Source organism: Microcaecilia unicolor, chromosome 7 (assembly GCF_901765095.1).
Source record: "Microcaecilia unicolor chromosome 7, aMicUni1.1, whole genome shotgun sequence".
Lineage (NCBI taxonomy): Eukaryota > Metazoa > Chordata > Amphibia > Gymnophiona > Siphonopidae > Microcaecilia > Microcaecilia unicolor.
In genome coordinates, this window is record NC_044037.1 from 70,744,147 (window position 1) to 71,030,164 (window position 286,018).

A 286,018-nucleotide genomic window follows, 5' to 3' on the forward strand; every position below is an offset into this window, starting at 1 on the left:
AAACAAGGGACTTACTGAAAACCAAGGACACTGCTACTTACTCGTTTTATTGCTTTAGCAGTTTATTCCCTTCTATAGCACTTAAGTATTATCTTGCTCATACTGCTAAAATTGCTACCAAGTTTGTGGAAGTGAATGAAAGGCAGATGAAAAATATGTTTAAATTAATGTAATTTTACAGATATATATATATATATATATATATATATATATATATATATATATATATATCCATCCTGTCTTGAGTCTTATATCTTAACTTTTTTTTTTTTTGCTCACTTCAATGGACTCCCCTGTTCTGCATGTTGCCCAGCTGGAGACCTGGCACAAGTGCAATGAAGAAAAATATGTCATCTGCCGATAAGAGATAAGGGCCATGGCTACTGCAACAGAGGCTCTCTCATGACAAACTCTACCACTTTCCTCATCCAGAGATGAAAGTTTCTTGATTAGGGAATGGAACCCGGAACTTGAAAGCATGAGCAGTTCTAGCATGGCCACTCACACTTCAACACCTCTACCTGTGAGAACAGCCTGAAGATGTTCAGAGAGTAGCTTATTCTGCACTGGTCAAAGCCTTTCTTAGGAAAGTATGAGGATAGTTCTTTCTTGATGGTGTAGGGTTTATTTACTTGTTTCCTCAGGTGTGGTAAGCTCTTAACAGAATGAAACATTAGGTGTATTTGAATATACACTTAAGAAACAGTATTTTTAAGAGGATAAGGTGTTTGAATGGAACAATGTAAACTATGACCAATATCTCATATTCTTTCTCAGATAGATCTGGCTTGCTTGGGGCAAATTAGGGGAGGTCTGAAGGCCAGAAAAGAAATATATAAGAATAGTATACAGAGGGCTCAAAAGGACTATCCCAATAAAAGGGCAAAAGGCCAAACATCAATTTGAATCACTTGGGATAGACATCACTGATTAAGTGGCCCCATGCTTCCCAAAGGCCTTTGTTATAAGACAATACTATTTGTTTGTATTTGTATGTGATTTTATTTTCCCTTGGGCTCACTCAGGGACAGGAGGTAAAGGGCAGAGTGGAAAAGCAAACAATAACTTTGATGCAGGGTTGGTCTTGCCACAAGATGGACTAGGCATTTACCTAGGATTGAAGAATTTGGGTGGTGGCGTGAAATGGCTCTGGAACACACAAGAACCTGTCTCCTACTGCTGTTGCCCCCTCCCCCTTACCACCCCTTTCCGTACAGGCCCAAAGTTTAAAGAGTAGAGACCCGAGCTGGAGTACTTCCCCTCCCCCCCACTAAGGTACCTTTCCTGTTGGAGGGAAGTGGGAAAACAGAGCAATATGGGCCTACAGGGCCTGCACAGCGCCCACTCGTCTATTAAACTTGGGGTTGGTGTGTAAGGAGGTAGGAGGGCAGCGCTCTTCAATGCTCTAGAGCCACGCAACACTCAAGTTCTGCCACACTGACTACCTTGGGCTGAGGGGAGAGTAAGGAGGGGAAGGGGAAATGTTAAACTACCTGGTATGGGTGGGGGGGGGGGGGGGGAGAAATGTTAACCATTTTTAGGGGGGGGGGGGAGGGGGGGGAAAGGCACATACAGCTGAAGGTTCACATAGGGTGCTCGATGCCTTTGGACCAATCCTGATCTGGTATTCTCATGACATTCCAGCAAAATGAAAGGATGAAAGGCCAGATCATTTTATATGCATGGTAACATGTTCTCTATAAATGACAAGATTGCTCTGGAATGAAAAACACACTTCTTTAATGTAACAAAACTACCATCACAAATCACTCAATCCCCCTTTCATCCACATTCTCAATATTTTGGAGTCTGCTGAGATTGCACATGATGTGCATCACATGAACCACCACAGACTCCGCTGTCTCCCAAATTCTTTCAATCAAATGCAATCCGAAAGCTGCGTTCTTGCTCCTTGCGCCGGCTTTCGCACACCTTTGTCACTTCTTCAACTTTCCTCTGCAGTAGTGCTGTGGGGGTGAGAAAAGAGGAGTTACATAACAGAACAGTACTAAAAGGAGTATTTAAGACAGACATTTTCCCTCAGCAACTGCCTATTTTTGGGCCCTTCTGTATGTGACCAGCTTATTGGCATAAAATGATACAACAGGACTGGTTGTGGAACTGTGCTTTGCTAGAAGCCAACAAAATGACACTAATTAGAAGTGCAAATCTGGAAAGCCCTGTTTGACACTTTTTAGCAAGGAAGTTTACCATCCTGTGCTCAAACTGATCAAAGTTTCTCAGGTAAAGAATTAGGGAAGTCATAATGGGTCTCAAATGTCTCTTTTGAAAAGTGTTATACTTATTAATGGACCAGCATAATACAAATATTCATTTATGAAATTTATATACCATTTCTCCAAGCAAGTTACAAAATGGTTTACAAAAATAAAATTACAAATAAAACAAATGACATTTCCCACTAACAAAACATCTACATATACACAACATTACAATTGTTACCCAATTCTATGCCTTTACAATAACCAAGTCTTGCACAGTTTGCAAAATATTAATACATCATTTATATCCTTTAGCTCATCATGGAGAACATTCCAATACCTAGGTCCCACATAGGAAAAGGACCATTTCCATTAGCTTTATTCCTGATAATTGCAGTGCCATCTTACATATAACTTACATATACAGCTAAAATCTTAGGTGCTAATTCATGTACAATTTTAAAAACTAAAAACAGGATTTTAAATTCAATACGTTGCTTTACTGGCAACCAATGCAGACGCCAAACGTGGTCACATTATCTTATACCCATAATAATCCTCACAGCTGTATTCTGAATTGAGTCAGAGTTTTCTGTTTTTGTTACACCAATAAATAATTATGGTAATCAAAATGGTTTGGTATTACTGCATGAACCACTATGGCCAATTCCCTGGGACCACAGTATGAGCCTAAAAAGCAGGTATGTCAAAGTAGAAAACAAATATCCCTTAACCACCCCAATAATTTGATTTTGGACCTAAATTAGTAAGTACATAACTATTGCCATACTGGGACAGACCGAAGGTCCATGAAGCCCAGCATCCTGTTTCCAACGGTGGCCAATCCAGGTCACAAGTACCTGGCAAAATCACAAAACAGTATAATACATTTTATGCTGCTTATCCTACAAATAAGCAGTGGAGTTTCCCCAAGTCACTTTAATAATGGCTTATGGACTTTTTTTTTAGGAAGCTAAACAAACCTTTTTTTAAACCCTGCTATTCTAACTGATTTTACTACATTCTTTGGCAACAAATTCCAGAGTTTAATTACATGTTGAGTGAAGAAATGTTTTCTCAGATTCATTTAAAATTTACTACTTTGTAGCTTCATTGCTTGCCCTAGTCCTAGTTATTTCTGGAAAGAGTAAACAAGCGTTCCATTCCACTCATTTTATAGACCTCTATCATATCTCCCCTCAGCCGTCGCTTCTCCAAGCTGAAGAGCCCTAGCCACTTCAGCCTTTCCTCATAGGGAAGTCGTACCATCCCCTTTATCATTTTTGTAGCCCTTCTCTGTACCTTTTCTAATTCTGTAACAGATAATTGCTATTCCTCAAAACACTGTCCCTTACAATCACTAGCTTATTAAACCCCAGTCCAAGTCATTAAACATTTACTTTGTTCTTACAAATGTTAGCAATCTGACAATTAACTGGAGGTAGTTTAAAGACCTAACTGCACCCAGACCATTTCCACATCTCAACAGACTCCTACCAGAGTTCTGATCGATCCACTGCAGCGAGTCCATATGTGCATTCAGGATTTTGCAGATCTGCTGAAGCTTAAAGAAAAATTGTATTGATTAAATGGGCTATAATAAAGACATATTCTTAGCACTGATTAAATATCAACTCAGCATGAATATGAAGAATGTAACCCACATCAACACCACTAATTACTAAATTAAACTTTTGGACAGATCCAAGTTCCCTCTGGGGCTGCTGTACAAATGACAACACTATAGTGGTTCATCAAGAAGCTGAACTTAGGGTTGACCAATGTCATGTTTTAACTTTTTAGACTGGCAGAGAAAGGGTGCTCAATGATGGAGGCATTTCTAATACAGTTCTTCCAAACACAGTGGAAAGAAAATCTTCACCGTAGGACTTACAGATCAATACTTGATGGGAAGCCAAACCAAATTTAAATAGGTTTGTGAAAACTGGAAGTAAATTTCTATAGGTAAATTTTATCAGATGAAACTATATAGTGATGGAGAATAATCTGGATTTATAGTGAGGGGGGATGCTGAGAGGTACCCGACTGAACAAGTCTAGTCACAGAAAGACACTCCAACAACCACCTTGATAAAAAGTCAAAATGTGCCTGCAAGGCACAAGAGAAATGGTTTTACAACAGGAGAGGAATGATAAATAGGCTACAGGTGGTCAGATATTCCACATTAGCTCAGTCAGGGAAGTTGCTCCTTTAGATCAATGATAAGGTCCCAGAAGGCTGCACAATTCAAATTGAGGAAGACCCTGGTTGGAATATTTTTGAATAATCACTAAAGCATGATACAGCTAGTATAGGGGTGGGCAATCTCAGTCTTTGAGGGCTGCAACTGAGTTGGGATTTTCAGGATTTCCCCAATTAATATGCACATGATCTACTTGCATACAACACAGGCAGCATATGTAATCTCATGCATATTAATTAGGTAAATCCTGAAAACCCGAGTTGCAGAACTCGAAAACCAAGGTGGCCCAACCCTGGATCTAGTATGGCCACCACAATATACAATGCATCTTACCCTTGCAAGTATTTGAGATTCTACTCACCGGGTCACTGGTGTCAGCAGGGCCTCCAGATGTGTTCAGGTGCTCAATGATATCCTTCAAATCCTGAGCCATGCGCTTCAGCTGTGCATCAATATTCTCTGCCAGCTTATAACTAAAAGACAAACCAGGAACCTAATCAAGTCCATTTTAAGTGTTATCTTCAAATTACTAGGCGCACTGAACTTTAGATCTGCAAGCGGATACTGGATGCAGCAAGTTAAGGCTAGTGCTTAACGGTGCCAACACATACGATGGAAAGATTCAGGAATAGTTTTGATTGTGGTCCCTTTAGATATTTCCCACTACAAGTACACAAGGGGGAAGCTTCAACAAACCTAAGCATTTTGCGATCAGGATTTTGTGCCTGAAACATGTTGAGTCCAGATTGTGATTTATGAAATCCCAAAACCTGAGAAAGATCCTCCATCACAGCTATTTTAAAAAGTTCATAACAAAAATGTTTTACAAGAATCACTATCAAAAGAATGAACATGATCCATCTCTACTTGCTACCACCAAGGGATTCATGGGCACTTGCTACAAAAATTAAACCCGACAAGAAAATTCCAATCCAACTTCCTCCCTCACTTAATACGATGTCATGATGAAATATTAGGCTGGCCAACTCCTGTTCAGAATGAATAGGATAAGGCTGATCTCACACTACCCTCCCTCTTTCTCTGTTATTGGGATTAGATAAAGCATTTCTTTAAAGTTCAGTTCAGCTACAGCCAGAACAGTACACCCCTTGGGAAAAGAGGTAAGTAAGAGGTCACAGAACTGGAAATGTTCTCTACACCCATATCTATAAGCACCATCTTCTTTTAAGAGCCATAAGAGCCAAAGTACTCAGAGATCGAGTATTTATTGAGATAAAATATCCCACAAAGCTACCCAATAATTTCTGGTCAGTAGTGCTCTTTTCTTCCTGGATATTTATTTCTGAGTTAAAGAGATCCAAAATGGAGTACCACTCACTTCTGAACTGCAGAATTCAAACCTGGCTAAGGTTACACCACTGAAATAGATTGTCAAGCCCCAACCCCACGAGAAAGGTTGCCCACTTAATGAGTTAACAAGCCACTTAATTTAACCACTTTTAGAAATGAAATAACTGAGTGGTAATAAATACAAACCAAAACTAGTCTCAGACAAAAACCATAGCAAACTTACATAAAATCATAATAGCCGAAGATACGTTGTTACATACTTAAGTAAAAATCCCACACACTATAATGTGACAAAATGGTTCATTTCCCTTTCCTTCACTGGCCAATTTGGACTTGGTGTGTGAAATTCAGTGGGTAGAGGCATGGTGAAGTGTCTCAGTAGGGTGGCATGTGATATGTAAGAAGGAAGGGTTCTTCACCAACAGGAAAAAAGATCAGGACAACAGGTTATAATCTTCTGCTAAGTGTGCAGTGGCAGTCAAAAAAAAAAAAAGCAAAAAGAATGTTAGGAATTATTAGGAAAAGAATAAAGAGATGAAAAATATAACACCTCTATTGCTCCATGGTGTTAACACACCTCAAGTATTTTGTGCAGTTCTGGTTGCCGTGTCTCAAAAAAGATATAGTAGAATTAGAAAAGATACAGAGAAGGGTGACCAAAATCATTAGGATGTTGAATGACTCACATATGAGGGAAGGATAGATAAGTTGGAGTTCTTTAGCTTGGGAGAATTGATGGCTGAGGAGAGATGACAGATGTCTATAAAATCCTGAGAGGTAGATGCTCAAAACTCCAGCGCTGGAAAAAATACCACTAGATCAGCATGGAAAAGTAACTCCCTAATGCTCAATGTTAATGTGCGCTTAAATTTGCACATTATAGAATTGAGCATTAGGGAGTTTATTGGGAGGATGGTGCCTGGCACATGCGCTCAAGAGTTCTGCATTAAATACAGCTCTTGAGCACATGCCCACAATGTCAGAGGGGGATGAGGGAAAGAGGAGGAAGAAGTGCCAGCTCCCACTGTGCCTGTACCCGCTGGACATGAACTTGTATTTGAGGGGTGTTGGAGAACACCCAGGGGTGCAGCTGGACTGCACAGATTATTTGGCCGCTGGGGATGGGAATGTGGAGCCTGGGCACCGGCGGTTGCAGAAATTCTTCGGGGCCAGTTGCCCAGCTGAGCATTTGGGGGTTGTGGCTGAAAGCTCCAGATTGTTAAAAATGGTGCTTTGGAGTAAGACAGAGGCCCTTTTCATGCCAGAGATAAGATGCCCTACCAGACTCCACTGCTCAGTACTTCTCCTGTCCCCCCCCCCTCACAGCTTGGTACCTGTGTAGACACCTTAACGTCAGCTCCAAGCAGTATTAAAAGGTGCCCTTGTTAGCAGCGCAGTTCGCTGGACATTTGAGGGAATAGGAAATTCCCTCATTTGCTTGCTCATTGTGTTGTTCTTCAGCGCTTTGTTGGTTCCTGTGCTTTGACCCTTCTCAGCATTGTGCACTTGCAAATGCGGGTGCTAGTCCAGCGCTAATGGCCTCCAGCACTCACATTTGCTTCTGAGCATCGGAGCCTCAGTGGAGTAGGACAAGTAAATGTGAACCAATAGTTTACTCTGACAAAAACCACAAGACTAGGATACTCCATGAAGTTACTAAATAGTACATTTAAGACAAATTAGAGAAACTATTTTTTCACTCAATATACAGTTAAGCTGTGAAACTTAATGCAAGAGGATGTGGTAAAAGCAATTAGCATCATTACTGGGTTTAAGTTTTGAACAAATTCCTGAAGAAAAATCCATAAACTGTTAAGGTAGACTTGGGTATATCCCTAGGGGTAAACAGCATGGAATCATGTTACTCTTTGGGATTCTGACAGGTACTTGTGACCTGGATTGGTCACTACTGGAAAACAGTGCTGGCAATTTTTATGCTCTTATGATGTATGTGTGTAGAGGTGCAGGGTGTGCTGTTTCCCCCTACCTCACATTATCTTCTACTCTTTTCCTTACCTCACATCTTCTTTTACTCCCCATTCCTCCTCCTTCTCGCTCTCCCTTGCACACTCCACTTTCCTCCTGTACCCATTTCCCTTCTACTCCTTCCACCTACCTCCAAGCTTGACATCACCTGCTCACTGCCACTGGCCTATCCACTTCTTCAGGTGGCAGGGCCTGCCTCCCTACTGCCCTATACCTCTCTAATTATGTCAGCACATAAATTTTTGTGTATGCATGCAGACAGGAGGACAGACCAAACCTGGATATTTCAAGGGAACATTGCTCTACAAAGAGAGCAAATATTCCAAGAACAAATACAAACCTAATACTGAACAAATCCTACTTTATTTCCTTAGAAAATGTACTATTTGTTTCAGTTAGTTAGTTACAGGTCTTTGTTTTTCTTACCACAGAGTTACTATTATCTTGAACTGTCTGTCCTTTTGTACAGACACAAAGGTTGCATTAACACAAGTTTGAAAGCAGTAGTAAAAGCTCCAATCATAGATGCTCAGTATGTTCAACCAATTTATAACTGAGTTATGAATGTATTTGAAGGATGCACCAATAAACAGTAGCTATACTTGAAGCCTTGACAAGTGGTGTTGCTGCTTTCAAGTTCCAAGATGTGTACTCAACCCATTATTTTGTGTCTGCACAAAAGTCTCCAAGGTAGTACTAAATGTGCACTGAAAGAGATACAAGGACATGTAGGTTGTGTATCCAATTTTATTTTTGTCCTTAGCTGTTTTGCACCAACTTCTGTTAAAAAGTTAGGGATTGTAAAAATAATTTAAATTAAATTAGTACTGAAAAATGCAAGCATATGCAACTAGTTTAAATGACTAAATTTAAGGAAACTTAGGATTTGTTCAGTACAAGTTTTGTATTTGTCCTAGGAAAGTATGCTCTTTAGTACAGAAATTTTCCTTTGAGATAAGTCACGTTTGACTGTCATCAGGACTTGTACACAATGTTGACTACTTTAGTCTAAGATAATTTAGGATTTCATCAGCTGAAGATTTTTGATTGTCATTAAACTCTCTCTGCCTTTGTAGGTAATTGTAAGGATTTCCATTTCTGTATAATTGTTTTTCTTCGGTTTTTGGTTCTATGAACAATAATTTTGCTTATTACCATTTTCTGTCACTATGAGTTTTCCCAGCCTACAAAATCACCTAATTTTACAACTAGCGACTGGCCAAGCTGCATCCACGTGAGCTCTGGGCCTCGTTGGAGCGGTACCGGTCGGAGAGCGGTGGGCGGCGAGCGAGTGGCAGACGGCCAGCGACGATCGGCGTGAGAGGCGCTGAACGGAGAGCGGCAGCGGAGGGCGGTGATCGGAGCCAGATGAGTCGCTAGCGGCATACGGCGATTGGAGCCGGAGCCACACTGGAATCAAGCCGGCAAAACCGCTCGCACGTCCAACCCTCCCTCCCGACTGCCCACCTGCAATAAAGAGAGGCGATCTGCCCTCTCCACACCAGCGACCACACAGCCGTGAGACCCCAACGCAACCCCGGCTGCATGCCCGACTCGGCCACCTCGCTGCCTGTCCGCTGATCCCTTGGCAGACTACGGGGGACCAAGGAGCCACGTCCAGAGTGGCCAACACGGGAGATAGAGCCTTTGGAGACATGAGGATCGCCCCAGAGGAGGACGTAGGAACTGCAGAGGGATCGAACGGCGCCGCCGCCGCAATCCAGATGATTGGAGCAACGGAGGCAGCGCAGGGTGTAGAGGCAATCACTGAGGAAATGCTTCAAGCCATCAACGCACGACCCGACGCACTGCAGTGCAGCCAGGGGCCGCTGCCTTTACCTTCTCCCAGCTCCTGCCTCATCCACAAACGCAGCGCTGGAGCCACAGACCCAACGATCCAGCACTCTGGAAAGACTTACAAACAACGAAACAACATTTACCGGACTAAGCCTAAACAGACTCCTACCTCCAATCACTGACACAGATCTCAGAGTCACGACGATCCTATGCCTTGGGGCAACACCTCTAAATCACCCGACCCCACACAACCATGAGCTACCTCAACCCGTAGGAACACTACCTCACCCTGCACTATAACTACCACTCCTAGAACCCTACCTCCAACCAACGATACGACACTCAGAATCACGGAGTCTGCACCCTGGGGTAACCCTTCTGAACATCTAACTGTGAGTCCGTGAGTAAACTATAGGTATCTATCCATTAAAACAAACCTTAGACAAGAAAGAGCCTCAGGAGTGTTCTGGTGGGCCAACGCTCACCCAACATAACTGACTCCTCACAGTGGTAGCAATTAGCTGCTGGAGATAACCTTAAGAACGAACCTCACCCAGAACTATCCAATTCGAACACAGCCCACTAGCAGTCAAACTGAATTGACTCAAAAAATGAATACCGTCAAAATACTCATAGCTATCTACTCCTTATCACTGATCCAACTATCACTATCCATCCCACTCGCAGAAAATAACATCATACCCATACTACATAACCACCAAAGACTGACCAGATACTCTACACACCAACAGACTGACATCCATAACAAAGGAAGAATACCTTTGTTATGAGACTGGGGGATTGGGCGTCCAAATGGCAGATGAAGTTCAACGATGACAAGTGCAAAGTGATGCATGTGGGAAGGAGGAACCCGAATTACAGCTATGTTATGCAAGGTTCTGCTTTAGGAGTTATGGACCAAGAAAGGGATCTGGGAGTCATTGTGGATAGGATGTTGAAATCTTCAGCTCAACGTGCTGCAGCGGCTAAGAAGGCGAACAGAATTTTGAGTAGTATTAGAAAAGGGATGGAAAACAAACATGAGGGGATGTTATAATGCTGTTATATCGCTCCACGGTGTGACCGCACAGTGAGTATTGTGTTCAGTTCTGGTCGCCTCATCTCAAAAAAGATATAAATGAATTGGAGACGGTGCAGAGAAGGGCGACAAAAAATGATAAAAGGGATGGGACGACTACCCTATGAGGAGAGGTTAAGATGGCTAGGACTCTTTAGCCTGGAGAAAAGGCGGCTGACGGGTGATATGATAGAGGTTTACAAGATAGTGAGTGGGGTAGAGCGGACAGATGTGAAGCGTTTGTTTACGCTTGCTAACAATAATAAAACCAGGGGACACAAGATGAAATTAGAATGTGGTAGGTTTAAAACGAATCGGAGAAAGTTTTTCTTTACTCAGCGCGTAGTTAGACTCTGGAACTCATTGCCGGAGAAGGTAGTGACGGTAGCTGGCCTTGCTGAGTTTAAAGGGGGTCTAGATAGATTCCTGAAGGAAAAATCCATTGATCGTTATTAAATTTTGGGTTTTTGCCAGGTTCTTGGGGCCTGGATTGGCCGCTGTCGGAGACGGAGTGCTGGGCTTAATGGAACTTGGGTCTTTTCCCAGCATGGCGGTGCTTATGTACCAACATGCGGACAACACCAACAGAACGGCAAGAAAGGTCATACTAACCACACACAAACAAGGAAACGACAACTAACAAAGATCCATACAACACCAAACATAGTAGCCCCATACCAAAAAATTCAAGTAGGGTACATCAACGCCAGATCCGTTGTAAACAAAACAGTAAAAAACTGGATCACGTCAGAAAACCTTGATCTAATCCTCATCAGTGAAACCTGGATCCATGATCAAAAGGACCCCATAATCCGAGACCTATGCCCCCCAGGATACAAAATTACCCACTGGACCAGAAAGAAAGAGAGACGGTGGCATAGCACTAATATACCAATCTAACTTCACAACCAAAACCAGAGTCAATAACACCCCAACTCGAAATTGCCTCAATCAGAATCCATAACAAATCCCTGCTTGATTATCTGAATTGTATCTTGTTTTACACACCACCAGGTAATTGGAGTGAAAGCCAGCCAAACTTCATGGACTTCATCTCAAACACTTGTGTAACTAACTCAAACATACTGCTATTAGGAGACATCAACCTTCACTTAGAAGACCTAAAACTGGCCAATGCACGAGAATACAAGGAATTCCTCCACTTATGGGATCTCAAATGGCCACACATGCAAGTAACCCACGTCAAAGGGCACACACTCGACCTCATCTCACATAAATTATCCGTAGACCAAAACCTAATAATAACTGATACTAAATGGACAGAAATATCATGGTCTGACGAGTGCAAACTAAATCTATCCCTAAATTGGTGGAAGGGCACACACCACATTCAAGAACACACAACCTATAGCACAAGAAGCCAAATAGACCCGAAAACATTCTGGCAACAAATATATAATAACGAATGGACAACACAAACGGACTCAATACACTACCTCTCCAACTGGGGCAAAAGATGCAAAAACATACTAAACGAAATAGCATCCTTACAAACTAGATCATCACAAAGACATACCTCGATACCATGGTTCAACGACGAACTGAAAAAACTGAAAACACAATACAGGAAACTCGAAAGAGCATGGAAAAAAATAAAAGATGAACCCACACTCAACGCTTGGAAACATATACAAAGAAAATACAAATACGCAATAAGACAGGTCAAAAGGTCATATTACAGAACTAAAATAGGACCAGACTACAAAGACACAAAGAAACTATACCAACTCGTAAACAAACTACTAGACACCACCCTGGTCACCACAACCAACACAGACATCCCACCTGCAGACAAACTTGCCAAATATTTAAATGAAAAAATTGTAAATCTACGCAACACACTTCCTCTTGACAATACTGACATCGAAAAGTTCATTGATGGCCTGGACCCAACCCCTGGAGAATAACCAGCGGACCGAACCTGGTCAAACTTCACCCCCCTCACCACCGAAACAGTTACCCATGCGATCTATAAGTTCTCCAATACTCACTGCAAACTGGATACGTGCCCTAGCTGCCTAATAAAATCCACCCCCTCCACTTCATAGCAGACCTCACATCCCACCTGAACTACCTGCTCCAGCAAGGTCTTTTCCGAAAGGAAAATGGCAACATCCTACTCACCCCAATTCCAAAAGACACCAAGAAAAAGTCAAGTGAACTCACCAACTATCGCCCAGTAGCATCTATCCCACTACCAGTCAAACTGATGTAAAGCATGGCAACCAAACAACTTGGTGATTACATAAATAAATTCTCAATCTTACACGAAGGACATTCAAGATTTTGTCACCTCCATAGCACTGAAACAGTACTCATCACTCTCCTGGCCAAATTCAAGCAGGAATAGGTAAAAGCATAGTTCTTCTTCAATTCAACATTGTCAAGTGCATTTGACATGGTTAACCATGACATACTACTAAGACTACTTGATTACTTCAGTATTAGCAGAAACATACTTAGCTGGATCAAGGGTTTCCTAACCACTAGAACATACCAAGTGAAATCAAATTGAAAAATATCGTCACAATGGAAATCCGAATGCAGAGTACCTCAAGGATCACCACTTTCACAGATTCTCTTCAAACTGATGATGACACCACTAGCCAAGTCACTACCTAACCAAGGCCTCAACCCATTCACCTATGCAGACGACGTCACAATATATATACCTTACAAACATGACCTGACAAAAATCACCAATGAAATCAAACTCAGCCTAAACATCATGGACTCATGGGCAAATGCATTTCAACTAAAACTCAATAAAGAAAACACTGTCTCATCCTCTCATCCCAACACAATACGTACAAATCCACAAATATAAACACCCCTGACCACACCCTCCCCCATCTCAGACAGCCTGAAAATCCTTGGCGTCATTATCGACCGAAATCTTACACTTGAGAACCTAATTAACTCTACAACGAAGAAAATGTTCCACTCAATGTGGAAACTCAAACATATGAAACCATTCTTTCCGAGGGAAACATTTTGCAACCTGATACATCAATGGTACTAAGTCATACAGACTACTGCAATGGAATCTATGCGGGAAGCAAAGAACAACTCAAAGAAACTTCAGACCGCTCAAAACACAGCAGCCAGGCTCATATTTGGAAAAACGCAATTCGAAAGCGCTAAACCCCTCCGGGAAAAACAACACTGGCTACCAATCAAAGAACATATAGCTTTCAAAATCTGCACCCTGGTCCACAAAATTATCTACGGAGAAGCCCCGGGATACATGACAGACCTCATAGACCTACCATTAAGAAAAACAATCAGATCAACTCGAACATACCTAAATCTCCACTACATGCTAATGAACAGAAAAAGCTGGCTAGCGAGAGGCAATTTCATCGATGTAAATATGTCTACTAGAACTACAGGGATGCTATCAGAGAAATATACAGTCTCCAGACTTTAGTCAGTGACATGTTTCACCATTAACCACCACAGTTTTCCATGACTTAAAGGGATACAGTCAGGGTTGGCATGTAAATGAAATGGCTGACATTTGTTTATAGTTTGGGTACAACAAAGATAAAGAAACTAAAGCAAAAAAAAAAAAAAGAGCTGCATGTCACTGCTGCTGCATCATAATGGGAAAATGAATGTAAAACTGAACATTCAAACACAAGAATAAACTAATAAGATGGGGGGACGGGTGGTTTCTCCCCCAATCACAAAATGCAGAGAATCTGAATTTGCAATTCATTGCTTTTTGAAGAACTGGATTGCTTTTACACATTTATCTTCCCTTTCAGGATTGGCTTAACCATTAGGCAGATAGCGAATGATACATACCTGTAGCAGGTGTTCTTAGAGGACAGCAGGCTGATTGTTCTCACGACTGGGTTGACGTCCACGGCAGCCCCCACCAACCGGAAGAAAACTTTGTGGGCGGTCCCACACGCAGGGCACGCCCACCGCGCACGCGCGGCCGTCTTCCCGCCCGTGCGCGACTGTTCCCGCTCAGTTGAATGACAAGCAAAGGAATGAGTAAAACGCAACTCCAAAGGGGAGGAGGGAGGGTAGGTGAGAACAATCAGCCTGCTGTCCTCGGAAAACACCTGCTACAGGTATGTATCATTCGCTTTCTCCGAGGACAAGCAGGCTGCTTGTTCTCACGACTGGGGTATCCCTAGCTCTCAGGCTCACTCAAAACAAGAACCCAGGTCAATTGAACCTCGCAACGGCGAGGGCATAACAGAAATTGACCTACGAAGAACAACTAACTGAGAGTGCAGCCTGAACAGAATAAATCGGGTCCTGGAGGGTGGAGTTGGATTCAAACCCCAAACAGATTCTGCAGCACCGACTGCCCGAACCGACTGTCGCGTCGGGTATCCTGCTGGAGGCAGTAATGTGATGTGAATGTGTGGACAGATGACCATGTCGCAGCCTTGCAAATCTCTTCAATAGTGGCTGACTTCAAGTGGGCCACTGAAGCTGCCATGGCTCTAACACTATGAGCCGTGACATGACCCTCAAGAGTCAGCCCAGCCTGGGCGTAAGTGAAGGAAATGCAATCTGCTAGCCAATTGGAGATGGTGCGTTTCCCGACAGCGACCCCCTTCCTATTGGGGTCGAAAGAAATAAACAATTGGGCGGACTGTCTGTGGGGCTGTGTCCGCTCCAGATAGAAGGCCAATGCTCGTTTGCAGTCCAATGTGTGCAACTGACGTCCAGCAGGGCGGGTATGCGGTCTGGGAAACAATGTTGGCAAGACAATTGACTGGTTAAGATGGAACTCTGACACCACCTTTGGCAGGAACTTAGGGTGAGTGCGGAGTACTAGTCTGTTATGATGAAATTTGGTATAAGAAGCATGAGCTACCAGGGCTTGAAGCTCACTGACTCTACGAGCTGAAGTAACTGCCACCAAGAAAATGGCCTTCCAGGTCAAGTACTTCAGATGGCAAGAATTCAGTGGCTCAAAAGGAGGCTTCATCAGCTGGGTGAGGACGACGTTGAGATCCCATGACACTGCAGGAGGCTTGACAGGGGGCCTTGACAAAAGCAAGCCTCTCATGAATCGAACGACTAAAGGCTCTCCAGAGATGGCTTTACCCTCTACACGATAATGGTAAGCACTAATCGCACTAAGGTGATTCCTTACTGAGTTGGTCTTGAGACCAGACTCTGATAAGTGTAGAAGGTATTCAAGCAGGTTCTGTGCAGGACAATGAGGTTCTAGGGCCTTGCTCTCACACCAAACGACAAACCTCCTCCACTTGAAAAAGTAACTCTTTTTAGTGGAATCCTTTCTAGAGGCAAGCAAGACACGGGAGACACCCTCAGACAAACCCAACGAAGCAAAATCTATGCCCTTAACATCCAGGCCGTGAGAGCCAGAGACTGAAGGTTGGGGTGCAGAAGCGCTCCGTCGTTCTGCAAAATGAGAGTCGGAAAACACTCCAATCTCCACGGTTCTTCGGAGGACAACTCCAGGAGTAGAGGGAACCAGATCTGACGGGGCCAAAAAGGCGCTATCAGAATCATGGTGCCGTGGTCTTGCTTGAGCTTCAGTAAGGTCGTCCCCCACCGAAGGTATGGGAGGATAAGCATACAGGAGGCCGGTCCCCCAATGGAGGAGAAAGGCATCTGACGCCAGTCTGCCCTGCGCCTGTAGTCTGGAACAGAACAGAGGCAGCTTGTGGTTGGTCTGAGAGGCGAAAAGGTCCACCGAGTGGGTGCCACACTCTCGGAAGATCTTGCGTACCACTCTGGAATGCAGTGACCACTCGTGCGGTTGCATGACTCTGCTCAGCCTGTCGGCCAGACTGTTGTTTACACCTGCCAGGTATGTGGCTTGGAGAAGCATGCCAAACTGGCAAGCTCAACGCCACATCCTGACGGCTTCCTGACACAGGGGGCGAGATCCGGTGCCCCCCTGCTTGTTGATGTAATACATTGCAACCTGATTGTCTGTCCGAATTTGGATGATTTGGTAGGACAGCCGATCCCTGAAGGCCTTCAGTGCGTTCCAGACCGCTCGGAGCTCCAGAAGGTTGATCTGAAGATCATGTTCCTGGAGGGACCACACTCCCTGGGGGAGGAGCCCATCAACATGAGCTCCCCACCCCAGGCGAGATGCATCCGTCGTCAGCACCTTCGTGGGCTGCGGAATTTGGAATGGACGTCCCAGGGTCAAATTGGTCCGAATCGTCCACCAGTGCAGCGAATTGCGGCAACTGAGGGACAGGTGGATGACATCTTCTAGATTCCCGGTGGCTTGGCACCACTGGGAAGCTAGGGTCCATTGAGCAGATCTCATGTGAAGGCGAGCCATGGGAGTCACATGAACCGTAGAGGCCATATGGCCCAGGAGTCTCAACATCTGCCAAGCTGTGATCTGCTGAGACGCTCTGGTCTGGGAAGCGAGGGACAGGAGATTCTGCGTCCTCGCTTCGGGAAGAAAGGCCTGAGCCGTCTGAGAATTCAGCAGAGCTCCTATGAATTACAGAGATTGGACTGGCTGGAGATGGGACTTTGGGTAATTTATCACAAACCCCAGCAGCTCCAGAAGGTGAATAGTGCACTGCATGGACCGAAGAGCCCCTGCCTCTGAGGTGCTCTTGACCAGCCAATCGTCGAGATACGGGAACACATGCACCCCCAGCTTGCGTAGATACGCCGCAACTACCACGAGACACTTCGTGAACACCCGTGGTGCAGAGGCGAGCCCAAAGGGCAGCACACAATACTGAAAGTGCCGTGTCCCCAGATGGAATCGGAGATACTGTCTGTGAGCTGGCAGTATCGGGATGTGAGTGTAAGCGTCCTTTAAATCCAGGGAACAAAGCCAATCGTCTTTCTGAATCATGGGTAGAAGGGTGCCCAAGGAAAGCATCCTGAACTTTTCTCGGACCAGATATTTGTTCAGGCCTCTCAGGTCTAGGATGGGGCGCATCCCCCCCGTTTTCTTTTCCACAAGGAAGTACCTGGAATAGAATTCCTGCCCGGGTGGCACGGGCTCAACCGCATTGGCGCTGAGAAGGGTGGAGAGTTCCTCTGCAAGTACCTGCTTGTGATGGGAGCAGAAGGATTGGGCTCCCGGTGGACAATTTGGCGGCGTGGAGACCAAATTCAGGGTGTATCCGCACCGCACTATTTGGAGAACCCACTGGTCGGAGGTTATAAGAGGCCACCTTTGGTGAAAAACTTTCAACCTCCCCCCGACTGGCAGGTCGTCCGGTACGGATACTTTGATGGCAGCTATGTTCCCATGGATCCAGTCAAAATCCCGTCCCCTGCTTTTGCTGTGGAGGCGCAGGGGGCTGCTTAGGCGCACGCTGTTGACGGAAACGAGCGCGCTGGGACCGTCACTGTGCCTGAGAAGGCCTTCGCTCCGGCTGTAGGCGTAGGGTGCCGCCTGCCGGGCCCGGGAAAAACGTCCACCTGCAGAGATGGATGCTGAAGGCGCCCGGTGGGAGTTTGTCGAGAGCGGTTTCCCGCTGGTGTAGTTGGTCCACCAACTGCTCGACCTTCTAGCCGAAAATGTTATCCCCCGGCAAAGGGACATCCACCAGCCGCCGCTGGGTGCGGTTGTCCAGATCAGAGGCACGCAGCCATGAGTCTGCGCATCACTATACCTTGGGCCGCAGCTCGAGATGCCACATCACAGGTGTCATAGATACCCCTGGACAGGAACTTTCTGCACGCCTTCAGCTGCCTGACCACCTCCTGAAAGGGCCTGGACTGCTCCGGAGGGAGCTTGTCGACCAGGTCCGCCAGTTGCCGCACATTGTTCCGCATGTGGATGCTCGTGTAGAGCTGGTATGATTGGATGCGGGTCACGAGCATGGAAGATTGGTAGGCCTTCCTCCCAAATGAGTCCAGAGTGCGAGACTCCCGCCCAGGGGGCGCCGAGGCGGTATACCTCGAACTCCGTGCCCTCTTGAGAGCAGAGTCCACGACCGCCGAGTCATAAGGCAATTGAGGCCGCATCAACTCTGGGTCTGAGTGGGTCCTGTATTGGGACTCCGCTTTCTTGGGGATGGTGGGGTTAGATAGTGGCTTCAACCAGTTCCGAAGCAGTGTCTCCTTAAGGACATTGTGCAACGGCACTGTGGAAGACTCTCTAGGTGGTGACAGATAGTCGAGGACTTCGAGCATCTCCGCCCTCGGCTCATCCACAGTAACCACGGGGAAGGGAATGCAGATGGACATATCCCTGACAAAAGAGAGGCTCTCAGGAAGCGAGAGCTTCCTCTCCGGTGAAGGAGTGGGGTCAGAGGGAAGGCCCACAGACTCCTCTGATGAGAAATATCTGGGGTCCTCCTCCTCCCCCCACGAGGCCTCCTCCTCGGTGTCGGACATGAGCTCTCTCAGCTCAGACCTCAACCGGGCCCGTCTCGACTGCGAGGAACCACGTCCTCGATGATGGCGTTGAGCGGCGGGGACGAAGCTCCCTCCATCGATGGGGACTCCACCTGCGTGGCGGTCGACACCGGTGCCGCAAGAGGCGTTGGAGGCCTCAGCATCGGGCCAGAGCCTACCGGCGCCTCCATCAATGGCGCTGGGGCGCAAGCACCCCCGGTGCCGGCAGAGCCTGGCACATCAGCCCTTCCAGGATCCCGGGAAGAATGGCTCGGAGGCACTCGTCAAGGCCCGCTGTCGGGAAAGGCAGAGGGACCGGTGTGGGTGCTGGAAGCTGCTCGGGTCCAGAAGACGGTACCGAGGTACCCGCGGGACTGACACGACACCTCTTCGACCAAGGGGGAACGCTCCTCCCGGCACTGCCGCTTCCTGGGCGTCGAGTCGTCCCTCGAAGTACCGGAGCTGGCAGTCCCGTGCGCCGTGAGCGACCGATGACAGTGCTTCTTGGCTTTCTTTTGATGCCCGTCATCGGCGCTCGGCGGAAGAGACGAGGAGGAGGAGGAGGAGGAGGTGGAGCCCCCCCCCCCCCCCCGGCCTCGAGGTATCGGATCCAACAGGGTTCGGTCCCGATGGCTCTGAGCAGAGGGAGTGGCCGGGGCAAACTGCCCGCGTGGCCGCTCACCCCCGTCGTCACCGGCAGGCCGGCGGACCAAAGGTACCTGTACTCCTGGGGTCGGTGCCAGAGTCGGCGCCGACTTCGTCGACATCAGTACCGATACCGAAGACCCGGCCGTCGACACCGATGCCGTAGAGGTCGATGTCAAAGGGCCGGCGCAAGTTCCAAAAAGACGGTCCCGCAGAACTTGCCTCGCCACCTGTGTCCGCTTCCTTAAGCCGAGACACAAGGTGCACGTCTTGGAATTATGCTCCGGGCCGAGGCACTGGAGACACCAAGCGTGAGTATCGGTCTGCGAGATCTGCTGGCCGCACCGACACACTTTTTGAATCCACTCGGGACCTTCGAGGACATCGACGGAAAAATCGTGTCGGCGAAGTCAAAATCGTCGATGGTGGCAGTGAAAAGCACACCCGAAAAAGAAGAAAAGGCCGCGACAACGCGCCCTCGCGGCTAAAAACGACGAGGAAACTCCTTTTTTTTTTTTTTTTTAGAAAATAACACACGAATGCGTACTCGAAAGAGAAAAACCGCAGCTAGGCCACGATCCGGTTTCCGGGGCTGACTAAGAGAGAGAAAGGAACACGTCTCTCCAGTGCGGAATAGAAAAAAAACTGAGCGGGAACGGTCGCACAAGGGCGGGAAGACGGCCGCGCATGTGCGGTGGGCGTGCCCTGCGTGCAGGACCGCACGCGAAGTTTTCTTCCGGTTGCTGGGGGCTGCCGTGGACGTCAACCCAGTCGTGAGAACAAGCAGCCTGCTTGTCCTCGGAGAAGAACCAGTTGTTTGGAGTGGCAACTCTTTGGGGGGGGGGGGGGGGGGGGCGTGGAAAGGAGGTATGACAAAGAACAGCTCTGGTCAATGCAAAATAATAGCTCCTGACAGCTGAAGTCAAAAACTATCAGTGCATATTTTAACCTGGAGGGAGTGTGCGTGTATGAAAGAGATAGTGCGTGAGTGATGTCCAATTATGCTTTCTTTAAAAAAAAAAAAAAAAACAGGTGTGGAAAGGTGATGGTACAGTGATTGAGAATATTCAGTGTGGTTATCAAAATCTTGGTGAGAGAGGAGGTATTAGGGGCCATATCAGGGACAGGCAACTCTGGTCTTCAAGTATCATACATAGGTCAGGTTTTCAGGATGTCCACAATGAATACGCATGAGATAGATTTGCATTCAAAGGAGGTATTGCATGCAAATATTCTTATGTATATTCATTGTGGATATCCTGAGGAGGTGGCACAACTCTGAAAGTTCACATAGGGTGACTAATACCCCTGCACCAGCTGTTTCCTTTATGATACAACAAGTTGATGCAAAAGGATTCTGCGCTACACCAATACTCAACTGTAAACAAAGTATAGGACTTTACAATGTAGTAAACCCAGACTAATACTTTCAAATTTACACAAAAATAAGGAAAACAAAATCTGTGAAACACTACAGAAGGTAAAGCATGAGCAAAACTAAACAAAAAAAAAAAAAAATTTTTACCAACCCTAAAATAATCCCTTCAAGCTTTAATTGTACAGAATAATCTGCCCATTATTTCTAATAAACGTCACTCAGTGAAGTACATAGTTTCATTACGTTTTCTCCCGCTCCTCATCTGCATGTTGCAAATAGATGGTCCCACTCTGTTCCTTCATGGATTCCTCTAGAGGATTCAAGAGGTCCTCCAGCTCCTTTTGCTGTGAAAGGATGAAGTCTAGCTCCTGATCCAACCTAAACAAATCCAACAAGGGAAAATACTGACTACAAGACTTTAAGACTTTATGTATGAAATAATGGTGAATGGTGCTTGGCTTGAATGGAAAGAACACTTAGCTGAGTAAGGTGACTAAAAAGCAGGAGGGAACCAAGGATATATGGAAATAAGTCTTATGCTGAGTGGCAGATAATTTAGGGGTAGGAGTAGAGGGGGTGTATATGGTGTCAATGTGGAGAGGAGGAGAATTCTTCTACAAGGAGGAAAAAAAAGAGTGAAAATTAAACAAACCCAAGATAGGAGCACTATGGTCTTACCTCTTCTGATCCAGCTTTACTTTCTCTACTTCCCTGTGCAAGGTGGTAATCTGTAAGCAAACAAGTATGGCAGCGAGGTTATTATGAGAGCCCAGTTAACACAGTACTGCACAAAGCACTATACTGGTTTACATATTATCAACGTCAGGGTCAAATGCTAACAATTAGAGTATGTCAAAGTGAAAAAGAAAATTAACTAAGCTTTTTGAGATCACTAAGTAAATCATAGCTAGAAGAGTGTGTCCCATAACTGTTCCTTTTTTATGCTTTCCAGACATATAAAGCAGTTCTTACATTTTCTCTCTGCTCTAAACTCTTACTCGGATATACAATATTTGACACATCTGTATTTTTCCCATCTAGCCCTCTGCAGCGACCTTCCTCCTTTTTAGCCCAGTTGATCCATGCTATTTCTGTAGCACATCTCAAGCTGTAAGTTACAATGACATGGAAATGGGAGGTCAGCAAGCACCAACTCTTCTCATAAGAGATATGACAGCATCATCACCATGATTTCATTAGATGTGATACTCTTAAGCTTACATGTCTGGAATGAATCTATGGAAAGAAAACACCTAGGTTTGAACTGGTGGCTCTTGAGTATTAAGAACAGGAACTCAGGAGAGTCATCAGATCCCTAAAAAATTGTTTATTGTAAACATTGGGGGCATACACATTACCCAGGAGAAAAGAAGCTCCGTTTATCAATACTAGAGCCATAATACATCTCCCTTCAGGATCCAAGTACACATGCTGTTTTTCCCACCTGAAGTGACTTGTGGAATAAGATCACTACCTCTGCTTTTTTCCCCACCGCAGGGGCCTCTATCATATTGCCTACCAACCCAAGTTTGTAGTTTCTTATGTTCCAGGGATGTTAAATGTGTCTCCTGTAACATAGCTATTGACGCCCCTTTCTTCTTCAAATTATGAAGTATTTTTTTTCTTTTAATGGGCGATGATATACCACCCACATTCCAAGAGTATATTTTCAGTCCCATTACGTTATCGCCACACACACTCCGATTCTTAACAGTATATATATATCATCATCAAGCAGGCATGTTGCCCCAGCCTCAACATCCCCGCATATACAGCCAAAGAACATCTTCTTCCCATGATCCCTCTCACACTCACACACAACCCGAATCTGCATATTATCATCCATCCTCCGTGACAACCTCTTTGCTCTTATCTTACGCCCACCCTCCCCCCTCCCATCCCCTTTTCTATCCCCTTCCTCCATCAGGATAAGTCACCCTCCGTCGCTCGCAACTCCTCCCCTTCTATGCCTTCTTCAGAATCATACATGTTCAACTCCCTCACTATGGTACTCCATGCTTAATCCATTGATTTAATCCCCTTAAAATCTAAGCACAATATGTCCTTCTTCTAATACAGAACTCAGTAGTTAGCCGTGAAATCAAACTTTCCCCACAATAATCTCTTTCCCGCCTTACTATCCCCCACCATAATCAGCAACCTCACCACCTCTTCTGAAGACCCAACCATCGAATGTAGTTTCATACAGTCCTACTGCCTATGCAGCAACTTCAGCCCAGTGTCTTCCTAACTCGCCTCTGTATTCATTTGCTGCAGATATGCTCTGGCGTCATTCACCTGGTCAAAATGTCTGGTCGTGCCATTATCCATGATTTTCAATTTAGCTGGATACAGGAGTGCAAAGCGAATCTTCTTCTTGTATAATTCGGTGCACACTGGCGTGAAAACTTTTCATAGCTGCTGCACATGCTGAGAGTAATCCTGGAAGCACAGTATATTGTGTCCCTGATATGCAAGCTGGTGCCCTTTCCGCATCTCATTCAAAATCTGCTGTTTATGTCGTAAGTTCAGGCTTTTAAAAATGACCACTCTTGGTTGGTTCACAGATGATCTAATCGGTCCAATCCGATGCGCTCTTTCCAAACAGAAATGCTGAAGCTGTTCTCCAAGCTGCAGCGCCCGAGGAATCCACTCTTCCAACAAAAGATGGTAAGTCTTTATCCAGTAGTATTTCTGGGAGTCCCACTAAGCGCAAATTGTTCCTCCTACTGCAGTTCTCCAGATCATCCAGTTTGGTCTTTAAATCCGCCACCTTCTGCTTCAATTTCGAATGTGACTCTTGCAGCGCCGTTGTACTTTCTTCTAAGTCAGAGGTGTGCTGCAGTCCCGAATCCAGCTCCAAACATACATTATCTATATGCTATGTGCCTCCTCTGCCCAATTATATAGTAGTTGCAGCTTTTTATCTAGCGCTGCCTCCACTGCCGCTGTCACTTCAGCTGTAATTTCAGCTACCCACGCCAATCCAACTGTTCTCTCCCCCGGGGTGTGTGGGTCGGCCATTTTGTTTTCAGACGGCCTTGATTTCTCCTGGTTTTTCTGCACCGTTTTCATCGTCATTTCAACGCTTTAATGCTATATCTTCCTGGTTCTCCGGTGGGGTAACTGACTCCACAGCTATCGCATCTAGTATCTCGTGATTCCTTCGCTATTTAGCTGATATTTCACCGGTTATTAGGAGGCGCGCACGGAGCTCTGCCTTTCAGTGTCTGCCCCGTAGCATGGCGACACATGACCGAGTCGTCAGATCCCAAGGTAAGCAGATCTCTTTAGCAGCTATTCAGCTTTAAAGAAGAAAGGCATAGTTATGCCTATGAAGAACAAAGGACTGGTTCAAAAATGGCAGGGCTCTAAATGGCTTAGAAAACATAAGATCAGCTGATACTACAGAATGCTGTTGGCTTAACACCTCTGTGGGACTTTGCAGGTCACTTACCCCCAGATTCTATATATGGTGCCCAAAACAGAGCAAAAATCAATCAAAAATGTGCACCCAATTAAATTGGCTAAGAAGCCAATTAGTGCCAATTGGCACTATCAGCACCAACTTGGAACTGGGCGCACATTTTACTATGCGCTATTCTATAACAATGTGCGCTCAAATCCCATAGCGTGTAACCCAAAAGGGGCATGGTCATGGGAGGGGCGTTCCTAAAATTTGTACAGTGTTACAGAATACCAGGGATGTGTGCCCAAATTTGGCGCCGCGAATTAAAGCAAACCCATATTAGCATGCAATACTATTTTATAATTTATTTATTTTCTACATTTATATCCCACATTTTCCCACCTCTTTGCAGGCTCAATGTGGCTTACAAATACCGTAGTGGCGATCGCCATTTCCGGAATTAGAAAAACAAAGTAATATTGTTTATTGTCTTTTAAAAATCGAACTGTGGAATAAAATAGTGCAATTAGCAAACAATAAGTAACTGAAATATGGATCAATTATAACACTAACTAAACATCTGTATACTGCCTAAACAGTACCTGGAAGATCAGGAAATATAATTCACCGAACCTCAGCAAACAGATCTGTCTCTCTTTTCTCCCGGGCTAAGACTGAAGCAACAGCCAGCAACAACTGCTGGGTAATTTCAAACTCCAGGCCAATCAGAGCCCAATCAACAAGGTTTAAAAGTATACTGCTCACAATAATATAGATTCACTTTTTCACTAAGTGAAACTAAAAGAGGGCATGCACTTTTCTATAACAGCTTTTTTTTTTCACTTTAAATATTTTTATTAATGAAGCAACGTTCAAGACAGTACAGATAATGCCAAGTTGTCCTAAAATATTGGACATCCATATAATATAACAGAAAAGAACAAAACAACAACCCAGTCACTCTTATGGTGAAAATTGAACTATCAACCCCCAATCACTATAAACAAGGGTCTACACCCTCAGCTCTGTCCTACCCCCTTAAATTTGTTCAAGCATATAATTGCCTCACTTCCCCCTCTAGCCCTCCTCTTCCGTTCCTCCCTTCCCTACCGCCCCCCTCCCTCCCTTCCTCCCCCCTCCCCAACTACCACCCGTTCCTATCCAAGTTTGATTGTCCTCATCCATTCTTGCAGTCGAGAACATCCTCTCTTGCACCATAGCTCCCCTTCTCTACGGTATGCCGTTAAGCACTCCATAGCTATGAGTTGTTCTAATTTTGCTTTCCAATCCCCCAAGGAAGGAGGGCCAGTAACTCGCCACTTCCGAGCTATCAGGCATTTTGCTGCCGCCAGACCCCCAACGTAACATTTTGCTCCATTCCCATGAGTCACTGTCATTATAAATCCCCAGCAAGCACACCCGTGGACTACACACCATGGAATCTCCAAACATTCTTACCAATGCTTTCATCACCGCCTCCCAAAACGGTATCAACCGGAGGCAGGACCACCAAATGTGCAGAAATGAACCCTTGTCTTTACCAGATCTCCAGCACCGGTCAGAAGCATTAGGGTACATACCCCTAATTCTCTCAGGAGTGTAATACCACCTCGATAGCACCTTGTATGCATTCTCTTGCACTAGAGTGCACGTGGAGGCCTTTTGAACCTCCCCACATATCCTCTCCCATTCCTGATCACTGAAGCAGCAATTTAAGTCTGATTCCCATGCTCCCTTGAAGCGAAAGGGGGCAGGGTCACTGCCTCTCATAAATTTGTATAGCACCGAGATGGATCTAGGCACCCTCCGTAATATACCCCATAAATTCTCCAAGCTCTCCTTATCCTCAGGGCTGCCCCCCCTCCATCCCATCGCTTCCATAAAATACTTAATCTGTAAGTAAGAAAAACGATCTCCTTCAGGGAGTCCATATTGTAACCTCAATTCCTCAAAGCTCTTAATCTGGGCCCCTTGGAGCACATCTCGAAAACTCGAAAGGCCCAAGTGATCCCATCGCACAAAAACCCGATTATCCTTCCCGGCCCCGAACTTCAGCTCCCATCTTATCCCCGCCCTAGTGGAGAACCCCTCTCCCTGTCCCCACTTCCTCCGAAACTCCTCCCATACAGTCAAAATGTGCCTAAGATAAGGGTTATCCATGCCCGCCAACACCCCCCCAATTCCTCAGTGGACCATAACAACGATTTTAAAACCCTATGTGGGAAGTACGATTGTTTCACTTGACCTGTTGGCTTAAGCCTGCCCCCTTCCCACTCCAGCACCATCTTGACCTGAGCAGCCTGATACCACCACTCAAGCCGAGGCACTGCTCTACCCCCTCTTTCAATCTCCACCCATATCACCCTTCCCGCTAACTGGGGATGTTTGCCATCCCATACAAATTGCAATATCTGGCGTTGTAATTGCTGCATCTCCCGCTTGGGGACCGCCACCGGCAAACACTGAAACAGAAACAGCAGCCTAGGCAAGACGTGCATCCTTATTAACGCCATCCTCCCCCACCACGACAGCCACAACCCTTTCCACCATGATAATTCAATTCTAATGCACTCCACTATTTTGCCATAATTAAGGCCCAGATGCACTAAACGTTTTTCATCGTTAAATGAGCCCTTAAGGAAGAATTTCCGATCCTTTCCATGCACTAAAGCCTATTTTTCGACGGTAGTAGCAGCTAACGAAAACGGAATGGAGATGAGCAATTAGTGTGAAAACCCCATTGAAACGACATGCACTAACCTTTTCCGATTGCCTTTACACAGGAAAAAGGCAGGAAAACTAACGAGAGGTCTGGACCTCTCGTTAGGACAGCTCTGTGCCAGGAAAAAGTGTTAAGTGAAAAAATAAACAAACTTTGAGCCAATCCCAGCGCATTAGCAGAGCTAAAAGCGCTGTGATTGGTCCAAAGGACCTCAGAAAACACATAAAAAAATTAAAAAAGGATCGGGAGGGGGCAAGGGCGCTCATCAGGAGCGTCCTGTACGGACGGCCTTGCCCCCCCCCCCCGCTGCTCCCCACTTTCCGCCGCTCCCCCACCCCGAAAAAGCAAACTTCTAGAAGCCCCTGCCCCCCTCCCTTCCTCACTACTCTCTCACCTCAGCTCCGCCTCCCGACATCCTCCGTCCGTGCCTCGCCCCCTTTTGGGGTCGTCGCCGCCATTCCCCTCCTCCATCGGGCCCCCCTTCCTCTTACCGGGCCCGTGCAGCGCCTCTCTCCTCTGTCCGAAGGCGCTGCACGGGCAAGAAGAAAGCTGAATCAGCTGATGCCTGCCTTCGCGATGGCGCGTCTTTCTCCTGCTGCGCCCGCCCCTGTCTGGCCGTTGATCTTTATACAGGCCTTCGGCGCCGCATACAAGGCTGCTATCCACCTGCAGAAATTATCCCCAAGACCCATACGCTGCATAACTTCTTTCAGAAACACCCAGTCAACCCTGTCAAACGCTTTTTCGGCGTCTAGTGTTAACAGTATTGCCCCTGTGAGTCTCTTCTGTGCTTCCCATTGGAAGTGGAGGGTACGGCGAATGTTGTCACCCACCTGTCGACCCGGGATAAACCCCGACTGGTCATCCCCCTATCAACTTTGGTAGGACCCGTCCCAACCTGTTGGCCCACACCTTGGCCAGTATCTTTACGTCAACATTTAAAAGTGAAATGGGTCTATAGGAGCCAAATACAGTGGGATCCTTTCCTGGCTTAAGCAACAAAAAGATCCCTGCTTCCATCATTGAATTCGAGATCCCCCTTCCCTCCAATACTCCATTCCCTAGCCTGATAAGCTGGGGCCCCAACTCCTCCGCATAACACTTAAAAAAAAAAAAAAAAAACGAGCGGTGTAACCATCCAATCCCGGGGCCTTCCCATTCGGGAGGTTCTTAATTACCCCATATACTTCCCCCCATCTTATCGGTTCTCCCAATCATACTCGCTCCGCTTCACTAAGACATGGGAGCTGTAGCTGATCTGAAAATTGCCCTATTTCCCCCCTACTCATATCCTCCCCCTTCTTATACAATTCTTCATAGTATGTCCCAAAGCTTCTAGATATATCCACATCTGCATAATGCCAACCCCCCTTACCATCTCTCAGCCTTTGAATAAGTGTCTTCACTCGCCTCACCCGCAACCGACGTGCCAGAAAAGCGCTTGATTTATTAGCAAACTCAAAGGTCTGCTGTTTCAGCTTGGTTTGCATATATTCAATTTCTATCATTTGCAATTGTGCCAATGCTCCCCTTACTGCTGTAAGCTCCTCCTCCAACTTTTTTGTGGGTTGCCTCTTTTTTTCCAGTTGCACTAGGCGAGCTCGTAACTCCAAGGATTTCTGACCTCTTTCTCTTTTTCTCCATGCTGCTTCTATCATATGCCAACTGTTGCGGTGTACCCACAAACTGTCTAACCTCGCATAAGACTGTGCTGCATGTGAATAATGGGTGTAATTTCTCTGTGTTCCATGTAATAATCTCCAGCAATCCACTACCTCACATTCCTTCAAAAAGTTCAACAACGCCTTACGACCGGCGCTTCCAACCCCTCTCCTTCCATTGGAATGATCCAAATCCGCGTCTGGGGCAATATTGAAATCCCCCCCCTATGATCACTTGGCCTTTAATAAAACCTTGGATTTCCTCCTTCAGAGAATCAAAAAATTGCTTCTGACCTTCATTAGGTGCATAAATATTAATAAATGTGATCTCCTTACCTTGTAGAAATCCCCTAATCCCCAAACATCGGCCACTCAAGTCCCGAAATTCTTCTTGTATGCTTAGCCCGCAGGTGTGCCTCACCATTATAGCTACTCCCCCAACCCTTCTGGCCTCCCGCCCCTGATGTACCAATACTTCTCTAAAGGGCCGGCGCCGCAATAAATGCGCGTCTGTCGGTCTCAGATGTGTCTCTTGCATCATCGTCACATCCCATTTTAACCTATTCAATTCCTTAAAAACTCGGCTTCGCTTCCCCTGATGGTGAAGCCCATCTTCACCCCTCCCCTTTTCCCTTTCCCTCCTCCCCTCTCCTTCCCCGCTCCCTTTGCCAATCCCTGGTCCAGAAGATCAGCCATAGTAGGAAAAGTAACATTTCCAGAGGCTTTGATCATATATATCATTAGATAAATCCCCCTCCCCACATCTCTTATAACCGTTAAACACAGGCTATCCCCCCCTACCCGTGTCTGTTCCTTACCCAACTCTAACCCTCTATTTCCTCCCCCAAAAAACTCTCTTGTCTAACATCAAACTGCGCCAGCACAAGTCTTTTGTGTGCTTTCTGAGCCACTTATACAGTCTGGATGTCTTCCCCTCCCAGAAACATCCCATCGTTCTGGCAAACCAGATCTTCCACTCTCTTCCTCTCCAGCCTCAGCAGTTCAGCTTGAAGTCAACACCACTATTAGGTATAACAGCCACTCTTGACGCACTCCAATTTGGGTAGCACATTTCCACCTGTTAAAGCGATTACTCTCAAAGCAACCAAATGACTTGCCCCAAACTCCACATCAAGCATGCTAACCAGCTGTCCTTTCAAGTCCTGGTTTGCTCTATTGTCCAGTGTAGCAAAGCAGTAACAACCCATGGGTCCGTAATGTCTCAGCAGCCCCCACTTTAGGAAGCCTGCTTGTCCCTATTCTTTCCTCGCTCCACCACCACTTGCCACGCTGAATCTCTCCTAGGAGCCGCTTGAGTTCGCGATTCCTGATTCTGCACCGGTACATCTTGACATCCCATGGCTCGCAACGCCGACCACGCCTCCTCCGGCGTTGTAACCTTGCGGGATTTCCCTCTACTGTAATCCAAACTGCAAAGGGGAACAACCATCTGTATCTGATCCCCTTAGTACGCATAAATCCAGTAACTTCTCTGAATGATCCACGCTTCATCAGCATTGTGCGTGCCAAATCCTGAAAGACCCCTATTTTGTAATTCTTCCAGGTAATTTCTTTGCTCAACCGGGCCTGTTTCAGGATTAGTTCTTTTATGGGGAAGTCTAGAAAGCAGACAACCATATCCCTCGGGTTTGAATCTCTGCGGGGTCCCTGTGCTCGATGCGCATGTTGAATGCGTATCTCCGGGGGTGGGGGGGGGGGGGGTGGGTGTCCGACCCCGAGGCCAAAATATGCTGGCATAGTTCTTTTATGACAGCCTCACAGTTGGAAAAAATATCTAGCTCAGGGATACCTTTAAATCTTAAATTGTTCCGCCGAGACCTATTCTCTAGGTCTTCAATTTGCTCCCTGAGCCGGCCCAACTCCTCCTGTTCCTCAATTGCCTTCCTCCGCATAGAGTCCACCTCTGATTGAAGGGTCACCATCCCCCCCTTCTACTTCGCCCACTTGGGACCCTAATTCATGCACCTCCGCTCTGATGTCTTTGAAGGTGTTTTGAACATCTAATCGGATCCCCACGAAGTCAGATTTTAAGTCTTGAAGCAGCCCTGCTACGTCCGATTGCAACATACTTGCAGCCTCTGCGGGTTCCTCGCTCCGTACCGTGTGCTCCTGTGAGGTGTGTGCAGTTGCCATCTTGGATCCTCGCACCTCCAGCCCCACTCTCCCTTTGTTCACTTTTTCGCGACGCTCCGGTGTATATCGAAATTGCTCAACGGGTTTTTTGGTGGCATAGCCTGGAGGCGTACTCTCTGTCGTTCTCGATCCGTCTCTCGCCGTATAAGTTTGTAGTGCCAACAACTATCAGCCCCGGCGGAGCTCCTCATTCAGACCGCCACCTTGGATCGTGACGTCATTTCCTCCCAGCAATCAGTTTTTTAATCCAAACAAAATTATCCTGCAGATACCGGGTCAGGAGTTAGCTTCCAATGTCACATGTCACCCCTCCTGCAACTCACTTTCTTCCTTAAAGATATATCATATGCTGCAGGCTAGCAGTTAATTATCACAGCTTGAGCTCAATCCCAGTACATAAACTGCTTTTATTCTCCAAGTCTGTCTGTTACAGCCGGGTGCAAAAGACCATGTCAGTCAACCCTCCTCCACACAGTTACTTCATAGCAAAGAAGGGAGACATAGGTCACAATGTAGGAAACTCACAGATCACACAGCTCCTGAGATAGTGAGGAATCCAGCCCTTCACATAAGAGACGCCTGGGCAAACACTGTACTGGTCTCCCGACAGGCAGCTGCAGCTGTGTCCTCCACGTGTGCCCCCTCAATACAACTAAACTAATAGTACAAGCAATGTCAGCTATATTTAAGGGGGTTCAAACTTGTACTACTTGAAGCCCCTGTTTTGTACCTGTACAAACTCAAGGTAATACTAAACCTATCCACCTAATCCTTTTCTTCTCTCCCTAACACTTTTACATCATTAATCATATCTATTATCCTGGAATGGCAAAACCATAACAAAACTCTGTAAGCCACATTGAGCCTGCAAATAGGTGGGAAAATGTGCATCCTTCACATGCTAACAATTACACCTACTCCCGAGCTGGACCAATAATCTAGGTACTATTTCTGCAGGATTTGTGCTACTATTTTATGAAGACACATGAGCACCATTATAAAATAGGTGCTTTCATGTCAAAGGAGACCTGTTATAGAGAGCAATTTTATAATAGGTCACATATGTGGGAAGCCAAGTAGGTGCCTATTTTGGAGCTTTTTTTTCTAAATAAAATACCAGTGCAAAAGCTGCAGAAATCTTGGCTAAACACACCTTGGGAATAGATGTAAATGTGAGTATTTTATTACGCTTGAAAAATCATTTGTAAAATTACCCCCCTGAAAGAGCAACTCTATTGTCGTGAACATATTTCAGTCAGTGCTCAATAAATAGCTAAGAACTTTACTGCCTCACCTTCTCTCCATTCTCAATCAGTGTGCGGTCCCAAGCGTTAACCTGAGTGGCTTGATGCAGGAAGTATTTCTCTTGATCCTCCAGCTCCAGGCTCCACTTATTAATCAGATTCTCCAGCTGGGCATATGTCATCACTGAAGGAGTGCTGAGAAACAGGACACAGCGAAATGTGTCAAAATGAGGTGACCAAAAGCAATGAAAAGTTTCCCAGAATGGCATGTGCATGTGAAACTCCTACAGATTAAGAAATGAATCCTGATACAAGCACAAGCTTGGGTTTTTGTGATAATGCACGGAGTGATGGAAAAGAATTTTATTTACTTGACCAAGTTTGTTTCATACTGTACACAACAAATTGAAGTGTTAAAAAAAAAAAAAAAAAAAAAAAGCGTGAACCCAATAAACTAAATAATTTGTTCCTAGTCCTTTGAGATTCACAGATTGGAGATTTGCAGTTTTCATTTTCTCTAGGGTTTTTTTTTTTTCAGAATAATGCATCAATTAGTGATTAAAAGCCATGATTTCAAGACTAGCCTCTACCACTGTGTATAATCTTGGGCAAGTCATATGTACTCTAGAATCCAATCAAAATTAAAAGTCATTTTCCTTGATTGATTTAATCTCCACTTGCCAAAGATATCACTGCAATAAATTCTACATTTCAAATACACAATTAAAAATACATGTGGTAAAACAAAAAATATACAGTCCCCTAGTCTACAACTGATACAGTTAAGCCACTTATAACCCACTAATATCAAATTAAATAGTTCACAGAAGGTTACAGCAAGACAATAGGACATAAACTGCCTAAGATGTAACAATTTAAAAAACAATTGTAAATTAACTCAATTAAAATTCCAAATATATATGATTATTTACTAGTTACATATCCGTTAAACAATAAAGTCTTAAGGCTCTTTTTAAACAAACCATAACTAGATAAAAATCTTAAATTTAGGCGGTAAAATTTCCCAAAATTTAGCGAACTGATATGCAAATAACCCTGAGAAACGTTTTTTGGAAGTGATGCCCCAGGGACTTGGATAATCAAATGAAAGATAATCAAATGAAAACAGATTATGTGCATTGTATTGACTGCAATTTAGTTTCAATATGATTTTGTAAAATCAGAACTATAAAGATTTTCCAGATTTATATATTGCCTTCTACTAAGCGGTTTCCAATAAAACGTTCATAAATTAAAAACAGATACCTCTCTATATAGAGAAAAAGGAGCAGTGCTTAACCAGATACCTACCAAAAAAAAATTTTTTAAAGCGGCAGCCTTCACAAACAGCTGGAGATGAACATCGTGCAGGAATGAAATGTAATGTACTGAGAAACATTACAATTTGAAAGCAGCAGGGGCAGAGACCACAAAAGCCAGTACTTCTCTTCCATCAACTTCTTAAATCTACTCTCTAACATTCTCTTTACTAACATTCACAAGACTAAGCAAATTAAATGGGGAAACTTCACTTATTCCTCTCCTTCAGAAACTAACTCATTGGAAGGCTAAGTTTTCACTTGTTCTTCAGATACATTTCTGATTCGTGATTACTGCCTGTGTGTAATTAAAACAATACTTTAACATACAAATAAATCTAAAAAACTCTCACCTTATAAGAATTAGTTCTCACATGACGACGTTTATGCTTATTACTAGGCTTTATTTATCACTATTCACCATGACACTAGGGTTATTTAAATACAAAAAAAAATAAAAATCCTTTTCAACATTTGATCATACTGGAGTCAAAATTCAAAAGGGTTTAACCGGGCAAGAGAAAATCCTGCTGAGATGGCCGGCCACAGATACTCAGTAGCACCTAACCCGTTAGTGCCGTTGCATATCTACACTAATCGGCCACTCCCTCACCAGTTATATTAGGAGTCGTCTGGAGCCGGAGCCAGCATTCAGCTGGTTAGTGGCAATATTCAGCAAAAAGGCTGTCCTAACTTCATGCGCCAGTCAGAATATCGGCCAGTGTCCGGTTAACTTCTGGGTCAGCATATAAGCCCTTGCCCCAGAGTTTTTATATCCGGGGTTAGTTCAGTCCGCAGCTGGGAGTGGCTTACAAGCCATACCTTTCAAAAATATCCGATTGATATACCCTTTGCTTGACTGACTGGGAATAGAGGGCAGCACCTTCTGCCAGGACTCACCTAGTAGTGCTGGTTAAAGAAGTGGAGGGAGCAGCGGTGCCAGAAGTGCTAGAAGTTGTCACTGTCATTGTAGGTTTGATATTCAAGGAAAAGCCAGAACTAGAAGTGGTGCCTGGAAGATCACATAAGGAAGGGAAAATTAGGTTCTTACCTTGGTAATTTTCTTTCCTTTAGTCATAGCAGATGAAGCCATTAAGTATGGGTTGTGTCCATCAACCAGCAGGGGGAGATAGAGAACACTCAAATTTCACAGTGCCACATGGTCAGCTAGCTCCACTGCCTCATCAGTATTTGAAGCTTCCAAAGCAGTATAACAAACCGCAAAGGAAATAACATGAACTTTCCTCACAGCGAACGATGGCCCCATAACAAGGGCATGAACTCAAAAGGAGGGAACGAACACATCCTCCTGGAGGGAATAAACTCGTCCTCCTACACATGAACTGGAGGGAATGAACTCATCCTCCTATAAGTGAACAAGAATCCTGAAGACTGTTTTCCAACTTTCTCCCAAGGAAGGATTAGAACTTCAGGAAACAAGAACAGAACCTGAACAGATTCACATCATACAGACAATCATACAGGGAGGGCTCATGGCTTCATCTGCTATAACTAAATGAAAGAAAATTACCAAGGTAAGAACCTAATTTTCCCTTCCTTGTCATCAAGCAGATGAAGCCATTATATATGGGATGTATCAAAGCAATCCCTATATAGGGTGGAAACAAGTCACACCATGCGCTAGCACTTGTGCTCAAAAACGCACATCCAGCCTGTAATGTCGGGCAAATGAGAGCTTCGAAGCCCATGTTGCTGCACTGCAAATCTCATGAAGAGAGAGTGCTCCAGTTTCAGCCCAAGAGGAAGAAATCGCTCTTGTAGAATGTGCCTTAAAGACTACAGGCGGAGGCCGGCCGGCAAGCAGATAAGCTGAAAAGATAGGTTCTTTGAGCCAGCGGGCAATAGTGGCTTTAGACGCTGGAGACCCTCTGCGAGAACCTGATAGTAAAACAAACAAATGATCAGAGGTCCTGAAACAATTAGTAACTCGCAGATACTGTAACAGAGTCCTGCGCACATCCAACAGGTGCAACTGCCCAAAGGATTCTGGAAACTCCTCCTTAACAAAAGAGGGTAGAAAAATAGGCTGGTTTAGGTGAAACGCTGAAATCACCTTAGGCATGAAGGAAGGCACGGTATGAACCGTGACCCCAGACTCTGAAAATTGCAGAAATGGGTCTCGATAGGACAGCGCCTGGAGTTCTGACACCCGTCTCGCCAAAGTAATGGCCACCAGAAAAACGGCCTTTAGTGTCAAATCTTTCTCTGAAGCTCGCCGTAGCGGCTCAAAAGGAGAACCCTGCAGAGCCTTCAAAACTAGCCCCAGGTTCCAAGCTGGACAAGATGCCCGCACGGGAGGACGGAGCCGAAGCACCCCTCTAAGAAACTGTGCCACATCTGGATGAGCAGCTAAAGACACGCCTGCAACATTTCCATGAAGGGAGGCCAATGCTGCCACTTGCACCCGCAGGGAATTATAGGCCAAGCCTTTTTGTACACCATCCTGCCAAAAGTCCAGAATCGGCGAGACAGGAACCCGCATGGGTGTGATCGCTTTTGAAACACACCAAGCCTCAAACTGGCGCCAGATTCTGGCATAAGCCACGGAAGTGGACCGCTTGCGGGCCTGCAGGAGAGTGGAAATAACATTATTGGAATAGCCTTTGCCTCTCAATTGCGCCCTCTCAATAGTCATGCCGTAAGACCAAAACGGCAGGCGTCCTCCATGGCCACGGGTCCCTGCGACAACAGGTTCGGTACCAGAGGTAAAGGAAGGGGAGCCTCCACTAGCATCTGTCGGAGGTCCGCATACCAAGGCCCCCTGGGCCAATCCGAGGCAATGAGAACCACTTCTCCTGGGTGAAACCGAATCCGCAGGAGCACACGCCCTATCAAGGGCCACGGAAGGAAAACATACCAGAGGCCAGGGTTGAGCCAAGGCATCCAACCCGGCTGAGCGAGGATCTCTCCGTCTGCTGAAAAGCACGGGACTTTGGCAGTTGAGCTTGTCGCCATAAGATCCATTACGGGCTTGCCCCATTTGGCACATATCTGCAGGAATACTTCGTCTGCCAGTTCCCATTCCGCTGGATCGATTTGATGCCTGCTTAGATAATCGGCTTGCACGTTGCTCTGACCTGCAATGTGAGCTGTCGACAGAAACTGTAGATGCAGCTCGGCCCAGTGGCAAATCTGTTCGGCCTGCGCGGCCAGCACTCTGCACTGAGTGCCGCCTTGTCGGTTTATGTAGGCCACTGTTGTCGTGTTATCCGACATCACTCGGACAGCCAATCCTTCTAGGGTCACTTGAAAGGCCAGAAGCGCCTGAAACACCGCTTTCAACTCTAGGCGATTGATGGACCACTCCAACTCGTCGGATGTCCAAAGACCCTGGGCATGCTTCCCCTTGCAATGTGCGCCCCAGCCCTTCAGGCTGGCATCTGTCACCACTAGGCACCAATTGGGCAGCGCCAGCAGCATTTCTCGCCGCAGCATGCTGAGAGCCACCACCATGTTGAGTTGGGCCACAGGGAGCCAAGAGAGTCTGCATTGATAATCCTGAGATACTGGAGACCATCGTTGAAGCAGGGAATACTGCAGAGGTCTCAGGTGCGCTCTCGCCCAGGGAACCAAATCCAAGGTGGCCGTCATCGATCCCAACAGCTGGACAATGTCCCAAGCTCGCAGGCGGGGCATCCTCAGGAGCAGAAGAACCTGATTCTGAAGCTTGCACCGCCTTTGCTCGGGTAGGAATACATATCCCGAGTCTGTGTCAAACCGTGCCCCCAAATATTCTAGAGATTGCGAGGGGTCAGGTGACTTTTGGCGACATTGACGACCCAGCCCAGAGATTGCAGTACTGAGACCACTCTGGCTGTAGTTTGATGGCTCTCTGTTGCGGAGTCCGCTGATGAGCCAGTCGTCTAGGTACGGGTGAACCCGAATACCTTCTCACCTGAGAAAAGCAGCTACTACCACCATTACCTTGGAAAAGGTTCGGGGAGCTGTGGCGAGGGCAAAAGGCAAGGCCCGAAACTGGAAATGTTTTCCCATCACCGCAAACCGCAGAAACTTCTGGTGCGGGGGCCAAATTGGAATGTGCAAGTAAGCTTCTTTCAGGTCCAGAGACATGAGAAACTCTCCTGGCTGTACCGCCGCACTGACGGAGCACAGGTTTTCCATGTGAAAATGCCGCACTCTTAGGGACTTTAATTCTTTTAAGTCCAGAATAGGGCAAAAAGACCCACCTTTTCGCGGCACCACAAAGTAAATGGAGTAGCGGTCGCAGCCGAAATTGGCGAGAGGCACCGGGGGAAACCGCCCCAATGTGATTCAAGCCTTGTAAGGTCTCCTCTACCGCCGCCTATTTGGCGGCAGAACCGCATCGGGACTCCACAAACACGTCTCTTATCGGGGCATCGAATTCTATTCGGTATCCTTCTCTGATCAGGTCCAAGACCCACTGATCTGAGGTAATCTTGGCCCACTCCTCGAGAAAGAGGGAAAGACGTCCTCCTATAACAGGAATCGAGGAGGGGGCCAGCACACCCTCATTGAGAGGGTCGCCCTTGAACTCCAGGTCTTGAGCCTGCTACTGCGGAACATTTGTCCGAGCGAAAGGAGTTCCTCTGCTGAAAACCAGTCACGAGAAGTGGACACAGCAGAATGCCCCGGGCGGTACCTTCTAGCTTCACGGAAGCGAGGTCTATAAGAGGAGTGAACTGCCTGATCCTTGGAGGGAGGCCGAGGCCTATCCTCGGGTAAGCGCTGGGGTTTAGCATCTCCCAGGCCTTTCACAATTTTCTCCAACTCCTCACCCAACAGGAGAAGGCCTTGAAAGGGCAACTTCACCAACCTTTGCTTAGAGGCCATGTTCGCCGCCCAATGCCATAGCCACAGAAGACGGCGAGCCATCACTGCTACAGCCATCTGTTTAGCCGAAGCTCTGACAATATCATAAAGGGCGTCAGCCAAAAAGGACAAGGCCGACTCCATTCGCGGAGCCACTTCAGACAAGGGCTCCGCTCCATCACCAGGCTGTTCCACTGCCTGTTGCAACCATGCCAGGCAGGCTCCAGCAGCATAACAACTGCATGCAGATGCCTGAATAGTAAGACCAGCAATTTCAAAGGACCGTTTAAGTGCTGATTCCAGTCTACAGTCTTGCATGTCCTTCAGGGCAACACCTCCTTCAACCAAGAGGGTAGTTCTCTTTGTCACAGCTGTGACTAGGGCATCCACCTTAGGCATTGCAAAGCGAGCCAAATGCTCCTCACTCAGAGGGAATAATTGCCCCATAGCCCTGGAAACTTTTCAAAGGTCCTTCGGGGTCAGCCCATTGAGCTGAAATAAGCTCTTGGATGGAGTCATGCAAAGGAAAGGCTCGAGCAGGCTTTTTGGTACTTGCCATCCTCGGATTTCCAGAGGAGGCCACGCCACTCCCAGGATCTTCAATAGAGAGGACCTGTAAGACAATCTGAAATAAGCGCTAGCAGCTCCTCACGGTGGAAAATCCTCACCGCGGACGGATCATCTGGATCCAGTGGCCCTTCTGCACCTTCCTCTGTTTCCTCTGGCCACGAGGGCCTGCCAGACCCCTCAGAGTCACCACATCCCGACCACGGTGGGGAAAAGGGGGGTGCGCCACTCTCTGAAGGGGAATTTACCCTTCTGCGCTTCTCTTGCGGCCAGCTATCAGGGAAAAACGCCTCAGAGGGCAATGCCAGGCCTGCATCCACCAGAGGGGCAGTAAGGGGGGCCGTAGAAAACCCCTGTGGCTGAGCTCTTTTAAGCATATATGCATTATGAAGCAATAATACAAAGTCAGGGGAGAAAAACTCGCCCTGGGCACCCGGTTCCAGTCCGGGGCTAGTAGCTCTCTGGCCAGCCTCAATTCGAGGGCCTCCTCCGGTCTCCAGAGCCTCCGCCTCAGCGGGGGTCGCGCCATGTGGTGCTTTCAAAATGATGCCCGCTGCCAGCTCCACCGAGCAGGAAGAATCATTGATCGCCATGCTCGGGCCGGCTCTTACGCCTGAACAGCACGTTTTACAGAGCCCCGCTGCTGATCTGCGCTTGCCACACTTGGAACAGCGCTTAACAGTCTCTGCAGCCATCGCCGAAAAACGGTGGAAAATTCAAAATGGCGGCTTCGCGCCAAAAACGGCCCGATCGCGGGCCCTCCCCGGAGGAGTCAGAAAACACTCTTACCTCACTGGACCGAGTATACAAGCTCCAGTCACGCTGTAGAAACTGAAGAAAACCTCTTGCTTTTTTTTTTTTTTTTAACACTGTGAGGAAAGTAGAGAAAACAGCAAAAGAGGCAATCAAATCAACTCCGGAGGTACAGAACAATGGGAAAGGCGAACCAATATGCCTGCATCCACCAAGTATAGAGTGGGAAAGAGCAGGGAAAAGTGAAACTAATGTGCTCACATCCACTGGGAGGATGGGTAAGGCTGGGAAAGGGCTAACCTATGTGCCTTTAAAGTGAAGCTGCTATAGCCTCTAACACCCTGGCTAACAACTGGCAAGCCAGGAGCCACCCCCAGGCAGATTTTTTTAAGGAGCTTGATCAAGCTGCAACCACCCTGCTTGGGGAGATAGAGAATACTGAAGAGGCAGTGGAGCTAGCTGACCATGTGGCACTGTGAAATTTGAGTGCTATCTCCCCCTGCTGGTTGATGGACACAACCCATACGTAATGGCTTCATCTGCTTGATGACAAGGAACTGTTATTTTTTTTTTGTGCTTTATGTAATATATTATGTGCGTGCATTTGGTTCCTTGCCTAGAATTTTGGATGGTGTGAGATATTAAAATAAGTACATATACTATTAATGCAGACCCATAGCTTTCTTCATGCACCAGCACCCTTAAACTCTTAGGTGAAAAAGCAAAATTATTAAACAGCATAGATGGACGTAAATAGGTTAATAAGGAAGTGAAAGAAAAGGAGGCAATAGATGAATTTGAGGTTTAATACAATGCTAGAAGGAAGTCAATCCACCCATAAGGAGGAACAAAACAAATGGCTCTGAACTAGGAATGTAACCAACAGCTACCGAAAAAATAAAGCACAAAATATAACCAGGTCAAATTGAAACAAGAGGTTGGTAATATGGAAACAAAATTATACACATGCGTTTGTTAATAAAGAGAACAATGGCAACATATTCTTATTGGTATCTTATCTACACCCCAATCTTTCTCCCATTCTTACTGGTGGTGGCAGTGGTGGTAACTGCTGCAGGTGCTACTGTTCCTGGTACCTTTAATCCAAATCCAGGCGTCCCAAGGCTAGAAATCCCAGTTGTCAAAGTACCACCAACTATAGAATACAGAGAAAAAGCAGAATGGTCAATTAGAAATAGAAAAAAGGGTTAATGTATTCTGAAAGACCTATAGCCTGCTTTTTTCTACAATGGGATTCATAGTGGTTACATGAAGTTAAGTCATATAATTTAGAATACGTTTCAGTTTATACAATTAATAAGGTGAAACAACAAGGTTTAAACTTAAATTTTTCAACTGATCCTGAACTCAAATTCCTTAACTCTATAATGCTACTAAATCAGAACGCTACAACATGACTGATAAAAGGCTGAAAGCAACATGTTCACATTATACCATTCCTTCAATAACTTCACTGGCTACCAGTACAACATAAAACTCTTATGTCTGATCTTCAAGGCCCTTACAGAAATGGGCTAGGGTACTTGAAGATCAGATCTCCCTCTACAACTCCCACTATAGACTGCTAAGGTTCACCCAAGGAATATCCCTAATCACAACATCTCCAAATTAAATTGCACAAGCATTCTCCAGAGTAGCCCCCACACTTGGGATGCACATGCAGAACGGTTTTGCTGCAAGTACTTCAGGAAGCAGGTGAAATCCTGGCTCTTCTACCAAGCCTTTACTGGCAGAAGCAACTAACTAGTCACACACATAAAAACACTGGCTGCAGTGTAGCGAGACTTGCTTATCTACTCTTACTCTAGCCGAGATCATTTTTTGACACCATGTGCAAATTGTCCTTGCTAGTCACCCTTATTTCTATCTAACACCTGCTACTCTATCTTACCTATATATATGTTCCACTTCCACCCTATGTTGTCTACTAAGATTTATTAGGATTTATTTACTGCCCTTTTGAAAGAATTCACTCAAGGAGGTGTATTAAGAATAAATCAAACATAAGCAATAGACAATTACAGCAGTAAAAATATTCAAATAAAAATACAAAGTATGGCATAGTATATTATTTCACCAAAGTGTGTTTAAATTAAGGGCCACTGGTTTCTTATTCAGATTCTTATTTACCACGTGGTGTTAAAAATATTATTTACAATGTCAACACAACACAATACGTAATAGAACATTTTAACAGACAGCATAGGGTATAAGCAGATGGAACATATAACGTGGTAAGACAGTAAGAGGAGTTAGAAAATAAGGTGACTAAAGAAAGTTGCACATGAGGTCAGAGAGATGAGATGATAAAATGTTATCTCAGGGTAGAAGTGGATAAACATGTCCTGCTGCAGTATGTATTGAGCTGACATTGTAAGTAGCATACAATGTCTGTACTGTTATTTGAATATTTTTACTGCTGCAATTATCTATTATGTCAGTTTATTCTTGCTTTACACTGCCTTGGGTGAATTTTTGTGGTTTTTCTTGCTACAAATCTTTAACAGGCAGCATGTTGGAACGCTCCTTCCCTATACTGAAAAGCAAATGCATGAGGAAAGAATCAAATACAGCAAATTCATTATACACTATTACTGACCAGACTGGGTACAAATTGTGACATTATTAGTATTGCATTCCTCAGAATGAAAAAGATGGGTCTGCTCTTCTCTAAGGTCTGTTAGACTGTGAAGAAAGTGGCTCCTTCTTCCATATCTGGCAGTCCTGCTCCACCAGCCAAGTCTCATAGGTGAAAATTATTTATTGGATTTGTTGTACAACGAACATAAAATTACTGCTTACCACATAATTTTAGTTATACTGCCCTCAGAAGAAAAATGGTGTCCCCTTATAGTTATGTCTGCTAGAAGTGATGTGGTCACTCAGTGGAAATTCCAAAAATAAAGCTTCAACTGACTCCTAGCTTTGTCAAGTTTGAATATTACTATGATGTGCAGAGGATTTGAGACCCCATTTGGGGTCCTTCGGCTACAAGTTAATTCAAAATACCACAAAGTGAAACTTTTCCAGTGGAATAAAGCAAAGATACTTACCTGTAGCTGGTGTTCTAAGAAAACAGCAGGCCAATTTGTCTCACATCTGGGTGACGTCATCCGAAGGAGCCTGGTGCAGACGCTGACTAGCTTAGTAAGGTAGAAAGTTCTCGCAATGTCCCACCGCACATGCACTGGTGCCTTCCCGCCCTCCAGAAAAAGCAAACAAGCCTACAACTGCTAGGGATGGTGGGAAAGTATGTGAATATTTGGCCTTCTGTCCTCAGAGAACACCAGCTATGGATAAGCATCTTTGCTTTCTCAGAGGACAAACAGGCCTTCATATTCTCACATCTGGGAATCCCTAGCCACCAGCCTCACCGAAAACAAGAAAGCTAGGATAACAGTCTCGAAACACTGAGAACAAGTCAATCAACCTTAAACTGTATATAGTAATGTAGTAACATAGTATATAACAGCATATAAAGACATGTATGGTCCATCCAGTCTGCCCAACAAGATAAACTCATTACACATGGTATGTGATACTTCATATATATACCTGATATTTCTACTACTACTACTACTACTATTTAGCATTTCTATAGCGCTCCTTCCCATTTTCAAGGCATAGACCAAAGAAGTCTGTCCAGCACTGTCCTTGTTCTAAAATTTCTGAAGTTGTTGTTGAAACCCCTGAAAAGCTCCACTCTAGCGCATCCGAGTGTGGTGATTCATTATGTACATACATATTCATATAGGACCATTAAATGTGCAATGATGGTTCCCCTAGTTCAACCAATGACCTCTGAGCAGATTCCATTCACCACCACCCTCTGTCACTTGTCGATCAACTAGATTCCAATCTAATTCAGAACTTTGGTTCCTAAGTTCAGCCCTCTCAGCTTATTCATGAGTCTTCTGTGAGGGACCGTATCAAAGGCTTTGCTGAAATCCAAATAGAATACATCTAGCGCATGTTCTTTATCCAGTTCTTAGGTCACCCAGTCAAAGAAAACCAATCAGATATGTTTAGCAGGATTTTCCTTTGGTAAAGCCATGTTGCCTCGGATCCTGCAACCCATTGGATTCTAGAAAGTTAGCTTTCTTTTCCTTCAGCAGCAACTCCATTATTTTTCCTATCACTGACATGAGGCATTTTGGCCTGTAGTTTCCCAATTCTTCCCTGTCCCCATTTTTGATAAGAGGGACTACATCCGCTCATCTCCAATCTCACGGAGCCTTTCCCATTTCTAAAGATCTATTAAATAAATCCTTAAGAGGTCCAGCCAGGACTTCTCTGAGCTTCCCTCAGTATCCTGGGATGTATTCCATCTGGACCCATAGCTTTGTTCACTTTCAGATTATCAAGATGTTTATAAACGCTTTCTTCTGTGAACTGCACAATATCCACTCCGCAGCTGACCGAGGTCCTTCTCCAACATTTTCTTATGTGAACACCGAAGAGAAGTATTTGTTTAGCACGTTCGCTTTATCCTCATCACTCTCCACACAGCTATTCTCAGCATCCTTTAGTTTTACAATTCCATTCTTATCTTTTCTCCTTTCTCCAATATATCTGAAAACGGTCTCATCACCTCTATACATCTTTAGCCATTTTTTAAATTCCGCCTGCACTTTCGCTAGCCATATTTCCCTCTTTGCTTTTTTGAGTTTAATGCGGTACTCTTTTCCATGATCCTCTTGTTGCGTTCTTCTGTATTTCTTGAACAAAGCCTCCTTTGCTCTTATTTTTTTCAGCCACTTGTTTGGAGAACCATATAAGTTTCCTGTTTCTCTTGTTTTTGTTTACTTTCCTTGTGTACAGTTCCCATATTTATAGCAGCTTTCAGGTTGGACCACTGCGCTTGCACTTCACCTATGACTACCCCCATGCCATCAGCTCCTTCTTCAGGTATTCCCTCATTTCATCAAATCAGTACGTCTGAAATCCGGTACTTTGAGTTTTGTGCATCTACACTCCAGCTTTGCTCTTATATCAAAGCGCATTGTGTGTTGATTACTATTACCTAGGTGTGCACCTACAAAGACATTGGAAACACTTCCTCCATTTGCGAGCACTAGGATCCAGCGTCAACCCTTCCCTCATCAGTTCCATCACCAAGTCTGAGCAAGGCAGTCTGATATACACACTAGCCGTGTAGGTGCAGCCTGGAACAGAATAAAACAGCCTAGGAGGAGGAGTTGGAGTCTAGACACCGAACAAATTCTGCAGAACTGCCTGACTGAACTGACTACTGCATTGGGTATCCTCATACAAACAGTAGTGGGAAGTAAATGTGTAGACATGAAGACCACATTGTAGCCTTGCAAATCTCCTCTATGGAGGCTGATCTCAAGTGAGTTACTGATGCAGCCATGGCTCTGACACTGAGACGTGATATGACCCCCAAGAGTCAGCCCAGCCTGGGCATAAACAAAGGAGATGCAATCTGTTATCCAATTTGAATGTATGTGTTTGCTGATGGCCACCCCCAACCTGCTGGGGTCAAAAGAAACAAAAAGCTGGTGGACTGTCTATAGGCTTGAGTTTTCTCCAGACAGAAGGCCAAGGCTCGCTTGCAGTCTAAATAATGCAGTACACTTTCGCCAAGATGGACATGAGGTTTTGGGAAAAATGTTGGCAGAACAACTGACTGGTTAAGATGGAACTCCGACACTATCTTAAGGAAGGAACTTAGGATGCGTTCGGAGGACTATTCTGTTGTGATGAATTTTAGTATACGGTGGGTGAGCTACCAGAGCCTGGAGCTCACCAACTCTATGAGCTGAAGTGACTGCCACCAGAAACACAATTTTCCAAGTCAAAAACTTCAGATGACAGGAATTCAGAGGCTCAAAAGGAGCTTTCATCAACCGGGTGAGGACTATGTTAAGATCCCGGTGACACAGTGGGAGGTTTGGTTGGGGACTTTGTCAGAAAACCTCTCATGACACAAGACTGTACAGAAAGACTCGCCTTCTACATGGTGATAAGTGCCAACTGCACTGAGATGAACCCTTACATAGTTGGTTTTTAAAACAGACTCAGAGAGGTGTAGGAGGTACTCAAGCAGTTTTTGTATACAGCAAGAGAAGGGATCTAAGGCCTTGCCCTCACGCCAGATGGCAAACCTCTTCCACTTAAGAGTAACACCGCTTAGTGGAATCTTTCCTAGAAGCCAGCAAGATACGAGAGACACTCTCAGGAAATCCCAGGGATTAGAGTTCTATGCTCTCAACGTCCAAGATGAAGGCCAGGGATCGGAGGTTGGGACGCAGAAGGGAACCCTCGTTCTATGTGATGGCGATCAGAAAATAGTCTGATTTCCACTGACCTTTGGAGGACAACTCCAGAAGAAGGAGGGAGCCATATCTACTGCAGCCAATAAGGGGTGATCAGAATCATGGTGCCCTGATCTTGCCCAAGTTTCAGTAAGTCTTTTTTAAGAGAAGTATATGAGGATATGCATACAGAAGACACTCCCTCCAATGTAGGAGAAAGGCATCAGACGCTAGTTTGCCATGTGACCCGAGTCTGGTGGAGAACTGAGGGACTTTGAGATGAATGACAAAAAATGAACTGATGGGGTGCCCCACTCTCAGAAGATCTTCCAGGCTATGCCCATATTTAGAGACCACTCTACAGTTGTAATGTCTGCCAGGCAGCTGTTCTTGCTGGGAAGGTAAGTGGCACGGAGGTCCATACTGTGAAGTACAGCTCACTGCCACATGTCCACCGCTTCCTGACGTAAGAGGTAGGATCCTGTACCCCCTTGTTGACACAGAACATTACAACCTGGTTGTCTGTTTGAATGATTCTGGAGTCAATCTCTGAAAGCCATTAGAGTGTTCAAAATAGCCCTGATGTCGAGGAGACTGATGTGGAACTGAACCTCCTGAGCAGACCACCAGCCATAAGTGTGAAGCCCATCTACATCAGCTCCCCAACCCAGGTTCGATGCATCTGTTGTCAACACCTTCTGAGGCAGTGGAATTTGGAACTGAAGTCCCAGAGTTAAATTGGACTGAACTGACCACCAGAGAAGGGCATGGGCCAGTTCTGGTGGTATGCGAATGTTATCCATTAGGTTCCCTGTCGCCTGAGATCTCTAGGAAGCTAAGGTCCACTGGGCCGCTCTCAAGTGGAGCCATACCATGGGAGTGACATGTATGGTGGAAGCTATGTGGCTCATTAATCACAACATCTGCTGAGCTGAAACCTGCTGGCTGCTGTGGACCTGAAAGACAAGTGTTACTAAGGTATCCGTTTCTCACTTGAGGAAAGAAAGCCTGAGCCGTATCTAGCAGGGCTCCTATGTACTCCAACTGTCAAACTGGTTGTAGGTGGGGCTTGGGGTAACTGATGACAAATCCCAGTAGCTGTAACACCTGAATAGTCATCCTCATCGACTCTTGGCTCCTTTCTGAGACATGCTCTTGACCAGCCAATCGTCCAGATAGGGAAACACATACATTCCCAGTCTGCGTAGATACACTGCGACTACCACCAGACATTTGGTGAAATGTGGACCCATTGGCCTGGCAGGTGAAGACGGCAGGCCAAAAGACAGAACGCAAAAGTGATAGTGGCATTTCTGCACTAGAAATCCAAGATACTTCCTGTGAACTGGAAGTATCAAAATGTGGGTACAGGCATCCTTCAAGTCCAGAGAGCACAGCCAGTTTTCCTGAATTAGAGGAAGAAGGGTGCCCAGGGAAAGCATCCTGAACTTTTCCATGGTTAAGAACTTGTTCAGAGTGCTTAGGTCTAGGATGTGCCAATATCCCCCCTCCCCCCGTGTTTTGGTCACAAGGAAGTACCTGGAATAAAAACCCTTCCCTTCGTCCCCTGGTGGTACGGGTTCAACTGCTTGGGCCTGTAGAAGGGCGAAGATTTCCTCTGCAAGTACCTGCTTGTGCTGAGAGCTGATGAAAGACACTCTCCGTGGGCAATTTGGAGGTATCGAATGCCAATTCAGTACATACTTAAGTCAAACTATTTGAAGAACCCACCAGTCAGAGGTTATAATTGGGCCATCTGTGTTGGTACAAAAATGAGCTTCCCTCCAAATAGGTTGCCTGGGATGGATATTTTTTGTGCGGCTATGTTCTGCTGGAACAAGTCTAAAGTCCGTGCCCTGCTTTGACTGCGGAGCCAGCTGGGACTTCTAAGGACAGAGCTGGTGTGGTCTAGAATGCTGGGGCTGATTTGACTGAGTGAAACAACTGGGAGGTGGGAACCTACGTCTTTGAGAGTAGTAAGAACGTTGCCTAGACCCAGTCAAAAATCTTCCTCTGAAGAAGATGCAGTATGCTGTATGGTGTGTTTCTTAATGAGGTCAATGACCTCCTCCACTTTCTCTCGAAACAAGTTGTCCCCTCGGCACGGCACATCTGACAACTTCTCTTGAACTGCTGGTTCGAGGTCAGACACACAGCCATGAGTCTGGATGTGACATCAAAAGTATCATAAGCGCCCCTGGCAAGATAATGCCTACACTCCATCTGCATGATGGCCAGCTGGCGAAGCTCTGCAGTCTGTTCTGAAGGAAGAGTCCATCAGAGTCAGTGTACTGCTCACCAGAGACTCCAAATAAAGGCTTGTTTAGAGCTGGTAGGCCTGGATGAGGGGCAACGAGCACCAATACCTGAAATGTATTTTTCGCAAACGAATCCAAAGTCCTAGCCTATTGTCCCACAGACACTGAGGCATGAGACAAAGAATTCTTGGTCCATTTGAGAGTAGATTTGACCTCCATAGAGTTGTGTGGCAACTGTGCTCTCTCGAATCCAGAGCCTTCTGGATACGATACTCCCATCCATCTTCTTAGTTGCGACCGGAACTGTGAGGAGACACTCCCAGTTCTTAACAGTACACCCTTAAGGATAGGGTGCAATTGTAGTGTGACCCCTTCCTTGGAAAGAGACTTATAGCTGAGAACAGACATCATATCTCTGATCTGGACTCCTCTTCCGTCTCCACCTTAAATGGGATGGCACTTGTGAAGAGTGCCTCTGGTGAGTATTTTCGTTTCTCGAGGAGAAGGATCAGATGGAATTCCATATGACAACTCCTCCGAGTAAGTAATGTAGATTTTAAACTGACTCCCATAAGTGGTCCCAATCAGACTTCACCATATTCAGGTGCAGGTGAACAAGTATTTACCGACCTCGGCCCAGTGGAACGATGTACACACACTGAGGAATTTCAAGAAGCAGCCCTACCTTCAGCCTGCAGGGAAGCTTCCTCCCCCAATGTCGAAGGCTGTACTGCCTGTCTGGACATCGATGTTAACACCCAGCAAGGCACCGGTGTTGAAGAAGATCTGGGCACCAGCACGGATGAAATCTCAGAGAGGGCCTGGGGCATTTCAGGTGCAAGCCTCCTCAATGCCATAGTAGGAGCCCCCTACAGCAACTGCACCAGCTCCTCTAAGAGCATGCTGCGGAACCGCTCCTCAAAGATGGCCATCGGCAAAGGAACGGAAGCTGGGACAGAGGCAGCCTGAGAAGCGGTCGGTGTAAAATCGGTGGTGGGGTCCCAGTACTTCTCTGATATCGGAGGTTCCAATGTCCCAGAGGTCACGGTACAGTGCGTCGAAAAGATCCACATTTATGCTTCTTGTGCATCCCCCCAATGCATACAGCCTTGATCTTCTAGTGCTGATGAGGATGCCGTCGAATACATATAGATCCTCGGTGTCAGTGTCGGGTACGATAATGACTGGGGCCTGCTACCAGTAGACGCCAAAGTCAAAGCAACCATGGAGGATGATACCGCCAGTGCCAAAGTCGATGGTCCGGCCTTCGAGGAGTCAAAAAGATGCTCCACTTGAGCCAGTCTTACCTAAATTCTCACATGCATTTTTAAACAGAGATCACATCACAGGGGTCATGATTTGACCCAAAGCACCCGATGCACCAATTGTCCGGCATGGCAGAAATCACGTATCTACACTTGGCGCATCTCTTCAAGCCACTGGGAGTCTTCTGTGACATCAAAAAAAGTATCTTAGCTAAATTAAACTCCTCAATCTTGAACAGGGAAAAAAGGGGCACTGTTCAAATTGAGGACGGGACAGTGGCCTAATCGAGCAGCCACATAGAAAAATAAAGAAAACTTGAAGAGCCGAAAAAATCTAACAAAATACGAAGATTAAAAAAAATAAAAGTACAAAAATGTAACTTGAAAAATAAACAAAAGACCCACACGGGAAGGCACAAAGAAGTCTGACAACAATGCAGCGTAAGGGAGAGAACACAGAACATGTCCTCTCAGCTCCGCGGAAAAACAGACTGGAGGATCAGCGCATGCATGGTGAGATACTACTAGAACTTTCTACTTTACTAGCTAGTCAAGGTCCACACTGGATGTGATCATCCAGATGAGAGAATATGAAGGCCTGCTTGTCATAAGAGCATAATAGCTATACTGGGTCAGACCAATGGTTCATCTAGCCCTGTATCCTTCCAGAAGTGGCCAATCTAGGTAGAAACCCAATTAGTAGCAACATTCCACCATATCAATCCCAGGGCAAGCAGTGGCTACCCCCATGTCCATCTCAATAACAGACTATGGACTTTTCCTCCAGGAACATGTCCATTTTTTTTTTTTAAACCCAGAAACGCTAACCACTGTTACTACATCCTCTGGCAGCGAGTTCCAGAGCTTAACTATTCACTGAGTGAAAAAATATTTCCTCCTATTTGTTTAAAAAGTATTTCCATGTAATTTTGAGTGTCCCCTGGTCTTAGTATTTTTTGAAATAGTGAAAAATCGAATTACTTTTACCCATTCTACATCACTCAGGATTTTATAGATCTCACCCATATCACCCCTCAGCCGTCTGTTTTCCAAGCCGAAGACCCATAACCTCTTTAGTCTTTCTTCACGTGGGAGGAGTTCCATCCCCTTTATCCTCAGAGACTAAATTATACATACACATTAATTTCTGTGTGTTATTAACTTACATACCACAAAATGGTGGCACATTAATTTATCAGTATTAATAAGATTTGTGAGTGTGTGATTTTTTTTTTTAATTATAGCAAACCTTTCTATGTCATCATCTCCTTTGAAGCTGCCATTCTGTTTCCGGGTTTTCAGAATACAATTCCTAAGTAATGGGGCAAGATGTATTTCTAGTACAAAGTTTCATGACTTACGTGGTAGGCCAGCAGAAGCAGTGGAAGGGGTAACAGTGGATGTTGCAATTGCTGAAGTTGAGGAGTTTGAGATGGAGGCAAATAATGTGGGCCCTGGTGGCCCAAGGAGAGATGTCAGTGTTGATGCAGGGGCTGATACTGGAGCAGCTCCAGTAGATGCTGGAGTTATGCCTGGAAGTAAAAAAATATATATACATACATATATATCTATATATATCTCAATATAAAAATGGAACAACCAACCCCTCCTTTTACAAAGCTGTGGAAGCAGCTGCTGCTTGGTAATGCAGATAGAGCCCACTGAATGGGCTGTGTCTGAATTGCCATGTGGCTTTGGGGGGGGGGGGGGGGGGGAGTTACAATGAAAGCATCTCCACTTACACTAATTTTCTTTTCAAAATAATTTAGGCAGGTAGCTGGACAGCTAGTCACTCACTTTCATTTTCCTAAAACAATCATTCAACCTTACAAATTATCACAAAATTTTGAAATGCACAATGACAAGGGAAAATTTGATCTTAGTTGTTATCTTTCTTTCCTTGTGTCCCACCAGACTAGTGCAGAACCAATAGATTGTGCTTACTACTAATTTCTATAGAGCTACTAGACATATGAAGCACTATACATTTAAACATGAAGAGACAGTCCCTGCTCAAAAGAGCTTACAATCTAATCAGGACAAGTAAGGGATAAGGAAATTATTAAGGTGGGAATGATAAAACAAACATGGGTACTGTACAAGTGAATAGGGGTTAGGACTTAAAAGCAGCAACAAAAAGGTGGACTTTTAGCTTAGATTGGAAGACGGCCAGAGATGAAGCTTGACGCACTGGCTCAGGAAGTCTATTCCAGGCATATAGTACAGCAAGATAAAAGGAACAGAGACTGAAGTTGGCAGTGGAGGAGACGGGTACAGTTAAGAGAGATATACCCAATGAACGGAGTTCCCGAGGAGGAGTGTAGGGAGAGATAAGAGTGGAGAGGTACTGAGGAGCTGCAGAGTGAATGCACTTGTAAATCAATAAGAGGAGTTTGAACTGTATGCAGAAACAGATAGTGAGCCAATGAAGTGACTTGAGGAAAGGGATAATATGAGCATAGCGACACTGGCGAAATAAGTTGTGCAGCAGAATTTTGAACAGATTGAAGGGGAGACCTGTGAGAAGCAAGTTGCAATAGTTTAAGCAAGAGGTGATAAGGTAGTGTGCTCAGAAAGGAAAGGGCGAATTTTGATGATATTATAGAGAAAGAAACAACAGGTTTTATCAGTCTGTTGGATATGTGCAGAGAGAGAAGAGTCAAAGATAACCCCAAGGTTATGAGCTGATGAGACAGGGAGGATGAGCGTGTTATCCACAGAGATAGAGAATGGGGAAAGAGGAGAGGTGGGTTTAGGGGGAAAGACAAGAAGCTCAGTCTTGGTCATGTTTAGTTTCAGATGGCGGTGAGACATCCAGGCAGCAATGACAGACAGACAGGCTGACACTTTGGCCTGGATTTCTGCTGAAATTTCTGGTGTGGAGAGGTAGATCTGGGGGGAGTCAGCATAAAGGTGATACTGAAAAACCATGGATGAGATCAGAGCACCAAGGAAAGAAGTATAGATGGAAAAAAGAAGAGGTCCCAAGACAGAGCGCTGAGGTACACCAATAGTGGGATAGACGTGGAGGAGGATCTGCCTGAGTATACACTAAAGGTGCATTGGGAGCGATAAGAAGAAAACCAGGAAAGATGAGCCCTGAAATCCATGTGAGGACAGCGTATCAAGGAGTAGGCCGTGATCAACAGTGTCAAAAGCAGCAGATAGATCGAGAAGGATGAGGATAGAATAGAGACCTTTGCATCTGGCCAGGAACAGGTCAGTGGAGACCTTAGCAAGGGCTGTTTCAGTTGAATGAAGAGGGAGTAAGCCAGATTGAAGTGGATTAAGAATAGCTTGACATGAAAGAAAATTAAGACAATGGCAGTAAACAGCATGTATAAGTAGCTTGGATAGGAAAGGGAGGAGGGAGATGGCAAATAGTTAGAAGGACAGGTTGGGTCCAATGAAGGTTTTTTTGAGGAGTGGTGTAACTAAGGCATGTTTGAAGGAATCAGAACAATTGAAGTGGAAAGTGATTGACTATACGACAGAAGGGATGACAGTAGGAGAGATAGATGGGTGGGAACAGGATCAGAGGAACAGGTCGTCAGTTTGGAGGAGGAAAGAAAATGCCAAAAAATCATCTTGCACATTCCTTAATCTTCATTTCCTCAACTGCAAAGGCTTAAAATACAAACTAATGCACGCATCAACCTTTTCCTATATGAGCACACAATTCTGGAACGCGCTGCCGCGCAACCTAAAAACGATCTACGAACTAGCCAGCTTCTGCAAACTATTGAAGACCCATCTCTTCAACAAGACATATAACAAAGATCAAGACATGTGAAATTCCCCACATGCACCTAGAACTGTCTTATAATGTATATCTTGCTTATCGCTACTATGCTTTATCATTATCATGTAACCCAAAATCGTTCTGTAATGCCAAATATCTAAACTGTCCTATCTCCACTATTCATGATGTATTGTAAGCCACTTTGAGCCTGCAAAGAGGTGGGAAAATGTGGGATACAAATGCAACAAATAAATAAATGTGCCGTTTCCTCTTCAGTGATTTTGGAAAAGAAAGAAAAGGAGGCAGGGGTTGAAGAAGGGTTGAGAGAATGGACTGAAGGAAGGAGAGGTGGAGGTGACTTGAAGAAGCATATTTTCAAAGCACTTAGCCTTCCAAAGTTCCATAGGTTTCTATGGAACTTTGGAAGGCTAAGTGCTTTGAAAATGAGCCCCTTGGTGAGAAGTCAAGGTTAATCTTATGAACTTTATCATCGAAGTACTCAGCCAGAGTCTGGGGAGAAAGCAAAGGGGGAAAGGAAAAGGGAATAGGACGATGTACCGCTTTTCTGTGATTTTTTGCAATTACATTCAAAGCGGTTTACATAGTATATACAGATACTTATTTATACCTGGGGCAACAGAGGGTTAAGTGACTTGCCCAGAGTCACAAGCAGCTGCAGTGAGAATCAAACCCAGTTCTCCAGGATCAAAGTCTGCTGCACTAATCACTAGGCTACTTGGAGGTGAAGGCACTTTGAGGAGAGAGTTCAGTGTGGCAAAGAGATGGCGAGGGTTTGAGCCAAGAGACTGTCAACTGGATGTAGTAGTCCTGTTTGGCAAGTGAAAGAGCAGACTGGAGATGGTTAAATGAAAGGAAGGAAACATTGAAGGTTGAGAGATGAGAAGAAGGGAGAAGACAAAAGGAATGATGAGATGAAGAAAGCAAAAGGTGGGAAATGTGTTACTGCAATATACAGTGATGGAGAAAGATTGGGAAGGGACAGCAACAAGAAGAGAAACTGTATTGGAGCCATAAGAAATAGAAAAGAGAAAATACAAGTGTAAAGAGAAAATGTTTTGGCGAGCAGCACCTGAAGCGGAGGCCCTGGATGGATCGGGGTGCACTTGGGAGTCACCCCAGACTAGGCTGTGAGGATAATCAGATGGGCTGCAAGTCCTTCACAATACCTAGAAGGCAGCTGGTGGAAGTACAAATCACCTGAAGTGGAGGACCTGGATGGCTCGTGTACCTGGGAGTCACCCCGAACCAGGATGTGAGGATATGCAGATGGGCTGCAAGTCCTCCACAGCACCTGGAAGACAGCTAGTGGGAGCGCTAGGCACCTGAAGTAGAGGCCATGGATGGATCGTGTACCTGGGAGTTACCCCGGACTAGGATGTGAGGATATGCAGATGGGCTGCAAGTACTCCACAGCACCTGAAAAGCAGCTGGTGGGAGCGCTAGGCACCTGGAGTGGAGACCCTGGATGGTTCGGGGTGAACCTGGGAGTCATCCCGGAATAGGCTGTGAGGAAATGCAGATGGGCTCCAAGTCCTCCAAAGCATCAGTGCCTGTCAACTAGCAGATGGAAACAGTCGCTTACTCTGCCCCATACAGGTCACTGTGAAGCCCAAGCTCACTACTATTTCTCTAACAAAGCAAGGTGAAACAATATCCCTTTATCCCTCCTTGAAAGAGGGAATCCCAGGTGGCAATATCACAATTAGGTCATAACAATTAAATGACCCAAACTCTTATCAGAAACATTGATGAAAACATATATAGCTTACTCTTGTGGGACTGAAGAAAATTAGTACAAAAGACCAAATTTTTGTTTCCTCTTCATCCACACCAGACCACTGCAGAACCAATAGCATGCAAAAAATGCGCCTCAAAGTGGGTGGGATAATGAGACCACTGGTGTAAGTATGTCAGGACCAAAGTCCTCCTTTTCTCTGAAGTCACTGAATCTCTTTTCACTTCACCAAATAGCACAAATCTGATTTTTAAAATTTAAATCAGCAGTCTCTAAATACCTCATGAGAACGTGACCGTACACCCATAAGAGGGTAAACACCTTCCCCCCCCCAATCCTCCCTCCTCATTATTGAGGTTCCTTTCCTTAGATCACCTATTGTTTCGATTGTTGTAAATCACCTTGACAGGTTTCTCCAAGGCAGTAAATCAAAGAGCTTTTTTTTTTTTTTTTTTTTTTTTAAGTTCAATATTTTTATTGAAATTTGAAATGGTAAAAACATAGGATAGCGTACAAGAAAAAAAGGAAAGGGGGTTACAACAGATGAAAAGTGGAGCAATATCTCAGTATAAATACAAGTACAATAGAAATTAAACAGAGAGGTAGAGTGAGAAAACAGGAGAAGATCTGTAGATCATTAAGGAAGAAACATCAAGTGTGAGTAGTATATTCGTACGTAAAAACAAGGTGTCAAGAATCAACTTTTGAGAAGGAGAGTCAATGGGAGCCCAAATTTTAGTGTACAACATGCAGTGAAGTAGTCTTCACTGATGCTCCAGGCTCAAATTGTCTATAAAGGCAAACTGTATTCCACCAAAAAGTATAGTTTAGTAAACTGGCATTTTACCAGCTTCTGAGATTATGCTGAATTCTGGTTGCTAGCAGGATATCAATCAATTTGGGGCTGCATGAAGTAGAACACCATAGATGCAAACAAGGATAAAGGGATCATAGGATGATTATCATATGAAATGTCCAATGAGCAATAAATTGTATGTGGACCAAATCTCCTTCCAGAAAGTCAGGATTGAAGGACGATCAAACAATATGTGTCTCATATTTCCAGAGAAGAACCGACAATGCCGCCAGCATAGATCATCTTGGTTCAAGTTGGCCCTTCACATTTTCCTTGGATTCCAGTATGCGTTGTGCATAAAGAAGAGATTGATTCATATTTGCAGAAAGAATTTGGTCTATTGATTTTATTCCACATGAGCCAATCCGGTTGGACAGATGCAGCTTCAAGTTGAGAGCACCATTTGTAATGCAAATCATTAGGAATGCCAAACATTTGTCTCAACAAATTTTATAAAAAGTGGAAACAGCTTTGCCTATAGAAAGGACTAAATCACTGGTTCAGACATTGAACTTAAAAACATTATCAAAAGCAATAGCATTTGTTAATGTTAACAATTGTGATTTGTGTGAGGATAATGCTGGGAACTTAGTCACAAACTCTGAAAAAGACAAAGTATTATCATTAAGCAACTGATCTAGAGTCCATAAAACCTGATTTTGCTAAAGTTTCCAGAATAGATAACGGTTCTCATTTTTCCAAATAATTCTAGGATTGTTCCAAAAACAATCTTTATCTGAAAGTAAGGAAGTGTCTGCCAAATTATCTAGGGAAAATAGAGCAGTCTGAGCTACCATTAATAGATTTTTTTCAGATTAAGAGGTAACCTCATATTGCCCAAGAACAGAAAGGGGTATAAGGGAAGCACATTTCCTCTAGTTCTAACCAGGAGGAACGGGGGGCGGGGAGAATATTGGGGATGTGTAGCAACCAGATAACACCATATTTGCCAAGTAAGGCTAAATGATAATAAAAATCAGGGATATTAAGACCACCAAAAGATCTAGGCTTTCAATTTCTTCAAGGCTATATGTGGTTTCTTGTGTAGACTTATGAAGGTGCTGAACTTACGGTCAAGCCACGAGTAAAAGGTCTATGGACATAGTCAAAGAAACATGGAAAGAATGTAGTTGATTTTAGGGGCAAGTGTCATCTTAACTGAGGAGATTCTACCCAATCATCTTAGCTTAAAAGGTGACCAAGAGGAAATAGCCTGAGTGACAATATCTTTAATGTTAGAGAAATTGAATGACATGAGCTGCTCTTGATCTTTATGGATAAGAATACCTAGATACTTGGAAGCTTTGTGGACCCAGAAAAATTACATTTGTTGGAAATCTGAAGGAGAGGATAGTGAATTTAAGGGGATAATTTTGGATTTATCCCAATTAACTTTATAACCAGAGAAATGGGAGTATCTGGATACTAAATTGATGGATTCTGGTAGAGATTCCTGAGGTTTTGTAATGAAAAGGAGGACATCATCAGCATACGTAGCCAACTTGATCTGTCGCTGTTTGGATTGAATACCATCTATTAAGTGATTGGTGGATGTCTGATAGTAATGGTTCTAATACCAAATTTAATGGAATATCCTTGGTCAGAGTATTAACTAGTACTCTGGAAATAAGGTTTCAATACAGAACCTGAAGCCATAATATAACGGCTTCACTAAAACTGTACCAACTTAAGACCCGTAAGAGGAATAATCACTCTACACTGTCAAAAGCTTTTTCAGTGTAAGGCAATACTAATCACAGGTTCATGAATATTTTTAGCCAGGAATTTAATACCATGAAAGTCTTAGATAAATCTGTTTTTCATAAATTTGACTTGATCCAGATCAATTAAGTGGCCAATGATTTTATTTAGATGTTCAGCAAGAATTTTGTAATCTACTTTTAGTAGTGAGATTGGTCTATAGTTTTGAACTTTGAAGGATGATAGTTCTTTTGTTAAATCTTCGCTGTTGGTCAGGATGCTCTCTTACAAAACTGAAATATGTTAATAGGTGCAGTACGAGGATCATGTTACATTTTTTAAATAAAATTCTACAGTCAGGCCATCTGGGCCTGATGCTTTGTAGCTAGCTAGTTACAATATTGCATCTATTATTTCTTTAGAGGTAATATGCACATCTAGAGCTGCCTTTGAGGACAAAGAGAGAGAAGGGAAGTCAAATGTTCTTTAAAAAGTTGTCAAGATCACGAGCAGAGCCTAATGATTCAGATTTAGAGAGATTTGTATAAAAATCTTCAGAAACTATAGTTTTACCTTTGGTGTTAGTTATAACTTGACCTTGTAGAGTGTAATGAGGGGATAGGTTCTCTGGACTTCTTCCGTTTTAAATATTTGGCAAGAGGTTTGCCCATTTTATGTCTCTAGAATAACAACCAGTAGACTGGATAAATAAATCATCTCTGGCCTTTGCAGATACTACAGAGTTATAGTTATACTTAGTTTTGTAAGTTTGGCTAGAATTGCTGGATCTTATAATTAGCTTCAAGCATTTTAACTTCATGATTGAGAGTGCTTTCCATTAAGGTAGATTGTTTTCTATGCCATTAAACTGATGGCCTCACCTTTAAGAGTAGCTTTGTATGCTTCCCAGTGTCATTGGGGAAATGACATCTAAGAAATTTCTAGCAAAGAACTCTTTGCTGAAATTAGCAAGCTTTTTGGCAAGATTCTCATTATTTAGCATCACATTATTAAATCTCCAAGAGGCATTTACTTTCCTCGGGATTGTAGTTTTAATTATATAGATACTACAGCGTGATCTGATAAATGCATAGGATGAATATTAGATGCAATGAGAGAGGGTGAAAGAATATGAGTGATACGAAAGTAATCTAATCTGTCAAGTAGTGGGGAAAAGTGAGTGTAATCCTCAGTGGGATGAAGTATTCTCCATGCATCAATAAGATTAGTATTTAACATCAATTTTTTTAAATTCAACTAACATTTTGGATTTAGCTGGTCTACTTTTGGAAGTTCTGTCTAAACAATAGTCTAAAGGTTGAATGAAATCCCCAGCAATTATCAGTGAACCAATTTGGTGTTGTAATACAGTTGAGTCAGAGACCGGTGCATAAACACTTTAAAAAAAAGTATAAGGGAGAGAGTTAATATTAGCAAAGACTAATATCCATCTACCATCAGAATGATTTCAAAATCTGAGCATTTAGCAAAGAATAAAATAAAGTTTACTCCCCTTTTCTTATGTATTGCAGGAGAATGAAAAGATTGAGACATGGAAGAAAAAAACAAAAACATTCATTTACTGTTAAATGAGTCTCGCAAGGATTTGAGGTGGTTAGCAATTTTCTTCCTCTTAACTAGATGGAACTTTAGTTAATTGACATTTTAAGAAACTATATGCATATTAGTCATAAATCAATAGAAAAAAAATGAGAACGTACTGTTCATAAGCATGACCTGGAATTAGAGACAAAATATAATTAGAATATAATTGTAAGTCAACAATTTGAAAACTTTTTGTTTCTCCAAAGGAACAGATAAAGTACACCCCAGTTGATGATGAGGTTACTGGAGGTATAGAATCACAAACAAAAGGCACTGGATTGGTGCCCAATGGATCACTATGAAGGAGTGTCAAAAGTCAGGATTAGTGAAGACGCAAGTACTACTTCCTAAATTGAAGAAGAGTTTATAAATAACCGCAAGATAAGCGCATAACTGTGATAAATATTCATGACTGGTAATCGGGAATTATCACTTCAGGCCAGACAAAATATTGGTTGGAGAACAAAAGGAAAAGGTCTGGATCATTGCATATGGATGAATTCCAAAAATTATTTCAGCTTGGAAGGCTCGAGATAAGTATGGGTACAGTTATGTTACCCTCATCTGGGCTACATATAAGAGACCAAATTTTGTTCTGATGTCTTCAAGAGGCTGACAAAGTTGCAAGAATTCTTTCCTTTTGGATGCTGTAGATTTGGCTAGATTGGCAACACTTTTTTGCCAATTGCGGATATGCCGATACCAGAGTAGTTAACTATAGGCCTTGGATATTTTGCTGAATTCAGAGGCCTGGATGGGATGCGATGTACTCTTTCAAGTTCTAACAGTTTGGAAAGATCCGGTTTGAGAAGCTAAGGAATCATCTCAGTGAGAAAACTAATTGTGTTAGAAACTTCTGAAGATTCAGGAAGGCGAAGGATTTTTATATTGCATCTAAAGTTTCTACTTGAAAGGTCTTCAATATTTCTTTGCAAAGAACATATGTCTCTATCATGTTGATCAAGAAGGGCAAATTTGACAGGAAGGCTTTTTGTACAAGTTCCCAAAGAATCAGTGTGTGTGAATTTCAGCAAGTTGAGAATTAAAGACTCAATTTCAGAACGTACCACTTTGGTTGCTTCCACTTGTTCAGACATGATGCTTTTAAAGAACAGCATTTTTTTTTTAATGAGAAGATCCAGTTGCGAATCAGTTGCGCCATTTTTTCTGACATGCATTTTGATATTTTTAGAATTGCAATCTGAGGTAAGGAGGGGAAGGGAAATGGGACTTGATATACCGCCTTTCTGAGGTTTTTGCAACTACATTCAAAGCGGTTTACATATATTCAGGTACTTATTTTGTACCAGGGGCAATGGAGGGTTAAGTGACTTGCCCAGAGTCTCAAGGAGCTGCAGTGGGAATCAAACTCAGCTCCCCAGGATCAAAGTCCACTGCACTAACCACTAGGCTACTCCTCCACTGGGCAGGAACTCGGAGACAAGGTAGGGCTGGAGCTGTGCAGGAACTCGGAGACAAGGCAGGGCTGGAGCTGGGCAGGAACTCAGACGAGGCAGGGCAAGGCTGGGTCTGAAGCAAGGCTAGGCAAGGTCCGCGGTCCAAAGCAAGTTCAGGAAACATGACAAGGCTGGACTAGGAACAAGGCTAGAGCACATGACAAGGCAGACGACCTGAACACCGTAAAATAGGGCTCTGCAGCTGTTGTATGTAATTATAAATTAAAATCAAGGTAGTAACGATGTCGATGTAAGAAGCACGCACCATGTGTCTGCTCGGGATGCTGACCAACCCCCCCCCCCCCCCCCCATATATCAAATTGCGAACAAAACATGAAACTCGGGCAGAAAGGACAACATTGTCTTGATAGAAACTCAAGCCTTTGTAAAACACAAAAAGGGTTCCCAACATGATAATGCTTGTAACTCTGTCTCCAAGCAAAAGAAATGGCCACCAAGAATACAGTCTTCAAGGAGAGGACTTTAGAAGTTTTCTTCTTTAACCAAAGGAAGGCAAACCTAAGGCTTGAAGCCCCCTGAGTTTAATGTCCCTATCCTGTTCTAGCCCTCCAACTACCCTCTATCATATATTGATGTTCCTCTCCCATTATTTTATGAATTGTAAACTGCTTTGATTGGCATCACCAAAAGGCAGTTTATTAAGACCAATTCAACAAACATAAACCTTGGCCTACCAGGAGTCTTATGTGACAAGACCTTGATCTTTTCTTCTGGTAGCTTATGAGACAGACTCTGCTAGATCCTTTACCAGCTTTTCCAAGTTTTCCACAAACAGCAGTTCCCCCCAAAAGGTGAGCCTGCTAAGCCAGGTGCTGGAGGCCATGTCCACCAGCTAATTCCGCAGCCACTATAGCCATCTGGCCGAAACCATGATTGTCATACTTCTGGTCAAAATCCCGATAAGATCGTACAAGAGGTTTGCCATTTACACCAGACTTGCCTCGATACAAGTGAACTCTTGAGGAGCACTCAGACCTTCTTCTGGCGACTCCATGCTGGACTGCTGCATCCAATGGAGACAAGGTCTATAGACGTAAACACTATACCGACTGCCTGAAGCCCCAAAGATGATACTTTGAAGGCATCCTTTGATAAGGACTCCAATTTATAATCCTGAATATCCTTCAAGGCCATGCTGTCTTAAACAAGAATAGTGGCCTTCTTTGACAATTGCCATTACCAGTGCTTTAGTCTTTCCCTCTCCTAGCATAAGTGGTAAAAAGCTTATCCATAGCCCTGCCAACTTTGAGCCCAGACTCTATAGCTTCCCGCTCTGCTAAGATTTAAGGCATAGGTCGCTTATGGATTGAGAAAGCAGTTTTTTAAAATTCATTACAGGACAGGATCCCCACTGAAGCGGTCTCCTAGGTTGGTGGATCAAAAACACTGAGCGCTTCCAATGTCTAAGTAATGACAGAAAACGGTTCTTCCTTACAAAAGGCACACCATGATAAGATCTTATCCCACTCCTACTGGGAGTTCTCTGTCCTCCGTGGGGGAGAAAAGCAAAATACCTTTTGCTACACTAGAAGCACCACCAATGCTCCAAAGCCACTGCTGATTCCACAGACTGAGAATCCCAATTCTCTAGGATGGAAGAGATTCCTCCAAACATCTGGAACCAAGTTTAATCTCCTGGGTCTGCTGCATTTCTTAAGCTTTCTCTACAAGAAAGGCCTATTTTAAATAAGATAATAAAAATGAAAGTAAAATGGGTCTCTTGCTCAGAGTCTCTCTTGAGCTTCCCTAGGATCTCCCCCATCACCCTACAGGCAATAACAATCATTTTCTAAAAAAATGGGTTGTCATGGCTGGGGTTTCAGGAGGAGGAGTTAAAAATGCTGCTATTTCCACCAGAGCCAGCTCAGCATATGGACCAGGTGAGGGTCTGGTCCAGGGCGCTGGCTCTAAAGGGCGCCAAACATGCCAAGCCCTATGACATCACCCAGCCCATAGAATAGTCCAATAATTAAGCTTGCTTCTCATCAATACCTGCACTGCACCAGCGGTCCTAACTAGTAAGGAGGCGGGAGGAGGCGCCGAGTGGCTTGCCTTCAATGCTTCTCTCTTTCAGAGATCTTCCTCCTCCCTTCACAGCTGGACACCATCACGGCTCCTGCCATGACTCAAGCTACAACTCACCTCCAGATGCTGTGGGGGCGTCGGGCTGGGTCCCAAGCTACTCTCCGGTGTTCCTCCAGACAGTTTCTGTGACGTCTCACTCTGCATCGCCTCCTGACATCCTAAGCAACACACAAGCCCCAGAAGCCCTTCTTTGTAGTTCCTGTAGCGGGAGTCAAGGGAGGCACCTTTTTCTGACATCTCAGCAGAGCCCTATTTTACGGTGTTCAGGTCATCTGCCTTGTCATGTGCTCTAGCCTTGTTCCTAGTCCAGGCTTGTCATGTTTCCTGAACTTGTTTCGGCTCCAGCCCTGTCTCGTCTCTGAGTTCCTGCCCAGCTCCAGCCCTACCTCATCTCCGAATTCCTGCCAAGTTCTAGCCCTGCCCTGTTTAGTCCTGTCTTTGCCTTTAGTGTCTAGTCCTAGCCTTGCCTGTTCTGCTCATCACCTTGTCCAGTCCTGTCCGGATCCAGTTCTTGCCTTGCCTGTCTGGACCTAGTTCTAGCCTAGTTTCTCATTTTGCCTTGTCCCGTCTGGTTTCCAGTTCTAGCCCCGCTGCCTTGCTTTCCCTGCCCTGTCTGGATCCAGTCCTTGTCCTGCCTTGCTTAGTATAGCCCCATCCCGTCTAGCCTTGCCATACCTAGTCCTGCCTTGGTTCTTGCTCCGAGTCCTGTCTTGTGCCAGTACAGGGGACTTGTCTGCCGAAACTATGGCTGTGGTCCAAAGGCTCACCTTCCTGTGGTTGTGACAGATGCTGATGGCCCCTTGCCCACTCCTCCCAGGCTTTCCCCCCCTCATAGCACCTGACGGGTGCACTGAGTTCCTTGGAACCGCCCTCTACCACTCCCTCCAGGAAGGCACAGCTGCTAGTTTTAACTAGCAAGGCATGCTGGGATTGGACATCCAACACCCAATCTCAGCCTGCCTTGCAGGGAGGCGCAGGACACTGAAGCATTTAAACTGCTTCAACATCTATCGGCCACATTCTTTTTTGAGGCCTGCTGCCACCTCTGTTTCAGTGCTCATCTGCCTTCTGACTGCCTGTCTACCCAGCTGTATGTGACTGGAGTGAACTGAAACCAACCACCTGACGCCCCTGCTGCCTGCTCTGACTGCCGAGTGTTTTTCCTGAGCAGGTAAGGGGCCAGGGACCGGTCTTGAGTCACGGTGTGGGAGAGGGGATGGAAGGGTAGAATTGTGGGAATTGTTGGGGGAGAGGAAGGTTTCTAGAGCTAGGCGGGGGGCGCAGTTGCTGTAAGGACAGGATGTTTGGCGAATGTCGGCAGGATGAGCAGTGGATATTAGGCGACATCCTTGAAAAAGCAATCCAGCGAAACACGTGCTGCGTTGGAGAAGAGCGCCCCTAAGCATACTAGATCATGTTATACTTTAAAGATGAGTATTAAAGTAGCATGAACAATATAAGGAAGTTTACCAAGTTTATTAACACAAAGAGTTTACTGATTAAAAATTGCATAGGAAGGTGGCAGCTACTGAACCCATGACGATTTGAGTACGTAAGACACTGTCTGGATAAAGGCACAGAATACATTACCACTAAGGTTCATTGACCAACACATTTACTCCGGTTCTTCAGTTGGATTTTAAGGGTATCTTGGAAGAGAACTTTACAGAATGGCCACATTTTGGGGCTTTCCACATAGGCATCCTATTATCAAATCAAGTTATAGTTTAAGTTCAAAATTATTAATCAAATCAGCAACAGACTGAACATATACAATGAACAAGGGAAAAATCGTCAAGATTCCAATACTTTATTATTTCAAGTAGGGCTGTACCGAATATTCATATTCGATTCAGCCCCAAATACACTGTTTGTATTCAGCCAAATAGTGATTTAAAATTAAAATACAAATAATCTAGGGCTCTACTGTGCTAAATCCTACTGAAATAAACACTTGATCTCCAACTTTACCTTGCTTCTTTTATTATGTTAAAGCTCGATGCCAATTATTCATATTCGGTATTCACATTCAGCCGAATAGTAAAATATGTTACACAGTACAACTAGTTTCAAGAAACCTGCTGATGTCTCTAGTTTAAAAAAAAAAAGAAAAAAACAACCAATCTTTGACCTTGCTTCTAACACCAAAAAACAAAGTAAAAAATGGAAATTATGATCAACGGTGTCAAAGGCAAAGAACAAACCCAACAATACCATAATTGAATCATTCCCCCTGTCCAGATTTTCCCCATGATTCATCAATTAACATCAATAAGACATTTATCTGCAAGATAGCAACCAATCTTTGACCTTGCTTCTGACACCAAAAAACAAAAAGTACAAATGAGATTAAGATCAACGGTGTCAAAGGCAAGGGACAAAGCCAACAATACCAGAATTGAATCATTCCCCCTCCAGGTCACAACTGGCAAGAACCAAAAAATTACAATACATTTTATGCTGCTTATCCTAGAAATAAGCAGTGGATTTTCCCCAAGTCCATTTTAATATTGGTCTATGGACTTTTCACTTTAGGAAGCCAGCCAAACCTTTTTTTAAACTCTGCTAAGCCAACTGCCTTTACCACATTCTCTGGCAACGAATTCCAGAGTTTAATTTCATGTTGAGTGAAGAAAAATGTTTTCTGATTCATTTTAAATGTACTACTTTGTAGCTTCATCGCATGCCCCCTAGTCCTAGTATTTTTGAAAAGAGTAAACAAGCGACTGACATCTACCCATCCCACTCCACTCATTATTTTATAGACCTCTATCATATCTCCCCCTCAGCAATCTTTTCTCCAAGCTGAAGAGCCCTAGCCACTTTAGCTTTTCCTCAAAGGGAAGTCGTCCCATCCCCTTTAAACTGCCTTGCCCTGTTCTGTAACAAACATTTCACTCAAGTTTCTATGCTGCTGAAGCAGGAACTCCTTTTCCTCACAGAAAAGCATGGGCCATATTTTGGGAGGCTTCCTTTCTCTGGAACCCCTGGTTTGGTTTAGCCCATTTTTAAACTCATGGGGTCTGATATTCAGCAAGCGGCAGATAGCTTTTTTTTTTTTTGTCTACTGCTGGTGCTAAAACCAGAAATTCAACGCCAGGCCTTGTGCGGGCTTCGGCACTGAATTTATGTTTTTTTAAAAGCCGGCTAGCTCAGGCCTGGTTAAGTCAATATTCAGACTTAAGCGGTCACAGGCTTGCGCATGAAGACAGAACCGCATAAATAGATTTCCTATTTATGCACTAAACATGGTGGCTTAGCTCTGAATGCTGAAAGCTAACCAGACTCCGCCCCTGAAATGTCTCCAAAGTAGCCAGCTTCCACTTCAGCGCTAACCAGTCATTTTCAGCACTGCTGAATGGTTAGGGGCCACTGAAAATGACTGGATAGCCGCATACAAGCGAGTTAACTGGTTGGTGGCTGTTCTGGGCCAGTTAACTTACTCTGAATGTCGGCCAGACTGTCTTTTTACTGTTCCCCCTCCTCCATTAAATATTCTCTGCTACAGAGTCTGAACCTCTTCCATAGAATGCACTGGGCCATTTTTTTGGGGGTGGGAGGGAGAAGGAGGGGACTTATAGCTCAATTTTGTTAAAGTATTATTTTGCCCCCAGACAGGAAGATGTGCCTTAATTCTGTTACTGCCTGGCTCAAGGAAAATCACCCGACCCTAAACACGACAAAATCTATGGCCTACTGGTTAACTGGTGGCCCTTTATGTTCCACAATATCACCTTCCACAGAAGTGACAACTTTCAAGGATCTCCATGCCTTTCAAGAATCTCCATAATTTTCTCTGTTTGTATGTTCATTTTGGCCTGAAACTTATCTTTGACCATCAAGTAGAGCTAGTTTTACTGCCCTTCGTCATTTCCTTTCAATTCGCAAACATCTGAATACATCACTTTGCTCTATGCCACAGTTTTTTCATGCCTTGATTACTGCAACATCGTTTGCTCTGGCTTTAATGCAAGCCTTATCAAACCACTACAATCTGTTCAAAACATAGCTATCTCCATTCTTTCACCAAAAAATATGACCATGTTAATCCACTCAGGATCTGCCACCACTGGTTCCAATTTCCTTTTGAATTCAGTTTAAGATCCTGTAGTGCTTTCCTCGCAAGCCCCTACCTACCTTTCTTCCCTTATCATTTCCTATGTCCCAGCATGCGCCTTCTGTTCTGCTTACAAATCACATCTTATTATTCTCTCTATTCACTGTTGATAACTGGACTCCACCCATGACTCAGCTTTTGCGTCTCTTAAAAAGTTTACGATCCAAACTCTCTTATTTAAGGTTTTGAGCAGACCTGAAAACACATTTATTCAGAAAAGCATATGGCAATCTATAGCAGAGTCAGCTTTTCACCAGTGAGAATGTGTGCTCTGCCCTTCCTTATTGCTGCCTTTAATTTTTCTGTCCTATCATTAAATGGTGTTCCTTTCCTTCTCTCTCATTTTAATCTGTACACCACCTTATGTGATCCCTCATTAGGCAGCATAGTACATACTCAAACATAAATAGACCGATAAGTCATTCTTGACCCCTTTTGAATAGTTCTTTCCAAATTCTGTTGGGTTGGAGAAGAAAAAAAAAGGCGGCATCATCAAATGGACTAGTTATCACTCAAAAAGGAGACAGTCCCATTAGGAGTGTTTAGGGTATTTCCCATAATAGATCTTGTTTTTTTCCTGAACATCTCACATTGTGTACCTGAGAGTTTGGTTCCAAATTGTAAACCTGGGCCCTGAACAGTGCTGGCTGGTACAATTCCTATGGAGGCAGGGGTTGCAGTAGTAGCCACTGCTGCGGATGACAGCATTCCAAATCCTAGTCCTTAATAAACAGATTAACAAAAGTTATTTTTATGTTAATTTCACATTTTAGAGTCATGTTTCTAGATTTAAACTTGCTAGAGCATACATACAAGTCCAGAAATGACTAAGTACATTAATAAACTAAATTCATCAAGCTTTTGGCTCAGGATTATTTAATTTAAACAAACGAAAGCCTCAACCACCCAGAGGGAAGTCATAGGCTTTTCAACAAACCTCAATGGGGTTATCATTAGCTTCCGTCTGCCTGAAAAAAAAAAAACAATAGTGAAAAACAACTCCCCATCTTGGGAGAAAAAGTCACCACTGAAAAAAAACAGTGCAGACCCAAATATTTATAAATCCAAATAAAGGCAGGTGTCTACTAATCTCAGTTCTGTTTAAGTCTATAAATCAGTTCTATAGAATAGAGCCACAACGTGACAATAAAAAAATAGCTTACTAGAACACACAGTTTCACTGTTTGCACACCAAAAATCTGGAATAGTGAAGAGGGTAGCATCAAAGCTCAAGTTCAATACCCCAACAAAGTGCCCCCTTGTTTCACGATTGCTGCTTCAGAGGGGCAGAAGCCAATGATAGATTACCCCAATGAGGTTTGTTGAAAAGTCTATGACTTCCCTCGAGGTGACTGAGGCTTTAGTTTGCTTAAATTAAATAATAATACTAAGACAAGTCTCTTCTCTAACAGTTCTTAGAGCAAAGTTTGATGCATTTAGTTTAGTTATTAGTACCAATATCATCTCCAAATTATATCTTTTGTGCTTTAAGAATATAAATACACATGATCCCTAGGGCACCCACAGCAACAAGATTGAGATTTTCAACTGCCACTAAGTTTTATATCTAATGCTTCAGGCCATCAGAATCCCCATGACTTTGAGAATCAGAGTGCAAAAACCATTAACCACTCAAAAGGAAAATCAGTGATGACTTATTATAACCAGGCATTCTGGACGACATATGAAAGTATATCTAGTAGTCAGTTATCAGTGCAGGTGAAGAGTCTGTTTTACAAACTGCTCTGACTAGGTTAACTCACCTACAGTTTCATTATAATGCAAGAATCAGACATCTCATATTAATTTCTTGATCCATTCAGCCAAACCTTTGTTCATCTGCTTGGAGAGCAGAATAGAATTTAGAGACATTGTGCTATATGTTCCCAAACTAGCCGTTAAGCCTGTTAAAACAGGCAAGATTTCCAGCTACCCTCCTCGCTGCCGCTCCCTCCCCCCTCCCTGCCAGGCCCCCTGCACTGACCTGACAGCGCCTCTCACCTCCGTGTGAAAGCGCTGCAGCCAGCAGCAGATTGCTCTGCTGCTGCCTACAGCGCTTCCACACGGAGGTGAGAGGCGCTGTCAGGTCAGTGCAGGGGGCCTGGCAGGGAGGGGGGAGGGAGCGGCGGCGGGGATGGGGGGGGAAGGGTGGAGGTTGGTGCGCGCGATGTTCGTTTCCAGGCTCCAGCGGCGGCGTCTGACAGTCTGACTCCGTTTCCCTCTCTGTTCCGCCCTCTGATGTCATCACGTCTTGACGCGAGGGCGGGACAGAGAGGGAAGTCTCTACTGCGCATTTGCAGATGAGTCGGTCACTTGCCATTTATATGTTTGATACTCTGATCACTTAACTCTAATCTTCAGAAGATTAAAAATGAAAAGAAAAAAAAACAGGTTAAAGGAATAATTCATTCTCTTCTTTCATTAATCAAAATAATGAAAAACTACTCAACTGTTTAAATGAGAGAGCTTTAATCTGACTAGTTGTGAGATGTAGTGATTTCCAATACACACAGGCAGGCATATGAACATTACTCTGCACAAGTTGGTCTGTGTCCAGCCCACAAAGCTAATTTAACGATAACCTACAGAACATGAATTTACTTTGTACTGAAACAGACTTTTTTTTTTTGGTACAGAGAACATTGTAGGAATTAATACTGCTTAGCCACCACATGAAACAGCAAGTGTGTGTGGGGGGGGGGGGGGGGGGGGGAGTCCATTTCTGTTCAATATTCACACACCTCAAAGATATAAATGCAAAAGAAAAAAAAAAAAAGACCTTTTCAGAGGAAAGGATTGTCAAAATGTTTCAGATGGGCCACAAAAACAAGGCTGGAGCAAAAGGCACAGAAGTATACCCAATGGAATCTGCTGGGAGGAAATCCTCTCAAAGTGTTTGAGTAGGGGCTCTCTCAGATTAAGGATCAAAACAAATGCTGGTGAAGGGAGGGAGGAAGGCAAAGGGAACCATAATTCTCTCTCCTTCCCTCAGCAACATATCGCTTCCTACCTTCATCACCATTCCCTAAGAGGAATTTCCCTTCTGCCAATAAACCTTCAGCTGGTCCCACCTCTCTAAATTTCCCTCAGGTGATTGTCCCCCTAAAACATCGTTCCAATGACCCCTCCCCCCAAACTCACCCATCCATTCTGCAACCTGAAATCCCCCCTCCCCCAAGCAAACTCACCCTACCCACAACTACAACAGTGGCTGTATTAGCCAAGTTTTATTATGTACACTTGTCCCTTTAAGCAGGAAAGTCTTCTGCATGGCCAAGAAAGCATAGCACTGATTAATTTTGAGCCGCAGTGCACCTCTGGCACAATTGTGTTTAATTCTGAATAGTATTTGGGGGGGGGGGGGGGGGGGGATGGGTCTTGCTTCCCCTTGAAAAAGTTGCCATGGTTTCCCGTATCACTTCCCAGGTGGGCCTTGCAGTTGGTCTCCTTGGAGAAGGAAAGATGACCAGCTGCTAGTAGGGAAGGGAAATGGGATATACTGCCTTTCTGTGGTTTTTGCAACTACATCCAAAGCAGTTTACATAGTATATACAAGTATTTGTAACCTTGGACAATAGAGAGTTAAGTAACTTGCCCAGAGTCACAAGGAGCTGCAGTGAGAATCGAACCCAGTTCCCCAGGTTCAAAGTCAGCAGCACTAACCACTAGGCTACTGCAACAAGAGTGACACCAGAAGCTTGTGGCAGATTCCTTTGAATGGACAGTTCTCCATGGACATCGATCATCTAGCCACACATCTGAAGCGACGCCCCAATGTTGTCCAAATCTCCCGTAAAAAAACCAGAAAAAACAAAAAAACGGAAGACATACAGAAAGACCAAACTTTCTGTATATCTTCCGTTTTTTTGTTTTAAAGTGGGCTCCACCAGCCACAACACCCCTGCTCAACTGGCAAAGCACAGGAGCCACCCCAGGCAGTCTGAAATCCAGGAGCTTATCAAGCTACGTTCACACCTGCTGGGAGATAGAGCAATACTGAAGGCAGTTGGGGCTAGCCATCCAAGAGGCACTATGGTTTTTCAGTGCTCTCTATCTCCACCTGCTGGTAGGCGGATACAACCCATCAGTTAATGGATTCATCTGCTGCTGATGACAAGGAAAGCAACATCCTACTTACCCTAATACCTAAAGACACTAAGAAAAAAAAAACTAATGATATCACCAACTATCGCCCAGTTGCATCTATCCCTCTAGTAGTAAAATTGATGGAGAGTTGGTGACCAAACAGCTTACAGAATACTTAGACAAGTTCTCAATACTGCATGATTCACAATCAGGATTCCGCTCCCAACCACAGCACTGAAACTGTCCTAGTCACTCTCCTGGCCAAATTCAAGCAGGAACTAGCCATAGGCAAAAGCATACTTCTCCTCCAATTTGACATGTCGAGAGCATTCAACATGGTACACCACAACATACTACTGAGACTCCTTGGCCACTTTGGGATTGATGGAACCGTACTTAATTAGATCAAGGGCTTTCTAATCACCAGAACATGCCAAGTAAATTCAAACTGAAACATATCACTACCTTGGAAAGCAGCCTGCAGAGTACCTCAAGGATCATCATTATCACCAATACTCTTCAACATGATGATGATCCCACTGGCAAAGACATTGTCCAATTGAGGTCTCAACCCATTCATCTATGCAGATGACGTTACAATCTACATTCCCTTCAGACAGGACTTGACAGAAATAACCAATGAAATTAATGATGGCCTCAACATTATGGACTCCTGGGCAAACTCATTCCAATTGAAACTGAACACTGAAAAAACACACTGCCTCATCCTCTCATCACAACATAAGTACAAACCCGCAACCATAAGCACCCCAGGACACACACTCCCTACTTCAGATAGCTTAAAAATACTCGGCGTCACACTCGATCGCAACCTTACACTCAAGAACCAAGTAAATACCGTAATAAAGAAAATGTTCTATGCAATGTGGAAACAAACGAATAAAAGCTTTCTTCCCGAGGGAAACTTTTCGAAACCTAATACAATCAATGGTCCTAAGCCATGCATGGAATCTACGCAGGATGTAAACTACAACTCACAAAAAAACTCCAGACTGCCCAAAATACAGCAGCCAGATTGATATATGGTAAAACACGATTCAAAAGTGCTAAACCCCTACGAGAAAAATTGCATTGGCTCCCAAAGAACGGATCATCTTCAAAATCTGCACTCTGGTCCACAAAATTATCTACAGCGTAGTCCCAGGATATATGACAGACCTAATAGATCTACCAACCAGAAACAGAATCAGATCATCACGATCATACCTAAACCTACATTATCCAAATTGTAAAGAACTAAGATACAAAACAACTTTCGCATCCAGCTTCTCCTACATAAGTGCAAAACTATGGAACGCACTCCCAAATGCTGTGAGAACAATCCGTGACCACTTAAACTTCAGGAAATCACTCAAAACTCACCTCTTCAAAAAATCCTATCCCACCGATCCAACATAAATCCCTGCACCCAGCAACACAGCATAATTAATGATTGTACTGGACAATTTATAATCTTCATTTCCTTCGACCCCATTACGCCTGATCCACACCTACCTCATCTGACCACAACATAACTTTGTATCTGCTATCAACCGAATTGGCAAATGCCTCTACGGTACTATGTAAGCCCCATTGAGCTTGCAAATAGGTGGGAAAATGTGGGGTACAAATGTAACAAATAAATAAAATATATACATTCTCAATATAAAACACTAACAAATCAAAACAGAAATTACACATATAAAAATATATTAAAAATGTATGAAAAAAAACTACATATACACAAAGACTCAGCTAATATCATGATCACCATATATATTTTTTTTTAATTATTTTATTTATAAGTTTTAACAAATTATTACAAGAACACTTGTAAATGAAAAAATGGAAGAAAATATACATCATTTTCATAGGAGAATCAAAATAAAAGGTAATTACTTTATCTCATCCATTTCAAGTCCACAATATGAGAGAAAAAACAAGGTACAATTCCAGGAAAAATTTTTCTCATTGATACACAAGATCAAGAAAAAAAGGGAAGAGAACATAATATGCCTGTTATAATCCTTTTTACGGAGTAGATGTAGACAGAGCCTGCAATTGCTGACTGGAATTAACTGCAAACTTAGAATCAAGAAAATTATTCAATTGACTAGCATCATAGAAAATATATTTGACTGAGCTAACTTTAATCACGCATTTACATGGAAAATTTAACCAGAATAGTCCTCCCAACTGTAGGACCCTTGGGCGGAGCTTCAAAAACGCTTGACGTCTCCTTTGTGTTACTCTGGCAATATCCGGAAATATTCTAATTTTGTTATTCATAAAGAGTTCATCTCTATGACGGAAAAATTGTTTGAGAACCCAATCACGGTCGGGTTCTAACACAAAGGAGACAATCAATGTTGCTGGAATCGTTGTCATTTCTTCTTTTTGAAGTTCTTGCGTTAAGTTCAGCATGTCAAATGAAGCATCAGGTCTTTGTTCTTGTTGGTCCACTACACCTTTTTGTTTCTCAATTTTATATGGAGGTAAATAATAAATTTTTGAGATTGGAGGGAATACTTGTTCAGGGATCTTTAGAATATCTGATAAATATTTTTTAAACATTATTAGTGGAGCCATTAGTGTAGTTTTTGGAAAGTTAATCAACCTAAGAGTTTTAGCTCTTAGTTGATTTTCCAAATTTTCAGTCTTTTGATGCAAAATAATGTTCTCTTTTATCAAATTTGATTGTATTTGTTGAGAAGTTTTTAGTGCTTCATTACATGAAATTAAAGATTTTTCAGTGTTACTCATTCTAGTTTCTAAAGCTTCAATTTTTTCCAAAGGCAACTGAGTTACTTGTAACACCTGAGATATCTTCTGTGTAAAAGAGTTCTCAAGTCCTACCAAGGCTTCCCAAATCGAGTCAAGAGTTATATTCCCAGGTTTAGAAGGCAAAAATGACTTACTGGGTATAGTAAGCTCAGTCAAGTCTCTCTTCATTGTCTGCTCCTGATTCCCAGCCAGCAATTCATTGAATCTTTTTCCTCCGACTTCCACAGCCGGTAATTCTTGGTCTGCTGCAGTTCCCTCTACTGAATGCACTTCCAGGTCAGAGATGCCGAGTGCTTCCTGCCCCTGCTGCAGACCCCTTGCCGGCATCATCGGAGGACTCCGCTGTTCGGGGCTAAAAGTGATATCGGCCTCAAGCTGAGGGAGCAAGGAACCTCCCATTGCTCCCTCCTGCAGCGAGAAATCCTGCCCCGTTGCACCCACAGGCTGCGCAAAACGGTCCATCGGTCCCGAAACCACGGCAGCTGTGGAGGGAGTCACCCGCATGATCACCATATTTTAATATATATTTTCTTTTATGTGGATGATAAATAGAATAAAAGAACCCCCACAAATGAAATTATAATCCACATAAAAGAAAATATATCCTATATATTAAAAACCAACCTCAATGTTCTGAAGCTGACACTGTGGCTTCAGTGAAGAGTTTGTAACCTCTGAAGCTCAGGCTCCATCTCTGTAAGCTCCGCCCTCGCGTCCAAACGTCATGATGTCCAGCACGTCTAAATGTCATGACATCGAGGGCGGGTCAATCGCCATAAAAGAATCGCGCTTCAAAAAACAGAAACAAAGGTCTAAACTCCCGATGGAAGAGTACCGGCGAGGCAACAAAAAAAAAAAAAAAAAGGAAATATAGCTCCGCCATCATGTCACAACGCAATGACGTCGAGGGCGGGGCGGTACACACAGCGGCGATGACAGAGGACTTGGAGGAGATCCCGGAACCCCCCTCGGTATTTCGGAATGGAAAGCCTGCCCGATCTCTTGCAATAATGCAAGCATGGAGGAGGAGGAAGTCAGGGAAGGAAGACAGAAACGCTTAACAGAGGGAAAAGGAGGCGGGGAGGGGGTCCTCACACCAGAGAGATGGGGGTGGGGACCCTGCAAGAGGGGAGGGGCTCACACTCACTCACTCAGTAGACGGAGGGAGGAAAAGGAGGGGGAGGCCAACGGAAGGGAAAGGTAGGATAGGGAGGGAAGGGAGAAGGGGGAAAACCAGACTCTCTGTCAATCAAACTGTATCTCTGAGAAAACTCTGTCTCTCTCACTCACACACAGATACACAAGCACCCGTCTTAATCTCTATGTGACACACAATAGAACAGTCACTCTCTCTCTCTCACACAGTCACTCTCACACACACACTCACTCAAACATACACACTACGAGGAAAACCTGCCTAGCACCCGTTTCATTTCTTTCCAAAACGGGCCTTTTATACTAGTATTAAAATATGATGATCACGATATTAGCTGAGTCTGTGTATATATAGTTTTTTCATATATTTTTATATATGTAATTTCTGTTTTGATTTGTTATAGTGTTTTATATTGAGAACGTATACATATTATATTTTATATGTATGTATTTTTACATTGGTTTTTAATTTATATGTGATTTGCTTTTTATAGCCCCTGACGCAGCCCTGCTGGGCAAAACACGGCCTGTGTCAGGCTCATTATATTGGTTTTCATTCAATAAATTTGTGTTTATCCCCTACCGATCTGCTTCGTTGATTTCCATCTTGGAGTTTGCAGATCATCTGCCTTGCTGTTTTCTTGGACACTCCAACAGTGGCCAAGCCAGGCCACAAGTAACTGGCAGAAACCCAACTAGTGGCTACATTCCATGTTCCCAATCCCAGGGCAATCAGTACCTCCCCATATCTATCTCCGTAGCAGACTATGGATTTTCCTCCAGTATCGAAGCACATATTTTATTATATACTGGATACAATTCCCTTCCTTTGATTGTAATTCCATTCAATCTGACTTCAGCACTGTGAGTATTCATAGTATGCGTAGTCACAGCAGTACCTCATCTTCATTACAGTGGACTAGTACTATTCTCGTATTTAGATGTTTGGTTAATTCTACAACAAAACAGTGAAGATGACTAACAAAAGAAAAAATAAAGCATTGAAAAATAAAAAATAAAACCACAAGAATTTAAAAATATATATATAAAAATGTGTAGCGTCAACACTTGGTTGTTGAAATTAAAAAATAAACTTTATTTATCAATGGATAAATTTGGATAGTATAAGAGAACAACATACCGTGAGAAGACTCCTGACGCAGGCCTGTATGGCCGAAATACAGCTGTGCCGAGTCCCTTTCTCCCTGCTATGCATTGATAAAGTTTATTTTTTAATTTCAACAACCAAGTGTTGACGCTACACATATTTTTATATATATTTTTAAATTCTTATGTTTTTATTTTTCAATTCTTTATTTTTTTATTTTGTTAGTCATCTTCGCTGTTTTGTTTGTTGTTATTTCTTGCGAAGACTGGTTTCTTCTGTTTTTTACGCTACTTGTGGTTAATTCTACACCACATACCAGCATCTGCATTTTATGCTTTGCACATTATGGGAAACTACCATTTCATTCACTGTCATAGTTGAAGTGTATGACAGCTTCAAATCATCACTTTCTTCCCTAGGCAGCAATTACCATTGTTAACAGTGCAGGCTATCATCTCGCTTGCACTCTCTATTTAAACCATCAAATTGTGAAGACCTCAGTCTTTCTCCTATTATTCAACCACAGGATGTCAACACTCCATATATTACCCTAATTTTCACATAAAACTGTTGCCTAGTAAGACATTAAGATGGGTGTTCAGAATCAGGTCTTTGAGATGCCTATTAGATCAACCTCTTCCTTTAGTGTTATATGGGAAAATTAGGTTCTTACCTTGGTAATTTTCTTTCCTTTAGTCATAGCAGATGAAGCCATTACGTATGGGTTGTGTCCATCAACCAGCAGGGGGAGATAGAGAGCACTCAACTTTTCACAGTGCCTCTCGGAGGCGAGGTCTATAAGAGGAGTGGACCGCCTGGCCCTTGGAGGAAGGCCTCGGCCTATCTTCGGGCAAGCGCTGGGGTTTAGGATCTCCCAGGCCTTTAATTTTTTTTCCAACTCCTCACCAAATAGGAGAAGGCTTTAAAAGGGCAACTTCATCAACCTTTGCTTAGAGGCCATGTCCGCTGCCCAATGTCGTAGCCAAATAAGACGGCGAGCCGCCACTGCTACTGCCATTTCTTTAGCCAAAGCTCTGACAATATCAAAGGGCATCAGCCAAAAAGGACAAGGCTGACTCCAGCTGCGGAGCCACATCTGAGAAGGGCTCCGCTCCATTTCCGGGCTGTTCCACTGCCAGGCAGGCTCTAGCAGCATAACAACTGCATGCAGACGCCCGAACAGTAAGACCTGCAATTTCAAAGGACCGTTTAAGTGCTGCTTCCAGCCTACGGTCTTGTATATCCTTCAGGGCAACTCCTCCTTCCACAGGGAGGGTAGTTCTCTGTCACCGCAGTGACTAGGGCATCTACTTTAGGCATTGCAAAGCGAGCCAAACGCTCCTCACGCAGAGGGAATAATTGCCCCATAGCCCTGGAAACTTTCAAAGGTCCCTCGGGGTCAGCCCACTGAGCGGAAATAAGCTCTTGGATGGAGTCATGCAAAGGAAAGGCTCGAGCAGGTTTTTTGGTACTAGCCATCCTAGGATTCACAGAGGAGGCCGTGCCACTGTCAGGCTCTTCAATAGAAAGGACCTGTAGGGCATCTGAAATAAGCGCTGGCAGCTCATCACGGTGGAAAATCCTCACCGTGGAGGGATCATCCAGATCCTGTGGTAATTCTGCACCTGACTCTGGCTCCTCAGACCACGAAGGCCTGCCAGAACTCTCCGAATCCTCATAGCCCGACCATGGGGGGGGGGGGGGGGGGGGGGGGGGGGGGGAGAAGGAGGTGCACCACAATCTGAAGGGGAATTAGCCCTTCTATGCTTTTCTTTATGCCAATTATCAGGGAAAATAGCCTCAGCGGGCAGTCCCAGGCCAGAATCCACGGGGGGGGGGGGGGGGGGGGGGCTCAGGGCTCTCCATCTCTACGGAGGCCGCGCCATGCGGAGAATTCAAAATGGCATCCGCTGCCAGCTCTGAGCAGGAAGAATCATCGCTCGCCATGCTCGGTCTGGCTCTTATGCCTGTACAGCACGATTTACAGAGCCCCGCTGCTGATTTGCGCTTGCCACACCGGGAACAGCGCTTTACATTCTCTGCAGCCATCGCCGAAAACGGCAGGAAAATTCAAAATGGCGGTTTCGCGCCAAAAACGCCCAGATCGCGGGCCCACCCCGGAGGAGGTAGAAAACACTCTTACCTCACCGGACCGAGTATCACAGCTCCAGTTCCATAGAAGAATCAAAGGAAAACCTCTGTTCCATTTTTTTTTTTTTAACGCTGTGAGGAAAGCAGAGGTAATAAGAACTCCGGAGGCTCAGATGAGTGGGAAAGGCAGGGAAAGGCGAACCAATGTACCTGCATCCACTGAGTGGGAAAGGACAGGGAAAAGCAAGCTAATATGTCCACATCCACGGGGGCATGGGTAAGGCAGGGAAATGGCTAACCTATGTGCCTTCAAAGTGAAGCTGCTATATAGCCTCTAACACCCCGGCTAACAACTGGCAAGCCAGGAGCCACCCCCAGGCAGATTTTTGATGGAGCTCGAAGAAGCTGCAGCCACCCTGCTTGGGGAGATAGAGAATACTGAAGAGGCAGTGGATCTAGCTGACCATGTGGCACTGTGAAATTTGAGTGCTCTCTATCTCCCCCTGCTGGTTGATGGACACAACCCATACGTAATGGCTACATCTGCTTGATGACAAGGAAACTCCAATTCTCCCATCTTATTTTTTTTTTAGACTTCTAGCATTTGTATACAGATACTTCAAATTGTGCATTTTCCCTGCATCTACAAGCTGCTTAGAAGTTGATGGAGTAATTTGTATCCTTTACTCTGCTCGCCCTTGAAACACACCTGGCTTTTTTCCACCATTGTTGAAACCTCTCTAATGGGATTCCCTAAATGTCCTGTATCAATAATATCCTTCACCGATACGCTACACCCAATCATGTGCTCCTGGGCGACTGTTGGCTTTCCCCCTATTTTAGTTTAAAAGGAGCTCTTTCCCCCTTTAGCGTCAGCAGCCTGGTTAAAGTGAAGTCCATCCTTTTGGAATAGGTGCCCCTTTTCCCAGAATGTTGCCCAGTTCCTAACCTAAATTCCTCATCCCTGCACCATCGTCTCAACCATGCACTGAGACTAAGGAGCTCTGGCTACTTCTTAGGTCCTGCACATGGAACAGGGAGCATTTCTGAAAATGCTAAACTAGAGGATCTGAATTTCAGCTTTTTACCCAACAGTCTAAATTAGGCTTCCAGAACCTCCCTGCCATATTTTTTTATGTTACTGGTATCCACGTGATTAAATATCTTGGACCCTAACATATATTATATGGGGTCTACAGTGCATCCAATGTGAAACATGTACAGCTGTGACATATGGTTTCACACACTTCAAAAGAGAAAGTAAAATTGCTTTTTACCATCTAACCCTGTGTCCATGCTCCTGACTACTCTCTAACCCTGGCAAGGCTCATCAAGAAGCCAATCTAGAAAAGTAGCTCCTTCACATAGTCCCAGAAGAAATTGTTTGAAAAGCAGAGTATTTTTAACGTGCACTAAACCACAATTATGGGAATCTGCCAGGGTAATCTCTTTACTGATTTTCTTTTAAATATTGAGCAGAGGGTTTAGTTTAAATGCCAGTACTCCAGGTTAAATCTGCCTGTTATTAAAGTAAAATCAGAGTCCTAGCTTGATCGTTTGGTGGCAGTGCTGCGCCAGGTCAGAGACCAGAGTTTGATTCCCAAGCTTAACATATGTTAACATAAACAACAGACATACATATTGTGACAGCCCAAAGGTCTGTCAAGCCTAGTATCCCATTTCCAACAGTGGCCAATCCAGGTCATTAGTACCTGGTAGAAACCCATGAAGTATATAGTTTCCATGTTCCTTATCCACAGAGATAAGCACTGGCTTTCTCCATGTTTACTTTAATGGTTTATGGGCATTTCCTCCAGTAATCTGTACAAACCTTTTCTAATATGCTAACTGCTTTCACTACATCATTCAGGAAAGAGTTCAGAGCGTAACTATAGGTTAGGAATGTTGAGAAAATATTCTCTCTCACTCATGTTTTAAACGTTCCACTATCTAACTTCATGATGTGTCCCCTAAACTCTCTTCTTTTTGAAAGAGTAACTAATCATTTTTTTCTGTTTACCCTTTATACCTTACTCATGATTTTATAAACTTCTAACAAATCTCCCTTCAGCTATTTCTTCTCCAAGCTGAAGAGCTCTAACCTCTGTGGCCCTTCCTCATATGCTTCTAAGTCTAGTTGGAATAAGAATTCTGTAGAAGCAGCATTCATAAACTCAACAGGGGAAAGGGGAGGGTAAAGTCTCAGACACTGTGCAATAGCGACATTTACTGTCGGCTACAGCCAAGCTTGTGTCAGATTCCAGAATGAATCATGTACAATGTCTCAAAGTCAGGTGACTGCTGTGGTGGCTAAGAAAAATGAGAGATTAATAACAAGCAAGAAAAGCATGCAGAGCATGGCTCATGTGATTCTTTCCAAATTCACTATATTTATGTGGGCAAATGTCTGTATTGCCTGTGGGCTGTTGGGTGTGGGGGCATGTTTATGTATGTATATTGTGGTTGTGTTTTTGTGTTAGTGTGGCAGTATTATAAATGGTTGGTTTGTGGGGTGGTGGGGAAGTTGAAGAGAGGAGCAGTAAGGTTTTTGGTGTTAAGACAGTTTGCAGGGTGGCGGAGCAGCTGTAGGGGGTATTTTCTGGAGGTGTGCCAGTTAGGTTTGGTACAAGGGCAATTTGCAGGGGGGGGGGGAAGCAGCAAAAGGGGGTATTTCCTGGAGGTGTGGCAGTTACATTTCTATGCAAACACTGTCTAAGGGGTGATAAGGCAGGGTTTGGATGTGAAAGCAGTTTGCAGGATGCTAGGGCAGTTGCATGGGGTACTTTTTGGGGATGGGATAATGTTGTGGCTGGGAGTGGGGACAGCAGAGAAAAATAAGAAGAGGTGGTCTGAAAGGAAGAATTAAATGCTATGTTTCACTGAATACAAGTTTGTAAGCTACAGCAGCTATTACTTCTTTACCCACAGAAATGCACTAGGCCATTATTTCCCTGGAACACTGTTCCAATTTGACCCATTTTTGAACTTGGAAGTCTTTTTACCATTTTTATCCACATACTATATTTCACCCCCATCCCACTAAATTTTCTATGCTACAGAAGCTGGAAATTGCTCCCCATACAAATGCACTGGGACAATTTGACAGAGAGGGATTATTATACTCTGGAACCCCCAGTCCAATTTTGTCCGTTTTTTTGCTCCTAGACAGTCTCAACCTCTTTTGTATAATTCTTTCCAACTTCTATTGGATTGAACAGAGAAAGTTAATGGCTCCAAGCTACTGGGTCATAGACACAAAGAAAAAAAATATATATATATCTGAGTTTACCTGTAGTCTGGCCAAGTTGGAACGTAGCAGTTGATTGTGTATTTCCTGGTGCAGTAGTCACAATATTTGAGGTTCCAAATATTAGACCTGTGGAAGCTGCTGGCTTTACTGCCTGTGCAACAGTGGTGATGGCAAAACTAGAAGGGTTGGCAGTAGTGCCACCTCCAGTGGAAAAGGTAAACCCCGTGTTTGCTGCAGGTTGGGCAGGCGTGGTACTAGTCCCAAAACTGAAGCCAGAAGGAGCTGCATTCTGGTTCACTGGCAAACTGCTGCTGGGTGTACTGTTGGCGAGTCCAAACACTCCTGTGGGCTGGGATGTGGTAGTACCACCTAAATTTATTTTTGGTGGATTTGCCCTAGAGAAAGAAAAATAATAAAGTAGGTAAACATGCAACACCCTAGACACCCATAAAACCCCAGGACAGAGACGGCAGGTGCTCCCCCCCTCCATTTCAGGATATTAACTACATTAATTTCCATTAATTGATTAGTTCTGGTAATTAAAGACAAAATTCTGGAAATTTTCCTTGGTGCCCACACATTTCTGGATTTTGATAAACTCATATTTACCCCAATAGGAAGATCACAAAAATGAGTCTCTTGTAGTACATACAATCCAGTGTTAGAAAATCTGAGAAAAATCATGAGGTACAATTAGTATTCCTCAAGAATGAGTTACTGAAAGAAATTCTCTGCTCTGACTGTACTAGGCCCCTTTCTGTAAGCAGTACAGTTTTATATGTTGGAAAGGCTTTGAAAACTGCCCTCCAGGCCCATGGTCTAATGTTTCTTACAAATAATCATCACTGTAAACTGATCCTCCAAAATTGATGCTCCAATCACTAACTTATGATAAAACTGTAAAACAGGAGAACACAGATCTGGGACTACCTCGGTCACCTGCTTCAATTTCTTTTCTACACCAGCGTGGATTTCCAGATACATTAGTTTTCACTCAGATGCAGAGACCTGTCAAAAGTGTTCACCAACTTATAGATCCATTGACTCTCTGAAAATAAGTCTTTCTTAGGCTCCAAGAAAAATGTCATAGCTGGGTAGCAGAAGAGGCTGCTGTGGCCTGACACACAATCATTCTGCTTTTCTTATGCTTCTGATCAATGCCAAACCGTGGGACCGTGGTATAAGGAGAATTTCTAGGCAAAATGCCGGTGGTTGTCAGCAAAACACTGAGCGTTGCCAGCAGAATATCATCCCCATACACAGACAGACATACACACACAAACACACAACAGTGCCATTTGCTGTACATTTGTAACAAGCTTATTTTCTAGACAAAAATACCTTTTTTCTCTGCAATATCTTTGAGATGGCCATGATGAGAGACAGATAACGTATAGACTAACCAACTATATGAGCCATGAGCTTTCGAGGACCAAAGTCTTATGAAGTGGACTCTTGTCCTCAAGATCTCATGCCTCAATAAATTGTTTAGTTTATAAGGCACCAACTGCCCCTGGCATCTTACAGACAACATAACTACCCCTTCGAACGTTTCTGAGATGTAGCAACCAGAACTGCACACAGTACTCAAGGTGTGGTCACAGTATGTTTTCATACTCAAGCATAACATCTATATCAGTATTTGAAAATTATCAGTTTGATCTTGATTTACAGATATGGTATACATAAATCATTTTCACCTTCTCATAAACAATGGATTTTCTACATGGTATAAAATAACCTTCTGAACAATGCCCAACTTCAATACACAAAGAAAGGTGTGTGCACTGTTTTAACAGTATGCATACTTTTATGCAATGGGAGAAGTGTGTGCCCTGCCTCATAGTAACATGTACATATCTACCCACTGGAATCCAAAAGAACATACATTTTAGCCTAAAAACAACCACCTTGTAGTCTGGAAGAAGAGGTCACCACTTTGTAGTCTAGAATAAGAGGTCAGGCTAACCTATGAGCAATTCTCTCTCACCACTATATCTGTATGGTTCCCTACCAAGTCTACCTTTCACTCAATGTCAGCAGCGTGAGCATCTGTGACTGGAAAGCTTCAGACTGCCTCCTCTGTCATCACCATCTAGGAGTGCAGTGAGTACTTAGAGATCAGACAGATGCCGGAAGGTCGTCGATAAAGGACCGCTCCTTCAGCATTAGTCTGGTCTCTAAATTCTCACTGTTCTCCTACATGACATCTCAGGAATATAATCTTAAATCTCAATTACATAGAGCTGCAACAATTAATGTGCATTTCAATTGTGATCTGCCTAGGATACTGGATAGCGCAGAATATAAATATTGTAAATAAATAAAAGAAATTGTAACAGTAGTAAGGCATGTGAAACTGTAGCAATGAATTTTGACATAAGTACATAAGTACATAAGTAGTGCCATACTGGGAAAGACCAAAGGTCCATCTAGCCCAGCATCCTGTCACCGACAGTGGCCAATCCAGGTCAAGGGCACCTGGCACGCTCCCCAAACGTAAAAACATTCCAGACAAGTTATACCTAAAAATGCGGAATTTTTCCAAGTCCATTTAATAGCGGTCTATGGACTTGTCCTTTAGGAATCTATCTAACCCCTTTTTAAACTCCGTCAAGCTAACCGCCCGTACCACGTTCTCCGGCAACGAATTCCAGAGTCTAATTACACGTTGGGTGAAGAAAAATTTTCTCCGATTCGTTTTAAATTTACCACACTGTAGCTTCAACTCATGCCCTCTAGTCCTAGTATTTTTGGATAGCGTGAACAGTCGCTTCACATCCACCCGATCCATTCCACTCATTATTTTATACACTTCTATCATATCTCCCCTCAGCCGTCTCTTCTCCAAGCTGAAAAGCCCTAGCCTTCTCAGCCTCTCTTCATAGGAAAGTTGTCCCATCCCCACTATCATTTTCGTCGCCCTTCGCTGTACCTTTTCCAATTCTACTATATCTTTTTTGAGATACGGAGACCAGTACTGAACACAATACTCCAGGTGCGGTCGCACCATGGAGCGATACAACGGCATTATAACATCCGCACACCTGGACTCCATACCCTTCCTAATAACACCCAACATTCTATTCGCTTTCCTAAGTAAGCATTTTTCAACTTTAAGAAAATAGAAAAACAGGCTGCTAGATGGAATACCTGGGTTCAAATCCAAGAATAGACTCCTCTTCACTCAACAAGTAATAAGGATACTGCTTTAAAGTATCTACTGGATGGTTTACAGACACGTTTTGTAACAGGTGACAGAGGAAACCACAGGTCTTCATCTCAGAGATGGATGTTATAAAATACTTGTGATAAAATTCAATCTTAAAAAAATGAAGGACCAAGGAACTTCTGTCCTGGATTCTCTAGCATCATAAATGGCAACAAACGGGTTTACAGCAAGTTCCAAACAAGAAAAACGAGGGAAAAAATAATATACAACACCGGGCTACAAGAAAGAAATTAACATGTTTATGTTTTAATATTTTCAAACTACAACAGATACTAGACTAGGAAAAATGGAGTTTGTGTTTCTGCATTTTCCTAGCTCTTGCTAAGCACTAACTTGAAAGTTTGGTTCTGAATGTGAAGATGAGATGAAATTTTATTCTGTACCAGTTGTAAAAATTAGGATGCAGGCCTAAGTCCAAACATTAACTATGGACAGGCAGGTTATAAACAGTTTTAAGTAAATAATAAATAAATTTAAATAAATACTGTCTCTCTTTTACATTACATTGATATAAAAGGATTCACAAGTCTTACCCTAATGAGAACCCTACTGTTGCTGCAGTAGAGGCTGATGTAGTCTGGGTGCCGAAGCTGAATCCAGGCATCTGAGTGGGTGTAGAGGAGGTCGAGAGGGAGAAGAGGCCTCCAGACTGTGTGGTAGCTGGGGGCTGAGTTGGCGTCCCAAAACTGAATCCTCCTGTTGTGCCAGGGGCAGAAAAAGAAAACCCTGCCGCAGCTGCTGTTGACGTGCTGTTTGTGGTTTTTGGGGTACCAAAACTGAATCCTCCCCCCGTGCTCCCAGATTCACCAAAGTTGAACCCACTCATTGTTCTTCAGGCTGTAAATAGAAATAAAACAGAACAAAAAGAAGAAATTAAGATGTCACCATTTTATTGAACTTATATATATATATATATATATATATTTGATTAGCTTTCAAAGGCAATACTTTCTTTTTCAGATCAGAATATGCAAGTGAAACATAAAAGATTTTATGTTTCTTCAGGCTATGAAAGGAAAAGACAGTTACCTGAAATTTATTTTAAAAAGCACAGCACAAATCCAAAGCTGTAAGAAGTACACAAAATAAACCTAATAAAATGAAGATACTGTAAATCCAACATAAATCATATGGAAATAAATACAACCCAACAAAAATATGTAGCATTAAAAAGTCAGGAGGAGAATCAAGATGGCCATGCATAGCTGATTGGCTGATCGGCATTTGTAGTTCTCTGCTGTTATCTGGATCTTTGATTTCATGTCTCCTAAAAGAAGAGGGAAGATTCAGGTGACTGCTCCCTCTTTTAAGTAATTGCCAATTGAACACTGTGCCATCCAGCACCCTAAATCAGAAGCCGGTGGGGCAGGTCTCTAAGGCAGCAGCTGACCTGGGAGAGCCTTTACAGTCGAGCCTGGGAATATTGAATATTGTCTCAGCTGGCTCGTCAACCTATGCCCTATTATGCTTCACTCTATCTGACATCAGCAAAGAAACCGGGTGTGCAAGGCGTTGGCTGTTTTGGTCTCTGCCGGAGGACCATCAAGGGAACAGACATCAGGAGCAGTCCTTTCTATGGTGTCCCCAACGGTCTCTGCTGTGGAGCCAATGAGGAGTGCTGCTACTGGGCAGCCGGGTGGATATCTGTGCACTCCCGAGTGTGATCCCTTCTGCTGCTACTGCCATCGCTGCATGCCCACCCACCACAAGTAATTTATTTATTTGTTGCATTTGTATCCCACATTTTCCCATCTATTTGCAGGCTCAATGTAGCTTACAGTTTTCCGTCATGGCATTCGCCAATCCAGACTGAAAGATACAATTGGTATTACATAAAGAAACATGGATGACATAATAAAATTAAGCGATCAGGTAGAGAGAGAAAACCCTGATCCATCATCCCATTCTCTTCTCCTCCCTTCCCCTGAGTGCCAGCTGTCCTGGTCCTCTCCCTCCCCCCCCCCCCCCCCCCACCCGATACCGGCACTCCCCAAGCATGCTCAGATCATGCACAAACTGAGCATGCTTGGAGAGTGCAAGCATTGGTGGATGGAGGCACCATGCTGACTTCCTCGTTGCTGAGGCAGTACGAGGAGAAATGGGGTTACTCATGAAGTGGATTTTGTCAGTTGGCAGGGCTTCAAGTACCCCACCAACCATTGAACAGGTATTGTAACTTTGGGGGGGCGGGAGGGGCTTCACTCATTTTCTCTCATGTGCCCCCCTGAGCCTTCACCCATTCTCCCCCCTCTCTCTCTCCCTGAGCCTTCACCCATTCTCCCCCCTCTCTCTCGCTGAGCCTTCACCCATTCTCCCTTCGTCTGAGTCTTCACCCATTCTCCCCCCCCTCGCTCTCTCTCCCTGAGTCTTTATTCATTCTCCCCCTCTCTCTCTCTCCCTGAGCCTTCACCCATTCTCCCCCTCTCTCTCTCTGAGCCTTCACCCATTCTCCCCCTCTCTGAGCCTTCACCCATTCTCCCCCTCTCTCTCTCTCTCTGAGCCTTCATCCAATCTCCCCCCTCTCTCTCTGAGCCTTCACCCTCCCTCTGAGTCTTCACCCATTCTCCCCCTCTCTCTCTCCCTGAGCCTTCACTCATTCTCCTCTCTCTCTCTCCCTGAGCCTTCACCAATTCTTCCCCCCTCTCTCTCTCCCTGAGCCTTCACCCATTCTTCCCTCTCTCTCTCCCTGAGCCTTCACCCATTCTCCCCTCCCTCTCTACCTGAGCCTTCACCCATTCTCCCCCTCTCTCTCTCCGAGCCTTCACCCATTCTCCCCCTCTCTCTCTCTCTCTCTCTCTCCCTGAGCCTTCACCCATTCTCCCTCTCTCTCTCTCTCTCTACCTGAGCCTTCACCCATTCTCCCCCTCTCTCTCTCCCTGAGCCTTCACCCATTCTCCCCTCCCTCTCTCCCTCTCTACCTGAGCCTTCACTCATTCTCCCCTCCCTCTCTCCCTCTCTACCTGAGCCTTCACTCATTCTCCCCTCCCTCTCTCCCTGAGTCTTCACCCATTCTCCCCTCCCTCTCTCCCTGAGTCTTCACCCATTCTCCCCTTCCTCTCTCCCTGAGTCTTCACCCATTCTCCCCTCCCTCTCTCCCTGAGTCTTCACCCATTCTCCCCTCCCTCTCTCCCTGAGTCTTCACCCATTCTCCCCTCCCTCTCTCCCTGAGTCTTCACCCATTCTCCCCTCCCTCTCTCCCTGAGTCTTCACCCATTCTCCCCTCCCTCTCTCCCTGAGTTTTCACCATTCTCCCTCCCTCTCTCCCTGAGCCTTCACCCATTCTCCCTCTCTCCAGATAGCAAATGTGCACTCTATTAAGATCCAGTTTATGGAGTATCATCAATGCCCCTTCCTTGGAACTCTTCAAAAACACAGCAAGACTCCCCGAATTACATGAAAAGGAGAGACCACCTTAGGCAAGAAGGACAGCACTGTGAGACTACAAACAGAATTAGCAGTAAATGACATAGGGATCCGTGCAAGAGGGCCTGCAACTCAGAGACTCTTCTGGCAGAGCAAACCACCAGGATCACTAACTTAAATGATATGTCCTTCAGGGAAGCTAGTTGCAAAAGCTCAAAGGGAGAACTAATTAGAGCAGTCAGCACTAGCACAGGAACTGAATGTGCTTCACCGCACTATACGCATCTGAGCTGTTACGGAAACCCTGTTTACCTTGCCTCTGAAATACAAGGCGGCTTTCATATGAAACTTAAGTGAGCCAAGAGTCAACCTTTAGTCACGATTCCCCTGTAAGTACGCCCATCAACTATGCTCCAGACACCACTCAGACGCTTCACACCCAGACATACACCAAAGATGGAAAACTCCTGCAGGCCTTCAAAGGGATTTTTATGTCCGACACTGTGTAACTTCTGAACTTCAAGAAATACTTTTCAAGGGACAACTGTAAGCCAGAAGGGATTTGGGTCCTCCACGGTAACTGGTGCATGCAACAGAAGAGCCAAATGCCTTGATAACAGAACTGGGGAGTCGACCAACAATCAAATCAGACCCACATACAATGTCTGATGAAGCTAGTCCAGATCAACAAGAAACGAACAAAGTCCCTTGTAAGGCACAAAAGTAGCAAACACAGCAAAGGTGAAGCCAAAAAAGGAATAGACTAGATGATGTACATAGATCATACAAAATTAAAATTTTGTATCATCGAAGTGAGACTTGCAAAGGACCCAGTCAGGTTAACATAACACCCCCTTCCCTTTAAGATGTTGGCATTCTGACACCACAATGGCTGCCACTCCTGCCAAATTGAAGGAACTGTGGTCAACCCGAGAACTCCTCACTCAAATCTCACCATCCAAAACCAGCTTCAGGAAACTTGTGTGCCATCTGTAGCCAAAGACACCAATTTCCACATCACAAACAGGACAGGAGAAGGAAGCACCATTAACCCACCAGCTCCCACATGCCCTGCAGTGCCTGCTGCCCAGCATCCTGCCAAAGCCCTGCTGCAAACGTCAGCTCTCCACTCCCCCCCCCCCCCCCCAAGGAACCCTTCTACCCTTTCTAGGTCTGGGGAATCTCACTTCCTCTGCCTCAGTTTGCTCCTCTTTCCTTTTACTGAGGAGCTCTCAGTGACTAAGAGCCTATATGTCTTTATCCTTTTACTTTTTTTCCAGCTCCGAAGAGACTCTCTTGCGGAAAAAAAATAAAAGGGAGGAGTGTAACAAAATTTACTCACTTCTGCTGGCAAAAGCCCTATGTGACCCCTACCAGCTAGCTATACCAAGCAAAAGCCCATAGGCTAAGGCTCAGAGCTCCACAGAGATGAACTCATCCAGGATCTACCAAGGTAAAAATCCATGGATTAACTTATAGAACCAATACTAAGACCTGTCTGCCCAATATTCACAGCGATTTTAAGTGGGCAGCTGTGGCTCCGGGAAGTCTAACCCCAGATATTCAGTGGCACTAAACAGGACAGTACCACTGAATTTTGCCTCTGACTGCCTATGAAAAAGTGTCAGGTCATGGACAGTACAGGGGGAGGCATTGGGGAGGAACCAAGGAGCTGGGGGTTATGTGGGTGTTGACAATATTCAGTGCTAGCACCTGCATAGCTAGCCCACTTAGCTATACAGGCCCTGGCACTAAATATTAGCCAGGAGTCACATAACTATTTTTACTGGAAAATTAAGTATCCCTGACCTCCCTTCCAACCCCCCCCCCCCCAGCCAGTCTGCCAGAATCAAAGCCCTCCAACAGAATCTCCCCTCCCCCCCCACACACAGGCCTACCTGGTATCCCTGGTTGTCCAAGTGGGGGCACTGAGGAAGGAACAAAGCCTCCTTGCTCCTGTCCCTTGCAGCTGCCAGCTGCAAATGGCTGCTGCAACCTCTCACGGTTGCCTCTTTGTGCTAACCAAGATATTGCAGCATCCATTTGCAGACAGTAGCTACAAGGGTAGGAGCAAAGGGGGTTTGTTTCTATCCCACAACAGGACCACCAGGGATACAAGATAGGCCCCGGGGGGGGGGGGGGGGGGGTTACTTTCCACTTAAAATATAGTTTTGTGAGTCCCGGCTTATATCCAGTCTGGGCCTGAATAACTGGCTCATGCGAGTCTCAGCTGAATAATGGCGGAGACCCGCACAGGCTCCTGCAGCTATCACATCTAGCTCCCAGTATTGTACTGGTACCCAGATATGGCCTGGCATCAAATATCGGAGGCTAATCTAGCCAATGACGAACAGCGTTTAAAAAAAACACTGACTGCTGCCGGATGAATATCGGCCGGTTTATCTCTAGGGCCACAGGCTGTGGACTGCACCCAGGGATTTCAGGCCTGTACCAAGGAATCCTGTTACACCAGTCCAACCTACACAATCTACTGGAGGCAAAAAAAAATACTGCCAAGTTCCAGGCTACACTGTCCCTTATACCAGCAATGTCACTGGAATCGTCATCTTCTCTACAGCCTGCTGGTAGGGGGAATATAATCTGTTGATCTGGACCGGTCTGACAGGATGAAAAAGAACGAGCCATGAGCACTGCTTCCTCCAGGCAAAATCTCCAATAAACTTATGACAAGAACCATTCTAATCTACTATTTGCTTAGAAAGACTCAGCTAATATAGGTGACAAATGGGGCCCCACAAAGGTCTGTGTTTGAACTATAGATATTTTATACTGTTATTAGAGATCTGAAAGGAAACAAGCAGCAATATTGTGAATTGTAAATAACATCAAACTGTTGCACTGTAAAAATGTAATTGTGACCCACATTCTAGGTCAATGGGCAGAGGAATGACAGATGTGTTTTAATATGAACAAGTGAAGAGCAATATACATTACTAAAAAACTAGATAATAGCATTACTGTTATGTTCCAATATATATTTTAACAGGAAAAATGACTAATGCTATCCGCGGGGGGGGGGGGGGGGGGGGGGGGGGGAGAAGAAAAAAAAAAAACAGACGTGAACTAACTGATAACTAAGCATCTGTAAGCAAAGCAAGAAGCAGTATAAAAGCTGGGATTTTTTTTTTTTGGGGGGGGGGGGGGGGAGGAATTCATTGTTACAATCACCAAATGCCATCTTCAGCACTGGACAGCTGCCTGCAACTGTCAGCTAGCTGTGCCACCCTAAACTACTTGGAGCGGCAGATCACAAACTGCTCAGGATGCATACCATCCGACCATTTTGACATACCAAGGCTTCCAAACAAGGTCAGCTCTGCACCATTCCCTCTCTGATGTTGAGCCTTTCTAATATTACTCTGCACTACAAAAATATGGCATCCAAAATGCCCTTCCCATTTCCTCCACACACATACACACACTCCATCACTTAGTGATCCAACTTGAGCACATTTTTCCTCTGAAGAAACTGATAGAAGGGTTTTATCCCCAATACTCCTCCACAGTCCTGATCTGTTACCAGAGCTTCTGCTGCTGCTGCTGCCTCCTCCCTCCTAGCACAAATCTGCTGCTTCCACATCCTTCTCTTCACTCCCAGTCACCATCATAAACATCACCAACTCAATCTCCAGTGTCTTAGTTTGCTACTATCACTTCTAAGTCCAGGAAGAAAGAAAGGGGGCAATCTGCCACTGCCACTTATTTTTCTTCCCTAGGCCCTGATGCAGTTATCACCTTCTCTTTATCCTGACCCCAATATTCCACAGCAAGGAAAGGTTCAACATTATAATCAGCAGAGCTGGCAATTTTGCATCTTGTTCATGATTAATTGCACCATCAATAAAATTAGGTCCACTAATTTCAATGGGCTTTTTTCTCTCATCCCACTATCACTTACTCTATAAAAGTATCTTATCACTCACAAATCCTCTTGGCTACTCTATATTTTTGTTCTTCTCTTCTTCTCACCTGGAATATCAATCTCAATCCCAGCCCTTCAAGGCAATTCTTATCCACCTGCACACATCAACCTACTACTCATTTAACTTTATCCTCTCTCCCCCCTCCCCCGGTTCCCTATGGAATGACCACTCAATTTTCAACAAGCTTGTCTATATTCACAATATCACTAATTCCTTCCATTTTCTCACTCTGAGAGACCTGACTTTTCCCAAAGGGCTCTCATACATACTTCACTCTTCCCTGCCTCCTCATTTTCTCTTCATAAGAGCATCCATAATGAGTCAGATCAAAGGTCTATCAAGCCAAATATCCTCTTCTCAACAGTGGCCAATCCAGGTCACAAATGGCTGGTAGGATTCCAAAAAGTGGTCAGATTACATGTTGCTTTTTAAAAGTTTATCTTGGTTAAGGATCATTCCATGCCAAGTGGTCTAAAATTTAAAAAAGGTTCCCACCATCATGTTCTCCAATTTTGTTCAAATTTTACCTGTTGCGCAAGTCAGGTGTTAAATGAAGTTTCCCAAAATTTGAGGTCTCTAACTGCAATAGTTGCAGATCTAGACCCCCTTTTCTGAAAGGTTGTCAGTCCTTGAGCGCCCGACATTTACCAAAATGCCATTTTTGGGGTCTAATAAAATCCAAACACATTTATAAGAATGGCTAAAAAATTCAAATCCTGTACAGTTTTTGATGCTAATTCCGATGAAATACATTTTAAAATTATGGATGCAAAATCCAGTCAAACAAGTTGACTCAAAGTGTGCATCAAAATTGGTCGCAACTCATTGGGAGGACATCATAATATTAACAGCCTCAATCACCAAAATCAATGAGCTGACCAAACTCCTCACACAAACAGTGGATCAGTGGGGGAGTCTCCCTCCTTTGCCAGTAAGATGCACAAAGCTCCAGGAAATCCACCTCCCACAGCAAGTCCCCTTTGCCCTCCACAGCAAGGTACCAAGGGCCCCACAACAGGGACACAGGTAGAAAGAGGTCTTGGTCCAGGTCTGAATCCCCACTCAGCTGCTGAAGTTTCTTGGGGCCAGGAGAGATAGGAACTACTGAAACTCTATACTGGCTTGAAGCCATCCAACTCCATGCCCTCAAAGACATTGCTGAGGACCACAACAACTGAAAATGGATGGCTGAAGAGCCATCCGACCCCTCCCCAACCCCGATAGAGCCACTCTCCATCCAATGTTCAGCAACATGTTGGGAGAGTGGCAATATGGCTGCTGGGCAGGACAGCCATTGAGAGCCAGCACGAGACATCTCCCCCCTGGCACACGACCATTAACTTACAAGGATCCCTTGGGCCAGCATGAAACATCTGCTCCCTGGCATCTGTTAACCTACAAGCATCCCTTGGGCCTGCTTGGGGCATGAATAAAACAGGCGCAAGAAGCTTCTCTCTGCCAGTCTTCCCCACACCTCCCCCCCACAAAAAAATTTCATTCCCCTAACAATGATTAAGGGGATAAAATAAAATAGCCAATGAAATCAATGTTTTCTTGTGCTATAAGGGTATGCAAGGGGAGGGTGAGGAAATATCTCCAGACCCCCCAGTCCAACAAGAAAGTATGTGGGCTAGAGTTTGAGGATGCAGAGGGAGAAACTCCGAGTTTCACTGGAGCAAGGAACATAGCCCCCAAGAGTAACACCAGCTGCTACCTCTCCCTGTTAGAAGCAAGGTATATTCTGATTTGGAGTGGTCTTTGAGAACTCATTATTTCTGCATAAGAATAGCCATACTGGGTCAGACCAATGGTCCATGTAGCCCAGTATCCTGCTTCTAGCAGTGGTCAAATCCAGGTCACACGTACATGGCAGAAACCCAATTAGCAGAACCATTCCATGCTACCAATCCCAGGGCAAGCAGTAGCTTCCCATGTCCATCCATCATTTCTTCCAGGAACTTGTCCAAACCTTTTTTAAACATCGATACGCTGCCATTACCACATCCTCAGGCAACAAGTTCCAGAGCTTAACTTTGCTCTTCTTTGTTTTAAAAGTATTCTCATGCAATTTCATTCAATATCCCCTGGTCTTTGTACTTTTTGAATGAGTGAAAAATTGATTCACTTCCACACCACTCAGGATTTTGTAGACCTCAATCATATCCCCCCCCCATCTGTTTCTTTTCCACACTGTAAGACCCCTAACCTCTTTAGCCTTTCCTCATATGGGAGCAGTTCCATCTCCTGGGAGGAGTAGTCTAGTGGTTAGTGCAGCCAACTTTGATCCTGGGGAACTGGGTTCGAATTCCCACTGTAGCTCCTTGTGACTCTGGGCAAGTCACTTAACCCTCCATTGCCCCAGGTAAAATAAGTACCTGTATATACCACATAAACCGGTTTGAATGTAGTTGCAAAAATCACAGACAGGCAGTATATTGAATCCCATTTCCCTTCCCCCCTCTATCATTTTGGTCGCTCTTCTTTGAACCTTTTCTAATTCCGCTGGAGGAGTGGCCTAGTGGTTAGGGTGGTGGACTTTGGTCCTGGGGAACTGAGGCACTGAATTCGATTCCCGGCACAGGCAGCTCCTTGTGACTCTGGGCAAGTCACTTAACCCTCCATTGCCTGCCGCATTGAGCCTGCCATGAGTGGGAAAGCATGCGGGGTATAAATGTAACAAAAATAAATAAATAAATAAATAAATATCTTTTTTGAGGAACAGTGATGAGAACTGAATAATACTTAAGGTGAGGTCACACCATGGAGTGACACCAAAAAAATTATGCCTTACCTGATAATTTTCTTTCCTTTAGTCGCAGCAGATGAATCCAGATACTTGTGGGTTTTGACCATCTACCAGCAGGTGGAAATAGAGTGCGCTGAATTGCACTGTCTTATGGGATTAAATGCTCCCTGGTCAGTCAGTATTTCTCATATCAAAGCAGAAGGAAACAGAATTAAAACACTTCTCCTACCCCACAGGGGAAAAGAATAAACCAATCTGCAAACAGGAAAACCAAATCCAAAATACCATGTAAAAAGACAGTAACCTGGAGCCTAGCGAGAGAACTAATTGAGAGAAACTGCAGGAAAAATAGGGTGGGCCTCTGGATTCATCAACTGTGACTAAAAGAAAGAAAATCATCAGGTAAAGCATAATTTTTCGTTTCTTACCATCAGCAGCAGATGAATCCAGACACTTGTGGGATCCATTTTTATACAATGCTCACGCCTAATTTAAAGTCCTAACCTTTGCAGCCGACCCTTTCAGCTTCTTTTTAACCATTTTCCTCATTTTGTCATAGTAGCTCTTTCGAAAATTAAAAGCTGCTACAGTAGATTTCCTTAGTGACTTCACTCCAGGTATTAGCACAAATCTGATCATGTTATGATCACTGCTTCTCAGTGGATCCAATACCGTTAACCTCTCATACTATGCCCCACATTCCATTAAGGATTAGATCCAAAATAGCTCCCCCTCTCGTTGGTTCCTGGACTAGTTGCTTCAAGAAGAAGTCATTTATTACATCTCAAAATTGTACCTCCCTTGCACTACCTAATGTAAAATTTATCCAGTCAATATTAGGATAACTGAAATGACCTATTATTATAATGTTGCCCAATTTGCCAGCTTTCCTAATTTCTGTAAACATTTGTCCATCTGTCTGTTCGTTCTGTCCTAGTGGGTGGTAGTACAGCCCTAAAGTATACTCCTTCCCTTCACATATTGGATTTCAATCTATAAGGATTCCACGCTGCTGTTTCATGTAGAATTTTTATTTTGTTTTACTCAATTCCCTCTAACATGCAGCGCAACCACCCCCCCCCCCCTTTCAATTTGATCCACTCTGTCATTGCAATATAATTTGTACCCTGCTATCAGTGTCCTCCTTCCACCAGGTCTCTGAAATGCCTGTTATATCTACCTTTTAATTTAGTGCTATATACTCCAATTCTTCTATTTTTAAGGCTTCTAGCATTTGTATAGTCTTTTTTCCTTGCATCTATAGGTTGCTTTAAAGTTAATGGAGATAAATTATTGAAACCTCTTTATTGAGATTCCCTAAAGATCCTGTTTCAATAGTATGTTTCATCAGGTCCCATTTCCAATTCATTCTTCTCCCAATCTTTTGCACCCCTACCACTATTCTTCCCTATCTGAAATAATGGAAAAGGTAACTGCCTATCTTCTCCTTGATAAACTTCTTAGGTTTTTCTTCAACTTCACTTGCACCCAGCTCCTCATTTCTCCTCTCCTTTGTTGATTTTAGCCATGTTTTTACTGTAATAAATAAATTTCCTGAAACACTGTCTTATGCATGTGTCTTGACTATACTATGAGCTCCAGGAAGTAACAGTCTCTGGTATATCTGGTAGTGCTATACTAATATGTAATAGTGTTAATAATAGAAGGCTGGCAACTAGGAAAGCTGCACACAGACAGAACTGAACCCATTTCTCCAGATCATCATCACCTTTTCATGTCATTGCCTCAAACAACTGTTTTCCTATCATATCAACCAATTCTAGATTAGTTAATATTATTATTATTACCATTTGTATAGCGCTACCAGACGCACGCAGCACTGGACACCTGACACAGAGAGACAGTCCCTGCTCGATATGCCACCAAAGCCTCAATGTACAATCCAATTTTCTCTCTCTGTCTTCTAACCTAAGTTCTACAACCTCCTGCATTTTATATATTTTTATTTGCTGCATTTGTATCCCACATTTTCCCACCTATTTGCGGGCTCAATGTGGCTTACATTATGCCACAATGGCGATCGCCATTAACGCAATGAAAAGTTCAGATTATTTATACAATTAAGGTACATAAAAATATCAGACAAATTGTGAGTAAATGAATAATTCATATCAGGTATATGATATCAAGGACAAGGTATAACATACAGTAATAATAATGTGATTAAAGTAACCTAATAATAAGAGCTCAATATTTTTTTGGTTACATTTGTACCCCGCGCTTTCCCACTCATGGCAGGCTCAATGCGGCTAATATGGGGCAATGTAGGGTTAAGTGACTTGCCGTTCTGGTGTAGGTTTGAAGTTAAGTCGTTTATGAAGGATTCATTTCATAAGTCTCTTTAAAGAGATTAGTTTTCAGTAGCTTCCGGAAGGTTGTCAGATCATGCGTTGTTTTTATAGCATTCGGTAATGCGTTCCATATTTGCATGCCGATGTAGGAGAAGCTAGATGTATGTATTGCTTTAAGTCCTCTACAGTTGGGATAGTGGAGGTTTAAGAAAGTGAGTGATGAATTTTTTGTATTTCTTGCTAGTAGATCTACTAGGTCTGACATATATGATGGGGCCTCTCTATGAATGATTTTATGAACCAAGGTGCAGATTTTGAATGTAATTCGATCTTTTAGTGGAAGCCAATGTAGTTTTTTTTTCTAAGGGGTGTGGCGCTTTCATATTTCGCTTTTCCAAATATGGGTCTGGCTGCAGTGTTCTGGATAGTCTGGAGTTTTTTTAAATAATTTGTGCTTTGCATTCTGCGTAGATGGAATTGCATCCAAATGGCTTAATACCAGTGATTACCTGCCCCTCCAACTATCGCCCCATCTCTCTCCTACCCTTCCTTTCCAAAATACTTGAGCGCGCCGTTCACAGCCGCTGTCTTGATTTTCTCTCCTCTCATGCCATCCTCGACCCACTCCAGTCCGGTTTCCGCCCTCCCCACTCGACAGAAACAGCACTCTCTAAAGTCTGCAATGACCTGCTCCTGGCCAAATCCAGACGCCACTACTCCATCCTCATCCTCCTCGATCTTTCTGCCGCTTTTGACACTGTCAATCACGATTTACTTCTCGCCACACTGGCCTCATTTGGGTTACAGGGCTCTGTCCTCTCTCTCCCACCGCACATTCAGGGTGCACTCTCATGGATCTTCCTCCACTCCCATCCTGCTATCTGTTGGAGTTCCCCAGGGATCTGTTCTTGGACCCCTTCTCTTCTCTATCTACACCTCTTCCCTAGGCTCACTGATCTCATCTCATGTCTTCCAGTATCATCTTTACGCTGATGACACCCAGCTCTATCTCTCCACACCAGACATCACTGCAGAGACCCAGGCCAAGGTATCGGCCTGCCTATCCGACATTGCTGCCTGGATGTCCAACCGCCACCTGAAGCTGAACATGTCTAAGACCGAGCTCCTCGTCTTTCCACCTAAGCCCACTTCTCCTCTTCCCCCACTCTCTATCTCAGTTGATGGCACCCTCATCCTCCCCGTCTCATCTGCCCGCAACCTCGGGGTCATCTTCGACTCCTCCCTCCTTCTCTGCGCATATCCAGCAGACTGCCAAAACCTGTCGCTTCTTCCTTTTCAACATCAACAAAATTCGCCCTTTCCTCTCTGAGCACATCACCTGTACTCTCGTCCACGCTCTCATCACCTCTCGTCTCGACTACTACAACTTGCTCCTCACTGGCCTCCCACTCAGCCATCTATCCCCCCTTCAATCCATTCAGAACTCTGCCGCACGACTCATATTCCGCCAGAACCGATATACTCATATCACCCCTCTCCTCAAGTCGCTTCACTGACTTCCGATCAGATACCGCATCCAATTCAAGCTTCTCCTCCTTACTTACAAATGCACTCACTCTGCTGCTCCACCCTACCTCTCTACCCTCATCTCCCCCTACGTTCCTGCCCGTAACCTCCGCTCACATGACAAATCCCTCCTCTCAGTACCCTTCTCCACCATTGCCAACTCCAGGCTCCGCTCATTTTGCCTTGCCTCACCCTATGCCTGGAACAGTCTTCCTGAATCCCTACGCCAAGCCCCCTCCCTACCCATCTTCAAATCCTTGCTTAAAGCTCACCTCTTCAATGCTGCATTCGGACCCTAACCTTTCGAACATATAGGTTGCCCAATCTGTCTGACCTATCTGATTAACTGTACACTCGTCTTTTTAGATTGTAAGCTCGTCGAGCAGGGACTGTCCTTCCATGTTAAATTGTACAGCGCTGCGTAACCCTAGTAGCGCTTTAGAAATGTTAAGTAGTAGTACTGATTGTAACAAAGTGCGGAATACCTCCCTTGGAAAAAAAGGTTTCACTCTTAAGCTTCCACATTGCATGGAACATCTTCTTTATAACATTTTTCACGTGACTACCTAAGGTAAGATTTCAGTCTATTATGACACCCAGGAGTTTCAGGGTGTCCGCAACAGGAAGAGTGTGGCTTGGTGTATTTATAGTAGTATAGTTGGTTTTATTATGCTGCGATGAAAGGATAAGGCATTGTATCTTTTCTGCATTAAGCTTTAGTTGGAATGCATCCGCCCATGAGTTCATTATTTGGAAACTGTGATTGATTTTATCTGTGATTTCTTTTAAGTCATTTTTGAACGGGATATATATTACATATATACACACACATACACATTTAGATATCTATGTATATAATTTGGAAGAACTTAAATAATGAGTAAAATTGTATCAATGAAATCTTCAAGCACATCTGAAGACATACGAGGTCTTAAAAAGCTCATGTACCACATTTTCCTTGATCCTTTACAAAAAAAAAAAAAAAAAACACTCACTTTAATAAGTTTATATTCTACCATTCCCAAAGGCTGCAAAAACTTACAAAATCAAAAATTATATAAACGTAATGGTCACAAACAGTAACAAGAAAGCATATATCAGTATTTATATAAAACTAGGGCTGAGGAGTTGGTACATCAAACCTTCGACTCCTCTATTTTTCTACTATCTAACCCCAATTCCTACTATGTATAATAAATTTAAGAGAACATTGATTACAGAAACATGGGATATTTATGTATAAAATTAGGACTAAGAACGTGAACAAAAAATATATAAAAAAACATAAAATGATAAATTTACCTTATTTTTTAAGATTATATTTTGAAGCTGGAGTCAAGAGTCTGTACATTTTTACAGACTCCGCCTCCACCCAAAATTGCTTCCACCTCTGACTACACAGCCCTTTATACAAACAGCTAAAGACTCTCAAATAACCCAGCAGGATACTGGGCTAGATGGACCATTGGCCTGACCCAGTATGGCTATTCTTATGTATATAGATTTTCTGCTCCTGAAGTCTTTTCTGAAGACTGTCAAAATTGATTTAGAAAAAAAAACATTGAGAATTTGTTTTCCAATATGTTTTTATTCTTTTTTGTTTAAATTTCGTGCTTATCCTGCCTTTTTTTTTTTTTTTTTGCCAATTTCATGCCTTTGTTTCTCTTTATGACTATTTGTCCTTCCTTTAGCTCCTCTCTTCCTTCACCTTCTTTCCAGCCCGACTATAATCTTTTGACAAGAGCCTGAAAGTGCCATGGAACAGATAGGAAGAAGGACCTAGTGAAGCTACAGGAATGGACCGATATTTGGCAACTAAGGTTTAATCCCAAAAAATGCAAGGTCATGCACTTGGGTCGCAAAAATTCGAGGGAACGGTACAGTATAGGGGGTGTAGTGCTTCAGTGTGTGAAGGAAAAGCAAGACTTGGGGGTGATTGTGTCTGATGACCTTAAAGCTTTCAAACAGGTAGAAAAAGCGACAGCCAAAGCCAGAAGGATGCTTGGGTGCATAAAGAGAGGCATGACCAGCAGGAAAAAGGTGATAGTGCCGTTGTATAAGTCTCTGGTGAGACCTCATTTGGAGTACTGCGTGCAGTTCTGGAGACCACACCTACGGAAAGATATAAACAGGATGGAGTCGGTCCAGAGGGCGGCTACAAAATTAGTAAGCGGTCTTGAATACAAAAATTATAGGGACAAGCTTATGAACCTCAACATGTATACGCTGGAAGAGAGGAAGGAGAGAGGAGACATGATAGAAACTTTTAAATTTTTCAAGGGCATTTATGTACAGGAAGAGAGCGTTTTTCAAATGAAGGAGAGCTCTGGAATGAGGGGGCATATGACAAAGTTAAGAGGGAATAGGCTTAGGAGTAACCTATGGAAGTATTATTTCACAGAAAGGGTGGTGGAGGCGTGTAATGGCCTCCCGGTAGAGGTGGTGGAGTCAAGGACTATTCCAGAGTTTAAAAAGGCATGGGATAAGCATGTGGGATCACTTAGGAACAGGAAGAATTAGGGGTTACAGAGGATGGGCAGACTGGATGGGTCATATGGCCTTTATCTGCCATCATGTTTCTATTTTAGGTACCCAAACTTCCTGGAACCTGAAATTTTTCCACTCCTGTCAAACCTCATCAAAATACACAAGATTCTCATATCTGAACCCTTGTCATTATTTTACATAGTATATGAAAATTTTAGAGTACGAGTATGGGTAAACAAGCAAAAGCCATCCAAATACTGCTGGAGATTCTCAAGCAGTCAGTCTTCCTTTTCAGATCCACAGCAGCAGCAGCAGGATGAAATACAGATAAGCTAAAATACCACTACGTTTATTGTCCTGTGCCCATTACTCTGGGTGTACTACCCATGTGCTTCCCATATTAAGTAGAGAAGGAATGGCCACAAAAACAGTGAGCACAGGAATCACCATTACTCTAGGATAAAACATGGGAGATATGCAAGGGAGAAGGAAACAAAAGAATAGAAGATGACAAGAGGAATAAACAGAGGAGTGAAAGAAGATGGAGAAATGGAAAAAAAAAAGGCTGAAGAGAAGTAAATGGATAACACAATAACTTTAGTCATCGAGTCACTTTACTAAAGCTTAACGTCCATTAACTACTAAGAAGTCAATTTTATACCTATGGGCTATGCTTTTTTTGTAGCCAAGTTATATGGATAGGTAGCAAATCCCAGCCCAAAAAAGTAGCATAATTTTTAAGTAAATTAATTAGGACTCCACATTAATCATTAATCGCGATTATGTTATCAAGGATTTCTCTCTCACCAAATCTATAAAATTTAGATTCATGGCGAGTTACTACATAAGAGACTGACAACAGAACATTAGGAATTACACAAATACAAAGAAAACAATTACATGTAGTAAGAAAATCAGCCACCCCCCCAGATCTAGTAAACAGGTTTTATGAAACAAAAAATAATTCATTATACATAGTTCACACACATTATTCCAATAAAGAATAGCTAGAGAAAAAAAAATGATTGAGCAAAAATGACCTTAAACCATATATACTTAGTTGAAGGAAAATATATCAATGTTATTACATCTTCTAGAAGCCATCCTGGATGTCAACATATTCACCAACTGAAATCCACTTCCAGGGTACAAACCATCCAAGAACTTAAACTCTAAGTAAAGTGTCATAAAAATGACCAGAGATTTCACAGGCAATCAATGCAGTACTCCTAATAAAAGACTTGTATGGTCGAGTTTTCTGAAATATTAACCTAGCAGCTGAGTTTTGAATCATTTGAATTTTAGGAAGTTTCTTAGAAGAGTCAAATATAATGAATTTCTATAATCCAGTAGCGATAGGATTGTTAACTGCACAATAATCTTAAAATGATCTTCCAAAAAATAAGATGAATTTATTTTTTAATCATGATTAATAATTAACCACCCTATCTCTCTCCCCCCACCTGAACACTTGTCCTGCATCTCTTCCTCCTCTCCCACTTTAAACCTTCATCCTGCAGTGGCAGTGTACTGAAACACTGCCTCAGCCGGCATCGGGCTTTTCCTTCTGACCCATCTCACCCCCTTCTGATGCAACTTCCTGTTTTCAGAAGGGGGAGCCAGGTCAGAAGGAAAGGCCGGATGCAGGCCGAGGCAGCATTTCAATACAAAGACTTAAATGGCAAGATAAATCATGAGGGGAGCCAGTGATCCGGGAGAGGTGGCAGGCAGGCGTGCGAGCATGGGAAGGCATTGAGGGAGAAAACAGAAGGCAGTGTGGGCACATGGAGGGAGAAGGAGAGAATGTTAAATAGTAGTAGTAGAATGGGTGAAGCCACATGAAGAGAGAAGGGGAGAGGGAGAGAATGGGTGAAGCCACATGAAGGGAGAAGGGGAGAGGGAGACAATGGGTGAAGCCACATGAAGGGAGAAGGGGAGAGGGAGACAATGGGTGAAGCCACATGAAGGGAGAAGGGGAGAGGGAGACAATGGGTGAAGCCACATGAAGGGAGAGGGGGAGAGGGAGACAATGGGTGAAGCCACATGAAGGGAGAGGGGGAGAGGGAGACAATGGGTGAAGCCACATGAAGGGAGAGGGGGAGAGGGAGACAATGGGTGAAGCCACATGAAGGGAGAGGGAGAGAGAGAGAGAATGGGTGAAGCCACATGAAGGGAGAGGGAGAGAGAGCGAGAGAGAATGGGTGAAGCCACATGAAGAGAATGGGTGAAGCCACATGAAGGGGGAGAGAGAGAGAATGGGTGAAGCCACATGAAGGGAGAGGGAGAGAGAGAGAGAATGGGTGAAGTCACATGAAGGGAGAGGGAGAGAGAGAGAGAGAATGGGTGAAGTCACATGAAGGGAGAGGGAGAGAGAGAGAGAGAATGGGTGAAGTCACATGAAGGGAGAGGGAGAGAGAGAGAGAGAGAATGGGTGAAGTCACATGAAGGGAGAGGGAGAGAGAGAGAGAGAGAATGGGTGAAGTCACATGAAGGGAGAGGGAGAGAGAGAGAGAGAGAAGTGGGTGAAGTCACATGAAGGGGAGAGGGAGAGAGAGAGAGAGAGAGAATGGGTGAAGTCACATGAAGGGAGAGGGAGAGAGAGAGAGAGAGAGAATGGGTGAAGTCACATGAAGGGAGAGGGAGAGAGAGAGAGGGAGAGAGAGAGAATGGGTGAAGTCACATGAAGGGAGAGGGAGAGAGAGAGAGGGAGAGAGAGAGAATGGGTGAAGTCACATGAAGGGAGAGGGAGAGAGAGAGAGAGAGAGAGAGAGAGAGAGAGAAAATGGGTGAAGTCACATGAAGGGAGAGAGAGAGAGAGAATGGGTGAAGCCACATGAAGGGAGAGGGAGAGAGAGAATGGGGGTGAAGCCACATGAAGGGAGAGGGAGAGAGAGAATGGGGGTGAAGCCACATGAAGGAAGAGGGAGAGAAAGAATGGGTGAAGCCACGTCAAGTCAAATGCAAAACGCTGATAAGGAAAGCTAAGAGGGACTTCGAAAAAATTGCGTTGGAGGCAAAAAACACATAGTAAAAGTTTTTTTAGGAATATTAAAAGCAGGAAGCCGGCAAAAGAATCAGTTGGACCACTAGATGACCGAGGAGTAAAAGGGGCGATCAGGGAAGACAAAGCTGTAGTGGAGAGATTAAATGAATTCTTTGCTTCGGTCTTCACCGAGGAAGATTTGGGTGGGATACCGGTGCCGGAAATGGTATTCGAAGCTGACGAGTCGGAGAAACAATGAATTCTCTGTAAACCTGGAGGATGTAATAGGGCAGTTCTACAAACTGAAGAGTGAGCAAATCTCCTGGACCGGATGGTATTCATCCCAGAGTACTGATAGAAAAATGAGCTTGTGGAGCTATTGTTAGAAATATGTAATTTTTATCCTTAAAATCGAGCATGGTACCGGAAGATTGGAGGGTGGCCAATGTAACGCCGATTTTTTTAAAAGGTTCCAGAGGAGATCCGTGAAATTAGACCGTCGAGTCTGATGTCAGTGACGGACAAAATAGTAGAGACTATTATTAAGAACAAAATTACAGAGCATATTCAAAAGCATGGATTAATGAGACAAAGTCAACATGGATTTAGTGAAGGGAAATCTTGCCTCACCAATCTACTACATTTCTTTGAAGGGGTAAACAAACATGTGGATAAAGGGGAGCCGGTTGATACTGTGTATCTGGATTTTCAGAAGGCGTTTGACAAAGTATCTCATGAAAGACTCCAGAGGAAATTGGAGAGTCATGGGATAGGACGTAGTGTTCTATTGTGGATTAAAAACTGGTTAAAAAATAGAAAACAGAGAGTAGGGTTAAATGGTCAGTATTCTCAATGGAGAAGGGTAGTTAGTGGGGTTCCCCAGGACTCTGTGCTGGGACCGCTGCTTTTCAACATATTTATAAACTAGGAAAAAAGGCCCGTTTCTGAAACCAATGAAACAGGCGCTAGCAAGGTTTTTCCTCAGAGTGTGTATGTCTGAGAGAGTGTGTGTGAGAGTGACTGTATGAGAGAAAGTGAATGTGCGAGTGTAGTGGGCTTGGAGGGGGGTAAGCGGCGGTGAGGGTTGGGCGATACAGAGATAGACAGTGAGTGTCCATCTATCCATGTCCTGCATCAGTGTGTGTGAGAGATTGACAGAGGGGGGAGGGGCGGGTGTCTGAGAGATCATGTGTGTCACATAGAGATCATGTGTGTGTGTTGCAAAGTCGGAGGGTAGGGGCGAGTATCTGTGTGTGTGTGACTGCATCCTCCCAATTAATTCCTGCTCTCCCCCCAATCCCCAATCTGGTTTTGCATTCTTGCATTCTTTACTTCCTCTCTCCACACCTCAGCGTCCAGAGAGAGTGTTTGTGAAAGTGAGTTCAGTGTGTGTGTTGTGTGCCCTTTTTTTTCTTTTTTTTTTGGTTTACCTGTTTAGCATCTGCTGTCTTTTTGTCTTCCCCCATTACAATCTTATGCAATAAAATAGGTTTAAGAGGCATGTCAGTGCTGGTGGGAGGTTGTTAAAAGGGCAGCAAAGCCCCAGCTCTGACGTTTGTCTTTCCACCTCCAACACAATGGCCTTTCTGCTCCTCTCTGCCACAGCTGCACTGTAGTGCTACTGTTTGTCCTGGAACCTCGTCCAGAGAAGGCTCCAGTTCGCCCTAGCGTCGGTCCCAGCATGCTCAGAGCTGTTAAACATTAGCTGCTCTGTCCCTCCCTCCTCGCCGCTAGACACCGTCCCCCGCATAGAGCCCTCACCCACCTCCTTTTCCCCGATGGACACTCGCTGCAGCCGGTCGCTCACGGTCCTGGCGCCCTCCCTCTCCGAGAGTCCGACCGCAGACTCGGAGAGGAGAGGGAGGACGGCAGGACAGCGAGCTTTGGTGAGTGTCCATCGGGGAGGAGGGTAGGTGAGGGGGGTGAGGGACGGGGTCCAGCGGCCACTCGGGAGGGGGGAGTGAGAGAGCACGATTGGTGAGGGAGAGAGTAGAGGGTGGTGTCCAGGTCCAGCAGCGCCTGAGTCGGTACGGGAGGGGGGAGGGTTCATTGGCGACTCGGGAGGGGCTGGGTGTTGGAGGTGTGCGGGGGACGGGTTCGGACTGCAGGCAGCCGCGACTGTGTTTGGGGTGGTGTGACTTGTCCGTTTCGCCAGTCAAGTGTCAGTGGTCCGCCCTCGACGTCATTACGCTGTGACACGAGGGCGGGGCACACACTCATGGGGAAAAATTCCGATCTAGACCACCTCGGAAGTTGCAGCTTCATTAGAACGTTGGGGTTGCGAATTATGTGCGGAAGGGGCATGGCTGAGGGTGGGTCTATGAGTGACAATGAATGGTGCATGAGTGACAGTGAGTGGTCCTGACAGCCTAGCCTACCAACAGTGCAGGGCTTCAGTGTTTCCCTGCCACACTGAGCTTCAGAATGTTGGAGGTGAGAATTATTTATATAGAAGATGACCTAGAGATAGGAGTAACTAGTGAGGTAATTAAATTTGCTGATGACACAACGTTATTCAAAGTCGTTAAATTGCGGGAGGATTGTGAAAAATTACAAGCGGACCTTACGAGACTGGGCGTCTAAATGGCTGATGACGTTTAATGTGAGCAAGTGCAAAGTAATGCATGTGGGAAAGAGGAACCCGAATTATAGCTACGTCATGCAAGGTTCCACGTTAGGAGTCACGGACTTAGAAAGGCATCTAGGTGTCGTCATTATGATATGTTGAAACCTTCTGCTCAGTGTGCTGCTGCGGCTAAGAAAGCAAACAATGTAATGTTAGGTATTATTAGGAAAGGAATGGAAAACAAAAATGAGGATGTTATAATGTCTATGTATCACTCCATGGTGCGACCGCACCTCGAATATTGTGTTCAATTCTGGTCGCCGCATCTCAAAAAAGATATAGTGGAATTAGAAAAGGTGCAGAGAAGGGCGATGAAAATGATAAAGGGGATGGGACGACTTCCCTATGAGGAAAGGCTAAAGCGGCTAGGGCTCTTCAGCTTCGAGAAAAGGCAGCTGAGGGGAAATATGATAAAGGTCTATAAAATAATGAGTGGAGTTGAACGGGTAGATGTGAAGCGTCTGTTCATGCTTTCCAAAAATACTAGGAGTAGGGAGCATGCGATGAAGCTACAATGTAGTAAATTTAAAACGAAGCAGAGAAACTTTTTCTTCACTCCACGTGTAATTAAACTCTGGAATTCATTGACAGAAAATGTGGTAAAGGCGGTTAGCTTAGCGGAGTTTAAAAAAGGTTTGGACGGCTTCCTAAAGGAAAAGTCCATAGACCGTTATTAAATGGACTTGGGGGAAATCCACTATTTCTGGGATAAGCAGTATAAAATGTTTTGTACATTTTTGGGATCTTGCCGGGTATTTGTGACCTGGATTGGCCACTGTTGGAAACAGGATGCTGGGCTTGATGGACCTTTGGTCTTTCCCAGTATGGCAATACTTATGTACTTAAGGGAGAGGGAGAGAGAATGGGTGATGCCACATGAAGGGAGAGGAGAGAGAGAGAAAGAAAGGGTGAAGGCACAGGAAGCAGGGAAAGAGAGAATAGGTGAAGGCACGGGGGCACATGGAGGGAGAGAGAGAATAGGTGAAGGCAAAGGCGTCAGAGGAAGGGAGGGAGAGAGAATGAAGGCACGGGGGGCACATGGAGGAGGAAAGAGAGAATAGGTGACGGCACAGGGGCACACAGAGGAAGGGAAAGAATAGGTGACGGCACAGGGGCACACAGAGGAAGGGAAAGAGAATAGGTGACGGCACGGGGGCACACAGAGGGAGGGAAAGAGAATAGGTGACGGCACGGGGGCACACAGAGGGAGGGAAAGAGAACAGGTGACGGCACGGGGGCACACAGAGGGAGGGAAAGAGAATAGGTGACGGCACGGGAGCACACAGAGGGAGGGAAAGAATAGGTGACGGCACGGGGCCACACAGAGGGAGGGAAAGAGAATAGGTGACGGCACGGGGCCACACAGAGGGAGGGAAAGAGAATAGGTGACGGCACGGGGCCACACAGAGGGAGGGAAAGAGAATAGGTGACGGCACGGGGGCACACAGAGGGAGGGAAAGAGAATAGGTGACGGCACGGGGGCACACAGAGGGAGGGAAAGAGAATAGGTGACGGCACGGGGGCACACAGAGGGAGGGAAAGAGAATAGGTGACGGCACGGGGGCACACAGAGGGAGGGAAAGAGAATAGGTGATGGCACGGGGGCACAGAGGGAGGGAAAGAGAATGGTGATGGCATGTGGGCACATGGAGACAAGAGAGAGAATGGGTGAAGGCATGGGGGCAAATGGAGGGAGGAAGAGAGAGAATGGGTGAAGGCAAAGGCGGCAGAGGGAGAGAGAATGGATGAAGGCACAATGGGGGAACCTGGAGGGCGAGAGAATGGGTAAAGGCACGGGGGGGGGGGGGGGGAACCTGGAGGGAGAGAAAATGGTTAAAGGCACGGGGGAGGGGGAACATGGAGGGAGAGAGAATGGGTAAAGGCACGGGGGAGGGGGAACATGGAGGGAGAGAGAATGGGTAAAGGCACGGGGGAGGGGGAACATGGAGGGAGAGAGAATGGGTAAAGGCACGGGGGAGGGGGAACATGGAGGGAGAGAGAATGGGTAAAAGCACAGGGGGGGGGAACATGGAGGGAGAGAGAATGGGTAAAGGCACGGGGGGGGGGGACATGGAGGGAGAGAGAATGGGTAAAGGCACGGGGGGGGGGAACATGGAGGGAGAGAGAATGGGTAAAGGCACGGGGGGGGACATGGAGGGAAAGAGAGAATGGGTGAAAGCACAGGAGGCACATGGAGGGGGAGAGAAAGGGTGAAGGCACATGCGGTGAGAGAGAAATCATGAAGGCACATGTGGCACATGGAGAGAGAGAGAGAGAGAGAGAGAGAGAGAATGGGTGAAGGCACAGGGGGGCACATGAGAGAGAGAGAATGGGTGTACATAAGAACATAAGAGTAGCCATACTGAGTCAGACCAATGGTCCCATCTAGCACAGTTATCCTGTTTTCCAAACAGTGGCCAAGCCAGGTCACAAGTACCTGGCAGAAACCCAATTAGCAGCAACATTCCATGCTACCAGTCCCTGGGCAGTTGCTTCCCATATCTGCCTCAATAGCAGCCTATGGATATTTCCTCCAGGAATTTGTCCAAACCTTTTTTTAAACCCGGATACACTAGCCACTGTTACTACGTCCTCTGGCAATCTGGCAAAGAGTTCCAGAGCTTAACTATTCGCCGAGTGAAAAAGTCCTCCTGTTTTGAAAGTATTTCCATGTAACATCCTTGAGTGTCCCCTGGACTTTGTACTTTTGGAATGAGTAAAAAAAAAAACTGATTTACTTTTACTCATTCTACACCACTAACGATTTTGTAGACCTCAATCATATCTCCCTTCATCTGTCTCTTTTCGAAGCCAAACAGCCATAACCTCTTTAGCCTTTCCTCATATGAGAGAAGTTTCAGCCCCTTTACCATTTTGGTTGCTCTTCCGTGAACCTTTTCTAATTCTGCTATACCTTTTTGAGATATGACGACCAGAACTGAATGCAATACTCAAGGTGCAGTCTCACCATGGAGAGATACAAAGGCATTACAGTACCTGTTCAATGGCTGGTGGGGAAGCTGAAGCCCCACCAGCCGAAGAAATCCACTGCCTGAGTCACCCCCTCATACTGCCTCAGGAGCGAGGAAGTCAACAAGGTGCCTCCAGCTATCAACGCTTGTACTCCCCGAGCATGCTCAGTTTCTGCATGAACTGAGCATGCTCAGGGAGTGCCGGCATCAGCAGCTGGAAGCACCCCGCTTACTTCCTCGCTCCAGAGGCAACACAAGGAGGAAGGGGGACAATTTGGCAGTAGATTTCTTCAACTAGTTTCAGCATCTCCACCAGCAAAGGTATGATATCTAATGGGGGAAGAGAGCAAATGAGTGCCTTCCCAACCCACCCATGAACAGCTGGCTATGCTGTACAATTAATCACAATTACAAATTTTAATTGAAATGCAGCCCTAAAATTAACTAATCATTTTAATATATTTATGTACCTATTCTCTTAATGATGAAAGTTTCAGGTATGCTTTCCTTGGATCCTTTTCTCTTTTGACTGCAGGGAGCCGCAAGTTTGTACTTCAAACCTCTGTTTGGCACTGGGTCATATCTGTGTTCTAGAGATGAACAAGCAAAGTGAAGAAGTCTGGTTTATGCTCAAGTCATACAGCAGGCAAATCAAATTAGCTAGCACCATAAATTTAAAAAAAAAGGCCAAAAAGTGTCAATTCTCACTAAATTAAAAACAATTCCACAACTTTGTATCTAGGATTTAGCTTTTCCTGCTTCTGTTTACTCTGTCTCTTTTTTATTTCCTCCTAGTTCAATGTCTCGTTTCTTTCCACGGTTCTCATTTACTCTGCTTTTTTGTATTCCTATCTTTCAGCTGTGTGCCACCACCCCCACCTAACCATAGCCAACATTCAGCACCTATTTTGTAAGCACATAAACCTAAGGTTCATCAAGCCCAGTATCCCGTTTCCAAAAGTGGCCAATCCAGGCTACAAGTACCTCCTCCACACTGTTGTTTTCTATCAACTCTTACTCTATTTATATGACCTCTCCATCTGATATTTCCTTCCTTAGCCATATACATGTTTTGACCCTTTGTTTTCTACACAGCCTAAGAACATGTGTTGAGACAGACCAAAGATCCATCAAGACTAGTATCCTGTTTCCAACAGTGGCCAATCCACCTGGCAAATCCCTAATTCGTATCCTCCACTATTACCTCGCCATGCGACTTCCTCCTCTCTGAATAGCAGCATTTTTCTACTAACTTAAAAAAATGCTCATGGATTGGCTGTCCGCTTAATGGCTGCAACCTAAGGATAGATTCTACATGCCTGCGATGGGGGCTGCAGGTTGTCAAGCCTAATGAAGGAACTTCAGAAATAAGACGCTCCCCAGGGCCACTGCTTCTCTGAGAATACGATGAGGGGGTGGGTTCAGACTTGAACCGTTGCTACGTCTTATACCAGGTGGTACGTTCGGTGGGCCACTGAAAAAGACCAGTGAATGTCGATAAAGCAGGTCTCCTACCCGTGCCCAGCCGCTGTTCTTTAATCTCCTATCGGTCTGGCAGCAGGAGTAAGAAACGGCAACCACGAAATTGAAACACTTCCTGTTCGCTTAGAGAGAAGCGTTGCTGCCGAAACCCCACAGTTGTTACAACCACGTGCTAAATGTAAGAAGACATATCTTCTGCCTTCTCCGCACCTCTTTCTGCTGCGCCTAAGTTCCCGCGTTTTCCCGGTACTACTAACCTACTCTACCGAGAAAGTTTAGAACCCGCGACGAAACAAGTCTCTCATCTCGCGGTGTTTCTGATTGGGGAAATTAAAGTATCGCGAGAGCAGAGCTCTGTAACTACCGCTGCCGGTTTCGTACAAACTTATTTACATAGCCATGCTATACCGGAAGATGGGAAGGAAAAGATATTGCGGGAAGTGAATCAAAAGAGAAGAAAGAAAGCAATAGCTCAGAATGGAAGAAAAAAAACGGCGACTGTAGGAAAAGGGAATGGAGCGACAGCCTATGGAAAGAGAGAGAGAGAGAGAAAGAAAGAGAGAGGGGGGGAGGGCGGGCCACAAACAAATTTGTGATTGGTTACAGCGTCTGCCAGTCCGAGTTTCTGAGGCGGCGCTCCGTGGCTGTCATGGTAACGCGGACGCTGTGTGCTTGTGCCGTGGTAAATGAAGAAGGTGAAACTTGGAGTTGTGTTTGTGTGCTGTGCTGGCAGGAAAAAGCGCTGTGCTGGTGAGCGGGTCTTCTTGCTGCTGATTACGGGGGAGGAGGAAGGTTAATTCAATAACTTCCAGAGGCGATGGAACACCTTTTTAGATGAGGGGAAGGGGCAATTTAGTAACTCCCAGAGGCGATGGAAATCCTTTTAGATGTGGGGGGAGGGAATTACGCAATAAAGTTCCACCTTTGCACCCCAAGATCTTTGTACCAATGCTGTATGGAGCAAAAACTTGGTTGAGCTATGATAGCCCCAGTGGGCTACACTCACCCCTTTCTGCTACCGATCTTCCTTGTTTACTAAGCCACACTGCAATGCCGACAGCCCATTCAAAGGGGTCCTTTTACCAAACTGCGGTAAAAAGGGCCCTGTGCAAGCGGTGGGGGCTTTTTTTGCCGCATACTGCAGCCCTTTTTACTGCAGCGGGTAAAAATGCCAAAAAATGGAATAGCCATGAGGTAAGATTTCACTTATATGGTGCACGTAATATAGTAGGCAAAAGTAGAGGCTGACCAAAGACAAATCACCACTGGAAATATGAATCCAACAGTCTTTATTGATATTGTAATAACTGTAATCCTGGTAGCAAACCCTCAGGGGAATGGTAGGCTACCTTCAGCAGTCCAAAAACATAGTCCTTCCAGACGACTCAGTTTTAGTTCAAAGTAGTTTATTTCCCCTCCTCCACAAATTTCAGTTCAAAGGGGTTAAGGTCTCATTCAGTTTCAAAACAAAGCAAAAAAGGAAAAACCCTCCCTTTAAATCCAAGTTCTCCCAAGTCCAACCGCCTGGGTTTCAGTTTTTAAAGTCTTTCCGCTTGGGTGGTTGCAGAATGGCAGTACACCTCCCACAACACAGCTACTTGACTCCTGTGACCACCCACTGCCTTCAATCCCCGCAACTCTGCCCCAGAGCACAATTACAGTCCATGTCAACCGGTTCCTCCAAACCTGGTGTGCTGGGCCCTCCAGACTCTCCTTCCTCCAAGCACTCCATTAACTCTGCTTCTCTGCTAGGTTGTTGGTTAGAGACCTCCTCCCCCTCCCGGGTGGAAGGAATCTTGTACTGATTTCTGACCCAAGGGAATTAAGCTCTGTCATCACGGCTCCCCCTTCTGGCCCTCGTCTGCCATAGCAGCTGCTCTTTCCAGTCCTTTTCCCCCTCCCTTCCCCGTGGTGTTCCTACCGGGTTTTGGGACCTACCCCCCCCCCCCCCAATTCCTTCTCTCAGGGCCTTGTGGGGAATGTAGTCTGGCCTCATACCTCCTCCTGACCTGCTTAGACCCTCCAACCTCCTTACAATATGAATAAAGGAAGGACCCGACACAGGCCGTGTTTCGACTCATGCAAGCGCCTACATCAGGGCTCAAATAATATACTCTGGATGAAAGCACAGGGCCACAGCTCTGCTGGTATATGAAGCTGTAGACTTTCCAAAACGGCTTTAGCACTAAACACAAATGAACAAACACTTGCAACGACTGCAGGAACAGAACTTGCACATCCTTAACAAAGCTTGCCCGCTTGTAGCAGTTCACAATGGTTGCCTGTGTAACATGATTCCAGGCTTCTTTCTGCATATGTAGGGAATCCAACAGTGATAGATTACGAGCCAGTTCAACAGCACGTTTATCCTTGCCAGGCTGGTCATCCATAACGCTCATCAGACGACGTAGCACAAGAGCCCGATAATGTTGTTTGAAATTGGCTATTATGCCCTGATCCATAGGTTGGATCAGAGAGGTAGTGTTTGGTGGCAAGAAGACCACCTTGACATTAAACAGCCTGACATCATCCCTGTGTGCAACACAAATTATCACAAAGCAACAAAATCTGATGCTTTTGTGCCCACATTCTAGTGTCTAACTTCTTTAGCCACTGCTTCCAAATTTCCCCAGTCATCCATGAATTTGTGTTAGCCTCGTATGACATAGGAAGTTGCTTAACATTCTTGAAGTAACGGGGCTGTTTGCTCTTTCCAATGACGAGTGGTTCCAACTTCTCACTCCCATCCATATTGCAGCAAAGGAGGATCGTCAGTCAGTCCTTCGACATTTTACCTCCAGTAGTTTCGGCATGTTTGAATGCAAGTGTTCCATCAGGAATCGTTCGCCAGTAGAGACCGTTTTCGTCAGCATTGAAAATGTCACAAAGTGCAAACTCATTCAAGACGGAAGGAAGAACTGAAACAACCCAATTTTCAGCACCAAAGTCATCAGTGTCTTGAATTTTATGTTGTTCCTGTCCTTCCATCTTTCCAACCATCCAACAGTGGCTTTGAATTGAGTTAGTCCAAGACTTTCAGCTAGCTAGCTAACTTTCTCCATAAGCAGTGAACCACTGACAGGAAACTGTCTGCTCCTGACTCGAGAAAACCACCGAAGAGCATCTTCTACCTCCTCAGCTTTTCCCACCCTTTTACGTTTCCTGTGTGGATTTGTGTTGTTTTGCCAGTCTTCCAGAAGCTGATTTTTCTGCTTCAAGACACGTGAAATTTGACTGGGATTGACACCATATTCTTTAGCATAGATGCTTGACTTTGTTTATTTTCTAATTTTTTAAGAACTTCTATTCGTTCAGCCAGTGTTAAAGTCTTACTGTTGTGTGATGACGACTCCAGTGTACACTCTAACAACATTCTTTCACTTATTCTGCCTGTGGCAGTTAAAGGAGCAGTAAATTTGAAATCTCGTTGGTTGTCACGCGCCAATCGGCTTCCATATTCCGTGCGCGCGCTTATGTGGAGTCTTACCTGCAGAGGAGCGGTCTTAAACCATGCATGTAAGCGAATCTTGCACTTATCAGTGGTGCGCTAAACCGAAGTTTGTCCCCATAGAAATTGATGGCGCCAAAAACGGGACCGAAGTACGGCATGCAGTTAAACGGAGCATGCGCTTATCCGACATGCACTTAAATGGAGTGCACTGTATTTTCTCTTGATTTGTTTTAAATTTACCACTCAATAGCTTCATTGTGTGCCCACTAGTCCTAGTATTTTTGGAAAGAGTAAACAAGTGATTCACGTCCACCCATTCCATTCCATTCATTATTTTATAGACCTCTATCATATCTCCCCTCAGCTGTCTCTTCTCCAAGCTTAACAGCTCTAGCTGCTTTAGCCTTTCCACATAGGGAAGTTGTCCCATCCCCTTTATCATTTTCATTGCCCTTCTCTGTACCCAGTGGCAAACCAAGGGCGGGGTGGTGGGGGCGGTCTGCCCCGGGTGTCAGCGGGTGGGGGGTGCTCCGCTGGCACCCCAGTCCCCACCTGCCTACCAGCTTCGTCGCCAGATGACACTCTTCTCCTGCCACCCGGCACCTGACACAGCCTTTAAAAAAAATCTATGAAGCGGTGTCGCGGCGCCTCGCATCTGCTCTGCGTGTAAAGGAAGAAAAATCGCCTCGGCCGGCCTTCCTTCACTGTGTCCCGCCCTCTGATGTAACATTTCCGCGAGGGCGGGACACAGTGAGGGAAAGCCGGCCGACAAGGCGATTTTTCTGCCTTTACACGCAGAGCAGACGCAAGGCGCTGCGCCACCGCTTCATATATTTTGTTTTTAAAGGCTGGGTCAAGTGCCGGGTGGCAGGAGAAGAGGGTCGTCTGGTGATGGAGCTGGTAGGCAGGTGGGGACTGGGTCGGGGAGGGGGGCTCAGATGGGAGACGGGGACTGGGTCGGGGAAGGGGGACTCAGATGGGAGAAGGGGGCTGGAACTGGGATCTGAGAAGGGGGCAGGAGGAAGAATGGGGCTATGCCTGGGACAGGTGGAGAATTGTTCTGGGGCTGAAAAGGGGGGCCCTAATGCAAAGCATGTGGATGAAGGAGACTGGAACTGGGGGTTGAAAAGGAGGGTAGGTGGGATAAGGGGGCCAGTACTGGAACTGAGGGCTGAAAAGGGGCAGGGACTGAAACTCTGGGGACTGGTGGCTGAAAAGGGGACAGGGAGAAGTGGCTGGGGCTGAAGCTCTGCACTGGTGGGAGAAAAGGGCTGGGGCTGAAACTTGGGGCTGATGGGATAGTGGGGGTGAAACTGGGGGCTGAAAAGGGGAGCAGGTGGGAGATGTGGGCTGGGGCTGGAACTAGGGGCAGGTGGGATAATGGGGCTAGAACTGGGGGCCAAAAGAGGGGGCAGAGAGAGGGGACAGATCCTGGATGGAAGGGGGTTTGAGAGGGAGGGCAGACCCTGGATGGAAGGGGGAGCGAGAGGGAGGGCAGACCCTGGATGGATGGGAGAGGGAGGGCAGACCCTGGATGGATGGGAGAGGGAGGACAAATGGTAGATTGAAAGGGCAGAGAGAAAGGGCAGATAGTGGATGGAAGGGATAGAAACGGCAGACAGTGGATGGAAGGGGGAGAGAGAGAGGGCAGATGGTGGATGGAAGGGACAGAGAGAGAGGGAAGATGTGGATGGAAGGGAGAGAGAGGGCAGGCAGTGGATGGAAAGAGCAGGGAGAGAGGGCAGACATTGGATGGAGGGGACAGCAGAGAGGGCAGACACTGGATGGCAGAGAGAGAGAGCGAAGACAGATGCTGGATGGAAGGAAGACAGTGAAAAGAAGATGAGGAAAGCAGAAACCAGAGACAACAAACTGTAAATAAAATATATATTTTTATTTTTTTTGCTTTAGGATAAAGTAGTATTGTAGCTGTGTTAATAAATGTTTATAAATAGAACTTGTAAATAAGGTAATCTTTTTATTGGACTAATTTTAATACATTTTACTTTCGGAGAACGAAACCCCCTTCCTCAGGTCAGGATAGGATACTGTAACAGCACTATACTGTATTGACCTGAGGAAGGAGGTTTTGGCCTCTGAAAGCTAAATGTATTAGTCCAATAAAATGATATTATTTGTTTTATTTCTATTTGTTAATTTGTAAAGTGGTGATTGGTATTTGTTAGTTTTTTTTCAAATTTATATCTCTAAGATGCTTTCCTTTTCCTTGTGTGACTTGTAGAAATGACTGCTTATGGTACGGTAGAATTGCTCTATAGGTCCTGAGTGTTTTGTATTTTCGGTATACCTAGTACTGGATTTTGGAGGAGGGTGTTAAAAAATGACCCGTCCCGGGTGTCAACTATCCTAGGTACGCCACTGTCTGTACCCTTTCTATTTCCACTATATCTTTTTTGAGATGCAGTAACCAGAATTGCAGGTAGTATTCAAGGTGCAGTCACATTATAACATTCTCATTTTTGCTTTCCATTCCTTTCTTAATAATACCTAATAATAGCTTTTTTAGCCACCGCTGCACATTGAGCATAGGATTTCAAAGTATCATCAATGATGACACCTAGCTCCTTTTCGTGGTTGGTGACTGCTAATATGGAACCTTGCATCACGTAGCTATAGTTTGAGTTCTTCTTTCCCACATGCATCACTTTGCAGTTTGCACTTGCTCAGATTAAATGTCATGTGGCATTTTGATGCCCAGTCTCATAAGGTCCTCTTGTAATTTTTCACAATCCTCTTGTGATTTAATAACTTTGAATAACTTTATGGCAGCAGCAAATTTAATTACCTCACTAGTTATTCCCATCTCTAGATCATTTATAAATATGTTAAAAAGCAGCGGTCCCAGCACAGACCCCTGGGGAACCCCACTACCTACCCTTCTCCATTGAGAATACTAACCATTTAACCCTACTCTCTGTTTTCTAGCTTTTAACCAGTTTTTAATTCACAATAGGACATTACCTCCTATTCCATGACTCTCTAATTTCTTCAGGAGTCTTCTTCCATCCTCTTCTGGTGACTTCTGTATGTTCTTCTTTTTTTCTTTACCCTGCCACTCCATGTTTGCTCTCACTTCTTTTCCATGCTTCCAGCCCTGCACTGTCTCCTCCAGAAGGCTCACTTTCCTTCCCTTCCGTCTCTGTTCTTTTGAGATAATGCCCCTTATTACTATTATAAGGGGCATACATTAGGGGTATCCCGTCAGGTTTTCAAGATTTCCATATTACATATGCATGAGATCTATTTTCATACAATAGAGGCAGTGCATGCAAATAGATCTCATGTGTATTTTTTATTTTATATTTTCACATAATAATGAAGAATACTCTTGATAAAGAAAAGATACAGAGAAGGGAAAAAAAGATTAACAATATTATCATCATATTACACAGTTATAGAAAAAATAAGTAATCTTTCTGATCTCTAGTCCACTATTAGAAAGAGGAACAAGGCACAATTCCATGAAACCAGTTCACTTGAATAAATCTCACGTGTATTCATTGGGAAAATCCTGAAAACCTGACTGGGTTGCAGCCCTTGAGGACCAAAGTTGGACACCTCTAGCATAGAGAATGAGCCCTTCAACAGATAATGCATAGTTACATTGTTATCATGTACTAACTATTAGTAAATAACCCCCTAAATCAGAATGAAACATTAAATCAAGATTCAGTACTATGGACCAGGAGTTCCCAAACCTGTAGTAGGAGAACCCAACCAATCGGGTTTTCAGGATATCCACAATTTAGATTTTCAGTAGTAGCTCAAGGTGAGTTACATTCAGGTACAGTGGATATTTCCCTGTCCTTTGGAGGGCTCACAATCTAAGTTTGTACCTGAGACAATGGAGGGTTAAGTGGCTTGCCCAAAATCACAAAGAGCAGCAGTGGGATTTGAACCAGGCACCTCTAGATGTCAGGACTAGTGCTCAAACACCTAGGCCACTCCTCCACTCCATGCATGAGATAGATTTATATACCAGGAATATTCATTGTGGATATCCTGAAAACCTGACTGGCTGGGTTCCCCCAGGACAAGTTTGGGAATCACAATAGACATTCAAGTTCCCATTGTATTTTTTTGCAAGCTAGGAATTTTAATTCCTTTTTCCTTGTTCATTTTCTAGGACAGGTTTTATATTCTGGAATGTCCGAACCTTTAGATGGACAGAACCAAATTAAACTGAGATAAATCCTACAGTAGATCTTTTAAGATGTGCACTTTTTGCAAGGTTTTCATGTATGTGGACTACATCAGTGTCTACTTGGAGAGCAGCTAAAGAAATCAGGCAGAATGCAAGATGTGAGCCCAGTTTATCTTTTTGCAGTGGAATATAGAGCAGTGGTTCATGTATCTCCAACAGGTGGAAGGTGTGTCACAAAAAAATTGATGTAGAAGCAAGCCTGTGTTTCTTTTACAAGCATCAGTGCCTGCAAGCCATGAAGACCAGTAATCTTGAGAGTCGGGTTCTTGATTCCCTATTTCTGCTTTCCCACTACCCCCAATAACAGCTGCTGCCTCAGGGCTTCCAGCCCCAGCTGAAAACATTGCAAGTCTGCTATCCATAGATTCTGTTTTCTATATAGTTTCTGAGTAGCATATTTGCAGGTGTTTGTGTTGCTTCACAGTATCTGGCAATGAAGGGATTTTGTGTTGCTGTTAGTGAGGTGACATGAGAATTTGAATATATATATATTTGTTTTGTTGTATGTCAAGTGAGAAATCGGGGACAGATGTGTTGCATACAGCTTTTTGATATGGGATAGACAAATTCATATTAAACTTACAGTTAAACAATGAAACATTTAGGCTTGCTTTGTTCAGCTGTGAATTTTAGTGTTCAGTGTGTCACATACATGAACCTTGTCTGTCAGGTGTGTCACAACAGAAGAAAGGTTGAGATCCACTGATATAGGGTAACTTTGAAGTTGGGTGATAGGGAATTGTGAGGGAAAGAAACCACATGGGAAGAGAAGCAGCTTAATGATGAGAGATAAGAAGGCAGGACTTACTGAGCAAGGCAGGACTGGATACCCACTAGGCTGAACCAGGACTGAGGGTCAGAGGGGACAGGAACATACAGGGGCAGCAGGGTGAGGAAGGGAAAGCTAAAGGGCAGGACTGAAAGCTGCAAGCAGCCACTAAAACAGGAAACAAAACACTGATAATAAGACACAGAACTGAAAGCTGCAGAGCAGCCACAAAGACACAAACAGACAAAGACTAAACACAAAACTATAACCCAGAGACAGGACTAGCAAACAAACAACAACCTAATCTAAACTACACACAGCCTAACTAGAAACAAACAAGAATCTCAGGCAAGAACTTAAACAGAAATGCAACAAGCAGCAACATACCAGGGCCTAAGGCGATTCAAAGGCAGAGAATTTCCAACTGACTAATAAGCCCTGCAGCAGCTGAGGCTCAGCTGCAGCAATCACCAGGCAACTACGGGTGCTGTGTAGGTTCAATCCAAGCAAGCAAGTCTGGCAGCCCGGAAGATCCGGACTGGGCTGAAATCTGGAACGGGTGACAATAACCAGACAGTCCATTGCAGCCACCAGGTATGGCCACCAGGTGGCGAGAGGAAGGAGAGCATGAAACATGGGCACAACCGTGACAGTACCTCCCCTTCAAGGCCCCCCCCCCCCCCCGACCTCCACGGGGAATTCAGGTCTCCACGGGTAACAATGGTGAAACCTACGGAGGGACTTCCAAACATGACCGGGAGTAGCTTGGCTGGAACTTGAACAGGAGTCAAGACTGGAACCCGAACTGGCATCAGGACTGGCCTGCACCTCTTGGCTGGAACTGAAACTCGGCTCGGACTCAGCCTTTTGACTGGAACTGGAAGTCAGCGTGGACTCAGCATCATCTTGGTTGGATCTCAAACTCGGAGTGGACTCAGCATCATCTTGGCTGGAATTCAAACTCGGAGTGGACTCAGCATCATCTTGGCTGGAACTCAAACTCGGGGTGGACTCAGCATCATCTTGGCTAGCACTCAACCTCGGCAAAGGCTCGGCTAGGAATGCCACTTGAACAGGAATCGGAGGCTCGGCTCCAAGTGCGACTCGGACTGGATTCTGAGGCTTGAGCGGGAGCGCCACTTGACCTGGGATTGTTGGCTCGGTTCGAAGTGCCACCCAGACTGGAATTGGAGGCTCGGTCCGAAGCATCACTCGGACTGGACTCCGAGGCTTGAGTGGAAGCACCACTTGAACTGGGCTAGGAGGCTCGGTTCAAAGCGCCACCCGGACTGGAATCGGAGGCTCGGTCCAAAGCATCACTCGGACTAGACTCTGAGGCTCGAGTGGAAGCGCCACTTGAACTGGGATTGGAGACTCGGTTAGAAGCGTCACTCGGACAGGACTCAGAGCTTGACTGGAACTTAGCATGGACTCTGGAGCAGTTCGGCTGAGAGCGTCCCTCAGGATGGACTGATGGTACTCCTGGACCACAGGATTCGATTCGCAAGACGCTTCCTTTCGATGGCAGCTTCCCGAGTTTCCTGCAGAGCAGGGTCGGAGAGAAGTAGGTGGCGATATTCCCAGAGCGGGGTCCTAGGATCAATGACCGAAACTGGGTTTTCCACGAGCCCAAGCTGCCTGATACGCTTCCTCTCTGCTGAAGCTTCAGGCAGTTTCTTCAAGAGTGGATCAGACAAAAGTTTCCTACGATATTCCTCCAGAGTCATGAAAAGGTCAGGAACAATCATATGGCCAGAACTGAACTTCACAAGGGAAACAAGAGCAGAAGTTCTAGGCTGGAGGCCCAGCAGGTAGGGTGATCTTGCCGAGCTCATGGCCTTTGCATACTGTCACGTTTTCAAAGCTGGAACTAGGTTTGTGAGCCCTTGGGCCACTGCCGAGGAGCGGCAGTGGCAGGCAAAACCACCCCACACCGGAGACTAGGCAGAACAGGACTGGAACCCTGGACAGGAGTTGCAGCAGAGGCAAACAAGCAGGAAAGCAGAGCAGGCACACTTAAACTTCACCTGCACTTGGCCGCCTTTCACCAGGAGTTGAGCCCCTGACTGCAGGTGGCCAGCAGGACTTTACTGGGCAAGGCAGGACTGGATACCCACTAGACTGAACCAGGACTGAGGGTCAGAGGGGACAGGAACATACAGGGGCAGCAGGGCAAGGAAGGGAAAGCTAAAGGGCAGGACAGAATGCTGCAAGCAGCCACTAAAACAGGGAACAAAACACTGATAACAAGACACAGAACTGAAAGCTGCAGAGCAGCCACAAAGACACAAACAGACAAAGACTAAACACAAAACTATAACCCAGAGACAGGACTAGCAAACAAACAACAACCTAATCTAAACTACACAAAGCCTAACTAGAAACAAACAAGAATCTCAGGCAAGAACTTAAACAGAAGTGCAACAAGCAGCAACATACCAGGGCCTAAGGCGATGCAAAGGCAGAGAATTTCCAACCGACTAATAAGCCCCGCAGCAGCTGAGGCTCAGCTGCAGCAATCACCAGGCAACTACGGGTGCTGTGTAGGTTCAATCCAAGCAAGCTGTGTAGGTTCAATCCAAGCAAGCAAGTCTGGCAGCCCGGAAGATCCGGACCGGACTGGGCTGAAATCTGGAACGGGTGACAATAACCAGACAGTCCATTGCAGCCACCAGGTGGCGAGAGGAAGGAGAGCACGAAACATGGGCACAACCGTGACAGAAGAGATAAGAAAAACAAGCGACATGAGAGGGAAAGAGAAAAGGGAGGTGGACAGGAAGAAAAGTGAAAAAAGATGAGGCAGGCTTTGAGTAGGGAGGCATACGTGGAGAAAAGGACAAAAATGCTGAAAACATGAGGAAGACAAGAAAATAGAAGTGTGAAAATAGAAAAAAATGAGATGTCCAAATCAACATTTTAAAACTTATTTTTCAGATGTTTTTCTATACTGTTCTTCTGCAATGAGTCCAAATCAAAAGAAGTCATGTTGAGGGTGTGTTAAAGGTGGGATGTGGGTGTTCCTAAGGCTTGGACATTTTTCAGCTGTAATGGAACAAAACAAAAACGTTCAGGACTAAAACTAAAGATGTTTTGAACTAGACCTGTTTTTATAATGAATAAGGCACAAAAATGTGCCCTAAATGACCAGATGACCACTGGAGAGAATCAGGGGTGACCCCCCATACCCCCCCAGTGGTCACTGACCCCCCCCCCCTCTCCCACCCCCAAAAATGTGAATAAAAGTTTGACTTGCCAACCTTTAAGACAGCCTCGGACATTAAAGTCAGGTTTATTAGAGCAGCATGCGGGTCCCTGGAGTAGTGTAGTGGTCAGTGCAGTACACTATGGAGTGGGGGACTCCAGTCCCTATCGCCCTCTGCCTGCCACACTTGTGGAAACTGTGACCCCCCCCCCCCCCCCCCAGAAGTCACCAAAACCGCACCCATAAGGGCTATTGTAGTGGTGTACAGTGGGGAGTAGTGGGTTTTGGGTTTGGGGGGAGCTCAGGGGACAAGATAGGGGAGCAACGGTGAGATGTGTGTCTGGGAGCATTTTTATGAAATGCACAGAAGTTCCCTCTAGAGTGCGCCATTGCTCTTCTGGGATGTCTGGGGGACCGTCTACTAAACATGCTGGCTCCTCCTACATCCCAGTGGCATGAATCTATGTTTTGCATTTCTTTGTCTTTTTTTGGAAAATGGACCAAACAAGATGTCCAAAGCACAAAACCTTGTTCAAATCAATATTTTCAGGGGAAAAAAGACATTTTTCAAAAATGACCTTCTTTCTTATTCGAATTTTGGATATTGTGTGCAAAAGTCCAAAATCGGACTTGGACATCATATCAAAAATGCCCCTCATGGTAACCTATGGAACTTTATAAGTCTAAATGCTTTAAAATTAAGCCCCTCTGTATCCTAGATGGTTTCTAAGCTTCTGTAGTTTGTCAACGCTTGATGAATAAGGTCTGATGTTTTGTAGTTCTGAGTTGCTTTCATTAGCAATCATCCTACATAGCAAAAAAAAATGCCCTGATGGTTTAGGCCAGAGGTTCAGTTAGCCCATCATCCTATCTTTAAATCAAATATGATTAACATCCAGGACCAGATTTACATCTATAATGCCTTACGTGGTGAAGGGTCCTTTCAGAACTTCCAGTAGGGGAACCTTCGGCCCATTCCTCAGTTGTCTGCCTTCTTTCCCAGTCCAACCCCAACCCCATCCCTCTTTTTCTTGTCCCTATCCAAGGTCCTCTGCATTTTGTCTTCCTTAACAACCCCTTCTTGTGTCCTTTCCCTTCTTGCCCTATTTCTTTGGCCCCTTCCCAGTTCCTCTCTCTCTCGCCTTCCTTTATCTCATTTAGCTGGACCTGGGCCCCGTAGAGATTTTCAAGTCTCAGTTTCTTTCGCTACCATAGGAAGAAAAATCAGCACAGGGCCTTTAAGCCATCCTGAGCTGAGAGACTGCAGTGTTCTTTCACTCTTGTCCAACATGGGCCTCTTGTTCCTAAGCAAACATTTGTAAAGGGCTAGACTAATGCAGTTTCTGTGATCATGTACCAGCGTTCAGATCCCGCACTGAAGTTTCTTCCTTTTGTACCTATGGAGGATGTTGTCCCTAAGTGGAATGGGTACATGGGTGATGTCTTCTGGGTCCAGTAATGCTTCAAGGGGTGTGTACATACTGGTTGATGTAGCTGTAGAGGAATGGGACCAGTCCAGGAAAGGCTGAGAAAATTCTAGACATAATCAGTGGTGTGATGTCCGTCAGCACATGCCTAATCTATTTTACAGGAAACCAGCTCCAGTAAGTATGGCTTAAATGAAGGCATAAGAAATCAAGCTTGTGTAGAGTTGTCCATCTGTTGTCATACTCTTCCATTTTCTGGCTCCACTGAACTTAGGTTGATATTCCTGCTAGTCATTTTAAATAGCTTGTAATCAGTCCAGTGTTCATGAGTTTATCTAATTTTCTATTGAACCCAGTTATTCTATTAACCTGCATGATGTGATGTGGAAGTAAATTCCTCAAGTTAACTGTATGAAACTTTCATATGTTTGTTTAAAGCATTCCTCCTGATAATTTCAATTTAGTTTCTTTTTACCTTTCATGATCTCTGTTGTATTGCCTCTCATTACTGTCTTTTCCAAGTACAGAAGTCCTATTTTTCTGCGTTTCTTCTGCATGTCTTATGACTCTACTTAAAATATTCTTCTGAGATGAATAAAATCAATCTATTTATTCAGCTTCAGTCCTGCAAAGTTGACCTACTTAAACTGCACCTATTTGGGGATAAAGCGGAATCTAAATATGGAGGAGTGAAACTGGTGAGAATAATATTTTCTTTCTGACACTGCTTCAGGTTTAAATCTAATCTAATCAGTGTAATTACTTTCTCTGAAAGGAAAACAAATCTTGGAACCTGAATTTAAGTTGGTAACATTGTCTGGCCTTCAACATCTCACTGTTCAGGCAGCTCCTGACAAAAAATGGGAAAATATAGCAAACACATTAAATTCAATTCAATTCAATTTAGCTCTTATATATCACTAATATCCCCTCTTTAGGGTTCAGTGCGGTTTACAATATTATTGGAATAGCAGTTACAGTTTTATAGTTAAGACGTTAGGTGAATACTGCTGTGACTGCTTTGCTACATCCCATTGGTCTGGACTGGTCTGGTATTGATAACAAGGAAAGAAAAATTATTTTCTTACCTGATAACTTTCTTTCCTTTAATCATACCAGACCAGTCCAGATGCCCTTCCTTTCTGGTTTATTTTACATTGTTTCTTTGTTGTTTCCTCTAGGACTTGCCTCCAGCCCTGCTGTGACTGGGTCCTGTTGAGCTCCTGGAGACAGGATATCCTTTATAAGGGCAACCTTTTCTTTTGCCCTCGATGCCACTTTACTATGGCTCTTCATTGTATTTCACTACTGGGCCATTTCTCCTACTACAACGGTGCTTCGGCATGATAGATGGGAACACTGAGTGGTACCTACATTCGTTTCTCATGGGGTGGTATGGCTACCTTTGGGTCATCCGGGAGTCTTGATAAGACTGCTTCCTGAGTATTCTTGGTTTCTTGGTGGATTCTATTTCTTATGTTCTTTTTCTATCAGTTGAGAGCACCATTGCTCTGAGCATTCCAGGCTGTATGATATCCTTTAGGGGCAAAGTACTTGGAACTATTTTCTGTCTCCTTCCGCTGGTAGATGGACATAATCCATTGGTCTGGACTGGTCTGGTATGATTAAAGGAAAGAATATTATCAGATAAGAACATAATTTTTTCTTAGTATCCATTGTAGAAGACATTTAGGAGATTCAGCAAGTATCAGCTGGACAAATAGTGAGAATGCTGAGACCCATGACATCCACAGTATACATAACTCCCTTGGCATCAGGACCAGCAAACAGGGAGGCATAGTCTGCATTCAGGCTGTCCTCCCCCTGCTTGACATAAAAAACAGGAAGGAAACCAGTGTACAAAATCCACTGTGGAACAGAAGAAAAGAGCAGTCTTTGTTGCAAAGCACCCAACACTTACAAACGAGTGCCCAGCATGACGCAACCTGTACTTCTGGTGAAACATGGCTGTGTCAGGCACTCATTTGTAAGTCCTGGGAGCTTTGCAACAACCTATTAAAGACTGTTTTTCTCCATTAATGTCTTCTCTGTTATTTATTCATTCATTCATTCATTCTTATATCCCACTATTATCCAAAAACAAGTTTTAGTTCAATGTGGCTTACAAGTAACAATTAAAATAAATTTAATTCTTCTTCTGTTCCCCTTGCTTGGCATGCCTTCATTTGAGGCAGGCCCAGTGGACCTTATCGACTCGATGATCTCAGTCCACGAGGAACTTTCAGGATGTAATACATCCTGCTGGGGAGATAATTCCAGTCTGACCAAAGAAGCACCCTTCCAAATTCCTCAAATTTAAGAAATTCTTACTACAGATGTGTCCAAAGTGGATTGGAGGAGCTCATATAGATGAGGGCGTATGATCTGCTCAGGAAAAATATCATCAGATAAACTTCCTAGAGCTAAAGACAGTATGGAACATTCTAAAGTCTTTCAGAGATCAGTTGTCCAACAAGGTTGTCCTAGTTCAATCAGATAATCACAAAGCCATGGTCAGTACTATATGAACAAGCAAGGAGGGAAAGATTTGTACTTGTGTTGGGAAACTGTCAGAAAGTGGAAATGGAATGTTCTCAGGTTGCATATCTGGAAGGCATGGACAATATTCTGCCAGAAAAACTGAGTCAAGTCCTACACGAGTGGTCTGTGGACAGTGAAGTCACAAGCAAGATCTTTCAAGAGTGGGGCACTCCCTTGATAGATCTATTTGCCACTATATTCAACAAGAAAGTTTCTCCATTCTGCTGTAGGATGGAGGCATACAGCAAACTAGTCATGGATGCCTTGCTTCTTCATTGGGGAGAGGGTGTTCTATAAGTCTATCCTCCAACTCCCCCACAGCAAAGGCTTATGTGAAATTCAGACAAGATTGAGGGAACATAATTCTCATAGCTCTCTACTGGCCATGGTAGGTCTGGTTCCCTCTTCTGTTGGATCTTTCCATCAGAAGTCCACTTAGACTGTAATGTTTTCCAGCGCTAATCATACAAGAGAGAGGAACATTGTTACATCCCCAAATCAGTGTTACCGTAGGTCTCTATCCCTCACAGTGTGAGTGTTGAAAGGTTGATATTAGCTTCTCTGGGTTTATCTGAAAGTGTGTCTCAGGTTTTGTTAGCTTCCAGAAGAGCTTTGAGAGAGGTCCTGTGGTTTTAAATGAGAAAAGGTTTGCCGTCTGGTGTGAGGGCACAGCCCTAGATCCTTTCTTTTTCATTCTAACAGGATGGGAACTGCCATCAACAAACACACTCTCCCTGATATTCAAAGCGATGTAAACAGGCAGGAGAGGCTACTGCCCACCTAAATCCCCCGAAGCCACCTAAGTCCCAATTTTTTTTTTGTTGAAAGCAGCTTGTAGCTAGGGAGTCCCATGTGAGGATTCATTTATCCTGCTTGTCATTTGAGAAAACACAGTTACTTACCTGTAACAAGTGTTCTCCAAGGACAAGATAAGAACCCTCACATTGTGCTCTTCTTCCCAAGGAGTTCTATTCTAAAAGCTTGTAATGGACTGAGGCGGTCCTGCATGACAGTGACATCAGGGGAAAAGTCTCACTGTACAGGCAAGCCTTCTCAAAAATTCTGGAGAGGGCTGGACGGAACTTCCTTCACAGACTCCATCAGATCACATCACACATATTTGAGTATTCTTATCCTGCTGCAGGTAAGTAACTGTGTTTTCCCCAGTTAAAGGATACTTAGAGAAAGCACTTAGACTTACAAAGTTTCATAGTAACCTATGGAACTTTATAAGTCTAAGTGCTTTGAAAATGAGCCCCGTGGTGTCAGGTGATGAAACCTGAATTATGCAGAAGACCACATGGGAAACACATATTGGAGTTTGAAGCCTCTGTGAGTTGAGTTTTATGGGGGGACACTATTCCCCTTGAGGAATCTATTTCTTCAGCTTTATTCTTCCACATGAGATTTAGAGGGAGATAAACTCACAACTGTCACAAAGGGCAGAGGCTGGCTCTGGGACAAAGGCACAAAAGCTTCCTTACTACTCTTATAGATAAGATACTCTCTTTTGAGGTGTTGAGCATGCATGGCCACTGTTTGGAATCTGGGTTTAGTCCTGAGGGCTCAGTCCTCCTTCAAGCCTTGCAGGGTTACATCTGTTAGGTTTTCAAGCAGCGGATGGTTTCCATGGGTAATTTTAAAGGAAAGGGTGTCTCTATGCCAGATACTCATCTCCTTCTGAGGCTGGTGTTATGTTCTGTGGGAATCAGGCTTTTCCTCTTGTGATAGCAAAAATAAAAACAATTTTAAAAAGTCAGTTGTCAGTCGCCTTTAAAATGTGTGTAAGTGCCCAGACTTGAGTCATTGGGATTCCATTCTTCTATGTGGATGATGTCATTATCTGCATCCCTTTTCGAGGTGGCATCTAGGGAATTCTATATAGGATTAAAACTGGCCCTGATTTAATGGAATCCTGGGCCTCTGAATTCAAGCTAAAATTAAATCAGGAGATTACATTTTTTATAACAAATCTGTTTCACTACGATCTCTGCAGCAATTTTAGCACTGACTGTCCATCTCATTTTCGAACAAGAAGGCCGGCCATCTTCCGACACAAATCGGGAGATGGCCACCCATGTCCTAAACCCGGCCAAATCGGTATAATGGAAAGCCGAATTTGGCCATCTTCAACTGCTGTCCTGTAGCGGGCCCGGCTAAACTCCAAAGGAGGCGTGTCGGCTTGGTAGCGAAGGCGGAACGGGGGCGTACATTGAGATGGCCGGCTTCACTCGATAATCAAAAAAAGAAAGCCGGCCCTGACGAGAATTTGGTCCGGTTTTTTTTTATCCTTTTTTTTTGGTCCAAGTCCACAAATAGTGCCCCTACTGACCAGATGACCACCAGAGGGAATTGGGGATCACCTCCCCTGACTCCCCCAGTAGTCAATAACCCCCTCCCACCAAAAAAACCCCAACTTAAAAAACTTTTTTTGCCAGCCTGAATGCCAGCCTGAATTGTCATACCCAGCTCCCTGACAGCAATATGCAGGTCCCTGGAGCAGTTGTTAGTGGGTGCAGTGCATTTCAGGCAGGTGGACCAAGGCCCCATCCCCCCTACCTGTTCCACTTGGGGTCGTTAATGTTGAGCCCTCAAAACCCCCCTAACTCCCACTGTACCCACATGTAGGTGCCCCCCTTCAGCCCTTAGGGCTATGGTAATGGTGTAGAGTTGTGGGCAGTGGGCCTTGAGGTGCATCTGGGGGGCTCAGCACTCAAGGGAAGGGTGCTATGCACCTGGGAGCAAATTTTAATTTATTTTTTACTTTTTTACAGTGCCCCCTAGGGTGCCCGGTTGGTGTCTTGGCATGTGAGGGGGGCCAGTGCACTACAAATGCTGGCTCCTCCCACGGCCAAATGCCTTGCATTTAGTCGGATTTGAGATGGCCGTCTCCGGTTTCCATTATGGCTGAAAATCGGAGCCGGCCATCTCATCTAAACCCGGCGATCCTGTCTCAACCCTGGCTAGCGATTTGGCCGGCTCCAAGCGTATTTTGAAAATATGCTTGGTACCGCCCCCTCGTGTAGCCGCCCACGAAGATGGCCGGCCATCTATTTGGCCAGCGACGTTCGATTATGCCCCTCCACGTTTCTTATCCTTTGGAGTCCACTCTAAAACTTTTAGGGGTTGTTGATTGGCACTTAACCTTTGAATCTCAGCTGTCCTCAGTGGTTACTAAATCTTTTAAATTAATTTGGAAGCTGAAGCGTATTAGGCTCTTTTTTTTTTTAATTGATATTTTCCGATTACTTGTCCAATCTCTTTTTTTGACCCAGTTTGATTATTGCAATTCTGTCTATGCAAGGTGTAAAGAATGTATCTTAAGGAAACTGCGAACTGCCCAGAATACTGCGGCTAGATTTGTCATGCATGTACCACGCTTTGAGAAGGCTGCTCCTTTGCTGATACATTTGCATTGGCTTCCCATTAAGGCTAGGATTGTACTCCAATTCTGTGCTCTCATATTTCAGATTTTGTGTGGCATTGTCTTGACTATATGTTGCCCCAACTTGACATTTCTTCCTTTAGATTGTAAGCTCCTTTGAGCAGGGAATGTCCTTCTTTGTTAAATTGTACAGCACTGCGTAACCCTAGTAGCACTTTAGAAATGTTAAGTAGTAGTACTTTGCCTTCTCGCAATTCAATCTTTGGTGTAAAAGACTTCCTGCATCTTTATTTTCCTACCTGTAAGAAAGTAGTTTATAAATGTATATATTCAGCTACTTTTTCATACCAAGGTACTAAATGGTGGAATTCCTTGCCGAAAAATATAAGATCCCAACATGATTACTTGTTTTTTATGTAAATTTTTGAAATCTTTCCTTTTCAAAAAATTTCTGTCAATTGATCCTATTCCATTCTTCCCATTATGCTTTATTATTGAATTCTTTATATATTTACAATTCTTTCCTTATTTATAAGTGTGGGTTTATGTATTTTGATTCATATTTTGTAATGACTTCTTTTTAGCTTGTTAGCTATATTGAACTCAAAATTGTGTGGCAAAATGTGGTGTATAAATGTTATAAATAAATAAATGTTGGACTAGGTCTTTGGTGTCACGCTAGGGTAGAAGTGTGCCCTTGTGTCGCCACCAAGTGGAAGCCCTGGGTTCTTCACCTGGACCAACCACCATTCTCCTAGGGTTGAGTCCTCAAGTGCAGGTGGCCAGTAGGACAAGGAGGATTTGATGTCAGAGACGCTGAGGAGGGTTAGGGCTGGGTTTGGCTGAGCGAAATGTGGAGTGACTCTAGATCAGGAATGGAAATCCAGGCAGAGCCCGAATCCAAGCAGGGGTCAGGTCAGGCAGCTATCCAGGCAGAGCCAGAATCCAGGCAGAGGTCAGGTCAGACAGCAATCCAGACAGAGTCAGAGTCCAGGCAGAAGTCAGGTCAAGCAGCATTCCAGGCAGAGTCAGGATCCAGGCAGAGATCTGGTCAGGTAGCAATCCAGGCAGAGTCAAGTAAAGTGGCAATCCAAGAAGTACACAGTCAAAACAACTGCAAACAGAACCTGTTGCCAAGGCCTTGTTTGCAGAGTTAGTGCGCCAGTGCAGCTTAAAATGGAGAAGGAGGATGTCCGGAGCTGCGGGCTGGAAGTGCAGGCCTCGCCGTGCAGATGCCAATTTATGTCCAGAACAGTACGTACTGCGAGTAGGAAACTGTCAGTACCAGGAAGAGAGCGCGCCGTGAGGCATGAGCTGCCAGCAACAGGACATGTCGCCACTGTGGGGCGGCGTGACATCTGGTTATTGATATGTCCCAATAAGTCATAGTAGGCCGATATTCAAAGGATTTATGCACCTTTGAGAGTTATGCTCATAAATTGGCCTCTTTGAAAATTTACTAGGGCTGAGTGCATAAATCTTTACTGAAAAGTTCACTAAACTTAAATTTAGGAGCACAAAAAGTGGATGACAACAGGGGTGGATATATAGGGTGGGGAAAATAAGTTAGGAGCTTAGCACATATTTTCAGCACCAGGCTCATAAATCTAAGCAAACAAGTGGCAGGCATACATTTATGAGTAAAACTTGTAAACTCCAAAATTAGGAGAATTTTCAGCTAAAAGGTTATGCCCCTAAGTTTGGCTGAAATTAAAGCACAAATTTAGGAGCTCAGCATTTTCTGAATATTGGGCCCAGTGTTCTGTAATGAATTGATTACAGGAGGAGTGAAGGATATAATCACCTCAGATCACACCAGCAAGAGTTAGCAATTCCCAGAGGGCTGGCTAGCCCATTCACAGCACGAGTCTTCATAAGCAGAGTTAGACATTGTCTTTCTGATAATAATAGTAGGACAGTGCCCTTGCCTCCCCTGCACTTCTTTGGTGTCTCAGCATGGGTATGCAGGTCTGTAGGTTTGACACCTTAGATGTAGGAGTTTTGAGGGCTATCATGGCTTCCTCCCGTCCAATCAGAGTACAGATTGGGTATGTCTCAATCATCTAGACTGGTCTGGCATGGACAATATGGAAGTAGATATGTGGACTTGCCTGTTACTTTCCTTTCACTGAGTTGTCCCAGATCAGACCAGAACCCACCCATCGAAACCATCGCAATCAAGGGTTCTCAATTGACAAATTCAGGGGGTCTTTTACTAAAGATTAGCTTCAGTTATCTGCAGCAGGGCCCATAGGAATAAAATGGGACTTGCAGCAGATAACTTGAGCTAATCTTTAGTAAAAGATCCCTTCAGCAAACTAACAGTGAATATGTTGTAGCTCACTCTGAATGTAGTTGTTCCCTTCAGGTATGTAGTTTTCATTCCTGAGTTTAGTGACCATGAAATGATGAGTTTTGACTCTACCAAGTTTTGTTTTGAGGGTGAATTGGAAACCCAAAACATAAGAATTGCCTTCATTAGTCTTAGCTTTGGTATAGTATACTGAGGAGCTGAAGACAGCACCAGCCCCCTATAAGCAGAGTAGCATCAGCTTTGAGCTGGTTTTCTCTGGTTTCATTTGCTGGCAGGGAGACATGACCCACTCATCTAGACTGGTCTGGCAGGACTCGAAGAAAGGAAAATAATAGGCAAGTCCAAATTTCCTCTTGCTATAGAAAGTTTAAAATTCCTTTACATGACAGTTTGAAATATTCTGGTTTATGGTATGAATCTGTGAGCCTAATTAACTGTAAAAACATAGATAAGCTCATTTAAGAACCCCAGATGTTGCTTATTAAGATAATATTAAAAGTTGAGTGACTCAGATTATTATGGAATAGAAATCTTAGTTTTATTAATCTTTGCAGGCCATCCTATTGCTAAAATGTATTATCTCAAGAAACCAGAGTAACTTGAAAATGCATCCCATTATATACAGATTAAACATTACAAACTTTACAGATGCTGTATATTTAGGTGGCAATTCTACAAATGGGTGACTCCATTTAGATACTCCGAAGACACATAGAGGGGCATTTTCGATAGAACATCTAAATCAGACGGCGTGATATTTGGTTATTGAAATGTCCCAATAAGTCATAGTAGGCCGATATTCAAAGGATTTATGCACCTTTGAGAGTTATGCTCATAAATTGGCCTCTTTGAAAATTTACTAGGGCTGAGTGCATGCTATTCTAATGGACCTGAGTATAACATCTGAGGCTGGCAAGTAATATTTTTAATTTTGGAGGGCGGGGGGGGAGTGTGAGGGGGATAGTGACCAATGGGGGAGTAAGGGGAAGTGATCCCCGATTCCTTCCAGTGGTCATTTGGGGCACCTCTTGCATGGAGTAAAGGAGTAGCCTAGTGGTCAGTGCAGCAGACTTTGATCCTGGGGAAGTGGGTTCAATTCCCACTACAGCTGTTCATTATAAAAACAGGTCTAGCTCAAAACATCAAAGTTTTAGTCTTGGAAGTTTTTGTTTTGTTCCATTATGGCTGAAAGACATCTAAGTCTTAGGAATGCCCAAGTCCCACCTTGAACACACCCCCTTGAGATTTAGACGTCCTTCTGATGGACTTCAGAGAAAAACATCTAAAAAGAGGTTTCGAAAATACTGATTTGGACATTTTTGTGAGAAAAACGTCCAATGCAGACATGTCACTTTTTGGATGTTTTTCTCTTTTGAAAATGAGCCTAACTGTTACATACAGTTACAGCACAGACATGGCGTAACTGCAGACACATAAATGCTGCAAATACACACATAACTTACAATATTCTGTAAGCTGCATTCACAACTGAGAACCCTGCCCATACTCCACCCGCCCCTTGCATTTACACACTGTCCCCCAAATTCTATAAATAACACTTTAAATTGTGCATGCAAATTTGGGTGTGCACCCAATTTGCATGCGTAGTTTAATTAATGAGCCATTTAGCAGCGATAATTGGGCCGTGACAATCAATTATCAGTGCTAAATGGCATTAATTGAAATCTATGCATTCAAATTTATATACCCAGATCTGCACAAATTTTACACATGGCTCCAAAAACAGAGTATGGCCATGGGAGGGTCAGGGGCAGATCAGGGGCATTTTCACAGTTTATGCACGTTGTTATAAAATAAGGGGGATATGCACCTAATTTAGGCATGAAGATTTACACCAGGGTTCAGTTGGTGTAAATGCTCGTGCCTAAACGTAGTCGTGGATCCCGGCGCTAAGCAGTGTTCTATAAACAGTGCCTAACTTTTAGCACTGTTTATAGAATAGTGGAAAGCACTATATATTTTTTTCAGTGCTGATCTTTTGGTGTCATTTAGGTGCCCTCCTGGCACTTTCACGGGTAAGTATCAGTTACGCATTTAAGTGGTAGTATTCTAGACCTTTACACATGAAAGGGGCATGTAAATCTGAGCACGTAGATTATAGAATTGCCCTTTTTAAAGGGTAATTCTATAAAGGAGCATCTTATTGGAGCCTATTCTATGAGAAGGAAAGTAGGTGTCTAATTTCCTGTATAGATTAGTGTTTGTGTTTAGGCACAAGCTCTTACACCATCCATACAGCTGATATAAATGCTTGCACCTAGATTCCAAAGATACACATGTAACTCATTCTATAAGTTACCCACATAATTGTGTGCTGCTTCAAGACTCCACCCATTTGTATTCCTGTCTTCAAATGCCATCACATGTAAGCAGCATTAGCCAGAACATTGGCCTTTGCATGCAGATGTGTATATATCTGCACATATATGCCAGTACTCTTGTCATTTTCACACATATTTGGCACCCACTTTATAGAACTAACCCCCTTACTGTTCACATACTGTTTTTTGTGTGCATATAGGTAAGTGTTGGAATGAACTTCGATGACTTTTCTTCGGCCTCTTCTCTGCAGGCTCTTGCCAACTTGCTCTGTCCAAATGCAGAGGATGAGGATTCTGATAATGAGGTCAGTATTTGTTTTGTATTGTAACAGAGCTATTAAATCCAGGTTGGGCTGCCCTTACTTGTGAGCTAATTTTCTGTGTCATGGTAGCCTTTGCTTTTTCATGAGTTCTCTCATCCCCAAAGACGTCAAGAAACCCAGATGAAGAAAGGCAGAGATTAGAGTTGAAGATGCTAAACAGGAGAGCAAATACTGAGGGACCAGAGAGGAAGTTTGAACAACCTAATGATTGTGGAGTCAACTTTTAAAAAACTGCTCACCACCTAAATTTAAGAAAATGTTCAAATTAATTTAACAATGCTGTAACCAGCCTTGCAGAGTCTTAATAGTCCCTTTTGCTCAGACCTCAACAAATTTTGTTTAAATCTAGGAACCAACACAAAAACTTACTAGTGAATATTCAGCACCATGGGCAAAATTAGCCCCAGATATTCAATGTTGGGCTATGTGTGAGCACCAGCATTGAATATCCAGGGCTAATTTGTTAAGTGCTAGCCTCTGGGTTCTATGTGGCCGGGACCCACAAAAGGATATCTGGCCAGGCCCCTGACACCCCTTCCCCAGAACATCTAGACACCCCCATTGTGATCTTCCCCCCCCCCCCCCCCCCCCCCCCCCAGAAAAACATGACCCCCCCCCCCCCCCCCCATTCCATCCAGGTCTCCCCTAGAATCGGAGTGGTAAGTTTTGTTTTCTTAACCAATGTCCTTCTTACTTATTAAGGACCGTTCCAAGCCAATTAGTTGATTGGATAACATTATTAATAAATTCCTTACTTAAGGAAGGCAATTTCTCTCAGGAACTTGGGAAAATAATTTTAACTCCAATTCCAAAATGAAACGGTGCAACTTAACAGAAGTGGCTAATTTTCCCCCTTTGCTAGTATCCCTTGACTTGCTAAATTAATAGAATCTATCGTTGCATCACAGTTAATGTCTTATTTAGATTTACACCACTGTCTTTACATTTTTCAGTATGGATTTAGACCTGTGCATAGTACTGAATCTTTATTGGTTCCTAAATTTAAAACCTTATTAAACCAAAACATTCCATCTATCTTAATGCAATTTGATGTTTCAGGCGCTTTCAACACTGTCAACCACCCAACTTGGGGATATCTCAGATTATTATTTGTTTAGGAAGTTTTTGAAAACTTTTTTATTTAAGAAATATTTTGATATACTTATCTGTTTATTGATTATCCGCTATGATTCCTTGAGGGGAACTTAGTGGGATAGAAAAGCCGGAATAGAAAAGGTGTGAGCAAAATCTAAATAAATAAATATGTAGGCACTGTCGATACTCAGCTGGTACCCGCATGTAGGACAGCACAAAAGCAGTTCTAAATTTGTCTGGTTAGCTATGTGGTTATGGCACTGAATATTGACTGTACCTGCATAACTTGAAGACTTTTTTGTTTTAGAAATTTCTACTTTCTAACAAAAGTAGTTTGTAGATCTATCGGTTGATTTGAATTATATAATTTTGTAATTCATCCTGAGAATGCTCAGTTCTTTTTAATGTGAGCCGCTTTGAATTCTTGAGGTAATGGTAGGTTATAAATGTCATATGTAATGTAATGTAAAGTCTAGATAGGGACCAGCATAGAATATCCGGGTCTAATTTAGCTGATGGCAATCAATGTTTAAAGAAATGCTGACCATCACCAGATAATTAATGACCTGTGTGGTTCCTGGGTAAAGTTCTGAACTCCCTTTTCCTTCTTTTTTAAATATGTGGCTTACTCTTAACATTCTTATCAGTGTGTAATTGGTTAGATTAATAAACATTTATAAGTTTAGAGAGGTATTTGATTTGTGGTATTTTGTTATTAGTTCCACAACCTGTATTAAAGGAGCAATGCTGTTTCTTCAGTGGTGGTTGTGACCAATGTAAAAAAATAAAAAATAACATCCAGCAAAACACAATATTGAGATGTGTGAAATTGCCAGAGTGCAATTTCTGGGCAACGTAGCATCTTGGTGTCTAGGATTTGTTGAACCGTGGTTTATCTACAGTATTATAAGTTCAATGCCATATTTATTACAGAGGAAGCAATGTCGCAAAAAAAATTGTTTTAAATAAAAATACAATCCTTGGTGGAGTTAATATGGATATTTGATGTTATTTCCTAATGCAGTATAAATTAATTATAAACTTGTGACCAGAACCAGTTTTAGGCAGACTGGGGCCCCCTCCCCCAATCTCCCCACCCACCACTGCTGCCATATATGAAACAACTTTAAATGGCTTCTTCACACACAAAACACAGACAGGCCTTCACCAAGTACAGAACAAGGGATCAGAAATTAGAAAAATGGAAATATGAACACCAAAATTGAAACATGGCAATTACTGCAACACTGAAGAAATAAAAACAGAACTGCACTTCCCTTTTGTATTCAACACAATTGGTAGCATCACTATGGGGGGCCTGTCCCCCCCCCCCCCCCCCCCCCCCACACACACACACACACACACACTTTGGGCTCAGACCCTCCATAAATAGCCAGTACCCTTGCTGTGGCTGGCAGGGATCCCCAAGCTGTGCCAGCTGAAGACCACTTCCTCTGGTCCAGCACCCAGAGCTCTCCAAGCGCCCCCCCCCCCATGCACTCTCAGTTTCAATGCAGAAAAACCGTGCATTCATGGGTGTGGATCAACAGTGGTGGTGGTAGCTCGGGAACACTGCCACTGGCTGTCGGAGCAGCAAAGAAAGAGGAAACCTTCACCTGGAGAGACCTGGAGATCCCTGCCAGCTCAGGTATTTATATTTTGCATTTAGGCAGGGGCAGGAGGCAGGTAACAGGGAGAGAATTTGGTGCCCACCCATTTAAGTTCAGCCCTGCCCCCCAAATCAACCATCTGGCTATGACAATAAACACATTAAAAAGTCATTTGTGATACACAAATCTCAAAGTTAAATACCAGTTAATAAATTGAAAATAAAACACTTTTTTCTACTTTTGTTGTCTGGACATTTTGTTTTTCAGTCATGTTAGTCCTAGTTTCTCCGTCTTCTGCTAATTCTCTTTTCAGTGACTTTTGTCCATTTGTCATTTCTTCTCTCTCCTGTCTTGTTCTATTCCTTCACTACACCTGTCTCTGACGTATTGATCCTTCCCTTATATATCTTATCTCCTTTTTTTTCTTTTCAGCCTCTCTATCCACTCAAATTTCATCTTCTTTCTCACCTTTCTTTTAACTTTTTAGCTACATATTAACTTTCTATATTCTTCTCTCATTCCTTAACTGTCCCATTTCCCATCACTCCTTCCCAGCCTGCTATTCCCTTCCATCTTTTATCTACCCTCCATTACTACATTTCTGCCTCTGTATTCACTATCCTCCTCGCACTAAATTATCTTGCTATCCCTTCTTGGCCTGTCCCACATGGTTCTGCCATTTCTATTATTTTCCCTCCCTCTCCCTCCCTCCCTCCACTGTTGGAGCCCAATATTTCCTCTCCCTATCCCCCCTCCCACCATGGCCTAACACCTCCCTGTCCCTTTTTCTCCACACCCTTATCATCTTCCTGTCCCATCTCTGTACCCCCTGCCCCCCCATGGTCAATCATCTCTCTTCCTCTCTCTCCCCTCATGGTCCAACTTTTCTCCCTTTCTCTTTCCTGCTATTTTTCCCCTCCCACCCTATCCCACATAAGCCAGCATCTCTCTCTACCTCCTCCCCTCCCATTGTTCAACACCTCCCTCTCCTTCCCTTTCTTCCATGGGTCCAACATCTTTTTCTTTCTTCTCAACTGTCTCCCATCTGGCATCTCTCCCTCCCTCCCTCCCTCCCAGCCACTCCCAAGTCCAATATCTTTCCCTCTCTTTTCCTTCCCTCCAACCCATTGCCACCTATCTCTCCTCCTCTCCTGTTCCCAGGCCCATCATTTCTTCCTCTACATCCCCTCCTCCCGGTCTATTTTAAAATAGCTCCAGGGAGCCCCCATTGTCCTCTATCTCTTCCCCCTACTTGCCACTCCGATCTGACGTCTCCCTTCCTTTCCTGTCTGCCTTGCATCATGTTTTGTTCACAGGAGATCATCGACTGCTTCGACGGGTCAGTGATTCTGAAACGCTGCCTGTGATTTTCCAGCACAAAATACAGAGTTTATAACTTCTGTTTCTCTACCAGCTGCAGTAATTTTTAAGCTATTTTAGTGATATTGAATTGTTATTTCATTATATTTATATTTACATATAAGAAGCTTTCAAATACATTAAAAAGCTGTCAAATAAGTTATATATATATATATATATAGTTCTCCACCTTTTAAGGCACTGCCTATCCAACTGGAACAGCTTTAGACTTTTTACAGTTGGACCATGCATAGACAGTCCATGATCTAATATAATAAAACGCACCGTGAACGTTCTGAAGACAACGTTCTGAAGCCACTCAAACACTCCCTGGCTGTAGGGTTCGTGGATTCGTGGTGTGAAGCCAGCCAGGCTGCCAGCCGTCTCTGCCCCGCCCTCGCGTCAAACGACATGACGTCGAGGGCAAACGACATGACGTCGAGGGCGGAAAAAAAACAAACAAACCGCAGCATCAGGGAAGGAGGCGGCGCCCCCGACGTCTCTAGCCTTCCCTTCGCTGTGTTCCGCCTACTTCTGACGTCAAGGATGACGTCAAAAGAAGGCGGAACACAGCGAAGGGAAGGCTAGACGTCGGGAGCGCCGCCTCCTTCCCTGACGCTGCGCTGCCAGAACCGCCATTGAGGTAAATTTAAAAAGAAAAAAAAAAAAAGGGATGTTGGGGGGAGAGAAGAGGGTGGGCAGTAAAGTTGAACAATGGGAGCGGGAGGGCAGGGGAGAAACTACAGCATGGATGCGAAGGGGGGGCGCATGGATGCGAAAGGGGGGGAAAAGAGGGCGGGCCAGGCAGGGACATGGGAGAGAGAGGAGCATGGATGCGAGGGGGGGGTCATGGAAGGGAGAGAGGGAAATTGCTGGAAAAGGATGAATGGAGGGGGCAGGGGACAGAGGAGCATGGATGGGCATGGATTGGGATGGCAGGGCTCAGGGAGAGAGGGGAATTGCAGGAAAGGGATGAATGGAGGGGGCAGGGGACAGAGGAGCATGGATGGGCATGGATTGGGAGGGCAGGGCTCAGGGAGAGAGGGGAATTGCTGGAAAGGGATGAATGGAGGGGGCAGGGGACAGAGGAGCATGGATGGACATGGATTGGGAGGGCAGGGCTCAGGGAGAGAGGGGAATTGCTAGAAAGGGATGAATGGAGGGGCCAGGGGACAAAGGAGCATGGATGGGCATGGATTGGGAGGGCAGGGCTCAGGGAGAGAGGAAAATTGCTGGATAGGGATGAATGGAGGGGACAGATGGCATGGATGATATGGATTGCAGGACAGGGCTCAGGGAGAGAGGGGAATTGCTGGATAGGGATGAATGGAGGGGGCAGGTGACAGAGGAGCATGGATGGGCATGGATTGGAAGAGCAGGGCTCAGGGAGAGAGGGGATTTGCTGGATAGGGATGAATGGAGGGGACAGATGGGCATGGATGGATATGGATTGCAGGGCAGGGCTCAGGGAGAGAGGGGAATTGCTGGATAGGGATGAATGGAGGGGGCAGGTGACAGAGGAGCATGGATGGGCATGGATTGGGAGGGAGGGGAATTGCTGGAAAAGGATGAATGGAGGGGGCAGGGGACAGATGGGCATGGATTGGGAGGGCAAGGCTCACACTCTCTCTCTCATATACAATGTCTTTCTGACTCTCACTCTCACACACTCTGTCTCACACTGTATCACATTCACTCTCTATGTGCCACACAGTCACTCACACACTCGCTTGGTCTCATACACTCACTCTCACAGAGAATCTGTGTCTCACACACACTCTCTCTCACACTGTGTCTCACATACACACTTGCACACACTCTCATTCTCACACACACTCTCTCACACTCACACCCAGACTCACTCTCACACACACACACTCACACTTTCACTCTGACTCTCACACATACACTCTCCCAAACATACACACTCCGAGGAAAACCTTGCTAGCGCCTGTTTCATTTGTGTCAGAAACGGGCCTTTTTTTACTAGTTTCTAATAATCTTTTTACTGTTGTTTTCAATAGCATTTGCTGTTGTTTGGGTCCTGTCCAATCTTAACCAGTACATTTAGGAATCTTCAGGCTATTGACCCTTCTACTCTGTCCTCCAATGTTTCAAATCTCTTCTCTACCACTATGTTATCCAAGTCTGTCAATGAGGCTGTCTCTTCCTATAATACTATTCTCTCCTCTGCTCTGGATACTCTCACTCCTCTCATTCCCCATTCTGTAAAACGTACCAAACCCCAACCTTGGCTGACCTCTAGAATCCGCTGCCTACGTTCCTGTGCCCGCTCTGCCGAACACCTTTGGCTGAAATCCCATGCCCATGCTGACTTCATACATTTCAAATTCTTGCTGACCTCCTTCCAGTCTGCTCTTTTACTTGCCAAACAGGACTATTACATCCAGTTGACAAATTCTCTTGGCTCAAACCCTCATCGTCTCTTTGCCACACTGAACTCTCTCCTCAAAGTGCCTTCACCTCCAACCCCCCCTTCACTTTCCCCCCAGACTCTGGCTGAGTTCTTTCATGATAAGGTTCACAAGATTAAACTTGAATTCTCAACCAGGTCACCTTCACCTCTCCTTCCCTTTGTCCATTCTCTCAACCCTCCAACCCCTGCCTCCTTTTCTTCCGTATCTGAAATCACTGAAGAGGAAACTACACATCTTCTTTCCTCCTCGAAACTGACTACCTGTTCCTCTGATCCTATTCCCACCCATCTACTTAACACTATCTCTCCTACTGTCATCCCGTTTATCTGTCATATCCTCAATCTTTCACTGTCCACTTCCACTGTTCCTGATGCCTTCAAACATGCCGTAGTCACACCACTCCTTAAAAAACCTTCATTGGACCCTACCTGTCCTTCCAACTGTCGCCCCATCTCCCTCCTCCCTTTCCTATCCAAGATACTTGAACGTGCTGTTCACCGCCGTTGCCTTGACTTTCTTTCATCTCAAGCTATTCTTGATCCACTTCAATCTGGCTTTCGCCCCCAACTGAAACAGTGATTGCTAAAGTCTCCAATGATCTGTTCCTGGCCAGATCCAAAGGTCTCTATTCTATCCTCATCCTTCTCGATCTATCTGCTGCTTTTGACACTGTTGATCATAGCCTACTCCTTGATACACTGTCCTCACTTGGATTTCAGGGCTCTGTTCTTTCCTGTTTTTCTTCTTTTCTCTCCCAGCGTACCTTTAGTGTATACTCTAGTGGATCTTCTTCTACTTCTATCCCACTGTCAGTTGGTGTACCTCAGGGATCTGTCCTGGGACCTCTTCTTTTCTCCATCTATACTTCTTCCCTTGGTACTCTGATCTCATCCCATGATTTTCAGTATCATCTTTATGCTGATGACTCCCAGATCTACCTCTCCACACCAGAAATCTGAGCCGAAATCCAGGCCAAAGTATCAGCCTGCCTGTCTGACATTGCTGCCTGGATGCCTCAGGGCCATCTGAAACTAAACATGACCAAGACTGAACTTCTTATCTTTCCCCCTAAACCAACCTCTCCTCCTCCCCCATTCTCTATTTCTGTGGATAACACTCTCATCCTTCCTGTCTCATCAGCTCGTAACCTTGGGGTCATCTTCGACTCCTCCCTCTCCTTCTCTGCACAAATTCAACAGACTGCTAAAACCTGTCATTTCTTTCTCTATAATATCAGCAAAATTTGCCCTTTCCTTTCTGAGCACACTACCAGAACCATCATCCGCACTCTTATCACCTCTTGCTTAGACTATTGCAACTTACTTCTCACAGGTCTCCCATTTAGCCATCTCTCTCCTCTTCAATCTGTTCAAAATTCTGCTGCACGACTAATATTCTGCCAGAGTTGTTATGCTCATATTAGCCCTCTCCTCAAGTCACTTCACTGGCTTCCTATCCTTTTCTGCATACAGTTCAAACTCCTCTTATTGACCTATAAGTGCATTCACTCTGCAGCTCCTCAGTACCTCTCCACTCTCATCTCTCCTACATTCCTCCCCGGGAACTCCGTTCACTGGGTAAATCTCTCTTATCTGCACCCTTCTCCTCCACTGCTAACTCCAGACTCCGTTCCTTTTATCTTGCTGCACCATATGCCTGGAATAGACTTCCTGAGCCCGTACGTCAAGCTCCATCTCTGGCCGTCTTCAAATCTAAGCTAAAAGCCCACCTTTTGATGCTCCTAACCCTTGTTCCACTTGTTCAGAACCCTTATTTTATCATCCTCACTTTAATATTCCCTTATCTCTTGTTTGTCCTGTTTGTCTGTCCTAATTAGATTGTAAGCTCTGTCGAGCAGGGACTGTCTCTTCATGTTCAAGTGTACAGCGCTGCGTACGTCTAGAAGCGCTATAGAAATGATAAGTAGTAGTAGTAAACCAGTGTGGTGGCAATCTTCACATATACTAGATTCAACCCATATAATGCTATTATATGGACTGAATCCAGTATATGTGGAGATTGCTACCACACTGGTTCACCCAAAACAATAGCAAATGCTATTGAAAACAATAGTAAAAAGATTATGGGCTATATAGGTTCACCCCGTCTCCTGTTTTATCTAGCCTCCTTTCCCCGAGCCCAGCTTCTGTCACACTCTCTCCCCCCACCCACCCAGCAGGCCAGCATCTCCCCTCTTCCTCCCTCAACGCTCTTCCCCTGAGCCTATCTTTAATTTGTATTAAAACTTGCTGGGCGGCAGCAGCGATTCACAGGTGCTGCCCTGCAGCCAGCCTGACATCTTCTCTCTCTACTGCACGGCCCACCTCAGCAGAAATAGGAAGTTACTTCAGAGAGGGACCACCGCAGTAGAGAGAGAAGGTGAGGCTGGCAGCAAGGCAGCAGCTGTAAATCGCTGCCACTGCCCAGCAAGGTTTGAAACAAATTAAAGATAGCACTCAGGGGAAGAGGGTTGAGAGAGGGAAGAAGGGAAAAATGAGATGCCAGTCTGAGGGGGAGTGGCGGCAAAGGGAAGGGAAAGATGCTGGAAGAGGAGTGTGATATAGTGCCTCATTATATGACTGCCCCTGTCAACAGGAGACTTTCCCGCTTTGACGGGAAGGCAGAAGATGACCCACAAAAGCAGGAGTCTCCTGCTCAGGGGCGTAGCTACGGGTGGGCCTGGGTGGGCCAGGCCCACCCAAACGACGACGACTGGAACGGCGACTTTTACCCGAAGTCGCAACGACGAACGGGCAGGCAGCGCTGCAGTAGTAAAAGCAACAAGGAGACTGGTTCGACTCTCCGTCCACTTCCCTCCCTCTGCGTCCCGCCCGAAAGGAAATGACGTCACAGGAAGGCGGGACGCAGAGGGAGGGAAGTGAAGGATGGAGAGTCGAACCAGTCAACTTGTTGCTTTTACTACCGCAGCGCTGCCTGCCCATTCGTCGCTGCGACTTCGAGAGTAGAATGGAATGGAAGTTGGCTGGGAGATGCTATGAAGGGGGAGGGGGAGACGCTGGATAGAAGGGGGAAGGGGATGGACAGAAACAGGATGGGCAGGGGAGAGAGGAGAATTGCTGGACAACAGGGATGGATGGAGGGGAAAGGGGAGAGAGGAAATTTGTTGGAGATGGATGGAGGAGAGGGCAGGGGAGAATGGAGAGTTGCTTGACGGAGAGGAGGGCAGGGGAAAGAGGAGAATTGCTGGACATGGATGGATGGAAGGCAAAGGCGAGAGAGGAAATTTGCTGGAGATGGATGGCTGGAGGAGAGGGCAGGGGAGAATGGAGAGTTGCTGGACATGGAGCGGAGGGCAGGGAAAGAAGAAAATTGCTGGACATGAATGGATGGAGCGGAAAGGGGAGAGAGGAAATTTGCTGGAGATGGATGGATGGAGAAGAGGGCAGGGGAGAATGGAGAGTTTCTGGACATGGATGGATGGATGGAGGGGAGGTCAGGGGAGACAGGAGAATTGCTGAACATGGATGGATGAATGGGAGGGGGGCAGGGGACAGAGGACATTGCTGGATAGGGGGAATGGAGAGTTGCCTGGACGAATGGATGGAGGGAGGGGAGAGAAGTCAGGAAGGAGGTGCACATGGATAGAGGGGATGGAAGAGAGGAGAAATGCTGGACATGGATGGAGTGGAGGGCAGGGAAGAGAGGAGAAATGTTGGACAAGGATGGAGGCAAGGAAAGACAAAGGAAGGAGATGCACATGGATGGAGGGGAAGGGAGAGAGGAGAAATGCTGGACATGAATGGAGGGGAGGGAAGACAGTGGAAGTAGATGCACATGGATGGAGGGGAGTGAGGAGAAATGCTGGATATGGATGGAGGGAAAACTGCTGAGTTTAAGGGCTGGTTTGGAACACGTTGAGGGCAGATACTGAAACTCGAGGAAGGATAGAGGCAGGGCTACAGATGGTAGACAGGACGCATAAGGACACAAGAGGATGGTGGACATGGTGAGTGAAAAAATATCAAATGGAAAGAAGACACTGTGTAAAACAGAAGACACTGGGACCAAAGCGAATAGATGAGACAACAAAGGTAGAAAAAAGTATTTTATTCAGAATTTATTAATTTGAATATGTCATCTTTTGGAAATGTGCATCTGTGATATTTTGCATGTAAGTTTAAATTTTTCTGGTATTGCTGCATGCTGAGTCTGACTTCTTGAGTTAACTTTCCAGTTCTGTATTTTGCCTTCATATTTTTTGATTTCTAGTTCCTTGTGTCATGTCTGTTGTGTCATGTGTTTTTCAAGTGTGATCAAGGTGCAGTATTCTGCTAGCATGTAGTATTTGCAGCCCTTTTTGTTTGCTTTTTTCACGAGGGTAGTGTATTGGTGTTTTAGAGCCTAGTGTAATTACAGTTCTGCCTTTTCAAGCATAAGGTTGTAGCTCATCCTGTCCTTGGAATTAGTGCTGTTATGGTTTTAAAGATATGAGTGTGTTTTTGCACAAGTTTGTGTATAGCATTTTGCAGTGGAGAGATTGTGGGATAATGTAATTATATTTAAAAATATCAATTTTTCCATTAAGTATGTATGTGGTTTTCTCCGAGGACAAGCAGGCTACTTGTTCTCACGACTGGGTTGACGTCCACGGTAGCCCCCACCAACCGGAACAAAAACTTTGCGGGCGGTCCCGCACGCAGGGCACGCCCACCGCGCATGCGCGGCCGTCTTCCCGCCCGTGCGCGACCGTTCCCGCTCAGTTTTTTTCGATTCCGCGCTGAGGAGAGTCGTGTTACCATCTCTCTCTTGGTCAGCCCCGGAAACCGGATCGCAGCCTAGCCGCGAATTTTCTCTTTTGTGCGCGTTCGCGATTCTTTTCTTTTCTTTATTTCAAAAAAAAAAAAAAAGTTTTGTTTGCCCCTCATCGTCTTAGCGCAGGGGTGCTTCGTTGCGGCCTTGTGGCCGCTCGGTCGTTTCTTTTTCGGGTGTGCTTTTCACCGCCACCATCGATGACTTTGACTTCGCCGACGCAATTTTTCCGTCGATGTCCTCAAAGGTCCCGAGTGGATTCAAGAAGTGTGGTTTGGATCTCTTTCAGGGAGAGAAAACTAACAACTTATAGCAGCAGCTTCAGAGAGCATTTTCCATCTCACAGATAGGCTGCAGAGAATACCTTCTCCTGCTTTAGACTTAATCCTACCCACCCTACCCCTCTACCCACCCACCCCTAGAGTGACATGTCTTATATAACCTCCCTATCAACCCACTCATTACTTTACCTCACCCATTTCTATTCTTCTATCACCTTCTCGCACTACTCCAACCAGAGTTACACCTAATCACACTGACCACCCTTCAACATCTTCTGTCCTTCTGTGACTGTCTCTTGTGCTTGACTGCTTAAATATTTTAAATTTAAATGCTTTACTTTTTGTCTATTAGATTGTAAGCTCTTTGAGCAGGGACTGACTTTCTTCGGTGTTTGTACAGCGCTGCGTACACTTTGTAGCGCTCTAGAAATGTTAAATAGTAGTAGTAGTAGTAGTAGTGGTCGGTGCGGCCGGCACATCTCGCAAACCGATACTCACGCTTGGTGTCTCCAGTGCCTTGGCCTGGAGCATAATACCAAGACGTGCACCTTGTGTCTCGGATTGCGAAAGCGGACAAAGGTGGCGAGGCAAGTTCGTCGGGACCAACTTTTTGGAACTTACGCCGGCCCTTTGACGTCGACGGCATCGGTGTCGACGGCTGGGTCTTCGGTACCGGTACCGATGTCGACGAAATCGACACCGACGATGGCATCGACCCCAGGAGCACAGGTACCGTTGGCCCACCAGACCTCCGGCGACGGCGGGGGTGAGCGGCCGCGCGGGCAGTCGGCCCCGGCCACTCCCTCTACCCAGGGCCATCGGGACCGAACCCTGTCAGACCCAATCCCTCGAGGCCGGGGGGGTTCTACCTCCTCTTCATCTCTGCCACCGAGCGTCGATGATGGGCACCGAAAGAAACAAAGAAACATCGGCATCGGTCGCCCACGGCTCACGGGACTGCTAGTTCCGGCGCCTCCAGAGATGGATCGACACCGAGGAAACGGCAGTGCCGAGAGGAGCGTTCCCCCTCGGTCGAAGAGGTGTCGCTGCGTCAGTCCATGGGTGCTTCGGTACCGTCTCCTGGACCCGAGCAGCTTCCGGCACCGGCACCCACTCCGGCCCCCCTGCCTTTCCCGACAGCGGGCCTTGACGAGTGCCTCCGAGCCATCCTTCCAGGGATTCTAGAAGGGCTGATGCGCCAGGCCTTGCCGGCTCCGGGGGTGCTTGCGCCCCCGACGCCGTTGATGGAGGCGCCGGCGTGCTCCAGCCCGATGCCAAGGCCTCCGACACCGACGCCGCTTGCGGTACCGGTGTCGACCGCCACGCAGGTGGAACCCCCGTCGATGTTGATGGAGGGAGCTTCATCCCCGCCGGCGCGGTAGTCCACCGCTCGACGCCACCATCGAGGACGTGGTTCCTCGCAGTCGAGACGGGCCCGGTTCAGGTCTGAGCTGCAAGAGCTCATGTCCGATACCGAGGAAGAGGCCTCGTGGGGGGAGGAGGAGGACCACAGATATTTCTCCTCAGAGGAGTCTGAGGGCCTTCCCTCCGACCCCACTCCTTCACCGGAGAGGAAGCTCTCGCCCCCTGAGAGCCTCTCCTTTGCCTCCTTTGTCAGGGATATGTCTATATGCATTCCCTTCCCCGTGGTCTCTGTGGATGAACCGAGGGCTGAGATGCTCGAGGTCCTCGACTATCCATCACCACCTAGAAAGTCTTCCACGGTACCGTTGCACAATGTCCTCAAGGAGACACTGCTTTGGAACTGGCAGAAGCCATTATCTAACCCCACCATTCCCAAGAAAGCGGAGTCCCAATACAGAATCCACTCTGACCCAGAGTTAATGCGGCCCCAATTGCCTCATGACTCGGCGGTCGTGGACTCTGCTCTCAAGAGGGCACGGAGTTCAAGGGATACCGCCTCGGCGCCCCCGGGACGGGAGTCTCGCACTCTGGACTCTTGTGGGAGGAAGGCCTACCAATCTTCCATGCTCGTGACCCGCATCCAGTCGTACCAGCTCTACACGAGCATCCACATGCGGAACAATGTGAAGCAACTGGCGGACCTGGTCGATAAGCTCCCTCCGGAGCAGTCCAGGCCTTTTCAGGAGGTGGTCAGGCAGCTGAAGGCGTGCAGAAAGTTCCTGTCCAGGGGTATATATGACACCTGTGATGTGGCATCACAAGCTGCGGCCCAAGGTATAGTGATGCGCAGACTGTCCTGGCTGCGTGCCTCTGACCTGGACAACCGCACCCAGCAACGACTGGCGGATGTCCCTTGCCGGGGGGATAACATTTTCGGCGAGAAGGTCGAGCAGTTGGTGGACCAACTACACCAGCGGGAAACCGCCCTAGACAAGCTCTCCCACCGGGCGCCTTCAGCATCCACCTCTACAGGTGGACTTTTTCCCGGGCCCGGCAGGCTGCTCCCTACGCCTAAAGCAAGCATAGGTACACCCAGCCGGAGCGAAGGCCTTCTCAGGCACAGAGACAGTCCCAGCGCGCTCGTTCCCGTCAACAGCGTGCGCCCAAGCAGCCCCCTGCGCCTCCACAGCAAAAGCCGGGGACGGGCTTTTGACTGGATCCATGGGAACATAGCGGCCATCAAAGTGTCCGTACCGGACGGCCTGCCGGTCGGGGGGAGGTTGAAAGCTTTTCACCAAAGGTGGCCTCTGATAACCTCCGACCAGTGGGTTCTCCAAATAGTGCGGTGCGGATACGCCCTGAATTTGGCCTTCACTCCACCAAATTGCCCACCGGGAGCTCAGTCCTTCAGCTCCCATCACAAGCAGGTACTTGCAGAGGAACTCTCCGCCCTTCTCAGCGCCAATGCGGTCGAGCCCGTACCACCCGGGCAGGAAGGGCAGGGATTCTATTCCAGGTACTTCCTTGTGGAAAAGAAAACAGGGGGGATGCGCCCCATCCTAGACCTGAGAGGCCTGAACAAATACCTGGTCAAAGAGAAGTTCAGGATGCTTTCCTTGGGCACCCTTCTCCCCATGATTCAGAAAGACGATTGGCTATGCTCCCTGAATTTAAAGGACGCTTATACTCACATCCCGATACTGCCAGCTCACAGACAGTATCTCAGATTCCATCTGGGGACATGGCACTTTCAGTATTGTGTGCTGCCCTTTGGGCTCGCCTCTGCCCCACGGGTGTTCACGAAATGCCTCGTGGTGGTCGTGGCGTATCTACGCAAGCTGGGAGTGCACGTGTTCCCATATCTCGACGATTGGCTGGTCAAGAACACCTCGGAGGCAGGGGCTCTCCGGTCCATGCAGTGCACTATTCACCTCCTGGAGCTGCTGGGGTTTGTGATAAATTACCCAAAGTCCCATCTCCAGCCAGTCCAATCTCTGGAATTCATAGGAGCTCTGCTGAATTCACAGACGGCTCAGGCCTTTCTTCCCGAAGCGAGGGCCCACAACCTCCTGTCCCTCGCTTCCCAGACCAGAGCGTCTCAGCAGGTCACAGCTCGGCAGATGTTGAGACTCCTAGGTCATATGGCCTCTACAGTTCATGTGACTCCCATGGCTCATCTTCACATGAGATCTGCTCAATGGACCCTAGCTTCCCAGTGGTGTCAAGCCACCGGGAATCTAGAAGATGTCATCCGCCTGTCCCTCAGTTGTCGCAATTCGCTGCACTGGTGGACTCTTCGGACCAATTTGACCCTGGGACGTCCATTCAAAATTCCGCAGCCCACGAAAGTGCTGACGACGGATGCATCTCACCTGGGGTGGGGAGCTCATGTCGATGGGCTTCACACCCAGGGACTGTGGTCCCTCCAGGAACAGGATCTTCAGATCAACCTCCTGGAGCTCCGAGCGGTCTGGAACGCACTGAAGGCCTTCAGAGACCGGCTGTCCTATCAAATTATCCAAATTCGGACAGACAATCAGGTTGCAATGTATTACATCAACAAGCAGGGGGGCACCGGATCTCGCCCCCTGTGTCAGGAAGCCGTCGAGATGTGGCGTTGGGCCTGCCAGTTCGGCAAGCTTCTTCAAGCCACATACCTGGCAGGTGTAAACAACAGTCTGGCCGACAGACTGAGCAGAGTCATGCAACCGCACGAGTGGTCGCTCCATTCCAGAGTGGTACACAAGATCTTCCGAGAATGGGGAACTCCCTCGGTGGACCTTTTCGCCTCTCAGACCAACCACAAGCTGCCTCTGTTCTGTTCCAAACTACAGGCACGCGGCAGACTAGCGTCGGATGCCTTTCTCCTCCATTGGGGGACCGGCCTCCTGTATGCTTACCCTCCCATACCTTTGGTGGGGAAGACCTTACTGAAGCTCAAGCAAGACCACGGCACCATGATTCTGATAGCGCCCTTTTGGCCTCGTCAGATCTGGTTCCCTCTACTTCTGGAGTTGTCCTCCGAAGAACCATGGAGATTGGAGTGTTTTCCGACTCTCATTTTGCAGAACGACGGAGCGCTTCTGCACCCCAACCGTCAGTCTCTGGCTCTCACGGCCTGGATGTTGAGGGCGTAGACTTTGCTTCGTTGGGTCTGTCGGAGGGTGTCTCCCGCGTCTTGCTTGCCTCTAGAAAGGATTCCACTAAAAAGAGTTACTTTTTCAAGTGGAGGAGGTTTGTCGTTTGGTGTGAGAGCAAGGCCCTAGAACCTCGTTCTTGTCCTGCACAGAACCTGCTTGAATACCTTCTGCACTTATCAGAGTCTGGCCTCAAGACCAACTCAGTAAGGAATCACCTTAGTGCGATTAGTGCTTACCATCATCGTGTAGAGGGTAAAGCCATCTCTGGAGAGCCTTTAGTCGTTCGATTCATGAGAGGCTTGCTTTTGTCAAGGCCCCCTGTCAAGCCTCCTGCAGTGTCATGGGATCTCAACGTCGTCCTCACCCAGCTGATGAAACCTCCTTTTGAGCCACTGAATTCCTGCCATCTGAAGTACTTGACCTGGAAGGTCATTTTCTTGGTGGCAGTTACTTCAGCTCGTAGAGTCAGTGAGCTGCAAGCCCTGGTAGCTCATGCTCCGTACACTAAATTTCATCATAACAGAGTAGTGCTCCGTACTCACCCTAAGTTCCTGCCAAAGGTGGTGTCGGAGTTCCATCTTAACCAGTCAATTGTCTTGCCAACTTTCTTTCCCAGACCGCATACCCGCCCTGCTGAACGTCAGTTGCACACATTGGACTGCAAGCGAGCGTTGGCCTTCTATTTGGAGCGGACACAGCCCCACAGACAGTCCGCCCAATTGTTTGTTTCTTTTGACCCCAATAGGAAGGGGGTCGCTGTCGGGAAACGCACCATCTCCAATTGGCTAGCAGATTGCATTTCCTTCACTTATGCCCAGGCTGGGCTGGCTCTTGAGGGTCATGTCACGGCTCATAGTGTTAGACCCATGGCAGCGTCGGTGGCCCACTTGAAGTCAGCCACTATTGAAGAGATTTGCAAAGCTGCGACGTGGTCATCTGTCCACACATTCACATCTCATTACTGCCTACAGCAGGATATCCGACGCGACAGTCGGTTCGGGCAGTCGGTGCTGCAGATCTGTTTGGGGTTTGAATTCAACTCCACCCTCCAGGACCCGAATTTATTCTGGTCAGGCTGCACTCTCAGTTAGTTGTTCTTCGTAGGTCAATTTCTGTTATGCCCTCGCCGTTGCGAGGTTCAATTGACCTGGGTTCTTGTTTTGAGTGAGCCTGAGAGCTAGGGATACCCCAGTCGTGAGAACAAGCAGCCTGCTTGTCCTCGGAGAAAGCGAATGATACATACCTGTAGCAGGTGTTCTCCGAGGACGTTCTCACCTACCCACCCTCCTCCCCTTTGGAGTTGCGTTTTTCCTCATTCTTTTGCTTGTCATTCAACTGAGCGGGAACAGTCGCGCACGGGCGGGAAGATGGTCGCGTATGCGTGGTGGGCGTGCCCTGCGTGCGGGACCGCCCGCGAAGTTTTTGTTCCGGTTGGTGGGGGCTGCCGTGGACGTCAACCCAGTCGTGAGAACAATCAGCCTGCTGTCCTCGGAGAGCACCTGCTACAGGTATGTATCATTCGCTATACTGATGCAGGGCAGCTGTTGGGCAGACTACTTAGAAATCCATCATCAAGTGAATTCTTAGGCATTATTTTGTAGGAGCCCAAGAGACACTACTCATACTTATATAGACAGTGCGTGCCCACCCATATTAGCTCTGGGCCCACCCAAAATCTCAGGTCTGGCTACGCCACTGCAACTGCTCAATGCAAGAGACTTGGGAGGTCTGGGGTGCAAGAAGGGGGAAGAGATGGTAGACTGCGGGGGCCCTCTGGAGTGGTAGGGCCCAGGGCAACTGCCCTGTTTGCCCCCCCTAACGCCGGCCCTGCTTGTGACTCAAGGAAACTATGATCTAAAATTTCATAGGGTCAATATTCTGTGTGAGTTAACCAGGTAGGAGCGGCTTTTACCTGTTTAGCCCATGCTGACTGGGTCTAGGTGAAATTCAGCAGCACTTCACTGGAGAGTGATGCTGAATATCAGGTCTAACCACCTCAGCACAATTCAGGTAGTGCCGGGGCAGTCTGGGGGCAGAACTAAGGCAAAGCCAGAAGTTATCCAGGCACTGCAGATATTCAGCACTGACACATTGTAACTATTTGGGCAAATTGGACCAGCTGAAAGACTGTCCTAAATTGCCCGGCCAGCTATTTAGGCACTAACGCTGAATATCAACGGTACCCGGCTAACTTCTGATAGTGGCATATCCATTCAAGATGAGTGTGTTTCGTAAGCACCCCCTGTCAGACCTTTTGCCCTCTGCAATTAAGGATAGGCGGGAGAATGCAAATAAACTGTCTGAAATCTCTCACTTCCCTTACCAGCAAAGCTCTGCAATTCCCTTCCCCCCTCCCCACGTACGCCTTCAAATCACTTCTGCTCCAGTCTTTGCCCGGGCAACAGCAGCGGTACTAATAGGCTGCCTGCGCCTACACCAGAACTTTCTCTCACTGTGAACCGGCCCTCCTCTTCTGGCACGACTTCCTGTTTTGTGAAGGGCAGGATGGTTCAGAGCAGTGGCGTAGCTACGTGGGGCCTGAGGGGGCCGGGGCCCCCGCAGATTCACCCCAGGACCCCCCTCCCGGCGAACCCGCCCCCGCCGCCGCCTACCTTTACTTTTGCTGGCGGGGGATCCCATTCCCCGCCAGCCGACGTCTTCTCAGTCCTTCCTGCACTTCAATTTGTTTGCTGACGTCCTGCACGTAATTATACGTGCAGGACGTCAGACTCAGAGAACAGTTCTGTTCTCTGAGTCTGACGTCCTGCACGTACAACGTGCAGGACGTCAGCAAACAAATTGAAGAGCGGGAAGCGACTAAGAAGAAGACGTCGGCTGGCGGGGAGTGGGATCCCCCGCCAGCAAAAGTAAAGGTAGGCTGCAGCGGCGGCGGGTTCGCGGCGGGAGGGGGGGCGGCAATGTCGGCGGTGGGGGGGGCAGCGCCGGGGGGGAGGGCTAAAATGTGCCCCCTCCCCCCGGGCTCGGACCCCTCTCCCACGGAAGGCTGGCTACGCCCCTGGTTCAGAGCGAGAGAAAGTCCCACTGCAGGTGCAGGCAGCCTGTGTGTGAGTGCCACTGCCGCTACCCAGGCAAGACTGGAGCAGAGGTGATTTGAAGTTACAGAGAGGGGAGGGTCACAGAGGCACCCCCAGTGAAAAATTCCTGGATACATTGCTGACTTCTGATGGCCACCAATGAACTGGATATTCAGGTGCCAGTAGCTGAGTATGGCCCAGCACTAAATATCCAGTTCTAAATCAGCTTGTGGCAGCCAGTGTTTGAAATTTTAAACACTGACTGCCACAGGCTAAATATTAACCAGACTATATATTGAAGTGGAAAGTAATTTGGATTGCTGGAGCAGAAAGTCAGGCCCCAAGCAATCCCTCATTTCTCTCCACCAAGACTAATGGTGTAATGCTGCAATGCCATTTTTACAGTTTAAGTGTTACAGTTAGAAGCACAAAGATGTGTGTGTGTTTTTTTGTTTTTAGGAAAGGAGTGCATGTGTAAGCTGTTTAGAAGTGTCTCCCCAACAGAAATGCACACAAACACATTCAGTAAAAAAGTACTTTTTATCCAGCACATCAAGCTCTCTTGATGTGTATTAATCAGCCCTACAGAGACTTTCTCTTACTGCTGATATTATCTTTACAGGAATTCTTCACATCCATGTTTTATTTTTTTGTTCTTTGCTTTTAGCAACCGCAGTCATTTGCCAGCATGTGTCCTGGGCATATTGGACCAGAAAAGAACACTTATTCCAGAGGCAAAGGCCATCAAACAGAAATGGGTATGAATTTTGATTCTAATTCTTCTGTAATTTTTCAAATTAGAAAACGGCAAAGTGAAGAGGGGTTTTTTTTTTTTTTTGGGGGGGGGGGGTGACAAGGTATAGCAAGAACAAAGAATTCATCATTTGTAATCACTCGGTCAGTCCTGTGCTTCTGTTCAGTCAGTAGTGAAGATCAGCCCTGATCTGCTGGAGGAGCTGCAGTGCTCCTGCACTGTGGGAACAATTCCATGTTCATTGTCAGTGGGTTTCTGCTAGAAAATTCCTGTGCTATGCTGAGACACCTAGAGGGGCATAATCGAAAGTTTTCCTGGGGACGTCCTCGCAGTACGGCTCCAGCAAGGGGCGGGGAAACCCGTATTATCGAAACAAGATGGACGTCCATCTTTCGTTTCGATAATACAGTCGGGGACGCCATAGGCGCCCGGTATAAGAGGCTTGGAGAGGCTAAGCCTCCCCCCTGCTGCAGCAGAATGGATCAGCTGTGGAGTCCAGCTGCTCTGAGGGGATTAAATTGTTGATTTACCTCCATCCTCACAGCAGGAGCTGCAGTGAAAGCCCTCTAGCAGTTGTAGAAATTGGTTTATGGTTTGTTTACCTTACTGCTGGGAAAGCAGGGGGGGTTGGCTGGAGGTGTCCTGGGTTGCCAGGGAGATGTTTAAGGAGGGTGACTTCCTGACCTGCACTGAGGACAGATAGCAGCAGAACGGATACTGGGCCAGCATGATCAGAAAAAGTCACCAGACAACAAAGGTAGAAAAGATCATTTTATTTTCATTATAGTGTTTGGAATATGTCCACTTTGAGAATCAGTTGCTCAACATTAAAAGTTTATATTTATTTACTTACTTATGGCATTTTATCCCACATTAAACATGAATTAGGGTGTTTTGTGGCTCTACATGAGAATTGTGATGATATGATCCCTTGTTTCATATTGTTGACAGTCTGTGTTTTCCTTATGGTTGGTATATTGGTGTATTAGGTCTGCCCAGTGTAATATTTATGGTACAGTAAGGTTCTGAGTGTGTTTTTGGACAAAGTTGTGCATAGTGTTTTGCAGTTGAGCGATTGTGGTTAGAATATGCTTTGAGCAACCACTTTATTCTTTGACATATGATACATATCTAATATCTAAATTTAATAAAAGGTATTAATTGTGACTTTTATTTTTATTTATTTATTTTTTCTGCGTGTTATCAGACAATTATGGATTTAAGCTCCACCCCTGGCCCCACCCCTAATCCCGCCCCCTTTAGCCTCCCCAAACAGTTGGGCCACCGATCGCCTATGGGGGATGCCCAAATCAGCAAATTTAGGTCGACCTTAAAGATGGTCGTCCCCAGCAGAGATGGTCGTTTCTGATTTTCAGCGATAATGGAAAACAAGGACGCCCATCTCAGAAACGACCAAATCCAAGCCATTTGGTTGTGGGAGGAGCCAGCATTCATAGTGCACTGGTCCCCCTGACATGCCAGGACACCAACTGGGTACCCTAGGGGGCACTGCAGTGGACTTCACAAATTGCTCCCAGGTACATATCTCCCTCACCTTCAGCCAGATGCACTAACTGAACTGAAAAAGCCCTTCCCTTACCGATCCCTTAATGATTCGGAAAGGAACGGGCATGCATGAAGGAAATCGCATGCAAATGAGCTGCTCGCTGTTAGCTCATTTGCACACGATTTCCTTCCTAAGGTGGGGAAAATGCAGAGCAGCCAAGCATTATGCATGGCTGCTCTGTGCATACCAAAGACGGCTTCATACATGCAGACAAGCTGCGTGTATAATAGCCGTCTACAACCTTAAATAAATTGCCTTCTACAACCTTAGAAAAACACAAGTCCAGGTGAAAACGTTCAAGTCAGGTACATCTTTTTTTTTTAAGAGTATGGGTGAAGGACGTACATCGCCATGCCTCCGTCCCTGTGACAGCAGTTGAGGATGTCCAAAATGTGGATGTTTCTGTGAGGAGGACATCCATGCCTTTGCTATGCCTCTGACATCCCCTTTATTTATTTGGAGCAGCAGTGGGATTTGAACTGGCCACCTCTGGATTATAAGACCAGTGCTCTAACCACTAGGCCACTCCTCCACTCCACTCCTTTGAAATTTGGCAGTTCAGGATGTCCAAAATGCCTTCGCTATGCCTCTGCTAACACACACATACCCCCCCAGGGACCTGCATACTGCTGCGATGGACCTGAGTATGACATTTCAGGCTGGCAAAAAAAGTTTTTAAAGTTGTTTTTTTCAGGGTGGGTGGGGGTTAGTGACCACTGGGGGAGTCAGGGGAGGTCATCACCGATTCCCTCCAGTGGTCATCTGGTCAGTTCGGGCACCTTTTTGAGGCTTGGTCGTAAGAAAAAATGGACCAAGTAAAGTTGCCCAAGTGCTCCTCAGGGACGCCCTTCTTTTTTCCACTATTGCTCGAGGACGCCCATCTGTTAGGCACACCCCAGTCCCACCTTCGCAACGCCTCTGACACGCCCCCAGGAAATTTGGTCGTCCCCACAATGGGAAGCAGTTGGGGACGCCCAAAATCGGCTTCGATTATGCCGATTTGGGCGACCCTGAGAGAAGGACGCCCATCTCCCGATTTGTTTCAAGAGATGGGCGCCCTTCTCTTTCGAAAATAAGCCTGCTAGTGATCACTTTGGTATATCACATAATTATTCCTGTTGTTTGCTTTCTTTTCCTAGTAAGAGTGTCATTCTAGCCTAAAGGTACTTTTCAGATCTACAAAGCTTGGCTATTCCATGTTGACTTAAGGAGGATTACTGTGTCTCAGCCACAGATGCCCACCATGTAGTACTATTATTCAATACCAAAATAGACCAAATGTGAATGTGCCTTCTCCCCTATCCCTTCCACCAGAAACAGACAGATCAGGCAGTGAAGCCTTTCTCCGTTGCTCAGAATTTTTCTGCATATTGTGCATCTTAATATGCACCAGCAACAATTTTTCTTTTCTTGTTTAGATAGAGGCGTGCAGATCCAGTCCTCCAATACAAAAGTAAATTAATCCATGACTGAGGCTAATTAACCAGCATATTCTCATTGAAATTAGCCCTTCTTTATTCACATGCATGATCAAACCTTTCAGACTGCTGATTTCCAAATGAAAGCATTTCTATCTTTTTATTAAGATTAAAAAAATGAAATTGTGGGGCCCGGTGTTCAGTCAGCAGCGCTCAGCGTTTTTACCACCGCCAGCATTATGCCCGGAAATTCAGTGCCAGGCCATGTCCAGGCTTTGGCATTGAATTTCTGGGTTTGCAGAACCAGCTATAGCATAGCCGGTTAAGCAGGGGCTTAGCTACATGGGGCCACGGGGGCCTGGGCCCCTGTAGATTTGGCCCTGGACCCCCCTGCCAATGACCCTCTTGCCCCTCCCCTCCCACCGTCAACCCGCCGTCGCCTTCTGCTACCTTTGCTGGCGGGGGACCCCAACCCCCGCCAGCCGAGGTCCTCTTCTTCCTTCGTTCTGTTTCTGAGTCTGACGTCCTGCACGTACAACGACTCAGAAACAGAACAAAGGAATGAAGAAGAGGACCTCGGCTGGTGGGGGTTGGGGTCCCCCGTCAGCAAAGGTAGGCGACGGCGGGAGAGGGTTGGCGGCAGGAGGGGGGTCGAGAGGATCGTCGGCAGGGGGAGGGGGTCGGCAATGGCGGGGGGGGGGTGTCGGCGGCGCCAGGGGGGCTAAAATGTGCTAGTAGAAGACTGCAATACTGGCTAGAGCAAATTAGTAATCTAATACAAGTGAACTCTAAAACCTATTGCTGGATCCTTAACTCTGGAACATTGAAGCTAAGTGCTTTTTTGATGTTGAAAGCTTAAAGCTCTTTGTGATATTATATTGAAAGCTAAGTGCTTTATTTGATATTGAGGAAACAAGTTTATTTTTCACAAAACCTGAGATTTGTAAGTCAGCAGTTTTTGCCCAATGATAGACACTGAACACTGAATACAACGTTATAAACTCCCCCCTCCCGCCAAAGCCATATTCAGCACTTAACCAGCTATGGGGCACTGTATAAAGATAGGACTGACTTTTAAGGGTTACCTTGGTCGGTTAAGCGCTGAATATCGGCACTTAACTTGCTAAGGGTTCTGTTTACTAAGCCGCGCTGTAGGAGCAAACACTTTTTAATGTGTGCTAAAAATTAGCACATGCTAATGCTAGAGACACCCATAGGAGTATAATGGGTGTCTCTATCATTAGCGCACACTAAAAAGTATGTGCGCCTACAGCATGGCTTAGTAAACAGGGCCCTAAGTGCTGACTCCGCACCTGGAATGCCCACAAAGTAGTTTTCAGTTAGGCGCTAACTGGACATTTTCAGCAGCACTAAATGATGCTGAAAATGAGTCATTAGCTCTGAACAGGTGATTTAATCGGTCATGAGCCATTTCTAGTCAGTTAAGTCACTTTGAATATCAACCTGGTAGTCTTTAAACAGAATAATCCCAGTATTTGTAATACTATGGATCCAAATGGTGTTTAAAAGAAGGTCATAGCCTTAAACTAAGAGCATCCCTTCCAGATTATTGTGAATTGGAAATATTGGAATTCATGAGCAATTTTAAGTCCATTAGAACTGGATATGTGCATATCTAGTTTTTGCAATATATATATATATATTTTTTTTTTTGGGGGGGGGGGGGGTTCTGTAAGTATTAATTAATGAGAGAACAAAAGGAAGATATCATTAATCAGAAGTTAAACAATGGATCAGTCCTTGAGCTTTTCAGTCAGTTGCCTTTGTTTACACTAAAGAGATTGACAGAGATGTCTGAAATGTAAAACTTTGGTGTGCTTTCTGATGGTAGGCTGCACCTCCTCACTCTTTCTTTTAGATGCACATGAGTGGGGGTTTTTTTGTTGTGTTTTTTAAACTCCTTGTTGATGAAACTTTATTTAGCAACAGTAAAGCAGAAAACATTGGTAGAAAATCTAAAATTCTTATAGTGGAGTTGCAAGTATTCTGAAATTGAATATCTTTCTCTTGGAGAGGTTTTCATACTCTCCTTCAATCTCTTCTGGATCATTTGAAGTTATCCACTGAGAGAGCAACTCTTTTCTTTCTCTCTCTCTCTCTATAAATATATATATATATATATATATATATATATATATATATATATATATATACACACACACACACCTATTTAGAGCTGGACCAGGCAAAGTCACCCTGTGCTGATAATAAACTGTGGAAGCAAACTCTTTATATTTGTCGTCACCCTGTGCTGATAATAAACTGTGGAAGCAAACTCTTTATATTTGTCATCTCCTCTAAAGTCCTTTCATGTGTTCTAATAATGTATTCTGTGTACACCTCGTTTCCTCTGTCTGATGTTTAAAATGAGCTTCTGTACCTGCAGCTCTTGTATCAGAAAAACATATCTAGAACTCGATAAAAGCAGAGAAGGGATCTTTTTATGGTCTCTCTCATGTTTCAGTGGCCTCTAAAGAGAAGAGTGTAAATGAGAGTGACATCTGGAGTGTGGAGGAGGTGCCAGAAGGATCAGAATGTGATGACACTTGGGATCCTAGAGAACAGCCAGAGTAAGTGTAACAGAGTAAAGGCTCCACTTGTGACAGTTGATTTTGTTAGGTACACAAGTGTTGGGGACAGTTCCACAGCCTCTACAATAGGGGAAGCCAAAGACTCAAGGAGAGTCCAAATGACAATGCAGCAGGCCCAAGTATGTCTCCTTCCCCAGGTTAAAAGTGAAAGGGGACAGACTCAGGAGTAACCTAAGGAAATACTTATTCACAGAAAGTACCTGAATTCAAGAAAGCTTGGGACAAGTACATAGGATCTAGAAGAGATAGTAGATGACAGAGATGGGCAGACTGGATAGGCCATATGGTCTTTATCTGCCTTCAGTTGTCAATTTTTCTATATTTCTAGGAGTCTCCCTTATAGCACAGGAAATTCTTACAGAATTCAGGAGCACTTAGCTGGTAGCCAAGAAACATAGTGCCAGCCATATTGAAAGCAGGAACATGCACACTAGGTGCTGGCTGACATCAAGGAAAGGCATTTGTGCAGCTGGAACTGAGCTTAAAGATGCCTTTGTTGAGAGATCTTTTTCCCTATATTTAGTAGGAGAGGAGGAAAGGGCCAGGGGCTTTACAGACTATGCAGCATGACTGGTATTGTATGAACTTATTATCTTCACAAAGATCAGTTTTAATTTTAGGCTCCCCCCACCCCACACCCCCAGAACTGTGAAATATTCCTAGACTTTTCTGCTTCTCCTTTTTATTATTTAGCCACATTTTTTATAAATATTAAATGTTGACATGGCTCAGATTACCATGAGAATTAAGATTCAGGATTTTGCTGGCTTTTACTGCTTTTTTTTTTTTTGTCAACAAGTAGGATTGAGTCAGGCACACAAATGGGTGATGTCATTCAGTACCACAATAAATGGAACAGCTTCTCCAGAGTTCAATTATGAACACTCACAACCCTTCCTTGACACAGTTGTCGCTTCACGCTCTTAGTTTAGTTTTTTTCTATTCCATCAAACAGATTCAAAAAAAGCTCTCCTGTTTAAAGAGGTTTTCACTTCTCCTTGAGTCCAATGGATACTTATTTCATTTCGTTAGTGTAGCCCTTCCCCTGCTCAAGGAAAACATCAAATTTGCTGACCAAAAAAAGACTTCACACCTGTGTTGAAAATATAGTCAAAACACGGTTCCAATCAATTTTAAAAGAAAAAGTAACTAGCAGAGTTGCCCAAGTGTCCACGTACTCTTATTGATGTTTCCAATAGTTCAGATATATTTAAACTATCCAGAGATACCATTTCTAAGTCACCTGCTTGCTGTTGACCCTTAGGTATCCGTTTTTTTGATGACGAATAATACATTTTACTCATTGGGGGAATAGCCTCAGATAGCAGTTCTTAAAACAAGTCTCTCACATCCTTCAGGCTGGCCGATGTCAGTGGTCCTCCTTGTTAACATCTGACCAGCATCTGTTTTCAGGAACCCCAGTCCACATTCGGGCAAGGCATCTGCAGAGGACCCCTTCACCTCTAGCACTTGAGGAGCAACGCCCTCCTGCAATGGTGAGCTCGCCGCTGCTAGATGCAGTGGAGTTCAGGCAGGCGGGCTGTGTGCACAAGGGCAATGGTGAGCTCGCCGCTGCTGGTTGCAGTGGAGTTCAGGCAGGTGAGCTGTGAGCACAAGGTTAGGGAGATCGCCTTTCCCCATCCAGCAAGAATGCCTCCCGTCTCATCTTGGATCGGCAGCGCAAATGTGAACTGGGTAATCAACGTCTGGAAGGACTGAAGAGGAACCGGCAAAGTTCCCTTCACCTTTCCCCTCCATTTCCCTATCACAAATTCCAGGAAAAAAGAACAAAGCAAAAGAATGCCAAGGTGAGTAGGAGCAGCCAGCCTCAATCATGCACTGGCAGCCATTTTGGTTCTCCCCAATTGCACAGTGATCGTCACTATGTTTCTAGCAGGGGGCACACTGGCAAAAAGTTTTAGTGTGAGAGCCAAGATTGTTGCTAAGACAAAGTAGATAGCACACTGAGTGGATGGATGAGGGTCGGCTTCCAGTGTTACAGCTGTCCTGAGGAGTTTCACTCTGATACACTCGGCCTGGCTGCCCAAGTGCATTCAGAGTAATTTATGTAACTAAGATAAAAATCTACCCCCCCCCCCCCCCACACACACACGTATACACACACACATTTTCTTTCCGTAAGCCCATAGCCCAGTTCCCCAACACTTTCTCCTCTATCTTCATCTCAGGTAGTCCCCATCCCCACCAGTCAGCCTTCACTATCCTGTCACCACTCCAGCTCCTTTAGTCTGTTTATGCTCCCAGTTTTTAAATTCTCCTATATTTTACTTCATAGATCTGTTCACAGTACCACTTGTGGAACAGCTGTTCTTTGTTTTTCTGGCACCACATGACCCTCAGCAAGTTTGTGCTGCTCAGGGCCCAATCTTCCACACTGTTGTCAGTCTTATAAGATTAATGAAGGAGTTTAGGCAACACATGGCTCAAATTTACAGAGAGCTGAATGGTACAGATAGGAAACAAAACAATTGTTATGGATGTAGTGCAAGTGGCAAGGCTCTGGAGAGGGGCCACACTTAGAGTCAATGGGAGCGTCCACCGGCTCCCAGCCTTGCAATGAAGAAGGACTGGAGTAATGCTTAGGCAGGTTTTTGGCATTTACACAGGTATGTGCGCACATGTGTGCCTATATGCCTTTATTCATTATGTGTGTCATTGGCCAAATGTCAGTAATGTACATATTTTCTCTTTTTGTGGGTGTGAGTGAGTGCTTGAATGAAGGTTAGGAAAAGTATATAGGCCATATTACAATTGGAGCCTCAAAAATGATTCCAGGAAATACAGGAAAGAAAGATTTAATAAATTATTTAAATCAGGTTGTTTTATTCAGTTGTTGTGACCAAAATTGAGCAGGTATGTGGTACTATTGCCAGGGCCAGCCCAATGGTATCTGATGCCCTAGATGAACCTTCAGCCGTGTTTGCCCTCCATCACCACCCAAGAGGCAGAACAAGAGCTTATAACCCCACCAGACTAGCATCTCCCATCTCCCCTTTCCTACCACCAACAGTCCAGCATCTCCCTTTTCCCTTCCTACCTCCCTCAGTCCAGCATCTCTCTTTTCCCTTCCTACCCCCTTTAGTCTAGCATCTCCATTTTCCCTTCCTACCTTCCCCAGTCCAGTGTCTCCCTTTTCCATTTTTTCTCCCCTTGGTCCAGCATCTCCTTTTTCCTTTCCTATTCTACCTCACTCCAGCATCTCACTTTTCCCTTGTTAACACACCTCCCAACAGCCAGTATCTCACTTTTCCTTTTTTCTGCACCTAACAGTCCAGCATCTACCCTTCCTCTCTCTACCACCCACCCATTCAATATGTCATCTCCCCTCCCCCTCCCCCCGCATCCATCATCCTTCCTTTTCCTTTCCTCCTACCAGGCATGCTGGTGCAGCTGCTACCCTCCCTCTTCCAGAGCCAAAGAGGAAATTGATTCAATTCTTGCACAGGGCCTAGATGCACAGGCCCATGTTCAAGTGCTGTGAAATCCCCCCCCCCCCCCCCCCCACTCCCAGAGGAAGTCCTGCTCGGTAGGGGATGGGACACGACAGCACTTGAGCACAGGCCCGCTCATCAAGGCCCTGTGCCAGCACTGATTCAACTTTCCTCTTTGGCTCTGAAAGTGGAAGGAAAGTGTCAGCAGCAGGAGGAGCACAAAAAGGGAGGAGATGAGCTTTAGTACTCCCACTCTACCTCCTCTGCCGCTCCCCCCCCCCCCCCCCCCCCACACACACACCCCAAACTTCTGCCACCCAAGGCAGATGCCTTGTTTGCCTAGTGGTTGGGCTGGCCCTAATTGTTGTTTCTTAAAATGACATCTAGAATCAACTAATCTCATGGGCTTCATTAAAAGAATATGAAACCAATAGCAGTAACTTTTTTCACAGATTGAACACCAGCCTGGCCTAGGTAATGTAACTGCCAAATAAATCAGTTACAAACTCTGAAATATGCAGTATCCATTAATGTGACTTGCAAGTCAGTCTGGGCCTTGCATTACTTTTGTACCCAGTGTACTTCTTTTCCTTTGTTCAGGATCATTCTGCCCGCTGTTCTTGCATTATTCTTGTGCTCAATATATTTATACCTCATTATATATGCATTATTCTTCTGCATAGTGTACTTCACATCTTTTATGTAATTGCCTCGTGCCTCACCCTAGGAAAAGGTGGACTATCAAATGAACATAAATAAATAAATTACAAGCAAACATAATTTAGGTATAGTGAATTACTTTGTGGAGAACATCAGTCTGTAGTTTTCATTTTCTTAGCATTACTAGAAGATTGATATCGAAAGAAAAAATAGACGTTTTGGAGGATGTTCCATTATGGTTGCTGTCATATAAACATGGTTCTATGTATTCATTTTCTTGCATTTGTTACTCACCTTTCCAAAAAATAAATACATAAATAAACTCAAAGAGAGATACAAAGAATAATCAACAATGAATCCCATTAATGGGATATGGCCTAACTGGAAAGGTATGGAGGTCTACTGATTGTTTGCAAGGGTACGTATGTTTGTGGGGTTGATGCCATATTATTTGTAGAACAGAGTGGAAGAATAGCCCGAAGATTAGAATAGTAGGCTAAGAAACTGAAAAGCTGAGGTTCAAACCTTCATGATGCTCTTTGTGACCTTGGGCAAGTCATTTCACCCTGTCTTGCCTCAGGTAGAAACTTCAGAGCCCATCTACTTAGCTGCACTATGGCAATAGCACTTATTTGTAAGTAACATGGGAAATGTTAATGTAATACACGTTAAAAATAACAATAAACTGCAAGTTGCATTATTCACTTAGGGCCCTGTTTACTAAGCCACGTTATAAATGCTTTAGCGTTTTTAACATAGATTAACAATGTACACGCGTTAACCGTGTACGCGCCTACAATATCCCTATAGGCACCTACATGGTTAGTGCGCGTGTTAATTGTAGGTGCATTAAAAATGCTAACACGCCTTAGTAAACAGGGCCCTTAAAGTTACTACCTCAAGAGTTCCCTTATTTTGAAATGTAACACCTACTACTACTACTTCTTAACATTTCTAGAGCGCTACTAGGGTTACGCAGCGCTGTACAATTTAACAAAGAGAAACAGTCCCTGCTCAAAGAGCTTACAATCTAATAGACAAGTGAACGGTCGGTCCGATAGGGGCAGTCAAATTGGGGCAGTAATACCCCAAGACCACTTCTAAGGAACTGAAGTGCACCACTTTGAGTAAGGGGATTGTCAATGCTAGAGCAATTGGGGGTCATTCCTGCCCCACGTTAAATCTCAGGGGTGGTTACCTAAGAAGTGCTAGGAAAACTGGTTCGCTTGTTGAGTGTGTATAGAACTAAAATATCACACTGTGCTCCCTCAAATAGAAGAAATTATTTTAAAATTAATAAATATTTTCTCAGGGAGTAAAATCTTGATGCCCCTTGACTGTGGAGCCTAATGGGATGTCACATATTCTCACTCTCAGGTGGATTTTCGAAACAGAAGGATGCCCATCTTCCAACACAAATCGGGAGATGGATGTCCTTCTCTCAGGGTCGCCCAAATCGGCATAATGAAAAGCTGATTTTGAGCGTCCTCAACTGCGTTCCGTCTTGGGGACGACCAAAATTCACGGGAGCGTGTCGGTACCGTACCAAAGGTGGGACTGGGGCGTGATTTAGAGATGAGCGTCCTCGACTGATAATGGAAAAAAAGAAGGGCGTCCCTGACGAGCATTTGGACGACTTTACTTGGTCCATATTTTTCACGACCAAGCCTTGAAAAGGTGCCTGAACTGACCAGATGGCCACCGGAGGGAATCGGGGATGACCTCCCCTTACTCCCCAGTGGTCACCAATCCCCTCCCACCCAAAAAAAAAAAAATTTAAAAACATTTTTTGCCAGCTTCTATGCCAGCCTCAAATGTCATACCCAGCTCCATCACAGCAGTATGCAGGTCCCTGGAGCAGTTTTTAGTAGGTGCAGTGCACTTCAGGCAGGCAGACCCAGGCCCATCCCCCCTACCTGTTACAACCCCCCCCCCCCCCCCAAAAAAAAAAAACCCACTGTACCCACATGTAGGTGCCCCCCTTCACCCCTTAGGGCTATGGTAGTGGTGTACAGTTATAGGGAGTGGGTTTTGGGGGGTGGGGGTCTCAGCACCCAAGGTAAGGGAGCTATGCACCTGGGAGCAATTTGTGAAGTCCACTGCAGTGCGCCCTAGGGTGCCCGTTTGGTGTCCTGTGAGGGGGACCAGTGCACTATGAATGCTGGCTCCTCCCATGACCAAATAGCTTGGATTTGGTCATTTTTGAGATGGGCGTCCTGTTTCCATTATCGCCGAAAACTGGGGACAGCCATCTCAAAAACGACCTAAGGACGACCATTTCTAAGGTCGACCTAAATTTACTGATTTGGGTATCCCCGACCGTATTCTCGAAACGAAAGATGGACGCCCATCTTGTTTTGATAATACGGGTTGCCCCGCCCTTTTACGGGGCCGACTTGCAAAGATGCCCTCATGACAACTTGGGCGCCCCTTTCGATTATGCCCCTCTCTGTCTCAATTTTTCTGTTTGTGGAAGATTGAGAAGTGCCAGTGATTTCGCATCCTTTGTAGTTTCAAAAATTGCTTTTAAAAAAAAATTTCATTAAGTATTCTGTTTTTGATACTTAAGATCTGAAAATAAATAAATATATTTCTGGTTCTGGTTCTTTAGGAAATTTTAATGGACTTACAGATTTATCAAATCTAGTCTCAGAAGAGTTTCCAAATCTAAGGGGGCTTTTTCTAATGCTTAACATACATTATTTGCTGCACAGCCATAAGGAGCTTCAGTGGGAGAAGCAGGATTTTAACCTTGGCTTACTTGATTGTCATCCCTGTGCTTTAATCACTACGCTATGTCATTCTCAAACTAATCAGGGAACCGCTTTAGGAAATGCTTCATAAGAGAGTAAACATAATGAAAGGAAAATACTGAGACCTTTTGCCCCCCCCTCCCCCCCCCCCCCCCCCCCCCCCCCCGGTTTGAAAGTCTAGTATTTTACCACATTACTGTTGACTTTGACTCTGTCAGGTACGAGATTGTTTTCAAACAGCGTGTCGGGACAGAGGACATGTTCCTGGGAATGAGCAGAAAGGATGCGTCAACGGCTTGCTGTGAGGACATGCTGGTGAGTCAGAGCTGAACTTCTCTTTTACTCTTGGTTTAACCCTTACATGTTCATTATGGGGCCCTTTTACAAAGGCGCGATGAAAAATGGCCTGCGGTAGTGTAGGCGCATGTTTTGGGCGCTCGCAGAATCATTTTTCAGAGCAGCTGTAAAAAAGGCCTTTTTAAAATTTCTACTAAAAATGGATGTGCAGCAAAATAAAAATTGCTATGCGTCCATTTTGGGTCTGAGACCTTACTGCCAGCCATTGACCTAGCAGTAAAGTCTCACACATTAACCGGGCGGTAATGACCTACGTGCACCAAGTGCCACTTGGCGCGCGTCTGATACGCGTGGCAGAAAATAAAAATTGTTTTTCGGCCGCACGTATCGGACGCCTGCCAAAAATGAAATTAGCGCAAGAGCCACGCGGTAGCCGTGCGGTAACTCCTTTTTAGCACACGTTGGGCACTTGTAGACATGCGGCTTATTAAAAGGGCCCCTATGAACCCAAACTTCAGCCATTACACTGATTGGAATAAGTTAAATGCCACTGTGATGTTTAACCTAATCCATATTTTCAGCACCACTATCTGTATAGGCAGTGATGTTGAATGTGTAGATAGTGTGGTCACTATGCCAGCACTATCAGTTTCGTTTAGGTCTGATGTACAGCAGAGCTAAACTAAACTTAAAAATTGTTGGATCAAAATTCAAAGCCATGATCAATGTTTTCTTTATTAAATGTAATCATAAATGTAATTACCTAATCCCTTATTTGTCCTATGTGTCTGTTTTGAATAGATTTAAGCTCTGTCAAGCAGAGGTGCTTTTTTACATGCTATAGAAATGATAAGTAATATTGGTAGTAGTAATATATATTCTCCGAGGACAAGCAGGCTGCTTGTTCTCACTGATGGGTGACGTCCACGGCAGCCCCTCCAATCGGAAACTTCACTAGCAAAGTCCTTTGCTAGCCCTCGCGCGCCCGCGCGCACCGCGCATGCGCGGCCGTCTTCCCGCCCGAAACCGGCTCGAGCCGGCCAGTCTTCTTTTGTCCGCACTCGGTACGGTCGTGTTTTCGCCGTGTCGAGCCCCGGAAAGTCGACCTCGCGCGTCCAATTTGTTTTGAACGTGTTTTTTTCCTTCGGGAAAGCTTTGTCCTAGTCGGGAAGTGCTCCGGAAACCCCCCGCCGGGTTTCGTGTAAATCCTCCCCGTACTTCCAGCTTTTTTGCCCCGGTAAGTTTTCTTTCGTCGTCGGGGTAGGCCTCTTTTCGGCCTCGGTCGAGATTTTTTCTCCCTCTAAATTTGGTGCTTCAAATTTCGCCATTTCGGCTTTTGATTTCGCCGGCGTGATTTTTCCGCCCATGACATCGAAGCCTTCCAGCGGCTTCAAGAAGTGCACCCAGTGCGCCCGGGTTATCTCGCTCACTGATCGACACTCGTCGTGTCTTCAGTGTCTGGGGGCCGAGCACCGCCCTCAGAACTGCAGTCTGTGTTCCCTGCTTCAAAGGCGGACTCAGGTAGCGAGACTAGCCCAGTGGAACGTGTTGTTCTCGGGCTCTTCGTCGGCATCGGCACCGGGATCTTCGAGTGCATCGACGTCGTCAGCGTCCAGACCATCTTCCTCGGCCGCCCCTGCATCGAGTGCATCGAGGCATCGGGCCTCTGCATCGGCGCCGAGACATCGGATAGCTGCATCGACGTCGGTGGTACCAGGACCTCGTCTGCTGATGTCGTCGGACGGTGGTGCATCGGGTGGAGTGCAGGTGAGGTCTGTCCATTCCCCTGCTGGTGGCGGTGAGCCCTCGGGTGGGTCTCCGCCTACCCTGAGGGCTCCTGCGGTACAGCCCCCCCGAGATCGACCTTCTTCAGTCTCGGCCCCGAGGAAGCGACGGATGGATTCGACGTCCTCCTCGTCGGTGCCGGGGAGCTCCGGTGACATGCTTCGGAAGAAATCGAAGAAGCATCGACACCGGTCTCCTCCCCGTGTCGGCACCGAGAGCTCTGGGTCGCCGAGGGATTCGGCACCCAGCAGGCATCGGCACCGAGAGGACCGCTCACCCTCTGTTCAGGAGGTGTCGATGCGCTCCGCTCTGGACAGCCCGGAACAGCCTCCACGCCCGGAACAGGTACTGACGTCGACGCCTGCATCGACCTCTCAGCCTTTCTCTGCAGCCGCTCTAAACGAGAGCCTCCGGGCCATTCTCCCAGAGATTCTGGGAGAGCTGTTGCGCCCTACCCCTCCGGTACCGGCGGTGCTTGCGCCACCGGTACCGTCGAGCGTGGCGCCGGCTGGCCCATCGCCCAGGTTGAGGTCCCCGACGTCGGTACCGCGTGCGGTACCGACCGCGGCCACCTCCCAGGAAGGCTCCCCGACTACGTCGGCGGAGGGAGCTTCGCCGATGCGGGCGAGGGAGTCTACCTCTCGACGCCCCCATCGTGGACGGGGTTCCACGGAGTCGAGCAGGGCGAGGTTGCAGACACAGGTCCGTGAACTTGTGTCTGACACCGAGGGTGAGGCCTCGTGGGAGGAAGAGGAAGATCCCAGATATTTCTCTGACGAGGAGTCTGAGGGTCTTCCGTCTGATCCCACTCCCTCTCCTGAGAGACAGCTTTCTCCTCCCGAGAGTCTGTCTTTTGCCTCCTTTGTCCGGGAGATGTCTACGGCCATCCCCTTCCCGGTGGTTGTGGAGGACGAGCCCAGGGCTGAAATGTTTGAGCTCCTGGACTATCCTTCTCCACCTAAGGAAGCGTCCACTGTTCCCTTGCACCATGTCCTGAAGAAGACATTGCTTGCGAACTGGACCAAGCCATTAACTAATCCCCACATTCCCAAGAAGATCGAGTCCCAGTACCGGATCCATGGGGACCCAGAGCTGATGCGCACTCAGTTGCCTCATGACTCTGGAGTTGTGGATTTGGCCCTAAAGAAGGCTAAGAGTTCTAGGGAACATGCTTCGGCGCCCCCGGGCAAGGACGCTAGAACCTTAGACTCCTTTGGGAGGAAGGCCTACCATTCCTCTATGCTCGTGTCCAAGATCCAGTCTTACCAGCTCTACACGAGCATACACATGCGGAATAATGTGCGGCAGTTGGCGGGCTTGGTTGATGCTCTTCCCCCTGAGCAAGCCAAGCCTTTTCAGGAGGTGGTCAGGCAGCTGAAGGCGTGCAGAAAATTCCTGGCCAGAGGAGTTTATGACACTTTTGATGTTGCGTCCAGGGCCGCTGCTCAAGGTGTGGTGATGCGCAGGCTCTCATGGCTGCGTGCCGCCGACCTGGAGAATAGAATCCAGCAGCGGATTGCGGACTCGCCTTGCCGTGCGGATAACATTTTTGGCGAAAAAGTCGAGCAGGTGGTAGAGTCTCTCCACCAGCGGGACACCGCATTCGACAAGTTCGCCCGCCGGCAGCCTTCAGCTTCTACCTCTACAGGTAGCTACTGGGGTTTGTGATAAATTACCCAAAGTCCCATCTTCTCCCAGTGCAGAAACTCGAATTCATCGGAGCCCTGCTGGATTCTCGGACGGCTCGCGCCTATCTCCCAGAGGCGAGGGCCAACAACTTGTTGTCCCTCGTCTCGCGGGTGCGAGCGTCCCAGCAGATCACAGCTCGGCAGATGTTGAGATTGCTGGGCCACATGGCTTCCACAGTTCATGTGACTCCCATGGCCCGCCTTCACATGAGATCTGCTCAATGGACCCTAGCCTCCCAGTGGTATCAGGCCGCCGGGGGTCTAGAGGACGTGATCCACCTGTCCACGAGTTTTCTCGAATCCCTGTATTGGTGGACGATTTGCTCCAATTTGACTCTGGGACGTCCCTTCCAAATTCCTCAGCCTCAAAAAGTGCTGACCACGGATGCGTCTCTCCTGGGATGGGGAGCTCATGTCGATGGGCTTCACACCCAAGGAAGGTGGTCCCTCCAAGAAAGCGATCTACAGATCAATCTTCTGGAGTTGCGAGCGATCTGGAACGCTCTGAAGGCTTTCAGAGATCGGCTGTCCCACCAAATTATCCACCAGCGGGACACCGCATTCGACAAGTTCGCCCGCCGGCAGCCTTCAGCTTCTACCTCTACAGGTAGACGATTTTTCGGGGGAAGGAAGACTGTTCCCTATACTTCTGGCAAGCGTAGGTACAATCCTCCTTCCCGACAGCCTGCGGCCCAGGCTAAGCCCCAGCGCGCTCGCTCTCGTCAGCAGCGTGCGAATCAGCAAGGCCCCGCGGCTCCCCAGCAAAAGCAAGGGGCGAGCTTTTGACTGGCTCCAGCAGAGCATAGCCGACATCCAAGTGTCAGTGCCGGGCGACCTGCCTGTCGGAGGGAGGTTGAAAGCTTTTCATCAAAGGTGGCCTCTCATAACCTCCGATCAGTGGGTTCTCCAAATAGTCCGGCAAGGATACACCCTCAATTTGGCCTCACAACCTCCAAATTGTCCACCGGGAGCTCAGTCCTACAGCTTCCAGCACAAGCAGGTACTTGCAGAGGAACTCTCCGCCCTTCTCAGCGCCAATGCGGTCGAGCCCGTGCCATCCGGGCAAGAAGGGCTGGGGTTCTATTCCAGGTACTTCCTTGTGGAAAAGAAAACAGGGGGGATGCGTCCCATCCTAGACCTAAGGGCCCTGAACAAATATCTCGTAAAAGAAAAGTTCAGGATGCTTTCCCTGGGCACCCTTCTCCCCATGATTCAGCAAAACGATTGGCTATGCTCTCTGGACTTGAAGGATGCCTACACACACATCCCGATACTGCCAGCTCACAGACAGTATCTGCGATTTCAGCTGGGCACACGCCACTTCCAGTACTGTGTGCTACCCTTTGGGCTCGCCTCTGCGCCCAGGGTGTTCACAAAGTGCCTAGCTGTGGTAGCAGCGGCGCTTCGCAGGCTGGGGGTGCACGTGTTCCCATATCTCGACGATTGGCTGGTGAAGAACACATCCGAGGCAGGAGCCCTGCAGTCCATGCAGATGACTATTCGCCTCCTGGAGCTACTGGGGTTTGTGATAAATTACCCAAAGTCCCATCTTCTCCCAGTGCAGAAACTCGAATTCATCGGAGCCCTGCTGGATTCTCGGACGGCTCGCGCCTATCTCCCAGAGGCGAGGGCCAACAACTTGTTGTCCCTCGTCTCGCGGGTGCGAGCGTCCCAGCAGATCACAGCTCGGCAGATGTTGAGATTGCTGGGCCACATGGCTTCCACAGTTCATGTGACTCCCATGGCCCGCCTTCACATGAGATCTGCTCAATGGACCCTAGCCTCCCAGTGGTATCAGGCCGCCGGGGGTCTAGAGGACGTGATCCACCTGTCCACGAGTTTTCTCGAATCCCTGTATTGGTGGACGATTTGCTCCAATTTGACTCTGGGACGTCCCTTCCAAATTCCTCAGCCTCAAAAAGTGCTGACCACGGATGCGTCTCTCCTGGGATGGGGAGCTCATGTCGATGGGCTTCACACCCAAGGAAGGTGGTCCCTCCAAGAAAGCGATCTACAGATCAATCTTCTGGAGTTGCGAGCGATCTGGAACGCTCTGAAGGCTTTCAGAGATCGGCTGTCCCACCAAATTATCCAAATTCAGACAGACAATCAGGTTGCCATGTACTATGTCAACAAGCAGGGGGGCACCGGATCTCGCCCCCTGTGTCAGGAAGCCGTCAGCATGTGGCTCTGGGCTCGCCGTCAAGGCATGGTGCTCCAAGCCACATATCTGGCAGGCGTAAACAACAGTCTGGCCGACAGGTTGAGCAGGATTATGCAACCTCACGAGTGGTCGCTCAATTCCCGTGTGGTGCGACAGATCTTCCAGGCGTGGGGCACCCCCCTGGTGGATCTCTTCGCATCTCAAGTGAACCACAAGGTCCCTCAGTTCTGTTCCAGGCTTCAGGCCCACGGCAGACTGGCGTCGGATGCCTTCCTCCTGGATTGGGGGGAAGGTCTGCTGTATGCTTATCCTCCCATTCCTCTGGTGGGGAAGACTTTGTTGAAACTCAAGCAAGACCGAGGCACCATGATTCTGATTGCTCCCTTTTGGCCGCGTCAGATCTGGTTCCCTCTTCTTCTGGAGTTATCCTCCGAAGAACCGTGGAGATTGGAGTGTTTTCCGACCCTCATCACGCAGGACGAAGGGGCCCTTCTGCATCCCAACCTCCAGTCCCTGGCTCTCACGGCCTGGATGTTGAGGGCGTAGACTTTGCCTCTTTGGGTCTGCCAGAGGGTGTCTCCCGCATCTTGCTTGCTTCCAGGAAAGACTCCACTAAGAGAAGTTACTTCTTTCATTGGAGGAGGTTTACCGTCTGGTGTGACAGCAAGGCCCTAGATCCTCGCTCTTGTCCTACACAGACCCTGCTTGAATACCTTCTCCACTTGTCTGAGTCTGGTCTGAAGACCAACTCCGTAAGGGTTCACCTTAGTGCAATCAGTGCATACCATTACCAAGTGGAAGGTAAGCCGATCTCAGGACAGCCTTTAGTTGTTCGCTTCATGAGAGGTTTGCTTTTGTCAAAGCCCCCTGTCAAGCCTCCTACAGTGTCATGGGATCTCAATGTCGTTCTCACCCAGCTGATGAAACCTCCTTTCGAGCCACTGAATTCCTGCCATCCGAAGTACTTGACCTGGAAGGTCATTTTCTTGGTGGCAGTTACCTCGGCTCATAGAGTCAGTGAGCTTCAGGCCCTGGTAGCCCAGGCCCCTTACACCAAATTTCATCACAACAGAGTAGTCCTCCGCACTCACCCTAAGTTTCTGCCAAAGGTTGTGTCGGAGTTCCATCTGAACCAGTCAATTGTCTTGCCAACATTCTTTCCCCGTCCTCATTCCTGCCCTGCTGAACGTCAGCTGCACACATTGGACTGCAAGAGAGCATTGGCCTTCTATCTGGAGCGGACACAGCCCCACAGACAGTCCGCCCAATTGTTTGTTTCTTTTGATCCCAACAAGAGGGGAGTGGCTGTAGGGAAACGCACCATATCCAATTGGCTAGCAGATTGCATTTCCTTCACTTACGCCCAGGCTGGGCTGGCTCTTGAGGGTCATGTCACGGCTCATAATGTTAGAGCCATGGCAGCGTCGGTAGCCCACTTGAAGTCAGCCACCATGGAGGAAATTTGCAAAGCTGCGACGTGGTCATCTGTCCACACATTCACATCTCATTACTGCCTGCAGCAGGATACCCGACGTGACAGTCGGTTCGGGCAGTCAGTTCTTCAGAACCTGTTTGGGCTTTAGGATCCAACTCCACCCCCCGAGGGCCCTGTTTGTTCTGTTCCAGGCTACACTCTCAGTTAGTTGGTAAATTTTTTAGGTCAATCTCAGTTATGTCCTCGCCGTTGCGAGGCCCAATTGACCAATGTTGTTGTTTTGAGTGAGCCTGGGGGCTAGGGATACCCCATCAGTGAGAACAAGCAGCCTGCTTGTCCTCGGAGAAAGCGAATGCTACATACCTGTAGAAGGTATTCTCCGAGGACAGCAGGCTGATTGTTCTCACAAACCCGCCCGCCTCCCCTTTGGAGTTGTGTCTTCCCTTGAAGTGTATTGTCTTGCTACATACTGGACTGGCCGGCTCGAGCCGGTTTCGGGCGGGAAGACGGCCGCGCATGCGCGGTGCGCGCGGGCGCGCGAGGGCTAGCAAAGGACTTTGCTAGTGAAGTTTCCGATTGGAGGGGCTGCCGTGGACGTCACCCATCAGTGAGAACAATCAGCCTGCTGTCCTCGGAGAATACCTTCTACAGGTATGTAGCATTCGCTTTCATAGCTGCTATCTGAATATTAAGCAATATTCAGCTGCTATCTGTATAGCTATGATTTTTAAAGTTAGGATAGCCATTTGTTATGTTATAACACGTATTATATCCCACCATATATCTTATTAGTTGAAGGCGGGTTACAATAAATAAGAAACCAGATCAAGCATTCTGGGAATTACAATAACAATTTCAACATATATCAACCAGTACAACCATTTAGACCTAGTTTGTGGGAACAAAAATATTTTCAGATTCTTTCTAAACCATATATAACATGGACAACATCACAAGGCCAAAGGAAGTGAATTCCATAATGAGGCCGTCTGATAGTAAAGCGACGCAGAAAAGTGTCTGATCAATTTTAGAGCAGCAGCACTGGGAAATTGAAGAATAAATTGGTTACATATATAAGATCTATGAAGAACTTTCACTAAATCCATCAATTACATTGCTGTTCTAAATTAATCCACATAGCTACTGGAGAGTTAGGAAGAACACCTACAGGTTGCTCTAGTGCCACCTTAGCACTTTCTGGATAGCGCTGGAATGATTTGTAAGAATTTTCAGTGGCAATATCCAGAGAGGGCAAGATTCAGTAAATGGTGAGCAGAAAAAATCAGCGCTAAGAACTATTCTATAAATGGCACTCCTCCATCGCGCCGATTCCCGGCTCAAATTTGAGTGTTAGCACAATGCTATAACACTGTGTGCAAATGTTCAGAATGCCCCTCACCCACCCATGCTCCTCCCCTAGCCATGCCCCCTTTTGATTTACATGCTATGAGATTTAGTCGCTCGATGTTATACAATAGTGCGCAGGCAGATGTGTGCACAAATCCAAATTAGTGCCAGTAAACTTTAATAATTGATAGTTAATGGCTTATTCACTCATTTGTTTGCGTACGCTTCTTGGATCTGCAGCCAAATATGGTCACCCAAATTTGTGCGCCATATATAGAATCCAAGGGAAAGTGCCACTGAAAATTCACAGGGAACTTATCTGTACAGCAGTTGCCGTACTGGGCTAGATTCAGTATATGGTTCAGAACAGTATTCTATAAAGGGCTGTCTGAGAGGGGCGCCCTCTATAAAATAGTGTGTAGCACCGGAATCCGTTCCCAACTTTGGGCATGAGCATTTATACCAACTGAAACCAAGTGTAAATCCCAGCACAGAAGATGACGGGGATCCTCTGAAGCCTGTAACACTGTGTGCATTTTAAGGGAACTGCCCGTGTTCCTCCCATCATTATGCCCCCCCTTTTCAGATCCATGTGGAAACACTTAGGCGCTATAACAGGGTGTGTAAGTGTACTTCTGCACAGGGGCATAGCTACGTTGGGGCATGGGCCCCTGTAGATTTGGCCCTGGCCCCCCTGCCGCCAACCCCTTCGACCCTCCCCTCCCGCCGCCAACCCTCCCCCACCGCCGCCATCGGGTACCTTTGCTGGCGGGGGTCCCCAACCCCTGCCAGCCAAAGTCCTCTTCTCCGGTGTGGCCACGTTGCTGATCTGCAAGGCTTCTGTTTCTGTGAATCTGATGTCCTGCACGTACAGACTCACAGAAACAGAAGCCTTGCAGATCAGCAACGTGGCCATGCCGAAGGAGAGGACTTCGGCTGCCGGGGGTTGGGGACCTTCACCAGCAAAGGTACCCAACAGCGGCGGCGGGAATGGGGGGTAGAAAGGGTTGGCGCTGGGGGGGGGGGTCAAAAATGGCGGGGGGGGCTAAAATATGCCCCCTCACCTCGGGCTCTGGACCCCCCCTCCTGCCGAAGTCTGGCTACGCCCCTGCTTCTGCATGATCTGCCATTTTTGGGCCATATCAGCACCTTGCTTCCATTATAATGCTTTTCTGTGCTGAAAAATCGGTGTGGAAATAGCATGTAACCCTAGGTGCCATACATAGAATTCCGAAGAATACAGATAAGTGCTTTTGGATATCAAAGAATAGATCTTTAGTGGATGAATATTGCCACTAATGGATTATTTTTGAGCCTGCCCTCATCTCTACCCCATACCCAGCCCCATCTTATAGCATTAGTATCAGGTTGTTCAGTCAAATATTTGAAAATACATGGATAAAGCATTCATCAGCTGCCAGTGAATCTAAAACTTCTTTTGAATAGTGAACTGTATTTTCTCACTCCTCTTTTTCAGAGGAAGCACATTTTCCACATCTTCGTTTCGTATGCAGTACCATCCTGGTTTTCAATACTGTCCTTCAGATTACTCAATTTGTAGGCCATGCTCACCTTCTGCCATTAGTTAACAATAAATGGCTAGTGACCCCATGCTCTGCTTAGAGTGATTAATGACCACTGTGCAATAGAGAACACAGACAGGTGACAAAGGGATGTCAACCTTATTTTCACAGGACACCTGCCTCAGAATACAGCTTGTTTAAGAAACACAAGTGAGAAAATATTATTTAATATAAAGGCATTTATTTGAAAAAAAAAAACAAAAGAACAAAAGATGTCAGTATAAGTGATGGCTATTTGCTATGTTATGAAATGACAATATTATCAGACATAGTAAATATAATATCTATTTAACTAGCCTGTTGCAGTAAGAACTTATTGCAATTTTTGTTATGTGAAATCAAGGATAAAATGTACTTTTTTATCTTGTCCTGATCACTGATGTATATGTTGTCAAAATATTGTATCTGCTATAGAGTAGGATGCAGAAGGTACAGTTCCTGCTCCAAGAAAAAGAATAATTCAGACTTCTCATTGCCAGGAGTAAGGATATTCTGATCCTATAATGGAATAAAGGATAAAGAATTTATATTTTAATAGCCATGAGAGGATTAAATAAGAGATTGGGTATTGTGGACAGACCTTGGGCCCTATTTACTATGCCATCATAAGAGCGCTAGCGTTTTTAGCACATGCTAATGATTAGCGTATGCTAAACGCTAAAGTCGCCCATAGGAACATATAGGTGGCTCTAGCATTTAGTGTACGCTAAAAGCGCTAGCATACCTTAATAAACAGGGCTCCTTGTGTCTTGGTAGTGGCCTCATCTACTGTAGTGCAAGAAGGCCTTACCCAGTAGTTTTGGTTGATGAGAGTATTTATTACCAGAATTTTGGGAGATACATGGGAAGAGGTATTAATCATGTGTAGGCTTATTGTTTGTTTTGGATTTAACCAAATATCCTGGTTTTTCCTGGTGGAATACTAAATTAAGGTAAAGAGTCACAGGTTTGTCTGTACAATTGGTATGCAGTCCTGGAGAGAGCCTAGAAAGGAACAAAGCAACTTCTCCCACTTTGCGTGGTTTTTTGTAATTTAGGGGTGCTTTTCAGTGGCATTCCAAGGGAGCGGTCCACTTCAGGTGCAGGCAATAAGGGGGTACATTGTATGCAAACAGCAATAGCTGGGAGAGGAGAGCAGCAGGAAACCAAGCCTGGCATAGGAGATGCAGCTACACAGACTCCAACACTGTGCTCCATCCCAAGCTGTACAGGCAGCAAACCTCACATAGCAGGCTTTAATTTCCAGTGCCTGAGTTTAGTGCAGTGCCAGCCTTGTGGTAGAAGTCACAACAGCCATTTTGTCAAGGCAGCCACTAGGGGTGATAGGGCGTGATGTTCACTGCTGCCCCATCACACCACTGGATCACCAGGAAATTTAGGTAGGCCGGGGGGAGGGGGCTATCCTTATTGTGGGATGTTGGGAGAGGGGTCTAGCCTTCTCTGGGGGATGGGGATTTTAACCTTGTTGGGAGGGGGGGTCTAGCCTTGTCAGGGAGGGTGTCTGGGCCTCACCATAGGGGAGGGGGGATTGGGACCAGAGCATTGGGTTTAGGGTCAGAGGAGCACAGGGCATCTTTTTATTTTATGCAGGTGCCAGCCAGTATTCAGTGCTGGCACCCACATAGCTAACTAGGTGAGTTTAGGACTGTTCAAAAGCGGGTCCTAAATTCGACCAGTTAGCTATGCGGATGCCAACACTGAATATTACTGTCATTCACCTAACTCCCAGCTCCTCCTCAGCTCTGACTCCTGGACCTCTTCTGACCTTCCCAATTCAAACATTGCTAGTCAGCGGTTAGGCAGCCACAAGTGATTTAAATCACTTTGAATATCGACTGACTTGTATTCTATAACAGCATCAAAGCACCCAGATATCATTATAGAATTTACACCCAGCGAACGGTATCGAGGGGCCTAAATTCTGACACCCAGTTATACAATTGTCCTCTGTATCCCAGAGTTAGAGGGGAAAAGTTCTATATGCAATGACCAATAGAAATGGTGTGAATAAAACAAAACTGTGAACATTTAATATGGATGCATTGAAATGTAATTTAATATTCATATTCAGTGCTATGCCCAAAAATGTAGCTTTGTTGCCCCCTTACAATGACAGATCTCTAGCAGCAGTTACTTCTAGCTCTGCATTAGTGTTTATGCTTTTAACAGTAAATATAACTTGTTTATTTCAGATTAAAATCAAACTGCCTGACACAAAGCTTGCAGATATTACTCTTGATGTCAGAGACAAGTTTCTTGATCTTCGAACCCCTAAAAAGTAAGTTGACCAGCATTTCTCTTTTACTGAGCTAACTGAGTCTTGGTTCTTAAACCAGCCATTGAAGATGCTACTGTTGTCTCTTCAGTGTCATTTTTTTATATATTCTGTTTGCCATAAATAATTTATGCTGATAAGAGGCCACTTTAGTCACTAATAAATGCAGTGAGATTATGACTATCTCAAAATTAACATTTCTTTCTGCTAATAAAAGTTTAACTCCACAAGAGCAGAAGAGCAAACCAAAACTGTATGCAAATAGGAGTCAGAGGTCAATAGTGATTTGCTTGGAAAAAATGACTAGGTTAGAAATTGCCATTCTCACAGTGGCACAAAGTATGCATAGACTTCATAGCATGTGGATTTTTGACTACATGGATAAAGAGGCATTCCTGTGGGCTTGTTTAAATCAGGGAAGGAAAATGGCACATGTACATTTGATTTTCAGATTTATGCATGCTGTTTTGCCCCTGCTGAACCACCCACAGAAATAGTAGAGGCTTTTCATGTGCATACTTTAGGGTACTAATTTCCAAAGAGAAACCAGGTGAGCAGCATCTCTTTGAAAAAAATTACATAACCCAGCCAATATTCAAAACCATTTAACTGGCCAGAATGGCACCTGGTCAGTCAAATGGCACTTAGCCAGCTATCTGGTGATATTCAACGGGAGATAGCTGGCTTAAGTTTTGCGGCCAAATCTGGCCTCGTCAATAGCAGATTTATCTTTGGCTGCTATAAATCTATATTTTCCTGTGGCTTTTCTTATTTAGGCACAAAATGGTGGAACACTCCTCCAAGAGAAATAAGGCATAATTATAACTACCTGTCCTTTTGCAGATCCCTAAAAACATTCCTGTTCATAAAATTTTTATTTCAAGTTACTAATCAATTTCAGTGTTTCCACTGACCATCATAACACTGCACTAGTTGTAAAAGTTTCTCTCGCTTTGTAATCTTCAAATCTCACTCATTGTAATTCAACTTTTGTAACGTATGCAAATCACATTGAACTGAAATTGTTTTTGGTTAATGTGGGATATAAGAGCCAATAAATAAACGTAGGTGGCCAGTGCTGAATATCAACTTGGCTGGCTATGTTCTTACTGGCCAAAGATAAACTGGACATTGAATACCGATCACTTGAAATAGCCTAACATTGAGTATCCAGGCTCAGCGTTGACCACGAGAGCCAGGCCGGCTGCCTCCTGCAGTCTGAATAGAGGGCCCAAAGTACACATGTTAAATACTTTGCAACTATGCAGTCTGTTTGCAGATTGCCTTTTAGCATGAAGTAAGCTCTGTCTGGACAATTCTGTAAGCTGGTGCCTAGAGGTCGTGCCACTTAGGTGTGTCAAAGGTGCCATTGATTGCAAGTTAGGCGCCTATATGCTCTAGGCGCTATTCTAAAGGTAGTGCCTGTGCCAGGCCACCTAACCTGAAGGGGACATAGATGTGGGTGGAGCATAGCCGTGTCTCCCAGTTAAATTACATGCATCACTTGGCGCACTTAGGCACGCTAGCATATGCCTGCCATTGACATGGCGTAAGAGGATGTGCTGAAACATAGATGCGCCATTGCCAACACGCTAGTATTGTATAATGGAATCTTGGTGCCCAAATGCAATTATAAAATTGTTGGTAAGCACACGGCATTGGGCACCGAAACTGAGGCACCAAATTTATAGAATTGCCCCTGTGATATTAATTGTTTATACTTATGTAAATAACCATGTGCTGAAAACATTTGGATTTTAGTAACTAAGGAAAAGGAATTTAGGATTTTATAATGCCTTTCATACAAGCTCTTTGCTCAATACTCGCCTTATAGCTGCCATTTGGTTCATGTGGAATAAGGAAACTAAAACTGCTCAAAAAGTTTATCTAATTAAGAGACACTGATGGGCCACATAGCCTGCTATGTGGCTTCCTACTGCTTGATGAACGAGGGAAAATGCATACGGAGCATGGCCCATGGAACTCTTTCTAACCTCTCTGCAAGTATTTGCATCTGTGTTGCTTCTATGTATGGCTCTGACTTGGAGGGGCAATTGAATGGCACAGTACTTGAACTGCATAGTGGTTTGGAAATAATAATAAAATGAAATCAAGAGTAATATTATGTCAAACAAATGTAACTGGCAATAGATTTCAAAGGATGGATTTTATAGTTTAACCACAGGATATCAGTGTCCAATAGCAACAACTAATTGCTGTGCTTCTCCATCACCAGTTGACAGTACCATAGGGGTAGATATGCAAAGTGATTTAAATAGCCAGAAATGGCTTATGGCCATTTAAACAGATTGTCCTGGGCTAACGTGGTATATTCAGTGGTACTTAACCATATAGTGCCACGGAAAATGTCCAGTTAGCGCCTAAGCAGCTACTTTGTGGGCATTCTGGGAGATGATTCAGCACTTAAGCAGGTTAAGTGCCGATATTAACTGGCTAAAGTCTTAAATAGGATTGCTTAAAACACAGTTCTATCTTTATACAGTTCACCATAAAGTGATAATTATCACACGTAACTGGCTATTTTTTATCCGATCATGTATTCCCAGATATTCAGTGCTGGAGTCCGGGCATAAAGCTGGTGGCGGTCAGCAAAACACTGATGGGCCGATTATCATAAGCCCTGCACTGTTCCAAACAGCGCTCTAAAAGTAGCACCGGAACAGTGTAGGGCTATAAGGCCCCTATGATCAAAACTAATAGCATGAAAATTTATGTGCGCTCTTAGCTCTGATCATAGGGGTACTTCCAAGGGAAGATTGTGCCTGGGCATGTGCCCAAGGCACAATCCTCCCACAGAAGTTGTTTGACAGGTCCAGGCTGTCAAAAACCTGGATCTGTCAAACAGCAGAAGAGGTTTGACAGTTCTGGTGGACTTCCAGGCCCCTCCCCCAAAGCACAAAAACCCTGGTGGTCCAGTGGGACCGCTAGCTTCCCACTCCCCCCCCCCCCCAAACACATCGTACAAAAACACCCTGGTGGTCTAATGGGACCGCTATCTATCTGCTCCCCTCCACCCCCGGCAGCCTACCTCTGTAGTGGTGGTAGTAGTTGAAGGAGAGAGGGACTAGCACTCCCTCCATCCTCTTCGGGGGCCTTCCCAAAATGGTGGCATCCTGCCCTGCCCGGTGTATCCTGGGATGCGCTGGGTGGAGCTTAACTCCAACATGAAATTGCTGATCTACTGTTAGTAATCTGTAACCTGTCATTAAAGTCGTCCGTAGTACCTGAAGATTGGAGGGTGGCCAATTTTTAAAAGGGTTACTGGGGGGGATCCTGGAAATTACAGACCGGTAAACCTGATGTCAGTGCTGGGCAAAATAGTGGAAACTATTATAAAGCATAAAATAACAGAACATATAATAAACATGGTTGCATGGGTTCAGCAAAGGGAAGTCTTGTCTCACCAATCTGCTTCAGTTCTTTCAAGATGTGAATAAATGTATGGATAAAGATGGGCTGGTTGATGTAGTGTATCTAGATTTTCAGAAAGCTTTTAACAAAGTTCCTCATGAGAGACTCCTGAGAAAATTAAAAAGTCATGCGTTAGGAGCCAATGTTCTGTTGTGGATTAGGAATTGGCAATTGGACAGAAAACAGAGGGTACGGTTAAATGGCAATTTCTCTCAATGGAGGAGGGTGAATAGTGGAATGCTGCAGGGATCTGTACTGGGACCGGTGCTATTTAACATATTTGTAAATGATCTGAAAATCAGAACGACGAGTGAGATGATTAAATTTACAGATGACACAAAACTATTCAAGGTTGTTAAAACACATGCGGACTGTGAAAAATTGCAGGAAGACCTTAGGAAATTGGAAGACTGGACATCTAAATGGCAGACGAAATTTAATGTGGACAAATGCAAAGTGATGCACATTGGGAAGAATAATCCGAATCTTAGTTAGCTGATGCTAGTGTCCACCTTGGGGATCAGCACACAAGAAAAATATCTAGGTATAGTTGTAGACAGCATGCTGAAATTTTCTGCACAGTGTGTGGCGGTGGCCAAAAAAGCAAACAGGATGCTAGGAATTATTAAGAAAGGAATGTTAAATAAGACCAAGAATACTATAATGCCTCTGTTTTGCTCCATGGTGCGACCTCACCTTGAGTATTGTGTTCATTTCTGGTTACTGTATCTCAAAAAAGATATAGTGGAATTAGAAAAGATTTAAAGAAGAGCGACCAAAATTATAAAGGGGATGGAACTTCTCCCGTATGAGGAAAGGCTAAAGAGATTAGGGCTCTTCAGCTTGGAAAAGAGACGGCTGAGGGGACACTCATTAAATTACATGGAAACACTTTTAAAACAAATAGGAGGAAATATTTTTTTACTCAGTGAATAGTTAAGCTCTGGAACTCTTTGCCGGAGAATGTAGTAATGGCAGTTAGCATATCTCGATTTTAAAAAAAGTTTGGACAAGTTACTGGAGGAAAAGTCCATAATCTGCTATTTAGACAGACATGGGGAAGGCACTGCTTGCCCTGGGATTGGTAGCATGGAATGTTGCTACTATTTGGGTTTCTGTCAGGTACTTGTGACCTGGATTGGCCACTGTTGGAAACAGGATACTGGGCTAGATGGACCATTGGTCTGACCCATTATGGCTATTCTTATGTTCTTATGTAAATGTAAAAAGAGGAAGGAGGAAGAAGATAGGCTGTTTTCAACCTGCTTGTGTTGAAGGACATCAACCATTTTGGCCAAATGTCTTTTTGCTTTTTGACATCAATCTTCCATGTTCATTTTCCAAAATACCTTTGAAGCCTGCCAGGAACTCCTAGTTCAGATGCAAAATTTTCATGACAGATGATCATAGTGTTTGGGAGCAGAACAAGAAACAGCTGGATGTATGAGCACAACATCAAAAGCTGTGCCGAAAGAGTTTGATCTACATTCACCAGGGAGTAGCTTTGATAATGATTGAGTAGTAGTTTGCAGGATTATATCCAATGCCAACTGTTTTAAGATCCATTTTAGCTGTTTTGCAGCCTCTGTGCTATCTGAACAGAGGCGTCTCAAGATTGTACTAGTGTCTGTGTGTGTCATTCTTTCAGTGACTAAGAGGCATATTTTCAAAGCACTTAGCCTTCCAAAGTTCCATAGGTTTCTATGGAACTTTGGAAGGCTAAGTGTTTTGAAAATATGCCTCTATGTGTGTTTTTCCTGGTTAAAACAGAGAGTTCAGATTCTGAGGGTGTATACGCAGAAAGTGGCTTCTGTTTTTGGAAGGTTTGGAAGTAATTAGCGGGAAAGAAATGTGCACACAGCACATTGATTTGTTAGCTATGCAGTTACAGAGGAGCAGAGACAGACAACTCATTTGAAGAATTGGTGCCTAAATGGAGGTAGCTGTGGAGCAGTATTTTAGAAAGAATGTCCAAGTCAGAGTATCACCAATAGACATCCATCTAGCATGTATTTTAGAACAGGATACAGCCTGTACTAATGGGCATCCATGTGCTGGAGACATCCAGCATGAACATCCATTTTACAAACTGAAAATTCCAAATTATGAATGGAGGAGAGCAAAGTTCATGGACATATGTGTGGCAGCATACAAATGCCCATGTTATAAAATGGCCACACAGACATCCATGCAGAGTAGAAGGGTAGCATAATGGGTAGAGCAGTGGCCTGAGACTCAGGAGACCCAGGTTCAAATCCCACCAGCTGTTTGATTTTTTTTTTCAATTGTGATCCCTCCAGAAACAGAAAAATACCTACTGTACCTGAATGTACACCACTTCAATAGTCTTCAAGTGTGTAGGTGTATTATACATTCAGGTACAATAGGTATTTTTCTGTTCCTGGAGGGCTGACAAAAAAAAAACAAACTTAAAGTGAGATGTAAGCCTGGGTCCTTTGTATCTTAGTCCACTGCACTAACCATTAGGCTACTCTTCAGACCTGCATGCTGCTCTGTTAAGAATGTCCATAGTACCTGAGGCTATCATAGAGCCTGGCATCCCTTGTCAGATTCACATTCAGGGGAGAGGGCGGAGGAACAGCAACCACTGGGGGATAAAGGAAGTGACATGCCTTAATCCCTCCAGTGAACAGCCGCTCAATGGAAGCACTTGCTGGACATGACAAGTACCATAACAACATCCATCTTTTTAGACATAGATGTCCCTTCCCCTTCTGTATTCGAAGTTGGACATCCATATTTTGACCCTTCCGTAGTCCCATCCAAAACACACCCAAATCAGTTCCCCATGCCATATGGATGTTTTGCAGTATTAGATGTCCATATCCTGCCTTTGTAAAATTGGGATTTGGACGTCCATGCAATCTGGACATCTGCCCCTGATATTCAAAGCTATTTAGCTGGCCAGACACAGCTGCTGATCTGTTAATTAGCATATTCACACCTAACTGCTGAATATTGTTGGTTAGCACCTAGCCGATTAGGTGCAGATATTCAGTGCTAAACTGGCTATGTTTAAGCTGTTAAAATAGGTTGCATAAATAGCAAGCCTATCTTTAACTGCTAAAAAGTTAACCAGTTAGCGCTGAATATCGAAATAACTAGTTAACTTTTTAGCAATTTATAAAACCCCAAATACATGATGCCAGTCACCAGAAACGGCCCAACATTGAATATCTGGTTTTAACACAGCCGGCGGACAGCAAAAGTACTGCCTGCCGCCAGTTGAATACCAGGCCCCTAAATGCAATAATCACCATAATGTAGGCATCTAATTGAAACAACCTATGTTAGTTTCTGTTTGTTTATCTTCTGTGTTATTTGTCTCTACTTTCCTTAAATCATGAAATCTAAAATAAAATTTGATTTAGTTTACTGCATTCTTTCTCTTGCTTACTTTTTTATGTAACATTTTGTGAAAACACCCTCATGTTCCACAGCTCATATCTGTGGGAGTAGTCCTCTATTCCTTCCTTTTACTATAAAAAAAAAAAAGAAATTGAAGGTAGTTGGTTCTAATGGTTAAATCCACCTACGGTGGATTCCAAAACCTGTCTATCTACAATTCATGAGATAAGTTTGAATGCATTGCCTCCACTGTTTGCCTATTTCTCTTATGCATCTTCATTATGGATATCCTGAAACCTGCCTGGATGGAGGGGGGGGGGGGGGTCCACAGAAGAGCTTTGGGAACCATTATTGTAGTACTTGAGGGAAACTCCTCCGACTTATCATTAAGTAGGTCATGTAACCCACTGCAGCTCTATAAGTGCTATGTTCAGAAAGCAAGAATTTCAAGTGCATAATTAAATTTGAGGAACACAAATAGATCTGTTAAAACTCATATCTTAAGTTACAAAGAACAAACTGAAACCTAGACTCTGTCAAGTCAAAGGGACTTATACATTTAGGACTAGATTCTATAAATGGAACCTAACAGATCGGTGCCAAAAAAATATCGCTTAGTGCTATTCTGTAAACCGTGCTTAAAGTTATGCGCGGTTTATAGAATAGCGCTTAGTGCCAGGAACCGCATTGAGGCACGACCATTTATACTAATGAAAACCTGGTGTACAACACCACACGTAAATTAGGCACGGATCCCCCTAATTCTTTAACAATGCACATAAATTGTAAAAGTGCCCTTGACCTGCCCATGCTCCTCCCATGGTCATGCCCCCTTTTCAGGTTCATGCACTAAAATGTATGCGCACCTCTTTATAGAATACATCTAAAAAGATGTGAGTGTAAATTCTAATTAAGGCCAATCAGTACCAATAATTGCCTGTTATTGCTATATTATCAGCATTGATTGGATTATTTAATGAAGTTGTCTGCGCCAATTGGACACATGCCAAAATTTACACGTGCAACTCAAAGCACCATATATACAATCTGGGGTTTAGAGTGTAATTCTATAAAGTGAGCCAAAATTTAGGCATCAAAATGTAGTATGCTGAGCGTGAATTCTATAATGGCATATGAACACCCAGATTCTGATACAGATTAGTAGTGTAAGTTGGCATTTATGTGCTTCTGCCATGTCCATAGCAGGCATAAATGCGTGCACCATAATATAGCACTTTAATGCATAAATGACAATCAGGCTTTTGTTCGAAAGAGAAGGGCGCCCATCTTTCGACACAAATCAGGAGATGGGCGTCCTTCTCTCAGGGTCGCCCTAATCGGCATAATCGAAAGCCAATTTTGGCCGTCCTCAACTGCTTTCCGTCGTGGGGACGACCAAAGTTCATGGGGGCGTATCGGAAATGTAGCGAAGGTGGGACTGGGGCATGCCTAACACATAGGCGTCCTCGACCGATAATGGTAAAAAGAAGGGCGTCCCTGATGAGCACTTGGGCGACTTTACTTGGTCCATTGTTTGTTACAACCAAGCCTCAAAAAGGTGCCCAAACTGACCAGATGACCACCGTAGGGAATCGGGGATGACCTCCCCTTACTCCCCCAGTGGTCACTAACCCCCTCCCACCCTAAAAAAAACTTTTTAAATATTTTTTGCCGGCCTCAAATGTCATACCCAGCTTCATCACAGCAGTATGCAGGTCCCTGGAGCAGTTTTAGTGGGCGCAGTGCACTTCAGGCCGGTGGACCCAGGCCCACCCCCCACCCCACACCTGTTACACTTGTGGTGGTAAATGTGAGTCATTCAAATCCCACCAGAAACCCACTGTACCCCCATGTAGGTGCCCCCCTTCACCCCTTAGGGCTATGGTAGTGGTGTACAGTTGTGGGGAGTGGGTTTGGGGGGAGTTTGGGGGGGCTCAGCATACAAGGTAAGGGAGCTATGCACCTGGGAGCAATTTGTAAAGTCCACTGCACTACGAATGCTGGCTCCTCCCATGACCAAATGGCTTGGATTTGGTCGTTTCTGAGGTGGGCATCTTTGGTTTCCATTATGGCCGAAAATCGGGGACGGCCATCTCTAGGGATGACCATCTCTAAGGTCTACCTAAATTTCGCGATGTGGGCGTCCCCAACTGTATTATCGAAACAAAATATAGATGCCCATCTTGTTTTGATAATACAGGTTTCCCCACCCCTTCGTGGGGACGTCCTGCGAGGACGTCCTCAGGAAAACTTGGGCGCCCCATTCGATTATGCCCCTCCACATTCTATAACCTACATGTGTAAATGTGGGATCCGCCCATGTGCCATCAAGCCTTGCCCATATGTAAATCCCCTCGCATTTACATGCTTAAGTACATAAGTATTGCCATACTGGGAAAGACCAAAGGTCCATCAAGCCCAGCATCCTGGTTCTAACAGTTACCAATCCAGGTCACAAATACCTGGCAAATCCCAAAAAAGTACAAAACATTGTATACTGCTTATCCCAGAAATTGTGGATTTTCCCCAAGTCCATTTAATAATGGTTTATGAACTTTTTCTTTAGGAAGCTGACCAAACCTTTTTTAAACTCCGCTAAGCTAACCGCCTTTACCACATTCTCTGGCAACAAATTCCACAGTTTAATTACACGTTGAGTGAAAAAACATTTTCTCCAATTTGTTTTAAATTTACTACTTTGTAGCTTCATTGTATGCCCCCTAGTCCTAATATTTTTGGAATGCATAAACAGACGCTTCACATCTGCCCGTTCCACTCCACTCATTATTTTATAGACCTCTATCATATCTCCCCTCAGCCGCCTTTTTTCCAAGCTGAAGAGCCGTAGCCACTTTAGCCTTTCCTCATAGGGAAATCGTCTCATCCCCTTATATTATAGAATGGTGCAGAGCATGTGTTACATTCAAATGTGTACGTGCTAGCATTCTATAATCTTAGCGCAAAAATGATGCTTATGTTTATGACTAAGGTTATAGAATTAGGGGGTTAGGGGACAAGTCTATAACTTAACACCTCCGTTTAGGTACCCAAAGGATGTGCTGTGAGAGCCTATTCACTAACAGTGATTCCCAAACCTGTCCTGGGGAAACCCCAACTAGTCAGGTTTTCAGGATATCCACAATGAATATTCTTGAGATAGATTTGTATACACTGCCTCCTTTGTATTCAACTCTATCTCATGCATATTCATATATTCTTAATAATTCCTGTTTGCTTTTTTGGCTGCTGCCATACACTAAGCAGAAGACTTCTACATGTCCACAGTGACAGCTATATCCTTTTCCTGGGTGGTGTCTCCTAATGGGGAACCTAGCTGTAATTTGGATGTTTCTTCCCTATGTTCCTCATGCGTAAATCTAAGCATAACTCCACTCACACTCTGCCCAAATGCCTCCTCGAGCATATCCACTCTATAAGTACGCACCAACTTGAACCACTTGTACTCTTAGATGTGACCTAATTTTTTAATAAGCCCTTACAACATGAATAAGGTTTATAAAATTAGCCTTTTAGTAGCCATCACTAAACATGTAAATCCCCTTTTAATTTTTCAGCAGTATCCAGATAGTGCTGGGGTTGAGTTAGGGCAGAACAAGGATGGAATACCCAACTATACAGATAGTGGTAATATATTATTTATTTATTTAAAATATTGATAACCCGTTCAATCCACAGTGTTCTAGGCGGTTTACAAACAAACATGCATAATAAAAAGCGATAACAAAACAAATATAAATACAAATCATTTAAACTTCTCCAAATAAACATTAACTATCCTGGCTCTTTTAGTGAAATTATTCATCACCATGCTTCTCTAAAATCCGTCAAATTATACAGCCATCAAAGATCATCTTAATCCCCTTAAACTTCTCTGAATAATACGATCTTTAGTTCTCACTTAAATTGATTACATTTCTTTGAAGGGGTGAACAAACGTGGATAAAGGCGAACCGGTTGATATTGTGTATCTGGATTTTCAAAAGGCGTTTGACAAAGTACCTCATGAAAGACTCCAGAAGAAATTAGAGAGTCATGGGATAGGAGGTAGTGTCCTATTGTGGATTAAAAACTGGTTAAAGGATAGAAAAGAGAGCGTAGGGTTAAATGATCAGTATTCTCAATGGAGAAGGGTAGATAGTGGGGTTCCTCAGGGGTCTGTGTTGGGATCGCTGCTTTTTAACATATTTATAAATGATTTAGAGATAGGATTAACTAGTGAGGTGATTAAATTTGCTAACGACACAAAGTTATTCAAAGTTGTTAAATCGCAAAAGTATTGTGAAAAATTACAAGAGGACTTTATGAGACTGGGAGACTGGGCATCGAAATGGCAGATGACGTTTAATGTGAGCAAGTGCAAAGTGATGCATATGGGAAAGAGGAACCCGAACTATAGCTACATAATGCAAATTCCACATTAGGAGTCACCGACCTAGAATGGGATCTCGGCGTCGTTGTTGATGATACGTTGAAATGCTCTGTTCAATGAGCTGCGGCAGCTAAGAAAGCAAATAGAATGTTAGGTATTATTAGGAAAGGAATGGAAAACAAAAATGAGGACATTATAATGCCTTTGTATCGGTCCATGGTTGCACCTCAAATATTGTGTTCAATTCTGGTCGCCGCATCTCAAAAAAGATATAGTGGAATTAGAAAAGGTACAGAGAAGGACGATGAAAATGATAAAGGGGATGGGACGACTTCCCTTTGAGGAAAGGCTGAAGCATCTAGGGCTCTTCAGCTTGGAGAAGAGATGGCAGAGGGGAGATATGATAGAGGTCTATAAAATAATGAGTGGAGTGGAACGGGTAGACGTGAATCATTTGTTTACTCTTTCCAAAAATACTAGGACTAGGGGGCATGCGATGAAGCTACAGAGTGGTAAATTTAAAATGAATCTGAGAAAATCTTTCTTCACTCAACATGTAATTAAACTCTGGAATTCATTGCCAGAGAATGTGGTAAAGGCGGTTAGCTTTGCGGGGTTTAAAAAGGGTCTGGACAGCTTCCTAAAGGAAAAGTCCATAGACCATTATTAAATTGACTTGGGAAAATCCACTGCTTATTTCTGTGAGAAGCATCATAAAATGTATTGAGCTTTTCTGAGATCTTGCCAGGTATTTGTGACCTGGATTGGCCACTGTTGGAAACAGGATACTGGGTGTGGCAATACTTATGTACTTATGATTTACAGGTGTTATAGATCTTATATTCACTGGCAAATCATTTCATAGTTTCGGCACCCAAACCTTAAAAGTTGACATTCAATATTCATCTAATTTAATGATATTCAATCGCTACCCATATAACTATGCAGTTTAATTTAGACCAGAAAAAAAGTTGCCTTAAATTAACCTGCATAGCTATAGGTACAGCAACTGAGTATCATTGCTATATGTATATTGAGCATCACAGCCTATCTGTATAGAAGCACTGAATATACATATTTTTTAACACCACAATTGGCATTTTTTTTAAAATAGCATTCCCCGCCACTATTGAATTTGACCCAATTATTTCTAAAATTATTTTTAACTGTATTGGTAATATTTGTCAGCAAAATATTTGTCTTTGCAAAATCATCTTCCTTGATGTATATTTTTAGAGTATGGGAAACTTGTCACTTGTCTTGTAACTATAGTGAGGATCTGATTGCTATACTGTTTCTTTTGTCTGACCTACCTTTCTTTTCTCTCTCTCTCTCTCTCTCTCTCTCTCTCTCTCTCTCTCTCTCTCTCTCTCTCTCTCTCTCAAAGCTTCTCTAGAATTATCTTGAACATGTTCAGTCTTTTAAAATAACAAAACCTCTTTTGCAATGCTAACAGCCTTGACATTTACACATTGGAAATAGGCAAGCCAAATGAAAGGGCAAAGTAAACAGATCTTAGGAATTTTATTACACAATATTAAATGAAAGGGAAATTTTCTTAAACCCTATCTCTTTTGAAGCCAGCATCTCACAAGTTATCATTCCTGCCTATTGGTGCCTTTTCTTTCTTTTGTATTTCTTCACAGATACTGTATATCTCTTGTTGAATCTGTTCTCAGACATACCAAGTCACACGCGTTTTGCATGTGATGCACACATTCGGCCCCATTCTCCAGCTCACACGCCAAAGCCTCTTCCTTTCATGCAGTGGCGAGTCTTTCCAGCTTTAGTCCTAGAGTCACCGTTTTTCTTCCATCCTGATCCGTTACTTTCTTTCTTCCCTCATTAACTTTTCCCAAGGATTCTTATTCCTATCTTCCAGTACATCACAGCTATGTGAATAAGTTTTGAGCCAGACCAGCAGCAGTGGTTACAGATAGCTCTCGTGGTACTTCTAACTTCCCACTCTTAGAAACACTATGAGAAGAATATCCACGCAAACTGGACTGCACTGTTGCTTTCCGGGAAAAACTGGGACAGCTTTTGTGCCACTCTCTGGATAATTAGGTCTTATGCCCATGTACCACCTCAGCAATTACCAGTTAGTATCAAGATGGTCTAAGGATTTTCTATGGCAGTATCCATAAAGAGCTGCTGAAAATCTATGGATACCACCAGATAAGGGAATTTATTCAGACAACAGCTGCTGTTATCTAAATAATTCCCTTAGAATATCGGTTCCATTGTTTTCTAGACAAGCTTTTGATTTTTGCTGATGCATCTGCTCTCTGCTTTCCTTTTTGATTGCATTCCAGGTTATTTTGCTCTTCCGCTTCCTGATTTATGAACCATTGCTTGTGTGGCTATTGTATTTTCAAGTTGATTACTCTTTTCTCCCTATTTTTGCTTTGTAATTGTAAACCACAATACACTAAGTGCATTAATAAGCTAAACTAGACATGGGCAGACTGGTTAAGAGAAGGTGAAGGGCAATGTGGAGGAGTGGCCTAGTGGTTAGAGCACTAGTCTTGCAATCCAGAGGTGGCCAGTTGAAAACTCACTGCTGCTGCTTGTGATCTTGGGCAAGTCACTTAACCCTCCATTGCCTCAGGTACAAACTTAAATTGTGAGCCCTCCTGGGACAGAGAAATATCCAGAGTACCTGAATGTAACTCACCTTGAGCTACTACTGAAAAAGGTGTGAGCAAAATCTAAATAAATTAGCACTTAGGGTTTTTAGAGTGTTACACATTTGCTTATTTCCGATCTGACGAAGAAGGGCAACCTTCGAAAGCTAATCAAGAAATGTATTATGTCCAATAAAAAAGGTATCCTCTTATTTTCTTTTCCACGTTTTATTTTGTTTGATTTCTATTGATAACCTTAGAGTGTTACAGAAATTGCATTGTATTAGATCCAATTTTAAGCCTGAGGTGTTTAGGATGATTGCACAGACACTGGTGGTAGCGCATATAGAGTATTGTAACATCATTTATATAGGCTGTAAAGATACGATTGTAAAGAAACTTCAAACCTTATTAAATATAACAGCTCGATTAATTTTTAAAGTAGCAAAATTTTGATAGAGTCACACCATTGTTGGTGCAATTGCACTGGTTGCCAGTGCAGGCACACATAGGGCCCTGTTTACTAAGTGGCGCTGTAAGTACGCTAGCATTTTTAGCGCATGCTAAAAATTAGCACGTGCTAATGCTAGAGACACCCATATATTCCTATGAGTGTCTCTAGCATTAGTGCACGCTAATTTTTAGCATGCACTAAAAACGCTAGTACACCTTAGTAAACATGGAACACTGATTTTAAATTATGTTCCTTGCTTTTTAAAATTGTGCATGGTGATGCTCCAGCTTTCATGACAGGTCTTATTTACTTATCAGTTAGAAATGCTTGCTCGGGATCTAGATGTTTTTTTAAATCTTCATTATCCAGATCCACTGAAGATAGGGTAGAAGAAATGTTTTTCCAATGTGTTTGCATATCAAGCTGCAAGTAATTGAAATGAGTTACCAGTAGAAATCAGAGCTCAAGATAATCATGCTGTGTTTTGTAAATTACTGAAGACTTTCTTATTCAGAAAGTATTTAGGTTAATTTCAGATTTGATATTTACCATTGCCTGTATGTTTTTATCTTTTTTGTAACGTTCCTGAGTTTTGCCTAGTTTTCTGATTGCGTAAGCCAGACTGAACTTTGATGGTATATGTGGCATATAAATGTCATGTAATAATAATAATACATGCACCATATAAAGCACATAGCTTATTGTATTTGCCATTTATGGGACACAGACTTCTATGGTCTGTGTCCCGCAAACGACAAAAGACTGAAAGAAGATTGGCAGCTCCAGTGTTGTGGATCACTTTATTGTCATGTGCTGCAAGTGATGGTGCTGTGCAGCTCAGGGGAGAGGGGAAAACATCTTCACTAGTAAGTTGAACACTATCAGCAATACTTGTGGATGATATGTGGTTTTAACCAAGACTCCTTCATGTTTGGCTGCCTATATGGCATTTAAGTATGGGTGACTGGGGCCCGCACGGAGTGGTGGGCATGGCTCTAGCCACCTTGTATGGCAGACTAGATGGACCATGCCGGTCTTTATCTGCTGTCATTTACTGTGTTACTGTACATTCTGTAAGTTATATGCACAAGCTGGAGGCATGTCTATAGCCTGCCCATGCTTCACCCACACATGGGCCCCTATTTAGTTAGATATTATTGCTTTTAGGTGCAACCTTATAGAATAGCACTTAAGCATACAGCTGCCAATGTTGGTGCCTCTCACATTTGTAAGTGGCGCGTACTTGCAGGTGCTGAGTTATAGAATTGGAGGGAGGAGGGAGCTGTAAAATTATCTGGATAGCAGCAATTTTTACCTGTTATCTAGATAAGCTATCCGTTTAGTTTAGGAATTGAGAGCTGCACTGAACATATGTATTAATCTAAACACCGGTACCAGCCTCTTAATTAAGCCTTTTACTGCCACTGCAAATATATATGCAGAATTTGCACCATTGCAGGCAGTGTGATTATTGCCCCCCAGAATGAGCTCTGGATGTTTGTGTACTGGATTCCAAAAGGTGCCAAGGTCTGTGTTCCCTGGTTATCAATGCAATTTCCATGCAGAATGTAGAGCAAAGAAGACGACAAATATAACATGTTAGAAACAGAGATTCTGATGGGTGATGTGATATCAGTAGAACATAAAGGGAAACATGTACTGTCACCTAGTTGACTGTAGTGTTCAGCACCCTGGGGCATACAACTTTCAAAGTACTGAGCAGTCATTCAGTTATGCAATTCTGTGATAAATTGCTTGCAACCTTTCTTTCCAGGGGAAATTATCCCCAGGTGTAATGGGGCTCTAATCCTCTTTGCACTGAGATGATCAGCATAAATAGGCTTTGATAAATTCTCCTTTTTTATTTTCCCAAGCTTCCACAACTTAGCATGGTTTTGATAAATGAGGGCCATTGTTTTCTACTTCTGGTCCACGTTCATTAGCAATAATTCTCTATAACTTAAGAACACAGAATTACCAAACTGGGTCAGATCAAAGGTCTTTCTACCCCAGCATCCTGTCTCTAACAGTAACAATCAGTAGTAAACCAGGTGACTCACATAAGAAAGAGAAGAGGTATAGAGTTGTCCATATTTTACCATATCCTTCCCATCTCTACCTATCATTGGTAGCAGCTGCATTGTATATAGATGGTATCCCTGACTTGCTAAATTGTCTATGGTTGATCTAGCTTCTATAAATTTGCCTAACCGCATTTTGAACAAATTGATATTTGCCACTACATTATCCTTTGATAGTGAATTGTGCAAGTTAAGTTTGGTTTAAAATAAATAAATCTAATATTTCAATAGATGAACTGCTGTCCGCCTTGAATGAATTCTTTCAAAAAAGGAGGTAAATAATCCTAATAAATAAAAATAAATAAATAAATAGTGCATGGCTATGTTACTGCCTGAGTCCTTACTGCCACCCAATGACCTAGTGGTAAGGGCTCATGCGCTACTTGCATGGTAAACATGCAGCATGCGCCAATGTGGCCACGCTGCAGGTTACCACCGGGAATGCCCCTCCCCCTCCCATGGTAGAAAATAGAAAATTATTTTCTACCGCAGGAAACAGCACGCGCCAACTTCAGAATTACTGCCAGGTGCCCATGATACCCCGGTGGTGGTGCCAGTTTGACGTGCGCTACCCACGCTCTAGCCCTACCACTACTTAGTAAAAGGGCCCCTAAATGCTTTAGGGGTCTTTTTACCAAGCTGCGGTAAAATGAGGTCTGCACTGTCAACAGAGTGTGTCTTTGATGTTCGCCGAGGCCCCCTTTTACCGCTGCGGGTAAAAGGCTGTCTTTTTTTTAGGAAAAGAAATGGCCATGCGGTAAGTAAAAAACACCACACGACCGTTTCGGGAGGAGCCCTTACCGCGACCCATTGATATGGCAGTAAGAGCTCCCGTGCCGGGAATGGCGTGTACTAGGAGTGAGAACTTCTGCTGGGCTCCTGCGGTAGCCTGATGGTAGTTCCATATTGGCATACGGTAAGCCCGCAGTCGGCTTACCGCTACTTCGTAAAAGGGCCCCATAGTGCATAACTGCAAGGGGGTGCACATGTGGGCGGGTCATGGGAGGGTTACACACTTACATGCAAAACTTATAGACTACTGTAAGCTGAATGCATACGTGCCAACATTTAGGTGCTAACATTTACACCTGCCTTTTGCATGGCGTAAGTGATGGTGTCTAAATGTTGTTATGCAAATGCTCTTATACTCGATTCTATAACAGAATGTGGGTGCCCAGATGCCATTATAGAATACTATGTTAGCATACAGATTTTGGGCACCTAACATTTAGTGCTCTGTCTGTTTTAGATGAGAAGGAGATAAACAGTTTGTCTTTGACTTGCCAACTGTGAAAGCCCCCGTCTCCCCTCGATGGACCAGTTTGCATAGCAGGGGAAGGGGGTGGCAAAGAGCAGCTGCAGTCAACTGGTAGTCACACTATCTCAAAGAACTGTCAGCGTGTACTTTTACCCCCAAGGAAGGTGGGCAGTTTTTAAATAGCCATTTACCCAGATAACTAGCCATGTACTTAGATAAATGACTTTAGAAAGAGGCCTCATCTATTTTTTAATATTTAACAATATGATAGCCAATTATGCATTTTTACAAGATTGTTCTGGGGGGACTGGTGTTGAGGTAATAATGGTTATTAAATTCATTATGAAAATCTTGGGGGAGGGCTAAAAGCTAATTGAGAAGGAGATTGAGGCTTAAGGTTGACCTAGGGTGTCATTGCAATTATATATGTTCTGCAAGTATTGCAAACCTTATTTCACCACTCCTACCTTCATTTGAAAAAGTTATGTAAAACAAAAGAGAATAAACAGCTGAGAAATGCAGTTTTTTTGAGTGCAAAGGCATCCACTGAGTAATAAAGAAAAAAAAGTCTGCCAATGAGAAGGGAATGTCGGTGTTCACTTTATGACATGATGGGATTGTCATAATTATTGCATGCGATGAGATTATGCTGCCCAAGCACTAAAATGATAAAAAGCAAAAGAAGTTTTCCTATTTCCCAAAATAAAATTCTGATAAAGTTAAGCTCATTTGTCATTTTTTTCTGGGATGATTCATTTCTCTTTGACTGTGAAGTTATATATGCTACCACGGTTTTCATTTTCTTCAGATGCAAACCTAGTGGGATCTCCTAAATATTATTCAAATTTTTACCTTTTTGACAGCAAAATGAATGTGGCTTGTACAGCACTTTTCATCTGCATTGTACAATTGTGCATCACTAGAGCCTTAAATCAAAAAGTGAAATGCAGTGATCAGTCACGAGGAATTGGCGCAGCATCACTGCTTGAATCAAGAGCAAATAGAGCACAGAAAAATCTGCTTTTTATCTGCATAGCCTTGTTTAAAATGAACTCACAATCCCCCCTACCGGTCACATCATATTTTGCTATTCCTCCCCTCCATCCTCACACATGCTGCTTTGTATAGATCTACAATTTCACACAGTTTTTTTTTCTTTTCCAGCAAGCTGGGACTGCACCTCCCTCACCCTGTGGACAGCAAAAATGGAAAAGCTCTCTTTGTATCAGAAAAGCAGATTCTGGAAATCACTTTACCCATGCAAAGGGAATTTGACTTAATAAATTTCGCTTGAGAATGGGAGTAGATTGAGTAAGAGAAAGGAGGTGTGAAATTTGGTCGATTCATAGTGTTTGTATGGCTGCCTATTGGTGCTTAATTCATTGGTAACAGTCAGTTCATGCAACCATACTGGCTAGTTCAACAATTGCCTCTCCAAATGCATGGTTGATTTGATTATACCATGCTACACTGCCTCAAGTAGAATGTAACACACCAGTTAACATGCATTAATGCACATTGATTCAAGTTTAGTATAGATAGACCCCTCTGAGAATAACAGTGAATGCAGTAAATCACGTTAACATGTGCTGATTACCACATGTGTTAATAAATAGAGCCCTTAGATTCTAAACCTTCTGGAGACAGGGAAATACTCTGCACACCTAAATATAACTCACTTCAATATATCTGAATTTAACTCACCTTGAGCTATTAGAAAAGGTGAGAGCTAAATCCAAGTAGAGGTCAATTAAGCTTCTGGAATGCAGGGTCAAAGACAAAAAAACAAATTAATTGGTCAAATCCAGATATTTTTAGAGCTTGGTGAAGGCACTTTGCAATATGACCAAAATTTGTGTTTCTTTTCTTCTTTGCGATCTGTTAAAATGATTTTAAAATAGTTGTTCCTGATTGTAATGAGTTATTTTAAGACAAGTTTTGTAAACTGAAAAGCATATGAATTAGAACACATGACTTGAAAAGCAGATGACTGCCTTTTTTTTTCCTGTTATGATCCAAAACTTGAATCATTTCAAGCAAATGATAGACAGTAAAAGTCAACAAACAAGTTGTAAACATTGTTTTTTTACTGGACTAACTTATTCAAGAGTAATTTTAAAAGAGGTCACCTAAGTATGAAGGCCATGTAAATGCCTATTTTGTCAAGACACATGGAGACAAAGTTTAGAAAGATCACATAGAGGGGAATTCAAATCTCCAAGTCAGGACATGTGGAATTCCCATATTATTTTACAAGAGTCTCTGCCAAACATAAAGCCTCTTGTAAAATAGGAGCAAGGTTGCATTTCCACACCCCTCCCTCTGTAGAAGGAGCAATGATTTTAGAAATCAGAATATGGGGGGAAATTTTACTTCCTCCCCTCCTCCCATAGCACTTTCTAAAAGTGCTGCTCCCTCTGCAAAAGACACAATCCTAGTATCGGCGTCCTTCACCCTGTTTCAAGCTTCCCTAACCCGCCCCCCCTCCCCCAACAACAAAGATGCCCCATGTAGCACAAACCCAATACATGGCAGCCTCTCCCAAACTCACCAAGGCCCTGAAAAATAGTCTTAGATCGCAAGACATTCCCACTCTTGACCCAGACCCTGGGCATTGCAGTGGTCCTTGATGTTGCAGGGTGGAACTGATGCCCATTATGTTCCACCTTGTGTCCTCTGTGTGTTCAAAATGGCCACCGAGACCTCTAACAGTAATATCACAGTATTATCACCTGAAGCCTGACCCCTATCAGTAATACTGCAGTATTACTTATAAAGATCTCAGTGAAGATATGGAGGACACAGAGCAGGAATGAATTGTTAATATGTGGCCTGGCTTCAGACCGACCACTGGAATAGTGGTGGGCAAAGCCACACAGCCAAAAACAACTGAAAAAGTACAGACTAGGCCAAATAACAAGCTAATGATTTCATATTAGAGAATCTGCAAAAGGCAGGTTTGAACAATGAGTCTTGACACCAACAGGTACAATTTTGTGATGGAATATAGCACCAATAATGATAGAATAATGGATAAAATGGTTTGGAAAATGAAGTTTGTATTTCTATAAAATGGCACACAGATCATAAAAATGGGTTGTGAAACTAGTATACTATTATTAAGACAGTTTGGAAACAATAAAAACAAGATGTTCAGGGTAACGGAAATGGTACAAGGTTTTGAAATAGCTAAAGCAAGAGATGTTTACGAATACGGAAAAGACAGTTGGGTACAGATGGACACCTGGCCGGAAAGGAAATGTTTCAAAATAACTAGAACAGGAAAGGAGAAGGTACAAGATGGTACAAATGAGCATCTGCCGGAAAAGGAAAAAAAATTGATACAGAGAGGTTGGGCAATGCCATTAACTTGTATTGAGATCTATGCCTATAAAAGAGATAACAATAAGACAGAAAGTTAGCAGTTTCACCAACACTTGACCAACAGCAGAAGCTCTATGCATTTGAATCCAGATCCTGTCAGATGTATGTATTAAATTGAAGACTTGATTTTGGTAAGAATAAACATAATCTTATTCCTTAAAACTATCCTTGTCTTTATTTCTACTGTTTATCTATCATTTAGTCCACACAGAGCGGACACTCACTTCCCCAACCGATTAGGATACATTACTCATAATATATGTGGGAACACAAATGGCCAAGGATTCACTTACATCCTAATAGACAGACAGCTTTCTTTATGGGAATGACTTTTAAACTTCGACTTCTGATGCCTCCCCAGAACAGACCCCCATGGGACTGGGTGACAATGGAGGTCAGGAAAACAATTCAGAATCTTCTGGATGAACTAAATCTCTTTAATCCTCCGTGTAGAGGAGTCCTTAAGGGGTCTGCAAAAGGGGGAAGCGGGTATTCCTAGGTGCAAGGAGGACCTTCAAGTTTACAGAATTCAGCTATTTCCATGTTGAATTGCTTTGGGACACACAGATTCAAAGGAGGTGTATTCTGGGCAGCCCAAACAAATATACATACTGGGCCTGAAACTCAGCTAGCAATGAACAGTGTTTCGATGACCGCCACTGGCATTAAACCTGGAAATTCAATACCAGGACATGACCAGACACCAGCATTGAATTTCTGGGTTTCTGGAGCCGGCTAACTCATAGCCAGTTAAGTACAATATTCAGCACTTAGGGCCTCTTTTACTAAACCACGTTAGCGATTCTTGCACGGCAAATGCAAGGCAGTCCATTTGAACTGAATGAGCTGCGTCGCATTTGCTGCGCTGGGAATCACTAGCACGGTTTAGTAAAAGAGGCCCTTAACTGGCTATGGGTTACTGCATAAAGATAGGACTGACTTTTATATGTGTCCTATTTATGTGGTTAACCTGGCCGGTTAAGTCCTGCATAACTGCACTTAACCAGACAAGTGCCGACTCCACCCCTAGAATGCCCCCAAAATAGCCAGTTATCATTTTGGTACTTAACCAGCTGAAAATTAGTGATTTAATTGGCCAGAACCCATTTATGGTTGGTTAAATTGCTTTGAATATTGACTCCATTGTTGAATTTTTCAATGGGAATACCTGTATATTAAAAATTTGCCCATCAACATTTTACACATGCTCCAAAGCTGACGTAAGTGTCAACTATGTGTCAAACCTGGGATCTTACACAGTGATTGAAGAGGCAATTGTGCCTATTTCTATGGTGTCTAACACCACCTCAAAATTCAAACAAAAGTTGTGTGTGCAAATCAATGAGCATAGCTGATTTGCACATACAACTTGATTGATTAATGAGACAATCATGCCCAGATGATTGAAAGCCCCACGCTGTTCCAAACAGCACTCTAAAAATAGTGCTGGAAAAGCACGTGGCTTTACCGCCTCTAAGATCAGAGATAATAGCTTGCAAATTTACGTGCGCTATTATCTCTGATCATAGGGTAAAGTGCAGGAGGATTGTGCCTGAGCGCACTTGTTTGACAGGTCTGGGCTGTCAAAAGCCCAGACCTGTCAAACACAGGGGCTGGAGGTCTGTGGGACCACCAAACTCCAAACAGCATGGCCCTGGTGGCCCAGTGCCCCCACCGACTCCCCCCCCCCCCATCCCTAGCCAGTGACACGGGGGCTGGAGGTGCAGTGGACCTCTAGTCCCCCGAACCCCCTGACACAAGTTCAGAGGGGTCTAGAGATCCAATGGATCTCCAACCCCCTAGCATCCCCCCCAGTAAAAGCCCTGGTGGCCCAGTGGGCCGCGAATCAAGCCCTCCCGACCTGGTGGTCTAGCGGCCCTCTTCCCCATTCCCTACCTTTGTTGGAAAAGGGAGGTAGACTCCCTCTTCTTCCAGCAGCACTGCCTTGAAAATGGTGGCACCCAGCCCTACCCAGTGCCACTAGACCACCAGATCAGGAGGTGGGGGGGGGAGATTGATTTGCTTTCCACTGGTCCACCAAGGCTTTTCTTGATTATGTGATGTAAATAGGACCAATCTGTGGTTGGATAAGTGAAAAGTCGGATAATACGGAAAACATTTGTAACCCCTCAAACAATGCATAAACAAAGGCATAGAGTTCACAATTTTGCGGTAAAAGGAGGGTCCCCGAGTTCAAAACTAATTGTCTCAGGTGTGAAACTTCCCTCTGTGCTATGCCAGAAAACAGGGAAGCCACGTTCTTCTTAACAGTGATGTGTTGATGTCCAGGGATCTGTGAGATATGCTGGATGGTTGGATCAGTGAAGGTGGGATAATCGAGACTGTACTGTACTGTTACGAGAATGTTACCTTTTCCCCACAACAAATTATTGTGACAAGTTTGTAATTAAATGTGGCACTATTATAAATGTATTAGTGATGCACAGTGATGCAGCAGAGATTTGCATTTTGGTTTGCATTCTACAATCCAGTTGGTGTTAACTGTTGTGCCTGAAACCAGCGCAAAATGGAAGAAACCCAGGAGTCAACTCATTCAGACTCATTGTACTAGAACTTCTGCCCCCCACCCCAAGCAAAAATATAAGTAATAAACTAATTTAATTCATCCAGTCCTATTCACTGATGTGGCCTACAGGGAGGAATACTCTGTTAAATTTGAAATTGTCCACTACTAATTCAGGGTTTTGGTCTTGGGATCCATTGAAAAGGATTTGGATTTAGTTCATGCCTTTCTTAGTAGTTCAAGACAAGTTACATTCAGGTACAGTAGGGTTAATTTATAGTCTGAGATGAAAACCTGCAACCTGCATTTTTTGTTGTACTCATGCCTGCATTGTGTCTTAAACAAGTACTAAACAATTGTACAAGTATGTAACATTGAACTGTGGCCTCATTTTTACATGCAAATATGAGTGCAGAGTAATTTCTTAAGGAGTGTTCAGTCTGGAAATAGGTGCATACAGTGCCACAGTTCCATAGAGACTAGGCTGAACTTTTTTGTGATGGTCTTTTTCTGGTACCATCAGTGGAACTGTGGACATGATTCACATGTTAAAAAATAAGAAATCAATATCTCTTTAAGGGGTCCATTTACTAAGTTACTACTACTACTTAGCATTTCTATAGCGCTGCCAGGGTTATGCAGCGCTGTACAAGTTTAACATGGGGAAGGACAGTCCCTGCTCAAAAGAGCTTACAATCTAAAGGTTACAAACTATGTAGTCAGTGTAGGTAACATGAATGGGGAGGGTGGTTAGGCGCCAAAAGCAAGGGAGAAGAGATGGGCTTTGAGTAAGGACTTGAAAATGGGGAAGGAGGGCGCATGGCATATGGGCTCTGGAAGTCTGTTCCAGGCATAAGGTGATGCGAGGCAGAAGGGGCGGAGTCTGGAGTTAGTGGTGGTGGAGAAGGGTACAGATAAGAGTGATTTGTCCTGAGAGCGGAGGTTACGGGTGGGAACATACGGGGAGAGGAGGGTAGAGAGGTAATGGGGGGCTGCAGATTGATTGCATTAAGCATGAATGTGCACCTAAGACAGATAAAAATGGAGTACTGTGGGATGCACTGAGGCGTCCTGCGATAACTTCCAAATGTGTGTGCGCTAATAGCGTGCTACAAATTTTTTTTTTTGAGGGGGCATATCATGGCAGAGAGTGGGTGTTCCTACACTAACCAGTTAGCACATCTACATTACTGCACACTAAGTGGTTAACACACAGATAACGCAGGAGATCTTACCACCTACAAAATGGGTGACGGTTAGTGCAGTAATTTTACAAAATGGCCGTGCACTAATGGCCATTAATGCAAAAAAATAGGAAATCATTTTTATTGCTGCAGTAAGAATGGCCTTAGTGTGCAGGAAAGACCAGTGTAAGGACACGCTAAGGCCATTTTATTTACCGCAGCTTAGTAAAAGGACCCCTAAGGTAGTAAACTAGAAGAATTTTTAGATAATCACTGACCAGGTCTCGTGTTTTATCTTTTCCTTTACTTTCTAGTACATTGGCGTTCCTTTTATTCTCATGATTGTACACTGCTCTGATGTTGCGAAAAATAAATAAATTGCATGCCATGTTGGAGACTCTGGTCTCTGCTGCTTGAGCCATCAGGGTTAGTGATGCAATGGAGGCACTGTTCACAGCCTCTGGTGGGGAGGGAATCTCATCACCCACTGCATACTGATAATATTTGATAGCCAGACTCAGACTGTATGATTACCAAGTTCTGGAAAGAGTTATAGCAAGTGGCCCCTGACCAAGCACTGCCATTACAATGGATAAACTCAGTAGATGTGAGGAAAGAGTTAAAGTAGGGGGGCGGAAGCCCTGGGTTGGCTAAATACAGGATCATGTAGCCCCCTAGCTGCCAGTTCTGATTTGAGCTAGAAAAGAGCAAGAGGAAACTATTGGACCAAGAAAATACCCCTCCTTTAGATCTGAATTTTATTTCATGATTGAGAAACTGTATATAGTTAGTTCACAAAGGTCTTCAGTCTTAGCTACTTCAATTATTATTAACCTGAGAATTACATAGGTATTGGTAAAACTATCCTTATCATAACCTCATGAACATATCACACCAAAACACGGAAAGCATAAATATACCAAAACTAACTGAGGAGCAAACTTGGAGATGGACATTTTTATAGGTATGTGCATGACTATAGAAGTGCACACAAATTTATTGCAAGATATATAAAATATAAATCATTATGGGGTCCTTTTACAAAGGCACTCTAGCATTTTTAGCACGTGCTAATAAGCACATGCTAAACAATAGAAATGCTCATATATTTTTGTGGGTGTCTCTAGCATTTAGCATATGCTAATCATTAGCACAAACTATAAATGCTAGCACACCCTTATAAAAGGACCTCAAAGTTATTAGGATAAGAAGAAAAGTACATCTTGAATAAGACCTAGAAAAGAAGAAAAAGAACCTGGAAACAATAAGGTCTATGTAGTATTACTGCTTTAAGGCTTTGTGACACTGCTTTGAAACCACTATCTAGATGCTTTGCCTCCATGAAATAGGCTAGCCATGCACCTAGTGATATACTTATGAGCCAGACTGATTCAGGGAATTCTGATCATCAAAAATACTCCATAGAACTCAGTACATTAAACACTGCTGGTCACAAATTTGTGAGGCTAGAAATTTTGCACTGCTGTATATCTGTACTTGTTACCAGGACTGGCGGGGGGGGGGGGGGGGGGGGGGGGGGGGACAAACAGGGCAGTTGCCCTGGGTCCCACAACTCCAGGGGGCCCCCGTGGGCCTGCATGTCCTTGCCATCTCTCTACCCCTGCCCAGCATCTCCCTCACCTTCCCGGTCTAACTTTAAAATGTTTTTTTTTTCTAGGCAGAGGGTTTCTGACGCGGGAGCTATTGAAACATGCTGCCTTCAGCAAAATTCAGCCGTCTCTGCTATCGCGGTCTGCCTAAGCAGAAACAGGAAGTAGTTGTGTTAGAAATGGGGTGGACCGCAGTGGCAGGGGAAGAGTGCCAATGATGCTGAATTTTGCCGAAGGCAGCATGTTTCAATCGTTCCCACGTCAGAAACCCTCCGCCTAGAAAAAAAAACATTTTTAAGTTAGACCGGAAAATGAGGGAGACACCGGAGCGGGGTGGAGAGAAGGGGAAGGCATGTGACCCACTGGGTCACCCTGGAACAGCTGTTTTTATACTAAACTGGTGGGGGGAAGGGTTCAAAAAGAGGGAGAGATGCTGGAACAAGGGTGGTGGGGGAAGGTGAAGGAGAGGAAATAATGGGTTTGAAAACAAAAGAGAGGGAGAGAGATGGTGGATAATACCATGAAGGGAGTCAAGAGAAAGGAAGAGAAGTTGGCCTGAGTAGTGGAGGGAGGGGGGCAGAGATAGTGGATGGAAGGGCAGTTGGGAAGAGGCCTGGGGGTGGTGTGGAGGGAGGGAGAGAGATACTATATGGGAGGTAGTTGTGAAGAGAAAGGGAGAGATGGTGGACCCGGGGTAGTGGGGAAGGAAGGAGAGATGCTGAATGGGAGAGCATTCTGGAAGAAAGAGAAAGATACTGGAACTGAGGATGGGAGGGAGGGAAGAGAGAGGGAGAAATGAATCTGGGGGTGGAAGGGAGGGATAGATGCAGAACAATGTGATGGAGGAAAGAGATGCTACATCAAGGGGGAGGGAAGAACAGAAAAGAGAGGGAGAAATGTTGGACCACGGGGTGGGGCGAGAGAGGAGGAGAGATGGACCCATGGGGGGGTGGGAGGGAGAGAAAAGAGATGGAAAAGATGCTAGGGGTGGAGGGAAAGGGACAGGGAGATGTCAGGCAATGAGACTGAGCTGGGCCACAAGAGTGGAGAGAGGGAGAGGAGATTCTGGAAATGGTGGAACCATATGGGAGAAGTCAAAAGGGGTTAGCAAGAAGATGAGTGAAAGGAGAATAGTGAGTACAGAGGTAGAAATGTGATAATGAGGAATAGATGGAAGGAAACAGAAAGCTGGAAAAGGAGTGAGATAGAAAGTGGGAGAGCTGGGGACTGAGAAGAAGTGGATACTTTGATATGTAGCTGAAAATTAAAAAGACGGGTGTGTGAGAGAGTGAAATTTGAGTGGACAGAGGCAGAAAAAGGGGGGGGAGGAGGAAATAGCTGAAAGAGAAAAATCAATATGTTAGAGACAGGTGCAGTGAGGGAGTGAAATGAGAGAGAAGAGAGGAGAAAATAAGAATGGACAGCAGACACTGGAAAGAGAATTAGCAGAAGAGAGACAAGAAAGTAGAAAAAGAGAAATTGGAACCAAGATGATGGAAAAACAAAATGTCCAGACTCCTTATTAACTGGAGTATGTTAGCTTTGGGATATGTGCATCACAGATGGTTTCAGTATTGTATTCTGTTCCATAGCCAGATGGCTGATTTGGGGGAGGGAGGGGGCTTGAGGACAAAATGGGTAGGCACCAAAATGGGTAGGCACCAAATTTTCTCCCCACCCAAATGCAAAATATAAATACTTGAGCTGGCAGGGATCCCCCAAGCCCTGCCAACTGAAACCTCCTCCTCCAGTCTGGCAGCCAGAAATCTCCAAGCTCTGCAGTTGGTGGCAGTATCCCCAAATTACCACTGCCCCCCCTCCCCACCACCACCATGCATGTTCAGATTTCATGAATGTGTGAAAGACAAGCAGGTGTTGGGGAGGGGGGCAGCACCAGTATCTCTGAAATACTGCTGCTAGCTACAGAGCTTGGAGAGTTCTGGTTGTTCGACCCGAGGAGGGGAAGGAGGTGGTCATCAGTTGGTGAGGCTTGGGGAGCCCCACCAGCAACAACAAGGGAGATGTTAATTTGGGGGGTCTAAGTCCTCTCCCCCTTAGTGGTTATGCCACTGAAGATTGTTCAGTAGAAAATGAAGTGCATTTCTATTTTTATTTCTCCAGTGTGGCAGTACTTGCCGAGTTTAACTTCTTGGGGTTCCCAGTTCCATTTTTGTGTTCATATTTCTAATCTGTGATACCTTGTTTTGTATTTAGTGAAGGTCTGTCTGTGTTTTGTGTGTGAAGAAGTCATTTAAGGTTGTTTTATGTGTGGTAGTACTGATGGGTAGGGAAATCGAGGGAAGAGAAGGGATTGGGGGCCTCCTCCTTAATTTCTGCCCTGGGCCCCAGCATGTCTAACATCAGCCCTACTTGTTACTTATTTCAAATTGCTCCTTGTAAAATTCTTTAGAGGAAAGAGAAAATGATTATAATAGTCCAACAAAAATAAATACAGGAAACCAGAAAAATGCTAAGCTACACAAATGTTTTCAGTGAATTAAGAGTACTTTAAAGTGCTAATCGACTGGGGGGGGAGGGGGGAGTTATCAACATGGACTACTGTTAAGACGTATTATTTTACTGTTAACCTGAGTTATTACTTACTAGATCTTCATTGCATAAAATGGGACTTGTACTAAAATATCATGACTTATGGTAGCCCATGTTGATAACTACGCATCATAATGCAGAATACCAGGAGCATGCATTAATTGCTGCTGGCCCCATTGTTTTCATTGGGCCAACTGATTGAAAAATACAAGGCAGCCTGTAGTAATACTAGCATGGGTTATATGTTGGTGAATCAGACATTAAATCAAATAGCAACATAAAAACAGTCATTTCTAATTTTGTTTCAGACCGTAACATATATTTATACATACATAAAATCAATACATACTAATTTTTACTTTAAATTTCCAGGAAGTTGTGAGAAAAAAATATCTTTTTATCTTCAATTTTTCTACCTAACCAGATAAAATGTAATGTTTTTAAATTCCAAGACAGTCAACACACAACATTTGATGATGGGGTTCCCGAGGTGGGATCAAAAATCATGCAGCAGTGGCATAGACAGACAGCCAATTTTGGGTGGGCCTGAGCTCAAAGCGGGTGAGCACAAAATTCAAATTTTCTCTCTGCCTCCACCCTCCCCCTTCTCCATGTTCCACCCCTTTCCTGGTATCTCCAAACTCAAAGTATAAATACTTCAACTAATGAGGATCCCCAATGTCTGTCAGGTGAAGACTTTTTTTCAAGGGTGACTAGAACTCCCTTTTACCAAGCATGGCAGACAGCAGAAATGTCCATGAGTCAGCACCTCACTCATGCTTAATTGATGGTGGCTCAAGGATGCTGCCGCCAACTGCAGAGCTTTTTAGAAGAGAGTTCTGGCTGCCTTTGGAAGGAGGACCTCAGCTGGTGTTGCTTGGGGATCCCCACCAGGTACAGTAAGGGTCAAGGCCGGTGTTAGACATGCTAGGGTCAAGGTTAGAAAATAAAGGAGGGGACCTCCCCCCCCAGATCCCCTATCCTCCCTGTCTCCCCTCTGATCTCCTCACCTGCTAGTACTATCCCATCAACATATTCTCATCAAATACAGAACAAGGAATCACAAATTAGAAACAAAAATACACATAAAAATTGAACTGGGAACCTAAGAAGTTAAACAGAATGCACTGCAACACTGGAGAAATATAATGGGAAATGCATTTCCTTTTATAGTGAACCCAATACAAAGACATCTGCTATGTACATTTCCCAAAGAAAACATATTTCAGTTAAATTTAAAATATTTTTTTCTACCTTTGTTGTCTGGACATTTTATTTTTTATCACATTGGTTTCAGTTTCTTTTTTCTGCTTTCCTGTCTGTTCTCTGCTAATTCTCCTTCAAGCGGCTGCTATCCATTTGTCTCTTCTCCTCTCTTCTGTGTTGTTCCATTCCCTCACTACACTTGCTTCTGACATACTGGTCTTTCATTTTTAGCTCTTTTCTTCTTTTTTTACTGCCTCTGTTCACTCAAATTTCACCCTTTTTCTCTTTATACTTTTCAGCAACCTATCAAAATCTATCTCCTAATCTCTACCCATTCCTCATCTCACTCCCTTTCCTGCCTTCCATGCCCTTTCATCTTTAATCTACTCCCCATTACCATATTTCTACCCCCTGTAATCACTATCCTCCTCTCTTTCATCCCCCACCCCAACCCGGCCTCTCTCACATGGTTCCACCATTCCCAGCATCTTCCTCCCTCCACCTTTCTAGCTCAGCATCTGCTCCCTCTTTCTCCCCTCCCCACTCTCATAGCCTGTTATCTCCCTATGCCTTCCACTACACCCCCCAGCATCTTCTTGTCCCTTTTCTCTTCCCTCTTTCCCCTCTTCTCTCATAATCCAAGATGTCCAAGTACCGCCTCCTCCTCCCTCCAATAAATCAGTGCAGCCACATTTGCTGTCTGCCTGGGCTGATGCAGCAAGGTTCACGCTGACACATGCATGGGCCAGCAAAGTCAAAGATCACCTGATCTACTGGCACATGTGTATCTCCACATGCTGCTGGCCCGTACATGTGTCAGTGTGAGCCTTGCTGCATTAGCCCAGGCAGAGAGTAAGTGTGATGCTGAATTACTGAAGGGATGACTCAGAGGACTTCCACAGTGGCAGTTAACTGTGATTTGTCACCAAATTAGTAAACGTTTGTTTGATGTTACCAGTCTCAGGTGAGGACTGATGGGGGGCTGGAGTGTGGTTTCAGGGCAAGGGACTGGAAAAAACATCACCAAGCACAAATTTCCCACAGATTTATTTTTTAAAGATGAGGGCAAAGGGTGGGTGGGGGGATTTGCTTTAAATTTGTTGATTTTGAATACATGCTATTTGTGGCTTTGAAGCTCACACAATGTTAAAAGTTTTAATTATTGAACTTTAAATACAACTTTAAATACAATCTTAATACTCATTTGTTAAATGATAAAGATCTCTCTCTCTCTCTTTTATATATATATATATATATATATATATATATATATATATATATATATATATACAGTGGGGGAAATAAGTATTTGATCCCTTGCTGATTTTGTAAGTTTGCCCACTGACAAAGACATGAGCAGCCCATAATTGAAGGGTAGGTTATTGGTAACAGTGAGAGATAGCACATCACAAATTAAATCCGGAAAATCACATTGTGGAAAGTATATGAATTTATTTGCATTCTGCAGAGGGAAATAAGTATTTAATCCCTCTGGCAAACAAGACCTAATACTTGGTGGCAAAACCCTTGTTGGCAAGCACAGCGGTCAGACGTCTTCTGTAGTTGATGATGAGGTTTGCACACATGTCAGGAGGAATTTTGGTCCACTCCTCTTTGCAGATCATCTCTAAATCATTAAGAGTTCTGGGCTGTCGCTTGGCAACTCGCAGCTTCAGCTCCCTCCATAAGTTTTCAATGGGATTAAGGTCTGGTGACTGGCTAGGCCACTCCATGACCCTAATGTGCTTCTTCCTGAGCCACTCCTTTGTTGCCTTGGCTGTATGTTTTGGGTCATTGTCGTGCTGGAAGACCCAGCCACGACCCATTTTTAAGGCCCTGGCGGAGGGAAGGAGGTTGTCACTCAGAATTGTACGGTACATGGCCCCATCCATTCTCCCATTGATGCGGTGAAGTAGTCCTGTGCCCTTAGCAGAGAAACACCCCCAAAACATAACATTTCCACCTCCATGCTTGACAGTGGGGACGGTGTTCTTTGGGTCATAAGCAGCATTTCTCTTCCTCCAAACACGGCGAGTTGAGTTCATGCCAAAGAGCTCAATTTTTGTCTCATCTGACCACAGCACCTTCTCCCAATCACTCTCGGCATCATCCAGGTGTTCACTGACAAACTTCAGACGGGCCGTCACATGTGCCTTCCGGAGCAGGGGGACCTTGCGGGCACTGCAGGATTGCAATCCGTTATGTCGTAATGTGTTACCAATGGTTTTCGTGGTGACAGTGGTCCCAGCTGCCTTGAGATCATTGACAAGTTCCCCCCTTGTAGTTGTAGGCTGATTTCTAACCTTCCTCATGATCAAGGATACCCCACGAGGTGAGATTTTGCGTGGAGCCCCAGATCTTTGTCGATTGACAGTCATTTTGTACTTCTTCCATTTCTTACTATGGCACCAACAGTTGTCTCCTTCTCGCCCAGCGTCTTACTGATGGTTTTGTAGCCCATTCCAGCCTTGTGCAGGTGTATGATCTTGTCCCTGACATCCTTAGACAGCTCCTTGCTCTTGGCCATTTTGTAGAGGTTAGAGTCTGACTGATTCACTGAGTCTGTGGACAGGTGTCTTTCATACAGGTGACCATTGCCGACAGCTGTCTGTCATGCAGGTAACGAGTTGATTTGGAGCATCTACCTGGTCTGTAGGGGCCAGATCTCTTACTGGTTGGTGGGGGATCAAATACTTATTTCCCTCTGCAGAATGCAAATAAATTCATATACTTTCCACAATGTGATTTTCCGGATTTAATTTGTGATGTGCTATCTCTCACTGTTACCAATAACCTACCCTTCAATTATGGGCTGCTCATGTCTTTGTCAGTGGGCAAACTTACAAAATCAGCAAGGGATCAAATACTTATTTCCCCCACTGTATATATATATATATAAAGGCACATGGATGAACGAGGAAGAGAGAAGGCTTCCAGATTAGCTGCAGGCAGCATGTAGGAATCACTGCTGCTATCATTTTGAGGAGAGAAGCTCATTAAGGGATGGAAAAAGGGAGATGCAGGACTGTGGGAGCCCAGCTTGCTTCCTCCATGCCAGCTATCAGGTGTACACCACTGCTAGATGGGCTGACCCCAAACTGGGTGGCCAAGGCACAACCATGGCTCTGCCCCTGTCATGCAGATACCACAGATATTCTGTAATACCCACGTAATTTTATTGTTTTAGTAGGATCACACCAATAGTTATCCTACCTTAAATGGATAACTTAGGCATTTATGTTTAAGAACCCATAGTCATTGGATGAACACAAAGAGGATTCAGAAGAACAACAAGTACCCAAACAATGGAGCTTTCTGCTTAATCAGTGCACCCACCAATGGAGAAAGGAAGGGAAAGAAAAACCCCAGAAGATAACTAATACGGAGAGAGCTGAGAGAGTTTGTGGCTGATATCACTTTGGAACAAACCCATGAATCCCATAAAGGTTGTCCAAAGTTGTTTACCCAAATTTGGGTGTGATCCTGAGATCTACACACAACTTAAATAGTTAATGAGCCAATTATAGTCAATGATTGGATGCTAACAATTATTGATGTTAATTGGCACTAATTAGAATTTTTGCATGTATCTGCCTACGTGCCATTCTATAACCCTGTGTGCCTAAATCCCAAAAGGTGGCATTTGCCAAGGGAGGGGCATTAGTGGGTCAGGAGCATTCTAAAAATTTGGGCGCAATATTAATGAATAGTGCCATTTATGCACCCAAATGCCATGAGATGGGTGTCTCCAATAAATAGGACCAAGTTAATTACTATGTAGGGTCATGAAAAATACTTTGATAATTGTCTCAATCATATACATCATTATACACAGTGCAGCAACAGAATTATTCACTTTTCAAAATCCCTTCATATGCTTCTCCAACTGTGCTGCAAAATTTTATAGCAACTTATCAACATTTTAATATTGTTCTTATAAGGATCATCAGAGTTCACAGCATCATTGTCGCTTTAACTAGACTTTCCAGAGCAACGATGTGCAAAATCTTCATCAATCCATCACATTTACTTTTTAATTCACCTTTAAACTTAGTAATTCACTTTTCACCTTAATAACTAGTTTTTTGCTAAATTTTATCAAATTTTGTAGATTTTACTTTAAAAACAGTCCAAAAACGTTCAGCACTTATTTAAAAATATAAATCCGTGAGAACCTGATTTAAAAACAGCTGCAAGTTAAGTGGCACTATTATATTTTTAAATATATTTTGAAATGTGAACAATTCCGTTGTTGCATATGCTTGGGACAATTATCAATGAGATGGGTGCTGGCATTTCCACCAAGTTTCAGCTGGCGTAACTGCTAGCATCCAAATTTGGAGGTGGGAATTGGCGCTATGTGCTATTCTATAATGGGCACTCAGCCCTAAGCATCCTTTATAGAATAACATTTAGTGTCAATTTTTGAACGCCATTTACCTAATCTGGCCCAATGTGGTTTTTTGCCTGATATCAAAAATCACATCAGTTGAATATACTTTTGCATTCTCTTATCTTAGGAGTAAGGGATTTTTAAGATTGGTGAGCACACTGATTAAGCACTAAGCTCAATTACTTGTTTTTGGTTCAATAGAAGCTTTTTTTCCTTGCTTAGTGTTCTTCTGGATCCTCTTTGTGTTTATCTATCTGGTGTATATCCATCATGTCTTTTTTGTGTGGACAGATATTCATTGGGTCTATATAAACAGATATGGTTGCTGAATATCTGGCATAATCATAAGTAATCTACTTCTCTATACAGCAGCTGGATGACAGAAAATTGTCCCCATGAGTTTTTTGAATAGCTACCTGAGGGGTCCTTTTACAAAGATGCACTAGCATTTTCAGCTTCCACTAAAAATAAGCACGCATTAAACATTATTTATTGGATATTTTCCTGCCTTAATTATGTCCTGAAGTGCATTTCTCCTATTTGGCCAGCATGTGGTGTTTCTAAACTGTTACAGAGAAATGAATGTTCTTTCTTTAGTTTTAGCACACAGATAGGAAGTAAGAAGCAGTATACTTTTGAATTTTGTTGTTCTGGGCTCTGATTCGCCCAGGAGCTCATTTCCTTTATAGTGTACTGGTTTTGTCTCCAGTCTTAGCCAGGGAGAAAAGAGAGACAGATCACTTTGCTGAGGCTCGGTGAACCCTTATATGTCCTGATCTTCCCAGGTACTTTTTAGAAAGTAAACAAATGTTTAGTTAGTGTTATGATTGATCCATATGTCAGTTACCTGTTATTTTTTTGCTGATTGCACTTTTTATGTTTCACTGTTCAATTTTAAGATAACAAACAATTTTCAGTTTGTTGACTCTGCCTGTCTGGACTGATAAAGAATCCTGGTGGTTTGTGTGTTGGGTCTGTGAGTGCTTTCTGGGAACTATGTGGGACCACTGGGAGTGTGGCCTCCAGTAAACTAGAAATCACTGGGGATAATTTGAGAGCGGGGGACTTGCCCAGAGGTGGTTGTGACCCAGTTGGTGGGAGGACGCTGCTAGTGCAAAGCACAAGCAGCAGGTGCAGGCAGAACTCAGCTGTGCTGGGGATAGACCCTCTAAGTGGCCGTGGGGTAGCCCCAGGCAGGTGTTAGACATTTCATGACAGCGTGCTACTCATTAGCGTGTATTAAAACTGCTAGCAAGCCTTTGTAAAAGACCCCCTAAATGTTGAAAAATGTTTAACAAAAGGCTTTATGAATGCAGTATCCTGTCTTTATTGCTAGCAATTAAAACATTAAAAAGGCATTCTATTGCTTGCTGAAGTTTTCTGTGCTTAAGATCTATAACTGCCTTATGTGTTTATCAGTCTGCTTACATACAAACCTACAGAACACCATAGTTTGGATTAATCACATTTCAGAGTCTATATAAGATACACAAAAATTCAAGGACATCAATATATAAGAATTAGCATTAACGGTACAATATTCAAACTTTGCGGTCAGCGTTTCAAGATATACCTGAATATTCAGTGACATCCAATATCCAGATAATTTACTGCTTCTCCCCAGCGCTATCTGGCTAGCACCATGGTGGTAATTTTCAGTAGCTTTATCCAGCTAATCACTAAAAATATCTATGCATGGTCCCATTCAATGTGACTTATCTGGGTAGCAGATGCTGATTCCTGGACAAGTCCTTTTAAATTTTAGACCCTAAGATGGTATTATTGGAGTGGAGGAGTGGCCTAATGGTTGGGGTGGTGGACTTTGATCCTGGGGAACTAAGGAAGTGAGTTTGATTCCCACTTCAGGCACAGGCAGCTCCTTGTGACTCTGGGCAAGTCACTTAACCCTCCATTGCCCCATGTAAGCCGCATTGAGCCTGCCATGAGTGGGAAAGCGCAGAGTACAAATGTAACAAAAATAAAATAAATTATGAAGTGTCCATTACTGACGAAAGCATTCCACCATAGTATCAATCATGACTGGGAAAAAAAGTCAAATAAGACTGCCTGATTCAGGGTCTTTGGCTATAGCAGTAAAGCACTCGACTTGATGCAACATTTTATTATGAGTCCGGCCCTAACTACTGTATTTAGTTCATGTTTTGGTCCTCTATCACAAGAATCAGAGCTGTAAATGAAACTATGTCCTTTATTGTGCCTTATTTACAGTTTTGAAAAATAGAGAATGGCTGGTATAAGCACCTTACAATGCACCAGGGCTTTATTACATATGAGTCATGACATCAACGTTTGTGCCCCTGGTTCCCATTAGTGTTTATAAAACATTGCATCAATTTGGTTTTCGGCTAAGAGGAGGAAAGATCAGGGCTAGTATAGCTGCCTTAATAAACTCCTTTCAGTAAAAACATCAATCTTTGATTAAAGCAATAGGGATCTCCTTATACCTGAGTAAAATCTATCTACGATAATGTAAAAAATAGAACAATGCACATATGTATGCACAGTTTTTGGTTGCACTAAATTTTAGTCTTTATGACAGCCCTTTTTAGTTAGTAAAGAAGAGTACTTCTGGAAGCCAGTACTAGGTACATTTCCATTACAGCAGAACACAGCTGTGACTTCCATTTCCTGACATCAGTGTTTGCCATGTTTTTTAGCTTCTTCTTTCTCAGTGGAACTGTCCAGATCATCAGATAAATAATCGGTGCTGTGAAGATATTTCACCCTGTTTTCTACAATGGTGATTCTCTGTTTGAGCTTCAACTGGGCTGAATTGTATTCATTCAGAAGACGGGCAAAACGGATCTGTAGTGCATCCAGGTTTGATTCAAGCCTTTCCAGCTTTTCCTCCACAGTCTTCCCACCAATTCCTTGATTATCTTTAGACTCATCTAGCAGGCCTTCTTTAGTAAGTATCTCTCGTCCACGTTCTTCAAGGACCTTTTTAGCATCTGGGTACTCAATCAGAGCTTCCATGAGGTCATCTTTAGATAAGCAAAATAGATCCGAGTAGCCAATGCTTCTGATACTTGCTGTACGTCTATTACCCATTTTGCTTCCTTCAATATTAAGGATGCTGATTTCGCCAAAGCAACTTCCTGCAGTTAGTAGTGCATACTGAGTTATCCCATCTTCTGCAACCACAGCTAGTTTTCCTTCTTTAATAATATACATCTCTTTGCCAATGTCTCCCTTCCGGCAAATATAGTCTCCAGGGCTGAAGACCTGAGGACGAAGTTTTAGTACCAACTCTACCAGAAGTCCTGCCTCACAATCCTGGAAGATTCTAACTTTTTTCAGTGTCTCTAGATGTACATTAATGGCAATCTCTGCTCTGAGTTTGTCAGGGAGGTTCTTCAGAACCTCCCTTTCGTCTACTGTCTTTTTGTTGGTCCACAAATAATCAAACCACTTGATGACCTTCCCCTCCATATCTTTGCTGACTTTACGGAATTGCATGTAATGTTTTATGGCATCAATTTTTGCCTGGAACTCTGCCCTTGTGGCATTCATATTGGAAATCATGGAGCCCACGTTACCCACAATGGTGGCAAAAATGAGAACACCCACTAGGAAGTCAAAAATGACAAACAGATATTCTTCATCTCGCACAGGAGGTGGGGTTTCTCCAATTGTGGTCAGAGTCAAGGTAGACCAGTAAAGACAATAGACATACTCCCTGGTAAGATAGCCATATTCAGGATCTGTGATATTTGGATAAACCCAGGAGTCTACTCCAAAACCAATAGACTTTGAAATAGCATAGTAAATGCATGCATTCCAGTGAATGATGATCAGAATGTAGAGGACCAGGTTGAAGATTCTGAAGATATTAGGGTAACTGGTCCTGGTCTCCGTTCGATCAAAACACTCAAACATGCGAGGAAAGTGAAGCAACCTATTAAAACGTAGCTCAGGATGTTGCAATCCCACTGCAATATATGCCAGATCAGTGGGCAATATTGAGAAAATATCCAGTTTAAACTGTAGGGTACGTACATAGTTGTCTCGCAGCTTTTTCATGTCTTTGACTAGTAGGCCTTGTTCCAGGAAACCTAAGACAAGCACAAGAAACATTACCAAATGAAAAGTTTTCATCATTGTGTGGCTTATGTTTTCACTGAATAGCATTCTCAGGCACTCAGGAAAATTAACTACTTGGACACATATATAATCACAAAATAGCAGCAATAAGGGAGGAATTCTATGAATGGCGCTGAAAAATCAGTGCTGGAAAATATTGGCGCTAAGCACTATTCCATAAAGGGCACTCTAGGTTGAGTGCCCTTTATAGTATAGCAGTAGAAAAGATTTCCATGCCCAAAGTTGGGCACGGGTATTTATGCTAGCTGAAACCTGATGTAAATGCCAGTGCCCAACTCATGACGAAACAACTAGGCACCGTTTAATCTTCGACAGACCCAAATGTCCAGGTGTTACCAATCAATTATAATTATATTGGCGTATGAACCTCAGCTGTACAACGTTATGTTCACTGGAGTTTTACACAGCGATTTACGTACTTCTATCGTCATCAGTTCAAATGTGCCTCCCTCCTAATTTTCAAATTTTTAAAATATATTTAAATACTTTAAATGTTTAAATAAAATTGCTTCGCTACTTAGTACTCATCTTTTCAAAATGAATTTCAAAGCTGGTCGGCTCAGGTGAACTTTTGATCCAATATGGGCCGTTTCGCTGAAACACTTTTTCAAGGATATCCCCCAATTTTAGCCTCAGCTCATCCTGATGACCCAAAGGTAGCACATCTTGGTCCCCAAGCCCCGCTAGCAGAAGCCTTCCTCCAGTGCTGTTCTCTGCTGCATTGCCTGCCCTGCATGACGTAGCGGGAAAAGCGGCCGCAGGGCAGGCAATGTGGTGGAGAACAGCGCTGGAGGAAGGCTTCTGCTGGCAGGGCTTGGGGACCCCCAGCAGCCAAACCAGAGACCCCGAAGCCCTGTGTCTGCTCTGCCTCAGCCTCTAAAGGAGGGGGGCGGAGTTTTCTCTCTCTTGCTTCTGTCTGGACGCGATCACCCAGGTCCGATCAGGAACAGAAGAGAGACATACCCCAGTGCTGGGTCCCCCTTGGAGGCCGGGCCTGGGGAAATCTTGCCCCCCTGCCCCCCCTCTCGGTGGCCCTGCCTGCAGGAGGGCTCCATCGAACGACATCACCCATATGCGAGACATTATATCCTGCTGTCCTCGGAGAACACCTGCTACAGGTAAATACATTTGTTTTCTTTTGTAATGAACCCTCAATTGAATATTTTTGCACAGTGTTTCTTCAGGTAATATGAATATCACTATAGGGGGCACTTACCTACATCATACACTAACACTATTAAGGTGCATTACATACCATGGGGCCCACTGCATAAAATGGGCCTCGTGGTAGATAACAGCCTTTATTTTAGAAGTATCCTCATGTGGAAGTGTCAACATTTTAATGTCTGGAGAGACCCAGACACTTAAATGCCATTTCAGAACAGAGGCCATTCACATGTGGAGAAGCAATGTAGAGATTTCAAGAGGAGAGTGGATAAAGCAGGGAGAGGCAGTGTCCTGGGTACGACTACAATACAGACATGTATTCCCAATTCTACATTTGAAATCCATGTCTATGCTAAAAAGAATGGACATTGGCATTTATAGCTGCCTCAAGGCACATATAAGAGTCTACTGTAAGGAGCAGCTGTAAATTCTAATGTCCAAGCTTCCCCCAGTTACCCATCTTGATGTCCACCCCCCCCCCCCCCCACCACCACCAACACACAAACACAGTCAACTTGATTGGTGCCCATACATGAAAGCCTGACCCCTATCAGTAATACCAAAATATTACCACTAGAGGTCTCTACAGGCATTCTGGATGGCCCAGTCTTCAAGGTGAGGGACAGTGAGCATTGCTTCCTCTCCACTAGACTTCAGGGATCCCTGGTAAGCCTAGGGAGTGGTTTCCGCGGTGCAAGGTTTGCCAGGGGGCCCCCATCTTCTTGGATCCCGGGGGGAGGTACCATATGTTGGGCAGTTGCTTACAACTGGAGACTGTATCACTGGAAAGGCTCTAATCAGGAAGGGGGCTTGAAAAACGGAGGGGGGAGGAACAGCATGGGGTGCTGCATCAGAGGGTTGGAACTGAGGGAACCACTAATGCTGGGATAAGGGCCCCTTACAGACAGAGCAGCAATTTTAGAAAGCTGCTCTCACATTTATATGTGTGTGTGTGTGGCGGGGAGAGATCTACATTTGTTTTCCCGATGTGCAGCTTTCTAAAATCACAGCTCCTTCTGTATGTGAGAGGACTTTGATGTGCGGTTCTGTACCTGCTTTCAAAGTACTCTACATTTGGCAGAGACTCTTGTAAAACTGTATGAGAAATTCCCACATCCTGACTTGGACGTGCAAATTCCCCTCTTCACTTACTATCTAAAATCTTTCAATGTGTGATAATGACATTAGCATTCCCTGTTAGTAAATGACCCCCATAGAGATTAAGGCTATTCATTTCAGTAGAATACAAGTGAGCAGATCCTGAAATATTTCTGTACCGTACAGTCATAGAAAAATATGTCTATGGAAGAACCTTGAAGTGCCATATTGTCTATTCTCCTGTGTCCATGCAAGGTCTGCTATACCTGTTTTATTCTTTACTTGTTTGTTTTATGTTGGTTTTTTATTTGTATATATTATTTTCAGTTGTCATTTAATTTATTGATGTAAATATTTTTCTTAATTGTAACTTGCCTAGGGCCACATACCAGATCTAGATAAAGCTAAGGGGCCTTTTAACTAAGCCGTATTAGGCGCAGCTTAAAATGGTGTATCACAGGATGCACTTAGGCATCCTGTGGTAACTGCCAAAGTAGCGCGTGCTAACCATGTGCTATAAAATATTTTTTTTGGGGGGTGGGGTGTCAGGGAGGTGGAGAGTGGGCATTCCTGTGCTAATCAGTGCAGCTACATTACCGGTGATAACTGGTAATGGAGTACCTCATGAGTTCTTACCAACTACAAAATGGATGGTGGTAAGTGCCCAAGTGGTAACATTTTTTAATGGCCACGTGGCAATATTAATGCATGGCCTTTAATACAAAAAGAATACTAAAGGCCATTTTTACAGCTGAGGTAAAAATGGTTTAGCATACAGGAAAAACTCATGCACAGGCACGCGAAGCCACTTTTTGACGCAGATTAGTAAAAGGACCCCTAAATAAACAAACAGATCATTCCAAACAAATATTTGTCTAACCTGCTCTTAACAATCTCCAAAGACAGATTTTGCCATCTCTCTGGGTAGTGTATTCAAGTATTTGACTATCCTTACAGTTTGAAGCATTAATACTGTTATTATCGAGGGACAGAACAACCAAAGCCACAACATAGCTGAATTAAAGGCTTAAAGAGATAAGTGCACGGCTGGTTGTGGGCAATGAGGGTGTTAAATATTCAGGTTGGGGATAAACTGCAAAAGAATTGACATGGATTATAAACGTTAGATTTCACTCAAGTTAATTTGGATAAATTTCTATCACAGTAGGGGTGTATTTGCATAGTGGCGGGTTGTTTGAGAAACCAATGTTTTTTCTCTGGTGTGATTTTTTTTACATTGGTTTGTTTCTCAACTTTCTTAATAAGGGAAAAACACCAATGATAAGAATACAGCTCCAGTTATAGCATTGGTGTTCTCTTGAAAAAAGATAAAAGAGCAATTATTCTATGCAGAATAGCTAAGCTTGGAAGCACTGAGGTCCTTGTTTGATAAAAATCAGTCACTCTATGCACATGCTGAGAGAGGAATATCCAAATACCATCTGGTAAAACTACAAAGAAATTGATTAATAACCAGTGGTCCCCAAAAGATAGTTTTTGAGAAACCAATGGTATACTATTGCAATGTCAACACAATATGTAATAGAACATTATAATTGAAAGTGAACGGTAAGGCAAAGTTGTAACATATAGATGGGTAAGAAAGTAGGAAGAGTTATAAAGTAAGGTGACTGATTTGAAGAAAGTTGCACATGAGGTCAGAGAGATAGTTAAATATTATCTCAGCTACGGTAGGAGTGGATAAACATGTCCTGCTGCAGTATGTGCAACCAGAGTCACTCCTTGTGTGTTTGAGTGAGACTAATAAGTTAGTTACTTCTTCCATTAGTATATCTTATTCTAAGTGAGAATTATAGGTTCTGTGTCCATTTTTATTATATTCGGATATGTGTACCTGTGCGTAGTCTGATAACAATATCAGCGATGTAGATACCATCAGAGACATAGTCCAGTACCAGCCAGATGATGGTGTATCTTGTCTGCAAGTCATTGAAGCAAGCCCTGCAAGAACATTTAAATAAATAATCTGAGAGACAGACTTTAAAACATCATTTTGATCTTGCTACATTTTGTTCAAACTAATGTCAGAGGGACAAGATAGGAAGTGAAAGAGAGGACTGGGTATAGGGGAGGAAAGATTCTGGAATTTGAGAAAGGGACATCATATTTCCATACTGCTGTTACTGTTTTCTAAGAGACTCGAAAAAGTTTACAACATCTCATTAAAATGCAACACAAGTCAAATAGAATACATTAAAATTCATGTGAGAAAAGGAAGGATGATTTAAGATCAGGGAATTAAGGATTCAAATTGGGGAGAGAGATGTCTCTTCCCACCCCCCACTCTCATCTCTTTTATTGGTTTCCTTTGCAAGTTTGCATTCCCAGCTGCTTTGGCTCTCTCCTCCCTCCAGTTTTCCTTTTCTCCCTTGCTCCTCCTCCTTGGACTTCTCACTGTATGCCCCAATCATGTCTAACCCCCCCCCCCCCCTCACGCACACACACATGTAGAGACTATTATGAATTGCAGTGACCTCTAGTGGTTCTTCTTGAGTATTCGACTTTTGACTTGTAAATATCCTCACAGCTTCTGAAACATGTATGATAATAGTAGGAGAAGATACCTCTTATAGGGAAATTGTAATGGTATAAAAAAAACAGTTCAGTTCCTTTGTCTTTAGATCCAGCTTCCTTGGCCATTGTACTACTTCTTTAAAGGGAAGAGGGTCTCTCGCTGGAGAGTGGAGAGTAGTAACAGCCTATAAAGCTACTGCACTTGCCACAGTTGGGAACTGGAACAGGGAACCATCTCATCGCCACATCCTTCCAAGGAAAAAAGGAGAAGTGCTGAAAGATGAAGCCTGAAGAACAGGAGAGGACCAGAGGAGAGTCCCTGAAGATCTGCATGGATAAAGAAAACCAGAAGCAGGGTCCCATCTGGAGAAGTGCACACCAGATAAGGACATTGTGACTATAGGCTCAGAGAGCCGTGAAGAAACTGATAGGAGACTGACAGAGAAGCTTCCCTCCAGGGAGGGGCCCCCCAGAGAGAATAAAGTTGTAAAAATGACTTTTATCATAAACATCTATCCAGAGAGAGTATCTATTAGTAAACCTACTAGAGACTGTAAAAGTTGGAAAGTATTTTTCTACTTCTACCAGACATTTATCTGCACGAGCAGCCAGAACGAAGGTACAGCCAAGAAACTGCATATACCTAATAACAGCCAAGGTAGATAACTGATAACTATCTAACCCCCCCCCCCCATCACCACCACCACCACCACCATACACACACAACCGTACAGACACATAAGCTCAGAAAAAAAACACTGACCAGGAAACACACATAAATGGAGAAAAACAGATAGCGCCTCCCCACACACACGCAAGCACCCATATCCCTAAGCTACCTGCATAATGGCCAACCTAAGAATATGGGTTGTCTACCAAATAATAGCATCATGGACACTGGGGATACCAGCGGTGTCACCCAAGGTATGGCACACAATCCCTATACGTATCACCGCAAGACGGCACTTATACCAACAACTGGAAGAGTTTAATCACAATCCCCGCAACAACATAGAATCCAACCCAACAACCAACAACACAAAACTAAACCAATACAATAATCAACAAGCCCACAGCATCAAAACGGAAAAACAAAACAGACAACTGCAAACAATCAAATGCACCAGCATGAAATATGAAAAATACACCCTGATTCCCAGTAAACAAGGTAGTGTAGGCGCGAGTTTTGGGCACGGGCGGAATCATTTTTCAGCACACCTATTTTCCCGAAAATGGACATGCGGCATTTTGGGTCTGAGTCCTTACCGCCAGCCATAGACCTAGTGGTAAAGAATTTGGGCGGTAATGACCTACGCCCATCAGATGCCACTTGGCGTGCGTCCGCTATGCGCAGCAGAAAATAAAAAATATTTTTCAGGCGCGCATAGCAGACTCGCGCCAAAATTGAAATTACTGGAAGGCCATGCTGTAACCAGGCAGTAACTCCAATTTGGCACGCGTTGGGCATGCGTAGGTGCCTACGCGGCTTAGTAAAAGGGGCCTTCAATTGGCAATAAATTCCAAGTTCCTGGAGCTACTCTAGAAAACAGTGGCTGACTAGTTCATTTTTTTTTCTTCACACTTGAAGAAGACGGCAACTGTACTTGATAACAACAGAAAGACTGAGACAAACAAGGTCTTGTTTGAAATGTCAAAAACCTTTTAAATAACCAGTACTAAAGTCATACAAAATTTTTAGAGAGACGAGATATTGTAAGTTCAATTCTTGCAGCAAAAACTTCAATTCTCAAACTTTCATGGAAAGGATTCTTATTTCTATCCCTACTGCTACTATAAATATGAGCTTTGCATCGAGATACATCAGAAAATTATTTCCTCAAGAATTTAGAAGATTTAACTGAGTGGGTCTGGTTTAGTTATACTTGACCTACCATGTACATGAGAATGTGTTATATAAATCTTTCCAAAAATGCAGTTCAATTTCAATAAATCTCATATTTATAAATGGTACCTACTAAGCACTTTGGTGGCAATTCCATTACCGGGCATCCATTTTTAGGTGCCCTGATACCACACTGGGAGAACTTATCTACAACAGCATCTAGGTGCTCAAATTCTAGAATAGTAGCATAACCTGGTATTGGTGCCTTACATACACATAAGCCTGGCATAACTGCCCGCATAAATGCAGCAAGGGTGCATAACTTGCAGCATTCTTATGTCCCACTCATGCTCCGCCCTTGTGAACGCCCCCTTGCATCTACATGCTGTGCCACATAAGTGTACCCTTATAAATAGCGCTTAGTTACTTTGCTTGTATTTATGCACTTACCCCCAGATTCTATACAGCACACCTAGAGATCCGCTCCAAAATCCAAGCATATTCTGTAACAACGCGCATAACTTGATTGGTTAAACAAGCCACTCAGCGTCGTTAACAGCACTTAACAAGCAATAATGAGCACTTATTGGCAATAATTAGAATTTACATACATAAATTCTGTAACACAGTGCGCCTAAATTTTATTGCACGCAGGTAAAAAGGGGCATGGTTGTGGGTGGGGAAATGGGCATTTCGTAGGCATTTCAAAATTTATGCACGTTCCTATAGAATATGGCCCTCTGCTCCTAAATCTACATTCCAGGATTTATGCCACGTTTTCATTAGTGTAAATGGAGGCACATAGTTTTAGACACTAGGATATCAACTAAGCGTATTCTATATACTACACCTAAATATAGGTGCTGCTTATAGAATACTAGTAAAAAAGGCCCGTTTCTGACACAAATGAAATGGGTGCTAGCAAGGTTTTCCTCGGAGTGTGTATGTTTGAGAGATTGTGTGTGAGAGTGACTGTGTGAGAGAGAGAGAGAGTGAATGTGTGTGTGTGTGTGTGACAGAGAGAGAGTGAGTGTGGGTGCGAGTGTGTCTGTGAGAGAGTGTGTGTGTGAGAATGAGAGTTTGTGCGAGTGCGTATGTGAGCCACAGTGAGTGTGAGAGAGTGTGTTTCACACAGATACAGTGTGTGTGAGAGAGAGTGTTTGTGTGAGACAGATAGAGTGCGAGAGAGTATGTGTGCGATACACAGACTCTCTGTGAGAGCAAGAGTGTATGAGATTGAGAGAGTGTTTGAGAGTGACTGTGTGACACATAGAGAGTGACTGTGATACAGTGTGAGACATAGAGTGTGTGGTAGACAGTGTATGAGAGTGAGAGAGACACTGACTGTGAGAGAGAGAGAGTGTGTGAGAGAGTGTATGTGCCAGAGATACCTCCCCCCTCCATCTGTGTGGTCGCAGGACCCCCTCCCTCTCTGTGGTCGCAGGACCCCTCCCCTTCCCCCCTTCGTCTCTGGTCTCAGGACCCCCTCCCCTCTGGCCTCAGGACCCCTTCCCCCTCCGTTGTCTCAGGCCCCACCCCTGCCGCCTTCACCGCCACGCCTCCCCCCTTGAGGTCGCAGCCGCTCACCCCTCCACCCCCCCAGGGTGTCACCGGTACTCCTCTCCACCCCTCCGATGTCGCCGCAGCCACTGCTCCCCCCTCCACCCCCTGCCCGAGGTCGCCGCCGCTCCCTCCCTCCGTCCGACGTCAGTTCAGCTGCCATTTCTGGCCACTGCTGCTTCTCCTGTCGAGCAGCAGCGGCCGGTAGAAAAACAACAAAAAAAACTTACACCTGCAAAAATGCTTTTAAAAAGGAAGCGGGGCACCGCAGGCAGGTTTCAGCTGTCAGCTGTGCATCCGCTCCTCCTCTCACCTTTCACGTCACTGCCCCTGGAGTAGAACCCCGGAGGAGCGCAGAGAGGTGAAAGGAGGAGGGGATGCACAGCTGACAGCCGAAGCCTGCCTGTGGTGCCCGGCTTCCTTTTTAAAAGCATTTTTGCAGGTGTAAGGTTTTTTTTGTGTGTTTCTACCGGCCGCTGCTGCTCGACAGGAGAAGCAGCAGTGGCCGGAAATGGCAGCTGAGCTGACGTCGGATGGAGGGGGGAGCAGCGGCGGCGGTGACCTCGTGGGGGGGGGGTGGAGGGTGGAACAGTGGCTGGGCGACCTCGGGGGGGGTGGAGGGGGTGAGCGGTGGCATTCTTGGGGGGTGGAGGGGTGAGGGGCGGCGACCTCGGGGGGGCATGGCAAAAGCCGGAAATTGTGCCTCCAATGTTCTGAACAGAAGTGGGAGACAGAAGCACAAATGCCTCAAGGCTTATGTCCACGCAGTCAGCTTCAGAACGTTGGAGGTGCGTTTTATTTTATAGGATGCTTAGGCAGAAATGTTTTCTAGTCGCCATATATAGAATCTGGTCCTTAAGGATACCCTGACCTACAAAAATGCTTGCATTCAGTACATTTACGCAAACAAGGGGTGTGTAAATGTGGACGCCCAGTTGTAGAATTGCCCTTTTTCTGCTTGTAGTGTTTCATCTGAGAGGAACTATTAATCCAAATACCTCAAAAAAGAGAGTCCAACATGCTAAATCCAAACCCAATAACCTCTCAAAGCAGCCAACACTCAATAAGATAATATATAAAAAACACAATAATATTATTATATTGAGCTTTGGCTGCTTTGAGAGGTTGTTGGGTTTGGATTCATCTGAGAGGAAGCCATTCTCACCTTGCTACAAGTAGACTCCAGTTATAAAGGACAGGCACAGCAATGACCAACAGCCAACGATAATACCATTTCCCGGCAGGGTTCACTACAAATAACCTTCTTCTCTTCCTAACAAGAAAACAAAATGACATTGACAAAGTGGAACTACTAAGTGTGTGTGTCTGCTGTGTGCCAATAAGATATAATGGGCCTTATGCTATAAATACATTCTCTATAGACACAACATGAGAAAAAAAGCCCTTTCCGAATAAGTTCCAAAGTCTATTGTGTTTTCTTGATCTTTGATCAAACTACAACAAAAGCCTTCTTTGTATGGGGTATGTAGAGAGGTCCTATGGACAGAATGCAGTAACAGTAGAAAATAAATGAAATACAGTTAAAAAAATAAAAATGAAAGAACAAGACGTTACAAAAAGGAACTCTACTTTTTTTTCTTTTTCTTGCCATCACTATCTTCCTGGTCTGGCTGTGTATTGCTAAGCCGACTAGATACACTTTGTATGTCTGGTCCACGGAACCGATCCAGGAATGAGTCAGGTCTTTGCTCTTGGTCTTGTATGTTCTTGTGAGCCCAATCTCTAAGAACCACTACCAGCCGGACTATCCTGAAAGAACAAGAAATAGAAGATTCAATTAAAGGCTGTGGCCTTGCAAGCAATGATACTACATAAAGTAATTTCTAATTAATGCATACTAAAATCAATCACGCACTGCTTTGTGTCCTGTTGGTGCACAGATTCCTAACTCAACTGCTTTGCCTCTATGCCAAGCCATACCACCAGGTTTTCTCCTCTGAAACAGCAGAAGGAAGAATGGCTGTGGCTGAGCTGCCACTTATGGAAAGCCCACATTTCTCCCTTCTTCTTTTTCCTGCTGACCATGGCCAAGGCCTAGCTTTGCCTCTGTCTATCTCCATCCCCAATCTTTCTAAAGAGAAAGCATAAGAGGTAGGGAATAAAGCAGGCACTCTGTTCCCTCATGCCAGCCTTGGCTAGCCTTGGCCAGCACAGCCTGAAAGAAACACATTAAAACTGAAAGTGTGGGGAAAGGTGGAAGGGGAGAAAGGGGAGGAGAGTCTTCGGTTGGGGGATAGAGAAAAGCAGCAGTGATTTTATACCAAGTTATGTTAGATTGCTGATCTGGAACTTTTGTCACTTGCTTCCTTCTTCCCACATTCTCCCCTTGCCTGTTGTCTCTGACCTAGTACCCATTCTTTTTTTTTTCTTTTTGTTTTTAAAGAAAATTACCACTGGAGAAAAGGGAGAAGAATAAAGAATAACCTGGGAGGAAGGATAGTGAAGAAATAAATGAAGCTAAATGTTGGAGGGAAAAGGAAAACCTCAAAGGAAGTAAATGAGGGTGAAGCGGTATCAAAAGGGTGTATGCACTAGGTCAGAAAGGCAGAAGAATTCAGGGAAGAGTGATAGCTATGGGATTGAGAGAAGCTAGGGAGGTGGAAGGGAAGATTAGAATTAGAATTCAATTTTTCACCTTTCCAAATCTGGAATGTTGGTTAAGGTGAGAGATAGGAAGAAGAGGCACAGAAAGATTGGAAGGGAAGGACAATACCGTTACTGGTTTTCTGCTTTGACCCATTTTTTAAAATTCATCTTATGTAGCAGGTTGGTGGGCGCCAGTGTGAATGAGACTTCATGCATTTTGAACTGAAATATGCACCATTTCAAGCTCAATGGCACTGATTAAAAGTACCATTTTAGGCATTCATACTATAGGTTTATCATCATTACTATTTGCACAAACGTTTTGACTATTTAATTATGCTGTACACTCAATGACAAACCCAAAAGTTAAAGGTACTTATACATCAAACTACTCATAGGTAAAGAGTGAAGATTAGGTGTTGCATATAGACTGTATTTTGTAGCCCTTACTTGTGCATGCTGTGGTTCTCAAGACAGTTTATCATATATCTTTCCCATATGAAATGTACAATTTTAAATATGGGTGTGCATCTATTCACCCTGCCAGTTGTCACTTGCTACTGCCACTGCTGTGCCATCTCTTTCCCTTCAGCAAATGGTGGTATAGGAAACTATCATCAGCATCCCATCTGATCCCCATACTCAGTCAGTAGCATAACTAGGAGGGGGGGGCAGAGGTAGCGGTCGCTCCCCCAAACAGATCTTTAGAGAAAATGGCGTCTATGCCCCAAAGGCGTCTCATACTACTAATTTGTCTTTTCCTCCCGGCCGCTCCCTCTTGAATCTGCGGCAGCCTGGAGGAACCGCCAGCTTCCCTTCCCTGCCCCTCACTGACTGGGTCACTCAAGCTGCTGCCTCCCCAACTGACTTGGCTGCAACAAAATGAAGCCTTGCACTGGGCCATAGTCCTATGCGTGCCACTGCCGCCTCTGCCAATTTCCCTCCTTCACCCCCTCATGATGTAACTTCCTGTTTGGGAGCAGGGCCGCAGGGCCCCTTTTACAGCAACTTTGTAAATGGGGCTCTAAGAAACAAAAACAAATAGAAAAAAACCCACAAAATGTCATGGTTGTTTGTTTGTTGTCAATAGTGCATACTCTTTAGGAAAAAGTGCGTACCATTTCCTGATGGTGTACACATACGTGGACCATTATCCCCCTGATTCTATAAAGGTCATCAAAAATTGTGTGTGCAAATTTAGGAATGTTCTCAATTTGTGCTCGCAATTTAATAGAATAATGAGCCAATAAGTGCCAATAATTGGCTTTTTAACAAGCAATAATTGGTTAGATTTAATTGGGACTTACCTGCGTAAAGTTAGACGCAGTCCAAAAAGGGGCATGGAAATGGGAATATCATGGGTGTTTTGGGGCCATGGTTTTGAGTTATGTGTGTAATTGTAGAATAATGGTGCTCCATGTGTAAATTTAGATGTGGGTATTTCATTGGTGCAAATAGCTGTGCCTAAATTTACATGCAACCTCTCCACTTAAGCATTAATTCTATAAACTACACCAAATTATAGGTGCGACTTATAGAATGCCACTTACTTGGGTATTTTTCGGCACCAATTTTTTAGGCGCCATATATAGAATCTAGCCCTATATGTATGAGCACTCAGGAAAGAGTATGCCCTCATTTTGAAAGAGTGTACACTCTTTAATGACATTGCTCCTTTAACACAAATGCTCAAAAAACCTCGAACAAAGTAAATGACATGAATGACATGAGAAATGACACAAACTGAAAATTTTCAGGCTACATATCCCAAGTGACCATGGGTCAGCTATGCAAAACATGTCACAGCGCCTCTACCAATTTTTGATGTTAAATGACACTCATTAAAATTTGCATGCACATCTGGCTGTGCACTATTCTATAAGGCATGACACCTAACTCTACCAGCGCGTAACTCAAAAGGGGGTGTGCCCAGAGGCATGGCAGGGGCATTCCAAAAAGGTTGTGCACGTAGTTATAGAATACAACCTCAGCACACCTAATTTGGGCACCAGAATTTACATCAGGTTTCAGCAGGTATAAGTCTGGTGCCTAAAGTTAGGCAGGGGAATTGGTGCTTAGAGCGATTCTATAAAGGGTGTGCAGTTGCACCCTTTATAGAACCATGTTTAGTGCCAATTTTTTCCACCGCCAAATTTTGAACATCATTTGTAGAATTCTCTTCATAGTGTGTATTTGCAAGAGGGTGTACACATAAGTGAAGCCTAGATGGGTCAAACTTACACTTGTAACTGACAGAATACTGCATATTGGGCCAGATTCTATATATGGCGCCTGAAAACTCTGCATGGAATAAATTTCCACCTAAGCGTATTCTGTAAGCGGCACCTATATTTAGGCGCAGTACATAGAATATGCTTAGTTGATATCAGAGTGCTTAAAACTACCCATATCTATTTACACCAAGGGAAATGTGACATAAATGTTGGCGTGTAGATGTAGGCACACAGGGGCATATTCTATAACACTGCATGTTAATTTTGGAATGCCCACAAAATGCCCATTTCCTCACCCATAACTACGCCCCTTTTTGGCTTCACACATTAGAATTTAGATGCACTGCATTACAGAATATGATTAGCGAGTTGTGCATGTAAATTCTAATTATTGCCAATTAGTGCTCATTATTGCTCGTTAAGACCTCTTATCAACACTGATTAGCTTGTTAAGTCAATTAAGCTAAGTACGTTGCTATAGCATACGCTCGGATGAACACTAGGCTCGATATATAGTATCCGGGGAATTATGTGGGCATCTGAAGCACTTTGGCTAGTCTAAGTGCTTATACCTAAGCAACTACATCTTATATGCCTGGTTACACTAGTATTCTATAAAGAAAAGTAGACTTCAACCATGTGGCCTGATATAGAATTTCCCATCACTTGCTTTAAAGAAGACTCAAGAATTCAACGAGTCTATAAACGTAACCTTCATTGTACCTTGAAAGTGCCCCTCTCGCTCGGAAGGAAGCACGTGATGCAACTTCCCCTTTGTCCAAAGCTGCAACCCTCTGCAGCTCCGAGGAAGTATCATCACAAGCTGATAGTGCCCTGCAAAGAAAAAACAATATTAATGTTATTTCTAAAGATGGGTACACAGATTATGTAACAGGTTTAGATAATCACAGTCAAAGTAGGTCAGGTTACAAACCAGACCGGAGTATTTTGAGCTCTTTCAGGATGACACAGATAAATCTCGGCCATCTACCATTCAACTCATACTCCATATTTGTTTGGTTCAAATATAAATAGTCACAGATTCAGAGCTGTATTTGAAATCTGAAGATTCGCCGAGTCTTCACATGCTTCAAAATCTATGAATATTTGTAGAAATGTAAACCAACCAATTAGACCTGGATTGTTAAAAAAGAAATCACTGACAGTTGATTCTTTAGGATGACTGTGATATTTCAAGCAAAATTCAGTCAATATTCACGGATCTGAATGAGGACTCAAATAGGGTTATAGGAGGTCTTCCTGGCCCTGGTTAATAACCGATTGGATGAACTCTTCATATGAAAAAAGGGGAACATTATAGAAAAAGTTATAGATAGGTGAATGTTCTCCTGGGGGTGGTCAGCATTCTTTATAGGCTGACCACCCCTGGCTAATTTAGACCCAGGTATTAAACCCAGGTTTTTGATGGGGCTCAGAAGCTATGCAGGTGCAGCCGATATTCAGTCTTGCACATGTACAGCTATTTGAGCAAAGTTAGGATTGCATTGAGCTCGACATGGGGGAAGCCACTTCCGTCCCTGGGATTTTCAGCATGGAATCTTGCTACTCTTTTGGGATCTTGCCAGTACTTGTGACCTGGATTGGCCACTGTTGGAAGCAGGATCCTGGGCTAGATGGACCTTTGGTCTGACCCAGTATGGTTCTTATGTAACTATATGGGAACCAGCACTGAATATTGCCAGTGCACACATTAATTCCTGGCTCCTCCCCAACTCCAATCCAAAACTGCCCTGGCACTAACTGGTGAATGCAGCTGCAGACTGACCAGATTTTCAGCAGTAATTGTGAAGTTAAGTACCACTGAAAATCTGGAGCAGGTCTGCTCACTATGATTTAGCCAAGCAGAAGCCTCTCTTGCCTGGTTAAATCATTATCAATATTGACCTCTGAGTGTTTACATGCTCATAACGAATATTGCAGTTCCTTTTAAACAACAATTTTTAAGTTTTGCACATATACACAACAAAGTGAAACAGCGAGATGTGCAGATATCCCAAAGCAGAAGCAGTAGCCTGGACAGCTAGAAGCAGTAGCCAATGGAGGGATAGCTTAGTGGTTAGTGTACTGGGCTTGATATGCAGGGGTGCCTGGTTGAAATCTCACTGTGGCTCTTTGTGATTTTGGGTCAGTCACTTAACTCTCTGTTGCCTCAGGTACAAAATTAGATTGCAAGCCCTTGAGGGACAGGGAAATATTAACTCACATTGAGCTAATACTGAAAAAGGTGTGAGCAAAATCCCAAATAAATAAATCTTCCATATCTCTGAAAATGTTAGAAAAAACTTCTGTCTTCTTCCCTCCCAAATCTTAAGTGGTGTTCACCATTTGAGGAACTCAGCATTGTGATAACAAAATGAAGATTTTCATATCCTGCTTGTCAGATCAATTCAATGTTAAGAAAGAAATGTCCCTGTTTTCTCATTAACCTTAACAGGATAGTGAAAGAAAAAGCCACACTACCCCCCCCCCTCCCCTTACATCTGTACCTACAGAAAGCATGACTTATATAAACAATAGGACGATACCACTACGTTTGAAACAAATGAAATTTTACCATCCAAAGTGGCTCAATCAATTAACAGTTGCTATTCAACTTTTTTCAATATATATATCAACTTTTTTTAACTTTTTAAAAACTTTTTTAATGTGTGTAAAAATAAGGAGGAAAAAAGCCTCTGTATTCCCGTTTCAGTACATATTTGTGTCTGTTAACCGGGATGGAATCTTCATAGGCTAAAAAACCTCCTTATACTTTTAATCAACAAAAACACATCATTTTTGACGAACACTTATCTTTTAGTGCCGTCCTTGCTGTTGCAATTTGGCTTCACTTAGAGTGAAGCCAAATTGCAACGGCAAGGACGGCACTAAAAGATAAGTGTTCGTCAAAAATGATGTGTTTTTGTTGATTAAAAGTATAAGGAGGTTTTTTAGCCTATGAAGATTCCATCCCGGTTAACAGACACAAATATGTACTGAAACGGGAATACAGAGGCTTTTTTCCTCCTTATTTTTACACACATTAAAAAAGTTTTAAAAAAGTTAAAAAAAGTTAAAAAAATTTGATATATATATTGAAAAAAGTTGAATAGCAACTGTTAATTGATTGACCCTACAGAAAGCATGGCAACATTCAAGCCCTGTTGAAGCAATTTAGGAATGTGCTATATTACCATGTCATGCTTCAGGACTCAGTCATAAAGGGTGTCCCACTACCAAAATCATCAACTTATTCCTCTAAAGGAAATCCTTAGCAGGAACTGTCTACATTTATGCACTATAACTCTCCCTCTTGTACCTACCTGATAATACCATGTAAGATAATTATTCAAGGTCATTATTAACATTAATTGAAAAAATGTTTTAAGTTATTCTCTTTACATTGATTTTAAAACTAATGTTTAGGTGATGTAGGGCTATATGGAGGTAATGTAAGATAATTGAGAAATGTTTTGATTCACTGAGCAATTTCTAGTTTCATCCACTCTGCTGCCTCAAAGTTAAACGTTTTTTAACCTTGCTTCTAAAGCACATTCCATGAACCAGCAGTGACTGATGATACCCATGAAAAGTCTGACCTGCTGGGGTTATTTTCTCTTGTGTCCTGGTCCTCCTCATTGTTGGATTTTGCAGATAGCCTGGGATTGGCTGGGGAGTTCTTCTGTACGTTTATCTGTCCCATCATTCTCCATGTGATTCTACGCGGGCATGGTGCTTACTCTGGTAAATAGCAGAAAAACGAGATTGGATTATAAAGTATCCAGCATTATGCGTGTCATCTTTAATCTCTCACTCACACCACCATGAGTACTGCACGCACACAGACGCCTCTTCACAAATCTTTAGCCTTCACACATACTAACTAGATACTGTAATAAATAGAAATAAAACAAAACAAAGAAAATAAAATGATACCTTTTTATATTGGACTAACAATACATTTTTTGATGAATTATCGAAGGTAACCCTTCTTCTTCAAATAATAAATTAATTTCTGATCTGAAGAAGGGTTACCTTCAAAAGCTCATAAAAAATGTATTGTTAGTCCAATAAAAAAAGGTATCATCTTATTTTCTTTGTTTTGCTTTATTTCTATTTATTACTTTACCTATTTAACTAGATTTTGAATTCAGGTGTTTTCCTCAGTGTCACTTTGAAATACTGAGATATGAAATATTCTGGTCCCCATTTGCGTACCATTCTATTTTAGGATCAAATAAGGGCCAATATTTAAAGTGATTTATGCATTCGCCAGCAGGTGGTGAACATATAATTTGCATATTCCCACATATCTGGTGCTTATAAGTATAAAACTGGACCATTTAGCTTAATGGTAAGATTTTGTGCACATAAAAAGAAGCCAATATTGAGGTGGAATGAAGACAGAACTGAAACATATTTAGTTGTGATATTTGGGCCCACTAAGGTGGTAATTCTATCTAGAGGTGCTTAGATAGAAGTGCCCCAATGCATTATTCTATCTGGGTGCCCAGATTCCGTTATAGAATACTAGGGTAACTCCCATCAGCATGCCAAAATGTAGGTACATCCACTGAAGGATAACCCAAAACATACAGTGAATCGTTGTACTGGCACTCCCACTTTTTTTGAAAAAATAAAGGAGGAAAAAGACCTCATACAACTGTGGCAAACAACAGTATATGGAACCAGACCACTGAATCAGCTAATCCACATGCACACTGTTAAAAAATTAATCGTCGGTCAATAAACCTCCAGTATTGCTCAATGGTGCAATCAAAAATTAAAACGTGCAAACAAAATCAAACAAAAAGCTGTCAAATCAAAAACAATCTTCAACACATTGGTGTCATGTCACAAGACATGAGCACTTATCCTAATGGTGCTGTGTCCCAGTCCATAGTCGCTCAGTCTTGGCAGGGTAGCAATCAACAGCGGCCTGGCAGATGGTATTATAGCCCTACCAGTATTCTCTTTCTTTTCATAAATGGAATTTCTGTCCATAAGGATTCCACTTTAGTATCAGTCTCAATTCCCTCTTTAAACATATAGCATCACCCCCACCCTCCAATTTGGTTATCCTTCTTCCACCAGGTCTCTGAGACACCTATTTCCTCTTTATTTAGTGCTATATACTCAGGGCCGCCGAGAGGGGAGGCAGGGGGGACAAACTTCCCCAGGCCCGGTCCTCCAAGGGGGGCCCAGTGCCCCAGTCCCTGATCTCACTCGCCTTTGACTCTGTCGACTGTCTGCCACCGGGCCGGGCCCCCCGCATTGAAATCATCACAGCGCCTCACCTGTCACCTTGCTCCATGAATGAAAGTGGAGCCAGCAGCGGCAGATCAGATTCGCCTCCCTTCGGGCCTCCCTCCCTGTGTCCCTCCCTGTGTCTGCTCGAGGGCGGGACACAGGGAGGGAAGGCCCGAAGGGAGGCAAATCCGATCTGCCGCTGCTGCCTGCACTTTCAGTCACGGAGCGAGGTGACAAGTGAGGCTCTGTGATGATTTCAATGCAGGGGGCCCGGCGCGGTGGTGAAAGGAAGGGGGCAGGTGGGGACTGTGGCGTGGCAACCTGGGGGGCTAGCGGCGACAATGACCTTGGGGGCAGGGCCCCGGGGGTGGCCTTGCCCTGTGCCCTGCCCAGTCTCTCGGCGGCCCTGTATATACTGTAAATATCCCATCTTATTTTTTAGGTTTCTAGCATTTGCATAAAGATATTTCAAAATGTGTTTTTTATTTGTACCCACAAGCTGCTTAGCAGTTAACAAGGATAATTTGCAATCTTTGTGCTACGAAAGGCTCCTACCTTACTTTTGCCTTTGTTGCAACCTCTCTGTCAGGAAGCCCAATTTTCTATTTTGATAGAATCCTTCAAAGATACCTCACTCCCAATCATGCATTCCTGAGTGACTGTTGGCTTTCTCCCAGATTCTAGTTTAAAAGCTGCTCTGTCTCCATTTTAAATGTTAGCACCAGCAGCCTGGATCCATCCTGGTTAAGGCAGAGCCCATCTTTTCAGGATAGGCTCTCCTTTCCCCAGAATGTTGCCCAGTTCCTAACAAATCTAAATTCTTCTTCCCTGCACCATCCTGTCATCCATGCATTGATACTACAAAGCTCTAACTGCCTCTAGGGTCATGTGTGTAAACTGGGCAGCACTTCTGAAAATGGTACTCTGGAGGTTCTGGATTTCAGTTTTCTACCTAAGAGCCTAAATTTATCTTCCAGAATCTCCCTCCCACATTTTCCTATGTTGTTGGTACCCACATGTACAAGAGATCTATCTCCTCCCCAATGTTGTCTAAATTCTTATGTAGGTGACGCATTAAGTCTACCACCTTCACACCAGAGAGGCAAGGGACCAAGCAGTCCTCACATTTACCAGCCACCCAGCTATACACATGAGTAATAATAGAATCTCAAATTAAAACAACTGTCCTAATCCTTCCCTCCTGGGCAGAAGCTCCTGGAGACACAATCTCAGTGTGAGAGGATATTACATCCCCTGGACGGTAGGTCCTGGTTGCAGGATCACTTCCTGCCTCTCTAAGGGGCCCTTTTACAAAGGTGCGCTGAAAAACGGCCTGCAGTAGTGTAGACGTGTGTTTTAGGCATGCGCAGAATCATTTTTCAGTGCACCTGTAAAAAAATGCCTTAAAAAATTTTAATAAAATAAATGGTTTAAAAAAAAAAAATTTTTTTTTAAACACTACAAATGCTGGCTCCTCCCACAACCAAAGGGCTTGCATTTGGCCGGGTTTGAGATGGCCGGGCCCGGTTTCCATTATGGCCGAAAACCGAAGCCGGCGATCTCTAAATCCGGCGATCTCAACATTTGACCTAAATGTTGAGATTTGGCCTGCCCCGACAGTTGGCTCCACCCCTTTACGGAGACGGCCCCGGAGATGGCCGGTGCCGTTTGATTATGCCCCTCCAAGATATTTTGAAGATGAGTCATTGAAGAATATCAGCAATTGTGATTCTTGGTGTTTTTGTAATCCAATAGTTCTCCAATAGATGAATTACAAAAACACGAAGAATCACAATTGCTGATATTCTTCAATGACTCATCTTCAAAATATCTTGGAGGGGCATAATCAAACGGCACCGGCCATCTCCAAGGTCGTCTCTGTAAAGGGGCGGAGCCAACTGTATTATCGAAAAAGATGGCCGGCCGTCTTATCTTTCGATAACATGGTCGGGGCTGGCCAAATCTCAACATTTAGGTCAAATGTTGAGATCGCCGGATTTAGAGATCGCCGGCTTCGGTTTTCGGCCATAATGGAAATCGTGCCCGGCCATCTCAAACCCGGCCAAATGCAAGCCCTTTGGTCGTGGGAGGAGCCAGCATTTGTAGTGCACTGGTTCCCCTCACATGCCAGGACACCAACTGGGCACCCTAGGGGGCACTGCAGTAGACTTCAAAAATTGCTCCCAGGTGCATAGCGCCCTTACCTTGTGTGCTGAGCCCCCCAAATCCCCCCAAAACCCACTCCCCACAACTGTACACCACTAACATAGCCCTTAGGGATGAAGAGGGGCACCTACATGTGGGTACAGTGGGTTTTCGGGGGGGGTTGGAGGGCTTAACATTTACCACAAGTGTAACAGGTAGGGGGGGATGGGCCTGGTTCTACCTGCCTGAAGTGCACTGCACCCACTAAAAACTGCTCCAGGGACCTGCATACTGCTGTCAGGGAGCTGGGTATGACATTTGAGGCTGGCATAGAGGCTTGCAAAAAAATTTTGGGGGGTGGGGGGGGGGTGGGAGGGGGTTGGTGACCACTGGGGGAGTAAGGGGAGTTGATCCCCAATTCCCTCCGGTGGTCATCTGGTCAGTTGGGGCACCTTTTTGAAGCTTGGTCATGAAAAAAAAGGGACCAAGTGAAGCCGGTGAAATGCTTGTCAGGGCCGGCTTTGTTTTTTCCATTATCGAGCGAAGCCGGACGTCTCGTAACCATGCCCCCATCCCGCCTTCTGTACCCTGCCGAAACGCCCCCTTGAAGTTTGGTCGGCTCCGCGATGGAAAGCAGTTGAACCCGGCCAAAATCGGCTTTCGACTATACCGATTTGGCCGGGTTTAGAAGATGGCCGGCCATCTCCCGATTTGTGTCGGAAGATGGCCGGCGATCTCCTTCGAAAATAAGCAGGTTGGTGACCTCAGCGGTGCTCATTGCTAATAGACATAGCAATGTAACCAGTACCCAGCTCTTCATCGGCTCACTCGATTAATTCTTTTAAATCTTTTACAAATTTTTTACTAATCACTCATTACTACTATTTTTCAAACTTATCTTTTTATGTCCAACCCAGGGGTTTTACTGTCCGACATGCATGTTTCGCCTGAAGACGAGCTGTCTCAAGGACACTCCCCTATGAGAAAAAATATATATAGTAATTTACTACTGCCACCGCTTGAGAATCCTATCCTTTACTAATTCCCAAGCAGTAATAAGTTAAAGTTAACTTCATAAAGTTTCCTTACCCCAAGCCTCCATTAGCACCAGCTCTGCTTCTACTATTCGGGATCAACCCCCTTGCAAAGTTGGTGGAGGCGTTCCTTCTACCTGTTTAAATCCCTTAAACTCCAGATGACGTAATAATCCCGCCCCTTGACTCCCATAGGTCATTCAATCTTGCCTAGTTATTATCTTCTTCAAATCAACGATGCCCATTCCAGCTCAGCATTTAAGCCATCCGGAGCGACCGTCTGCAAAGTGTAAATATACCACTGCTCCCTGTAATGCAATAATTTCCCAACTGATCCACCTTCCTTACCCGGCCCTGCATGTTCTACTATTCTCCATCTAATGTCAACCACAGTATGCTGTTGCTGCAACCAATGGTCAACCAAAGGTGCCTGAATATTCTGAGTGGTAATGCGAGATTTATGTTCAGTAAGACGCACCTTGATAGGTTGTGCGCTCCTCCCCACATAAATTAATTTACATGGGCATTCTATAATATATACCATGTTACTGGTATCACAAGTAGTGACGTCTCTAGCTTTCAATATTCTCCGCATCCCTGGGACCGACCATGCAAAACCTGTGATCGCTAGTTTACACCACTGACAGCGCCCACACACCAACTGAGCCCCCCCCCCCCCCCCCCAATGTCATTAGAATGAGGATCAAAAAACTTATTAGATCCTAACTGTTCTCCCAATGTTTTACCCCTGGTATACGATATCTTTGGAAACTCCTGAAAGCAAGGGTAAAGCTGAACTATATGCCAATGTGTCTTCATAATCTGCACTAACTTCTGACTAACTTCAGTGAAAGGGAGAATACATGTCAGACGATCTGATTCATCCCTTGAACTATCATTTAATCATTTAACTATCATTTAAAATTTTTGCCTTTTTGGGTTTGAGACCTTACCGCCAGCTATTGACCTAGCAGTAAGGTCTCACACGGTAACCAGGCAAAAATGGTCTATATGCGTAGAATGATGATTACTGCCCCATTACCACCTGCACGCCAGAAAATAAAAGTACTTTCTGGCACGCCTAGTGGATGCGTCAAAAATGAAATGACCGCAAGGGCTACGCGGTAGCCGGGCGGTAACTCAAAATTGATATGCATTGGACATGCGTAGGCGCCTACGCGGCTTAGTAAAAGGGCCCTTAAGGCAGCAAAGACGTTGCCAGACTGGAGGTGGGACTTCTGTACCATGTTCTTGTAGGACTCCTCTATATACCTCTGCCTGCTTCCGCTTCTCCAAGTCTGCTAATTTAGCCTCCAGGGATTAAACCCATTCCCTGAGCACTAAGAGCTTTTTACACTGAGTACACACATATGACCTCTCACCAAATTGGAGATAATCAAACATATGTCACTCAGTGAAAAAGTCTGGATAGCCCCCGTTTGTGGATGAATTGCTACCAGCATCTTAGTATTGGTGAGTAGTTAAATTACTAATGGAACTGAAGTATGTCAATTAAAGTCCCCTAAGATTGCTAGTTATTTGTTGGGTTATGCTAATATTTAGTTATTATTTTTTTTATTAGGTTGTCCTCCTAGACCTAAAAACCTCTCCTGCCCACTTAAATCACTTACCGCTGCCTAAGTGGAGATATTCTACCGGACAGTGCTATTGAACATCCCCACAGACTGCTGAACAAAAAAAGTGGGCAGGTCAGGGGCAGCACTGGAGACAGTATTGAGGAGGAGCCGGGGGTTATGCAGGTGCCAACAGTATTCAGTGCCGGCACTGCATAGCTAAGTGAGTGAATTTAGGACAACTCAATAGCTGTCCTAACTTCACCCATTGTGAATATTGGCCAGGATTCACATCACTATTTTTTAGTTTAAAAGCCCTCTTGATCACCTTCCTGGGCTCCCAAATAGCCCTCTTCCTCCTACCACTTCTCCCCCAGGTCATGAGTATCAACACCCCTACCCCAACCCCCTGATGTATAGGTAGGTTCCTCCAGGTCTACCTGTCTCCCTGGTGGTTCTAGTGGGGTCAGTAGGGGCAAGACCAAAGCTCCCTTGCTCCTGCCCCTTGTGGATGCACTTGCAAAATGGATGCCACAATTTCTCAGGGGGGAGTTGGGGGTCTCTTTTGAGAAGGAGGGGAAGGGCATTGATACTCGTAAACTAGAAAGGAATGGAGTTATGTGGGAGGCTTGGAGGGGGATTTGGAGGGCTTCAAAATATAAAGAAATTATTATGCAGGTCCCAGCCGATGTACAGCCAGGGCTCACATAGCTTTCTTATGCGGGCCCCAGCTGAATATCAGTCTGGACCTGCATAAGCTCTGGCAGCTAGGGCGGTGTAAATTAGCCCCAGATATTTAGTGCTGGTCCCCGGAGATGACCTAGAACTGATTATCCAAAGCCAATGTAGCCATCACTGTTGTAAAAAAAATGCTGACTGTTGCCAGCTGAATACTGGCTTCTGGACTCCTAATTGATTCAATGCCTATAAACCAAAGATTAGATGGGAGTGGGTGTGAGCTGAGGTGGGTAGGAGAGAATTAAACTCTAAACAGTGGCTTTTTTAGCTACTAGCTGTGCTCAACTTTGAAGCTATGGCAAACTCTAAAACAGCACATTTAAATGCTAGCCTATTCTCTAAAATAGCTTTTATCTGAAACTCTAACAGAGACTTTAAAACTATTCCCTAAAGTGTCTTTGCTAAATAAGTAGAATAACTTTAAATAAAAACACTAAGATTACCTATTTAACCCAAATTCTACCTTTTACCAAGTTTAAATGCAATTTTCCAGCAGGTAAAATACTCACCAATAAAGTTTTCTTCCCCAAAGAAAGTCCTCTCATAGCACCTCTTCTGGACTGACAGCACCTGAGCTCTGGTTTACTTATGTATCTGTGCTTCCAGGGCAATGTTCACTAATAATTCTTTGATTAATTACACTGCAATCAGTTTGCTAATACAGTACTTCTTCAGTGTTCCTCACAGACCTTACAGAGTACCAGGCAGCAGAGGCAAAGCTTACTCTGGATCTGGCATTTCAAATGTGCTTCAAATATCCCCCCCATGCCAAAAATGTATGACAATCCTACAGATTACAAAGGAAGGCTAGGTGGTATCCAAGTATAATATAACAATGGCCTGAAAAACCAGTATGTAAACTTCCCCTTCATTTCTGCCATATATCACTCAACTGCTCTGAAAATGCCCAAACTTTGCCTTGAGAATGCTGACACACAGGACTAGATGTTATAGTGAAAACACTTCCAGCAGATCATCCAATCCACTTGGAAAGCCAGCTGTCAAGAGCTGCAGCATCGGCCTGTGTCTCACCCCACTCAATTCTTGCAAATATACTTTACACTAGATTATACAGTGGCAGAGGGAAAATAGCACTACCAACCCTCTATAAGTACATAAGTAATGCCACACTGGGAAAAGACCAAGGGTCCATTGAGCCCAGCATCCTGACCACAACAGCGGCCAATCCAGGCCAAGGGCACCTGGCAAGCTTCCCAAATGTACAAACATTCTATACATGTTATTCCTGGAATTGTGGATTTTTTCCAAGTCCATTTAGTAGTGGTTTATGGACTTGTCCTTTAGGAAACCGTCTAACCCCTTTTTAAACTCTGCTAAGCTAACCACCTTCACCACGTTCTCCGGCAACGAATTCCAGAGTTTAATTATGTGTTGGGTGAAGAAAAATTTTCTCCAATTTTTTTAAAATTTACTACACTGTAGTTTCATCCCTAAATGCACAAGGTGAAGCCAGTCCTGAACCTAGCAAGTCTTGAAAGGTCACACATGTCCAGCTGCTTTCCTAGGTATCTGTGGATCCTCTTCTACTTCTATCCCTCTGCCTGACGGCGTACCTCAGGGTTCTGTTCTTGGTCCCCTCCTCTTTTCTATCTACACTTCTTCCCTTGGTTCATTAATCTCATCCCATGGCTTTTCCTACCATCTCTATGCTGATGACTCCCAAATCTACCTTTCTACTCCTGATATCTCACCTTGCATTCAAACCAAAGTTTCAGCGTGCTTGTCTGACATTGCTGTCTGGATGTCTCAACGCCACCTGAAATTAAATATGACCAAAACCGAGCTTCTCATTTTCCCCCCCAAATCCACCTCCCCGCTCCCCCCATTTTCTATTTCTGTTGATGGCTCTCTCATTCTCCCTGTCTCCTCAGCTCGAAACCTTGGGGTCATCTTTGACTCTTCTCTCTCCTTCTCTACTCATATCCAGCAGATTGCCAAGACCTGTCGTTTCTTTCTTTACAACATCTGTAAAATCCGCCCCTTTCTTTCCGAGCACTCTACCAAAACCCTCATCCACACCCTTGTCACCTCTCGTTTAGACTACTGCAATCTGCTTCTTGCTGGCCTCCCACTTAGTCACCTCTCCCCTCTCCAGTTGGTTCAAAAATCTGCTGCCCGTCTCATCTTCCGCCAGGATCGCTTTACTCATACTACTCCTCTCCTCAAGACCCTTCACTGGCTCCCTATCCGTTTTCGCATCCTGTTCAAACTTCTTCTACTAACCTATAAATGTACTCACTCTGCTGCTCCCCAGTATCTCTCCACACTTGTCCTTCCCTACACCCCTTCCCGTGCACTCCGCTCCATGGATAAATCCTTCTTATCTGTTCCCTTCTCCACTACTGCCAACTCCAGACTTCGCGCCTTCTGTCTCGCTGCACCCTATGCCTGGAATAAACTTCCTGAGCCCCTACGTCTTGCCCCATCCTTGGCCACCTTTAAATCTAGACTGAAAGCCCACCTCTTTAACATTGCTTTTGACTCGTAACCACTCGCCTCCACCTACCCTCCTCTCTTCCTTCCTGTTCACATTAATTGATTTGATTTGCTTACTTTATTTATTTTTTGTCTATTAGATTGTAAGCTCTTTGAGCAGGGACTGTCTTTCTTCTATGTTTGTGCAGCGCTGCGTATGCCTTGTAGCGCTATAGAAATGCTAAATAGTAGTAGTAGTAGTAGTAGTAGGCAGCAAACACAGGACATAGCAGTACATAGGGCATCCACATAGAAAAGGCCTGTAACCTTGAAGGCCCCACCCATAGAAACTGAGCATGCTCCATATAATTTAGTTTAGTTTATTTAGAATTTGATACATCGCTTGGCCAATAAGATCACAGTGGTGTACAATTAAAATGCAAATCCATTAGTAGAGAATGAAAAGAACTTCATAACAGATAGGAAAGAACATATACATTCATAACAAAACATCAAACTAAAAGAGGAAAAAAAACACACAAAAGAGGGAGACTTTAATCACCCCAGAATATGACCTTCAAAAGTTATTCAACAGTAGTGAACTTTTAACAAAGCTTTAAACTTTTTCAAACTTCCTTTGGCCCAGAGGCTCATTGAAAGCTGGTTCCAGCGACAAGGAGCCAGTCGATACAAAACAAAAAAGCAAAATCCTATATGATAGCCTAACAGACTCTGGAAGGATGTGGTATGACCATCCTGAAGCCAGCCAGAGATCTGAGAGGTCTGTTAGGGACATAAGGGGAGGCTAAGGCTGCTAAACAACTTGGGGTCTGCTCATAATAAGCCATATGTGCCAATAAGATGTTGTTTTAATACAATAATTAATAGGGAACTAATTAATATGGATAAAAAGAAGGGATAATATGATCATATTGACAAGCATTATCTAACAAGCAGACAGCAGAGTTCTGTAGCGTTTAAAGATGCTTCAGAGATATATTGGAGACACCAGCCTAGATAATGTTACCATAGTCAAGCCTAGATATAAACAAGGCATGAATCAGTGAATGTAAGCCATTTCCTCCAACAGTCCCTTTAGACTATGCATCTGATGTAACGCAAAGAAACGTTTCTTGATACTTGCAGCACTTTATTTAGAAAAGTGAGATGGTAGTCAATAATTACCCCTAAATATTTAAATGAATTCATAGCTGTAAACAGGGTCTCCCAGAGAACTGGGACCATATCAGGACGTTCTGAACTTCCTGTAATCCAACAAGCAGATGTTTTAGACACGTTCAAATTATAGCAGCATGAATAAAGCTAATATACATCAAAGGAAGGCCCCTGATGTGCTAGAGAGAGCCATTTGAATGAGAAATGAATGGTACAGAGGCAGGCAGATCATGCACTACTTTACCATAAGAAAAGTGCAGTGAGACGGCAAAGCATGGTTTCTTATACTTTCCTCCTGAAGCTTCAGACATAATTGCTGCTTGTGAGTTCCTACTATTTTTTTTAAACATTACAAAACTGTAAATTTGAGAGAGAGCCCTGTAGGAATTGCTGCTTTTTCTGCCCTGTTTGTTATAGCATCAGATATTTGTAGCCAGAATGGTGGATTTGCTATTCCGAGGATGACATCATTTGTCTTAACATTAGTGAAGCTGTTCTAAACCAAGCCTTATAGAAGACTCGCTGAACCTACAAAACTTGCACTGGTGGGATGTTGCTCATGAGTGAGAGCTATGCTTTCTCTTAAGGAGACACAGGAAAATGTGGAGGGGCATTTTTGAACGGGGACAACCATCTCTAAGGGCGCCCATCTGTAAGGACGGCGCCACGAAGGGGCGGCCCCGACCGTATTATCGAAACAATCTTTCGTTTTGATAATACAGTCGGGGACGACCAAATCTCAACATTTAGGTCGACCTTAGAGATGGTCGACCTAAATGTTGAGATCGCCGACCTTAGAGATGGGAGACCTCAGTTTTCACTGATAATGGAAACAGAGGACGCCCATCTCAAAAATGACCAAATCCAAGGCATTTGGTCGTGGAAGGAGCCAGCATTTGTAGTGCACTGGTCCCCTTCACATGCCAGGACACCAACCGGGCACCCTAGGGGGCACTGCAGTGGACTTCAGAAATTGCTCCCAAGTCCATAGCTCCCTTCCCTCGTGTGCTGAGCCCCCTAAAACCCACTCCCCACAACTGTACACCACTACCATAGCCCTTATGGGTGAAGGGGGGCACCTACATGGGGTACAGCGGGTTTTGGGGGGCTTGGAGAGCTCAACATTTACCACCACAAGTGTAAGAGGTTGGGGGGGGGGGATAGGCCTGGGTCCGCCTGCCTGAAGTGCACTGCACCCACTAAAAACTGCTCCAGGGACCTGCATACTGCTGTGATGGAGTTGGGTATGACATTTGAGGCTGGCATAGAGGCTGGCAAAAAATGCTTTTACATTTTTTTTGGGGTGGGAGGGGGTTGGGGACCACTGGGGTAGTAAGGGGAGTTCATCCCCGATTCCCTCCGGTGGTCTTCTGGTCAGTTCTGGCACCTTTTCGAGTGATGAGTAAGCTGATCAAATTTGTGGATAAATACAAAATTACTCAAAGTTGTTAAAATGTAAGAGGACTGCAAGAATTTGCAGAAGGATCATGTGAGATTAGGAGATGGGCATCTAAATGGCAGATGAAACAATGTGGGAAAAATATGAAGCGATGCACATAGGGAACAATAATCCCAACTAAAGGTGCAAAATGTTGGGTTCTGCTTCTCAGTTAGGACTTACTTCTCAAAAAAATGATCTTTGAGTCATTGTAGACAATATTTTGACATTTTCAGTCTAGTGTTGTGGCTGGAAAAAAAAAGCAAATACAATGTTAGGGATTATTCAAAAAAGATCAGCGAACAAAACTGAGATTGTTATACTTCTGTATAGGTCCTGATGTAACTGCAGTTTGAGTAGTGTGTGCAGTTGTGAAGATGCTTGAAGATGGAGGAGTAGCCTAATGGTTGGTAGCAGCAAGCTGAGAACCAGGGGGATCTGGCTGAAATCCCACTGCAAGTTTGTTGTGATCTTGGGCAAATCACTCAACCATCCACGTCTCAGGTACAAACTCAGACTGTGGGCTGCCAGGGACAGAAAAATACTAAATCAGAATGTATACTGCTTCAATAGCTTTCAGGTTCTAGGCAGTATATAAGAAATTATTTTAAATAGTAATAAAAATTGCCTCTGTATTCTCTCCTGCGTTTCTGTACATTGAGAGCTAAGAACTCCACAGGGCCACATTTGGAAGCAGGCAAAAAAAATCCTTCTATCTCCATCTCCAAGGCTAGTGCTGTTCCCTCCCCATCAGCCATCTATTGGCTGGCTGAATCTGAGCAATGGGCTGCAGGGGAAAGAGTGAGCTGTTGCTACCTATTGGATGGTTCTATGTAAAGGGCTGCAACATCCTAGGATAGATGACACACTTCCTGCTTACTGACTGGGAGGAAAAATGCTGCTGTGAAGGTCTGGAAGAGGCAGAAAGTAGCTGTAAAGTGAAGAAAGGCTGGGTGATGGGGACAGAGCTGGGAGAGGAGGAGTGCAAGAGGAATGAGGGGACCAGGAAGGGGTGAAGGGAATTGAAAGGTTTTACTCCCCGACATAGCAAATGCAGCTGTTAAGAGATGGATGAAGCAGAAAAGAGTTGTAAAGGGAAGGGAGGCTGAGTGATGGGGATAAGGGCTTGGGAGTGAGAGAGGAACATATATAGGCTGTGAATTAATGACATAGCCAGGGAGAGGCTCACCTAGGTTAGCTTCAAGCTCACCCAGTGGCAGCGCATATCGTTAGTGTAGCTGGCAGGCCCCGTCAGCTGAAGAGTCCTCTCTGGAGTCTCCCAAGCAGTCTCATCCCTGCAGCAGTCAGCAGCGCATTTCAAGTTGCCGATGTAGGTATCCCCCCCATGCATGCTACATACTCTTTTCAATTGGCACCCTGTGCATGCATTAATGGGGAGGGGGGATGCTGGTTGAACTGAGCATGTGGGGGGGGGGGGGGGGGGGGAGGAATACCGGTGTCAGCGGCTGAAAATGTGCAGCTGACTGCCACGGGGTTGAGACTACTTGGGGGAACTCCAGAGAAAACTTTTCAGCTAGCGGGTCCAGGGGATTCCCCTAGCTAAGGTATTCAGTTTTACTGCTTCAGGGGAGGGGGAGTAGCGGGCAGAGAGGAAATGCGTGGGTCATAGCTACCCAGTCCAATCCCAGGCCCACCCCAAAATTGATGTCTGGCTACACTTCTACTGTAAGGATGACAGTGACATGGGCTGTGATGGGGAAAAAGAACCTTGGAAAAGAAGACATGATCTGGGAGAGAGAAAGTAAAACAAGCAAAGGTGCTGAATGAGAGGATGCAAGCTTCAGATGGGAGAAGAGCTGGGTGGGACTATGAAAGGCAGGGGCTGAATGAAAGGTCAATGGAAGCACAAGGATTGTCCCAAGAAACAGAAATATTCAGGGGCTTTCGGAACTGGGACCAAAAAGATGATTCATGCTTGTGGGAAACTGGGAATAACAAAGATGTGAGCTTAATCTGCTGACGAAGAGTGAGGGATGGGGGCGGGGCAACTTGATGGGGAGAGGAAATAGGAGAGGGGATCATGGCAGAGAGGAAGAGAAGTTTAGGATGGAGAGTGGAGCAAGTAGGTGGGTATTAAACACTCTACCCCCAAACATAAGTCAAACTATACATAGAGAGTAAGAAACAAGGGGGGAAATAGGATAAAAAGGCCAGAGGAGGAAGAAGCATTTTTATGTTTGTTAGTATCTCTGTTTGTGGTGTCATTTATATGTTATATTGTTTGTAACTTTATTCTATACTATTTTTATTTATGTACACCACTTTGATGGTTTGACCCTAAGTGGGTAATCAAATGAATACAACCTTTGAACCTTTGAAGATATTAAGAGAAACAGGGTGAGTGAATAGGGTGTGTGTGGGGGGGGGGGGGGGGAGAGAATGAGTTGAGGGTAAACTAGTGGGGTGAGCTAGATGTGGGGAGGGAAGAGAGACTGGGACTTTCAGTGCTTTCCCAACCTCCTCTTTTGACCACATGAACCTTCCCTGTGTATGCAGCACTTGCTATGCTCTTCATTTAAACATGGCCTGACCAGTTGTACCCATGGCCCACCAAGCATTGTTTTTCTTCTTATGACCACAGTAATGCGTGGTGAGTTGAGCACTCCCATTCATTATAAAAAGTTGACTCCTATGTAAAAGGATATAGCTGAACAAGAGGTTTATAAAGTTAAATAAGGAACAGTTGTTTAACCTCTCAAACAAAATTAAAGCAACCAGCAGAATGAAAATCTCAAAAAGAATGTTTTCACAAAGCGCATAATTAACCTGTGAAATCAGTTGCTGAAGGATGTGGACAAGGTGACTAACATAAGAACATAAGCGTTGCCATATTGAGACAGAGTAAAGGTCCGTCAAGCCCAGTAGTACTTGTCAAGATCCCAAAAAGAGTAAGACAGATTTTATGCCAAACCTTTTGTAAACCCCGCTAAGTTAACTGCTTTTACCATATTTTCTGGCAATGTATTCCAGAGTTTAATTATACATTGAATGAATAAATATTTTCTTCAGTTTGTTTTAGTATCTTCATTGAGTGCCCCCTAGTATTTTTGGTTTTGACAAGTTCCTGAAGGAAAAGTCCATAAAAAGTTATTAGCCAGATAGAAATGGAAAAGCAATTGCTTATCCCTGGAGATGAGCTAAGAAAAATAGATCTACTTATGGGTATCTATCTGCTAGATAGACTTTTTAACAGCTAGTTCATTTGGAACTCAAAATAGCACACAAGAAAACTGGGTTGGTCAACTTGTTTTGCTTTTGGTTTAAACTAGCTTTAGAATTTTCCAGTGCCTTAAAATGTTTCACTAAGTGTAGTACATTTGGATGGGTCTTCATTCATAATATGTCCCCCATTTCAATTACTTACTTTTTAAAAAGAGTCCCTCAGAGTAGTATTTGAAAGTTGATCATACTAAAGTAGATTTCTGTACAAGTGATATAAGAGCCAACTCACTCCAACCAAAAACAGCATACTCTAAATAATCATTGCGTGATCCTTGCAAATGATAATCAAACTATCCACCAAAACAAATCAGTAACAATAAAGCAATTGTCATACTCTCATAAGTTTATTACTTTTCTTACACAATTCTGCCTACATTGGTGGGAGGGGGAAGTTATCAAGCTGTGTTAAGGCAATAACCTCCATTATTTACCCCTTATTATGACTTAAAAGACACTAATGCAGGTTGTTTTGCCTTAACACAGCATTAGTTAAGTGACTATGAGTTAAATAGTAATGAGATGTATAACATGCAAATGCATGTAAAGCATCTCATTACTATGTAAATCCAACTGCGGCTTGAGGTGTGCACCAGGTGCGCACTGCAAGTCATTCTATAGCAAGTAAAATAACCCCAGCTAAAAGCTGAGGTTATTTTACCACCTGGTAGCCCAATGTTCCCAGGCTTCATCTTAAAAGGTTAACTGGAGCTGTCAAACTCCTCTCCCCATAAGGATACCCCCCCCCCCAATCCTCACCTGCACTCCCTAATCTTCAACCGACTCACTGATCATACTCCAAACCCCTCAATCATCTCCTGTGCCCCCCTGTCTGATCATACTCCAACTCCCACACAAAGGGAAACCCCCCCCCAAAGGTTCCCCCGCCCCTACCATACTTTGTTTCTGCCCTGGTGTCTAGGGGAGGTGGTGTCACGTTCTCCAAAACAGGAACTAGGTTAGTGAGCCCTTGGGCCACTGCCAAGGAGCGGCAGTGGCAGGCAAAACCACCCCACACCAGGAACAAGACAGAACTCAGATAGAAACAGCAAGACTTCACCTGCACTAGCCGCCCTTCCCCAGGAGTTAAGCCCCTGGCTGCAGGCGGCCGACAGGACTTACAGGACAGGGCAGGAACTGGAAGCTGCAAGCAGCCACTAAAACAGGGAACAAACACTGACAAACACAAGACAGAACTGAAAGCTGCCAGGCAGCCACTGAACAAGAAACACAGACAAACAGAAACTAAACACAAAAGACAGACAAGGAACAAGTCTAGGAAACAAACAATAACCCTAAGCTAAACTACACACAGACTAACTAGCATCAGACAAGGAACTAGAATAAAAACCAAGCTAGGCAGAAGTGCAACAAGCACCAACAAACCAGGGCCTTAGGCGATGCAAAGGCAAAGCAGAGAGTTTCCAAATGACTAATAAGCCCAGCAGCAGCTGAGATTCAGCTGCAGCAATCACCAGGCAGCTACGGGTGCTGTGCAGGCTCAAACAAGACAAGAAAGTCTGGCAGGCCGGAAGATCCGGACTGGACTGGGCTGGTCTGGAACGGGAAACAGCACACAGACAATCCAATGCAGCCACCAGGCCTGGCCACCAGGGGGTGAGATGACTGCGAGCCTGAAACATGGGCACGACCGTGACAGGTGGGAGTGATTCCCAGCCACTCCTGCCTTGTTGGTACCACTGGGTAAAATGGTGCTGGTGACTCCTAGTCTTGCTGTACTATCGCTAGGCATCATGTTTCCATATAAGGGATTCTGTTTGGGGCTGGGAGTATCATGGATGTTGGGGTATGATTGAGGAGGGTTGGATGAAGATCAGAATGCTCATAGAGGGGGGTTGACAGCTCCAAGTGGTCTTTTAAACTGCATCCTGGGAGCATCAGACCACAACTGTGAGTCCCGATGCTCCTGGGCCTCTGGAATAGCGCTGCTTGCAAGGTGGCTCACAAGCAGCATTATTGATTTACCATGGGAGTTATTAAGCTATGGCATTGATATATCACAGGTTGGTGACTCATGTACTAAAGCTTGCCACTTACCACACCATGATAATTTCCCTCCTTGAACTGTAAGCAAAAATACTCTCATTGAGTTACCTTATTTTTTTTTCTAAATCTGCGCTAAAGTAAAAAATTGGGTGAAAATGACTGCAAAGAAATCCAAACTTTTGCAGGTGATAGTATAAAAGTGTTTGTACTCATATAACTTTGAATAATGCAGCATTAGGATAAGAAAGAGTAACTCATCTTTAAATTTCCTACAATTTAATTTTTCTTGAAAAACTGGTTCTGGAGCTTTATAGAGATTAATCCTAATTTGGAATTCTTCACTAGGGAATTTCAGGTTTCACTCAAAAATAAATAAAGATGACCAAAAGATCAACTAGTCAGGACACTTGGAAAACCCATAATTACAAATTTTACATAAGCACAACTTCCATTAACTGGGAATCACCTGCTAGTGTGCCATGGGATGCTAAAATCATAAAGCACTTTTTTTCTCCCTTGATTTTCTTCTTGCTTCTCATTGATGTGGACTTTGGATGTTTTCCTGTTTCTTTATACTTTTTTATTTGTGTTTGAAGATTAAAAGATATCATAAAGCAGAACATATTAATCTTCATTTGCATCTCTTTGACATCTTTAACATCTGATGCTCACTCAAACCAGGTGCATTTTTCATGTGTTCTATCACATTGTTTCAAAACCCTGGCACTAGAGGCCAAAGAGTTGAAAAGAGAAATCAATGCATCTAGTAAATGCATTACAATGAACCTTTTTAACCACTGCTAATAAGTGTTTACTTAAATTACAAAGATCATGGTGTTATTATTTAACAGCACAAGTATAATTTATAGGTGAAACCCCTGTATTTAAGAGCATTAATCTTAAAAGAAAAAACATTTGCGAGTCTGTTATTGTAGTCGTGGTGCATTACTAAACTACCTACACATTTATACAAGCATTTTTGAAGATATAGGGAGGATCAGAGAGACATTAAGTGTTCTTTCTTTCTTTCTCTTCCTTGTCTCTCTTGTGGCTAATTCATTATCCTGTATCTGTGGAAAGAAGCTCTAGGCTGTTCGACTGTTACTATGGCAACAGCATCATCCATGCCATAACAATAGGTGAGGGTTCCTCTCCTCCTCTGTGGGGATGTCACATCATAAAAGTAATGAAAGCCTCCAGGGAAAGAGGGTCCTCTTTATGTCATGCAAAGCTTCCAAGGCAAATAACAGATCAGAAATGGAAAAACTCTAGGCTGCTAGAGAAGTATCAACAATATTGCTGACAGATGAGAGGGATTCCTGAACCATAAGGGAAAATACTGTAGTGAATTTTATTTTCTTGAAACAGTGTTTTATGTCATTTTGTATTCTTTTGAATGCTGCTCCAATCTGCTTCTCAGGGAAAGTCACCTGCAGTCCTGCCTGCAATAGCTTCAGTGTGCCAGTGACCTCTGCCTGAGCCCTTGCTCATTTCAAACCTTCTACTCTAGAGCATAAAACTGCCCAATAATAGCTGCTCAAGAGTTTTAACATAGTGAGTTTGCATTTTCTCAACAATACCAGAATTCAACTACTAATCCAGAAAATCTCAGCCAGTAACTCAATGGAAGCACTATGCACTGCTAGGTGGAGGATCTGGACTTGATGCCTATGTCAGGTTTTTCTCTATACAAGACAGTCATAGCTAAGGATACCATAGTAGCAGCATTCAAGGCCCTGAAGGAGAGAGTTCTAACCATCAGGTAATGAGACACTTACCCCAGGATTCTATACATTGCGCCTTGATTTCCGTGCAGAAGTCGAAGCATATTCCATAACATTACACATAACTTAGTTAAGCTAATCAACGCTGATAATTGGATGTCAACAAGCAATTATCAGCACTAATTGGCATTAATTAGAATTTATGCGCACTACTTGCTAAGTGTATTCTTTAACGTGGTACATGTAAATTCTATAAGTTCCATAGTTGAAAAGTGGTCTTGGTTATAGGAGTAGAATGGGTGGGTCATGGACGTTTCAAAAATCTATGCATGTTATTATAGAATATACCCACTCAACATCTAATTTTGGCGTCAGAATTTACACCAGATTTTAGTTGATGTAATTGACCATGACTACATTTAGTCACATGGAGCAGCATTTGGCATACTCTATAATGTGCGCCTAAATTAAAGCTCACTTTATAGAATATGCTTTGATTTCCGCATGGAAATTGAGGTGCGATATATATAGAATCTAGCCCTTAAGGGGTAATTCTGAAAGTCACTGAAATTTAGGTGCCAGGAATAATTGCTGATATAGAGTCCTAGCGTGAGTTGGCATGTATACGCCAATATTTACAGTAGGTGCAGCCATTAACGTCATGTCAATGGCTGGTATAAATGACTGTGACTAAATGTTGCAGTTGCATGTATGACTGACTATTCTAGAATTTTAGCGAGTAAGTGCTGCCCATGCCCATGCCCGTCACATATGAACGCCCCCCCCCCCTTGAAGTTATGCATTTTAGCATTTGTGCTATAACAGGCCAATGCTCAAAATGTAACACCTGCGCCAGAGTCATAGTTAGGTGGTGTGCCAGGGGAGCGACCACTCCCCCAAATGGTGACGGTGCCTATTTTTCATGTGGTCTGATGCACCTACTCAGTGTGTGTGTGCACCTGTGCAGTGTGTACAAGTGCCTACAAAGTGTGCAGATGCGCCTCTCCACTCCCCATGGCGTCACAAACTGGCTAAGCTTCTGACCAGCACTAGACATGATTAGCCCCTAACTAATGCCGGCATGAGCACAGAATGCTCAGAGGTCTTTCTTCTCTGTTCTGCCCTTCCCTGTAATATATAATTGAGTTCTTTTCAGTTTCTATTTAGTCTGTACAATGCTTTGATTTTATTTTGAAAGGCAGTTAAGAAAGTGCCTAATAAACTAAACTACTCAATGTGTGTGCCAAAGATTATCGCAAATAACATTCAGATGTAGTCAAACAGATGTTAATGAGGTCATTTCTCATTCCCTCCCAATGCTCAGAGAACAGCGCACAAAACAAACCCGCCCTTACTACTGAAAACCTAATGCCAGCTCAGAGCAAGTGTTGGGGGTGTTTGAAGAGAGGATTTCTCATGATTCTTTCTTTAAAATCTGCTGGTTTTGATTTAATTTGGAAGCAGAAGGAAGCCCGTGCAAGCCCCTAAGCGCTGGTAGTGAGAGACGAATGTGTGCAAGTCAGAGCAAAACCGAAAGTGAAAGTGCACATTGGCGCCTGTGTCCTGCACTTAAATATAAGCCTTCCAAGTAAAAAAAAAAAAAAAAAATTGTAAAGCTTACATCTAAAGGTGCAGAAAACAGGTGCTAATGTGTGCTTCGCTTTCGGGTTTGCCTGGCGCATGCGCACAAGAGCTGAGCTTTTCCACAAAACTCTTCTGTGCATGCGCCAAGCACGTTCCCCTTTGCTTTCGCTTTTACATCATGCAAATAATTTGGATACCATTTTCTTTGAGCATTGGCGAGCTAGTTTTCTGTGCTGTTCTGGCAGTATGGGTTCTGTGCTGTTGACTTTACTGAGGGAGTTCTGAACATGGGCCTGTTAGTTTCTAGATGGCAATTAAGTGCAGTTACATACAAAACTGCAAATTAGTGCCAATTAAGTCCAATATCAGCAATTGCTGGTTGTTAGCACCAATTAGCACCTCATTTGCCAATGAACTTACACACCTATCTGGTACTCTTTTGTAACCTGCATGCACAATTTTACATGCTAAGTGCTAAAATGTGCATGCAAGATTATAGAATGAGGGGGTTAGTGTCAGGATTTAGGATCTATAATTGTAGGATTCCACTTGCAGCTCTGGTATATGACCCTTGGATGAGGACTGTCACTGGTGGGTTAGGTGAGTTGAGAAGAGATATAAACCACAGGAAAAAAATACCCAGGTAGCTATGCACAAAAACGCATGGCACCAGATCCCAGCCCTGGCTCCAACTTAACTGCTGAACTGCAGTGTTCTATGTACTTACAAACTTTGTCTACATATTGATTAGCTAGAGTCAATTTGCTGAAGGATCATGTGAGAGAGTTTTTAAAACACTAACCCTCACCTTTAAAAAAGTTCCTCTCTAACTAGCCTGGGTCACCTTAAGAGCACTGATCCCGCCAGAGAGAAAGTGAGCCAGGAGGGGTGGAGTCAGGCTGAGGTTAAGGAGGCCCAGGGAAGGAAGAACTGAAGGCCAAGTCTATTATCTTTACTGAATAGGTTTAACTGCTGTGACCTGGCTGAGGTAAACCAACTTTATTTCTTGTTAAGACTTGCAATCCTTATTGAGGTCCAGAGTTTCAGAAGACCTGAGAACTTACAAGCTGTGTTTGGGGCAGGGCAGCCCCACCCACTCACAGCCTGCTTGGCCTGCTAGCCAGAGGCCTACTCAAGACTGTTACTAAATAGAGAAACTTGCATCTGATATTCCCGACCTGTGAGGCAACAGGTCCCAGGGCTCAGGTGAGTAAAAACATTTACTTTGACATCTATATACCTTGTCTGACTGAGTTATTCCAGGGCCACCTTGTAACCCTGGAAGGACTGGTGACCAAACAACTCACGACTACATAAATAAATTTACTATATTACATGAGTCACAATCAGGATTTTGACCCCTACACAGCATGGAAACAGTACTATTCACTCTCCTAACCAAATTCAAGCAGGAAATAGCACTAAGCAAGATCATTCTCCTCCAATTTGACATGTCAAGTGTGTGCGACATGGTTAACCATAACATACTTCGGAATCAGTGGTGGCACTGTTAATTGGATCAAGGGTTTTCTAACCACAAGGAGATATCAAGTGAAATCACAAGCAAACATCGTCACCGTGGAAACCAGGCTGCGGAGTACCGCAAGGATCACCACTATCACCGATCCTTTTCAATCTCATGATGACTCCACTAGCCAAGACCTTATCCACCCAAGGCCTTAACCCATTTATCTATGCTGACGACGTAACATTATACATCCCCTACAAACATGACCTGGCAGAAATTACCAATGAAATCAAGCTCAGCTTAAACATCATGAACTCATAGGCAAATGCATTCCAACTAAAACTCAATACAGAAAAAACACACTGTCTCATCATCTCATTGCAATACAATACATACAAACCCACAAACATCAACACCCCAGGATACACCCTCCTAATCTCAGACAGCCTGAAAATTCTCGGAGTAACAATCGACCGTAACCAATCGCTAGAGACCCAAGTGAAATCCACCATAAAGAAAATGTTTTTCTCAACGTGGAAACTCAAACGTGTGAAACCATTCTTCCCGAGGGAAATATTTCGTCACCTGATACAGTCAATGGTACTAAGCCACGCAGACTACTGTAATGGAATCTATGCGGGATGCAAAGATCAAATCATAAAGAAACTTCATACCGCCCAAAACACAGCAGCCAGGCTTATATTTGGAAAGCGCGTTTTGACAGCGCCAAAACACTCCGAGAAAAACTACATCACTTTCAAAATCTGCACGACTGTTCACAAAATTATTTACGGCAAGGCACCGGGATACATGACAGACCTCATAGACTTGCCAACCAGAAATACCACAAAATCTGCACGATCATACCTAAATCTCCACTACCCAAGCAACAAAGGACTCAAATACAAATCCACCTATGCATTCAGTTTTTCATACTTAAGCGTACAACTGTGGAACGCACTGCCAAAAGCAGTAAAAACTACGCTCGACCACCTAAATTTCCGGAAAGCACTAAAGACAGAACTGTTCAAAAGAGCATACCCCACCGACCCAACATAAAATACCTGGATACCTGCAACACAATGTAACCAAAGACCGTAATGGACATTACCTGACTCTTCCTCCCCTCTCCCTATCTAAGTTCCCCCCAACTGTACCTACCATATATGTACCTCATTCTACCACAATATCGCTTTGAATTAATCCAAACCATGTATTTGTTCAGACAGGAATCGCCTAACGCCGTTAATATGTAAGCCACATTGAGCCTGCAAAAAGGTGGGAAAATGTGGGATACAAATGCAACAAATAAAAATAAATAAAAAAAATTTAAAAAAACACTTGCCTGGAGTCTCACATATCCCCTAAAGCAGACTCTCATCAAAATATGGCCTGCATTATGTTTTGTATCTCTGCCCATTTCAACTGTACAGGCACTATGGCCACAGAATCATAATGGATAATTTAAACCTGCTATATGAATCATACACTTGTTTTCATTTTGGAATCTCTTCTTTTACCTTTTATCACTTTTGACATAAAATCTGTTTCATAAAATACATCAACAGAGACTCATCATTATACTGAGGGCAGTGGCATAAGTTCAAATTCTGTACCACTAAGCAGTGGGCTCCCTCTAAGCAGGGACCCAACTGATAGGATCCACTCTTCTCTCCTTTCATTCTTTTATCCCCTTGCACGTTCCCCCTTTTCTCTCTGAAGTAAACTGAAACAAAACATGACTTAGGTAAAGTTAGCATTACATTACTAAGTTACTGTCTTTTTAAACTACATATTTCTACTCTGGCCTAGGAAGCTCTAAGGCTAGCACAGAAAACAAGTTTCCTTATCTGCTAGCCAGTGGCATAGCCTGGCCCCATCCCCAAGTTGGTGCACTGTCTGTTGGTTTGGCTGGCCCCTGCTACAACCCCATATGCCTGGGCTGCTGGGGGGTCCCCAAGCACCACCAGCAGAAGCCTTCCTCCAGCCGATGCTTGCTTTCCTGAGCCACCATGATGCCTGCCCTACCCACTTCACACACATGCTTGGTTTCAGTGAAAACTGAGCATATGCAGGGGGCAGGCCTCCCTTGCACATGTTCAATTTCACTAAAACCAAGCATGCATGCAATGGGGGAGGGGGAGGAAGCAGGGCAGGCAGCGCAGCAGCTCAGAAGAACAAACATCAGCTGGAGAAAGGCTTCCGCTGACAGGGCTTGGGGACCCCCACCAGCCCAGGTATATTGGATTGCAGCATGGGCGGAGAGTGGTAGGGAGGTGGGGTAAACCACTTTGGTCTCAGGCCCCCTCCCCCCCCCCCCAAAACCTGAGGTCTGGCTACACACTTTCTGCTAGCACAGCTAGGTACTACTATGTACAGGACTGGGAAAAACACATCCATCTTTTTACCAGCAACAACCTAGCAGCAAAATATTTGCATGCTTTTTCATTGGCCTTTTCCACCAACACCTCTTAAACACAGACTGCCCAATATTTAAAACTATTTAACCAGCCAGAACAGCTCCTGGCCGATTAAATGGCACTTACCAGCTGTCCGGCAATATTCAGCGGGAGATAGCCGGTTATTGTGCGATATTCAGCACTTCGCCACCTAAGTTTGGAGGCCAACTTAGGTCACCAAAATAGCTGGAATATCTTTGGTCAGTTTAAATTTAACTGGCCAGCACTGAATAGCGGCTTAGTCGGTTAAATTTAAACTGGCCAAAAATCACCCAGATATTCAGTGCTGTCACTGGATATGACCCAACATTGCATATTCAAGCTCAGAGCCAACCGCGGGAGGCAGCCTGACTACCTCCCCCGCTCTGAATATCAGCCCCAGAGGGTATAATATTTACTTTATTTTTGCTATTGAGGGAAACACCTGCTCACAATCAGCGCCAATAATTGGTACTTAATAATCAATTAGCGGCACTAATTGGCTTTAATTAGAATTTATGCGCACAAATTTCTAGATGTATTCTATAACATGGTGTGCATTAATTCTAATATGCACAGTCAAAAGGGGGTGTGGCCATGGGCATAGAATGGGAGGGTTGTGGGCATTTCAAAAAAACTATGCACACTATTACGGAATACACCTGATCTGCCCCTAACTTAGGTGCAGGTATTTAGGCCTGGTTTTAGGTGGAAAGAACAGCATGTGAGTGTATTCTATAAACTACGCCTAACTTTAGGCATAGTCTAGCTGTCCCTGTCCGAGTTCTGTCCTAGCCATGTGTGGGGTGGTTTTGCCTGCCGCTGCCACTCCTCGGCAGTGACCCAAGGGCTTACAATCCTAGTTCCTGCTTTTCGAAAACGTGACAGAATGCAAAGGCCATGAGCTCGGCAAGATCACCCGACCTGCTGGGCCTCCAGCCTAGAACTTCTGCTCCTGTTTCCCTTCTGAAGTTTGGTTCTGGCCTTATTGTTGTTTTTGACCTTTTCATGACACTGGAGGAATATCGTAGAGAACTTTTGTCTGATCCACGCGTGAGGAAGTTACATGAAGCTTCAGCGGAGAGGAAGCGTGTCCGGCAGCTGGGGCACAGGGTGAACCCAGTTTCTGCTATTGATCCTAGGACCCCACTCTGGGAATACTGTCACCTACTTGTCTCTGACCCAGCCCTGCAGGATACTCTGGAAGCTGCCGTTGAGAGAGAGAACGTGTTGCGAAGCCCGAGGTCCAGGCGTTCCATCAGTCCATCCTGAGGGACGCTCTCAGCCGAATGGTACCGGAGTCCAAGCCAAGTTCCAGTTCCGGCCAAGCCGCTGAGTCCATGCTAAGTTCTAGGTCCAGCCAAGCTCTGAGTCCTGTCCGAACGACGCTTCTAACCGAGCCTCCAATCCCAGGTCAAGTGGTGCTTCCACTCAAGCCTCGGAGTCCAGTCCGAGTCGCACTTGGAACTGAGCCTCTGATTCCAGTCCGAGCAACGCTTCCAGTCAAGCCTCTGAGTCCAGTTCAAGTGGCGTTTCTAACTGAGCCTTCGATTCCTGTTCAAGTGGCACTTCTAGCCGAGCCTTTGCCGAGTTTGAGTTCCAGCCAAGATGATGCTGAGTCCAGTCCGAGTTCGAGTTCCAGCCAAGATGATGCTGATCCCACTCCGAGTTTGAGTTCCAACCAAGATGATGCTGAGTCCACTCCGAGTTTGAGCTCCAGCCAAGATGATGCTGAGTCCACTCCGAGTTTGAAGTCCAGCCAAGATGATGCTTAGCCCACTCTGAATTTCAGTTCCAGCCGAGATGCTGAGTCCGGATCGAGTTGCAGTTCCATCCAAGATGATGAGTCTGGATCGAGTTGCAGTCTCAGCCTAGATGCTGAGCCTAAGCCGAGTTCCAGCTCCAGCCAAGCTGCTGAGTCCAAGCCGAGTTCCAGTTCCAGCCAAGATGCTGAGTCCAAGTCAAGTTTCAGTTTCAGCCAAGTTGCTCAGTTCCTGCCGAGTTCAAGCTCCAGCCCAGCTACCCCTGATCATGTTTGGAAGCTCCTCCGTAGGTTTCACCATTGCTACCCATGGAGACCTGAACTCCCCGTGGAAGTCGGGAGGGGGGGGGGCCTTGAGGGGGAGGTACTGTCACGGTCGTGCCCATGTTTCAGGCTCTCAGTCATCTCGGCCCCTGGTGGCCAGACCTGGTGGCTGCATTGGATTGTCTGTGTGCTGTTTCCTGTTCCAGACTTCAGCCCAGTCCAGTCCGGATCTTCCGGCCTGCCAGATTTGCTTGGCTTGTTTGAGCCTGCACAGCACCCATAGCAGCCTGGTGTTTGCTGCAGCTGAACCTCAGCTGCTGCTGGGCTTATTAGCCATTTGGAAACTCTGTACTTTGCCTTTACATTGCCTAAGGCCCTGGTATGTTGGGGTGCTGGTGCACTTCTGCCTGGTCCAGTTATAGTCTATAATTCTTGCCTGATTCTAGTTTAGTCTTCGTGTAGCTTTATTTATTTATTTATTTATTTATTTATTTTATTGCATTTGTATCCCACATTTTCCCACCTCTTTGCAGGCTCAATGTGGCTTACAATACATCATGAGTAACAGAAATACATGAAAAAGTATACATTTAGTGATAACTGAAGGATTTGTGGTAGCATGATAATGATAACACAAGATAGTATTTTAACAATCAAACATATTAAGAAATATTTAAGAAATATATAAGAATTATATAAGAAAATATACATTTAGTAGTAGCTAAAGGATCTTGGGTACCATGATAGAGAAAAAACATGGTAGTGTTTTGGCAGGTTGACATAGTAGAGGCAGTTTTGGATGTGCGTATAGGAGTTTATATTTGTTGATCATTGTTGTATGCCTTATTAAAGAGATGAGTCTTCAGTAGAACTCTGAAGTTAGCTAACTCATAGATCATTTTTAATTTGCGCTGCAGTGCATTCCAAAATTGTGCGCTCAGGTAGGAAAAGGTTGACGCGTGCATTAGTTTGTATTTTAGACTTTTACAACTTGGGAAATGAAGATTAAGGAATGTGCGGGATGATTTTTTAGCATTCCTGGGTGGTAGGTCTATCAGGTCTGACATGTAGGCTGGTGCGTCTCCATGAATAATTTTATGAACTAGGGTGCATACTTTGAACGTAATACGTTCTTTAAGTGGAAGCCAGTGCATCTTTTTCGTAGGGGTTTAGCGCTTTCGTATTTTGTTTTACCGAATATGAGTCTAGCTGCAGTGTTCTGAGCTGTCTGAAGTTTCTTAATTATTTGCTCTTTGCAACCAGCGTAGAGAGCATTGCAATAATCTAGATGGCTGAGTACCATTGATTGTACCAGGTTGCGGAAGACGGTTCTTGGGAAGAAAGGTCTTACTCTTTTTAATTTCCACATTGAGTGGAACATCTTCTTGGTTGTAATTTTCGCATGACTCTCAAGTGTTAGGTGTTGATCAATGGTAACTCCAAGAATTTTTAAGGTGTCCAAGATTGGAAGATTCAGTTTTGGTATGTCAATGGTGGTGAATTTGTTCGTGTTGTGTTGTGTTGTGAGGTAAGTATTAGGCATTGGGTTTTTTCTGCATTGAGTTTCAGCTTGAATGCATCCGCCCATGTGTGCAAGATATGTAGGCTTTGGTTGATGTCATTGGAAATTTCGTTTAGATCATGTTTAAATGGAATGTAGATCGTTATGTAATCTGCGTATATGTATGGGTTAAGGTTCTGGTTTGATAGTAGTTTCGCCAAGGGTATCATCATTAAGTTGAATAGAGTTGGTGAGAGGGGGGATCCCTGTGGAACTCCGCATTCTGGTGTCCATGTACCTTGAGTATTGTGTTCAATTCTGGTCGCCGCATCTCAAGAAAGATATAGTGGAATTGGAAAAGGTGCAGCGAAGGGCGACGAAAATGATAGCGGGGATGGGACGACTTCCCTATGAAGAAAGACTAAGGAGGCTAGGGCTTTTCAGCTTGGAGAAGAGATGGCTGAGTGGAGACATGATAGAGGTATATAAAATAATGAGTGGAGTGGAACAGGTGGATGTGAAACGTCTGTTCACACTTTCCAAAAAAGCTAGGACTAGGGGGCATGCGATGAAACTACAGTGTAGTAAATTTAAAACAAATCAGAGAAAATGTTTCTTCACCCAACGCGTAATTAAACTCTGGAATTCGTTGCCGGAGAACGTGGTGAAGGCGGTTAGCTTGGCAGAGTTTAAAAGGGGGTTAGACGGTTTCCTAAAGGACAAGTCCATAAACTGCTACTAAATGGACTTGGGAAAAATCCACAATTCCGGGAATAACATGTATAGAATGTTTGTACGTTTGGGAAGCTTGCCAAGTGCCCTTGGCCTGGATTGGCCGCTGTCGTGGACAGGATGCTGGGCTCGATGGACCCTTGGTCTTTTCCCAGTGTGGCATTACTTATGTACTTATGATGTAGTCGAATTAGATGTCACTTGATATGTTCGTGTGGTTAAGAACCCCTTGAACCAGTTGAGAACATTTCCTCCAATTCCGAAATACTTTGTGTTCTGTATTGCTTGTTTTCTGTATTGCTTGTTTCCCAGTCTTGTCTCTTGTTTGTAGTTCGGTGTGTAGTTCTTAGGTAGTCTGTGTTTCTTGTTCAGTGGCTGCCTGGCAGCTTTCAGTTCTATCTCTTGTCTATCAGTGTTTGTTCCCTGTTTCAGTGGCTGCTTGCAGCTTTCAGTTCTGTCCCTTGTCTGTCTGAGAGTCCTAGTCTAGTATTCTGCCTAGCCCTCTGTGTGTTCTAGACCCTGTGTGTATCCTGCTGGTACCCAGTTCCTGCCATGTCCGGCAAGTCCTGCCGGCCACGTGCACCCAGGCGCTCAACTCCGGAGGAACGGTGGTTAAGTGCAGGTGAAGTCTAGGTGTCCCTGTCCGAGTTCTGTCCTAGCCCTGTGTGGGGTGGTTTTGCCTGCCGCTGCCACTCCTCGGCAGTGGCCCAAGGGCTCACGATCCTAGTTCCTACTTTTCGAAAACGTGACAGCTGGTATGTGTCTGATAGCTGTTAACACTGGAAAAAAAAAGCTGAAACTTAATTACACTGGAACAGAACCTGATTTTTATGGCGGGGGGGGGGGGGGGGTGGCTTCACTGTCTTTCAGGTTAGTTCTTCTGTCATCTTTTTAAATCTTATTTTGTCTAGTTTATTTTGTCATCCAGTCTTTATCAGGGACTCCTAAGGCTAGAAGTCTACACTAGAACTAGACAAAATGTAGTATTGTTCAAGCTAAGTCTTGATCTCATTGTACATACAAGAATTGCACCCAACACAAAAGGGCAAACATTGATTACTGAAAACAAAGTGTGAAATAGGAAACAGGTTCTAAGATTACCAGAAATACAAGTCACAGCTAGGAATAGGCTGGCTATAGCAAACTCTCAAGAGGTAGACTCTCCCTTTCTGGAACACAACTGTCTTTCAACCTGAAGGGCACAGGTTCAGGGCTGGCTGGTACCTGATACTTATAAATACTGGTAAGAAACCCCATTCAAACAAATGCACATCCTAATACTATTAAGCTCTGCAATCCTTTCCTCTATCTCAGAAATCTTCTCTTTGTCCCATGTTTCTTGAATTCCTCATCTCCACTGCCTCCTCTAGGAGGTTATTGCATGCATCCATCACCTTTCTGTAAAGAAATATTTCCTTTAGATTACTACTAAGTCTGTCCCCTTTCACCTTCATTCTATGACCTTTCATTCCAAAGCTCCCTTTCAATTTACCAATATTAACAGAATTTTGCATACAAGTCAATAACTTACATGACATACCCTTGGTTGACGTGGTTACAACATGGGTTGCTGGAGATATTAAAAGAGATGTATTTGCCAGTGTTCTAAGCCATTCACATTTATTAGCAATGAAAGAATAAATGCATTAAGAAATAGAAATTTCACATCGATGGTGGACTGACTATGAAATATTGAGAGAAAAAATTCAGTTGGATTGAAAAACGACCTTTTCATATAATTGGCAGTGCACTTAAGGCTATACCACAAGGGATTCCAAAGACGTTTAACAGCTCTAAGCAAAGCTTACAACACTCAGTAGGTTTCTTTTTGTTAGCAGACTAGGTAGTGTGCATGTGAGAGAAAGAAGAGAGAAATATAAAAGGAATAAAATAAAGACCTACAGAATGTATCTTCTTTGGATGCCAGATGATTTAGAACAAGTTAGCATTAATCAATGTTAAAAAAATACCCAAGTTCAACAAAGATGGCAAAATCAGATAATCCATTCACACAGTAAGAGAAGTAGACAGGAAGATATTGACTTTTTATTAATCTTGTCAGCAAATTAAAATGAATTGGAAGAAAAATACCACCAACAACATAAGCAAAGCCCTCTCCTGTTCCATCTCACTATTTTACCAAAAGGGAGATGAGCAGGTCAACCGTGCGCAAATTTGGGCATACGCCCAATTTAATTGAATAACGAGCTAATTAGAACCAATCATTGGCTTCTTAGCAAGCAATTATTGGCACTAATTAGATTTAATTGTAATTTATATGTGAGTAAAAAAAGAAAGGGGGCATGGCAATGGGAGGGTCATGGGTGGAATGGAGGCATTCCTAGCATTTACATGCATCGTTACAGAATAACGGGGATACACGCCTAATTTAGGCACGTAAGTTTGCACCACATTTCAGTTGGCACAAATGGCCACACCTAAACTTCAGCATGATTCCCGGGCATTTGCGCTATTCTATAAACTGCGCCTAACTTTACATGCCATTTATAGAATAGCGCTTTTTTTATCACTGAGTTTTTTGGCACCATATATAGAATTCATTCCTAAGGAAGTAGTTCTCTACAGGTTGCCTAAAGTTAGGCACCGGGATGATGAGTGCTAATCACGAATTCTACATCCGTAATTATGCAAAATTGCCTTTATAAAATACTAACCTAAGTGCACAGTTATACATTTAACTTTAGGCACGAGCACTTATGCTGGCTCAAAGGCTGATGTAAATGCTCACGCCTAACAGCTAGTATTCTATAACCTGCGTCATAAGTGCTTGCCATGCCCCTCCCAGGTCTTCACCCCCTTGCTGTTTCATGATATGGATTTTGAACACTCAGGGGCTGATGCACAAAAGTCTCCGCAAAACACCGCTTGCTAATTCCACCTTGATAAAAATTACTGAGATGGAAATAGCAAGTGAAGCTAAAAAAAAGTCACATGCAAATGAGTTGCTTGCAAAAACACTGAGCAGCTCCAAAGGGGAAAAGTCAGTGACTAAGCTGCACATGTGCAGAACAGTCAATTGCTAAGCACAGCTGCTCTTCGCATGCTCAGGGTGCTACCCATGGATTTCATGCATGGATGCAAGCTGCGTGTATGAAAGCAGTTGGTATTTTTACTTTTTTGATCTGTCTTTCTTAGTGGCAAGTGCTAGGGATAAGCCGTTCAGGTCAGCCTGACTGTTGTTTTTAGTGATCACTGCCCGGAAATGAAGAGGGCACATCGTGGGCATTGCCAGCGGGCAACAATGGGTCAGGGGAACCTGGGGGGGGGGGGGGTCGTCTTTCCTTTCGAGAAAGGCACATGGAAAGTAGGCTTTAGGCTGGCATGACATGTGTGCTCTTGAGCCCATGGCTGCTGTGCTGAAGCTGGTGTCAGCCAGCTTTCCATGTGCACCAGGGAGTAGGGAAGGCTTGGCAGTGGTGTTGAATATCTATACTGTCTGGTTATACTATAACCATGCCTCCAGAACATCCCCAAAACCCTTGACACGACAGCAGCCATTAATTTTGTACTGCCAATATGTAGCCCAGATATAATTTAAATGCTGGGAGGGAGTTATAGAAGCTGTTCAAAACCAAAGGATTATGTGTGTAACTCCATATGTTATTTCAAATTAGTGGAAAGATATTGACATGAATGTCTATAGTGCCTATATTTACCCAACTGTTCACCATTCCTTCAACTGGGCCCAAACTGCGCAAACATACAGAGACACACACACACACCAATACAAACATATTTCTTTCTTTCAATATTTAGCCTATCCTTGCAATATCACTCAAAGTAGGTTACAACAAAACATACAAATAACATATCAGAAAGAGTATGTAAAAGGCATGAAGTCAGTTGATAAGTGCACAGCCTATGGTCATGGCCAGCATTGGAAGGTGGCAATCCAGGCAATTGCCCTAGGCCCTCTTGTCACAGGGGGCCCCAAGCCAGCCTTCATCTGAAAGTGGCATAGTCGAAAGGTAGACTTTGGGGACCCCTCTCCAGCTCCTACTCTGGGCCCATGCATGCCTAACACCAATCATGTTTGTGGTAAAACAAATGGCAGTTTCAAGTTTTATAGGCTTTTGGTGATGGAATCCTTTTGCCCTTTTGTGAATGCAACATGTGAAGTGCAAAGTAAGAAATCAACCATTCAGTCAAATAGCATTTTAAGGCCCAGCACAGAATGGGCCACACACCTAAGGGTAAAGTTTTAAATGTAATATAACAGGCAAAGGTAAGCAGTGACAAATGGTCAGAATGGATGAAACATGCTTTTTTGGGAGGGATTGTGCCTGACTAAGACGTCTGGTTCCTGTATTTTGATTTTGCTGCAAATGTCCTCCTCTTTTTGGTGAACAGAACGTTGTAGCAATTAACATGCAACATTTCAGTAGCCTAAATTATTTGTCCAGAGTGAGTGAAAAAGTAGCCAAATAACCATTGTAAATAATATAAACACATATTCAAGGTTAGAGGAACATCAGTTTAGATACCAAAAGGATGCAACTATATATACAGAAATATATTCCACACATTTAACATAATATTACATCATATCACCGTCATTTTGGATTTTTAGCACTAATTTCCAAATAATGCTATAGGATGGCTTACTGCATTTTTAAACTTCTGGTAAAAGCAAATCAGAATATATGCATACACTTTCAACAAAAACACTGTTAGCATGTGTAACTATTAGCTAATGCATTGTTCATACAAAAACAGAAAATAAAAACCCAAGAATAATAAGCAGGACACACAGTGTTTGCACACATGCATTACTGCAGACACATGATCATTTAAATATAGAATATATTACATATGCGGTATTCTATAACACATGAACTTTTCAGATGTACTATTGCTGAAAAGAATGTACAATATCATAAAGCCATATCAAGCCCATCAAATCCACTTCATACTTACTGGTCAGATGTCCAGGGTGCAGTGCTTGGTGATCAGCGTCTATTGGAAAGTGGCCTCTGTTTTCAGGACTTCTTTTTTTCCAATGGACCAGGAGATGCTGGTGGTTCTGCCTAAGTCTCCTTCAATTCTAATTTTCCTACCACATTTGTATCCCAGATTGAACACAGATTATGCCAGAGTCACCAAAAACAAAACCCTGCACAGTGCAACTGATCTGTTAGTTTGAATAGCTCACGTGCCAGGCTTGATGGGCATTTGGCTTTTGTAGTATTTCCAAAAATGTAGGCACAGAAAGGAGCTTCAACATACTCTCTGTAACTTTTCATAAGCTTTTAGGGACTGGAGTTCCTTTCTTTACAATTATTACGACAGAGCTTTCCTCCACCCCTCAAGATGGTGCTTTTTCATGATGCTAGAGCTACAACCAGTGAAGATGAAATCCATTTTATCTCAAAAGAATAAATAAAGCTATAAAGATTGATTTGTAATAATAATACAAAGAAAAATCTTCAGTGTAAACGTCTGTGTCGTTCTTCTCTCATCTGCTCTACGCTTGTCCCTTCACTCCCTCAAGTCCCCAGCGTTAGGTATACTTGAGAGTTGTAATCAGCAATGGCTTTGTGTCAGGGGAATGAAAGAAGAGTGAACACAAAGAGCTTTCTTCCCATTAACTCTCTACACGACTCCCAGAGTTGTTTTTTTCCTTGTTGCAATAGTTTCATATTTCGGATTGGCTCCATGTATCAGCCTTCGTTCTGGAAAAATGCATACCATGTCTCAAAAAGACTACAGGGTCCATCAGAGTCCATTTTTCTCCATCCCCATCCTCTGCTTCTGTTTCATCCCTTTCCTCATAGAAACAGTGAGTAGGAAAAAGACGGGGATGGAATATTTGAGCTGGAAAGAGTTAACTACTAGACGCTAAAGTCTTTTCAATACTCACTAGTTAGGTAACAGTCACATATACTGCACAAACGTTTTTGTAGAGTTTTGTTTTTTTACTTGTATTTCAACTAGGAGGGCCGATTTAAGAGTGTAGTTATAAGTGTGGGTTGTCATTAAGATGTGTTAATTTACCGCTAACGTTTGCTATTTTAGCACAGGTCCCATTTTATGCAATGAGACCTAGTTAGTAATAACCGGGGTTAAAAGTAGAACATCATGTCTTAACAGTAGCCCATGTTCATAACTTCCCCCCTTAATGACCATATTCTCTCTATGAGTAGTTGTACCTGAGCAGAATGAGACTAAGGGGCCCTTTTATAAAGGCGCAAAAGGGCCTAATCATGTCTAGCACACGCCAAATTGGCATTACCGCCCGGCTACTGTGTCCCCCGGGCAGTAATTCTGAATTTGGCACGTACCGAAAGCACGCAGTAGAAAATATTTTCTATTTTCTACCGTGTGGTGCTTACCCGACTGTAAAAGTCAGTGGGCATGCGCTGCATGCCTACTGCCTGGGTAGCATGTGAGACCTTACCGCTAAGTCAATGGGTGGCGGTAAGTTCTCAGGCCGAAAATGGATGTGCGGTGGCTTTTATTTTGATGCACGTCTATTTTCCGGTCCTTTTTCGAGGATGCCGCAGGCCACTTTTTGCCACAGCTTAGTAAAAAGGGCCCCAAAGTGAGGTAAATTCAATAAAAACCTAAATATTCCATCCCCATCTTTTGTGATTTTCAAACGAGGTAAAGCTGAAGAGGAAATAAGAACTGTGGAGGAGTGGCCTAGTGGTTAGGGTGGTGGACTTTGATCCTGAGGAACTGAGTTCAATTCCCACTTCAGGCACAGGCAGTTCCTTGTGACTCTGGCCAAGTCACTTAACCCTCTGTTGCCCCATGTAAGCCGCATTGAGCCTGCCATGAGTGGGAAAGCGTGGGGTACAAATGTAACAACAAAAACTGATCCAGGAAAGAGCCTCTTGAATGTGTCTATCAGATGCCTCAATGTTAGGTTCACATCTTAACTATTTAAGACCCCTATAGCTAGACCAATTCATTACCCCAGCCCAGAGTATGTGTCTGTCATTCCCTATGATGGGATGAGGTGTGCTAGGATCTCTAACATATTAGTAAGAAATAGTGAGAGGTGAAACTGATGATAATCATTTTCTTAGGCTTCCACAGCTGCCGTCATGATGTTGTCCAAGTCTTGGCCTTTCCAAGTAAACAGAACCAATGTTTCAGCCCTCATGCTGTGGCTCTCTTCAAGTTATGCTGTGAGGTCTGCAGTTTGTCTCAAACCTGATTGGTTAGGATTTGAGGTGGGTGGGGAAGAGGATGGAAAGTTTTGGCTGGAGGTCTTGGTGAAAAATTGAAGCAGGGAAAGTCCATTGGTCAAAAATTTGAATTTTGGCAGGAAAGTCCTTTGACCACCATATAAAGACAAACTGCAGACCTCTGAAGAAAACTACAACACGATGTCTGAAACTTCAGTTCTATTTACAGATGTGGCAAGACCGAGGCAACCACAACAATCCTATGCTAGTTCTTCGCTGAGTAAGACAATATGCCAGCATGCTTTCTGAGTGTAAGGTTGCCAAAAGAATCAAGATATATTATGGGGATTCAGAACAATGTAACAAAATGTACCTCTAATCAACATAGCTTTCACCACATAGGATGCCTGGAATCCAGTATGTAGGGCATATACATATCCATGAACAAACACCAGAGGAACACCTCAAAACAGAGATTCATTTCAATGAAAAAAAGAGTCAATATGTATCACAAAGAAATGCACAAGACACAAAATCAAATAATGTATCAACATTAAATTAAAAAGATTTCAAAGAATATCTAAAAGGGAAAGTCAGTTGATAAGCATACAATTTGGGATGTATGGACTACATGTACTTTTTTGGGATCTTGCCAGGTATTTGTGACCTGGATTGGCCACTGATGGAAACAGGATACTGGGCTTGATGGACCTTTGGTCTGTCCCACTATGGCAATACTTATGTACTTATGAGCACTGGCATCCCACGTGTCCACCACCCTTTCCATAAAAGAGTATTTTCTTAGGTTACTCCTGAGCCTATTTCCTCTTAACTTCATCCTATGCCCTCTCATTCCAGAGTTTTCCTTCATTTGAAAAAGGCTCACCTCCTGTACATCAATGCCACAGAGGTATTTAAACATCTCTATCATATCCCCCCTCTCCCACCTTTCTTCCAGAGTACACATGTTGAGGTCTATAAGCCTCTAATTATATGCTTTATGAAAGAGACCACTGACTAATTTTGTAGCCGCCTTCTGGACAGACTCCATCCTGTTTATATCTTTTTGTAGGTGTGATCCCCAGAATTGTACACAATATTCTATATGGGACCTCACCAGAGACTTATACAAAGGCACTATCACCTCTTTTTTTCCTGCTGGTCATCCCTCTCCCTTTGCACCCAAGCATCCTTCTGCCTTTTCCCGTTTCCTTTTCTATCTGTTTGGCCACCTTAAGATCATAAGATACAATGGCCCCCAAATCCCGCTCTTCTTTCTTACACAGAAGTACTTCACCCCCTATACTGTACCACAGGAGATGATGAAGAAACCAGAATTAGCCTAAAGACATATACCAGCTAAGAAAAGGACCTACATGTGACTCTAAACTTGAGACATGGCACATGACTCCTGAACCTCTGTAGTCCTATGTAATCCTGAAGTTTGAAATACCACTGGGGGACCCTAATTCTCAAAAGAATCCTTAAGTTTGAAAATCAAGGGGAGTATTTAAACCTTATGTGTATGGTAATGTGACTCTGGAACCAGTAAGGAGAGTTTGGCATCTTAGTCCAAGAAGCATTGTGGCCCTCACACCTTAAAAGCTAATTGTGCTTAGGGGTCCTTTTATTAAGCCGCAGTAAAAACTGGCTCACACTAGTTTTGTGCATAAAATTGGTGCATGCTGGGCCACTTTTTACCATGGTTGGAAAAAGGTCTTTTTTAAAATGGGGTAGTAAATGGTCATGCACTAATATTAAAATTAGCACATGACAATTTACTGCCTGAGCCTTTACTGACACCTATTTGGTAGAGGATAAGGGCTCACACGCTGACCCTGCAGTAATCGGGCGGTGCATGGCAATGTGGCCGCGCTGTTGATTATCTCCAGGAATGCCCCCGTGGTAGAAAATAGAAAATAATTTTCTACTGCAACTTTGGCTCCTATGCTACCCCAGCAGTAGGGTCGATTTGGCACACGCTACACACTCAGTAGCCTTACTGCGCCTTTGCAAAAGAGTCCCTTAATGTTTTCCTTGTTGGTGTATTATATTTTGTATTGCTTTTTTTCCACCAATGCCTGATGTTTCCCTGGTAATATTTGACAGTGTTGTATTTGGAAATCCTTATTACATTTATTTTATTTTTACTGATATACAGGGTAATTTTTCAAGTACCCAGGGTGCTTTCAGGTAAGCATGTTAATAGTTAATGGGAAACTCCTTGTGGAGTCTCCCTTTGAAAATGTAGGATGTACCAGTAGACAAGAGTAAAACAATTACAGACACTTCAGAATACTGCAGCCCATATTATTTGTTTCTAAATACAATAGGGCTATTCCTCTTCTGCAGCGCTTACCAGGGCCGCCGAGAGGGGGGGGCAGGGAGGTCAAAATTCCCCAGGTCCAGGTCTCCAAGAGGGGCCTGGTGAAGGGGTCTCTATCTTTCCTGTTCCTGATGGGACCCAGGTGATTGCGTCCCGTCAGGAGCAGGACAGAAAAAACGCCGGTTCTGGGCCCCCCCCCCCCTTGGAGGCTGGGGAGGACCCAGAGGAGAAGACACAGCAGGTCCTCTGGTTTGGATGGCGAGAGTGCCCCCCAGGTCCCGCCAGCAGAAGTCTTCCTCCAGCGCTGCTCTTTCCTCTGTCACACTGCCTGCCAAGCGGCAGAAACCAAGCATGTGCGACCTGAGAGAAAAAGCAGCCACAGGGGTAGGCAGTGCAGCAAAAGAAAGAGCAGCTCTGGAGGAAGACCTTTTCTGCTGGCGGGGCCTCGGGATCCCTGCCAGCCAAGGTATTTGCAGTTTGGACAGGGGGCCAGCAGCGGCGGTGATCCTGGGAAAGCAGCGGTGGCGGTGATCCTGGAAGGGGGCAGCAATGGTGGCAATCCTGGGGGGGGGGGCAGCTCAGTCTCTTGGCAGCCCTGGCACTTTCATTGGCTTCCCATAGAATATAGAATTAAATTCAAGGTTTTTATTCTGACACATAATGACCTTCATACTGCCACTCCTTCTTATGTGTGACTTTATTCCGTACACACCAACCCATACTCTTCAGTCACTTACTGATAATAGACTGGTCTTAGCACCCCCTTCTAGGGATCGTTGGGAATCCACATGTGCATCAGCTTTTCACTTTCTTTCTCTAGCTTTGTGGAATTTATTGCCTCAATTGATTTGATTAGAAAATCATATTCTCTTTTTCGTACTGCTTTAAAAACTGGCATTTGAATCCCAGTGATGTCACCTTTCATTCAATTATTTTGGGATGTACCCTGCAGCAAGAGAATATTTTGGATTTTTTTGGATATGTTTTAAAATATATTTTGGGTTAAGATGTTTGATTTTATTTGGTTGAATTATTTATGTCTCTTGTATGAATGGATTGTCTGCTTTTCTATAATTTTATGAAGTTCTTTTAGCTAGTATATTTCTGTTTTATATGATTTATTATATATATTGTAAACTGTTCTGACTTGCTTTGAAATACAGTATAGGACAATTAATATACAATAAATGATCACCCCCCCCCCATTAATATACAATAAATGATCACCCCCCCCCCCCCCAGAGCAGCTGCCGCAGGGCTGGCTCCCACAGACCCTGGGGAGAGGAGGAGGAAGTTGAAGGAGAAGAGGAAGGAGGACAGGAGGAGGAGAATGAGGCAGCAGCTGCCCCCCAAGCCCAACACCCCCCATCCTGACCATCCCATCCTCTCTGTACTACCCCGGGAGCAGCAGGACCTCCCTCAGGAAGGGGATATCTCTGCCAGAGAGGACAATGGCCTCCTGCATATGTCTCCCTCTTCTCCAAGACAGAGAGCTGAGACTCATGTTGTTCCAGTGGCAGATGCTGGCACTGGTGGAGCCCCATCTCTGCCTTCATCTGTCACTGGAACAGAGGCTGTCTTGGAGGAGATGGGGTACATGCAGGACACCATTGACTGGAGACTAAGGGCCTTGGAAGCAGGGCAGGCCAGGCTGCAGGATGCTCTAGAGCAGATAGTGGCCATACAAACTCGCATTCTCTCTGCTGCCATCCCTAGACCCCCCACTTCCCAGGAGCCTTAGTTGTCTCCACCTCCTGAGGCCACTCCTACGGGTCACCTCCCTCCCTCCCCTCCATCCTCAGTGATCCTTTCCCCTTTTCTCACCCTTTGTATTTGTATTATATATCTACCCCTCTTTTGGATTGTCATTCGTTTTTCCCTCCCTGCTTCCCTCATGTTTTTCAGTTAAAATCTTATGTTACATAAAAGTTTATTTTCTTATATCTTATAAATAAAAAAGCTTTTCTCTGTATTACAACAAAGTTGACGTTCCAATCTGTCTGTGCTCTGTCTTTTCATCTCAATGCCTATGGCTGCCTTATTGTAATCATGGTTATGAAGCTACTACACAGGTCACCTGAAAGACTAGCAATGGTGTTGTTACGTGGAAGACATATATATATATCCTATATAATAAAACGCACCTCCAACATTCTGAAGCTGACTGCATGGCTGAGGCATTCCTGCTCTCTGTATCCATCTCCTGAGTTGACATCACGTACTTCCGGGTACGTCACAAGCAGAAGTGACCAACCACACGAGGTTTCTCGGCTTCAGAATGTTGGAGGTGCATTCTATTAAATAGGATTGGTCAGTTCCTTGAAGCACAGCCAGAGCTCAGTGTCCTGCACAGTAAAGCTGAGACACCAGAGAGAGAGAAGAGGGGCCTGACACCAGAGAGGGGGGGGGGGGGGTATCTCTGTCACACACACACACTCTCTCTCTCTCTCTCTCTCACAGTCAATGTCTTTCTCTCTCTCACTCTCACACACTGTCTGTCACACACTCTATGTCTCACACTGTATCACATTCACTCTCTATGTGTCACACAGTCACTCACATACTCTCTTGCTCTCATACACTCAGTCTCACAGAGAGTCTGTGTCTCACACACACACTCTCTCTCGCACACACTGTATCTGTGTGAAACACACCCTCTCTCTCTCACACTGTGTCTCACATACGCACGTGCACACACTCTCATTCTCACACACACTCTCTCTCTCACAGACACACTCACACCTAGACTCATTCTCTCTCACACACACACACACACACACACACACACACTCGCACATTCACTCTCTCTCACACACAGTCACTCTCACATACACTCTCTCAAACATACACACTCCGAGGAAAACCTTGCTAGCGCTCGTTTCATTTGTGTCAGAAACGGGCCTTTTTTACTAGTATATATATATATATATATATATATATATATATATATATATACTGCTTATGACTATGTTTTAACCTAGTAGGCGAAGATGTTTCAAGAAAAACTCACTTTAAAAAGGTTCAGCGCTTTATTTTGGACATCAAATTTGAAGGCAATTACAATGCAATAGTTAGTGGTACAAAAATTAATCATAAAGAGTAAGATAAAACAGGCTTGAAGCAATTTGAACACACTTTTGAAGGTCCACTATTCCTAGTACAGGGTTAGGTGGGTGGGTGAGCAGTAGCTGAGGTGGGAATCAAATCCAGTTTTTCTGGTTCTTAGAATACAGCTCTAACCACTAGGCCACTATACTACTTCCCAAACCCCATAATATCTCACATTGTCACCACTGTGGAGTTTAGATGCCCATCACCAAACTTTTCATGGCACCCACCCCAGCCCCATGGTCCAGTAAGCAGGGTGCAACAGTGCCACATGATACCAACATTCTGCTGGTGGAAGCCAATGAGGAGGATATCGGAGACATAGGCATGGGAGCAGGAGGATCATCTGGAGCAGGAGCCATGAGCAGGGGAGGAACAACCGCAAGAAGGTGAGGAAGTTCTTGTCTACCCTGATCATATCTGCTCGATGAATGTCTCAGCCTGCACTGGCAAGGAACTGGTCTACTGGCTGTTGATCCCTCTTCCCTATGGCTAATCAGTGAATTGTGTATCATATCTATCCAGAATGTCAAATGTGTCCCTGTCAGCCCTCTTTAGGTCTGGATCCTGCTATGTAGCTCCATACCAATGTCTGTCCATACTCATGTCATATGTTATCTCCTCATGCAGATAGTCAAACTGCCCAAGGCCAAATTCTCAAGGTGGAGGAAGGCCCAGTGCCAGCAGCAGAAACAACAGCTGCATCACCACCACCAGAGCTGGAAGAGGAGGAGGAAGTGGGGGGGGGGGGGGGTTGAAGACATCGAGGCAGAGCAGTTGCTGGAGGGGCAGGATCTGTCCGCAAGGTCTGGTTGTCAGTCCTGAAACAGTAACATAGGGGTGGAGGAGTAGGGCAACTGTAGATCAGGTAGGAATTGAATACTGGTCACCTGACCCTCAGGTCTAAGCTGTTACCAGTAGGCCAATTGTCTACAAACACACAGTGTTCCAATGAGGAACACATAGCACTGTATAGTGTAGGCATCCCAGATCTTCGGCCAAGCAAAAAGCTCCTTAATAAGGGATGTGAGGTCCAATACAGGATGTAATAGTCATTTATACCATGGCCCAATCACCAAAATTCTGAGCAGGACCCTAAACCCTCCAGCACACCTGAGGTCCTCAATACATTTGAAGCTCAGATAATCAGCAATGAAGGTTTGGGGAAAACCATAACTGCATTGTACAGAATCACACTCAAGCACTGAACAATGCATGTGCCAGCAGTTAGGCCTGCTCAGAGCAGGCCCATATATCTACTGCCATTCTCTGCACAATTAGCCATGATAACACAACAGCATGCATACACTTTAGACATACCCCTCATCGTGCATCTTTTGCGGTTGTGCGCCATAGAAAATAGCTCATTATGTTCTAGAATACGCATAGGGTGATATGTGCATAAAGTCCAATAAGTGCTGATGATTGCTTATTAGTGGTCAATTATCAATGCTGATTGGCTTAACTAATTAACCAAGTGGCAGTGTGCACAAATTTCAGCACGCAGCTTTGGACACCATTTATAGAATTTGGGGAAATGTCCATTGTTCACAAAGAATTGAGGTGAATATTAATCAATTCTTGAAAAGGCCAGAAATACATAATCCAGCTTTAAATATGAAATACAGTGCACTCCATTTAAGTGCACGTCGGATAAGCGCATGCTCTGTTTAACTGCATGCCGTACTTCGGTCCCGTTTTTAGCGCCATCGATTTCTTTGGGGACAAACTTTGGTTTAGCGCACCACTGATAAGTGCAAGATTCGCTTATATGCATGGTTTAAGGCCACTCCTCTGCAGGAAAGACTCCGCATAAGTGCACACATGGAATATGGAAGCCGATTGGCACGTGCCAAAGGGACGATAAATTTGAAATCTCATTGGTTAACTGCCACAGGCAAAATAAGCGAAAGAAAGTTGTTAGAGTGTACATTGGAGTCGGAGTCGGAGTCGTCATCGCGCAACTGTAAGACTTTAACACTGGCTGAACGAATAAAAGTTCTTAAAAAATTAGAAAACAAAGTCAGGCATCTATTGCTAAAGAATATGGTGTCAATCCCAGTCAAATTTCACGTATCTTGAAGCAGAAAGATCAGCTTCTGGAAGACTGGCAAAACAATACAAATCCACACAAGAAATGTAAATGGGCGGGAAAAGCTGAGGATGTAGAAGATGCTCTTCTTCGGTGGTTTTCTCAAGTCAGGAGCAGACAGTTTCCTGTCAGTGGTCCACTGCTTATGGAGAAAGCTAATTAGCTAGCTAAAAGTCTTGGACTAACTTAATTCAAAGCCACTGTTGAATGGTTGGAAAGATGGAAGGAGAGGAACAACATAAAATTCAAGAAACAGCATGGTGACTTTGGTGCTGAAAATTGGGTTGTTTCAGTTCTTCCTACCATCCTGAACGAGTTTGCACCTCGTGACATTTTCAATGCTGACGAAAACGGTCTCTACTGGTGAGCGATTCCTGATGAAACGCATTCAAACAAGCCGAAACTACAGGAAGTAAAACGTTGAAAGACCGACTGATGATCCTCCTTTGCTGCAATATGGATGGGAGTGAGAAGTTGGAACCACTCGTCATTGGAAAGAGCAAACAGCCTCATTACTTCAAGAATGTTAAGCGATTTTCTGTGTCATACGAGGCTAACACAAATTCATGGATGACTGGGGAAATTTGGAAGCAATGGCTAAAGAAGTTAGACACTAGAATGCGGGCACAAATGCATCAGATTTTGTTGCTTTGTGATAATTGTGCTGCACACAGTGATGATGTCAGGCTGTCTAACGTCAAGGTGGTCTTCCTGCTACCAAACATTACCTCTCTGATCCAACCTCTGGATCAGGGCATAATAGCCAATTTCAAACAACATTATCGGGTGTCTTGTCCGCAAGGAAGGTGAGCCCTTAGGTCCCGCAAGGCCCCGAAGGACCTCAAAGGACAGCCGTGCAACCCCAAGTCTTCACCCGTGGCGACCGCCGTTCACCAAGGGTTGAGCCCCCAGCTGCAGGCGGTCAACGGGACTTCAGGAACCGCGGGGTTGACGAACTGACCTGGACTGGAACCAAGAGAGAAGAGGGCAGATGGAAAATGGAGACGTCCAAAAACAGGCAACAGTTCAGGGCAGGCAGCTAACAGCGTAGTCAGAGTCAGGCAAGAGGTCAAGGCAGGCAGCTAGCAGAGTAAACCAGGAACAGTCCAAAAGTCAAAACCAGAAGTACAAGGAAACCAACTGAGCACAGGAACAAACAGAGACTGGCCTCGGGAAACAGAACGTGAAGCAATGTCCTATCTGAGGCCCACTCCTTAAATACTGTTCAGCATTCAACCACCCAGCCCCCGTAGACATAGCTAGCCAATCAGAACCTGGTTATCGACAGAACCCTTCTGATTGGCTCTGTCCGACCTACCAGGCGGGAATACCATACTGGCCTCCCAATCTAACTCTTCTGAGGCGGAGCTTCGGGTTCCCGTGCCCGAGAGTGAAGGAGACGCCGGCCATCGTGCCTCGGCGCCATTTTCCCTACTGGCGCAAACACAGCCCCCATAGCCGGCGATCGAGAGTCCGGCAGCCGCGATCACCGGCCTCCGGCCTCGGCGGCCATCACCACGGCGAGCCCCGGCTCCCCACCGTGGCCTCAAGAAAGCTGGCCTTCGTCGTGGTGGACGCCGGTTCCTGCTTCCCGCGGAGGAGCAGCCGGAGGGAGCGACGGATGTGACATCGGGCTCTTGTGCTACGTCGTCTGATGAGCGTTATGACCAGACTGGCAAGGATAAACGTGCTATTGAACTGGCTCGTAATCTATCACTAATCTATCACTGTTGGATTCCCTACATATGCAGAAAGAAGCCTGGAATCATGTTACACAGGCAACCATTGTGAACTGCTACAAGCAGGCATGCTTTGTTAAGGATGAGGAGAGGGATGAAACAGATGCAGCTGTTGCAAACGCGTCAGATGAACAGGCTATTGACATCCCAGCTGGTGTTACTGAAGAGGAGTTTCATCACTACGTAGCTGTTGATTACGATCTACAAACAGCTGACGACAGCACTGATGTCAAGATATGCACCTAACGCAGGCAACGGCTGATGATGAAACAGATGATGAAATAAGCAGCGAGGTACATGCTGATGAAATTCAGCAACCTCCTGTCACTTTTGCAAGAGCGCTGGAGAGTCTCAACACCGTGCGGGCCAATCTGGAGGCCACTGGATGTCAGTGCTATGACAGTTTTTACCGTCTGGCAGACGTAGTCTATGGAACTCACAGACACAATAGTGTACAGAGGACTATGACTGATTATTTCAAGTAAGCCTAACGTCAGTTAATGGAGACTGTATAACGCCAGTTAACGGAGACTGTATACTGAACGTATAATAAACAGTACTGTACATATGTTTATCAGATGTCAAGCTTCTTTGGGTCACAATGGTTAAATGCACACTCCGGTTAACTGCATGTATTTCTTTGGTCCCAGACCCTTGCACTTAAGCGGATTGCACTGTAGCTCAAGGGATCTTGGGATATTCTTTGATAATGATATCCAGCAGGGGCATCCAATGTATGGTATTGCAGGCAAAATGATACACACTTGAGATTTATAACAATATAAATTTTTACATAATTAGTTAGTGCATATGATGTCAAAGCATTGCAGTCATGCTGTAAGAGGATAAAATATTCATGCATACATGAATTTCTGATCATGTGGCCTACTGTTGAAAAACTTAAAGAAACTCCTGGGATTGGAGTTCCTCACTATGTTTAGGGTCCACAAACCAATTCAACACAACTAGAGTCTGCCAAAGGAATGCATGCAATAGACTAGGCTGGTCCTCAGAAACTGTTGCATGGTTACTTTACTATACAATTTACATGTAAAGTCTGCTGGAAGAATGCTCACTGGAGAGAGGAGAGCACAGAGCAGGGGACAGTTTGGTGGTAGTGGTCTTTAAGTAGAAACCATCACAACTCCACACAGAGAATGCGGCTGGGGTTTTTTTTGTGTTTGTCTCCCAAATATGTTCTCTATCACCTTAATATTGTGGACATGATTTAGAGGTTTATTTGCTTCATGCTGATTTCTTTTGGAAATGTATGCTTCTTATTTGATGCTTGGATCTAAATTTTTGAAATTGTGTAAATAAAAAATTAAAAAGAAGAATGTGAGCCTGGGAGCCGAAGATGTACTTGCATTAACTGCATCAGAAACATATCAAAGTCTAAACAGTGCCTGAAGTTTAGAAGTGGTGCATGGTGAGCAGAACCTCAGTCTGAGTAACCTAAGAAACTGCTAGTCCTGGAGCCTAAGAAGCAATGGATGCAGACTGGGTAGAGCCCAAGTGCAAGGAGCATTGTGTGCTAAGCATAACCTCCTGAGATGTAGCAAGTGCTGGGGAGAACCTGAGTATGACAATCATATCAACAGTTACACTAGCAATCCCTGGGCCAGCAGGTGCTGAACAGAACCTGAGCTTGAGGAGTAGGTACCGCTGAGCAGAACCATGGCCTGACAAATAAAAAGAACACAATAGCAGCATATGAACCTATTACTTTGCGTAGAATAAGCTGCAATTGTTGACGGACATGAAGTGTTTCTTGGAAACTCTGTAGGGCTGTTTGTTTCTGTTTTATATGCAAGCAAATTATTCCCCAAGCTCACCCTAATTACACAGCAGTTTCCAGCACTCTTGACATGTACAGAAGCAAACATCAGCACATTCACAAATGCCCGGGCGATCTTTTCTCCACACCCACAGGGAGTAAAATGTTAGAAGAGTGCACCGAGTTTGTGTAACCAGGCTGCACAGCATACTGGGGGGAAAAAAGAAAAAATCAAGATACCAAAGGAAATTTTGCAAATAAGGTTTACAATATTTGTTAATACAAAGGACTCTCCAAAGATGTCTGTAAGGTAGAGAACACCCCAGGGCCCCTTTCAGACAACATGGTGTGCCTCAGCAGCTCAGCTGAGGTATGTGGAACTATTAATGATGCTGCAAGCAGATGTGCTGATCATTGTAATTATGCCTGTTGTACATACAGGCACACTGATCCCATTAACCCATTTTACTCCCTATTAATCTGACATGACGCTGTAGGTGTGCTGATCTTCCTCCACCCCAACCCCCTGGTAATGATTGTACATACAGAGTTCAACTCTAGCAATGCTGATGTCCTTTTTAATGAAGTTGATAATACTGAATGTATATGCAATGAACTCACTAATGGTATCATGGGTCCCCTTGATCCTCTGGCTAATGAACTTAGACAGAATTTTGTTGAACAGCCTCTTAATGATATTGCAGGCAGATGCTTGATCTCATTGGTCATTCATGTTACGTACCAGCCAAGCTTTGCATAAAGCTCATTGCAATATGGTTCTTGTTCTTTGGTTTTCTTTAGAGAAAAAGTTTCTGTGTCTTAATGCTTTAAGACCCTGGATGACATGAGGCTCCATTTCTGCTATACACATTGATCCATACCTAGTTTTAGTGTGTACCTCTGGGTTCTCTAAAATCTGTGAGGCTTATCCACCATGGGAAACGGATAATGGCTGTCCAAGAACAAACCAAGGGACACCCAAGCATTGGATAAACACTCTTTATTGATAGTAGCTTAAAGATTCAACGTGGCACCGTGTTTCGGCTAAACATGCCTGCCTCAGGAGTCTAGACATGGCTAAGTTTTGGCTACACATGCATGCCTCAGGAGCCCATAAACAACAAATAGATATGTACTAAATCTAACATGAACTCATATTATAAAAAGTGCACAATGAAAACATGATACAGAAATACATGTTTCTCATGGTGTTTATATAAAACATACTACTAAAAAGAATAAAAATGAAAATAAACAAATGGATTGTCAGGACAACTAAAAAGAGTGCATAAGTCAAATCATATTGATATTGTGAAATAATAATAAAAATGTAAACTAGCAAAAAAATTACAAGATATAAAAACCTGCAGAATATAAACAGGAGTGCAATATGTAAAAAATGCTTGAGAGTAGATTCAATCAAACAAAATACGTGAAATATGCAGACGATATGAATACACACATCCAATTGCAACTCTCCCCAGATATTGTACATCATCCAATGTCCATGTCCATTACTATATATTGGGAAGACCAACAGGATCATCAAGATCCTGATCATAGAACACTGAAGCTGTATTAACAGGAACATTGAAAGTGCCCCTATTGTCACTCACTGGAACACAGCGAATCATTCCGTGGATGGCCTCAAGTTCTTGGTGTACAAGATCTTCAAACCACATTGGAGAAGAGACAACCCTGACAATCTTTTACTCAGAGAAGAACAGAAATTAATCTATGGCTAAACATGGAAATAGATTATCACCCTTTTCTGTGAAGCAGCTGCCTTCCTCCCTCTTTTTTCTCCCTTTGCATTAGTCTTTTTCCTTAATTATCCTTTTTTCAGTTATAGCCTTCCCCTAGCCATCCATTTTATATAACAGATTGCTACTCTATTGTCTGAAGTAGTTCACCTTTTATAATTTCAGCCTTATACTACGGTACTACCCTTAGTTCATATACAAAACACATACATCCCACTTCCAGTTTTCCAACCATTCGTTAGTTTTTTATAAATATATTTACCCTTAAATCCTGTAGGTAGGCAATTTTATACATCATTTATCTATCTTACAACATACACATACTGTTGTAATAGTTGTGTAACTCATATGATTATTTTATGCACCTAATAGTCCATATACTATGAGGGGCATTTTCGATATGACATCTAAGTCCGACTTTGTACGTTTTGCACAAAACATCCAAAATCTGAATAGGAAAGGCCATTTTCGAAAAAAGAAAAATGTCTATTTTCTTTTCGAAAATACATTTGTTTTTGGGTCCATTTTCAGACAAAAAATTAATAAGAGAGATTAATGCCATTGGGATGTAGGAGGAGCCACTATTTTTAGTAGACTGGTCTCCCAGATATCCCAGGAGAGCAATAGGGCACTTCTGTGCACTTCATGAAAATGCTCCCAAGTGCACATCTCACCTTTGCTCTCTTATCTTATCCACTGAGCCCTCTGAAACCCGCCCAAAACACACTGTCCCCCACTGTACACCACTACAATAGCCTTTATGGGTGAAGGGGCACGTATACGTGGATACGGTAGGGTTATGGTGACTTGGGAAGGGTCACAATTTCCACCACAAGTGTGACAGGTAGAGGAAGATAGGGACCTGGGTCCCCCAATGAGTACTGCACTGACCACTACACTACTCCAGTGACCTGCATGTTGCTCTAATAGATATGACTTCAACATCTGAGGCTATCATATAAGCTGGTAAGTCATATTTTTATTCACATGTTTTGGTAGGTTGGAGGGGGTGGTGACCAGACCAGTGGTAATCTGGTCATTTAGGGCACCTTTTTGTGCCTTATTCATTCTGCAAACAGGTCTAGACCAAAATGTCTCGATTTTAGTCCTGGACGTTTTTGTTTTGTTCCATTATGGCTGTAAAACATCAAAGTGTTCAGCACACCCTAATCCCACCTTCAAAATGCTCCTGACATGCCCCTTTATGATTTCGGCACACTGCAGACGAATTGCATAGATACATGTCTGCAAAATAGGTTTCAAAATACCAATTTGGACGTTTTGAGAAGAAAAACTTCCAAATAGTGTTTATGACACTTTTTGGATGTTTTTCTCTTTCAAAAATGAGCCCCTATGTGTGCTTGGGTGCCACCAGCACATACTGATTTGCATAATCACTTTCAGTATATATTCTGTATACTTTGTTTTGATGTTTTATATAACCAGTCTATATATCATACAAGTTAGCAAAGTGTTATGATCAATACATGATTATATGTATACATTGTTTTGTGAAACGACTTATGGTATTCAGTGTGTATATTTTGGTTTTCAGTTGTAAACTACTAGACCGTATGTCATTCAGGATAGTATGCCGGACGTGAGAAGAAGAGAGAACAAAGCAGGCAATATGGCAACGCTGGAGACCAGTGCTAGACAAAGTCTTCAGCTGGTGGGGGTTGGGGAGATGAGGCGACGGAGGGGGTGGCAGCGGTGGGACGTTCACCAAAACGTGCCCCCCCCCACTTTGTGCTCTGGCCCCCTCCCACCTCGAGGTCTGGCTATGCCCCTGCCAAATACATTTATTTCTTGATTCACTGTTCTCATGTTTGATTTTTTTTTTAAATTTTATATTATAATCACGATTTAGAGACTTTTGAGATTTTATGATGAACATAGCTAATATGCACATTATCTATTATGCTGCTTCGATGTGCATGGTCATCTTTCTTTTGTCCAGTACTCATGTTGTCTTTATTTTCAGTATTTACTGAAACTGTGACTATGATGGTGCATGATGAACACACTGCAATGTAGACTTTTTTTTGGTTGGTGTATGATGAACAAACTTTAATGTAGACTCGACACAGTACTGTGTTTCAGCCACAGGCCTGCCTCAGGAGTCTTTGATGGTC

The 286,018-nt window shown here is 44.4% G+C and overlaps 3 protein-coding genes across 8 annotated transcripts; 1 reads left to right on the plus strand and 2 right to left on the minus strand.

Annotated features, from left to right (window-relative positions):
- Positions 1-1,716: 1,716 nt before the first annotated feature.
- Positions 1,717-111,255, minus strand: NUP62CL (nucleoporin 62 C-terminal like). Of its 5 annotated transcripts, none has more exons than XM_030210220.1 (14): positions 111,131-111,255; positions 109,909-110,028; positions 85,012-85,315; positions 81,286-81,641; positions 67,372-67,494; positions 50,794-50,964; positions 40,659-40,766; positions 34,379-34,490; positions 32,210-32,354; positions 21,648-21,697; positions 21,213-21,347; positions 4,787-4,898; positions 3,720-3,786; positions 1,717-1,967 (listed from the first exon to the last, which is right to left on the minus strand). In XM_030210220.1, the coding sequence occupies exons 3-14, from the start codon at positions 85,302-85,304 to the stop codon at positions 1,876-1,878; spliced, it is 1,764 nt and encodes a 587-aa protein (XP_030066080.1). In that variant the 5' UTR covers positions 85,305-85,315; positions 109,909-110,028; positions 111,131-111,255; the 3' UTR covers positions 1,717-1,875. The 5 variants fall into 5 exon arrangements, with proteins under 5 accessions (XP_030066080.1, XP_030066079.1, XP_030066081.1 ...); XM_030210219.1 differs by having other exon boundaries at positions 110,954-111,255; XM_030210221.1 differs by having other exon boundaries at positions 111,178-111,216.
- A 278-nt stretch (positions 111,256-111,533) lies between these two features.
- Positions 111,534-199,652, plus strand: PIH1D3 (PIH1 domain containing 3). Of its 2 annotated transcripts, none has more exons than XM_030209707.1 (7): positions 111,534-111,602; positions 134,777-134,881; positions 154,660-154,750; positions 160,217-160,322; positions 167,427-167,523; positions 179,700-179,785; positions 198,558-199,652. In XM_030209707.1, exons 1-7 carry the CDS (start codon positions 111,570-111,572, stop codon positions 198,685-198,687), a joined length of 648 nt encoding a protein of 215 aa, XP_030065567.1. In that variant the 5' UTR covers positions 111,534-111,569; the 3' UTR covers positions 198,688-199,652. The 2 variants fall into 2 exon arrangements, with proteins under 2 accessions (XP_030065567.1, XP_030065568.1); XM_030209708.1 differs by having other exon boundaries at positions 111,590-111,670.
- Positions 199,653-216,899: 17,247 nt separating this feature from the next.
- CNGA2 (cyclic nucleotide gated channel subunit alpha 2) lies at positions 216,900-235,119 on the minus strand. Its single transcript, XM_030210740.1, has 6 exons — positions 235,013-235,119; positions 232,137-232,247; positions 228,163-228,342; positions 227,738-227,839; positions 222,490-222,596; positions 216,900-218,320 (listed from the first exon to the last, which is right to left on the minus strand). Exons 1-6 carry the CDS (start codon positions 235,117-235,119, stop codon positions 216,900-216,902), a joined length of 2,028 nt encoding a protein of 675 aa, XP_030066600.1.
- Between the last annotated feature and the right edge of the window lie 50,899 nt (positions 235,120-286,018).

Coding starts and splice junctions, on each gene's coding strand:
- CNGA2 (XM_030210740.1), bottom strand. CDS start 235,119: ATGATGGGACAGATAAACGTACAGAAGAACTCCCCAGCCAATCCCAGG. Junction 222,597..227,737: donor TGGAGTCTACTTGTAGCAAG/GTGAGAATGGCT, acceptor ATGTTCTTGCAG/GGCTTGCTTCAATGACTTGC. Junction 218,321..222,489: donor TGTTATCAGACTACGCACAG/GTACACATATCC, acceptor TGCTTGTCTTAG/GTTTCCTGGAACAAGGCCTA.
- PIH1D3 (XM_030209707.1), top strand. CDS start 111,570: ATGGTAACGCGGACGCTGTGTGCTTGTGCCGTG. Junction 111,603..134,776: donor CGCTGTGTGCTTGTGCCGTG/GTAAATGAAGAA, acceptor GTGTGCATATAG/GTAAGTGTTGGAATGAACTT. Junction 179,786..198,557: donor GATCTTCGAACCCCTAAAAA/GTAAGTTGACCA, acceptor TTTCTTTTCCAG/CAAGCTGGGACTGCACCTCC.
- NUP62CL (XM_030210220.1), bottom strand. CDS start 85,304: ATGAGTGGGTTCAACTTTGGTGAATCTGGGAGCACGGGGGGAGGATTC. Junction 34,491..40,658: donor TACCACCACTGCCACCACCA/GTAAGAATGGGA, acceptor GTGATCTTCCAG/GCACCACTTCTAGTTCTGGC. Junction 32,355..34,378: donor TCTTTAACCAGCACTACTAG/GTGAGTCCTGGC, acceptor CCTGTTTCTCAG/CACTCCTTCAGTGATGACAT.